We start from the raw sequence: 282,086 nt of genomic DNA, 5'->3' as shown, positions 1-282,086 counted from the left end.
CCTTGAGTAATGCATGTAACCTAGGAAGATTTGAATGAGTCTTGTACAGTAGTGCATAGATCTGTGACCTCAGCTAAAAGGAAAATGAAGATGCTCTGCCTGGCTTTGTGACTTCTCCGGTAAATGCCATTTCTATGCAAATCGCAGTATGTTTGTGAGTTGGAGCACTGGATCTGCTGAAGTTGGTTTTTGGACTCAGATTACTCGCTCTTGGAATGTTAATGGTTGTGGATCTTAGTTGCTAGTTGTTGCTCCACAATAAATATGACAGCAGATCAGTGGACAACTGCTGCACAGTCTTAAGGCATGCTCTGCGGTAAGGATAGGGATGAGTGTCAGACTTTGCAGATCTGAAGACTGCTATAGTATACTTGCAAAGACAAGGAAATACTCTAAACGTGCCAAATGTGAACATTTTCCTGTTTCTTGAAGCTTAAACTCAGGAATGTTATAGTTAGTGTTTAGTAATACTGAAGAAAGGAATCATATTTCTTCTTCTTAATTTTATTGATGATTAATTAGTGACATCTATGTAAACTAGTTAAAGAGGACTTGAGAGTGTTGAAGTGCCTTGCTTGCCAGAACTCTTACCTTACGGCTGCAGAATGTAATTAATTCCCCCTGTCCCTCCCTCACCCCAGCTTTGTTTGAAGCTGATCTTTCTCCTATCTCTCAGTGGCAACCTGAAACTTCCTTGCTGATTGGCAAACACAAGATGTGAAGATTTATGATGTGCTCCGAGATATGCTTATACCAATAACAGGTGCTTCAGCTTAAACTCTTGGGAGTTCATATATTTTTGTAAAGTAGAAGGCAAGCAAATAGAATGTTGCAGTGGAGAATATATTAATCATGATAACGATGTTGAAATCTGTAAAAGAACTTCAGTGAGTACAACTTGACTCAAATTTCAGGGCAGGCTTTTACTTACAGAAGCCGACTGCTAGATTAAGGCATATGAAGTTAAGAGATGTAAAGCTTATTGAATTCTGTTAGACATTTGTCCTTGAATAGGCTTAGAAAGGTCTGCCTAAACTGTCCCAGAATGCTCACAGGGGGAAGGAGACGGTGTGCCTTAAACCAAACGTGAATTATAAAACCAAGAGCAGATTTTTAACATAGTATTAAAATAAAGCATGGCTGTAAAAGCAAAGCTGACTGTACGTTTTTGGCTACTGGGGAGTTGTATTCTGAGTTTTGTTGAAATAGGGGAAAAACAGCTGTCCACAGGTGGTTAGCAAGGTTGTTGTTTTGCAAGTTGAGAGTTTATGGAGCAAAGAAGTCAATGTTTTTGCACTGGTTTCATTACAGATAATTCCTTAAATAGCTCACTGAAAGGAGGCTCTGAGTAAAGCTTCTCACTGCTATTCAGCAGCAAAGCAGTAGCCGGGCTGTGATTCCATGGCTGCCTGCTCAGCAGTGTCTGCAGGCTGGGCTTTGCAGCAGGTGGCCCAGCCCGGTGACCTGACTAGACAGAAATTCGCTGTGCTCCTGCGGCTGCCAATCACCCCGAGCTGACGGGATCGCCTCGCGTGACCCTGGTGAGATTAGAAGGTTGGATGTGAGATGGGCAACTCTTCTGCAGGCAGCTTAAGTGGCAGAATGACACAATTTCCTGGAATAAACATGTTGCTGGGTCAGGCAGCTGCTGCTAAAGAGCCGTGTGATGTCGGTGCTGTTGGGGGTTTTGTCCTTTTGAATCTTATCCTGAACTAAAGCCCGTCCCCTTCTCTGGATAGTAAAAGTTTCAATCAACAGATGAATGTGCAGGTACGTCGCTGACTGAGGCTTCAGCTGTTTTAAGGTTTGTGTTTAACCTGCCCTTGACCTATCGATTATGCATGTTAAATAAATTATGTTATTAACCAAATGGCAAAAAGAGCAGAGGGTTTTCAGCAACCGTTTTGTAATCAGATTAAATGTAAAATACAGAGGTTTTCTCCTGAAAATGCAGATTTTAACTCCTCATTTTTGAGGCCGCTCTGTCTAGGACAGTGGAAATAATTTACCTTAGTATGTGTATCTGACGTCTTCCTCGAAGGAATGTTTTAGATCACCAAGTAATGCCAGTATCTTAAGTGCTCCTAGTTTGCAGGAAGATAATAATGGTTAGCGTTCGGAGTTCATGCTCCAATTCACGTTATTAAAATTTCAAAACCAAGCCCCTTTCCTTGACTATTTCCAGCCTCAGCTTTGCTAATGAAACAGTGACACTTGCTGCTATGCTTACAAGAAGGTTCTCCAGTAAAAAGCTGATTTTGAGGAATTTTTCAGTGGGCTAGTTCTAAACCAGCTATCTTCTGGACCCCCGTCCTTGACTTCCTATGGATCTCCAAGCGTACGTTTGGCATTTATGTGAGAGGTAGCCGCATATAGAAGTAGCCAGATATAAATACGACGCGTACTTTGCTTTTTAAAGTTGATTTGCAGAGTCTAACACCCAGCAAGGACCAGCTCCGTTCCTCACGCACCAAATGTGAGTGGAAAGCCATCGAGGTGCATTGGTTCTTTGGAATCGGTGACTCTGGCTGAAGTGGTTTGTTTAACCCATTCAAGCTCCTTCAGTGTGAATTCCTGCTGATGGTTCCCTCTGTGCGGCTGTTTCTGAATTCCCACTCCCTGTATGTGCTGTGGTTTCTTACGAAGGCATTTAAACTGTAATCATTTATTTAAGTTATGTTATGAAAACACGTTTTTTCAGAGAGGAGGAAGAGAACTCTTTCTTTGTCTTCTCCCCTCCTCACCTTTGACTGGAGCTGTGCCTGCTGTAACTCACCTGCAGTCTGAAGCTGGTTATTTTCCCAGTTTTGGTGTATCGTGCCTGGTACAGCAGGCTTGGATTTTTTTTGTGGCACTTGGAGGATCACCTTGTTTCAGATAAGGTTCAGCATGAATATCTGGATGCAGCGTTGAGCTCTGAGTACTCCCTGTGGACTTGCTGGCTTTTGAGGCCCATCAGGAGAATTCATTCACTTGCCATTGGCTGCACGTAGGGCTTCTGCGAATTTTGGGAGTGGGTTACGTGATTTATTTAGTGGCAGCCAACTGCTGCTTGGTGCTTTAATCTGGAAAGGAAGGAATTTCCAACACTGCTGAATTTCTGCATTCAGCGCTTTTTTGAAAAACGTAAGATGTGTTTGTCGTGTGCAGGTCAATCATTGTGGATGGCAAAAAGCAATGTTTAGGCTCCTCTTCATGCTGAACAAGACCTGGCCTGTGTGGCAAAGCTGAGTGCTGCTGAACTGAACAACATTTTGTCTGGTTAACAGTCAGTGATTTAAAAAGGATCTGAAAGGAAGTATCCTTCACTAATGCTAATAAATACTACCAGCTTTACTTTGTCTTGACCAGCCCAGGTCAGAAAAGCTGAGGTCTCCAGAGTGCTGGGAAGCAACATATTAAAAGGACAGCAATGCTAAAACATAAGGAAATTTCCTTGGTAGCCATATTTAATGTATTTTCCTTAACGTATTATTTTTCTGTATGAGTACTGCTTTTTTTTCTTTATGCTTTCTTAAAACATCGTGGGATAATTTGGCTCGCTTAGTGCTAGCCTATATCTAACAAATGAATCAGACAGGGAATACCAAGGTTAATAATTTTTGTGTGTGTGTGACAAGTAATAGCAAAAACAACGCCACATATTCTTGTTACACTTCTGAGACTCTTTAAAAATTATATTTTTACTTTCTAGCAGTGGTAAAATTCCAGGTGATTGTATGAAGGAACAGACATTTCTTCCATTAGTTCCTGTTTTGAAGTAGATTGCATCTTCTGGAAAGTTTAAATCAAATTTATGTGCTTTCTAAAATGAGATTTTCCCACGTAGTAGTCATCTGGATTCACTCTGAACGAGTGAGTGTCTCTTAATACGTAAACAGTATTTTGTGCTGTTCTCTGTGGAATAATAATGGATAATGGTAATTACTTTTTGTCTTTTGTCAGTACTTAAGTGCCTAGCAGAGCTATCATCTCAATAACAGGTACAGCATTTAAAAAAATAATAATCTGGACTATAATTTTCCTTCTACACAACATAAACTCGCTAGAAACAAATCTAAATTCCTGACCCAGTTTTTACTGTTATGTGGACAGATGTGCAGTGATTATAGCTTAAAATACTATTTGCAGGTAGGGTAACATCAGTGTTTGTCTTGCTCTGAGTTTCTGTTCCTTTGTGTATAAACTGTTGTTTAAAATGTGTAAATTCTGTTTTATTTCAGCAACAAATTGCTCGTCCTTCACAAGAGGAAAAAGTAGAAGAAAAGGTAGAAGAGGAAAAAGCAGAAAAAGCAGACAAAAAAGACGAGGAAAAGAAAGATGAGGAGGAAAAGGATGAGAAGGAGGAATCTAAGTAAGTATATGTACAGAAAACGTACTTAATCTAGGTTGCAGCAACTTTTATGCAATTTTTTGTAAAGAACAGAACTGCCATTAGTCCAACAGTGACATCTTGTTCCTATTTAGGTTAATTCTTATGCATCAAACAAGACATATCAATCTGTTTGTTTTTCTGAACTAATCAGACTGTCCATAATGGCCATCTGAATGAGTGTAAATAATAACTTTTTATATACTTATATTTATTATTTTTTTAACTATTCTCAGAGAGAATACCAAAGAAAAGGACAAAACTGAAGTTGCTGCAGAGGAAACGGAGGAAAGGGAGCAGGCCACTCCTAGGGGCCGTAAAACTGCCAATAGTCAAGGTCGTCGTAAGGGGAGGATCACCAGATCAATGACAAATGAAGCTGCACAAGCAAATGCTGCTGCAGCTGCAGCTGCTGAAGAGCCACCACCACCTCTTCCACCCCCACCAGAACCTTGTGAGTAGCACTGATAGGACACTTGGGGACCCATCTGTGGTCACGCTCATCACTGCCTTAAGGGTGCGTTCTATACATGCAGTACATTTTGGGATTGGTTTGTTTAGTATTACATCTTTATTCTTAGGCCTGCTTATAATTTTATGACTCTTTGATACTGTTAGATTTCATAAATGCAACTGAATGGTATAGTTGTAATCAGATGACTCTTAAAACCATGTGTGGTGGGAGCCAGTTAAGCTTTTGTGTTAACTACTTCAGCTGGTTTTGCAGGGTTATTGGTAGATCCATGCAGATCCAAATGCCTTTGGCAGAGATTGACTTACAGGCTGTAGCTCATAGAAGTTATTGTTAAACAAGTAGACCTGATATTTGAGTACATTTGGGAGTTTCATAATCTGAAATAGATCCCAGCAAGTTGTTTTCGTTGTCATTTCTGCATTAGACGGCAAGTAAATTCTTTAAAATAGAAATGTTATTCCCTTGGCATGTTAGAAAAAAGTACACGATCTCCAGCTGCATTTCTGACATAATTTGTGGTGGTGTAGAAATAGTAGCAAACAGGATACCTTTTGGCAGGTTAATAATTAGCCTGGTTGGTGTGGCAGTTTTTCCTTCACTGCTGTGCTGCAGCAAACGTCACTCTTAGCTCTCCAGCTGGGTAGTTACTGGCAGCTACTCTTACAGAATTGGTAGCATCTTTTTCTGTTGCTCAAATATTCTTCACATCCTAAAGACCAGAGTAAGTAGGCAAGTGAGTTCTTTAGCTGTAAATATCAGTAATTGTGATAAACGTTTTTTCTCGGTTGATAATTTTTTTTTGGTCAGCTGCTGGATAATGGCAATAGTCATTTTTTTTCTTTATTTTTACAGGATTTTCTGGAAAATCCAGAATAGCTTTTCAGGGGTCAGATCTCTTACAGTTTCTTACTTGTATTGTTAATGGAAGCTGTTGAAGAGTCCACTTTGCACACTGTATGTAATGGCAGATTTTATAATAAGGAAAGGAGGCTGTTGCCACTTAATGCCATGCAGAAACTTAAACAGAATGATGTCAAATCCAGAGAAGTGAACGAAAAAATATTTTGCCATGAGTCATAGTTAGTTTCCTTCTTGTTTTTACTTCTATTTTTACTTTTTTTTATTTTTCTGTTTCTCAAGTAGAAAACTTGATCAATACAAGAATAGTAGATTTGATACCCACTAATTGCTAAATAACTATTGCAGTTCATTCCACAGTAGTCAGCAAAATAAGATGGAACTATTCCATAGCACCTTGGATTGAGAAAAGTGCAGAACGCCTTTTAAAGAACCTACTATGATATACTTCCCTCCAGCTGTGAACCATATTAAAAACAACAAAATACTGCTGTGATTTGTTTTACCCTGAGTTGATTATATACTTGCTTTATAAGGTCAGGGTTAAATTACGACTGAGAATCGGGGTGGGTTTTTTTGTTTGTTTTTTTTTTTGTTCAGCCACTGCAGTGATCAGTGTGCTGAAAACTTAGACAGTCACGTGGGCAGTAAGAGTGCAGAAAGTTCTTTTGTGATTTTCGAAGAGTATAGCATGTTTGCATTACTGTGTAACATCTAAACTTAAGGAACCCCGTTGGATACACAGAAAAGAATGGATCAAAGGAGGAAAAAGGAACCTGCTGGGAATGTATATTTCTATCTTGGTTTAATGAAGACTATTTCCCACTGACGAGAGCAGCTTTCTCATGTGTCTTGAATAAGCCTTATTGTAAATAGAGTAATAGATGATGGGATGCATGCCATAAAAATAACTCTTGTTCTTTTTCTCTGATCAGCTGTTGTTTTCTCTTTTAGCTTCTACGGAGCCTGTGGAGACATCCCGCTGGACAGAAGAAGAAATGGAAGTTGCTAAAAAAGGTAAATTTTGTAAGAATTTGGTTTACTTCTGGGTACTGTATTTACTGAATTATTGAATATTTTCTTCTGAATTCTACAAGTGCTGTGATTCTGTGCAGCACTACACTAAGTGAATAATTTGAAATTTGCTGTTTTTGTGTTTACAATTTACAAAAATTCCTTTTGTGCAAGACAGTCCTTTGACAGAAAAGTTAGTGTATTTGGCAGGTTGTCTCTATTCATTTGACAGATAATGTCATCTTTAAATATTACCCATAAAATAAATGTTTTTGCAGAAGTGTTACATATTGGCAACAGGAGAGTTAAGTCTGAAGGCTTCATTAGCAGACATTCTGATAGACAGTTTTTTTTTCCATCCCCATAATTAATGGTCATATAAGGATTCTCAGTGTGACATTGTATAAGGACAGCAATACTTTAGTACCTTCCTTTCCCACTGGTAGTGTTGCTCCATTTATGGGGGGTTTGGATCTCTGAATTACTTATTGTAGTAAATATCTATTTCTTTATATTTGAACAGGACTCGTGGAACATGGACGCAACTGGGCAGCAATTGCCAAAATGGTTGGGACGAAAAGTGAAGCTCAGTGTAAGAACTTCTACTTCAACTACAAAAGGAGACACAATCTGGACAGTCTCCTTCAACAGCACAAACAGAAGGTAAGTGCAGTGGACACGGCGTATTTTGCAGAGAAAAACGTAGCGTTGCTGAAGTCATTCATCGTGCTTCACTAAGACTAGTTTGCAGTCACCACCTGTTTGCTTTTCTACTCGTTTTTGTGTTGTGGCATAAATCTCCTAGAAAAGGCAGCTGATGCTCACTGACTTGTGATACTGATCACTTAATGCTTTAAAATGCAATAGAAAATTGTCTACTGGATAGCATGCTCAAGCTTGAAGAATTCCTTAGTGCTTTTATTTGTACACCAGCAACTATAGATGAAGTTCAGGGCATGACTGTAGAACAGTTACCTTGAAATATGCTGCAGTGCACAGTAAGCTCTAACCTTACAAAACTGAGCAAAAGAATTAATAGAAGACCATGAGCTGAAAGTTTTGTGGCATCTAAATTGGAAGTTGGAATTCTCTAAGCTGTAGTGTCCTAGTTTTCTCTCTGCTGAAGTGAAGAGCATCAGTTTCTCTGTTTGCTGCAGTAGTTCCTTTTTTCCCCCCAAATATGTATGGAGACAGTGTTTTGTTCCCAAGCTTACTTTTGGTCAGAAGCAGCAAAAGCTGTACAGAGGCTGAAAGTCCTTGTAAATGAATTTGTACTAAAGAGATGCCTTGCCTTTCATTTCAAACCTTCATGAGGTTAAGAAATGAGACTGCATCTAGAAAGAAAGTAAAAGAAAGTACTTGTGAATTTTCAGTACAATATAAATGCCATATATTTATCAGTCTTCACGAAGGCCCCGAGAGGAGCGAGATGTATCACAGTGTGAGAGCGTAGCTTCGACTGTGTCAGCTCAGGAGGATGAAGACATTGAAGCATCTAATGAAGAAGAGAATCCAGAAGACAGTGAAGGTAACTTCATGGGAAGGGAACTCCTGTATGCACTGGAAGGGAAAGACGTTGATCAGAAAGCTGTATTCCATTTCATAACATACTCAGACAGCTGATTTTCAGCTGTTGGAACTTACTTCACTAGTTGTATGTGTAGAGGGAAAAAGTGTTTTTAGTATTGAGCAGCCTGAAAATTGAATCAAATCATTGCTAGTTGATACTCTTAGAGCAATTGTCTTGTTGTGTTTTGGGACAGCACACATATATTTTATTATTATAATAAATACTAAGCAGCAGTTGACTGAAGCTTAATTGGATCTCATTAATGTTGAATCTTTATTCTAAAACTTTTTTCAGGTGCTGAAAATAGTTCTGATACAGAAAGTGCTCCATCTCCAACTCCAGCAGAACCTGCTAAACCGAGTGAAGAAACTCCATCTGAGAGTGCTGCTTCGAAAGTGACCACAGAGGTGGCAGCAGAACAGGAAGCTACTGTTAAACCTGCAGCCAGCACATCTCCCTCTGTAACATCCCAAAGTGTATCAACAGCTGAAAGTCAGACCTCTGAGCCACAGGTTAAGGAAGAGATAAATAACGAAGCAGAAGAACCTATGGAGGTTGACGGTAGAAGCCATCCAGTTGAAGCTAAGCCTGTGCTTAATCTTCCAGTGCATACCAAAGTTGAACCTGTAGAGACTGAAATGAGGCTACCAGAAAATATTCAAGTGAAAATAGAGAGTGATACCAAAGAGAGAGAGATGGAGAAACCCAAGGAAAAGTCAGAACCTGAAGAAATGGACTATAGTCTGTCACAACAGGTTAACTCAGCAAGACAAGAATCCCATTCAGATAATGATTCAAGTGCCACCTGTAGTGCTGATGAGGAAGTTGATGGGGAACCTGACAGACAAGGGTGAGTTCAATTATTTAGCATTCAAAAACTTCGGTCTTTAAAAGGCTGTTTGCAAGACAGTTTTACTTAGCAGTGGTTAAAAACTATCATCGCTAGTGACATTTTTCAGCTCTTCGTTCATCCATGCAAGCTTGTTGTTACTTTTGCCTGAATTCTTTGTTAGGATGCGTGACTCTTGAGCATGGAGGAAGTTACTCTTGAATACTGACCAGCTTTCTTGGGCTCCTCTTACCTCCAGGGCTTTATCCCATGGTACTCCACTAAGCAGGTCCCTGAAGAGGCCAAAGTCTGCTCTCCTGAAGCCTAGGGTAGTGAGCTTTTCATGTGCCCTCCTCACTGTCCTAAGAATCTTGAACACCGTTTCATGGTCACTGCAGCCAAGGCTGCCCTTGAGCGTTGCTTTCCATATCAACCCCTCCTTGCTGGTGGGAACAGTGTCTAGGATAGCACCTCTCTTTGTTAGCTTCTCCTTCACTTGGAGAAGGAAGCTAACATCAGTGCCTTCCAGGAACATTCTGGATTTGCGTATACCCTCCTGTATTGTCCCTTGAAGGTATATTGGAGTGGTTGAAGTCACCAGTGAGGACCAGGGCTTGTGAACATGAGACTGCTCCAGTTATAGAGAGCTTCATCCAGTCGTTCTTCCCTGTCAGGTGGCCTGTAGCAGACTCCCACTGCAATGTCACCTCTCTCTGCTCTCCCTTTAATCCTGACCCAGAAGTGTTCAGTGTGCTCCTCATCCGTCCCAGTATGTTCTGTTGGTGAGATTCCTCTGTAACCATAGTGTAGCTTCAGAGCCAATGCCTCCTTCCGTGCCAGTGGTCTTAATATACTCACAGTACCAAGGATAGCTGTTAAATGTCAAAAGTATCCAGTGTCGTTGTGCTGCATGTGCTGTTTTGAAGAGTGCAGTTGGTGGTGTTTCTGTTCTCTCTGCCTCTTCAGACATCTCTCCTCTTCACAAATGTATTAGGTCTCCAGGTGAAAATACTTGACACACTACTGTTTATGCATCTCCTGTGGGCTAAATAGATCTTGCGCTTCCCATCTATTTTTTTTCAAGGCATCCTTTATGAAGGAGGCTGCATTCCTGTAGTACTGTACATATAGAAACTGCATACATAAGTGTATAGTTCTGAAGATTCTGAACACTTTCGTTACTTCTGTGTATTTTGTAATATAGCAACATCTGTTGCTTGTTCTACCTGATGTGCTTTGGGACAAACAAAACACAGTATTTATTTATTTAACTTTGCGCAGTGTGTTGAATCTTGGTCTATTTGGTGATACTTTTTTCCCTTCCTTCTCTCTCTTTTTCCAGTATCTTCAGGGAGTCAAAGCCCTCATTGTTAAACCCAGCTGGATCAATACTGGTGTCACCCACGATAAAGCAAGGGCAGATGGACCTACAGCAGCTTCACCACCGAGCAGCTGTCATACCACCTATGGTATGGGGTGTTTTAAGTGATGTTTGAAGGAATATCTGTTGTCCTGATAACTAGTTCCAATGCTAAATCAGCAAATAGTTTTGAAACTATTGAAATACATTGTTTACTTTGTTATCATGTTACTTTTCAAGTGTGTATTAAGTTAAATACAAACAAATAGACAAGTATTGGCCTAAAAACAGAAGTAGACCATTTGAAATGCTCGTACATAGGCTATACCCCTGCTGCAATGGGTCCATTGAACAAGATAGTTACTTTAGTAAATACCTAATATTAACGAGCCCATTGTGTGCATCTTCCCCTCTCTGTAGGTTTCTTGCAGTCCCTGTACTGTTCCTGTTGGAACACCGGTGAGTGGTTATGCGCTCTATCAGCGGCACATTAAAGCAATGCATGAGTCAGCACTGCTGGAGGAGCAACGCCAGAGGCAAGAGCAGCTGGACATGGAGTATCGAAGCTCAGTGAGCCCGTGTGGCACTTCCAAGAGCCCTAATGTTGAGTGGGAAGGTGGGTGGTTTTACATCTGTCATAGATGTAACTCTGTGCTGTATGTTGCGTGTTCAAATCTCTGCCTCAAAATTTAAGAGGGGAAATTTGAAGTATTGTTGATTGATTCCTTCTTTCTTAAGGCATTTGATTGAAGGAACCAGTCTATTATAACGGATCCTGCTACAGTTACAGTGTTAGGGAGCTACCTAAGGCAAAACTGGCTCTGCTGGGGTGAGATCAGAATTTAGGTTCCAGAAACAGCTGAGCAGATGATTGTCTTTATGCAAGAAAAGCATGTTCAGTGGGAGCCCCAGTTCTGCACTGTAACTGTTACCTCTAAATACTCAGCTTTCTTTACTAGAGAAGGAAGTAGTCCAAAAAATACATTGTAACAGGGAAACAAAACCAGTAAGGCACCAATGTGCTGAACATCAGTGTTAGAGATACCCTCATAAATGTTTAATTCTTCTTTCTTTGATTTATTTTCTTGTGCATTGAGTCTGGTGGCTCCACAATGTTAGCAACATAAACTATCGTGTTCTTTGAAATTTGACATGCATGAGTTTTAAAAATGTGCTATGAAAATGCTTCATCTTAATTTCTTACACCTAAAAAGAAGGAAACATATACATTATTTTTTCCCTGTTAAAATAATGAGAAGGGAGCTTGTAGACTGGGAAGGTGGGTATAAGGTTGTGGGTTTTGGAAGTTGCTGCTTTAGGTGGAAAGTCAGGGTTTGCTCCTGATGCTGGCATTGGCAGTACTACATTAAAAACTGTGGGAAAGTTGTAGCATGAAGTCTGCCTGCAAAAATCAAGAGTGTTACTGAAGTAGTGTGGGGAATACTGTTTTTTCACAAAGTAGGAGAGTTGTTCAAAGCTTTGGATATAAAAGTACAGACCTAAGAACATAGTAAATTATGCTGTACCTTTAATCCAATTTTCTAATTATTTTGGAAAGCAACTTTATACCAGTGTGTAACTTAATTAAAAAAAAGCTGCAGTCTTTGCCAAGGACGGTATTATATATGTATATGTGTATGTTGATTTCAAAACAAATGCATGATTCTGGATTAGCCAAAAGATTAGCAGTACTGAGTACACTCACCTTCTACTGGTAGCACTGCATAGTTGGTGTAAGCAATGAAACTGGCACAAGAATTGCTATCTTTATGCCTCAGTATGTAGAACTATTTATTCCTTTCATTCAGAAAGAGCCTGCATGCCTGACTTTGGTTTTTTTCTGTTACTGCCAAGTGATGTTCTGAAAGCAATTATTTCATTTTCAGTCAAATTATAGCTTTGTAGTTAAGCATTAGTACTTGCTGAGTACAGTGTGACCATTGTAATAGGCCCTTTGTTAAAATTCTGTTGCGTACTGGACCTTTTGACTCTTGAATTTCTAATCTTCGGATTCTTCTCTTTCTTTAACCATGATAGGAAAGCCAGTGGCCTATATGCCCTACGCTGAGGTCAAGCGAGCAATAGAACAGGAAGCACAAGCACAAAATACAGCAACAAGGTCAGCATCACCATACAGGCTGTCTCCAAGAGAAGTCAATAAAGCCTCTCCTCAGCCTGATATGAATGCGGCTCGCTATAGTGTCCCACCAGGTAAATGTTTGTTTTAGTATCATAGCAATGTGTGGTCTTTGGAAGCTGGACTTCTGTTACCTTCTGCAGTATCAAATTATGCTCTGAACGCTTTGTGAACTAACAGAGGAAGGAGTTTGTTTGTGTGTACGTAGATAGGTGTTCTGTATTTTTCTGTCCCCAGTGAGGGTGTAGTTTTGTTCTGGTTTCTGTTTTATCAGCTAACATGTGTTTTACTAAGCAAACAGGATGATCTGAAAAGTGTCCAAACAGTGTAGGACAAAGTCATCAAGAGTTTTTTCAGCCTAATACAAATACTGTCATGTTCAGACAGAGTTGAGAAGTCTAAATTATACTCTGCTCAGTTGTTCTTATTCTTTACGTATAATACTTTATCTAAAAACAGGAAAGCAACAAAAAATGTGAATGTACCCTGGATTGTTAGCTTTAAAAATTCAGTTTAAGGAGTTTGTAATTCTAGTGGGCAGCTTCTGCCATTTTTGAACTTCATGGCAAGGTTAGGTATTATCCATTTGGTTTTAAAGTACAAGATGTATTTGAACGTAGTGAGTTTCAGAGCTGGAAATACAGCTAGATAGCCTTTGGGTATTGTGAGGCAGTTCTTGCTGGAAATTGTCAGATGAACTGTACTCCTTCTGGTTTTGCCTCTCTGCTGACTAATAGAGCTGAAATGGACTGTCACATTTAATGTACGCTTTTTCCCCAAGTTCTCCAGCCTGCTCCTCACCAAGTAATAACCAATATCCCCGAAGGAGTCCGCCTTCCAACAACCAGACCTACTAGACCTCCTCCACCACTCATTCCATCCTCCAAAACAAGTGTGCCATCAGAAAAACCTTCTTTCATTATGGGAGGCTCAATCTCACAAGTAAGAGAATTATTCATTGAAAATCTGTGCTTGTAACATTTTTTGCCCTTTCAGCAACCTTCAAGATCTTGTATTCACTGCAGCGTTCGCAGCATTAACCGTTAAGACCTATATATGTTATCTCTAAAAATCCAGGAGGTGTCTTATAAAATAGAACAAGTTGCAGTTCTTTATGTTTAATAGCATCATTGAAGATGCACAATTCAGGTGAACTGCATCTCTGCTCTGGACTCCTATGGTTCTGCACATAATTTTTTTGCAGTGATGTTGTGTAGCATTTTGGGATCATAGTGGTTTTAGCAGTATCCTTAAAACACAGAAGTGAATCTTTAATTAATGTAATATATTGTTTCAGGGAACACCTGGCACTTACTTAACATCTCATAGTCAAGCTTCCTATACGCAAGAAACAGCAAAGCCATCAGTGGGTTCCATATCTCTTGGGCTGCCAAGGCAGCAGGATTCAGCCAAATCTGGTAAGAAAAGAGGAACTGACATATGTATTGTATGGACTGTTTAATAACTTGTAACTAAGGGAGTGGGGGAGAGAAAACCAGCAAACAAGAAAACATTTTTTTTTTTTTTCTTCTGAATAGCTTCACTGCCCTATATCAAACAAGAAGAATTTTCTCCCAGAAGTCAGAATTCCCAGCCTGAGGGACTCCTGGTCAGGGCACAACATGAAGGCGTTGTTCGAGGTAATGTCAATCATACAGTTTAAGAAAGAAACTTTCTAAGAGCCTGCTAAAACTAAGAGAATTTAAGCCTAAGCTACTGAAGTCTTATTTTCAAACATGGAAGGATTAATCTGTTCCCTCTTGTCTGAGGCATGTGTATGTGTGTGTTAGTAAAGCTCCTCCTGTCTGCATATTTTGTTTAAAAAAATTGGTTTCAAGAGGTGCTGGTTTCGAAATTGAGCATACACAGGGCAATACTTGTGAAATATACAGATATGTCAGAAGAGAGGAAACTGAACAGCATGGGTTAATAGCTTCACATGCCATAAAAGGCTAAGTCAAAAGAGGAAATAGTTTAACTGCTTCATATACACATTGTTAGCAAGCTGAAAATTTCCCTGTATTTTTGTATAAACTAATGGTTAGCATTAGAGTTTCTGTTTCAAGTGGAGTAGCTGTGTTTTCTGTTGTTCTCTTATCTGTATGTATCTTTATTTAAAATCAGGTACCACAACCATACAGGAGGGAAGTATAACACGAGGAACTCCAACCAGTAAAGTTTCTGTTGAGACCATTCCTTCTTTGAGAGGCTCCATAACTCAGGTATTCTCCTCTTACTGAGAAGGCTGTAGCAGTACAGTGCACTTAAGTTATCACTGTGATTGTATTTGCACATCTAAAAAGAGTAAATATCAAGGAACAGGAACTGCCTCGAAAGAAGTTTAAACAGAATTAGGTGGTCAAATCCAACCATCATTGAAGTCAGCATTGCCAGGATTTCATCTTCACATATTTGATTGTTTTTAAACTTGTAAAATAAAAACACTGGAGCCTTTAGTGTACATGAGGGCTTATTAGCGTCATCCGACCTATATCATTAGCAACTTCTGTGAAAAGCAGCATCACACCTGAGTTTGAGTACTAAAATCAGTTTTAACCTGTCTTGCACAGAGGATATATAAGCTGTTTTGTTTCATCGTTTTTTAAATGCTGATTTGGGATATCTCTTAGTTACAGACAGCAGTAGGAACAATTCTCTTCTCAGAAGGGTAGGTTTCGTTACTTTAGATAGAGATACAACTTAATGGCTTCAGTAAGTATGTAGAGTATGCTATCTTCCCCCAGATGGTACAATATAAATGTTCTAGGTCATTAAATACTTCTGTAATATTGTACTCCCTATTCTGCTTTATGTTTTTTTTTTAAAGGTGAGAATTGCTTACAGATAATTTTACTAATATTAAGGTTAAATTCCTGATAATAGAGGCAGAAGTTAAGCCATGCTGCTTGTTAAAGTGGTTGGTTTTCTAGATCTTAAAAGATGGAATTTTTTCCTTCATGGCTACCTATTTTCTTGCCTAAATACACGTATTCTGGATTATATTTGATTGATTTAAATGCAGGGTACACCAGCTCTGTCCCAGTCTGGCATAGCAGCTGATGCGTTATTGAAGGGGACTATTACCCGGCTAGCTACAGAAGACAGCAGCCCAGAAAAGTGCCGAGAGGAAGCTTCAGCCAAAGGCCATGTTATTTATGAAGGCAAAAGTGGGCATATTTTATCCTACGATGGTGAGTGTTTATATATTCTACTTGATGAAAGCCAAGACTGCAGCAGGTTCTGCTGAAGTCTGTGTGCTACCAAATGGGTAGATATAAACTTCAATCACTGGGATGCCACTTGGAAGAAGTACTGACCTACCTGTGTGTTTTTGTGGGTATAAAGACTAAAATGATTAGAAATTATACCTGCGTTCTGATAGGTATCCTGTGTATGTAGATAAAATGTAGTTAAACTGTTTAATTTCTATGCCACTTATTTCTACTTTGTCCTGAATTTTTTTTTGAGATTAAGCAACTAATTTTAAAATACTCTATGTTAAACAAACAAACAACCTGTGTTCTTTAACTTTGAGCTTCATCTGAAATACTGATACATGACTAACTGAGAATATTTTATTTAACAAACCATGAAAGATTGTTAAGCTTGAAATTTAATGTTTCAATATTACATTGAAGTCGTCAATAAAGTATTAGTGTCCTCTGGTCTCATTAAATGTAATGCTCATGACTTTTTATTTTCCTCATTTTCTAACCACACTCCTGTAAATTTTACCAGCTATTAAAAATGTTCGTGAAGGAACAAGGAGCCCAAGAACTGCTCATGAAATTAGTTTAAAAAGAAGTTACGATACAATGGAAGGAAATATAAAGCAAGGAATGTCGATGCGGGAATCTCCAGTATCTGCACCACTGGAAGGTAAGAACAGCTGCTTCTGGCTTGGTTTGTATTTTATTATGGTCTTTTGTGTTGATGCAAGATAACCTAGAATTGTCTTATGGGGCAAATGAAAAGAGGAATTATGTTTATATCTTATGCCATTAACTAAATCCGTATGATAACCATTACAATAAAAGCGTGCTGCAGTTATTTCTGGAGTAGAGTTTTCCTGTTTCTTTTACTGGTGGGTGTTCCCATAACTGCAGGTGATTTAGCTAGCACTTACACGCGTTAGATTTTCTGAGAGAAGTAACTGACTCTTCACAATTCCAGTGAGTTGTTGCAGAGCTCACACAACAGAGTCATACTAGGGTCGACAGCATGGACACCCAGCCCCTCAGTTAAATATTGCTTCTCGGCTGTGGCATAGTAACATTGTGTGTTGCTCTGACCTTTTGCATTCCTTCAGTAAATGCCTTAGATTATGCCAAGCAGAAGGTTTATACAGCTGCTGTATTCTGCTTCTGGGCATCCCTAGCATTATTTTGGTTTAACAAACTGTAATCGGACTAAGACTGTAAAGGTCAAGGCAAGCCATTATGTAACTTCTATGGTTGTCTTATAAAATACAGAATATCAAGAAAATGTTTCTTACCTAAACTCTGGAACCTTACTCCTAAGGTGCATTTTGTCCCACCTTCGAATAGCCCTTAAAGGACGTTTTGGTTTGTTTTTGTCAGGTGGAACAACGAGTAAGGGGTCTCTAAACAGTGTGTAAAATTTCAGTGGTGCCTTTAAGTTGCTCATGCACTTGGCTTGTCTTCTGTAGAATAAAGGCAAGTGTTAAGAGAAGCTTTTGGAACAAGAGTTGAGCTTAATTATAAAATTACCTTCTGGTTTGAAATACGTTAAAACTTGCAGTGGTGTAATAACATGAACACGTGAACTTCTTAGGGCAGGCTGCTCTTTAAAACGTGTTGACGCAAGGCCTAGCATACCAAGGCAAAGCTCTGGGCACTACGGATAATATCTGTAATTATGTAAGAAGGAGGAGGGTGTTTTTGAACACTTGTTATTTAATTCTCTAAACAATGTTCATTTTAATTTCAGGTTTAATATGCCGTGCACTGCCTAGGGGTAGCCCACATGCTGAACTTAAAGAAAGAACAGTGTTGTCTGGCTCTATAATGCAAGGTAAAGTTTTGCTAGTTTGGAAGGCAAGCATTAATTACATTCCCAGAAATCTGGTATTAAGAATGCTAGCTGTGTTAAGGGTAGAGCTTATTTTATTAGACGTGCTTTCAGATACACCATATATAAAGCCAATATATAAGCATTGTTTTTTTTTTCCTTTTTGAAAATAGATACTTTTTAGTACGAATGATTGGTATCTAGCACCTTTTCCTTTTTTTTTTTATTTTTAAATGAACAATAATATTTCTCTCAGACCTTTGAAGGTGTATGATACTTTTATTTCAGCATCTGAAATAACCTGGGACGCTTTCAGTAACTTGAAAGTTTGTTCACTATTATTTTTGTGACATAGCTTTAGTCTTTGTAATATGTTATCATAGACTACAGCAAATCAGAATTCTGATAGCTAGTTACTCTGTTTATGAAAAAGGAGTTTTACTGATGATTAATACCAGTGATGTGACTTTCATTCTATAAAAGGCACACCAAGAGCAACATCTGAAAGTTTCGAGGAAGGCTTGAAATACCCTAAACAGATTAAGAGAGAGTCACCTCCCATAAGGGCATTCGAAGGAGCCATCACTAAAGGGAAGCCGTACGATGGAGTCACTACCATAAAAGAAATGGGTCGTTCCATCCACGAAATCCCAAGACAGGACCTGTTAAGCCAGGAGAGTCGCAAGACTCCTGAAATTGTGCAGACAGCCAGGCCAATCATAGAAGGCTCCATATCTCAGGTAAATACAAAAAGCTCTAACAGGATCACACGGTTGCTTACATAGTCAGCAGTGGATCGATTCCAGATACTTGAGTAATGACAAATGTGTAGGTATTCTGTTTGTTTTCTTTTCCAAGAAAGCTACTAATGTATGAAGCTTAAATATCCACTGTGTGTTAGAGAAATCCTGATGCTTGACCTGCAGGGAATAGACTTGTTAGCAAGTGTGATGTAACTGACAAGTAACAGTGGCTAAAATCCAATTGTGTTTTATGCTGTGATAGCAGCAATGAACTACAGTATCAGCCATGTGATTTTTTTTTTTAATTTTTCTTTTATTTTTTAGGAGGAGTGAAATACAGGCAGGATAACCTAACCTGATGTTTCTTTTCTTCTCAGGGTACACCCATAAAATATGAAAGCAATTCTGGCCAGTCTGCCATCAAACACAATGTAAAATCATTAATCACTGGACCAAGCAAGCTACCCCGTGGAATGCCCCAGCTGGAAATGGTGCCAGAAAATGTGAAGGTGGTGGAGCGAGGAAAATACGAAGATGTGAAGACCGGGGATGCAGTACGTTCCCGTCACACGTCAGTAGTCAGCTCTGGTCCCTCTGTTCTCAGGTCAACTCTTCATGAAACTCCTAAATCACAACTGAGCCCTGGGATTTATGATGATACCAATGCACGGAGAACACCTGTGAACTATCAGAGTCCAATGTCCAGGAGTTCACCTATGATGAATAGAGTTAGTGAGGGTATGTTATTCCGATCCAGTGTAAAAGAACTTTGAATAATGTCATTTAAAATGTATTTTTAACCTTTTTTTTTTTCCCGTAATCTCTTCTACTTTTTTTTTCTCCGATGGTTCTTCTTGATTTGAAGGTTGGTTGGAAGGAATTTAAGAAGGCTATAAGCTGTTAATTGCAATAGGAAAATGAAAATCTGCCGTATCATAACATGGAGGTCAAAAAGTAGTTCAATCTCCTTTGGCATTTATGTTAATGTCATCTAAGAGCATAATGTTCTGAGGGCAGAAGTTACTCCTGTATTACAGAGGTGCCTAGAGCAGGAAGATAATATGGCATAGTGCAAATAAATGTTGTTTATTTTCACTGTAAGATTTTGTGATATAAAATACTGTCTGTGATTTATTGTAACTAATTGCAGCATGTATACATATAGCTGTATCTCCTATTGAAAATACGTATTTTGAGTTTGGATTTTTCCTTATTTTTGTTAGCTGGAATATCTTCTGGGAAGTCAGCAAATCACGAAAGGAAAAACACACTTACTCCCACACAGAGAGAGAGCGTGCCAGCAAAATCTCCAGTCCCAGGGGTTGATCCTGTAGTGGCTCACAGTCCTTTTGACCCTCATCACAGAGGGGCTACTCCTGAAGTCTATAGGAGTCACCTCCCTCCTCACTTAGATCCTGCTATGCCATTTCACAGGGCTCTGGATCCTGGTAAATCTGTTTGTATTTTGCTTTTGTTTGTTTGTGTTTAGAAATACTGTGTGCTTGGCACAGAAGAGATGTCTTAACAAAGCTCTTATTGATGGGCAGATATAATTTAGAAGGGGTTATATACACTACTGTGGCTTGATATCTAGCCAGGAAACTTATTGCAATATTTCTTCTAGAAGCTTCAGATGGTATTTTTAAATAAGTATTTGTGAACTGTATTAAAAGCTTTCAAGAAGTCTGTGCAAATAAGGATGTAGAAGGTGCCTCAGAATGAAAGTGAAATCAGAACTCCTCTGTTCACTGAGAGATTACCAGGTTGTCTCTGGTGTTACCAAGTCAGTAGGCTTCTATTTAACATATCCATCAGTCTACCTTTGTGGGGTACTGTAACCTTCTTCAGGTGCTTCGGCATTTCCTATCTTCAGAACTTAATGATTTTATTCAAGTCTCTTCTCTAGGAGAATGTGATTGCTTAGCTTTTTCTGTCCGCATTCTGTGCTTAAACTCAACAAAATACCAGTATTAAAATACTATTTTGGTTCATTTGTTGCTGAGGGAATTGATAGCTCTTCCCATTGAAAAGGGAATAAACATCCCATTAACATCTGAAACTTTGCTTCTGTATCTTGATTGCTAAATCTTCTTCCTCCTTCACCCTCAGCTGCTGCTGCTTACCTGTTCCAAAGGCAGCTCTCACCCACCCCAGGCTACCCAAGTCAGTATCAGCTTTATGCAATGGAGAATACACGACAGACAATCCTAAATGACTACATTACCTCACAGCAAATGCAAGTCAATTTACGTCCTGATGTAACCAGAGGATTATCTCCCAGAGAGCAAACTTTAGCTCTCCCATATGCAGGAGCAAGAGGTACGCTTTTGTGGGTTTTTGTCTGGTGTTATTTAAAGTGTATTTTGGATATGTGGTGTGGCTTGGCAGAAGACCTGTAGGGGTTGATAAATGATCAGAACTCAAAAGTAATGCTCTGTTCACTGTGGAGGGGTTTAGATTTCATAGAAGCATAGATTTCTGTGAAGATTTTCTTACGGAAAATAATTTTGAAGAAGAGTTTCACATTGAAATGTCAAGTGCAATATTAGACCAATGAATAGTTATGAATCCCTGGGATTACGTGGCGTTCCCAGGAGTTAAAAATTTAACAGGAAATTGCTGAGCTGTGAATTTGGTGGCTGTTTAAATCATTTTTGATAGTTAATGGTAGGATGGAAGACAGTGAATGTGAGGGAGTTAGTCCAGTAAGACTGATTATCTTGGGGATAAGATACTAGCTCTTGCAGTGATTTAATTGTTTGGAAAAGAAGGGATAAGTGTTTTTCATAGTAGGAGAAGTTATACTGGAGTTCCAGTGGGTCCTGTGCATTTCAATATTTCATTTTATTTTATGAATATAAGAAGTCTGGAAAAGGATGTTATCAATGAACAGTGTATCTAACATGCAGACTTCTGGTCTGTCCTGGAAAGGTCTTTCTTATGTGTGTCATCTCCTAACAGGGATTATTGACCTGAACAATATGGCTCCCACTATCTTAGTGCCTCATCCTGGAGGAACAAGCACACCGCCCATGGAGAGAATCACTTACATCCCTGGTACTCAGCTTACATTCCCCCCTAGGCCTTACAATCCTGCTTCTCTGTCACCAGGTATAAGCTGTTACGGTTTTACTTTATGTTCACTAACATCATATGGTGTGTTAAAGGGTGGAACTTGGGTCTCTAATCTGTCTAGTTTCTAACTATAAAAAAAACCCTTTAGTAAAAAGCTTTACTTTCTAAAAAGTTTAGCTTTCTACTGCCTCTGTGTGTTGAGTTTTTGCCTTCCTAAATAAGTGGATAGACTTGACTGGAAAGAAAATGGGTTTGGGAAATTTGTTGCAAGTAGGTGGCAAAATGTATCGGAGAGCGTTTGCATCAAACTATGCTTAACTTTAGTATTTGTTTTTGCTACTACTTCTCTTGTGGATGTTCCAGGACACCCTACACACCTGGCAGCTTCTGCAGCTGCAAATGCTGAAAGGGAACGGGAAAGAGAGAGGGAGAAGGAGCGGGAAAGGGAGAGGGAACGAGAACGAGAGCGGGAAAGAGAACGTGAACGAGAGAGGGAGAGAATAACTTCAGTCCCTGCTGAACTTTATCTTCGACCAGGTGAGTGTGCATTGCTGCATTTGGATCAGTCTTCTTGTAGACTGTAACTGCTCATTTTCTATGAGCGTTTTCTACTGTAAGCAATATGCAGCTTCTTAACAACGCAGTTGCTCAGTATTGCTTGGCTTTAAATGGTGATTTCTAACACCTTGCAGTTCTGGTCATAGTTGAAACTTCAGCAAGTACCAGGCTTCTTCGTCTTTCTGTCATAATGATGAAGTACCCAGGGAAAGGTGTGAATCCCAGCCATGCCTGTTGCTACTTGCATTTGATTTAGAGCACTGTAAACAGAATGCTAGTATTTAAGCCCTTAATAGTATGCATTTTACACTTTAGTTTGTTATATCTACAGTAGCGGTGACAGCTGGGAAAGAATGTGGAGGAGAAGACATTGATATGTAGTTCTGTATTGTTATAAGAGGTGTTAATACTTTTATATTGTTTTTCCCTCTCTGCTGTATGTTCTGCAGGTACAGAGCAGCCTGGCAGACCTGGCAGTCATGGATATGTTCGGTCCCCATCCCCTTCAGTTAGAAGCCAGGAAAACATACTGCAGCAAAGGCCTAGTATTTTTCAAGGAACCAATGGGACAAGTGTAATCACACCTTTGGATCCTGCTGCTCAGCTTCGTATCATGTATGTTTCTTAAGTTACTGTTCCAAAGATATGTGCTCTAATATTTGAGCTTATTAAAAGGTTCATGTAGTCTGAGGAAGATTCTAAGAGACTAGGATGTGCTGCTGTTTGATGACTCCAGAATTTATTGTATTTTCACTCAGTTCAGTTTGGATAGAGAGTAGTGTCACAAAAGCTTTGCTTTGTTTCCCTCATGAAATGACTCTGTTCCTTTTTCATGTGATACAGTTCAGGATATTCAATGTGACATAATTGGGAATATTCAATGTTTGCCAACAGGCAGCTCACTCCTGGAGCTCCCTCCATAACTCAAGGTTTACCTGCTTCCCGCTACAACACTGCTGCTGATGCCCTCGCTGCGCTAGTAGATGCTGCAGCCTCTGCTCCTCAGATGGAAGTTGCCAAAGCGAAAGATACCAAGCACGAAGGAACCAGGATAGAAGAGAATGTGGGACGCAGGTCAGCTGTGGTCACTGAGCAGCAGCAGATGGAACAGAAAACACTGGAGGTAGAAAAGAGGGCTGTCCAGTGCCCCTATACATCTGCAAATTTTTCTGGTGGCAAATCCCAGGGACAGTCTTCAACAGTAGTCTATTCAGAGGCTGGTAAAGAGAAAGGACCTCCTCCTAAATCCAGGTACGAGGAAGAGCTGAGAACTCGAGGAAAGACCACAATTACTGCTGCTAACTTCATAGATGTGATCATCACTCGACAGATTGCTTCAGACAAGGATGCACGAGATAGGGGCTCTCAAAGTTCAGATTCTTCCAGTAGTTGTACGTATCTTAGTAACTATCTACTTCTTTACTGTCTTAGCCTTTTAGGGAGATAATAAGATGTGAAGTGCTTCTGACATTTAATGATAAAAAATATTGAGCTTTACACAGATCTCATCCTTGATAGGTAAATACAGTTTTTGCATGTGCAAAATTGTAGTTGATAGCTTTATTCCCATTCCATGCTGCATCTTGAAATGCAGGATACTAGAACTAACCTTATCAGAAGTCAGGAGATGTTAAATAACTGAGTTTATGTTAGAATGCTCTTTTGTGGAAATTTGTGTTTCACTGCAGTTCTTATTAGAAAAAGAGACAGTATTTTGACTACCATTTTACTGGTGTCATCTTGATGGAAGCACTAGTGTTGCTACATTATAGGCAACAAAAATCTGTAATATTTACGCCTTATTCCATAACCTCTGCTTGATAATCAGTATCTTCTCACCGATATGAAGCTCCTGGAGATGCCATTGAGGTGATTAGTCCAGCAAATTCACCTATACCAACTCAAGAAAAGCTACAGCCCTATCAACAAGAGACACCTAAACCAAGCCAGGCAGAGAGTAAGTTTTATCTGCTTATACAACTGTGCTGACAGTTATCTTCCTTATATTATCATGAACTCAAAACATAGTTAAAATATGTCAGTTTTTAACTCAAGAGTCTTTATGAACTTTGAAACCTTGAAACTTCAGTAATACTGACCTTTAAGACTGACCTTTTCTTTTTCTACTAGATGACCCAAACAGGCAATATGAGGGGCCCATTCACCGCTACAGGGCACAACAGGAACCTCCTCCTTCACCCCAGCAACCTCCACCTCCTTCCTCCCAGGCAGAAGGGATGGCACATGTGCCCAGGACCCATCGACTTATCACCCTTGCTGATCACATCTGTGTAAGTTTATTTGCAGATATGAAAAGTTATATTTCAATTATGGAAACATATGTTTTGGAACATCAGTGAAAACTAGTAATTATAGAATTGGTATAGGGAATACTTTAATGTGTCTGAACTTAGAGTTGTTTCATGTGTTGTTGGTAGTCTCACACTTGTCTTGTTCACGGATTTTGAATACTATGCAATAGCCAACGTCTGACCAAATTCTCCTTTTTTTTTTTTTTCTTTTGGACACAATCAGCAAATTATTACACAAGACTTTGCTCGAAACCAGGCAGCTTCTCAGGCCACTTTGCAGCCTCCCACCACTACATTCCAGAACTCTACCCCTGCTCCAACGCCTGTTTCTACCCGAGCAAAAACATCAAATCGCTACAGCCCTGAGTCACAGTCACAGTCTATCCACCATCAGCGGCCAGGTGCCAGAGTGTCACCTGAAAATCTGTCTGACAAGTCCCGGGGAAGGTAATGCATGTATTTGGTTTAACTGCAAATTTAATTAATTCCCAAGTATGATACTTAGAAGAACTTGCGTGGTAATCCTTATGTGGATCAGAAATAGAGGTAACCTTTGGTCTTGCAACGTTTTAGACAATTGCTTGGCTCCATTATATCACTTGTAAACATGTTCCCTTCCCTACTAATGCTTGATTTCCAATCCTTAGAGGAGTGAAGGTGTTTAATCGCTTACAACTTACCAGAATCATTATAGAGAATTCAGTGTCATGTTTTTGTGATCAGGTATACTAAAGCATGTAACGTATATAACTAAACATAAATAGTTGTGTAATGATTTAAATGCAATTATATGTGTTAACTACCGCACTACATGCATTAAGATTACTTATCCATCTCTGAATTCTAAATGTAGACCTGGAAAATCTCCGGAGAGGAGTCATGTTTCTTCAGAGCCCTATGAGCCAATCTCACCCCCTCAGGTCCCAGTTGTACATGAGAAACAGGAAAATGTTCTATTGCTTTCCCAAAGAGCTGAGCCTACTGAACAGAGGTATGTGTAAAACTGAGATACTAAGATAATCTTACAGCATATGAATGTTGGAAGTTTCTGCCTATGACTGCTTCTGGAAAAAAAGTTAAATGCACAATGTTAAGAACGTTCTTTTTCTTTGACACATTTGATATTGGCAGGACTGACTCTCGCTCTCCAGGTAGTATAAGCTACCTGCCTTCGTTTTTCACCAAACTTGAGAACACTTCACCAATGGTAAAATCCAAGAAACAAGAGATATTTCGAAAGCTGAACTCATCTGGTGGGGGCGACTCTGACATGGGTATGCAGGACTTGCTTTTTTACTGCATTGTTCCAACTTAAGATTTATGTGATTGCTGTTTGCAGATATTCTAACATAAATGCGTTTCAAATAACATGAACGAATCTAAATATGTACTGGAAAACTCATTTAAATTTTGTATTTCAATTGCAGCAACTGCTCAGCCAGGGACTGAAATATTCAATTTGCCAGCAGTCACTACCTCAGGTAAGTTTTTCAGAAAGTGAAACTATTTATGTTTCAGAAAAGGTAAACTAATGCAATATATTTAATTCAGATGCTTTGAGGAATGCAGTAAGTGAGAAGATGATGTAAAACTTGAAAAGTAATATCCCACATGAAAAAACTGTTTCTTATGTCACAGGAAGGAGCAAAAATGATTGAAGATTTCAGAAAATACTTAAATTGGGAACTTAATGTTTTATTTTTGTGTTGTCTGCAAATCTTACAGAGATAGTCATGAAATTGGTCAGCATCTTATTTAAATAGAATTTAAATACAATGTAGTTCAACAAAACTTGAGCGTAGTTCATCAAATGTACTTCAGTTTATAAACTGGGGTATTTGAAATGCATACTGTTTTTCCTATGGTAAATAAAATAAATTAAAATCTCCAACTTCCTGTCACAAAACATTAAACATAATGCATACATTACGATGTTAATGAGGTTAGTGAAACAGAGAGCTGAATGGAAATATGGGAGCTAAGAACTGGTAGATCTGAATCTGAGTTGAACTGAAGATTGCCTTTAAGTGATTTTGGCCAGTCACCTCCCCTTCTCATGCAGTGATTCTGTCTTTCAAGTGGAGAAGGTACTGATCTCCATCAAATTAGATGGAAAGACAGGCTTTTGGAGTAAATATTTGCTGCAAATCATACTTCATAAGATGAATTAGTATGGATCGTTAATGTGAGGAGTATTCTTGTCTCTTCTCTTACAACTGATGAGTTGACCTAATATGCTTTTACAGTCAGCATGTTCTGCTTCCTTTGCTTGTTGGTTTTTTTTTTTGCATTTTTTTTTTAATGTGTAATATACTCTGTGGATATTTGATGTTTGCTGGCACATATAATTTGCAGCCATTGTGAGCTGCTTTGGAGCATGTTGGTTTGCATTTAAAAAAAAAAATCATCTTTTTTTTTCTCCTAACTTTCTGCCTCTCTCTAAAATCATCTTCCACATCCCTTTGTAATTTCTGAGATATATTTTTTGCCTCCCCTCCCACCTTTCCATGTATGTTTTTTTATCTCCCAGGTGCAGTCAGTTCTAGGGGTCATTCCTTTGCAGATCCTGCCAGTAATCTGGGTCTAGAAGACATTATTAGGAAAGCATTGATGGGAAACTTTGATGACAAGAGCGAGGATCATGGAGTTGTAATGTCACAATCCATTGCAGTAGCACCTGGCAATTCCAGTGCTGTTGTATCAGCGAGTAATGAGACACGTAGGGAAGAAGCCAATCCATCACCAAATTCAGGTGAGACATTCCAGCTCCCAAATATTTTATGATTTAAAAAAACGTAAGGCATTTCTAGCAACAGTGTTATTAGTGACTATATAGACTGGTCTTCTAGTTGTAGTAAATCAGCATTCCAAAAGGCATCAACTCCTGTTTGTTGCTATGTGATAATTTATAGGAACACATACAGAGGCTAAAACGCAGTGCAATGCTTTTTGGAAAACCTGTCCCTTCTATTTCCAGGAGGGGGAGTCAGCAAGCAGAAGCTAATTGGCAAATCAAATAGTAGGAAGTCAAAGTCTCCGATTCCTGGACAGGGATATTTAGGAACCGAAAGACCTTCTTCTGTCTCATCTGTCCATTCAGAAGGGGACTACCACAGACAGACTCCGGTGTGGGCCTGGGAAGATAGGCCTTCGTCAACAGGTGAGAAATGGGGCTTTGCTTTCAACTTAATGAGCTAGATATGTTAACCGTGGAACAGTCAGATGCGGACATATAGCACTGGTGCATTTGTCAAAAGATTGTGTTTTCTGAAACTGATTGCTTTCTGATAGTTGTCCCGAGCAAAGCCATACTATCTCTTAATGTGCAGCTCTCTTATACCTTCTCAGAATGGCACATGTTTGACTTGCAGATACTCTTTCATCCAGGTTCCACACAGTTTCCTTACAACCCACTGACAATGCGGATGCTCAGCAGTACACCGCCAACGTCCATCGCGTGCGCCCCACCGTCCATGAGCCAAGCAACCACTCACCAACAGAACAGGATATGGGAGCGAGAGCCAGCACCACTGCTTTCAGCACAATACGAGACTCTGTCTGACAGTGATGACTGAACTATGCAGATATTTTTTTTTTTTTTAATTTGCGGGTCAAAACAAAAAATTTTATTTTTGACTTGTGCCCAGAGAGACTTTCCAAGAGAGCGAGGGCCACACAATGAAGAATTAATGGAGAGTCTGTTAAATGCCTTCTGCACAGGCCGTGTGCCGGAGGATTGTGATCGAGAAGGTTGACTTACTAAAGATAAATATGTAAAAAGTTTTTAAAAATGTGGACTATTCCTGTTCTACATCTATTTGTAAAGAAAACCATAATGTCTTTAAATCATTCTTCTGTAAATAGAGAGTACTTTTTGCAGTGTTTTTTCCCTTGCTATAGTATCTGGTGTACTTATGTTCAAATCATTGCCTAAACTTTGGGGGTCATTTTGTAATTTTTTTTTTTAAAGCATTTTCTCCAGTGTAGAGTACTCTTCATAACCCTGGCCTCCCTCCCAGCCTAGCCTAACCATACCCAAACCTCCCAGCCAGCCAGCCTAGCATCGTTGCCCGTTTAATGCTGTGCCACTTCTTGCAGGCATTGTGCTTTTATATTTTTCCCTAGACACACTTTCTCAGTGGTGTTCAAGCTCTTGTGAAGATGTTGATTTTTTTTTTTTTTTTAAGACTGACCCCTTACTGAATTCTGTACATGAACATAGCCAGTTCGCTGGAATAAGATGATATATTTCTTTGGATTTTGAATTCTGCCACATTGTACATTTTCGGTGCAGTTGATTTTATTTAGCAACACTGCAGAAATATTATTGCATGGGTATGTTATGGTTAATTTTAAAAAGGATAAAACAAACAAGAAGAAGAAGAACAGCTTCTGGAGGCTGTACCTCACTGTTATGCACACTGGGAATTTCAACTGTGCCCCCAAAGCCTGACTTAGTGTTCTGTGTTTCTGCATTGTATGCAGTTGAAATAGGCTACTAAATCTTACCGTCGTGTTTAACCACAGCGAATGGTTTTCCTGACCAGAGGCTCTGGGTGGATTGATAAGTCCTTCAGGAAGAAAAAACTCTACATCCCAAGTTGAAATAAAAACAAAATGCTTTTATAGAATAATCGAGCAACACGAGTCAACTACTTGGCTTCTGTTACAACCAGTTTGAAATAGGTACTGTAATACTTGCCTTCCTTCAGTCCGATTCTAAAATCTTTATGTAATAATAATTTTAAAGCCTGTGTTCACATCCCAATTCCTAACTTTATAAGAAAACTTTTGGTGGAAGTCCTTACGAATGCTTGGCTTAACTCCTGAAGTGTGCAATACCCATTAGGGTGGATTTATTTTTTTTTTTTTGAATTGTATATGGTACTGGGAGAGTCTCATTATTCATCTATCAATGCCTGGTATGCTCTGCTTGTAGCTCATATGTACGTACATCTGGGTCTGATATTACAGGGTCTCCTGCCATCCATCTTCAGGAGCATCTTATGTTTTGCTGCATTATCCTCAGGAAAATGAATTTAAATCTCTGGGGTAGGAGGACTGATTTACAGGTAGCGCTGGGTTGGGGGGTTGGATGGTGTGTCAGATTCCAGACAGCTTTTGCACCTCATAGAACAGTCTTTGCCTAGAAGTTACTTTCCAGTCAAAACCTCTTAAATTTAACCCTGTATTTGCAATACATTGTATAGAAGGCATAAAATAGCTCTATAACTTAATTTCATATGCAGTCCTTCCCTAAGAGATAGAGCTTAATGGTCCAGTTAAAAACAAGTACTACAGAATTGTTATCGATAGCAAATCTTCTGAGCAAATTGCTTTATAGAGAAAAGCCTTCTGCCATTAAGCATAGGAAAGAGAAATCACAAGGGAACTCATTTGGAACGTGACCGTGCATTGTAAATACATAATTACTTTGCTACTTGTTTTTAATTTAAACACTGCATCAGAGTAGAGCAGTTGGCAGTCTTAAACTGCTTGCAGCCCTTCTCTAAGAAGGGGACTTTCTCACCTTCCTGTCCTTTGCCCTTCTGGCTTGAAGTAGTGATTTCTTCATCCTGGTTTTAGACCTGTGCTCTTACTTTAACTTTTTTGTTCCCACAGCAACATATGCTGTACAACACGTTCATCTGCCCGTTTTGTGGCTTTTAATTTGGAGCAGAGTTGTTTCATTCTAAAATTCAATTGTTTTTCCTTTCTTAGTATTAACAAGCGCAACACAAAAGAGGCACAAACAGACAGAAGTCTTTGCTGTTAACTGTACTGTAAGTCAAGCGTGTTCATTGCAAATCTTCTTGCTGCTGCAGCAGCGAGATACCCAAAGCAGGAAAGTCCCTTTCTCCTAAGATGCAATGTGAGTGGTATTTGCATGTAAAATGTTGCTGCTGCTTTTGTTTGTTATCCAAGTTCTATCTTCTGCAGTGTATAGACCTCTCCAGAGCCTAAGTTAGAGTTTAACATAATTCCAGTGATCTTCAAGTGTGGAATTACATCTCACCTGTTTCAGGCAGGAAGGTGTTTATAAATCACATTTACGAACTGTAGTCTGCTACAAGTTTTTCACTGACTTCTCGTCAGTGCTTTTGCAATGCTGTCATCTTTATTTCATGATCCTGATACGAAATCATTTAAGACTTGAAAAGCCCATGCATCATATCTCAGTTTTTTTTCCCCACACAATGTCTCCAGTAGCCAGTGACTTCTGGATTCAGACCAATCAATAAAGGGGATCAGTTCTCAGTTTGATTTTCCTGTGTCTCCCTCTTGTTTTGCAGCATCAAGCGATGCCCATGAGAACTGGCAAAACATTTCCCTTAGGGGGTGCTGCAGGGTTCCCAGTTGCTAGTGTCTGAGGTCTGCCACTTGGAAACAAAATCCAAATAATAAAGAGAAATGGGCTCTAATGTGTTAGAGCCTCTTTGCTGGTACAAACATGCCTATAACAACCCTATTTTTTATTTCCTAGTATGCTGACAGCAATGCTGTATATGTGACAGTGAGTTCCTAGCTTCAGCGAACACCTCACGTGCTGCCTCTTAGCTCAAATTTACAAAGAGCTGAAGCCACTACTAATGCTACTGTAAGTAAATTAATAATGATGCAATTAATGCTAAGAGTTGTGCTGCATATCTGAAGTTCCTACATAAGCAGTTAAAATGATGATCAGTGACAGCTGCATGTAGTTCTGCACCCCTAGATAAACAACAGGTTGATAAGTTCTTGTTTAATTCTCCTTTGTCTTTTATGTTAGGCTTCACCTGCAGGGAAAAACTGAAAAATGCTGTTGTGTAAGCAGGCTGTTCATACTAAATCCCCGTGATGGCATGTAATTTATAAACCTGATAGCTTGTCACTTACCCTCCTTTTCAACAGGAAGCCTCAGCATTCTACCACCAACAGACTGTGCCCTATCAAAGGAAAATTTGGTATTTAGTTTGCTCTGGTTGCTGGGGTGAGGTAGCCAGAGGCTTTTATTTCTGATAGCAGCTCTAGTTTAGCAACGTAGACTTATTCCTCTGAGAAGGCAGGTTCTGTCTCTGGATGCTAAATGTTTTGAAGACATACATTTGATCTTCAGGCAACCTGTCTGAAAACAACACGAGGAGGCTGCAGCTCTGTCATAATATAGGTATGTTGTGGAAAGTGTTCTATAATACATAGTGAACTGCAGCACTGACAAGTGCACCCTCTTGTGCTGGCTGGCATGGAAAGAGTGAGAATTCCTGCCTTAGTTTGGATCCTCCTTCCTTAATCTGAAATTTAAGTCAGCGCTACCTCATGGCAGGCTGTTCTGTTTTTCACAGCATAGCTCTAGGACAGACGTGTTTTGAAACTGAATACTGTGAAAAGTCAGGAGCAGCAAATGACTACTCCTTGACTCATTCCAAGTATTAATAACAGGCTAGACTTGCACTTTGCTGGCTGTTAAGTTCACTCACTAGCACAAAGATTGCTATACCCAGAGATGACACCACGAATTCAAATATGGTTAAGATTTCAGAACTTTATTTTGGGCTTAACAGTTAGGCAATAACAGCCCCTCTTATTAAGCTGCCCTTAAGTTCCTAGTTGCTGCTCCTCTGGAGAATTGTACCAAACTAGTCCCAGGCTGCTTGTATTCACAGACCCATGCTGCTGTCAGCCACTTGATGGTTGGACTCTTTGGCCAAACTCACTTGGAGCCTTTTCTCCTCTTGGCCAGTTCAGCTAATTCTTCCTGGATGTGCCGGACAGAATCAGCATCTCCCTTCTGTTCTGCCTGTTTCAGAGCTTCTTTATACACTTGTTTTGCTTGCAGAAAGTCTTCTGTAAGAAGAGGAAAAAAAAGTGGTGTGGCCAGCCAGCTACCTCACCCATGTGCAGAGGGCAAGCAAAGGACTACTTGGAACACCTTAAGAACTAGGCCGGTTCAGAAAACATTCAGTATGTGCCACCAACTGTGAAAGCTAGGTAGCAACTATAATGACATGACAAGGTGCTGCTTCTGCACCAAGGTCTCACTGAAACAAGATGCAAGCACATCTTCTGTCCTTTTGGAACAGCTACAGTATGTACAGGACAAGGGAAACAAGGTCCCTCTGGGTGACGTTCTGGTTGAGTCAGATGCATTGATACTGCATTCACCTTGGACTAGGTCCTCTAACAGCTGACTCTGGCTTGAATGCAACACAGGTTGCCTACCCCGAGTCAGCAGGCCCACTAATTAAGCTAAAAATAGCAATGCACAAAAGTGACAAAGACAGTGACAGAGACATTCATTTACTTACTTTTGTGCATCAGAATTGCTGCCAGGTTATTCAGCACCATGTGCTCCTCAGGATGCTGTGTCACCTTTGCCAGTTCAGCTGCCCTCTTCACATGAGAGTACGCCTCATCATAGTGCCCTTGAGCATCCAGCACAGTTGCTAAGTCATTCATGAGGACCACAGTCTGCACCAGGATGGAAAAGGAATCCTTAGAGCATGACTTTGAGCCAACAGCAGCACTTCATTCATATGTCACACTAATAAAAGTGCTGCTCAGAGAAGCTTTTAGTAAGAAAGTATCTATATATCAACATGCTCTGTGCTCACTGTTTCTGGCAGGAAAAAGTGCTGTCTACATTCAATGCCAGTAAAGCTGCTTTTAAGGCTACTGCCTTCCCCTGCTAGATCCCTCACAACTGTTACATCTTTCTTTCCCTACTAGTCTAACTCCCACTGTACACATTACCTGTGGATGAGTCTCTCCCTGAACATCATTTGATATCTGCAGAGCCTTCTCATACATTTTTTGGGCCACTGGGAGCTGGTTAATACCTAGGAGATAGCGAGCATAGGAGTCTAGGCTCATGCCCAGCAAGAGACGAGTGTTGGCTTTTTCTTCAGCTGCAAATAGAGAGGAGTGGAAGTGAACACTCTGCAATATCAAGCATGAGCTCACATCCTACAAGAGCAGGAAAACCAAGCAGTACGAAGACAATGGACTGGCATGAAGATGGTGCTTAGGTGATACGGAAGACAACAGCAAGGACAGAGAAACAGAAGATAATGAGAGGTGCTCTCACCTGGCAAGACATCCTCAGGCAAGTCCTTTTCCTTGGCAATCTTCTCCTCTAAGGTCAGGATGCAGAACTCATAGCCAGCCAGGGCTAGTTTGTGCCTGCAATGTACAACAATTCAGCAGTGCAAGGCTTCTTCCGTCCCTAGGGGGATGGATGGATGTGAACACCTTCACTTCCTTATCCTATATGAGCTGTGAGACAACTCTACCCCTCCACCAGACCATCCTTGCCTTCAGTGCCCTCCTTGATTGCGGTCTGTGCCCTTCTGACCCATGTGCAAAGGGTCCAAAGAGATAGGAAGGGGCCCCACCAAAAAAAAAAAAAAGGCCAACTGAGGCCGCCCACACCAATGTTCTCTCTCTTGTGAAAAATGAAACCGCAAGTTACCAGAAACCAACTGCATTCAGAAGCATGTCTTGTGAGGTGTGGATTTAAGGCTAGAGCACCATGGCCTCTATGGCTACTTCTGCCCTAAGCTGGGCAGGTCGTTACAGCAATCACTGCTGCGTGACAGCAAGTAGGCAAACATTATGCCAGTGCGAACTTCCATACTGATAGTATCTAATCGCATCAAAGCTTCCTCAGGCACTCTATTCTTAGAGGCATGAGCCTCTGCTTGGCCACCATTGCCACTGTGAAGCTGAGATTAAAGCAGAACATGCCTTTAGCAGAGAACTCACTGTTTCTGAGCAGCATAGATACTGGCCAGCTTGAGGGACATCTCAAGGATTGCATTATCATCCTGCCAGGACACACAATGCAACTGTTATTCTTCTTGTATCTTCCCAGTAGAACCATTACTTTGCCAGAGAACAAAGTCAGACCTTCAAAGTGCCCATCCTGCTGTTTCCAGAGCAGCTTTCCATTAAAGGAAATTCCTAAGAAGCTGGCAAGCTCATTACCAGTGTTACCAGTAGGAGGCAGACATCGCAAGAAATAGACTGAAGAATTGAGCACCGTGCTTAATACTTGCAGGGGAAAGCCTTCATCCAAAGAACCTACCTCCTTTGTGTCTCCTGCAAGCAAATAGCTCATCGTTGCTTTGTAGAGCTTTTCTGCCTGAAAGGAGAATGGGGAAGAGAACACTGGAGGATGACGACGCTTAACACATCTCTACTCTTCATAGCGGAATACTGCTGTGAGAAACCTGCCTCAAACTTTGCGGCGTTTGTATTGCCGCAGTTATTATCAAGCGTGGTGAGAAGTGAAAGGCCAACCAGAGCTCGGTGCTACTGCGGCCTGGGGAGGTTCTTTCTACTTCAGGACTCCTACCCCGACCACAAGCTTATCGCTGCTGTGGCTCTTTAGTGCTTTCCTAGGTTCTCCTTGGGCCAACGACTACAGCATTCAATAGTAAGAAATAATCCTTCCCTGGGCTGTTGGAGCTCAGCATCCAGCTGTGAAAGCTTGGTTCTCAGCAGCATGTGCTCTGCGAGACTGCAGCCCCAAGGCTGAATATTTTGCTTTAGAGATCCCTGACGCAGCTCTGAGGAGTCAGCCCCTCCAGAAGGAAAAACAGAAGCCACCAGGCCTACTCACGTTGTCCAGCTGTCCCTGCATGAAGGCCACGTTTGCCATCTGGAAAAGACAGACCGCGCTGGAGCTCTGCAGAGCTTCTGGGCTCCCGCAGCTCGCCGCCCCGGCGCGTTACCATGCTGTAGGTGTAGATGATGGCCCTCCTGTTGTCGGCCTGGTGCGCCAGGCGCAGCGCTCGGTGCAGCAGCCGCTCGGCCTCCCCCAGTTCGCCCTTCATGACGCTGAGCTGCGGGCAGAGCGGGCACAGAGCGGGGGGAACCCCTGCGGCCCGGCCCTCCCCTGCGGGGCTCCGGGGCCCGCCCGGCCGGAGAGAGGTGACACCGCGCGGCCGCCATTTCCGCCGCCCTCGGCGCCTCACCTTGGCTTTCTTCAGCAGGAGGATAATGGCATCCTCGCCGTCCTCCTCGTCGTCCCTGGGAGAGAGGGAGAGGGCTGCGGGGAGGAGGTGACCGCCGCCCGGCCCGGCCCGCCCGCAGCCTGCCGCGCCTCACCTCCGAGGAAACCCAGCGCACCCCCGCCCGGCCGAGCCCACCGCCGCCCGGCGGACCCTGTCCCGCTGCCGCCCCGCTCCTGCCGGGACCCGCCGTGCCAGGCGGGCCGGGGCCGCGCGAGCCCCGCGGGGCAGCGCCGGGCCAAGCGGCACAGGGCCCGCGGCAGCGCCGCCGCCAGCATCTTCTCCGGGCGCGGCCCCTTTAAGAGCCTGCCCTCGTCACGTGACGGGGGGGCGTCGCGTCACCGGAGCGGAGCGCTCCAGTTGCTATGACAACGCGGCAGCAGGTAGGCCCAGGCCCCGGGCCAGGCCGCCCTGAACGGCTCCGTGCGGGGCGGCCCTGGCGCAGTTCCCGCTGCCGGGATCTTGCAGCTGCCGGCGCTTCCCTTAGAGACCCCCGTGCTCCTCGGGGGCAGCCAGAACTCTGCGCGGACGCCTCTGCCGGGAACGGCTTGGCCCCGCGCCGGGCTGCCCCAGGCCTGGGCCTCTTCCTGCCCGTTCCCCCTCCGCTCTCTCCTGGAGCGTGTTTGTGTGTGGGGCGTCTGGAAGACCCCTGCTATCTGAGAACGTGCACAAAGCGCAGCTCGGTTTCACGTAGGATGCCATTCCTTGGCCTCGTGTCAGGCTGAGATGAAGCACTGTCCAGACGAACTCCTGGTTTACAACATCTGCCGTGACCTTAATGGTTTCCCACCGCCTCCTGATCTCTTCTGTCTCGCTTCCAGTCCCGAGGGCAGCGCCTGTGAGATGGACAGCACCTTGCCAGCGGTAGCAGAGGAGCTGCTGAAAGAGATCAAAAAGGCTTTTCAGGAGACCTCGCACGGTACGTAAAGAGAAGCAGAACCATCCCAGCAGAGGTGGGCAGTCCGGGTGCTGTCAGGCCCTCAGGTAGCAGTGTCGGTGCCCGTGCCCTTGTCTGCATCCTCTGTATGCAGCAGTGGCTATTGCCGTCCCATATAGGGTGTTCCCAGCCTTGGTCTCCTTCTCTGGAATCAACACAAAGGGCTCTGAAGTAGAGAAAGGAGCAGCACCCCTTTCAAAAATAACACCGAGGTGGATACTTTCCAACGTGGGACCTAGGGAAATTCTGCCTGCCCAGAGCTTGTATGTAGTGTGAGTGGTTGTTTGTGAGGGACGGTCATTTCCATACTTCTGTGGGGGTTTTTTTTTGTCATGCCTACTGCAGTGCTCCTTTTATAGACTCACTCGTTCCAAAACCAGAGTTGAAAGGGAAATCTTCCTAAAAATGATCGTGTTTCGTCCGTGACCAGCAGAGGGTGCAGTATCGGCCATCGCGTGGCAAAGAGCAGCTTTCCTGCTGCATAGAGGAAGAAAGCATAAGCCAACGCCTTGGCCCGTTCTAGCAGCCGGTTAAGAACTTCCTTGCGTTCTGGATAACTAATGCAGTTTTGTAATCTGTGCTGAAAGAATATTAATCTTCGTGTGTTGCTGGATAAAAAGTGCAAAATGGTTCTTCCTAAGGAAAGTGTCAGTGTAAGGAGTGCTTTTACCTGCACTGAAACCAACCAAATAAACGTTTGGAGAAGTCTGGCTGAATACTGCATTGGAGTGCAGAAGGGACAAAGACTTATTATCAAAATGGATTGGCCACCTCAGTTGCTATTTGAGGTGCTTGTAGTATGGCTCCTGTCAGGTTAGAGGAGATCCAAAATGTGTATGTGGCTTTTAAAGCACTTCATAAATACTGCTGTAAACTAGGGGAGAAAAAAGTCAGTGTTCCTTTCAAAGGAGCTTTTCCCTAAAGCACCAGAACAGCGTGCTGGGATGTCACTGTGGGAGGAAGCTAACCAGCCTCTTCGGAGAATAAAATTAGAAGAAAGTTGGAAAAGTCAAACCAACAGTGTAAGTCATAGAAAATATTTTGAATTGTTGGAAGAAAGGACTTCAAAAGTTAGGAGACCTATAGTCTTGGAGCAGAGTACTGAGACATGGTACACTGTGTCCCATTAGTGATAACAGAAATATCAGATTGGATGATCGCAGTGTAAGCTGCTAGCTCAAAGAGACTGCTTTTCCTAAGTGCAATTTTCCATCTTCACAAGAAGTTCTAATAAATGAAGATGTTCTGTTTCTGTGTACTGTAATAAAAGCTATGAACTAGCAGGGCCCTGAAAGCCTGTGCTGGGAAAAAAACAACATTGTTAAAGTTTTAGTGCCACAAAGTTCTCAGCTGATGCTATGAGAGTTTCAAGGAAAACAATGCCTGTATTTTTAACCAACTTCTTAAAGTGCCAGAGCGAGATGTTGAGGCTGCATGCTTTCATTTACATTTGTTTGGAAGGAGTTTGGGTCTTGGAAGAGGGGTTGCTGAGGAAACTTCAGTTACTGCATTAGCAAGGTAGAATGCGGCATTGGCCTGGCCGCAGGTGCACGCTGAAGTGGAGATTGTGGAAAGGAGGAGGTGGAGCCCAGTGGGGTTTATTCCACACGTTGGGAAGAGACAATGCTGCTGTGAAAAGACAGTCTGCTCCCAGAGCAGGACGTGGGAGGCTCAGGGCTGGAAGAGCTGCACTCTTGTGGGGCCTCTGGGGGTAGACCATGGACAGCCTCGCTTTGCTGTGACGATGTTTCTCGCATTGGGTCACATTAGCAAAATCACCCTGTGTTTTCTTTTTGTTGCAGTCCCTGATGACCTGCTGCTGGGGTGAGTATCTTTTGTTTTGGTTCTTGTCCAAGTGTTCTGGTAAAGGACAGCCGATAATCTGCTGTCAGCACGGTACTGCTCTTTTTTTCCTGTGTTTGACCAGTAATGCTTCTCGGGCAGAGTTGCTAAGTGTTCTTGCTTGTAGTAGGAATGAGGATATCTCAAGGGTTTTTCCACATTTGTGAAATTATCTCTGTATCAGTGAATTTCCTGTGATGATGTGCACTAATTTGGGTGGATAAAGGACGCAGAAACCCACAATGTTTAACCTGAGCTCTGAGTCCATCCTCAAATCCATAATGAGTTTTCTGTGGGAGTGGACTGTGTTTCAGTGATTCATGCCACTGGAACACTGTATCTCCTCTGCGTGCCCATCACTGTGAGCACAACAGCTTCCTGCAATCCCCTCATGTGTTTGAGTCATACATACACATGACAGAAAGGGAAAGCTGAACTTTCCATCCCTCTGTACCAGGGAATTGTTACTTCGAAGATTGCCTTGAGAGGTTTCTTCTCTAGAGGAATTCTCAGGTCAGCTTCATCACCCATGCAATGACTGAAGCTTCTGAACACGTCACACCCAGGCAGACCCAAGGACTCTTTTCCAGTCCTTGCTAATTGGTGACAAAGGTAGAGAGAAGGCACCACTACAGCGAGAAAAACTTTTCTTTCAAATCCATGTTTAACTTTGTGTCCCTGCCTGTAGGGTAGCCAGGGGAGGACATCACCAGAAACTCCTCAGGCCTTAAGAACTTTGGGTCTGAAGTTACTTCCCATAACAGCTGTGGAAGGTCTGCCCTTTGGAAGGTGTGCGTGCTGGGGCCGTGGGGACCACAGTGGCCTTTGAAGTGTGGGATTGTATTTGACATGTCATTCAACTTTAGCTGTTTTCTTCTGGTCATAAAAGTAAAGAGAAAGAGAGATTCCCTTGTTAAGTTTAGTAACACTGGGGTGGTAACTCTTGGCAGCCGAATTTCCATCAGTTCCCTGTAACCAAGGGATCTGAAGTGTTCTGATTTCATTTCTGAATCTCTTCCAAATATCCAAAGAACTTCAGTTTCCTTTGGGCATTCCCCTTGCTTATTTCCTGTTAGACCGATCAAATTATGTACATGAAAAAAGAATTCCCTCAAATTGAAAGTTACTGAAACTCATTAAACTCAGCCCCCTTGCAGTCCCAAACCTAATTGCTAAGGAATGTCTTACGTTGAGTGTTCCCCCACCCACCGCCGCTCAGTCCTTCGAATGGGGCCAATCCTTACTGCCTCGACTTTGTGCAGCTGAAGTTTTGCCCTTCCTGGAATAAATGTCTGCTTGGCTTGTCATCAGTGAGACTGACTCAGCCGCATAGGTCAGCTGCGCTGCTGGGACGGCTCTGCCTCGGCCCCTTGTGTCTCACCAGAGCTGGGAGTGTTCCTCTCCTTTCTCCTGTTCTCCTGCTCACGTTTTGTACCATTGTTTCATCGCTGCTGGTTCTCTTGTTGGTTACCTTTGCAACTAATCTAGACTACCTGTTGCTTTCTCAGTGAATAAAAGGTCTGTAAAGATTATCTCAGTTGCCCCTGAGCTCTTTGGGATGCTGTCAGAGCAGCTGGATGTGCAGGTCTGCAGTAACTTTTAGGCTCATGAGCTGTCTGGAACAACAGACTAAGGGTACAGCTGGTGGTCTCCTTTTGTGGCATGACCTAAGCAGAGACGCTTTCTCTTTCAGGCTGAAGTTCATATTTGGCCCATCTGCTGTCCCAGCCTTGGATTTGGTGGATCACCGTTCTGTCACCCGCGTCGTGTCCCCGAGTGGAAGGACAGCGTATCAGGTACGCACGCTGTTGTTCTCCTGAGTCTCACTTTCTGATGGTTTCCAGTTGATGTTTTACCCAACTACTGACTAACTCACAGAACATAAAAGTGCACTTAGATAAACACGGAGTCAGTATCAGTGTCTTAGAAACTCCTCAAGTGATACTGGAGAGCAGTAGCCACGGTCTGGAATGAGAACAGCATGTTGCACTACAGTTTTCTTTACAGCTCCTGGGTAGAGATGGTTTCCGATTTGTTTGTGAGCGTTAGGGTCAGAGGGAGGTTTTCCAGGATCCGCTGATTTTCCTGCATTATTTTCATCCTATCCAGCAAAGGCAGTTCTTCCTCCTGACAAACTGTATGCAATGAAGTGTTATCTGCAGCCACTGTGTTTCTTTCCTTGTTGAACTTCAAATCCTCAGTGTCCCCAATACCAATGACCTCCACTTGGCAATAGGATCCTTGCTGCCTGGAAGGAAGCAGTGAAGGCCAAGCCAGTGGCTTTCACTCTAGTTCACTGTAGCCAAGTCTGTGAAGCATCTTCATAAAATAGCATTATAGACAGAAGATGAAGCTCCTTGCACAGCACAGGACTGGAAATGAAGCTGTGGCTCATCAGCTGAAGGAAAAGCCACTGGCACTTCTTTAAGACTTTGCTGGGAAACCAGGCCTGGGTAATGAAACAAATACTTTTCATGTGTTCAGAGCTTGCATTGCTTGATTTGCACATGGAATCTTCATCTCTCCTGGGAGCTTGGAGAGGACATCTACCCCTCCAAAGAGGCATGATTCATAAACACACAGGATTCAAGAACACAGGCTTTAATCTGAGATGAGGGCTTGCCAGTGGATATTTGGTAAAGCCTGAGAAGCAGCTGCCTCACTAACTGAATGCTTAAAGGCTTTTCTTCTTTTACTGTTTCTCGGTTGAATATGTCACTGAGCAGAAAACGGCCACATCCTCTTTGCAGAGCTTTGTCAGGCCTCGTGGGCTAAAGCAGAGCGTGGCAGGCAAGGATGTGCAGTCATCACTCCCCCCCTTTTGTGTGAAGGACAAAGGGGACCACTTAGAGCCTCTGGTCGTCTCCAGGAGCCTAAATGTATGCCCACACACTGGTGGCTTTTCTGCATCGTGACAGATTTATCTGCATCTCAAGAAGCTTGATATTCATCTCCTAGATGGAAGAAGCCTCATGAGGTGGGCAAGAGATCAGAGGAGCATGGTGAGAGGGTTTTGATGTGCCACACAGTGCCCTGACAGCCTGTTCTGTTCTGGACAGGGCCATTCTTAACGTGTGCTGCCTCAAGCTGCGTGTACAGCATGGGGTAGGTAGGCAGGCTCCCCTCGTTGCTGCCCAGCCCTCTCCCTGCTGATGCACGGGGATGAACCCTCCTGCTGGAGCCTCTGCTGGAGCTGACCAATTAGTATCCACTAACGGGGCTTAACTGACCCATGCTGAAAAAGAGTAAGTGGGAGAAGTGCTGTCCTCCTGCCTCTGCAGGTGGAGGTTCCCTAGCAGAGGAGGAGCCCCTGGGCAGGTCGGTCAGGGCTGGTCTCCACGAGGTAAAGCAAGACAGGCCCGGCCTTCAGCCAGGCACCGTGGTTGCGGGGTGGGTGTCCAGCATCAGCCAGGTGTGTGCCTGTGTCCTCCGGGCTGCCCGCAGCTGCGCTGTGCTGGTTCGGAGCACCATTCCTCTTCACCCTGCTGATTAAGGCCACGCTGATGAGTTCATTTAGAGAAGAATTTGAAAAGCTATTTTCTCTGGAGGCGTGAGGCCGGTCCTATTGCAAAATTCTTCCTCAGCACATCTGTCTGAGATGCCAGAACAGAGCAGAGCCTTTCCCCAAGGCCGCTAGCTGGAGCTCTGACAGGAGTGCAGGCTGGGGCCGTAGAAAACGAAGCTCTGAGTGGGACTCACGGTGGCTGGGTAATGTCACCGGCCCTCAGCTCATGTCTGTGTGTGGTGCAGATCCCAGCTGTGTGCGCTTCCCCCTCCGCAGAGAAGCACGCCCAGCGCCATGGGGGTGGGGGGACAGCTGTGACTGCCTGCACACATCCATCTCGCTGCCCTGAAAGCTCTGCCCTCCCGGTTGCACCCAGATGTGGTTGGGCTGGAATGTGAAGTGATGCCTTCGCTCGCAGCTGGATCCAGGGAGCTCTTTTTGTTGTGGCCTAAGGTTGGTCCTATCGTGTAACTCCGCCGGGTCCTCATAGCCAAATCTGAGATGTTGATGGTTCACAGGCTGAAATGCTGTTTGAGTTCCGTATCGCCCAGCACATCTCAAACGCTGCTTCAGGGGAAAATGCCTCTGCTCAGACAGGCTTTAAGACTGCAGTTTGTAGTTTAGGCAGCTTCTCCCCTCAAGAACTGAGATGGGTGTAGAAAAAACCCTCATGTGAGTGAGGATTGATTTGTCTTTCAATGCCCAGGCATTAATGCTCTTGCTACTTAATACAGGGGTGGTATGGACCCGGTATTCAAAGGCCGTTACTTCACAGTTGGTAATCATCCTAGAAGGGCTTGTGTGGTATCTACCTACACTGCAGGCTGTAGCAACCCTGTCAATTCCAGGTCAGGGTTACACCGACCAGCGGCCGCTGCTGGCTGGTGTCTGAGCATGCTGGATGTTACGGGGTGAGCAGCAGTCGGGGGCATCTATTAGCTCTGCCTGCACTGTGAAAAAGCTGTGATCTGCAGGAGCGAAGGCAGTTAGCAGGGGGAGAATCTGTGCTGTAGCCCTGCTGCCAGCTGTCACTTCCGTTGCTCACATCCTTGTTTCTTCTTAAATACATCTTTTTAAATTGATTTCTTAGAACTCTATGGCTGCCTGCCCCATCACGAGCATTAGAGCAGCAGGTCCTGGCACAGCATGTGGTGCTGCCTGGTAGCACAGTGGGGCAGCACTGGCTCTCTTGCATCCCCACACACAGGCAGGGACATCTCCGAGGTGATTTCTCCTCTCTCTGCAGCCAGCAGGCACCTGGAGTTGAGGGCACAGGAGGAAATCTCAGAGGATCTCAGGGCCAGGAAAGCCCAGCACCTGGCTTGGCCGCAGCTGAGCAGAAGCAGCACCTTTTTCTCTTGATCTTTGGAGATTAGTTTCCTGCCTCATTAGGCAGAAGCTGTATTCTTGCCATCTAGATCAGAATCGGGGATCTCTAAGCTTGGCCCAAATCTGGCAGTCTGTGACTCCTCCTCCCCCCAGAGGAAAACAATTCTGAAGAAAATGCACCATCAGAATACTTCATCTTAGGAAAAACAATCAAAGGAGCTAGAAATAAACAAACTTATTGCAAGTGAAACAAACTCGGCCTGGAGTATAAGGAGGACCTGGGGTAAAGGCCAGGCTCTGGAAAAAGCCTGATTTCCCCTGAAATAATTGTGTAGATTTCGTGTCCTGATCTGCCGGGAGTGATGAGGAATAAGAGGCAAAGGAACTTCAGTAGGAGAGCTCCAGCCTGCAGACAACACCTGCCAGGCCAGGGCTGCAGGGAGTTGCAGGGGACAGGGGAGGGCTCCTTTTGCAAACACGGTTTGAGGCCACGAGGAACGATGTTCTTCTGGAGTGATGTAAGAATGTTAGATAGCTCCTGGAGAGAGCAAAACTCTGCAGAACTGTGCTTTTTCCTTGGTCAGCTTTCATCTCTGCATTTAAGGTATGGAGGGAATGTGCCTCAGCACGAGCCTTGCAGAGGAGCTGCTTGTGGTAAAAGGAGGCAGCGCTGTTCCCAAACCAGAGACGAAGCAGGGAGGCTTCTTCTCTGGAGCCTTGGGCTCTATTTATTCAGACAAATCTGGATTCCAGTGGCTGCAGCTGTTCTGGGAGCAGAACAGCAGCTTCCAGCCCCTGGAGCTGGTTAGAAAAAGCCTCAGTGCAGGTGCTTACTGCTGCTCGCCCTCAGTCCCAATGTCATCAGCAGCCCTGGATTCACCCGTGTGAATCTGTGACCAGAGCTGTGGTCATGTTCAACCATCCAGTGTCTGCCAGCACAGGGAGGAGGCTGGCTGGAGGGGATCCTGGAGATTGAGATGGAGCTCTGTGCTTGGCAGCACTGCCCTTTTCCCTATCTCTTAGCAGCAAACAAGTCGCTGGATCTGAGGCCTGCTGGGAGCATGGGTTCAGGGGAGAGAGAATACAGGAGTATTTCTGTGCAGGGAGAGAAAGCAGTGGGATAAGAGTCGGACAAATAATACTGAATGCTCATCCTGAGTTTCCCCCCCCTCTGACTGCATTTATTTCAGGTTCTTGGGAGCTCAGGCAAACTCTACACCTGCTACAGTTCCTGCCACTTCTGCACGTGTCCCGCTTTTGGTTTTACTGTACTGCAGAAGAGTGAGAGCCTTCTGGTAAGCTGTGTGCCTTAGCGTGGGCAGCAGGGAGCAGGGGAGATGGCTGTGCTGATCTCTCTCCCCTGAACTTGGGGAGAATGACCTGGGGAAACTGGAGGTCCAGGCCGTGCCAGGGCTTGGCGTGACGAGAGTGAGCCGTGTTCCTGGGAGCTGAGAACTTCATTAGGTGCATTCTGGCCTGGGTGGTTTTCTGTGGCTTCCAGGTATAGCATGGCATCTCTGTGCTGCTCCCGCTGTTAACTTTTCCGCGCTGTTATTTGCAGTGCAAACATATACTTGCCGTCTACCTCAGCCAGGCCATGGGAGCCTGTCAGGAGCTGACCGTCTCTGAGGAGCAGCTCACGAGCATCTTACTGGCTGAGGAAGAGGATGAAGGATGAAGGACTTGGATCACGTGCAGATGTGATTTCCGTGTACCTCCTGGCTGCACAGCCAGCATTCTTCCTGTCTACAAGGCTGTCAAATGTCCATTGCAGCTGCTAGGCTTATTCCCGTGCTGTAACCAAGCGTGACTTAATTAGCAGCTTTGCACCGATGGATTACACAATAAATGGTAAGAAGCCTGTGCTGACTTCAGTTTCATTAAGCTATTCTTGGGCTTTCTGAAGATATTTGAAGTAACCTGTAGTGCTGTGTGCTTGTGATGTGGAGACGCAAACAATTCAGCAGGGCTCGGATCTCTCAGGAACCAGCCCCGTGACTCCTGCCCCTGCTCTGGGCTTGGCCTCCTTGCCAGGCACAGTGTAGATTTGGATGATGCCCCACGTGAACGCAGCACCGCACAAAATGACTGCACACAGGCTGAGCCAGGTTGTGTACGTGGTAAATTAAGCATTTTGTATGTAAATAACAAAGTTACAGCAAATACAAAATCTGAGCAACATGAGGAAAACACATCACCCTATGTACATCAGAGCAGTAAGGAGTGATAGCTGAGTGTCCACAGCTACACTCCACAGAAAGTTCCTCTGCCGTTTTCACTTCACATTTTTACAGTAACGTTCAGAGCTTTTTTTGAGGAGGGGTGAGAGGGTGTCCTATTTTTATTTTTCCTTGAAATGACTTTGGCTCGGATCCATGAAGGCACTTAGTGTGCCTAAGTGCCGTGGTGACCCAGGCCGTAGTTAACAGTGGCTAATAACTCGGTAGCGCATTCGTACAAAGGGAACAGCCTGTGTATCTATGGAATTTTGGCTCATAAGCGGCATATGAAGGGTAGCAGTAGTGAGTGCCACTCTGCAGTGCCATCACACGCAGGCAGTGTCCTGGGACTGGCTCTGTCCCTGTGTATTTCGATCTGTTCTGTGCTGTTTGGAGCTTGGTTCATTTTCAGCCCTCAGGAGGGGAGGGATTGCATTCTTTGTTGTGAGGATAAATGTGGCTTGCAACCACTGCAACACTGCCAGACCTGCAGGTGAAACCCTACTTGTTTCTAGCCACGATTAATGGAAGGAGCACAGCCAAAGATAATAGCGAAGGGAAGGACTAAAGGAGAGCCAAAGCCTGCCTAAATGGCAGGAGGTGGCTACACGTGTTAGCTGGACCACGACCAAGGCAGATGCAGCAAAGCTGAATGGAGATACTAAAAGAGAAATCCTTCAGACTAACTTTAACTGTTTAGATCATCTTGGAGATGCCAAGATACTGAGCCAAATGTGGGCATTGCACAAACCCCGTCCGAGCTCACTGGTGCTTCACCAAGCCTTGTGGCTGGCTTTGATGGTTCGGCTGCTGCACAGGAGCTGAATCCACCACCTCCAGCAAACTGGCCTCTGGGCGAGGTGAGCACTTGGACTGACTGGGAAGGGGAAAAAAAAAAAGGTCCTGTCACCAAGGGAGCAAGGGAGTGTTTCCACGGCCCTTGGTGGCTTTGGAGCAGACCAGCCGTGACTGCTGGGCCACATCTGTCTTCTGCATTTCTATAACAAGAAACGGATTTGAACTCAAACCTGATGCATCCAGCTGCACAAGTTAGGATATACTGTAGAACAAGGTGACTTAAAGGCAATAAAATTGCTGTTCTAAAACTTCAGTCAGCCCTTTCCCTAAAGTTCTCTGTTTTAGTAAGCAGGGCTTTCATTCTGAGGCCAAAAATATGGCCAGGTGTGACCTGTTTGCCATCAGCACAGTCGTGTCCCTCGGAGCCTGGAACACGGATCCGGTTTCACACCAGCAACTGGGCTAAGACTTTTTCCCATCAGAGAATACTAGCTGCATCAAACAATTGATGGAATAATTAGGGTATTACCAAAGTGCTGTCAAGTATGAACAACCCCCCCAAAAAAAAAAAAAAAACGGACACAAAATTATAACTCCTATCCATCAAGAGATTAAAAAATAATAACATTAATTAAAATAAAAGATCCGAGGACTTGACGTGAGCAGCACAACTGGGGAAACACCCCCGGCAGGTGGGACTTCCACAGTCAGCACCTGACCTGGCAAGGAAGTACGGCACGGTCACCAGCGCTCACACAGCCTGGTTAACAGTAGAGGGTGAGCTGCACCCAGTCTCCCTGGTCAGGTTATCCCCCTAGGAGGCACTATGTTAATTACAAACATAAAAAATACAGCTGCGGAACTGCATAGTGGTCATTTCTGAGCACTCCCGTAGGAGCCAGCTCTCACTGTTCACAGGCACGGGGAGGGGTAGCATCAGGGACAGGCTGGGAGCGGGACGTGCAAGGTCAGATGGTCACCGAGGCAGCCGGAGCGTTCACGTTGGTGACGCTCAGGTGCTGGTTGTTGTCAGTGGTGCACTTGGGGAAGTCGTCCGTCTTGCAGAGGATCTTGGAAATGATCTTGCGGAAGGTGTAGCGGAAATCCCTGATCCTGTAGGCGTAGATGATGGGGTTGATGACCGAGTTGGCATGTGAGAGGATGATGGCCATATACATCACCCACTCCGGCTTGGACTTGGAGAACTCCTCGTGGAAGTGAGTGATGCAGTTCAAGATATGCAGGGGCAGCCAACAGAAGGCAAAAAGTCCCACGATGATGGCCAGAGACTTGGCTGCATGGACCTCCTTCTGCAGAGTGGTCCTGGAGTTGCCCATCAGCTCGATCTGGTGCAGCTGCTTGCAGGCCACCATGAAGATCTTGATGTAGATTCCCAGCATGATGATCAGCGGAAGCAGCACGCAGCCAAAGAAGTTGAAGTATACCATGTAGCTCATAGTCACCACATTCTCAAAGAGACACGAGATGAAGCAGCCGTGGTGCCCTGCCCCGCGGTCAGCCCCTGTCTCGTTGGTGGCGTTGGGACAACCGCTCATGGCTTTGTTCCAGCCCATAAGCGGGGTCAGCCCGATCACAAAGGACAGGAGCCACAGCACAGCGATGAGTCCTCTCGCCCGCTTCCCGGTCACCAGGCTGTTGTACCTGCGGCATCAGAACCAGGACAGAGCCATTAACTAAAGGAGCACGCCTGACTTCCCTGCGGTTCAAGTCATCGGCATTTTGGTGGAGGCCCCAAAGCCCCCACCTGTACCCCCAGGAACCTCATTTCTGTGATCTCCCCGGGGTACAAAATCTCACCTCTACACCCACACGAGGTGACCTGGGGAGCTGAGTTACGTACTGTTCCTGTGGGGTGCCAAGCACTGCCTTCAGTTGGAGGTAAGGACTGAGAGTTCTGAAAAAGGCTTTGTCATTGCGTGAGCCTAACCCACCAGGAAGGTGCAGGGCACTGCAGCCAGCACCTGGCTCCCAGCACGGGCACGCCCCAGCACGCTGCTGGGCTTCCTGACCTGCGGGGCTGAGCAGTTCTGCCTCTCACTGGCACGCTGTACTGGGCAGCTAAAACCTAACCAGCATCACCACTTGCTCTTACAGCCTCTGTACCATGGGCAGCTTGCTTCAGCTTGGGCTGCTCTTAGGCCTGCAGCAAAGCCGGCTGACTGGAGACTGCTGCGGTGCAGTAGTGCGGTGTCCATCCCCGTGCTACCTCGTACAGTAACGTGGGAAGTGTCTGTGTCTCTGGAAACCACGGATCCTGTTAGCTTCCCAAACGGGGCGACTGCTGGCTTACACATGCCAGGCTGCAGCCCACGCGAGCCTGTTGTGGCTGGATAACAAACACCCTGGGAGACTGCTCCAAGCCAGCATCTGCTAATGATGGATTGCTCGTATTTGGAAGCCAGGGGTTGTGTCTCTATTCTTACCCTTGCAGCCAGGCACAGAGCAGGGAGCCAGGAACACTGGGCTGTTCTTCCTCCTTCTGCCCTCCCTGCAAAGCGTCCATGTGAGCAGCTTCCCCCGGCCACCAGGGCCACTCCTGTGTGGTTGCACAGAGCAGGGTTTCTAAGCAAATGCTTTCCTTGGGCTCTCATGAGTTACAAAGAATTTCAGCCGTGGCTGAGGGCCAAGCTGGTGCGGTGCTGAGGCGCACAAAGCCATGCGTTGCCCTACACCTCTCCTTACCCCAAGTCCTGGGTTAGGAAAGCCAAGTGCTCCCCCAAGCCCAGGTGCACAGAGCAGCGAGCAGAGCAGGAAGGGCAGGCTCGTTGGGTGCAATTAGAACAGACAGCAGCATCAAAGTGCTGCTCAGTTCTCTTTTTGGGGCTACAAAGAGCTCAGTAAAAGCCAGAAAGGCAACATGAGAAACCCATTATTGTCCCGTCCACCGCCAGCGAGCATCCACTGGCCGACATACGTGTCCCCCCTTCCCACACCCTCCTCTCAGTGCTTGTTTACTCTGGCTCCACTACCCTGCTCCTCCTTTCCTAAGAACGCTTGTTCTCATATTCTTCCGGCCCGTGAGGCAGGGGAGTGTTGGATTCCCACAGACCCGCAGCTGTGCATCTGAATCACGCTGCCTTCGCCTCCGTGCACGAGCGGCCGTCCCCTGCTGGGAGCCACCGCCGCAGGCAGCAGCCCTGCACGGCTGCACACACACCCCGTGCAGCTCACAGGGCAGGCCTGGGTGCCCTGCACCTTCCTCCTTATTACCCCAGGAATCTTGGCAATGTCAGAGCCTCGAGCCACCAATGGCAACAGCAGTGATAGCAATGGCGACTGCAAGGCCGAGCTCATCCCAGTGCACGCAGAAAATGAGCAGGCAGTGGGGAACTGACGCCTTTCCACAGCTCTGAACGCACCACTAAACCCCTCCTTTGCTCTTTTAGGCTTAAAATTATTAGGCAAGAAACTATTAAAGTAAATTTACTCGCTGAAGCCTGCTCAATTAATGGACAACAAATATTGAATCTCCTCTATGCTTCTGCCAAAAGGCATCAAGTGCTGCTTTAATGTAAATAACAGCAGAATATTTTAAAATGATTTATTGAGATTAAATAACCCGGCAATCCATTAGTTCCCTTCACGCAGGCGGGCACAGCCTCTTCCCTGGCCTAATCAGTGTCAGATTGCTAATTACTCAGCTCCTGCCCACTGCTGCCCATTGCACCCTGCAGGAGCACCAGTGCCACCCACCACTGGTACCCGTTCTCAAATAGTTGTACTGAACACGTGAGACGTGAAAGCCACACGCAGCCATCAAGGGTTTAAACGCTCCTCTTGCGTATGGAACACGCTGCTGACGTTGTGGCATTACCTTTCCCATCGGGAGGAATTTCTCTCATGACTGAGCATCACGGTGCTGCTGCTCCAAGCAGCCCAACAGGGACATCGCTGCCTTCTGCAGAGCATCCCGGCCCCTGTCCTGCCCTTTGGGTCCCTGTTTTTGGGGCCGTGCCCGCAGTGCTGCCTTCTGTCCTCCCCATCTGCCCTTGCCCAGCGCTGGCTGCGGGGACACGAGCAGCTGGGAGCTGCAGCACTCGTCCTGCGCAGGTGCTCCGATACAAACACGCAATGATAATTTATACGTTTCTATTTTAAGCGTGAAGTTAAACACGCAGACACCTCCATTCACAAGGGTGAGGGCGGTCTGGCTGCCAAGCATTGTGTCCCTGTCATCCACTTGCAGCTGTACTTTGCATCACGCTCCCTTTTTAATTTTTTTTTTCAGCACAAAACAAGCACCAGTGCTGCCGTGCTGCCTGAGATCACACACCAGACAGCACACCCTGGCAGGACATGTTAAATGAATCATAAACTGCACTTTGGAGGGAAGAAAGAAAAAAAGAAAAGGAGAAAGCGGTGCTGTCCAACCAGGAAGGAGTTGGCGGTGAGAATGAGAAATCTGATCGGCGTTACAGCATCAGCCGAGGAAGCCGGACATCTGCGCGCGTCCGCATCCAGTGGCAGACAAATCACTTCCTCCTGCATCTGTCCCCATTGTGCGCATGGGAAGGCAGCAGCATCCCCCACTCGTGCTCTCGGCCTTCCTGCCGGGGGCATGGGGCTGAGGGGCTCAGCGAGGGCAGCCAACAGCGAGTGCTGTGCTGTGCACATGCCCAGTTGGCATCGCAGCATCCCCCAGGCCCGGCTGCAGCACCCTCCCAGCTGTCCGTGGGGGTGTTGCTATCAGCCCCTCCATGCCTGAGGCTGAGGATTTCTCTCACTCCCAGCCCCCAGGCACGCCTCGGGGTGCAGAAGGGAGATAGGAGCAGTGGCTGTGTCAGTGCGTGGCCGTATATAGGGCAGCGGTGCAACCCCTCCCACGCATGGGAGCCCCGTGCACGCAGAGAGCAGATAAGGGCAGGGTGGTGGAGCGCAGTGAGATCGCTTCTTGTGTAACGCAGCGGGCGCTGGGGCCTTAAGAAGCGGGGGGCGAGGATGGGGCCATTGCTGTCCCCTGCAGAACAGGGGTACAGCAGGTCCCTGCTCCTCAGCACCTGAGTGCTTTCCCAGCACCAGACGATGCTCACAGGGCACAGCCACACCCCAGGAACTCAACCCAGGACGTGGGTTATTTGTGGCTCATGGCAGGGCATGCCATCAGTGGGATTAGGGGGATAATCCGCGCTTTGGCGCGTGCAAATTCCCTGAGCCTCACTCGCCTTCGCCGGGCTCGGGGAGCAGATGGGGACGGCACAGCTGGCAGCACTGACCCTGCACGAAGCTCTGCTGGGCGTCACACAGCACTGCAGGGTGAATGCCATCACGGCCAGGGCAGCACGGCCCTAAGAGACAGTGTAACAGCACAACAATTAACACCATCAAAAATTAACATCATCAAAAATTAACACGAGTTCGGGTTTTTTATAACAGATTGAGCTGACCCGAGCTGAAGGAAGCCCCAAACAACCCCAGGGCTCCGGTTCCTGGCTCAGCCCAGCTCCGTGCCCCGAGCCGCAGCCTGGAAGCAGCTGTGTGCTCCCTGACATCCCCGCTGCCCCCACAGCTGCTCCAGGAGTGCAGAGGTCCCGGGGACAATTCACATCCTGTCGGGATTTCGCTCTTTGCCAGGGAGGGAAGTGACCCCTGAAGTGAGGGAAAAATAGAAAAATTTGGGACATATTTTAGGAAATCGGACTGCTCACACCTAAAAATAGCCGCTATTTCCCCCCTGGACTGGGCACACTCTCGAGGCCTGCTGCACGCTAAGGTTATAAACCAGTGGTAACAGTGGCTGGCCACCAATGGGGTGGGCAGGGGATGCAGGAGCTGCCACCGCCCCATGTGAGCACTGCCCGCAGCGCTGCTCGGGGTCTGGGATCCAGGAGCAGGACAGTGCCACGAGGCGACTGCGATTCAGCCAAGGACACCACACTCTGGCCACAAGTTCCCCTCTGCGGTCTCCTCTGGGCTGCTGGAAGCAGGGGGGTCAGTGTCCTCCCAGGGTGAAATGCAGCCCTTAGAGCACAGCCTGGCTCTGCTCTGTGCCCAAGGCTCTGCAGGGCAGATCTGCTGCTGCTGACCCACACGTATCCACCAGCTTTGGATGTTCTGCTTAGGGGAAGCGAGTGCTCCAGGGCCCAGAGGCGCTGCTGTGTGCCCCAGGGCAGCACTGATGGGCACAGGGACAACAGGACAAGGTGCAGCCAAAAGCTGTATCCTGGAGAGAAGGGAGCTGGGAAGGGGCTCAGGGCTGGGATGGGGCAGAGGGCTCCTCGGGAAATAGTAAATTTGTCAAACAAACGAATAAAAAAATAGAGTTTCAAGGGACAGAAGGAATTCATGACTTTGTGGCCAAATTCAGCAAATATTTTTAGCCAGACGAGGGAGGGTTCCAAAACACCAGTTTGAGATTCAACAAAACAGTTGTTTTGCTGCTCTCTAGGTGGGGGCTCGTCGGCTCCTTCCCACATAGGGTGCCTCCATTTCAGAAAGCAGCAAAGGAAGGGCCAAGCAGCCCAAATGCAACCTGCACGGTCGGTCGGGACGCTCCGTTTCACCGACACCCCCAACCACTGCCGCTTCAGTCGGACTGAAGCAGTTTGCATCTTCCCCCGTGGGATTTCTCGATTCGGCCACAGAACTGAAAAATCCATTACGAGCCCGGCTGCGATGCGCGGCCCTGCCCGCAGGCCTGCCCGGCCTCTGTGGGCTGAAACATCCCTTAAATAATGCTGAATTACACGGCAGGCTGCGCCCTCAGCATCCCTGCACAGGTTTCCAGAAGGAATGCGGTGTGCTGGGCTCAGACGACGCAGTCCCTAAACCTGCTGCTGCTGAGGCACTGCCCTGTCCCCTTGTAACGGGGTTTTTCTGCTCTCACCTGACCCAGAGGGGCTCTGTGCTGTCAGAGCCCACGCCGAGAGCCCCAGTGCCAACACATGGATCGGGCACCGAAGCATTGCCCAGACAGAGCCCTGTGCTGGGAGCTGGGAGCTCAGCAGCCAGAGCTGGGGGTGTGCAAGAGCTAAGCCCCGCTGCCCCTGTACAACACTCCGCATCCCATGGAATTTCCACGCTCTGGTGACACGGCTGCTCAGGGCACGTGCAATTCCATCACCCAGTTTTATTATCTGCCTGATAACTAATTAAAATTTGCCCCGTATGTGGGAGTTCTCTGCTGCAAGGTGCCAGAAGAGGGTGAGTGGGTGGGGTCTTCTAAGTCACTTTAGGATGAATTCATCGCTGGTGCAGGGGAGCCAGAGGCAAGCAGAGCCCAGGGAAGCTGCAGATGGGGCAGTTCAACTGAGGTCCCTGCTCTGGAGCTGCCCTGACCCCACCAACACTGCTGGCAGTCCCCAGTGGTGCTGGGTCTCACGGGGCTGCATCGACGTCTGGTTCTCGGGAGGGACAGTGGAGACAGGAGAGCAGCCTGACAGACTCGGGCCAGCTGTGATACAGACTCTGGGGTTTTGTTGCACTTCAGGAAAGCACTCGTAAAATATATTTCACACACTCTCCCAGTGCATTGCAACGTCCCACGAACCAGAAGGAAGCCAGCTCCTGTGTTTGACACTTCACTTGGGTAAAAGCCTGAACTATGTGTTTCTGAGAACCACAGTGTGGCCTCCCCACCGCTCTCCACTCACAGCACATCACAGAGCTGACACCTCCTGACATTTCCTGGTGTGCACACTCAGAAAAAACAGGCCCATGTGTGAGTGCAGAAACGCACTCACAGCACCCAGCACTTGCTGCAACAAACTGCACTTTCTAGTCATTATACCCTCTCTAAAAACTGGAAAGAGCCTCGTTAGTTCTAGTCCAAGTTAATGACATGAAGCATGCACAGTGTCACATAAGATCCTGGGGCTGAATTTCAGCCTTGCTGAAGATATTGTGACCCGAGCTGGGAGCAGCCTGCACAGCTGCTCTGTATCAGGCTGGGAAGTATCAGAAAGAGCAGCTGCTCTCGTGCTTAATGACCCAGAGAAGCCCAGATACCGCAGGAACGGGGCCGTACGCATACCTCCATAGATGAGCTGGAGCTGTCCCTCGCTACCGCACTGCTGCGGAGCCACGGCTGACCCACCCAAGGCAAGGAACTTCCAGAAACCGAGTTCCCCATTGTATCCCTGAGTAAGAGATGGGACACTGACAACCCGAACCCAGACCAAGTGACGGCGAATCACTGACACTTTCACCATCATCACCTGCGGGCAGCAGAGCTCAAGGTAACGCGAGAGACGCAAGTTCCCACGAGCTGAGTTGGGACAGGGCAGCTGCCGGCTGCGGGGTCTCTTACCTCAGGGGGATCTTGATGGCCAGGTACCGGTCGATGGCCACCGCCAGCAGGCTGAAGATGGAGCTTTGGGTGAGCACCAGCACGAAGCAGGCGAAGAAGAGGCAGCTGTGAAAATCCACCCGGAAGCCGATGCTGATGGTGATGGCAAACGGGATGGCCAGCAAACCCACGGCGATGTCGGCCACCGCCAGAGACACCAGGAAATAGTTGGTCGCGTTCTTCAAGGTGCTGTTGATGGCCACGGCCCAGCACACCAGGACGTTGCCGGCGATGGACAGCACGGCGATGATGAGCTCCAGCACGATGTAGGTAGTTTTCATAGTGTTCATGGCGAGAGCCCAGGGCGAGGAGCTTGAATGGTTCACGAGCAGAAGGGACTTTCCACCGCAGGTACCGGCAGGCCACGGGGCAGCGGCTCCCAGAGCCCGATTCCCATGTCCGGCCCCACCGATGGGGCCGTGGGGGGCCGGAGGGGCACGCCGAGCCCCGCGCCTCGGCCCCCCGCTGCCCGCAGCCCCCGCTCCCCGGGGGGCATCCGAGCTCCGACGGCAGCGATCACCGCCCGCCCTCCACCGCGGGGCCCGTCCGCTGCGGGGCCATCGGGGCCGGTCGGGAAGGGATGGGACGGGACGGGACGGATCGGGACGGGACGGTCCCTGCGCTCCGCCCGGGGATGCTCCGCCGCCGCCCGCTCGCCCCGCTCCCCGCGGAAACCGCCGCCGCGGCTATTTCTGCACATGGGGCGAGCGGAGCGGGGCGGGGAGTGTGCGGAGCGGCCACGATTGGCCGAGGCGGGCGGGCCCCGGGCCGGCACCCCCGCTCCGCTCCGCACCGCTCCGCTCCGCACCGCTCCGCCTCGGCCCCGGCCGCTGCCCCCGCCCGCCCCGCAGGTGCCGGCCCCGAGCAGAAAGTTGCCCCCCGGCGTTCAGCCCCGCGCTTCTCCCGCACCGTATTGCTACAGCGCGTTGGGACACCGCCGCACGGTGTTGCCACATGGAGAAAAATCCCCGCGAACGGCGCGATGAGCTGGAACCCAAAAAAAAAAGAACTATTGCATAAATCATGACAGCACTTCGTCTGCGGACGGTTATCACACAACGTAACGTTCCCTGATGTAAGAAGTGGCAAAAGGCAACGGTTACCAAAGCTGACTGTTACTCACAGGGCTGGAGACGCTGAGTGTGGGGCTCAAGAGTCCGGAAGACAAGAAAACCTGATGCAATCACCAAAGCAAAGGGGCTCCCTGCAGCAGGGGGGCTGAAATACCTATCCGATAACACCTTTCCATTGCACCTTCTGTATGCTAAGCTGTGCTCACCATCCAAACGCAGCCAGAGCTGGGGCTGAGCAAGCTGAACCGCTGGGCTCGTTTTCTTGTCTCTGTCCTTCCTGATGGCCGAGCTCTACTGGATGCCACGAAACTGCGGTGATGTTCAACCTCGGGTCCGGCCGTAGCAAACAGAAAGTAAAAAAAAAAAAAAAAAAACAAAACCTGCTGTTGCTTTTTTAAAAGAAACTTTGGAAGAAAAACCTGTGGGAGAGAAAGCTTTCTGGGGATCCGGAGCTAAAGCAGAGGAAAAACACATGGGAAAAATAATATATAAATGCTTATGTTGTGATTAGAAATACTGCCATTGACTAGAAGTGCTTCGGGTCAGACCGATATGAAGGGAAGCTGCTGATTTGTATGGAATGAATGGGGAGAGTGCGGGATCCCAGTGCACAGCTCCATGGAGGCTGCTGTGGCCTCCCCAGCCCTGCCTGGCTCCTGAACCTGCCTGCACTGGTTTGGTTTATTTATTATTTTGGGATGAGTGGAGCTCCGCTCGTGGGGAGCCTGTTATAATGATGTAAACAAAGGTTAACAGCCGTGGAAAAGCACTTTTTACCCCAAAGCAATGGATCTACATCAGGGTTTTTACACGCTGCTTTCCTGGCTCTAAAACATGTGCCAACAGAAGCCTGTTGCTGCTGTACAGCACTTCACTGCGATGGGAAGGGACTTCTTTGCATTTCGTTAGAGAAGAATCTGCCGTGGTGACCACGGAAGCCCTTTTTACAGGCTGATCCCAAGGAAATTTTGGTTTATCCAGTCAGATGTGAACAGAGCAGAGATCCATCGCAGACCGTGATGAATGGACTGTTCTGGACAAGGCAGTCTGCAAGGCGCTGAGAACATTGTGGATTTTGCATTATGCTGAGATTCATGGCCCTGCAATGCACAGAAGCCTCTGCCAAGGCCTGGTGGTTTATTTTGGCGTTAACTGATGCAGCTGAACTCACTCTGAACACAACTTTGCTGCAAGCACGGCCAAAGAGAAGCGTGCTGAGCTCTGCTGTACAAATGCAATTAAACCTGCTGGCAGGAGAGCAGGATGAACTCCTTCCCAGCCAGAGACATGCAGCCCCCAGCCCCTGCCCTCCGGCCACGTTCTCTGAGCCCTGTTTTAAGAAGTACAGCCCCGTGCAACCTACCATCAAACACCAGTGGAGCGTGCTGGCCTTGTAAAGCAACCCGCCGGGCAGGCACCATGAAACTCATTCCTGTGGCTGTGAGGATGACGATCCTTAGGTGAAAACGAGTGCACTGCGTGTTTGTGTACAGGAGTCCGTAAGTGAGCAAGTCGATGATCCTTATGGGTTCCTTCCAACTCAGGATACTCGGTGATTCTATGCAGTCACACAGGTAAATGCAGCCCACAGGCTACAGAATCCATTCAAGAACTGGAGTACAATAAGAACAGAGCGCTGTTTGGTGCACAGATGTCACTGAGTGACAAGTGAATCCATCACCACCATTATTTTCCTGGATTTATTCAACTCCAGGGACTTGCTACTCAGCACTCCCATAGGAAGCGACACCAGCAGCGAGCCGCTCCTTTCAAGTGCCAGCACGACTCGAGCTCCTTTGTTCAGAGGGAAGCAGCTTTAAACACGTGCCGAGCGCGATACAGTGGGAGACAACCCCAGCACCCTGCTGGGCTGCAGCTTGGCAGAGGCCTGCGGCTCGTACGTGCCGTTCCTCTGTCGCTGCGCTCCCGGGGGAGCAGAGCCGCCATGCTGGAGGCAGCTTCCTGCGGCCGCTGTGATCTTTTGTGCGAGGCCTCAGTGCAGGCTTGGGCTGAGGGCCGCCCTGGTCATCTCCATTTTGACACCTTCAGGGCTTTGGGCCCGGTCGGAGCCCCGCAGCGTGGCTTAGTGAGCCCTCGGGCATGCAGGTAGCCAGCCAGCTGGGCCAAGGTGCTGCTGACAGCCACACCAGCCACCTGAGCAGTCCCCGGGTGACATCCTACAGCCCCTTGTCCCTTGCTGAGCACACAAGTTTGATGACCATGGAGACCCAGAGTTTCTCTCTCTCTCTCCAGCCTTCAGCACATGCCTCCTGGGGAAAGACATTTCTAACCTCTTTGAACTGCTTGCATTGGCCAGAGGGAGTGACCAGCGACAGGGATTTGTGAGGCAGATAAGAGGACTAACTGGGAAGCAGCCGGCCCAGGTCATGCACTGCAAGACAGACATCACTACAAGACATTTCCCCTCACTACAAGGAAGACACTGAGGTCCTGAAGTGTGTTGAAAACAGGGCACTGGAGCTGTGAGGGGTCTGGAGCACAAGACAGATGGGGAGTGGCTGAGAGAACTGGGATGGCTCGGTCTGGAGAAGAGGAGGCTCAGGGGAACCCTCATTGCCCTCTACAGCTCCCTGACAGGAGGTTGTAGCAAGGTGGGGGTCGGCCTCTGCTCCCAGGTAACAGTGACAGGACAAGAGGAGATGGCCTCATGTTGCACCAGGGGAGGTTCAGGCTGGGTACTGGGAAATGTTTCTTCTCAGAAAGAGCGGTGCTGCGTTGGCACAGGGAGGTGGGGCAGTCCCTGTCCCTGGAGGCGTTCTAGATGATCTTAGAAGTCTTCTCAAACCCTAATGATTCTGTGAGGCCATGTCTGACTGCTTGATATGAGCCATCAGCCTGGCAGAACTGGCACAGCCTTCTGAATTGAGGCCCCACTGCTTCTCAAGTCTCCGCGGGCACTTCTGAACTTCTCTGCAGGACAAGACACAGCTCGCCCTGAACCTGGCTCCAAGGAAGGATTCCCAAGACATAATATAGCCTGGAAACCACGCGGCTGGTACAAAAGTCCTCTTCAAAGCATTGCTTCCACTGACAGTCTGAGCTGCACGCTGCCTGCACGAGCTGGGTGAAGGAAACACCATTTCTGAGGGCAATGTGGCGTGCAGCAGGTGAAGTATCACTCTGCCCAAATACACATTGCCTGCATCCCTGTGCTGAGCATTAGCATGTCAAAGATCCAGATGAGCTCTGAAGTTATAGAGGTGCATGGCGCAAGGTGAGGTTTGCCCTGTATTGCTGTGGGCACTTTTCTGGAAGAGAAGGGGAAGTACAGCAGAGAGTAAAACTCCAGAGAAAACAGTTTCCATGCTGGAGACCTCAGTAAGTCTGCAAAGTGCTTGGGAAATAAAACAAAAAAATATGGCAAGATCATAAACTGCAGATCAACAAACCTGGGTTTTCCTCATTCTGGGGTCATTGCCAGATAATAAATGTACATTATTCTGGAATGTAAAACCAGTGCCCAAATTACCTTCATCCTGCAACAATGCAGGTGTGCGAGTTCTTTATAAATCGTGAGTTGTACCTTACACCTTTCATTAGAAAACAAAGAAGTCACCACAAGACTGAAAAATAAAAATAAACTACTAAGAGCAGAGAAATTAAAAAGGAAGGATTTTGGCTGAGCAGAGGGCCAGGCAGTGAGGACAGCATTTTAAAGAATTTTCATATTTATCTCCATGTTTGATTTTACTTACTAAGCACCTTGTATGGTGCAAAGCCAAGCACCCTTCCCAGCAGCAGCTCTAAGTGAAAGCTGCAGTTTTTCCAGCAGTGCACGAAGCCACAAGGACTCGCAGAGTGAGGGTTGTGACACTTGTGCTGAGGGTACAGCCACTTCCCCAGAGAAATCCATAGGAAGTGTCATTGTGTTTCCAGGCCAACGCCAGCAGTGGAAAGCCCAGGGTGAAGCAGGACAGGCAGTGATGCCGTTTGCAATTCAAACAACCCGAGATTGCTTCATTCACAGCCAGTGCTTCCTGGGCAAAGCCTTCACAGCTTCTTGCCCCTAACAACACAGCCTTGCTAAACGTCTGCTCCAGGAGTGTAACTCAGAAGTTTGCTCTCCATCAACACTTCACAGTAACAATAAGGAGAAGTGATTCTGCTCCTTGCCAAACTCTGACAGGGCACGGAAATTCACTCTTATGCCAGAGATCAAAGCTTTATGCAAAAATCAGACATTTGAGCTCCAACTGAACAGACCGAGGAGATTCTAATTAATGTAACGCAGCCATTCTGAACATAGAACTTTACTCAAATTCGAGAGAAAGGCTAGGTTTAACTCAAATCCTTCAGCCTGCTCTCCTTGTCCAAGAATTTAAAGATGTTGTTACTAACATTACAGTTATCTCCAGGTTTCAAAGGAGAGATATAGCACTCAGAGAAGCCCACCATGTTCCAGGTCCCACGAGACCTCAGAGCCCTCCTCAGCCTCTAAGTCCCATTCTCCTTTCACAGGCAGACCCATGCAGCCTCTAAGGGGTTAAAGAGTGCCTTAGCTGTGACATGGTGAAACCTGCAGGCTACACACAGAAAATCAGGTCAGGCAATGCAGAGGAAGTACCAGCTTTCCTGTCTCACTGTCTCAACACAGCAAACACCGAATTTGTGCTCACAACCTGTTTGATTTCAAGTATCTTTATTACAGCCCCTGTTGTGCTCCTCTATTACAAAGAGAATTTCTTGGAATGTGCCCAACACGGGACGGTCTTGCCCTTAGAGGGATGGTGACACCCTGAATGCCACCTTCCTTCACAGACTGGGCACTGGTATGCAGAAAACCTCACTTCCTCTGGATCCTGTTCGTCCATTCAGAAAAGCACTATACAAACTTGCTGCTGAACAACTTCAGAGCACACCAGCTTAATGTCCATCCCTGCGTGACTTTTTCAGACTCTCATTTGATTGCTCAGAAAGCACTGCCTTAGTCCCAGGTGAAGGGGAGAACCTGGAACCTGGACCAGCACGTTATTTATTACCAGTATTATGAGTCCCTTTGCAAAGCTTCAAAATGAACTCTTCCATCCCTGAATGGCTCTCCAGGGCCTCAGCAGTACAACTACTCTCAAGGGCTAAGCTATGCATAGGATATTATTATTGCTGTGCTACTCAGACACACTGGGTTGTGGGAACCAAACACCAGTAGCTGCATTACAAATAGCAATAGACTGTGCACACTGCTTTCACTGTAACTGCCCTGTTACAGTGAAAGCAGAAACTGTAAGCAGAAATTCAGATTTCTGCAGGTTCCTTCAAAGGGGGCTGGGCAGCAGTGTCCCTAAGGAGAGCCGTCTCCAGGAGGTGTTTTCTGCTGGATTCCACTCCCTGCAGCTCATACCAGCAATTGTCCTTTTCCAGTCACAGTGGCATTACAGCAGGTTCCTCTGTGCTGGGCTGTTTCCTGCAGAGCAGATAGGGAAAAGTACTTGCTCCCATTTCAATTCTCTGGTCTTGTTAGTTTCTCTTTAACCAGCTTAAACTCATGATGTGCGGGTAAGGATAAAACCTCGGTCATTGCTATGTACTTAAGAAGGGACAGAAGTTCATTTTCTAGATATGTGAATAATGTTTACCTACACTGACATTTTACAGCTTTCATTTTCTTCCTGCTATGCTCAGTAAAAAACATTGCCCCCATAATCCTAATGCTATCTTTTCTGGGTGACATTTACTTCAGGGTCCTGCTACCCACAGTTTGTGCCAGTAGTATTTCAGCATCAAATAATGCAAAACTTCACCTGTGAGAATTCAGCCATCTGGTTCTGACCCTTGCAGACTCTCCATCTGGAAGACTTGCTTCTCATACTGTTACTATTGCTTATGTTTCTCTGCCATCTATTATGGTCCGTGACTCTCAACCCCATTCAGCTCCTCAACTAATGCTCACTTGCATTGATTGCCCGTCCAAGCATCACTACATCTGTTGCACCCTAAAAAGAGGACATACAGAGTAATTATTTTACATCCACTGGTGGCTGGGCAGCCCAAGACAACACAGTATGACACTTGCCTGGCTCTAGAAGCTGTTCACTATGCAATTCAGTAAGAAACTGCTTCCTGTACACCTCACTTTTCTTCCTTTCTTCTGAGCTACTCTCCATGAGTTGTAGCAGAACCAGGGTCTGAGGTCCTGTCCATTTGGTTAGCAGAAGCCTGGGAATACTGGGCAAAATTAGCATTATTAATGACTAAAAGGAGACATGAAAGGGTTGGCTCAGAGGTGGGGGCGACTGAAAAACATAATAAGCTTTTCCCGAAACCAAGAGTTGCCTTTTCATCACATCTCAGGGAACCACAAGTGAGTTCCCATAGGTTCAAACCACGTTTGTGATTAGCACACCTGCCTCAGTTCCCAGGGAGGGTCTGTGACCATTTTGGGAACGCAAACCAAGACTCCCAGGGGCTCATGCTGGGCTTTAAGCTTTGCTGTGCCAACAGTGCTTTCTTCAGCTTCAAATATAGATCAGGTCGTGGCACTATGCTTTCATCTACCTCTGCCAGGGCTCAAGCTGGATATGAACCTCCAAATGCTGGAATCTATGTTTGGAGCAGGTCTGTGAGCTCACAGAGAGGTTCATGACATGGGCACTGCGCTGATACAAACAAATAAGAACCTCTCCATCTCAGATAGATGAATGCGTACCAGTCAGGAAGGGAAGTTTTCTTTCCAGGCCAATCTATGCTCTCTAAGCATTAGGAGACACCTGGCAGTGAAATCAAGCTTAGCAGCAAAGCAGCCCTAAATCTTCTCATTTCACTCATCTACAACCAGCCACAAACAATCCTGGGAAAACACTGGCCTGAACTCTCATTTCCAGTCTCTTGCTGAACCACTTGCAAACATATCAGCATGGATTACTCGCAGACATTTTCCACAGAGAATCCAGCTTTTTCCAACAAATAAATCAAAGCAACTGGAGTATATTGTGAAAAGAGCTGAGGCAGCAGAGCCTGCAAGCATCTCACAGCTTCCTTCAGTAACAGAAATACCAAGTCTGGCAGCAGGGACAGCAGAGCTTCAGCACCAACTGATCCTACAAAGGATCTATTTTCTGAAAGACAACAAGGGAATCTGCAGACATTAATACTTGCAAATAATACACGGCTGAATACAGTAAATTCTGATAAAAATAAGAACCATCTTACAGCGTGTAGAACCTGCTGGAACGACTATTGATTTTTGCAGGATTCTCAGCGTATACTTACTGTGGCAAAGGCACTGGCATCAGTTTAGTTGACATACTGAAGCCAAGTGGCAGAGCAGTGTCTCCATTTCAACATCAATACCTTTTTGTGAGCACTTGTTTGGCTTAAGCTTTGAGACAATCTGTGATAGCAAGACTTTGTGTTTTGTAGCAATTACTGTTCAAGCAAGGAATACGGTGACAGATTTTAAAGAGCCAACAAACAGACACAGTCTGCTTGATCACTTGTTCAAAAAGAAAGCAAACATGAACTAAAGTAGCTGCAGTAACTCGTATCTTGCTAGCCGTTGGTATCTCTGTACTGTACAAAGAATGGTTCAACAAGCTATCAAGAGATTCATTTTGTTTTATAGACAGGGAATGGAACGAAGACTTTGGTAGGTGCAGTTTTTGCTCACCAGTATGTAAGGCAGACAATCAGGATTTCACACCCCTGAGGTGAAACATCACAAAATCAGTCCAGTCTGATTATTAATCAGTCATATCACAGTACCACATACTGACTCCACATTGTGGTTAGAGGCTAAATAAACTAGCAAAAACAGTCATTGCCCTAAAGAATTAATAGCTAAAAAATGAGGACAGAGAAAAGGATAGATAAAATAGATTGATGACGGATTGGAATTTTAGATAGACAGACATGAACTGCTTTATTCCAAGATCATCCAATCAATGAATGCAAGAATCCAGAGTTCTGCTCTTTGTGCATAACACATTCGTGATGATGGTGAGATTTCCAGAGGGTAAGACAGGGCTGGTTCTGAGAAGTTCTTTGCAAAAGACCACAGAGGTACAAACACTGAGTCTAGTGCTTTCTAAGTGAGCTATGGCAAGATTTCTAAATAAAGTGGCAGCTTGAAAAAAATTAGGAACTCTAGTTTGCCATTTCATGTGATCATACTGTGTCCAGGAGGTAAAGCTGTCTGAATCAGACCAATCATCAAAACAACACTGCTTTCCCTGTGACATTGCCACAAGGAGGGACCAACCCTGCGTTGAAAATCCATGGCTGAAACATGATATTTAGGTGGGGAAAGGCAAAGTAGTTTGGATTATGCAAAGGAGAACATTTCTCACAAGCTTTCATCTACACAGCCGGACACAAATGTACCTGAGAGGCTGGAAGAGATTTAAATTTTCAGACATTTCTTTTATTTTCTCATTTTCTTTGCTGAATCAATTTCCATTTTTCTAGTATTGTCAACATGAGATAAAGTCCAGCTTCTTTGAAAAGTGTTCTGGAATTTGAAAGTCCTGGATATAGTTTTCTGTTTGTCAAATGAATACGAATAACATACACTCTGAGGCATTCTCAGACATGTTTGTAACAAACCAGATCCAAGCATCTTTGAAAGCTTGTAGTTTGAATATTGTCCTGGAACACAGCATCCACGGGGCTGACCTCAGATCTCCATGGCCCTCTTTGTTTGTGCAAGCTGGATTAAAGAATTCTATCCCGGGAGAATGTCTAGAATTCAGGAAGCTCTTCTTTACTCCATGGAATGTTTGTAATAAATGTCACCACGATCATCATTGCTTGGTGTTCTGGTTCTGACAGGAAGTCATTATTTTGGCCCTCTTTTCCATAACTCAGCCCTACCTGCAATTCCAACACAAACTTCATTTCCACCCACGGTGTCACTCGTCAGATGGTGATGTGGCTTCCTTTCAAAAGATCAGCATATGCTGGTCCTCTCTGTTGTGGGAAAAAGAACAGTGATAGGCCTGGCCACTGACGTGGCAACAGGAATTCAGTCTCTCATGTTTGTATTGCTTGGTTCGTGGACCAGCAGAGGAATGCATCTTTCTAGCCCTACACACATAGTGTGCTACTCCTCAGCATCACGTATAACGTCACCAGGTGGAGCGTACTTTGCAGCCTGTAACTCATTTGGCCACCTTACTGGTGACTTACATTTACACTTATTCCAGTCACGAGTCCTTGGTTTTCAATTTTTGACTACTTCTTCCTTAATCCTCTAGTCACTTAAGCTCTCCTGCTGCAGAAACATACCAGTGTCTCCTGTGTTCCTTCCTTTCCTTTGCATTAGGATGGTTTCTTACTGTGTCTTCAATACAGTTTGTTTCAGAATCTGACACTCCTTTATCCCCAAGACAATCTCTGAAAGGCATCCAAATGCATCTGTTACTTAAAAAATGGAAATTGATGTATTTATTGAAAAGAAGATTCTGATCAAATTTTCTCTGCTACCAGTGTAGGAGAAACAATGAACCGTGAGGATGTTTTAAAACCTCTCCTGGGAGCCCTGCTTCCCCGCAGTCTGCAGATGAATCAGATTTGTATGTAGATATTTGAAACATTACAAAAACATCAGAAACAGAAAAAGATTTATTAGAAATATTACATGGTTTTTTTTTTTTTTTTGCATCATACATTTCAATAATGTTAATCTTTAAATATTAGCATGTCCGAATCTGGCAATGCCTAGTATATACATTCTAATGTGCTCTTTGTATAAATTAGATCATGATGTAACATCTGTATCCAATAGAGAAAGCTAAAAGTACTTGACTGTTAGAGATGATTATCCCACATGACAAACTCAAGTCCGGACCAATAATCAATAAAAACATTGTGTCCAGCATCACCCCATGGAACTTGGCACACGTGCAAGTTAAAAATGTAGAGACCATCAGCTGTGAAAAATGTTAATTGTAGTTATGTTATAAACTCGTTCCTACACCGCATTGGTGGGTGAGTCTAAATGGCACTGGAGTTGATTAAAAAAACAATAGAGTCTAGCATAGTAGAAGTTATTGCTGGGTTTAAAAATGTCTTAATGCTCAGTGCCCTGAGTCTTCTTAGGCAAAAGCCCTCTTCTGACAGGAAAATGCATAATCTCATCCCATACAGACTCTGCACGTAATCAGATACACAAGGTGCAGCTTTGCAACCAGCTGGTCCCATAAGATACTTCCAAATGGAAGACCTGGTACCATAAGCAGAGAAAGATGAGGGAGGTGCAAACAACCTACAACTGGATGAGCCAATGCTCTTATTGTCGTTGTCAAGGAAGTGAGAGTTAAGCCAATGAAGTCAAAAGCTGGACTTTGAAGAGCTCCAGGTCGGGAATCAAATAGGGCAGAACCAATCCTTCTGCCAGCATGCACCTATTTGGTTTGGACAGAAAACTCACAAATAGTGGTTGCACACACAAAACAAGAAAAATCATACAGAAAACCTGGAAAAAAAAAAAAAAAAGAAAGAAAGAAAACCTGCCAAAAGTCAAGAAATAGAATGCGTCTCACTGAATGGAAACTGGAGAACCTGCTTAAGTCAAAAATCAGTCTGCTTAGTGGGTCTGCCTTGCCGCAGCACGAGAAAAACAGTGAATCTTTGGCTTTTGGACATTCCCATGAAGATCACAGTCACAGAAAGGAAAGCCTGGCAAAGGCAGCAAGTTCTGGGTTCTCTTCCCTCCTCATCTTCTGAGGGTCATCCCAGGCTGCACCCTTAGGAGAAATGTCACTCAAGATGGCAGTCAGTCAGGACTCTCAAGCTGAAATCCTACAGACATCCGTATCCTTTGCTGTCCATTCAGGTGCAGGTATTCATTTACATCTTGTTCCCTCTCCTCACGTACTGGACTTTCACTCCAGGCAGTTTCATTGCGTACTTTCAGAAACAGCTCATCAGCCCTTCTAGAAAACCTTCTTAGAGAGCTGAGTCTGGACTCTCTTCTCAACTCCTCTGTACCTTCCCAAACCATGATATACTTTGTACCTTCTATAAATCACCACAAATTCTGGAAGTCAGACCACTTTCCACACTTTTAATTCCCTTTCCTCTAGCAGCTGTAGTGAAACAATCACACAACGCAATATCCCTCCTTGGAACTCCACTGAAATCCCAATCCTAAACATTTTTCTCACGTGCTCATCCAAAATCAGCTCTATGATTTCTTGGAGTCTGACAGACTACCCAAGGACACAAATAAATGCAGTTATGTTTTAGAGCTACTGTACATTTAAGGAGCACGTGGTAAAGCAATTCCATCTGCCTGCATCAGGGAAAGATCCACTACTCCTAAGAGGCAGAGCCAGAAAGGATTTAGGTAGTTAGTTGTTGCTGATACCATCCATATCACATCATCACGTGTTCCAATCTAGCAATTTTCAGAGACTTCCTATACACTGTAGCTTATCTCAATTAACAAGTTCGATAACATTAATGGCAGCTAGAACTTTAATTTTGCAATTCCAATTTGAGATGCCTTAGAACTCACAGTCACTTTATATTTTCTGAACATCACGCTGGTCTGAAGCACCTGGTATGGGACAAACTTAAATTTATATTCAAATTTTGAGGCAGCAAAAAGCCACAGACTTTTCTAAAAATCTAGGTCTGCAAATGTAACTGTGCAATGTTCCAAAGGAAAAAAAATACACAACAATGTAGCAGCTTAAATGAACCCATAAACACAATTCTTCATCTCAAAAAATAACCCAGAAGAGTACCTCAATCTCCAATTGTCAGCACTTCGAAGTGAGATGTTTTGCAGGTCTGAAGGCTGGAAAGTAACACTGAGCAAATGGTAAAACTGGTATCTTGTTCTCTACAGACAGACAACTCCTTGTTCCAACTCCCAGGTAAGTGAACGTGTTTTTATGAATATACCATTAGAACTGCGTAGAATTAGTGCTTGGACTATGCTGCTGGGGGAGGCTTGAGAAAATAAGCTGCAGAGATAGAAAGAGTGCTTTGTAAAACTGATTTAAAAATTGAAAGCCACCAGATCAAGCGGCCAAAAGCTTTGTAAAGCTAGTAAGCCTTGGGAAAACAGATTAGAATAAGTGTCAGAACGGTGCTTGAAGCAAATGAAACTGAGATATTAGATAACATATGTATGTAGCTTACATTTGGACAGCCACGCGGAACACAAGCACTTCCAGTGATCAGAGGGTTAAGATGATCTTTCTTTTCTGGATCACGTGGAGCCCTCTGACTTTGAAATGTTTTCCAGACTCTGGGAATGAAAATAGTTTTTCTCATCTCTCCAAGTGCCTGATCCAAAGCCCACTGAGGAATACGGAATTTTCTGTGTTGACTTCACTACGCTTTGAACTACAGCCTGTTGGAGAGTTGGGATCTCTGCCAATGGATACCTCAAGGGAAAAGAGCCTGCTGCATCCACGAGGCAAAGGAGCTGTGCAGCGTAGGTCCCTTCCTAAATGAAATCTGCTTAGCAACTATTTTTCTTTTCCATCTTATCACATAACAGGAAACTTATATTTGAGAACACTTAGAGCAATGCATCCTATGCTCTCTAGGGATGGCAGAGTGTATGCTGAAAATTACTGCGGACTTAATTTAATGTAGAGAGCACTCTCTTGCAAGGAAATAACTCTGCCCAAGCATTTAGAGTCACTTTCTCACAGTACAGCATGACACCAAGGAGTGGAAAGGCGCTGTAAGTGTGCACCACTTTTTATCACGTGGACTCTCAAAAGATTGGAATCAGAATTTCCTGAGGGTGATGGATTAGAATAAGTGTCAGACTGGAACTCAGAGCTAGTGCTGCTTTCCTCCTACTGTGAAACACGCATACCCTGTATTCCTCCATCTTCCTTTCTGTTCGAGGCACTCCCTGACCTTGGCTGCTGTCACTTATCCCCTAAATCTTGATTTTGCTGTGAGGAAAACCAAAGTCTGAAACAGCTTGTTTACTAATTAAATGATATAAAAAAGAAAAAGACAAACAAACAAACCCAATGAAGTACTATGGGGAAGCCAGAGGCTGAGATCAGGCACCTGCAAAGCCCCAGAAAACATGAAACATCATGTGTCTTCTGTGAAATCATCTGTTTCTATTTCATGAGCTCTTTTCAAGTGCTAAGAGCAGCGAGCATACACTATGAACTTATTAAGAGAAAAATGATCCCTAGCTGCCTATGATTAACATTCATGAAGCGTCAGGTCTGGGTCACAGGGTTAAACACACTAACTAAACAACTCCTTTCTTCTAGCAGTATAATCTAAAATGGTTAGCAGCCTTCTGTGAGATCCTGTACAGCATATTCTCTAAGACCTGCTCCTAGAACAAATTAAGAAGCCTTTAATTGAGTTTGATCCTTCCGCCATTGGAGATGAACATAAAATTTAACTTCATGGAGTGAAATAAGAGAATCAGTAAGTAAATTAAACAGTATACTTCAGACATCTTACTAATAGTATTATTGAGTTGAAAGGCTATTCTCGGGCGCCTTAAAGATATCTGACACCAAGAGGGGAACACAGTAATATATTGCAATTTGCAGAGTGAAACTGCAACTTCTATTGTTACCAATACATTACTGTGTTCTTTTACAGGGTAACATCACTTCTAAGCATTTAACAGTGCCCTATGGACTACATTTCATTGCAAAGGGCATAAGCTGTCTCAAGATTTATCCTTCTACGCAGAAATTACTTATTTGTGCTGATTATACAGGATCAACGCAGAAAAGAGAAGTTGCTCTACTCAGTTCACAAAAACATGAACTACTGAGATGTCAATATACTGCTTAGAGAGTCACCACCTGATTACTGGCACCTTGTAAACTAAAGCTAGTAACTTGCATTTGCAATATTCCTATGCTAACAGTGCCTGTATAGACAGCTGAGAAACAAGGCTCCATCCTCTAACAGTCAAGCTACAGCAATGAAACTGTTGTAACAAAGCTGTTTTTCTCTGAGATTACATCTGTCTGATCCGAAATGGAGTCTCAACAAATAACAGTATCTTCTAAAGTTCTCTCACTAACTGGTGGTGGAACAGAGCGTGGTTTCCAAGTTACAAATGATGGTGTGGTTATCCTACTGGATAAGCTACTGCAAACAAACTAGCAGACTGAGTGGGGCAGATGCGTGAGAATAACTCAGGTTAAAGTTCGACACACATGCATTTGTCATGTCGTCCCATAAAATATATGGAGGGAAGAAAACAAAACATATTTGGGATGAGTTAAATATATTTGGGCAAGAAGAGCATTTTTGTGAGCTTTTGTACTAGAATTAATCTCCCAACTTCCCTTGAGTACCAGCATAGTCCACACTGATTTAAAACTTCATTTTGTAGGAGGTCTCTTGTTGGTAGAGACTGGTCTGTGGTAAACATTGTGTAGCGCAAGGAATCCTCTTCAGAAACAAAATCGCAGATGAATTTGGTTTGTATGGATGGACAATGGTTATTTATTTGGTTTTAGTCCCAGATAATCAAAACTATGGAAGAGCTTTCTTTCAAACTAAGAGCTTAGGTTGGTTGTGGAAGAGGAGCAAGGGGATTTTTAAAGTGATCGAGTGCATCTGTGGTATTCTTTGTTCTCTTCCCCACTTGTGTCCACCTCTTGCTCTGCCATCTCAGGTCTCAAAGTACTTGTAAATCTGGGCGACGTACTGCATCACACTCTGCCAGTCTGGCCGGTCTGTGTACATCATCTCACTGAGTTCCTGCATGGGACATATTGTCAAAATTTAGTCAAGCACTTCCACTGGGAGCATCCCTGGGTCCTCTGAGTAGCTGTTGTTACTGAACACTACTGCTTCCACTTCAGAGCACGTTAAAGCCACATAACAGAATAGAAGTCCATGGGAACAATCGACTGGCCGACTGCAATTGTAAAACTCTGGCTAAAGAACAAACTGTTTAAACACTGTACATCCTGGAAAGGTCTCTTCCATCTGTAATCAAAGATTAATTCTCTATGTAATTTCATTTTATTTAAATTACTGCTTCTTTGCATGTCCTTGGTTCTGTAATTTAGCTTATGAATGCATAATATTTCCTCTTTCATATTAACCTTACTTTTCTTGCCATCAAATTGTCGATTTATGCAAAGGCTTTTTAAACAGTTTAACAAGAAAATTATCCTTCTGTTTCTCAATACTCTAAAACAAAAGGAAAGAAAATGATCTAGAGGGCAGATATAGGGCTCTGCCCATGAAAACAGGAATCACCTTCTGGAATAAGCTTCTGAGAGGAAGACACAATCAATACTCTCCATTTTAATACCAGATGACCTCCAGAAGTTACTTTAAATTGTATTAATTCAGTGACACTACAGATTTGGTCTGCTGGGAGTTCTCAAAACAACGCAAACTTTCAGAGATGGTGCTGCAGCCTTCCCTAGCACGCTATGAACATTTTCAGTGCAAGCTGACTGACCAGCCAGATGACAACAAAGGCTTTGGAATGATGTAGGCAGCAATTCTTTCCTTTCTAAAAGTAGACTACTCACCAAGCTGGGTTTGATGCCCACGCTTTCAGCAGCTTGAAATGCTAACAGCAGATTTCTCTTCTGTAAAAATAAAACAAAGGTTCAAAAGGATTATCAAAGTGTGATTCTGTAATTCTACTTTGTGTCTGGGACAATCAGCAAGTTTAAGTAAGCAGGTACATCTGAAAACTGAGAAACACTAGGTTTGATATTTTCACAGACAAAATGGCTAGATCAGGCCTCAGATGAGAAAAGCTACAGTCTCTCTGCTGAGTTCTGAAATGACACTTGCCTCTTGCTGTTGCTCCCACCTTTTCATTTTGTATGAATCAATACCAAGATCTTGGAGCACTGTATCTCCATCAAAATGGATAATGCTCACTGTGCATTCAGCAGGTTGTTTAGGATTAGGTACAACAAAACTTACTTTATCCTGGCTGTTGAGCTCTTGGTAAGGAATATGTGCAGGCAAATATGTGTGCAGGAGAGCACAGAAGGCCAGCCCATCACTCCAGCTGCTGCTGAAGTTGGTAATATCAATATTCTGCAAAAGGAAACAAACCATTCCTTAACAGTGCTACATTACAAATAAAAATAAAATCTACAAACAACTGTTTTTATGCTTGAACATGGAGGCTGGACCGGATGACCTCCGGATGTCCCCTTCAACCTCAACCATTCTGTGACTCTGTGTATCTGACCTCATGTTTACCTTCACACAGATACATGCTGTAATGAGGACGTGTAATCAACAAGTATGACTTATCAAAAGCCATACCAAAGTGGTAAAATATAACCTAGTTCTCAAGCCCTGAAGAAAGAATGTGCTTATTTGTATGAGAGGGAGGCTCCAACTTGGCAACACCAACAGCTGAATGGGCAGCTTTCCAGGAGCTGGGCAGATGCACCTAATTTGCAGAGTTGTTTGCATGAAGGCACGTCTGCATTCTTATATTCTCTGTCAATGCAGCAGCTTTCATTTGCACATCATAGAGAACTTAACAAAAGGCAGATAAAGAACGGGAATTCTGAGATACAGAATTTGATTGTCTATCCAAATTCACAAAATGAGCCTTAAGTAGTTGAGGACAGAACAGATTTTCTGATGCTCACTCTCCTACTTCCAGAGCTGCTGACAAATAAAGGTGGCAGAGTCCCTGGTAACAGTACAAGATCCTGACAGAACAGAAATAAACAGATATTTAAACATTATTGAAACACATTTCCTAACATGACAACAATCCTGAGTTTGCTCAAGAAAGCAAAACAGATTCTGATGTTTTAAAATCAGCCACCTTTAAAAACACCTTTAAAATAAAAACATTACTGGGGACACAGAGTGCACTCGTGTTTCATGGATTCTGTTATGAGCAGAGCTACAGCTAAACATACACTTGTGGCCCCGTCTGATTCTGTGAACAAAGTGACCTTTCTAACTTTCTTGTATGCACTGATGGAGCCATACCAGCATGCCCAGGAACCCTAATGGCTTGGTTTTACTGCTGTAGTTCCAAATACAAGCTAAAAACAGAACAGGGATAGTGGTTAGAAAAGATCCAAGTGTTCACTGCAGAGCATGGAAGGCTCCAGGATACGTCAATACTGCACCATCTCTCGCACCATGGCAGGTGCACAGCTACCCTGAACTCCCCTTTTAACCATATTTTCAGTGCACTGAATGTCAGCCCTCACTCTCTGCTACTTAACTTTCTTTAGCTATTTTCCATCTTCTTTCAAGATTCCCCCCAAAACAAAGCTTTTACTGCATTTCTCACATAAAACCTCATGCAGGAGCACTAAAGCCCAGACGGGAAGTATTTCAGCACATGCTTTTCACTTATGCCTCATTGATTAGTTGTCCAACCTGGACTTTGTCCAGTCAGGATTTCAGATTAGAAATAAGTGTCTACAATAAAATATGACTCAAACTGAAACAGTACAGAATATTTCACGTTAAAATACTCCGGCCACAAGAGCACGACATGAGAATCTTGACATGCCCAATGGAGCGGCAAAAAAGAAGCAGAGAAAGACCTGAGAGTGCAAAGTTTGCTACGACAGTGATGGAGGACAGCAAATAGTGCAAGGGTAACCCAGACAAAGCTATTTCCAGGGTAGCAGCCAGGTTTCTTGTCAGTGAAAACACTCCACTCACTTCAAAAGAAAGCTCATACATGCAGCGGGAACAATACAAGATGGATCTAGAAGCACGCAGGGAGCTCAACTGTCTGGAAGTACTCAGCATGGTTCATTTCTATGTATATTAATGTATCCGACATAAGGCAAAGTAAAAAAAAAAATAATAAAAACAAGTCTAGGCAATGTTATTTAGAGATCATATGTATTATCTATAGCATTAGTGACATGCTAAGTCCAAAAGGCACCGAACACCTGCAAGTCATTAACATCAGCCCCCCACTCCAGGACCAGGACCTTCGCTTGCAGATAACAGAGCGCTGCGAGAGCCACCTAAAAACCCACAGGGAAATCTGTGTGATCTCTTGTCACTAAAAACAATTCCTTGTTTGTCTGAGGAAAAAACAACCACCCCGTCGGATTTCACTGCATCTTTGAGTCTTCAGCAAAAAGCAACAATGACCTCATGTGCTCCTCATTACAGCCTGAGTATGTTAAATACTGACCCAAGACATTCCCGCTATGCAAATCCTGTGCCTGCAGCAATGGCTCTCTGAGTCATAATTTTTCTCTGCAAGACCCAAAATTAGGAATTATAAACGTGAATCAGCTTGAAGCTAAGCTGGAACTCTGTGGAAGGAAGCCTGCAGTAAATACATCCTTCGCATCTCTTTTCCCACCCACCCCCAGCACACAAGTTGCCCTCCTGCCTCTCAGAACAACACGCTGGGAATGTGCCAGAGTGGTTAATCACTGAATTTCAGTCCACAGAGAATATAAACTTCAATACTGAAGACAGAACTAGTTAAATGTATTGAATAAGCCAAAGGGAATTGCCTTGTTTTTAAGAGCAGCTCCCTCTTAATCAGCTCAGCTTTCCAGAATCCTTCCTCCTTATCACTAACTGAAGACCCACATCGCCTTCACAAACCAAAAGTCTTAACGTTTGGTGCTTTTAAGTCATTATATTTAGACACGGATGCCTGGACAAGATCCTCCCTTCCATGAGCTACATCTCAGCAAATCTGGATGCTGACCTTTCCAATGCAAAATCTGATCAGGGTACCTTGAAAGACAACTCCCAAGGACCACCTCCACTCACTCATCTTCAACAACAGCCGTGTGAAACAACAAATTAATTTGGATTCATCTCACCCTCACTGGTGGGGGACACATTAGTGGGCTTCAGCCAAAGTGGTTCTACCAAAGGAAGCACAGAAACTCCAAGCTCTGATCAGGTGAGTTCTAAACACGACCTAAGAAGTAATACAAGAAGGGCTCCTTTTAGCATGAGCTAATCTGAGCAAACAGAATTCTCCAGTTCATCTCAAATGTTCCAAAGATATGAAACATCTGGGCAGTTTGCTGGAAATATGGGCGAATTGAAAGCGTGGTCAGGTCTAGTTAACATGGATGAAAGACATGAATGCCTAAAATTAAAGACTGCCTGGATTCTTCTGTAATTATAGGGTACACCCAGATGACTTGGACAATTGCACACAGCTCTTTTAAATGGGTGGCTGCAAATCTGAAGTGATTTACCTATCACATTTAAAATGTCAATCCATTACTAGGAAACTTCTTGAATTCTCTTACAAATCTTTTACTCATAAATGGAATACACAGAATAATGCCTCTTGATTAAAAAAAAAACAAAACAAAACAATCGAGAATAACTTGTGGAACAGCAATACTATTTATTGTATAGAGATTAATTTGCTAGCCAAGAGGGAGGGAAGCCAAACGACCTTCTGTCCTCCAGGCTATATTAATATCCCCAGTTCAAATGGTTTGGGCAGCTGCAGTCTCAATGAGGATTGTTTTAACCTCTTTGAAACTCAGTGTTTCCATCCCAACCGTTCATATTTCCAACACTTCTACCAGACTCGTCAGTAAGTCGTGCATCTTATTGCTGATTATATGTACGAAATAATGTAGCTCGGATAACATAAAATGCTGTTAAATTATATAATCACAGCACAATGAAATAAGGAAGTGGTGTCAGCTCTTTAAAGGTTATCCCATTTAATATGTTTGAAAGCGAGTTTGTGACTTTTTTTTTCCCCAGGCACTCACAGGGAGCAGGGACAATTAAAAAGCAAAAAATTAACAAGCTTATCATCATGCACTAAGCACAGATTTGTTTAGCTCCCAGTCAATGCAGTTTCTCAAAAACCAGATTTCTAAGAAGACAGCAGAAAGTCAGGCAGGCCTCATGTTCTTCATTACCTTTCCAGATTGGGTCAAACTGGCAAGAATAGGTAACGCAGTGCTCTCCAAAGCTCTGCACAATCTAATCTAATATAAATTGTCTTAGCGATACCATTCAGAGTAGATTGTAAAGTCATTATAAAATAATTTGCGTATTCTTCAAGCTCAGCTCTTCCTTCATGAAGTATCGGGGCGGTCCATGTACTCTACAAGGCAGCTTCATTGCTTCATTCTGTCATTTTGGTTATAAGAGATGCGGTGCTGCTGTAACTGAAGTTGTCACAAGAATAAAAGCAAAAGTGGCACCAAATGGGAGATACAGTAATACGTGATAACATAACTATGCGACCACCTGCTTCCTTGGCTTGTAAGGTGAAATACAGCTGCAACTGGCATGGATACCATCACTGTAACTGTACATACAAGTAACCACCTTAATGAGCCAAGCTGCATCTGTTCGTGCCCATCAGCTGAATTGCTCCCAGCACTGTGTGGACGGGTAAACATTTCACTATAATTTGTTTTTAGGTTTTCTTTGCATTGTAATATATTACGACCAACTTTTTAGAAAGAAAGTAAATTCTGGTAAACCAGGAAAAAGCTTGAGACACATTGCTGGCACAGCGCACACAGCACACACACAATGCATGTGAACTTTTCCTAGCAAATAACACAAACCGCTTTGAATACTAATTACCCTATGAAAACATTCTCATTACTAAGGTCACCTACCTCAAAGAACTCTCTAGAGGCTACTAAAGTAACAGGATTTTGTACATATTCCTCACTGCGGGACTTAACTATCTCTTTGCACACAAGCTTCTGGAGAGGAGGGCAGAGAGAGAGAGGTGTTAGCTGTGTCTGGAGAGGCAGAGGTGGATTACACAGCAAGGCCAGGAACTAATTAGTTCTTCTCATGCACCTCTCCTCTGCTCTTCAGTGTATTTGTTATGTTCACCTGCTGAAAGCCAACTCCTTTCCTGCTACACAGCTAACACTTGCACCACTCTCCTCACATCTCGGATAAAGGACAGGACATCACAGCTGCAAGCAGCAGAAAAGCAACAGGCTGGGCTGTGTTCCTGCACTGCCAAGGCTGCAAGAGTGAAGATGCAGCAGCACAGCTCCGAGGGCCACACAGACATTCTGGGGAGGAATGGAGGGAGCGGGGGGGAGGTACACGCTGCCCTCTGTGTCCAAGGCAGCAGCTTAGCTACTTCCTCCAGGCAGCCCTGGCACAGAATTGCTAATGACCACAGTGACCGCTCCCACACTTATTGCTAATTATCCGCATGGACAGTTCAGCCATTAGCCACGTCCTGCAATTCCTGGGCAGAGGCGTAGGCTGCAGACTACGGTAGGCTCATGGAAAAGGATGGAAACAAGGTAGGAAGAGGTTCCAACAGCACAGAGTATTGATGGAAGGAGCAACAGGGCTCAGCTCTCCCAGTTAAAAGCACAGCTTGGAGTTGTTCCAGCTGGTGACCAACCAATTCAGTGTTTTCACGGATTGTCACCGCATCCAGGCAACACAAGGAAAACGTCTTGGACTTTGGGATGGATAGAATGTAAATGCTATTTTTAAAATTACCCAGCAGGATAGAAAATTACGCGTGAGAGCGCTGCATGGGCATTTATTTTATCCTTCCAATCAAAAGACTTTTTTTAGCTTTCAGGATAAAGCCCCTTGTGTAAAAAAAGGTAGGACTCGCCTCAAGTTAGTTGCCTACATTAGAGAAGCACGTTTAGGAATTGGCATCACTGTGAAGGGGGTTTGCAGACGAGTAATTAAATGGATTATCCCCAACATGTGAAGATTTGGGTGCTACATATTTTCCAGACCCAGCCCTGGCTTCAGCTGGGGCATAAAGAGAAACTGCATACACCCCATCAGCTATCTAAGTGTTTTTATGTAGAATAAGAAAAGAATTATTCTGGAAAAGAATCAGGAATATCTTGAAATTTCAAATGCATTTTCTTTCATCAAAAAATCCTCAATATTGTTCTATTGTTAGTGTATCTTTCCAAACATCACTGAAACTCATCATCATCCACTGAGATGATAAGATGATCCGTATTTTAACATCCTGGGAAATCAAGGCAATATTATGTGAGACTGCCACGACCACAGAGGTGGCCCAAAACAGACTTGGGAGCAAAACTCCTATCACCATAACATCAATTTTCATTTAAACATGGGGTAGGCCCTCCTATCTCAATGGCTTTTCCCAAGACTCCCTTCAATTACTGCATAGATTGGAAAAGTCTCTCTAGAGTCGGCATCCTCTTCACAGAACTAAAATCTTTTCTGCAATAGTTAAAGAAACTCAGACAGAAATATTGACCAGTTCTCAGAAATACACCACTTCCTGTAAAACCCCACTGCACATATGTTCCACTTCTAAATGTCAGAATGCTTTAAGCGCTGTGGGTGCAGTGCTATTACAAGCACGTGCACCCTCTCATACCAGAACAGATACGCTAGTGTATGGTACTTTAGAACAAATGCCATTGTTCACCAGAGGAGAACTCTGATGTATTAATGGCATTGGTAAATACTAACATAGACAGCTTTCTTCTGTCTACTCAGCAAGCTCTGCTCATATGCTTCTAATCCAAAGCACGCAGGTTGGTGCAGCGGAAGGGAAACCCTCCCATTTCTCCCCAGAAGAAACAGGAATTCATAGAGGAGTTCCTCCATGAACACTGCTCAGAATGAATAGATGGCTGTCATTTAAATCTGGAGGTGTTTTGTTCAGTGTTCTTCTTCAGCCACGTTCCTGTACAACTGGCCATGAAGGAGCTTTTTATTCTTTTCCCCACAACACACAGCCCCTGAACACACCTGCTTGCTGTACCAGCAGCCGAGAAACAAGCATCTTGTCTGCTTGGCCCAGCAGCAGCATCCAGCTCCCTAATGCAAAAGCATTGGCCCTCTGACCACCAGACCAAAGCGAACTCTGTACCCTCATCAGCCTTTGTGCATTTGTACATCTTTGGGCGATACTTAATATGTGCTGGACTTCAGCCAGCCAGCAAAAGAATAAACAGAAAACATGGAAAGCAGAGATAACACCATGGAATAATAGTGCCAAAACAAAGATGATATGGCAGAAATAATGTCTAACAGAAAAAAAGAAAAGGAATGCAAGTTCCTGTGAGAAAAACAAAGCCACAAATTCATTTTAAAAAAGGTAGCGTTAGTCTGACTTTAAAACGAAAATAAGAGGGTAAAAAGCTTTGTATCTGCTGCCAAGACACTGGTCAACCGGTCTCTTGCTATGATTACTTGACAAACAGCAAACACTGACACAGCCCTTGTTTTTCTCCTCAAGCTTTTGCATCCTTGCTACAGGAAGAACGTAATACAACGCAGACACTACAGCTTTTACACGGTCCGATATACCAGCTTTATGCTTCTAGTAGTAAGGACACTCAGAATTACACTTAATGACTTTTAGGTTATGCTTGGAAGCAATTTGTATCCAGTTTCTGTCTCTCAAGGCTGGAATAGCCCTAATAGCAGGAATACTTCAGGACAGGCTCATTTCTTCTTCTAACTGAAGCACATCGAAAGGCACTCCTACTAATACATACAGCAAAGAATAAGGGTGAAGTATTCAGACTCTTCTCCATGCCATTCTATATTTCTACAAACTATGCAGAGCACAGATACCCTCAGGATACTTCATCGGAGCCCTAGAACTTCCTGTGTCTTAAGAAACTGAAGCTTCAGAAAACAATTCCTAACTTTCAAGACAAATATTCAGAATGTTGGGGGTACAGATTTCTGTACTTTGCTAATTCAGACTGAACAATACAATGTCAGAGAGTATTGCTCTAAAATAGTTTCTACATGCCCCTAAGAATGCTTTTTGAAACAGCACGGTATTCTTGGAACTTACTGCAACATTAAGTGACTCTAAATAAGGCAGGGAAACAAATAAATCATTTTCTTCTAGCTTTGCTCATAGTTGCTAGCGTATTTTATGCAGAATAATGAAAAGGAATTCCTTTCTCCAGAAGCAGCTACGAAAGCTAGGTAAGTATCACGCTGCTTAGGACTTTCTGCATGCTGGTGTGATTCTTCCAGAGGTGTGAAACTGGATCTGAGATTGGTCCTTGCAAATTCCAAGATCACAATTACCAATTAAGTGGTCATCTCCAATTAGCATGAGTGCTAACAGGTAGCACTGCTATATGCGAACAGACAGGGCAGCACATCTGCTCTAGAGCACTCCTTACCTCCTCCTATTTCACATTCCTCTACTTAAGACAACCACACAGATGGTTTCGTTATAAAGGACGGTAGTTCTTCAAGAAGCGGATCCCAAATGGGCCCTGTTAAACTAAGTTTAACACTGATAAAACTAACAACTGTGACGCTACTCTTGGAGAAAAGTGTTTGATTCTCTTGTCCTCTGTGCCATAGGATGGACGTGCAGTTGTTGGAAAAAATGTGAAAACAGTTCTTTTAAGCAAACCGTATTTATTAACGTGGCAGCAATTCCCTCCCCTCTCTAAAGAGAGTATGTGGCAGAAACAATAATTCTGAACTCTAATGATCGTGGGTTAAGTGCCTCTTGATGTTCCACGCGTTCACAATACATCTGTGGCTAGCAATAGACTTAATCTAGAGAGGTTTGGACCCTTGACAAATGATCTCCACAGAGAGCAAATAGAACCAGAGCACTCAAATAACACCACGGTCACTAATGATATGATTATGGGAGGTGATAATGCAACAAGAATGACTTTCAGCAGCTTCCAGGAGTTACAGTTCATGGGAACAGAGCCTATTAGAAAAGAGGCACCCAATTTCTACTTCACATTGTTGCTATGATGCAGAATTTTTAAATATATGAAAAAAAACACTAGACAACAGAACAAAAGCTATTTTAACATAAATGACTTACTCTCAGCAGGCTTTGTGGTTTAAAGGACTTGTAGTAATAGAGCTCCAGAACCACAAAAGCAGTACTCAGTGTGGTCATCTCATCACCCCACATTATATACCATGATATCAGCAAATTCACGTAGTAAGAAGGAGCAGTCTACATCTGTATAGCAAAAGAGATGTGCCAGTGCACAATTCTTACAGGGAGCCATACTTTAGGTTAAGGGTGTTTGGTTTTTTTTCAAGCTGGAGATTTTCCTCAGGGAGGTTTTGCAAAAAGCTGCTGAGCCCAAAGCCTTATTTCACTGCAATTCTTTTTGCTGCTGCCATTTTTTTTTAGCACTTCCCCTAATTCAAAAATCAATGCCCCAAATGCCAGAAGATATTCATCCAAGCACTGAAATATGACAGTTGAAATCATATGGTAAAACATACCATAGTGTATGTGATCTCGTGTATTTTTTTTCAGCCATTAAGCTGAACTTCATTTTCAGTCTAGAGCTTCTGCTTCATTTTCTAAAATAATTACTCTTTCTTGTTAGTGTTTATATCTTTTTGATAACAAATCACTGTTTGAATAGGGATCCTGGAAATGACATAGAAGATTAGAGGCACAGACGCTTTCATGTTTTTTCTCAGTTACTGGAAACTCATGCAATTTCTTTTTTCTTTCTTTTTTCTTTTTCAAAAATAAATCAAACTCTCCAGGCCAACATTCATTTATGCACTTCTCTCAACCCCCTCCAGTGTCCCTCTCTTGTTTTATGAGATTGCCTCCAGGGGAACAGCACACTGAAGCTAAAAGCCAAGGAATGTTCCACTGTAGTCAGTGTAAGGATGTATGCCAGCAGCAGGATGTAAATTTCTATCTATAGTATAAGCCTTGTAAGGATTAAAGCATTTAAAAGTGGAGCCTTGTGCACTGGTCCCTAGGTCTTATCCCCAGATACTCTCCTAGGTCACTAATCCAGCTTTCCTCCGGGAATCTGGGACACGGGTAGTAGAAGCTACTGCGCATATCAGTTATTTTAATTCATTTTATTTGTATCCTTTAATGAAATCTGGTATCTCCATAATCTAAACAGAAGGGAATTCCCCTCCTCCTCACCAGCTCACATTATAACTGTCAATATTGGACCTTGGAAGGCAGTACATGGTGACAGTGGAAAAAAGAAGTTAGCCAGCGAAGCACCAAGTCTTATTTTTGCTCCTTCCACTGCATCACCAAGCTGAAAATAGCTTGCATCCAAGGCAACTTGTGGTTCCGGGCTTCATGTTAGAAAGAACATGACAGAGTATATGGGAACTTGCACAGATGATACCTCACAGACAAGGATATTCTGTATGGAAAAGAGTAATGCGTGTCATCAGGGTTCTGCTTGCTAGAGTTCATTACTTCATTCCCACCAGTGCTGTGGCTACGACAGGAAGGAGGATGATGTTCTTTACTCCACTCTAGTGCTTTGTACTCAAGAATGAAAAAAAACCTCCCTGTGGAGCTTAATATCAGACTTATCATACGAGTGCAAGGGTCAGGGAAAAGCCAGTTCAAGAAAAGTCAGTGAATACACCGCAGAGAGCACAATGGGAACAAGAATCTGAGGAAGAACATCCAAGAGATAACGCTTCAAAATGAAGCAATGAGGATAGAGAGGGAAGACTCTCACCATAAATCAGTGAATTATTTGTCCTTTGGTTCATTTGATTTCAATTTCTACTCCGAAATCTCGTGCTCTGAGCAATAAGGCCCCCCAGTGCATCACAAGCTGGACTTCTCACGCTCTCCTGGCTTACACAGTGTCTGTCAGCACCGTACCCGCTCTCTCTGGAAACTGCTGAAGACTCATTCTGCTGCTAGAAATGGTAATGACAGAGAACAGCCGTTGACACAACAAGAGTCTCATCAGAGCAGGAATCAAAATGACCAAGTTTTTTTCCGAAACGTCAGCTGGACATTCAGCAGCCATACGCAAGGCAAAGACTCGCACTGTCCTCTGAACCATGGACATACTTTCCTCCAGAGGCTAATATCAAAAGGAAAAACAAACGGGCTGCCTCGCATACCTCCTGGGTGGCCTGCTATCCGATACACAGTCAGCTCCACTACTTCGGTTCAGAACAGAAAAACAAAACTCCTTTTCTACTTTGTTACAGAGGGAATACTCGTCACTCCAGTTATCAGACTGGTACCTACAGCACCAGGCCTGTGTATTCACAGTGCCACGCAATAATTTCTAAAAGCATTATCTTTAGTCCTACCTGGGGGTAACTGTACAAAGAAAACAACGGACTGCCGCTCTTAGAGTGAACTCGGATGAGTTAGACTGTTTTAAGAGAAGTAGAGGAAGCCCACTATATCTGACGTTTAAAACAAAAAAGGACAACACTATCAGGAGGAAGTCTTACTCAAGAGATGGTCTTTTTGGCTTAATACAAGTTAGACTCAGAAAAGTTGCATTTGACTAATCATAATCTGAATACTGGATGGAGATATTCCCCCAGTACAGTCTAATCAAAGACCAGGAGAATTTCAGGAGATACAAAGGAGTATAAATTCAACAGAGTAGAGGATGCAACATCACAAGACAGCGCTGGAGCCTTTCAGGCAGCATCACATGATTGGAGGCTTATCTAACCTCAGCTTTAGTGCTTCTAAGGCGTGTCTAAAGTCAAGATCTTTCTCTGATGATTGTCCTTCTATAAAGTTTGTGCAAGTCAGATGAGTGTGCCAGCGCTAAGAAATAAATTGAACTTTTATAGATCAGTTTATTAAAGGAAAAGCTACTGTTTTTCCTTCCAATGTCCTGCTCCCTGTAGCTAATGCTTCATAAAGAGCGATTGTGAAGAAAAAAAATATTGTATTATTTACTTTAAAAGTTGGACTCTGCTTTTATTAAAGACCTGCTCCAGGGTGCATATCATGTGGTGATAACTGCTTTTGTCTTCTGCTCTAAGTAACAAACAATATTATTCTTAAGAAAAAAAAACCTCCTCATTATATCAAACCAAGACTATCCTGCACACCCAGCATATAGCACAGGATGAACTGTTGTCTAAAACTGCCTTCTCCAGGCTCAGTTACAAGCAGAGTCAAAGGTCTAACTCATCCGTATATGAACATGAGTCCGAGTTTAATGAGCACAGCAATGGCCATACAAGAACTGGACAAAACTAATGCCTGCTTTGCAATGGGAAATCACTCCACAAAGAAATTACACATTCTCAAGCAGTCAAAAGTCGCTTTGCAAAATTAAATTGCAGCAGATGAGAAAGAGTGGGGTCCTAAAGTGCAATTTTGTCAAGGCCAGGTAAGTAAATACATAAATTTTGTAACACGCAAAAAATGTATTAAAATGTCATTTCAAAAACTGGTATCAAATTGAAGCTGCTGCTCATATACACTAATTCTCAACATCAGTTATCTTTGATGCAGGAAACATTTCAGCTTGAACTAAAAACAATGCAATAATAGGGACTGCAATGTTAAAGAAATCTGAAGGAAGAGGATAGAAACATCCAGCAGAAATAAACATGTAAAAATCAGCAGACTGAAATGCAAGTATTTCTTTGAAATGACATTGCTTACTGCACGCAGACAGAAAAAAAACCCATGAAATATTCTCCAGAGAAAAGTAAAAATGTACCTGGTAGCCCTCGGTCTTCTTCTGGCACCATTTCAACAGAGCATTCCTCTTTGAACCACCATACTCCCGGGCTAGGGCTGCCAATGGGTCCTTTCTCTCCACACTAATCCAAGGGAGCATAAGGGAGAAGAAGACAAGCACGTTTTAATTCTCTTTTATTTCTCCCAGTGTATAAATAGAATCATAGAATCATAGGGATTGGAAGGGACCTCTGGAGATAACTGAGTCCAACTTCCCTGCTAAAAGCAGGTTCCCTACAGGAGGTTGAGCAGAAAAGCGTCCAAGTGGGTCTTGAAGATCTCCAAGGAATGTGGGGGGTCTGATGATTGCCTAGCCAGGTCTCAGCTCAGGGTCCTCCTGCACATCAAGTCAACCCAGCAAGTTGGGTTCAAGGTAAAAATGAGTGAGGCTTCGTCCCAGAATGGCTGGGGTCAGAAGGGACCTTAAGGATCATCCAGTTCAAAAGCTCTGCCACGGGCAGTGTTACCACCCACTTGATCAGGTTGTCCACGGCTCTGTCAAACTAGACCTTGAACATGTGGAAGGAGGATTGTTTGCCCTTCCCCAGGCCAAACCTGTAACCCACGTACCCAAGGGTTAATCAGGGACTTGGGTGTTTCAGTGCTACTGAAAATAATATCCACATGATAAAACAGGATGGCAGCACAGAATCTAAATGGAAACCAAACTGTAATAGCCTTCAGAGCATATATTCTACTTAGAGAATCCATAACAGCCAATTTGCATCCAACTGAGGTGCTGCAGAACAAGTACTTGATTAAACTGAAATATCTGCAATCCGTATTGTAGTCAAGGCCTAGAGGATAGCTTAAGGCCAACAGTCAAAATCTTCATAGTCTCTACCCTGCAGCTTCTACTTTTGGGAATAACGGTGGAGATTAGAGGAAAATTATGAGTCTGGCTCTCCCTTAGGCCTCAGAGCTTTTAGCTTTTAACTCACTATAATGTGCAAAGCCACAGTAAGATAATGATGGTATTCTGGCATACAACCGAATGGCTCCTGAAAACTTGTTATCCTCATTCTGTCATGATTGCTCATCTTACAGATAATTGTTTTTACTATAGTCTGAATTTTGAAATTTGAATCTGGTATAGTTTATACAGTCTGGTAATTCAGAACTAGACAGAATAGCCAGCAGGCTTTCTACTGGAGACAAGAGTCCACTGATTAAAACATTAATCTTGGTTCCAGGTAATACGTCAAATCTTTCCAGTGTGCTGTTTTTCCCAGGACACTTAGCTGGTACCTGAGTTTGCTTTGGGGTTTCAAGCTGCTGGGGGTAGAGTTAAGCATTCTGCTGCTGAAGGCCATAGGAGGTTTGCTCAGGGATTCCAGGGAGGGGCTTTTACGGAGGTAATGGTCCGGTTTCAGCTCTTCATTTCTCCCCTTCAGAAGGTCTGTGGGAATAAAAAAGAAAAAAAAAAAAAAGCTGTCAGTTTGCAGTCTGAGGAATTTGATTAATCACTGTCCTGCCACCCAGCACACAATATGCAGTCTGTTGTTTTGATTCTAAACAAATACACTCATTTGTTCATTAAACACACATGGGGCTAGGAAACCTTGAGCAGATTAGAGGTGATCATAACAAGGAATGGCTTTGATGACTTCAACAATACGGACTGCCTGGTTTCCTGTGATTGATACTCCTGCTGGGGGGTAGGGGCCTCAGGTGAATGAGGGGAAATACCAAAATCTGCAAACTTAAAGGTTCAAAAGCTGATTACCAGATATCTTCACCAGAGGCCTGACCAGCCCTAGTATAATAATTGCTTTTCCCTGCCACTAGCAGACATGTAGCATGAAAGCTTCTTGCCTCCTGAATGCAACCAGCTCAAGGTAGCAGTAAAAGGCATTCATTATCACATGGTGCTTGACATCCCATTTAATATGACTTGGGGAGCTCTCAATATGTTCACAGGAAATGCATCTGTGTTATTATTATTTACATCTACTCTGCATTTTTATATATTATGTATTGTTTTTATTATACACTTATATACACAAAAATCAACAAAATTAGTTGACATGGATTCCAAAGTTGTTAAATTTTTGAACAGAAGCCAAGGAGATCATAGAAATCAAATTATCTCCATGCCTATCAACTATGAAGTAGAGTGATGGATAATACTGGGAAGGCTGGTGATTTCTTTTCTGTAGACAGACTGTCAACAAGCCAGGATCCATGAGCAGCACATTATGAGTTGTTATCAGGAATTAACTGAATGCAGAACATTTAACATTCTCTCTTCCTTTTCAGTTACTTCCCCATGTTATTTATTAAATAATAAACACCTAGGGGTATGAATTCCTTCTTATCTTAGTTTCAGCAAAGCGTACTATCACTGCTTCAGTCCTAAATTTATTTTCAACTGAGGTGTTATAGCACTTGCCAGACAGGCACATCCTTCCAGATGGTTCTGGAACCTTTTTAAACTTTAGAATATTCTGTTTAGCAAAACAGATCTACAGCAAAGGGCATATCAATAAATAAAACCCAGACATTATGAAGAGGAATGAAGGTTTCTCACTAGCCTGTAAGGAAGTGCTCTGTTAAACTGTCATTAGCATAATTGAGCTTGGCTAATGGCATGATCCAAATAGGAAGTGCTGAGCCAACCATTCAGGATGCATTCACGCATAGTGCAAGAAAGAAAAGGATGGCTCCCAGATAGGAATAAAAGCTACTGGAAGCACATAGCTACAAAGAAAAGAGGGGGAAAATGAGGGCATACAAGGAGCCATTTGGAAAAAGAAATGAGATAATAATCATATGAAAAATATGCAACTCGATTAAGGAAAAAAATCACATCCTGTTAGCATGATCAATTTGCACGATTTAAAAAAAAACTTTGTGGTTACTCGCTTAAGTTATAAAGTAGTGCCCAAAGTGGTGCAGGCAATGCTATCCAGCCCTGTACTTTGCATCTCACTTGCATGAATAATATACTTCCTCTGGCTTGCTTCTTGCTGCTAGAAACTCCAGGACAAAATCAGTCAACTTCTGATTCTAACTGAAAAGATCATACTCATAGATCATCTCTCTCTGTAAAGTAATCCACTCTCCTCTTCAACCACATAACATTTGGGTCAGATTAAGGACATCACAGGACACTGCTGTAATATTAGTCAGAGAGAATCAGTCAGAAGATTATTATTATGGAGACTACTTCAACTCTGAATTTCCTTGGGGATATTTTTTAATTCAGTCTTGTTTGCATAGGACTTGGATCAACTGCCTTCTAGGATTATTTAGACTGGAACCAGAGCTATTACAACTTCATAGTGAGAAAGCATTTGCAATGAATTACTGGGACTAAATCAAATCCAGGTACAAAGAGAAGTGATAAATATAGGAACTTGTTAGGTAAGTGACCATAAATTTTACCACACAATGGTTAATAAAATATCTGTTGATTTCAACAGATTTTCATAGAACAATTGTTTATGGGTAATAATAGCAATTATCCACAGCCTGAACTGGGATATTTATTACTAAGGACTCAAAATACATCACAGTTGACAGATTACTTCGCTGTGGAGTAAATTGATAAAAGATGTAAAAAGTCTTCTGTTTAGGATCAGAATATACTTTCATGCAAGAGATTTTCTGGAAATCAATTGATACATAGGTAAACTATCTGTTCCACTAATAACTTCTGCTCACTTATCATTTCATTTACTCATACAGAAGCTGGTAGCACAGACAAGATGTTATTTATGTTGCCATCCTTATGAGCTGTTTTGCTGTTCAGATCCAGCATCTCTTCATTTTCGAATGGAGGAAAGGGCATTTTACCAAATTATCTGAAGACTTCAAAAATGAAGGTGGGTTCCAATTTCTCCCGTGTTAGCAAACTTATCGCAGAAAAATCAATTCTACCACTGAAGAAGTTGTGACTGATCCTTTTTTCTCTCCCTAGAGTTTCTATTTGACTGCATGAGTAATATTTCATCCGTCCTTTCAATTCCAGTCATCTATTGGTACTAACTTCGATTCCAGTGCAATAACTAATTCAAGACTAGATAAGCAAAACAAAGGACCCCAGAGAAAAGGGGAAACAAACACTAGTAGAAAAGAATATTAAATGACAAGAGAACAAAAGCGAAGTGCGAAATGAAAACAAATGCATCTCTTGAGAACTCTCAAAACAAACTCTTTCAAGCCCAAACACGATTGCTCCTAAAACAGTCCCATCTGTATCTGAAATGTTTGATGTCTTTCAAATGAAGCTCAATTCAGAAACAGTCAGGCCCCCAAAAGTCAGTGTTTTGGACTAGTTCCAGACACATATATATTGAACAAAATTCAACCCTCTCCAGTTCCACGGCATGGATTAGAGAGGTGCCACGAATACTTTGGAATAAAGAGGGCAAGTTTGTGTTGGCAAACCCTAGTGCATCAGTTGTTTTTTTTTTCCTATTTCTAAGGCTACAATCAAGATGGGAATGGAAACATGACAAAATTAATAAGCTCTTTAAAACAGAAACTCTTAATACATATTTTCATGTTTTCTTTGACCATATGTGAAGAGGAAAAGTGGCCCAGAAGGACTAACAGTTAATGACAATGCTGGCAAAGAGGCAGTATTTGTACATCTACTGCAATTTACCTGCAAGTGGAAGGTCTGAAAGATCTGTGTGCTTGGAAACACCTTTGCTGGCTGGCTTTGTGTTATTATAAACAGAATGTCTCTGTGAAACAAACAAACGCATAAAAGAGAATTAGAAAATACTAGCCATCATACTTATGCTGATGTTTCTCACTCTCACTACCAATAACTAAAACCTATTTTCTGGATAACTGTGATTAAAGTTCAGAATTGTATTCCAAGGAGTTCACATCCGTCCACCGAGACCGCTAAACTGTAGTCAAAGGCAAACTTACTTTGATCCTTTTTGTTCGTACTAAAGCATTTGATGTTTCACTGCAAATAAACAGATGAGTTTCCCTTTCCCCTTGTCAGTGCACATACGTTGGCATGCTGAAGCTGTGTCATTCAAGCACTGCATCTATCTGCTTAAACACTCCACTGATAGAAAGCATTCCCCGTACCTGCATGGGGGAAACAGCAGCTGCAGGGGCTGTCCTCACTGGAATTCCACTTAGAGGGCTCCTGGGGACTTTCTGAACCGTGATGTTTTGTCCAGTGCTACCTTTAAAGAAAAAACATGGAAACAATTGCATTTCAAAACCAACCATCTTCCTCTCAGCAGAACAGGGAACCAGTGACATAGTGATGTTACACAGACAGTACTTCCGAACACGGACAGAAAATTTCCACTAAGCAGCAACACCAAATGACAAGAAATACATATTTATCACTCAAAAAGAAAAAATACTACAGCATACAGCATACCCGAGCATCCTAAGTCAAATGATTTTATCAGCGACTTCACAGTGGCTGCAGATTCTGATGGTGTGGGAGATGCCCTGCTAATGCAGACTCCTTGCCAGCGGTTGGCTGTATCTGCCTCTATAGATTCTACCTCTTCAGCTGTCAGCCTGCAAAAGCAGAAACCAGAGCAAAGTCAGTGGCAACAGGAAGCGCAAGCAGAAACTAAAGGTCTTTATATGTAAGGCAAATGTAATGAGGCACATCTTTTATTGTAATACCCAAACATAGACCCACTATTATAATGCTCACAACCATTTTTTGGTGTGCCTAACAAACATTGAAAACATGTATGAAAATTGTTTATTAACAATTTTTTCTGTTGTTAGCTGCATCATCCCCATTTCTCATCTTTTCAGAGGACAGAGTGTTATTATGGAAAAAAGACTTCCGTGAAATTCGAGTCACCACAGATCATCACCTGAAGACTGGCTTTCAACACAGCACTGGGGCCAATGGGCTAATGCACTGCTCAGTATATAATGAGGAAAATAGCTAAACAGAAGGATGTTATTCTATGTTCTCTTTTAATTGATGTGACTTCTGCTGGCGTCATTATTATCAGTTAAAATATCATAACTGGAAAAGAAATAATTAGCTGGACAGAGTTCAGATAAGAACCATGTAAGTTAAACCAGAAAACATAATGAAAAACACTGAAATTCAACTCTTGCAACTTATCAACAAAAACATCTGCTGAACGAGTAAACCCTCAATTACCATCTATAAGCAGATATATGGGGAATAAAACTTAAAAGTGCTTCATTCTAACAGACACGGGGATATCAAAATTCAGTGGCCGTAATGAAGACAGACAAACTCAAAATAGAAGTAAGGCCCCTATTTTAACAATAAGGATCATTCAGTTACTCCATTGGCAGGAAATTTTAAAGTCAGGATTAGGTGGTGAACTTGAAAGAAATTAGTACAGAAAAGTCCACGTTATGTAAAACTGCAAACACGATCATACAGTGCAACTGATGCTTCCAGCCATGCATTTTATGGATCTGGTTGAAATGGCTCAGCACTGACACTGTACTTACCTAGCAGCGCCCAGGCAGACTTGGAGTGTAATTACCTAGCTTTAGTTTAGGAAAGTTGTAATTAGATAACAAAGTCTAGTGGCATAAAAAGAGAGTCTTCATTACGTTGTTTTCCCAATCTCCTAGCTGCTTAAGAAATGCACGTTGATCTGCAGGAACTGAGGCATCACCGTTCCCCTACTCTAAAGCAGGGTAGGCACCAAGGGCTACGTGAACAGAAAAACAGAACAGATTTCATAGGGCGGCTGGAAGACTCCATCAGGCAAGTACCCATGAGACTGAACAACTTCTGTTCAGTTAAAAATAGAAGTTGGAGTCTTTTTATTTCCCTTTTGGCATCACAGTCTACAAAATGCAGAGGGCTAAAGGGTGTCAATGAATAAGAGAATAAGACTGACTAATGCTTCTATTTTTGGCAGAGCTTAAGGAGGTGCTGTCTTTAAGTAGGCATTTCTGTGCTAATTCATTCAAGCTCCTTGGGTGCCAGAAGGGACTTCAGAGGCAGATGGCTAGAGAAAAAGCCATTTCAGTTCCATTCTCCATTTAATCCAATAAGGAGGAAAGGCAAACTGGATAAGATCCACAGAGCTCTGAGGGAGCCAGTGTCTTACTGGCTAATTTTAACCTCAATCCTTCACTTTTTCTTTCACGGCTTTGTAAGACATAAATAACAAACCATCAGATGATAGTATCTGCACTTCATTGTAAGAAAACACAAGAACAAAGAGAATAGGTTTCTGCCTCAGGCCACTAAGTCAACCAGTGCAAGCCATTTTGCTTTCAAGAATTTAAAAGACTACTACCTAAGAATTCTGTCTGGTTTACCAGGTAAGAACAATAAAGGACAAGGTTTGTGGACAGCCATCATGTCAGTAGGAAAGGGGAAGCTGGATCCAGATTTTATTTAGTCAGAGAGGAACCATACTAAAGAGGAGCACAAAACACTGTAAAGGATCGATGGCTGCCAGTATTAACTACCTGTCTCAGCCAGACTAGAATCATTGATCAGGATTTAACTCTGAGAAAAGCTCACGCTTCACAGAGAAGCCAGGAAGACTAAGTCCTGCTACTAAGAGGATGGAGTTAAGCGAAATGTCAGCATCTGCTATATGCTTTCCTTGAAACAAGAATGAATGGTTTGCACAGATAAAAGCTGCAAGTGCAGCTGGCTTAAGTGAAGCAGCTACAGGAGGAAGTAGAGCACTTTAGCCACAAAGAAATTCAAATGTGCAGAGTCCTTTTCACAAAACCGCTGCTTAGTTTCATTCACTGATGAGAGAAATAGATGTCATGAGCTTTTCTCTGAAGGTAAGAGTTACTCTGCTTGTTTTCTGGCTTTGGAAAATGTGGACAATAGCCAGCAAGGTACAAGTCCTTCTGTGCTTAATATATAGATTTTTTGCAAGAGCAGCCTTCGTGCTTTTGAAGGCTTCTGAACTGCTCTGATGATCTCTTCACTGCAAGTGGCCCAGGACTGCAGAACCACACTTTCAGAAATAATTACTCTGTAATCGAGTCTTCATTAACACTCGTTGTCAATCCTCCTGAACTCCAGGTGATACAAAGAAGACACACAGCTGCTGATGCACAGAACAGAAGAGAGGCCAAGAGCAGGTAGCAGACAATTCCAAACACAAACATTTATTTCGCACTTCAATATATATTTCTTAAACATAAAAACCGACATTTAACAGCTGCCAGCACAGTAAAGAAAGGCAACACAAGTGTGCATATATGCATATACTCCAGTAGAATGGCACATAGGCGAAGGCTGTGCCAGACATCGTGCAGAATTCTCTAGCTCAGCCTCCTCTGAGATCAGGCCCCTGCTAGGTCTTCAGATCCAGGAGAAAAGGATGGAATCCCATAACCAAAATATGAAATTCCAGTCCTGGAATGAATCCTGACGATATCCTGGTAGAGACTGTGACTTTCCAGTTCCTCATCAGCATCCAAGTAAAGCTCTCTTCAGGTGTCTCCAGTAGCAAAACAAGTTCTCCCTGATTATACACTTCACCTGAGTTAAGGGCATGAGAACAACTCCTTCTGAGAGGACAATGATTAGGGCTTGACATATTCGTTGCTTTTTCTTCTGGATCTCTTCACCTGCAATTCTCATAGCAAGGACAAACCTCCCCTCTGTGGGACACAGCCTGTGGAAGTCAGAGCAGGACATGCTCCTTGAGCATCACCCTGCTTCCTAACACACACTGAGTCAGACATGCCACCAAGTGGTGAGCGCGTTGTCAACACAATATTAAAAGACTGAAACCAACAAAACAGCTGATATCAATTAAATAGAGTAGTATTTCTATTTAATTTTCCTGTTGGATTTCAGTAACTTAATTTCCACGAGCAACTCACCCCAGTTGCAGAGGTGGGAATCACTTGAATTTGTGTGCCTTTATACATACAGACCTGTATGCATGTGCATTTAGACACACATATTTATGAATATTATATGGAGAACAAATGTGTATGCACATTAAGTTTTACAAAGTAGACATACACGTAGATTTATTTTTGTTTAAGCTTAAAATAGAACATTTGGACTTCTGTTCAAGGGCAAATGGCCCCCTCACTCCGAAGGGGCCATCAGTTATTTCAGTCTCCCAAATCTCTGTGATTACTTCTAGTTGGTTTTAAATTAATTCAGAACTTTTTCCCGCCTCATGGAGTCTTCAGAAGAGAGAAGCATTTTGAAACAAAGAAATCAGCTCTTGCCCGTGGGGAGAAGGTGGACCTGAGAGCATTCACACTTGGTGATACACTTGACTTTTGCAGGACAATAAAAAAACTGGGGGTGCTTTTCTCCAATTGAAACTTCCCTTTTTCAGCTGCAAGTTGAAGGCATGTCCTGAAGTGTCTCACAGGCCTGGCTATGCATCCATCCAGGGCTGTGTTAGCTGGTAGAGATCAGGCACCTAAGGAGATACAGACAACAATGGGAGAAGTTAAAAGAAGCAGTACAGTGCCCGTTCTGAGGTACAGCTCTCTGTATTATACACATAAACATCCCATCTTCACTAAATAAAGGGGAGAGAATGACACGCAGGTGCAAGACCAGTCTTACAGGAGTGCCTTAACACTCCACTAACTCTGCTTTGGGACACAATGAGCAACCATCAATAAAGTAAATCTGTATTGCTCAGATTGTAAAGAATAAAGTACTTAGAGCCAAGAAACAAATTTCAACGGACAAGGATGGTTGCATGCTTGGCTTTCTTTGCCTGTATTCAGTTAGGGCTATTCATCCAAAGTTGGTATGAGAACCTGCTCAGGTAATTAGAAATGCACAACCTCAGTCCAAGTTCATTCAGGGTCCTTCCACTGAAGGGCCCAGAGCAATCTCTACTGGGTACCAAAAACTCTGAAGAGTGACTGATCAGAACAAACAATACTTCAAAGACCCTGCTCTAAAATCCTACTATGCTTTCTTTAAGTGAGAGCAGAATGAACTATCAAACTTCTAAAAGACAGAACAGCTGCAAAACACAGGCACAAATGAGCAGCACATCAGCACATACAGACTGACATCAGGGTTTAATACACATACAAGCTTATTTTCAGGAGAAAAAGCATGTAACACTGCCATGCTGCAGCATTTGAGACTTTAAGAGGAAGAACAGAAGCAGATTAGTGGGATACAACACAAGCTTCATTTCAGGCTTTCTTTTGAGGACTTGGTTAGATTTTATTATTATTATTATAGGAAGTGGCTCATTTAATTCCAGCTATCATTTCTCTGTCTTCTGAACACTGCTCCCAGCCCAACTACTTTCCCAACATGCTCTCGATTTAAGGTACTTAATATTATAGTTTCAACATAATTTTGTGAAGGAAAGGGAAGAAAAGAGTCAAAGGCACACCTATAAACTTTCTCTGTTGCTAAACACTGTATTGTTAGAAAGGCTCCAAAATGCATGTGTATTAAGCCATAAAGGGCCGCTCAAAAATTGGATGCATTCAGCAACCACTTTGTTTTGTTACAAACCCAATATAGTACCTGTATCTCCAGTTAAATACTTGTCCTAAAAAGCTACAAAATGTGAATTTATTTCTAAGGTGAATTTTCTGAAAAGATGAGACTTGCCACAGGATGACAGGATAATTCAGGCTGGAAGGGACCTCAGGAAGTCACCTTTTCCAACTGCCTGCTCAAAGCAGGATCAGCTATGAGGTCAGACCAGGTTACTCAGGGCCTTATCCAGCCTGGTCTTGAAAACCTCCAAGGATGGAGACCACATTATCTCAATCTCCATCATGTCTGAGAAAACAGTTATGCAACGGTGGATGGTAAACTTCTGCATTTAACTGCAGAGAAATAACATTAATTAGAATGTAAAGCATTATAAGTCTGTCTGAAACGTGTTAATCAATTTGTAGGTTTTAATCAGTGCTAACTTGGGACAAGGGAACTCTTCTTTATTCCATTTCTTTGATGCTGGTCCAACCTCCCCCCAACATTCTTAGTCATAGAATTAGACAATTAATCTGTGTTAAAGTCGCCTTTGGGAGGCTCTTACCTTCATTCAGATGAACTCTGATGACCTCATCAGGATTTTTTCTGCAAGTTCTTTAGCTGTTCCTGAACCAAGTGACTTTTTGTCTGATTAGAAGAATGTAATGGTGAAATCAAAGTTGGAGGCAGGAAATCAGGCAGCCACAGGCAAACATTAAAATGGCAGGATGTCGGAGGAGAAAACTGGCTTCAAGATTAATTTATGAGGTGGAGTCTACTGACCCTCAAGAGATGGATGAGGTTTTGCCAAAAAACCTTTGAGCAACAGCAACTATTGGGAAGGTACATTTTCCAGTTGGAACTCAAAAATCAGACAGGAAACTTTCATGGGGGACTCAGACATTCAGGTAAGTACACAGCTGCTCAGAGTTAACAGATAGGAGGGATACTTTACAGACTGCGTTTAGGTGTCATGCTACAAACTGTTTTCACCAGTGCTGAGCATGCATTTAAAATCACCACAGGCACCAGAATCTACTGCTGACCCTGAGCAGTAGCATTTGTGAATGCTCACTAACATGACATGATGAGAATATCCCAGCACCTTCCACATAAAAGAAGCTGAGGTGCTAGGGAAGACAGCAACCTCAGGAATGCAAAAACAACCACATAGGGAAGTGTAGAACTGGCTCTCAGCAGTAGCTTTGGTAATGTCAAGGTTTTGTTTTACAGGTCAGTTTTATAATTTCACTGCTTTTCTGCTGATCAGTGGCTTAAGTAATGACTTACATAGACTTCATTAATTTCTCCATACCACTCAGTACTGAAACTTTGCCTGAGTACTCTCTGCACGGACACTGATATCCACAGTCAAGTTTGTTAAATTTACAGATGCAAAATCTCAACACCCGTCTTTGAAAGAGAAAATATATTACCCACTGCAGACAGCATGTCTGGCTCCAAGACCAATGTAATACTCAAAGCAAGCTATACAGACAATCAAGACGATGCAAAAGACAGACATGTCTTTCTGTACGTATGAGAAAAAGCAAGACAAATGCCAAAACTGACTCAAGTACAAGCCTGAATGCCTTCTTCTGAAGCTACATATGTATAGATGCCCATGGTCTAATTTCGAAAGCAGTATTTTCAGCTCAGGCTTCTTGTGCCAAAGAACCAACAATGCAGGCACGTTCTCGATACGTGTAAGATAAATAGCCCAATTTGCAAATTAGCAGGTCATCTTCTATTGAGTTTGAATATTAAATACATCTTTATATGCATGAACATCTGAATATTGATATATTTATGTACAGATTAACATTGCCCTACTTCACACGAGAAGTTTGATTAAGAACAAATTAGGAATAAGAACAGAGCCTAGAATGTAAGTACTGTCTGGTAATCACTTTGTCTTAACGCACTACGCATAATAGCTTTTCTTCGCATCCACTGGGCACTCCAATAACAAAACTGGAAGTTAAACACATTTTATTTTCCTAAAAAAATGCATTTCTGTTCTATCCATCAATTCTGAACCATATACCTCACAAAAGTCACCCCATCTTCGTACACCTATCTACTGCACAGCTGCTGTGGAAGCTCCTGAATGGAAAACAGTGAAGAAATGCAAGCAATGTTAATCTGGACTGTTACTCTACCTGAACGAAAGGAGAGTGTTTGCTGTGTTCCTGTGGCTATTCTAACAATGGCCTTGAACCTGGCAGCAGAGAGATTAACTGGAAAAATCTAGAGAAGCATAGCTCATTTAGCATGTTTATGGTAAACAGTATCACTGTGCGTGTTGTTTTTCTTCATTCCCCCTGTATAATTTTTCATTCCTGTAGCTCCAGTTCTGCTTGTGCCAATGCAATTTAAAAAAAAGTATAGCATTACCTTCTACATAAATTTTAGTTCCCCCTCTTAATATACATTTTATTTTCCATCCTTTATTATTTACTACTTCAATTGTAGTATGACTTTTGGAATAAAAAGTCAAACATAAAACATCCTGCATGGAACAAAAGGCACACTGTAAGGAAGCTGTACTGATTCCAATTTCAGCTGTAAAGTCATTTGCTCTTACCATGCTTCCACAGAAGTTCACCATGCTGGGGTTTATCTCTAAATAACTCATATTTACTGCTCCCTGCTCAACCACAGACTACAGACATTGATTTTCAAGAGGGTCTGCTGCATGACAAAAATCACTTCTGGGATGTTAACCCAGGCCACAGTCCAGATCATTTAATCACACAACAGGTTTTGACTTCAGGAAAGGAGATGTGAGGTGAGGAATCCTAGTATTTGCACTCATCATTCAATCAACAGGTATCAGACTTGCAGAACTAAGAGTTCAGCTAATCCTCACTTTAGTTTGAAAGAAGTTCTCTTCTGGTTGTCCCATATGTAGCCAGCCAAGCTTTTCACAGATGGTTTAATGCAGCTGTGCAGAGTTATGAAGGCAATAAAACACAGCGGAATACAGTAGTGAGAACAAAGTTATGAAAGGATATTGGCAATTGTTATTACTTCGTATTTGCTTATTACAACCTTCATGGCCTAGGTAACAGAACTAGATTATCAACAAGAAAAAAGAACAGAACATCTTAGAATAAAAGACAACAAAATGTGCCAGAAGAGTTAAAAACAGACAACGTACACACCCAAGCCAATGCATAGTTATTGACAAAGCACTGTTTGCATGCATGTTAGCAGTCTTGGAGATCAGATCTTGGCCTTTGTAAGAAACCGACCTGTTGTTGCCCTTCACATCATCGAGCTCCTTCTGCAGTCTGGCACTCTTCTCCTCTTCCTCCTGAAGCTTTCTCTTTACCACTCGGAGCTCCTGCTGGGCTTCACACTTAATATCATTGGCTACAACCACTGCAGTCTGTAGATCAGCTTGAAAACGCTTCCATTCTTCTGTATCTTCCTAGAAAGAATAATTACAATCCCAAACTGCTGTAAAAATGCCACTTGAGCACTTAGTTATTGACTTCTCTCTTGCTGATCAGCATAATTTCAAGATGTTGAGGTCAAACTAAATACTAGTGTCTTTACAGTTTTGACGAAAGAAAAAACTGATGCTAAGCTCTCCATTCCAATTCAATAGTAGAATCAAGGCCCTTCCTATAGCTATTGATCATTCAGAATTGTGATACTACTACAAGCACTGTTGCTGAAAAGAGCTCACTGCTACTGATTATTCAGGAAGCAGGAACATGCTCCAAAGTAGCAGAAGTTCACCGGTAGAAAAATTAGAAGTAATTTGCAAAGAATGTATTACAGTTTACTTAAGAGACAAAGAACCGGCTATAAACAAGGAACAGAGAATGAAAGGAGGTAGAATTTTCTGTAATTGCTCTAAAAATTACAATGTCTAACTGAAATCCAGTATTACAAAAACAGCTCCACCTAGCTTTGTCATGGTATCTGAGCCTTACCTTCATTTGCTTAGTCAGAGCCTTCAGCTGCCTCTCTATATCTTGTTTTTGCTCTTCCAGCTTCATAGTTTTACCTAGAAACAGATTAAAAAACTAAGAGCCTATCTGATTTTGCCTTTGGTAGCATCACTATCAGAGATTAAATGGAAATTAAGATACTCTGTCAACAGATAGGGAATAGAATCAACAATAGATCTGTTATTCAAACATCTCTGAAACAGTTCATTATTTTTTGACATTAAACTAGGCTTTTAGATTTACAGAACTGCAAGTACAGGATCACTTGTCAGCTTGCACACCCAGGAAGCACATAGTTTAATACTGGTAAGCGAAATGATGAACTCCTTCCACCAGGTGGCAGCTCTTCTTCCACACAACAGCAAACTCGACTTCCCAGCTCCTACAAGCAATTTTATCCGAAAGCTCCTCAAAAGGCCACTAACTGCAGGTTCTAGAATGGGTGATAAATCCTTAGCTAAAGAATAAGTTTGGAAAATGTCTGTAATATTATTCCCATAGCACTAACTGTTAAAATAGTGACTTGCACGTGAACAGAAAGGATTGGTCAAAACACCACTAATTCTGAAGTGAGGCTCTTGTCACACATCAAGACACACTGCCTCCTCCTCCTCCTCGTTCTGGCCACATCTGAGCCCCCAGAATAAGTTCACTTAAACCCTCTTTTCAGCTCCACCTACTTTCTAAGTCACTGATGATCTGGTTGTTGTGAAGTTTGATAGCACGATGTTGTTCCACCTGGTCCTCCAACTCAAAAATTGTCTCCTTTAGGTTCTTTATATCTGCTTCATTCTCTGATGTCTTTTCCTGCAGCTTCTGGCTGGTTCTGCTCAGTTGCTCAGCCTGCCGCTCACACACCTCCTTCAGCTGACCACACTCATTCTCAGCCTGGAAATAAGGAAAGAAAACTGCTTGACTGTCCTTAATTCTTAAGGGTTATTGGATATCACTTGTTAGATATTCTACTATGCCATGAACTTAAGAATTGAACCTGCGCACTGTGACTACGGAAAACTTTGTGAAAACGGAGTTTCAGTGCTTACAAGACAGTTTCAGGAAACATACATGAGCTATGAATGTCAGTGATTCTTTCTCAGACATAAAGATAACAAAAGAAGATGCTAGGAAAGAAATGAAGTCTTCCATAAGGTGACCGTGATTCCAAACCACTCTGCAGGTAATGAACAGAAGAATGATATTCCTGGAAAGCTCCAAATCTAATCATTATTACATTATGAGAATTATATAGCTGCCCCAGGGACGAGGGTGATCAGTTTGTCCATATTAGCAATTCTGCTGCTTTTACCACACGCATTTCTGATGGATTGTGAAAACACATGTGGGAGAGCTAGCTACTACAGATAAGTATATTTTCTGGATATAGGACATCTGGAATTACTGAAGGGGGAATATGCTGCCCTTCAGTTTGTTGGCTCAGGCCCACAGATCAATGCTTCCAGGGCTGGGGAAGATCTCTGAGTGTGAACAACCTATGCAAAAGCAAGATGTAGGCTGCCAACTCAGAGAGCAGCACTGGCACAGGCTGACTGAAGGGCAGCCTTACAGAAGCCTGTGGTCTTGCTTGGGTGTGACAAATAGCCATTGATTCAAAACAGCTTAATTCGAAGGAAGAGTAAAAAGGAGGAAATCTGTGGTTTCAAAACCAAGCAATAAAAGTTCACTGCTGAGTCTGAGAACTCAGCAGTTTTTCATTTATTCTTCACACACTCCAGCACTCAAAAGCACCAGGGAACTTCCTCTGCAACTCTGTTTGCTGTGGTCACCTATTTAAGCTGAAAGGACACCTGGATTTTCTAAAACACTCAAACCATTGAGGTGCTTTTTGGCAATGCTCTCTTCCTCTGCAGCTAGCCAACTCTACAGTTCTTCCCATGACCCCTTTCCCATACAGGAAAGGCTGCACACATTGCTTATCACTCGTTCTGCAGTGATGGGACATTAATCACTGGCTGGCACTATATTAATGCTTGTTCTGTGATACCCTGCATTGCAGCTCTCTTTGGAACACCCAGGATCAGACAGAAAATAGAACCAGTAATTGACTTAGGCTTGCTTGGAGCAAAGCTGCAAGCCACCAAATGACAAAGAGAAATCCGTTCCAAAATTTATTTATTGTTTGCCATTGCTTTACCTATCTCCAAACAGAGTACTTTCCAGTTTTGTAAAAATACTTTAAGTTTTACCAAAATAATCTCATCTGGAGCTTGACTGCACATTGTCACTGTAAATATCAGCTTCTCTGAGCATTAACTCATGCTCCTGTGTTTTTGTACCCAGTGACATCTATAGTTCACTACTTATTAGCTTGTCCTCTACGAGTTATCAAAAATTTAATATTTGCTGATAACTACTTAGGTCCTTCTCTCTACCCGGACTACAAAGTAACTTTCACTAATATTTGTTCACACAGTATCAAAGTGCATTTTTATTAACCTGTTCTCTTGCCTCAATTTTGATAAATATATTTCTGTTCACCAAAACAGTATATTCTCCAGAAGACACCAAAGGAAATAATTTTTGAACTTATAAGCACAGCTATGCTAAAAGTTATTCCTGGAAAAACATGCACATAGCAGAAGAAGCAGAAAATATCGTAATGATCCCAGGTTCCATTCAAAGGTAACGAATGCAATTGAAATCACCTATACTGAAATCAGCTGATCGAGAGCAATTCACAGACCAACAATTACTTATTTGTGGAAAGGCAGACAAAGAACTGTTACATTTTACAGCTGCTTTACCTTAGATAGCAGACTCTGAACATGCTTCAGTTCACTGTTTGCCTTCAGCAGCTCTTGCTTAAGCTCAGTGCAAGATGCTTCCAACTGATCCTTTTCTGCATGGGCTACTTTCAGCAGCTCTTGCACCTCAGAGTTGTCAGTAGTGCATCCCATGGCGTTGATTTCTGCAGCCTTTTGTTTCTCACTCTCCAGCTGGGTTTTTAGAGATCCATTCTCAATTTTTAGACCTTCCAAAGCAATTTTACAGTCCTCCAGAGTTTTTGTCACTGTGCTGTTGCTCTGCTGTTCCACTTCTAGAAGTTTAAGCAGCTTCTCGTTTTCATCTCTCAGGCCTTTAATCACCTGCTGGGCATCTTGATGCTCCCTTTCCAAGCTTCGTAGGCTGCTGGTTAATTGTTGTTGAATGTTGAGCAATTTCTCTCTTTCAAATTGTGCTTTTTCAAGAACTTCTGCACACTTCTGTTCTAGTTCAAGGACTTTTCCCTCCTGAGATCTGCTTTCTTCGTTCTTGGATCGCTCTTGGAGGAGAGTCATTAGCTTTTCATTTTCTTGACCCAGCTGTTCTGCTCTGTCTCTATGTTGACGAAAAGAAGACTCCAGAAGAGCTTTCTCTTCCACCAGCTTCTCATTTTCCGCTGTCAGCTCCTGCACCATTTGTTGCTGATCTGACAGCTCCTGCAAAGTGGCTTGTAATTCTTCTGCTGTGCTATGGTGATTCTCCTCCATTTTTTGTATTTTCTCCGTAAGAGATGCAACAGAAAGGTCACTCATATTGTTTGGAGAACTTCCTGTAGTGGAGCATTTGGAACCTTTGAAGTGGTTGCTGTTGGAGGACGCTGGCCTGGAAGGTATATCTGCTATGTGTTCAAAATCAGACGCATCGGGTGACAAGGAAGCTTTAGTTACATCGCTGCTGGAAGAAGCTGAATTGCGCAGTGTACCCCCATTCACTCGCTGCCTGTGCTCAACTGTTCCACCCCTCAATACATTTTTTGATGGGCTTCCAAAACTGGATTCTTGGGTAGTTGGGGTTGGGAGGCTGCTGTCACCGCCACTGCTTGTTGTTGTGTCTGACAGAGGGGAGTTCTCTAGATAAAGCAATTTCTCTTTCAAAACACGATTTTCTTCTCCCAGGCTAGCAAGCTCTTTTTGGAAAGTCCTGTTTTTTTCCTGAAGGGTCCGTATTAGTGGATCTATGTCAACAGGTGACAAGGTTTCTATGTTTTGGTCTGAAGCACCCACCCCTTCAGGGTTAAGCGACCCTTTCTCTTTGCATTTCTTCAGTTCACAACGGAGTTTGGTTATTTCAGAATCTTTTGTCTTTGCTTCTGCCAGGAGTTCTTTAACCTGAGATTCCAAAACAGCCTTGTCACCAGTTTCACTCTCTTGCTTGGACTTGCTAGTGGGGCGCACATGTTTGGTAGGAGTCGGTGTACCAGAAGAGGTGGGGCTGGGCTGAGTTTTCCTCGTATTGGCTTGACCACGCAGTACAGCTCTCTCTCTTGATACAGAGGATGATATTTCTCGGGGTGCTGGAATCCCTGTGCGCTTTGCAGTTGAAACTGTTCCTTGAAAGGAAAAAGATGAGGCAAATTGTGTGAGTTCATAAAGAAAACAAATCACACGACAACAACACTAGAGCCTAGAGCAGTCTTGGAAAAAACACCTGGACATTTGAATAGGTTTAGTCATGATGAGTGCGGATTCATGTTTCACAAAGGCTTGTACTATTTTGCATTTCCTCCCCTCCTACCTCCTGCAAAGGGAACACAATCTGCTGAGCTTCTTCACAGTGTAATGATATAACATGCAGATGCTGTGATATACAAACTGCAACCCCCCAGTACCAGGATACTAATTATTTGAAAAGGAAAAAATTCTTTATGCTGTACCTTGCAAAAAAAACAAGTTTAATCCTATTAATTTCTGGGTGAAGTTTTGATAACTTCGGAAAAGATATGCGCTTTGATTATAAAAATGTATTATTTTTTAGTCACACAAGCATCTTATCACCCATTAAACTAATGTATTTGCATTCCGCTCAATTAATGAGAATAGAACCATAAAAAAGGTTTGAAACACTTATTCTGACTGTAGATTCAGTGATATGGAGTCTCAAGTAGAAAACTGTCTCCAACAGTGGTACTGCAGCAGCTCCTCACAGAGCTGAACAAAAGATTTTTCATGTTATAAATTCCATCCTCCATTGTAGAAGGAAGCACAAGAGGAGGTTAGAAAATTGATGCTTTTCCTTTTTAAAGTTATTTAGTATCATTATTTTAAACCTAGCAACAAAGCGTTATGTGATTACAAGGGAAAAGTTCTGAGTAGCTGATATTCCAGAAGACTTGAATAATGAATACGGTATCACAGGTACTGAATAAACAATAACAGCCATTCTAACCTTGAAAGTACTAACAAACTGATTAAGGAAAAGAAGTATGTTCTAGTTTCTGTTTTCAGGACCTTCCTTGAAAGGAAAACCTTAAAGTACAGAGTCATAAAGTTTTGGAATATGGTACAACAAAGAGATATTGTCTGATGCAGCCACGTAGACAGGATGCACGAGTCAATTAAGCAAATAGAAGGGGCTACCGATCCAACATTTGCAGAAAAAACAAGTTCCAGAAGCACTCTGGGCATAAATGCTACCATCAGCTCCATCTCCCCAGGTTTGGAAAGCTCACTTGGCTGATATACATGTGCAAAATTCACAGAAAAATTAAAGGTCTGTTGAGACCAAAGGGGGAGCAGACCCCCTGCCGCACAACCGCATGCCTACTGCCTCCCACAGCAATACAACTCCCTAAGCCTCCCAAAACATTTTCCACACACTGAGGAAACCTTAGCACAGTTTTTCAGTCAGTAAAGTAGGGCACTGATGGGTTAATATTACCACCACCCAGTTTGCTGAGCATCTCTTTCAAGACTGCACTAGGTTTATAAAACCCACACAAACAGGAGCCCCTCCTCCTCTTTCCAACAAACACACTCTGCAGCAGGGACAATAAACACCCAGAGACAAAGAGCAGCTGAAGAAAAGACCCCTGAACGCAGAGGCTGTGCTGGGAGGAGAGCACAGAAAGGGCTCTGTGATGGCAGGGGCACGATAAGGCCGGAGACAAAGGGTCCAGTGTTTATGGGAAGAGATAGCAGGGACAGGCTGGCTGGAGAGCCAGCAGCCCACACAGCTTCATTTAGTCATCTGCATCTGGAAGAGCCGACGGATCCAGGCAGCACCACGCTTCCCCAGCGAGAAGCGCAACGCAGGCAGAGATGGGAGTTTGCTGCTGCGACTCAAATGGTGGCTGCTGCAGCCCCAGGCCAGAGAGCTCCCTCACTTGGTGGGTCCGAAGGCCCTGGCCTCACTGCTTGTCTTGTTTCCTAACTTGTGGGCTCCCAACTGCCATGATCCAGCACCTGCAAAACGTACTCACAGTGAGCTCGCCACACAAAGCTCTCAGTATTGATGCAGCTAACGCTGTAAGATGAAGGACAAGAGGGAAACTGAATGGACTGATGTGAGGCGTCGCTTCCAGCACAGAAGCATCAGCTCAGCACAGCTCCTTCCTGCACAGAAGCAAAGGTTCACATAGAGATTTTCATAGGAGTACAGCAGAGAGCATCCGTCTCTTGAGCAAACAGTTGCACAGGGGTCCCAAGTAGAGAAGCAGTACTCAGACAAGCTATTGCCATACTGCAGATTGAAGATGTAAAATATACATTACACATGGCCAGAAACGTTCCTCGATAGAACCTAAGGTGTGCTTTTAAAGCCTTCTGTTACGTCCCACTCTTATCCAATCCAAAAGGTTTTTCTACTGTCATAATGCAATTTTATGACAAAGCAAATGCCCCAAATAACTCATCTGTTTTTCGCAGTGCTGGAGCTAATGCAATGACATGACTGTCATCTGGTCAGCACATGACAGGGGAGTGTTATATAAGCACTGGGTAGCATTGACTAGGCAGCATAACACACATTATAACCAAAAAAATGCTGCTGCACACTGGTACAGATTGCACAGTGCTATGAGAAAAACTCCTTTTCCTGAGAGAAATGTAGAAGTTCTGGTAGCAATGCCAGCATGCTTCTAATTGCCACCTGCTTACAATTGCAACATGATCCTGAGCAATGGAAGATATATACATAAGAATAACTAGCAAGCATACTTAACAGGGATTATCTGTACTTCACCAGACTGCCAACCAGTCCAGGCATCAAGCTTACTCAGCCTGCCCCATGTGTTTTGTAAGAGTCCATACTTTGCTGACTTGTTCCGTCATAAATCATAAAGCATTTGCATTCTATCAAGAATCATTAACCAACCTGTGCGCTTTTTCTTGATGTAGCAGTGTTTATGTATTTTCCTCTCTCCATCCTCCAAAACAGCACAATAAAATACTAAAAAGCCAAAGAGAACCTAGAAAAGAGACACCTCTCAAGGCAAAAGCTGATCAGAAAGCACCAAAGCAAGCATAAGCATTGATATCAGGCCTATTTTATGGGCAACTCCCCCCCCGAATGACCTTGAAATTGAGCAGTGTAGCAGTTATAAATGGAACTGCCAGCCCCACTGCCTGAGGCACCCACTATGCAGGAACTGAACTTAGGGCCGTACAGTCACCCTGGTGACCATCAGCTCTACACCCCATACTGGTTAAGGTCTAAGGGAGATTCCAGACAGAGCATGCTGCCAAGCTGCAGAACCAGATTTAGAGTTAATACTCTTCTTTTTTTTCCCCTCATGTTTTGATTTTTAAGTGACTGGCATCTCACAGAACTGCACTTCCTAGGGAGAGTTTGCCGTTTTGAGCAGGAAAAAACAAACATACAAACAAGCAAGAATGCAGTCCTGCATCTTAAGGGTGACAATCTAGAAAAATATCCCAACCCCTTAAATACCTTTCTGTTTGGTTAAATGGTGCTATGGTATCTCATTTGCATTCCCATCATTTATCTACCCTGCCCGCCCTGTTAGCTCAACTATTCTCTTGACAAATTTGAGCACAACATCCTTAACACTCCCGTGTACACCCAAGCTCACGCTACCTCCATCACCTCTGATCAACACAGTTCCACCTACTTCCCTTTGCATCATACTTAGCCTCCCATTCCGCCAGCGCTGCACCCAGTTTGCCAATGGCCTCAGATTATGTTCCTCCACTTCAGAGGAGCTAGGAATTATTCCCAAATAATCTACTGGGAGTTATTTCCTGACAACCTGCTTTGGACAAACCAAAGTCACCTTATTGTCGCATTCCTCACTTTGGTGCCTGGGAGGAGCCCTCTGAACTCCTCCATTTCCAGGATCTGCCAGATTTACTATCCAGGCACAAGGGATTAAACTTATATAGTACTTCTAATTTTCAAAATACCTTAAAATTAACAACAATTTAATGCTCAAATCTACTGATAAAGACGATTGTGACCTCTAGGTTACAGAAGGGAGCTGCACAGAAATGCCTTGCCCAAGGTCATGCTATGTCAGTAAGGATTAGGCCCCCGGAGCTGCTGGCTCGCAGCCTGCTGTGCTGCCTTACTGCTTGCACCACTTCTGCCAGGGGACACTCGCTGCCTTTCAGCTGGCGTCAGAAACAAAGCGGAACTTTTAACGAGATAAGAGTTGACCCCTCGTGATGATCTGTAGCCATTTTAATCCCATTTGCAGCACAGCTACATTGTATTCCACGGAAGGAAGGATCAGGATTGCTCTTCAATTTTTCCACGTAATGCCTCTGATCTATATTAGATCTAAGCTCCCAGCACCTGTTGCATCAGCTCCCATAGGGGCAGCCACAACAAGAAGAGAATGGAGAGAATCATTTCCTAACCCAGAAGGTGGAACACATCAACTGCTGTTCAGAAGTCAAATTCCTGCAGGAGAACTAATGCAGTTACAGTACTAGCAGAGCAAGGCAGGGTGGGTGGCAAACGTTTTACCACAGACGCAGAGCGGTCATGCGTGACACTGAGGAACGAAGATTCAGTTGAGTCCATCTGTCCTCACACTTTGTGTGCTCCACGATAACATATTATCACTGCCTCCTCAGTAAAGCTTTGAACTTAGTTTATTTTACTTGACTCTGAAGGAGAATTAGCAGCTCAAGTACTTGCTTCTCCAGTCCCAGAGGAGAGGAAGAATCTCAGGTGGGAAGTGACTTCATTTGACCACAGAATCACCTTTCAGTAAGTTCTGATTTCTGTATTGAATCTATTTTTTAGAACTGGAGTCACTACAAGACTATTTTGCCTCTGGCCTTCGTGTCACTCGTGTCCCACAACCTGCCCTTTTCTTAATCCCCCTCTCCATCAACATACTAATAACCCAAAAGGTTAATGCCATGAACTCAGCTCTTCCAGAGATAAATTAACATGGAATGTTCCATATTATAAGTTCTTCCCAAACTGTAATCCTGACAACTCTTAAACTAAGAACAATAAAAGCATGCAATTTCTTCTCCGAAATGTTTAAAAATCCATGTTAACAATTCATTCTTCCATAGCTGGAGTAGGAACAGAGTTCATCCATGTAATTTAAGCAAGCTGATCACTGATTCATTTCAGAAAGCACTTCAGTCATGTAAGACTAAACCAAGACAGACACATTTTTGGGTGTGATTTTTTAAAACAATGGATACCTTATTCGAGTTGCAAGGGCAAGAAAACAAGAAATAAAACTATTCACAGTACTCTGCAATGTTAAAAGTCATATTTCAAAAAAAGGCAAACTTGCCTGCAGACAAGTTTGTACTCTCATGATCATCTGCTGCTCAACGATCATCACATCTCTTTCATTCTTTCTCCCACATTTGCAACAAACAAGCAATTTCACTGTCTCGCGTGTTTCCTTGCCATCCCTCACATCTCAAAATGGCTTGAAAATTTTATTCTGAGTTGACAAGATCCTGATTAAGCCAGGCGCTTAATATTACTTTTCCCAGTAGCGGACAAGCCAGTAAGAGCTCAAATTTGAACGGAAAGTCTGTCTGACTTTGCAATTGACTTTCAACTTCCTTTCTCCACCATTGTTCCTACCTGAGACTGATGAAGAGTGAACTAGGACTGCTTTGGGAAATGATGACTACATAGCACAGAAGAATGCTTGGTGTACATTTGACTCTTAAATACTGTTTTCATTGAAAGATTTCAGAGTTTTGCACAGGCATCCATGTAATTAAAATGCCCTATTTTCCCCTGCTGTTACATCTCTCTGCTTAAAGTTAAAAAAACAATTTTTTCAGAGATCTTCCATACCCTAATTAACAGGAAACAGTTTCCACAGGAGAGAAACACTGACACGTTTTGGGGTGGCATGACAAGAAGTATAACTGCTATGAAGGAGGGCAGATGTAAAAGCAACCCTCTACTGGACTGAAGTCTTTCACAGAGATACGCACAGAGACAAATCCCTATATATAGACTGCCGTGTTATTTAATGTTTGTATCCCAAATCCTCTGGGCATGCTGACAGCAAGAGAGTTTGATAATGAATACTGAATAAATGCATGTGATGGAATCAACTTAAGAAGATCTGAATCAGTTGTTAAGTGCTTCTTGTAGCTTAGAATGAGAGCAGGACTGGATGCAGAAGGCCAGATTTTCAGAGAATGGTGTCAAGAGACTGATCATCACCTACTGTTATTTTCAAAATTGCTTAAGCTGTTCAGAATTTCATATTCAAGATAAAAACGTTTAAAACATCTGATCCACCATCCACCTAAGTAAAAATCAGGATAAAGAGTGACACTATTGCACAGCAACAAACAATTACAGCTTGATCAAGGGAACGAGCTGAATGGGTTAGCCTGTCAGCAGTTCTCAGAGACCACGCTGCTAGACACTCCTTTGGATATTCCTCAGTAACAAAAAAGAATGTCATTTTCCATCTCTTTCAGAGCTTCCCTGCGGAAGGGCAATGCTCTCTGCTACCCAGTCTTTATGCAACAGCAAACAAAGCAGATCTAGGCTTGGCCACTTGTGGTTCTCCTGAATGAGTCTGTTTGCAGAACATTAGTCATAGAGACAACACCTTTGCAGGTCAGCAAATCTTTGGGAAGGTTCACTCGGACTCCACCCCACTTTAAAAGGGACAAGGGGATGGCTGCAGAATAACAAAGGTGGTTTTGATAGTCTAAACACTAACTATATGGAAGCATCTGTTCAAATAACACCTTCACTCTTATTAAACAGAGATTAAAGAGTCTTTACAACATGAACTTTCTTTCCTCTTTATGGGCCTGTTCACATAGAACTCCTCTCTGAATAACCACAGCAGTTAAAATCTCTTAACCCTGACAGACGTGCAAACATCCACACAAAGCAGCATTCCTCTGAGCATTCTTTAAGATATTTGCTTGGATTTTCTGGAGGTTTGTTAAGTCTCAGATGAAAACTCAAGCTTGGATACGCCTGTTTTGAAGATAATAGTTTTGTACCTGGGCCTTCACTGTGCCATAAGCCTTTTGCACCATGACATAAGTATGAGGATACCACAGTGTTTACCTTTAAAATGAAGTACACGAAACCCCACAAATTAACCAAAGTTTATCATCTCTGCCAATCTGGGTGCAGACAAGGAGTGTAACTGCCATCTACCACTGCACCACGTTGTATTTAAGAGTACCCAGCAACCTGGCATAACAAACAGACATCCAAAGCAAATGGTCTAGCAAATGTTGAGAGAAACTCTATATCACATGTATGCTTACTGGCATGCCCTCCTGTAAACTCAAGTCTACTTTTTTTTTTAAAGGAACTGTTAATACCTGTGGGTCTGCCAAAAGCACAGTCACCTGCTGACTATAAGCCTTGTCTCCCCCTAGAAAGGATGACTAAAATGTTTTACATAGCATTATATCAAAATTAATCTGGTGGAATTCACAGAAATCCAGCTAATTTCTCAATGGGATGGCTGTACTACATACAGTTTCCCTGACATAAACGACTACTAGTTGTACTAAGAATTCCAGGATATTCCTCTATTCTTGTTTGCAAACCAGTAGAGTATTGCCTTCAACTCAGAAAATTACTTCCTTACTAATCAAGCCCAGTAGTCTGCCACTCAGGCATCGTTGAATTAACAGTGGTAACAAGACAGCTATACTCCCCCATTTCTGGGAAACGCAGTTAAATTAGATAGAATACCAGCTTTAAGTGTTTCAAGAAATACAGGAAATTAAAACACAAACAAACCCCTTAATCCAACCACGTAAATTCAGTTAGTAGTGGTCATCACTGAGTAGCAAGTAGACACATTCCTCTACACATAGTGCATGTACAATGGCTGTCACAACTGAACATTAACGTCTGAGCTGTGTCTGGCAGGCAACAAAGAAGAGCAGTTGCCCAAGGCCCCCTGGTCCAAGAATCCAACAGGAAAGAGATGTGAACAGAACCCTGCTCCCTCCAGACACACATCAGTGCTGTGTATTACCTGAACCACAAGACCCACCTGATGCATCTACAAGCACAAAGGATAACCAGAAAGTGATCTTAAGTAGGGAAATGCTTGATAGCAACATTTGCAGAATTCAACCTATTTAACTGTTCAGGAGGACAGGTTGAGAGCTGACTCATGGAATTGTTTTGGCTGTAGAATTATCTACAGGCTTTCTCTCCTTCACCTTTCTTTGTTAAAGGCAGATCCTGATCTAATTCTCCATCCTTCCCATAAACACTTGAACTCATCCCACTCAGGGAGCAGCAAGCCACTACAGAGGAATGAAGCAGCTGAAAATGCCTTTGGTCAGTGCTGCTGCTGAGTGCTTTGTATTAGGAAACCATGACCCGAATCCTCCAGTTCAGGAATGCTGCCCCACACTTGGCCAAAAGGCCACAGCTGACTGAGCCAAAGTAATTTCTCTCCTCACGAATTCTCAAACCCTGCTAATCCAGATAGAGTGGGAAGAAACGGAACAAAAATTAAGATATGAAAAAAGGTTCCTCCTTGTGCAAAACAGAGGGCACAACGTAAGAGTAAAGAGTAAAAGAGTCCTTTACATTTTTAATTGTTTGCTTAATACTTAATACCAGTACACATTGCATTGGTATTACAACTGCTTTTTGTTTACTAAAATGTGATGACCACATAACAAACTCAGTTTTATTGCCGTTTCCAGCTTGCTGTAGTGAGGGAGTGGGGACAGAACTGTGTTTAGCTTCCACAGCTCATCTAGAGCCTTAGCTCTGCCGAGTAGAGCAAGAAGGGAGCCAAAGTGCACTGTCCTGAAGAGCTGACACTGGGAACAGGGCTGAAATCATTAAAACTCCATCAACACAGGATGAGATGCATCAAGGAATGAGACAGAAGGACAGAGAGGAAGAAATCCCATAACATAATGAGATGTTTATCTATAAAAAGTTGCCCACTTCAAAGCAGGAAGAGCTTCAATACCTTGGTTAAAAAAAAATAAAAAGCACTTTTAATTAAAAGATCAGTCAAAGATTTTCCACAGTCAAGCAGCCTCAAAGAAGTTGTGAGTGGAGGAGGGAGAGACCAATTTCTAACTTGATTAGCCCATTCTTCAAAGTCAACAAGGTTTTGTGAAAGCAGAATTTCTCAAAAATAGATAAGGATCGGGGAAATATCTTCAGCTCCTCAAAGAGTGCTGCCTCTTCCCTTTGGATGTCTGATCATCACCAGCTTTTGCTCAGGAGAAGCCTGAAAAAATACTATCAGAGCTGTGTGCCTATCCCCTTGAAATGGACAGCAAGCCCAGCACTGATACACAGCTTTGGGTTAAACAAAGCTACTGCCATGTACTTAAAGAGGCTTCAAACATAAGCCAAATGTCTGCATGCTGCTTTAGCCTGATACAACCAGGCTGTCTTCTGCACACAACCTCCTGTTATAGGAGGGCTTAAACATCTTTAAAGTTTTACACAAACTGCATCAATTTTTGGCAGCACGCTTTCTACCCGCAGCACAACATTTCCAACGGAGACGGGTATGACACCAGTGTCTCATCCCTGCCTAGTGCTAGAGTTCCAGCATTATTGCTGACGTTTTATACTCTTGGGAACAAGACTTAGAAAAAGCATAAAAAAAAATGTATATGACCAAACAGATGTGTGTCCTTTTGTTTCCTGAGAAAACAGGATTTTGACGATTTCACCCACAAGGAAAGTGACATTTTCTCTACAGGCTGCTGCTTACCAACTATTTTATCACGTCACTGGTAGGAGAACAGCAGGGCTCTCACACTCAGCAGGCTGGTGCTGCGTGTGCTTTCCCCAAGAGGAGAATACCCAACCCCACAATGACTGGTGTTCATGAAACCTGGCTCATCCAGTTACCAGCTGCTAATTGTGACTAATTGAACTTATTGCTGAGCTGGCTCTTTTCTGCACAATTCTCAGGAACTACCTCTGTTTTGGTTTAGGAGATGTATGTGTTTTTATCTACGAAATGAACATCCAGATCTGCTTTTCAAGGTCTTTCTCTTCCCTGTCTTGCAGAGAACTTGGTTCGTGCCAACAAATTTATCATTATCCACACCCTCATAGAAACAATCCCTACAGAAGTGATTACATGGGGCATAATTACACAGTATTATACGGATTTCTACATCTTCATTAGAAATGCTGCAATGTGAAAACTGCAGAAGACCTTTAGGGTGTTAAAAATACAGTAGAAAATCCCCTGAATTCGAGATGCCTACTGCATTCTGAGGCAGAAGCTGTGCACAAGGGCAGCATCCTTAGAGACTAAGTTTGTTGAGAAACATTTTGCGTGTTCTATTCTTGGTTTGTTTGCTTTTATATTTCCTTTATACTTTATTATATATCGCCTTTATGTTTCCAGATATTATTTTGTTTAGAAATGGAACGGATCATAGAAAGCAATCAATTTCTTAAAACAGGACTAACTGCCATTCATCAAATTATACGTGCAACTACTAGTTCGTCACAAACTGAAGAGTAAAGCAAATTATTCTGAATATTATCTACAGTCCATGGCAAAGAAATGCAAAAGAAGATTAAGGATAAATTACAGTTCAGAAGGACAAGGAGGAAAAGTCAGCCAACAGAAGTATATGTCAAACCACTGAGTGCACCCTGCCCCTAGCTCCCCTTTCCCATACATTAATAAATAGAACTTTACTGAAGCAAGTAAGAATTCTACCAGTTACTCCAGTGGTGTCCTACTTCCACTGATCATCTTTAACAGCACCAAAGCACACAGAGGAACAAGAACAAGAGAGACGTAACTCTTCTCACAGGACACGGACATGTTCATGTAGTCTCTAACACCTCTCCTAAGCAACTGAACAAATTCAATTTCAGATACAAAAACTATGTAGTTTTTGTTGCTTGGTAATAAATGGAAGAATGGATGTCCTTGTTTCAGCCCCTGCTCATGCCCAGAACTGGACCCTGCACATTTGTGTTAGCCTTACTCTTTCCCAAGGGTATAAGTTTCCAGTCAAAGGCAAATCTACCTGTAAGAGGCTCACACTTCAGTTTTGCTATTGATAAAATTATACAGTTAGTTGTGTGCTATGCACACTGATTAAAAGGATGGAAAACTGCAGTTCTGCTGTAATTCTGTCAGAACCAGCATATGCAGTCACAACTGTCCACTAGCTGTTTCCTTCTCACTGCCAATTGCAGCACATTAACTGAACTAATAAAACTGTCACCAAGAAAGTTAGCTTTTACCTTTACTGTTATACTAGATCTGCTATAGATTCTAAAACACCCTCAGTGCTGGGAAGAAGCAGCCTGCAGAGCTCTATCCGTAGGACAAGCCTCCACTGTCTACCTCATCCAGTACGATTCCTCAACTGCAGCAAAGTTCTCTGCTTTTTTTTTCCAAGAATGGTTTTAATTTTCAACAGCAAAACAATTTAACACAAAACAAAATACATAAACCACATCCTGCTGCCTGCCATGCCCCAGAAGTTCTTTTTGTAAGAGCTTTGGTCCTGCCCCCAGAGAAAGTACTCCCACTCAGCACATCCTCCCAGCCAACGCCAAATGTTGTAAGGGCCCCTGCATTAAGCAGAACTTTACTGATCTCTTCCACAAATTTAGCATTCACTGGCCCCTCGACTTGGGATCAGGGGACCTCTGATTATCACTTAACTCTGCCTCAAACAGATATTTTCAGAGGCAGCTAGTTACTCATACTCATGACTAAATTCCTCTAAGAGGTCTGTCCAAATGGTGACATAGTCTCTTGGCTGTACTCATTTCACTGGCCTACAGAGCAGAACACACTTCTGCTATTTGACATCTGTTTGTCAGTATTTCTGAAATGACTTAATAGTGTCACTCCAGTTGAGTCACATCACAAGGCTAATCAACAGAGCTGGCCCTGACTGGCCTTGGAAGAGAGGCTTAAGTCAAGTAAAAATTACTCTCTGGGGGAAAATAAGCTCCTTCAATGCTAGTTTAATCAGCAGTGAGTTACTACTCTGAAGAACGAAAGCATTTGTAAAACCCTCGTGTAAGAGTGACTTGTGGGAGGAAGAGGTGACTAAGGAATTAAACTATCCACTGGAGAGCAAACTGTGGTTTGCTGGCTCCACTGGGAACAAAAGGTCTACGGCTCGCTGCCTGGGCTCGAAGAGGACATGACTTGCTGTCGGTATTTCCATGAAAGCTGTTATGTGATTCATTAGTTCTGCTGGCCCCTCTCGCCTCCCTCCCTTCCCCCCACACCATCATTAAACTCATCTGTTCTCTGGAGCTCTTGCTTGGCAGAAATGGTGTGCTGACATAGAACAGTTCAAATGAATGGTTCCCATGTTTAAAAGAAAGGAAGAGAAGCAGACAGAGACTGAAGGGAGCACCCAGAGAAAGACCTGAATGTACTCCCTGAGAAAGAAAATCAGACATTAATAGAAATAATAGTTCTACAATACCCTTTACCTTGGCAGAGTCTGATGTTTTGTGGACTATCTCCCCTACACCAAAACAAAAGAAGAAGCCACCCCTAGGTCAGGACAAAACAGGCACAAGAAAACAGATCAATATTGCCTCAGTGTGTGCACTAACATTTGATATCCTCATCCAAGCCATGTAAGCATGTTTTGCAAATAAGCACAGTCCCAAAAAAAGTCTAACCCTTGGATAACCCCACTCATTACCTTGTTCCAACTAGAGAAGTTAACATTTCCCATTCAACTGCTGCTTTCAAAGTTTTTCCATGTTTTAAGTCACTTTTTCCACCTCTTCTCAAAGATATTATTAATCACCACATCACCTGCAGATGTTTAGAGGATAAACAAAACCCCACCATCACCAAGTCAACCAATGTCAAAGAGTCTTAGCACTCCTGTTCAGAAACACTGGCTGCCTTACTGTTTCCAAGGCCAACTGATGTTTGAAAGGCTTCTCCCAATAAATGTTTCTGTGCTGGATAATACGTATTCTTCCATACATTCCCATTAAATGTTCCAACTATTTCACAGGTGCCCTGGCCTGCAGATGCACTAACATTTCCTCCTGTTTGAGGCAGCCAGTCTCAGAAGCAGAACACTAATTTTATTGATGAGCTGCAGCAATATTCACTATTGTTTTTACATCTTTTTTTTGTACTATTTCATAGGTGCTTTCCTTCTAAAACCTCAATATGCTCAGTAAGTACAAATATTCAGAGCACTTGGGGATAGTTACTACTTACCCACTTTGCAAGTGGGAGAGTTTTGGCAAACACGGTGCAAACTTTGGTCACAGCACCACAAAACAAAGTTCTTATAAAAATATATTTTTAAATAACTTGTATTTTATATTATTTTATTTTATATTTTAAAATATATTTGAAATTCAAAGTCAGGAAAGACCTGTAGGATGTAACAGGTATTATCCCTGATTCCTTTTGAAACACTCTTGCACTCTTAGCAACACTAATCTAAATTGATACTTGGCTGTTACAGAGTCCGGTAAACCTTCAGTTCCAAACAGAACCATTGGACACCAGCAGTGGATTACCTCAAAAAAAAAAAGCACGTACCTAATGTCCACTTTCTCTGTCTTCATCTCTCTGAAATTTTCTAGCTCAGTTTCTTTCAGAGTCCAGCGTACTAAGGTGTCAGCTTCAAATCACTTCACCTGGGCCCAATAATTTTCTTCCTATTCCAATTCCTCAATAGCACTGACCAACCCACCCAGAACTTGGGGTTACCACAGCTGGGTTCTTTACATATTGAATTTTGACTGTTAGCTGGCGTAGTCAACCCCCAAAATCATTGCTTCTGAACCTGTGTTATTTTATTTAGAGGTTTTAAACTAAAATAGATCTTTGTTGTAAAACTGTAGCCATGTTAGGCCAAAAGCTGTGCGTGCTCATGTCCTGCTTCTCGTATTCACGCTCAACAGAAAACCTGTCGAAGTACTTTGTACTCTCCTAAGTATATGGAAATAAGTACTTCATTCTAGGTTACAATATACGTCATAACAGAGGCATTTAGAGTCAGGTTTTTAAAGCCTTCTTTGGTCTGGTGATATCAACAGAAGGAGCAGGTCTTAAAAACCTGCCTCTGGTAACCCAATACAGTAAGTTCTGGGATGCAAAACTTGAAATGAAACACACAGCATCCACAAGATTTCCTGAGAAGAAAAACAAATAAACAAGATGACTCTGAATATCATAAGGGAAACAGCAGACTTGATTTCTGTATTTAAGTCTGGAACATGAACTACATCAATACAGAGGCCTGTCTAAAGGGAACACAAATACAGCTTCCGACGTCTTTATGTTATACTTTGATTTCAGTGCCCGAGTTCTCACACATGGAATATGTTGGCACAATTTACTGTCAGCTTTGATGTTCCTGAAAGTTTTTCCCATAATTAAACCAAGTTTTGAGCACGCAGTTCAATATAAAATCAGTGGTTTAGTCATGTTTATACCTTATGATCAGTGAAATCATATTAAACAAGACTTAGTACAGTGTACATTTAAAAACTGAAAAGTTTTAAAAATGTATAGATGCTACGGAAATATAACCTTCCCCCTTCAAAAAAATAAATCACAGGACAAGAGAAAACAAAGGTTGAAAGAGATTTTCAGACCCCACAGGGGGTCTGCGCATTCATTTGTCATTTAAGTTGATAGTAATAAGCTGTTCAAATTCTGCCACTGGCCCTGAAAAGTCATAGCCAGTGTTCCCAAACTCTGACCAGAAGTTAGCAGTGCTTCCCATGCCATTATCCATCGTCCCCCTAGTTTACCATCAGCATCATCCCTCCTCAAATGACATTAACACGGCTGGTTTCAGCAAGACCTCTGTAGCTTGCAGTGGGATGATTTCAGAGCCCAGGTTTGGAACAGCCGTACTTTCCAGCCTGAAGTTGAAGTTTCCCTTAGGGCAGCATTTCTTCTGGTGACTGGATACTGGCAGCTTTTGTGTTCCTCGTTAGCCTGCTGATTAACATACTGCTAGAGAGTTCTCCACAACACCTAACTGCTGTTCCAGCACTCACTAGAATATCTATTATATCTAATAATAGAATATCTATTATTATTCTAGAGCAGCAATGCAACGCTTTCTGCACAACACCACAGATCAGTATATGTATTGGCTTCTAAAACAATAGCTACGTATCTAGACAAAAGCAATGAAGAAATCCTGATCACCCAATAACAGCTTTAACTAAATTTTGTGAATGGAATTCCCACACAACAATAAGACACACGGCGCCAGGAAATCCAAGCGATGCTGGTTTCTGTACGCCAGGGCGTTCTAAGCTCAAACAGGAACTAACAGCAGAAATCTGTGGGCCTACTGTTTTTCCTCATTGAGTATTAGAGGAGCAAACAAAATGAATCAAAGGGCAGTACTTCAGCATCAGGAACAAATCACATTTCCAAGCTTACGGTAGAGATGTCTGGCACAAAGGGAAGTAGATATACCTGACTCTTGGCTTTCTATAAAAGCTGCTACCGATTAACATGCAAAGCATTACACTTCCGAAAGACAATGGTGGGGATACCGTCCACAAAGGCATCATTTTAAATTCTAAGGCCTGGAAAATATCAGGCTGCAGGCCACAAACAATTGTAAAGCCCAAGACACCAAGCTGCAGATTCTAACAAATTGTGCGTACATCACTAGATTAGCTTTGTAACTTTTTAGCTGCATCATGCAGACTGCGTGAAATAATATCTGCCAGGCACCGAGGTCCCTCCCTTGTCGGCATTCTGTTCCGACCGAAGGATTTCTTTCACAAATTCCCCGAGGACGATGCTGTGAGCTCAGGTACGGAGCTGTAATGAATACCATTTACAAGTTACAAGGTAAACAGCCCTAATTTCACCGGCAGGCTCAAAGCCCTCAGCATTACCTATGCGGACAGCCTTTTTCTGCTCGGTAGGACGCTGCAGGTAAGCTCCCCGAGAACAAAACCCCAACCCCTGCAGTTACAGCCCTGCAAGCTGCAGGCAGCAGCCCCGGTGTTGCGCAGGGCTGGGCGGGCAGCTCCCCGGCCATACAGACCTTGGTCGTGCTCCTCCGCTCGCCCAGGCTGGTTGCCCATCTTCAGTCACCGCCAGCTCTTCCCCAGGCTCCTCTAGGACCCCATGCTCTCAGAGGCAGACCTGCCTTTATCTGCTGGTAACGTCTGCGCTTCGGTCAACTTACAAAGGAAAAAAAAGTCAGCTCCTTCCTAGTTCCTGGCACCAGGAACAGAGCCTGCTGCTCATGCTGGAGCAGCTGTGGCTCTCCCTCCTACCTCATTACAATATTATGCACTGAAGGCCGGCCTGTGCAGTTAATTAGCTGCCTGACTGCTGGAATAAAAGGAGGGGAGAAAGAGAGGCAGAAAAAGAGAGCTCGCTCGCAGAGAAAGAAAGAGCGACTCAACGAGCAGTGGAAGCCACTCAGAGGCAGGAGCAGCGAACTGCAGGCAGCTGAGAGACACCGACTGCGATTAAGCCCCCTAAAGCCTGAAACCAGCTCCACCACAGACAAGAAATCGCCTTGGAAACTTAAGCAGGACTTCAGTGCCCCAGAGCAGCCACATCTGATGAGGAGCCATGGCAGCAGGGCAGTGACCGGCCCCAGAGCTATGTCATACACCAGTAAATTTGATTATAAATATGATCTACCTACCATATCTCTATCATCAACATTTTTTTGACCACGCCTTGTAGTGCAAGAAGAGCTGCATGTGGCAGTTCACAGGCTGGCTGATGGCTGATCTTCCTTTGAAATAAATCAAGATGCTCCTCACTAATGGAGTCATGACACACAGTGGAAACAAGAACTCTGAACGGCTCCAGCAATCTGTTTCCACTGCACAGACAATTAACACAATTACCTTCTTGAAGTCTTGGTTTCAACAGAGAGGTTAGAAACAAATGAATACAATAATACACTAAGAAGTGTATTCAGCTCACAACAGACTGAAAATAAAACATACAGAAATTAAGATAGCCAGTTGTGAATCTATTGTTTCAAATAATAAGAGTGTTCCATAAGACAGAAGTAGAGTTTTTCTGAGATTTCGGCATAATAGGGAGAGTTAGTTGTCAATCATAACTTTTCATTGTTCTTGCTTTGACACTTCATGGATGAAGCAAAAAGCTTTCACGCATCTGCCTATATTTGGAAGACAGTAAACAAAACTCCTGTCTGTTTTATGACTTGCCAATTATGAAATGCTTTGTTTAATGAATAAACAACGTAAATGCTATAACAAAGAACACATTATCAATGATGCTTTTTCTAAAAATCACCTTATGGTCTCTTAAGCTTTGGTATTCAACATGCCTGTCAGTTTTCTCAGAAGAGCAGATACAAACGTCCTCCAAGTGCTCTTGAAACATCTCTGAGACAAAGAGATTTTCTTCTATTACAGATTAAAGAGTGATGTCTGCTTTTCATCAACAGCATTCAGAGGAACTGCATTAGCCAATACAATCTCTTGGGCTGACAAATTCTGACACTAACTATTTGTTATTCCAGCACCAGCTTTCTACTTCTGTAGCACAGAAGGGATATCAGGATCCCAGCAGAGTGTGGAGGTACAGCTTGAAGTAACTACAAAATATAACCACAGAGCCAGAGCAAACACACTTGAGATCTTAACACTGTACAAGTGTCACTGCTGAAAGAACTGATCTGCTATTTTTGACAACAGCATGAAACGTAAGTCAGAAAATTCCAACAGCACAATAGGGCGAGTCAGGCAAAAGACTTCAAGACCAAGCCCACAGCAGAAGGTAGAATTCAAGTTTTAAAAACAGGTAAGCCTGAGAAGAGACTATGGATATCAAGATTACCGTTCATGGAGCATGAAGCTCAAACTGGGGAAAAAAAGAATATGGCACAAAACTTCTGGAACATAGCTAGGAAATTATGACAGATACTTGGCTAAATCTATAGGCTACTATTTATTTTCTGAATACTTAACATTTTTCCCCTTCCTCCTCAGTAGTAAAGGTGAATGACTAAACAATTTCATCATCTGCTATAAAGTAGACTAGCTGGTTTCCTCCTAGGCATGAAGACTGACTGACTCATCCCTTTGCACTATCCACTTGTGGGACTGCCTAAAAAAAATAATCCACAAACACCCTTTTCTATATAATAAGAACGAGAATGAATTACTCAAGGTGCGAAACAGACAGCTTTTTCAAATAACAAGCCAAAGGACACTTATTTGTCAGGCATAATCCTCCTTGCATCCTGCTCTCGCTGCACAGCAGATTAATTAGCATAACTTCTGAAATTTTAAATTATAATCCATGGTCAAAAGAAGGTTGGAAGTGCTGCAGAATGTTCTCAAATTTCCCATGATCGGATAACTGTCAGTCTCATCAGAAAGAGGTCTAAGGAAGTGAGCTGATGCTGAGCATGACCTCCAGAGACGGGATCTTCTGGCCAAGACTGAACTAAACTGACTGGGTCCAACATGTGGACACAGACCATCAGTACCAGTGCTCACACCACCATGCTCTGCTTCTTCTATTAACACTTCTGTTAATTAAGATTTTCTGAGTACTCAAGAACCCATCCAACATGTAGCTGTCAATCCCTCCCTCTTACCTTACAGTATTAAAATCTAATGCAAGCCACAAACTGCTGGAAAAAAAAACAACCAAACAGTGGAAAAATAATACCAAAAGGAATGCCAAGCCCTCTCCTGATATGCATACTTGTCAGACCAGGCCAGCTTTGCATTCCTTTCTTTCCCTCCCTCCCATTCTCAAAGTGCAAAGAGAATGGCATTCTGCCAAGGCATTCTGGCTGTGATACATTTAGGCCCAGAGACTGTTAGGGATCACTTCTCTTCGAACCAGCTGAAGGAAAGCTGATAATTAACCTACGGTAGGTAGGCAGCACAAAGTTGTGTTGACTTTGCTGAACAATTTCAGCAAAGAAGCCTGAAAATGAGAAGAAACTGAGAGATCATAGATGTGTACCATTGTGGGACTATCCAAGCAAGCTCCCCTATCTGTTTAGGTATCCCTAGCAAAGCTTTTCTGATCTTCACAGTTTGCTTATAACTGTAATGGATCTTCCCTATACGTGCCAGCTTGAGTCAATTAACTGACAACAATTTAATGAATCAAGTAATTACAATCTTTAAGATTTTGCATTTCAGTATCCCTACCACACACCAAATCCTCTTAGCTGGCTCAGGTCCCAGGGTTGTAAACATGTGCCAACAAAGTCATTCTCAGGAATATACTAGGGAGAAAAGGGCCTACTGTATTTCATAGATTGTTCTAACAGCAAGCTGCATGCAAAACATTAGAATGCTTTCATACAGACCCAGTGCAGCAGATGCAAGTTGTGCAGTGCTTTAAGACAGCAGCAAAGATAAGGAAGGTACATACTGCAGACAGTGTTGTCAGCAGAAGTTAATTTCTGCTTGTTTAATAATGCAAGAGGACTGCAGACAGTCTGTGAACGCCTCTCAAAGAAGTTGTTATCCATAACAGAATCAGGTAACAGAAATCCCAACAGACAGACACCACAATGAATCGCTCTCATTCCATTCCTGGCTATAGAAGGCAGCTCATGTAATACACCCAGCGACAGAACAAAAGAATAATTATGCTGGTCAACCTTCATATGTCACCTCCGAACAAAAAGAGGAAAGGGTAAAATCCTCAATGGTGCTGAAATTCAGTCGAATTACTTCATTCTCAGGGAAATCGCAGATAGAGAAAACATTTTGTTAAGTCAGTGAGGTGAAGGTTCAGATTCATTCACATTTGCACAAATACGTTACAAACAGCCCTGCAGATGTTTAAGTGCATGTGGGTGTCAATACATACATCCAGCTACACATGGAGCTATGAGTGCCAATGCAGACATTCATCTTCGTTGTTTTGTGTGCTACACTTTTGCAGTGCTACTTGTCTATTTGAATGACATCTTGACAAAGACAATTATTTATATGTTTGGGTTTCTTTTTGAGTCTTTCTATATTCTTTCTGGAGTTCAAAAAAAAAATCTCTTTTTCTTGACAAGAAAGAAGAATCATTCAAGAGCTGTGTCATGTACAAGGAAAGCGTAGCAAAATGCAACCAGCCTTCCAGAAGAAGTTTTAAAGCAAATTTATTATTCCTGGGAAAGCCCAGATGAGTTCAGTCATTTGGTTTCTAGTGAAGCCTTGTGGAACAGAACACACCAGTCTCATTAGTGTCTCTCACACTTGTCTGTATCTTTCACAAAAATGAGACAGTAATGAAGCTGAATGCGAAGTGCAGCAACCCTCTGCAAGCCTGCAGTAATGTTTGATGTGACACATCACAAAAAGCAGACCCTGTCAAAAATGGATGTACAGGGAAGGAAAAGGCCCCAAGGTCAGAACTCTGTCCTTCAAAAGATATCATTTCCCTTTTTTCCTGTTTTAATTGGGGTCTATAAGCATCTTCAGAAGAATTAAACTGTCAGATTTTGCAGTGATTTTTTTTTAAGCTTTTATTAAGAAAAAATATTTTCTTGATTTTTTTTTTTTTTTTTAACTATCAATAATAGTAAACCTGGTAGGGGCCAGTTATCCTCATTCAGAAAAGAATTATCCTCATTAACTAAGTGTCATCACTATCAATAGAGAAAAGTCACATCCAACAAGCTTGTGAGGGAAATCAGGGTTTTTCCTTTTTACATAAACTACATGACAAACAGAAAGAGTGATGGACAAACGGGTTAAGTTGGACAAAAGGACACTAAGTGCTCTCCTAGAACTAGGAAGGAATTGAAGATATACAGGTACTGCACTGAGCCGTTGGGACATGAACTCTGACAACCTGACAGGAATACAGATAACAAAAACCTCAAGAACTGAGGCCTCCCTTATTGGAACTGAACATCGTTCAAACCAAATAAACTGTTCCATGACCTGTCTCCTTTCATAGCCTTTACCAATTACGCCAAAATTCTTTGTATTTTTCTTTCGCTATTAAAATTGCTGGCATTATTAAAACAGCATGCTTTGTACAGCTTCTTTTCTAATGCTGGTAACGTTCCTTTTTAGGATTAGGGGGCTTTGTCCAGGTAACCTGCAGTTCAGATTCTCAACACTAGAAGCTTAGGAGATAATTTAAACTCTTAATATCATTTGAGTTTGCCTCCTCCATATTTCTGCATTGTCACTGCCTCCAGCTATCCACGTTCATCAACTCTGAAGGCCTGCACAGAAAGCAACACACTTTTCTTATGCTGGTTGTAAAACATTCAAGATATCTATAAATACTTAGGTGGGCAATTACAACATTGGCATTGATGATTTCCTGCTGTTTCTATGCAAAATTCAATAGTTCTATATATAATTTTAGACTTTACTTAGGTTTAAAGAAATAAGCTGATGAAGCAGACAGGGAAAACAAGCACAGCTATCTGTTATTTACATTTCAAGGATAAGCAATACTTCATACTGTAGCTGGCAGAGCTTTATATAGAAATCAATATATCTGTGAGAAATGGGAATGCTTTCAGGTTACGTGTTCACAGCGCAGCTGAGTTGCACTCCCTGGCTCTCTCTTTTCCAGTGTCCAAAGTACACAGCACAAGTCTTTTCTTCTGTTGTTGAACCTGACAGATAATAACTGCTGGCACTGAAATAACAGCAAGGAAGCATATGAACGTGATTAAACTAGACAGCCTTGAGGGAAATTTTCAGAAAGTGTTCGCATTGAGAATTTGTACGGAGTGCAAGAACTGAGATAGGATTTGGAATGACTTCTAGGATCCATTGAGCGATTCCACCTTTCTGAACCTCAAATTCTCTATTTGCATGTCAGTATTACCACGCAAAGCTCTTCACAAAGAGCAAATGACTGTACAAGCAGCTTTGGAATTCTCTGGCTATGAAATAGCAGACTTTAAGGCTATTTGGTTTAAAAACCTTGAAGGTTCAACATCTGAAAAGTCACCAGTTTCCTATAATCCTGAAACTAAAGGAGGAGAAGAAATAATTTTCTATATTTAAACATTTTAAAACAATTTATTTACTGTATGGCTTTACAGGTTGGATAGCTTTACAAGTGCATTCATCAACATAAACGTTTTCCAGGATCAGTGAGCTCTCCATTTTCTTCTTCCTGTTCTGCAGTTTTTCCAGCACTATTTCTTCTAAAGCATCAAAAGCAATGTAAGACCTCTGTAAATTTGGTTTTTAACATAAAATCAAATTGCTTCTTTGGGGCAGTACATGGACAGAGATAACACCGGATAAGAAAGCTGAATCCAAGACTTTTCTCCCTGCGTGTCGTTTCCCATTACTTGGGGGTTTTAAAACTGCCAATCAGAGACAAAGCCAAACATCACAGCAGAGAACTCCCCAGCCAGAATTCCTCTCCAGTTCCATTTGCTCAACCCCACTTGGCACGACTGGAGACGTGCAATTGGCTTCATCTTCCTTTTAGCCACTTACGATTTACTGTGTTAGCTTCCAACAAGGCAGACAAGGGTAGTGTATGTCAGCAAAAGGCAAGAACGAATAACTTAAACCACACCAAGGGCAGCATACAAATAACCCTATTTAAACATGCAAACTTGGTGTCAATTATTTATTATCTGCAACATTTGGAACATGTGCTATTGCTCAAGGTTAAGACACAAATACCAGGCAGTCACACCCAAAGAAGAAAGAAAATGGAAAAAAAAAAAAGAGGTTTCTGTTACAAAATACTGAAATACCAAATGAGTATCACCCAAACGTACCTGGAACTAATATTAATATCCTCTCAGTAAAATAATCAAAGCACTCACTTGAATAACAAAGGAAGCCCAACGTAAAAAGCACAAACAAGGCAGGGAAAAGAAATAATGTCTGCATTTAAGAAATGAAAGGAAAATGCAGAACTGATGAAGGCAATCAGGGGAGCCAAAGATAGTGGTTTCAGAACAGAATTTCAAGATTTACGCAGTTGGCTGTGTACACAAACATCTGCATTTCCCAACTACAGGAACATTATTTCTTGGCTTAGCTCCACAGTCAGCTAGCATTTCAGAGTCATCTTGATCACAATCAGAGGTTATTTGGGATGCTGCTCCAATGAAGGATAGCAGCTGAAACTTAGCATTCTTTCTACTTAATGTTCTCAGGAACATGCTCTGTCTTATGTCATATTTGACTTTAACTTTTTTTCCTCTAAGCAATGATATATTGTATTACAATGTGCTTTTGATATTTTTTCCATAGTGCAACCATCTAGAATTAGATCTTGCAACTTTGCTTACTGATATCTAGTGCCTTTTAGTGGCCATGATAGTGACAAGTATTCTCAGAATCTAGGTAGATTTCCAAACAATCTTTTGGACTACGAAACCACTGTGAAAATAAAGACATACAAGATACGCACCCCTGCGCATAGCTCCTGTAAGACCTGAGCCATTTCTCTCTAGGCTAAAAGAAAATTTTGAGGGGTAACATATTCTTAGTGTTTATCTGAAACCTTTTTATCACATATTTAAAGCAGTCATCATCATAAATCTCATCCCTCCCCCATGAAGTTATTATACACAAATGCAGAAGGGGGCTCTCTATTCCAGTGCTAGTATTTTTGTCTCTGACATATGCATTTCATTCCGTACTCCCTGCAGTGCTGTTTCCCTGGCTGTATTCCCAGGATCCCACGTTGCATCCTCTGTGCAGGTTCTCTTCTCTCCTTGTTATTCCTCACAAGCATCTTTAGCTAACATCATGCATCTTTATTGGCTGGCAAATCTCATATGTCTTTGGATACATCTAAACATTTAAAGCCGAGCATTTACACACCAATTAACTGCAGAACAAGATCCGTGCTTGAGTTGTTAAGATGCATCATTTTCATTAGGGGGTACGGGGTGTATATTAAAAAAGCAACAAAAGCTTGAATAAGAATTCTCTTTCTGGTTACTTTCATTGTTCTGTTTCACAGCCAAACCCTCCAGAGGCTGTGACAAATTGCGAGGTCACGATCAAATTTAATAACATCTCACATTCCCCTGGAAATGCTACCAGGGAGCAGACAAAAGAAAGCATTTGCTGAGCTCCTAGGGGAAAACAAAGTATTTGCTTAGAAGTCCTTGGTATGCAGATGGTGTCGCTGCCTTTAGAAATGGGCTTAGATCTGAAGTCAATAGGAACAAGCTGGTGGGGATGACACTGAGAGAGGGAGCATGCCACAATGTAGCTTAGGAGGACAACCTATACATCAAGATGGTAGCGCTGACTCTTTGTTCCTGCATCTCTGCTGTGTCCCATGGACAGATTGATAACTTCTCCGCTCAATCAATAAAAGGAAAAGAGAGAGTTGTATGCATATAGGGTGGAAATTAAATAAGTAAAGAGCAAGCTTTCAAATGGCCGTGTCCCTCTGCTAGCAGCGAGCTGGCCATCTCCCCTGACAGCCCGGCTTACCAGCAGGCAGCTAGTGCCACCGCGTGGCCACTCAGGGCTCAGCTTCTTCTTCCCCTACACTGCTGACTGAGCAGGACACACCGAAAGATGAGCCTGCAAGGAACAACAGGTTCCTGCCCAGTGTGCTGAATATTACTACAGCAGGTAAGTTACAAATGCGCTACAAAGTGATAAGAGGGAAAACTCAAGGAGGTTCTCAGCAAACCAAGCACATTTCACATCAAGTAGACTGTCTTCCAGCATCTTTGTACCTACCTGTGCTGGGCTTCAACCGCCCCTCAGCAAGCTCAGAAATTGCTCCAGTTGTAATGGTCTTCTTCAGTCTAGAAACTCCAGAAGATGCTGTCACTCCCGGTTTTGTAAGCATATCATCACTGCATGCCCTCTTCAGCTACAATAAAGAGACTTTGTGAGCAATTCAGAAATTGACAATTCCCATGAAGCTGTTCAAAAAGCCAGGTTCCTGGAGAAAAGGACCATTTCCATAAAGTAACCCAGTGGAAATATTGCTAACCATACTGTACCATTTTAAATTTATTTCTGTATTACTTCTATTGTATTTTAGATTTTTGAGAAGTGGTTTAAGAGACAATACTGTTTCAAGAGTAAAATTAAAAAGAGGAACAAGTGTTTAAATTAGCAAGTAACTAAGATGATGGGAGAAAACAGTGTTCAGTAATAGACTACTGGGTACCTTCAGCTTCTCAGATGCTGCCCTGAACAGCAGTCATCTGATTTCCTCACCGGTTTACATTTATTGAAATATTTAGGTCTCTGCATTTCAGTGCCAGCTGACACATTCCATTTCATGGAAGAAGGAGAACTATTTGCCTTACATGCTATTTTACAGTATATTTTTTAAATATTATATGATGTCACTATAATTTATTCATAAGCTTTATCATACATGAGAAAGCAAGGAACTGTTGTTGCTGTGCTGTCTTTCTTGGGACAGGGATTTGCTTTTAAGTTTACTCTAAATCAGAAAACTTAAGTAACAAATCATCTCAGAACTTTCAATCAGCTGCTTCCCCATTTGTGTACCTCTAACAGACTATGTACCTCCCATAAAAACCTGAAAGTAGTTCTCTTGAAATTAAAGCATTTTAAAAGACCAAAGCTCTAGAGAGTCTCTTTAGAATGGTATTTTTCTATTCTTTGCAGTTTGTGGACACCGAAGCTGTTTCAAAATCAAAACCAAATTCCTTAGAGGTTGTTCAGTGACATGCACGGGGTCCATGAACCACAGGCTGAAAACCACTGCTCCGGTTAAAAAGAATGCACAAGATGCCATACATTCATCTGTTTAACAGTTCCTAAATGTAAAATCTTAAGGCAAAATAAGATCTCTCAACTCCAATTCTTTCTCCTTTTTGTCTCTGACTCAGTCTGTGGCTTCCTGGACCCTGTGAGCAAGCAAGTTTCAAAAGCTGCTGCTGGTCTGCTTCCGGAAACCAAACATCTAACGTTTCGCCTGGCAGAAGTTTTGTCAGCTCCCCCTTAGTAGCAGGAAGGAATAATTTGAACTTTCTGACATTTAGAGACCTTAATTTAGACAATGAACACTCTTTTACAGCAGCAACTGCTGCCTTTTTCTAACTCTCTTTCTCAAGTAAACTACCAGGGCTGCTCTGAAAGTAATGCCTCCCATTTTATGCTGGCCAATGAGGCGGATGTTGGTAGTAAAGCAGTAGAGGTTGAACCTTACCACTGATATTCACCAAATTTTGTTGTCTTGCAACAGATGGCAGCAAAGAGGCAGTCTGACTAAACAGCGTCTGACATGGAAGCCCATACGAAGCAAAGGTGCCTGAGTTCCTCCATGCAGAAAAAATTGCACCTACTGGCATTCATCAACGCTTGCTGAATGTTGATGGAGACCAAATGGTAGACATGAGAACAGTGAGGCATTTCAGCAGTGATGACACTGTCAATGGGTCCCCTTCACTGGAGCAATTTTTTTTGTTTTTAAACAAGTGTGGCATTCAGGCTCTTGTTCATTGCTGGTGAAAATGCATAGCTAATGGTGGTGACTATGCTGACAAATTGTATTTTGAAGCCAAGAATTTGCTCTATCAAGCAGTGCTACTGTGCTCTTTGTAGCTGCCCTAGTTTCCATGGAAATAAATAGGAGGCATTACTTTTGGAGTAACCTACGTACACTGATGATCTTGCATTTGCAGGTGTCCATCAATTTCAAAATACTACCTCTAATTATGAAGAAAATCCTCTACATTTCACACACATGCAAATCAATCATATCAAATTTTTGCACTGGTCTCTTCAGCAGTGTTCGTTCAGAGAAGCAGAGAACAAGGCAGTAATGCTTGCACAGCCCCTGCTGGTCAGTACCTTGCTGAGCCGAGATTCAAAAGCAAGTGAAGTCGAGGACTTGGATGTCTTCATTCCTGGTGAAGCGGTGGAAAGTGACTTTCCTCTGTCCACCCCATGACTTCCTTGCTTTGACACTGCACTCCAAGGCCTGGCAGTACTTTTCATTTTTTTTCCCCCCTGTGTAACTCAGTCTACAGAACCTAAAAAAAAAAAAAAAAAAAAAGTATTAAAAAGTGCCTTTTTATCTGAAAGAGCAAAGCAGAGGTACCTGGCATGAGTCTAAAGAGCTGAAAAGGATAGGTCAAGTTTGATTCCTTCTCTTACAAAAATAAGACCTCAGCCTACAGAATCCTTCAGTGCAAGGTGCAGCCATTTACACTTTTAATAATGACTAGGAACATGAAACAGCACAGAAGGAACAGTGATTTTTGTTGGGACTCTGCAAGTCAGAAACCTCTGTCAACCACAGCAGAAAAGCCACGAATGCCGAAGCTCAATGAAAGAGCAACTGAGGACACTCACGTGCGAAAACCTACAGCAACAGAGACAACCTTGGCATAAAAAGAAAACTCTCTATTACTGTGAGATCTAGAATATCTTCAACTGAAAAACTACTCTCTTTTTAAAAAGCCACATGTGAAGAAGAAGTTTCCTCCGTCGCACAAAGAATATTGTATCTTTAACTTATCAGTCTTCTACAGAAGCAGCTGACGTTGCCGCAGTGATAAAGATATGTTTCGCAATACCAAGATTTACAAAACATGGTAAAAATAACAACTTCCTTCCAAACAACAAAACAAAAAAACAGATCCACGATTCCTCAGAGATATGCTTATGCAAGAGTGAAATCCTGCCAGGGATCAGGAAATAGAAGTTAATTTCCTTTTTTGGATTATAGCTGAGTAAACCTGATCTGCCAGCAAGAACAACTACTCCGTTTCCCTCAGTAAGCAGACTGCTGAGAGTTCAATAGTCAACTCTTGTAGATCTAAATCCATACATGTTCAAACCTCCCCTTCCCCAACCCAAACCAGAAGCAGAATAAAATAATATCTATAAATTTCTGAAGTTCCATGAGCCAGCAGGGCTGGGAGTGGGAGGGTGAGGAGATTGCCTGCTATCTCCTCCCTCCCCCCACTTCAGTATGAGCAACATTTTTCTTCTTCAGCTTCAATTCTAAAATAGACACAGGATGCAGTTGCATATCAGTCTTGTGTAGACAGAAGCCAACTTGTTTCTACATTAAACAGGTAATAACCAAAGATCTACAAAGACATCAAGTCTCAGCAAGGGGAAAGCACTAAGCAAGCAGTAAGTGCTTGCTGTTCATCACACAGGAGTGCAACTGGGCTGGTGTGACCTTGGATGGCAACCCTGTGACAGAGATGCCAAAACAATTTCCTCCTGGCTGAGTCAGTAGAAGGGCTTAGATCACATTTTTATCTCATAACTTGCTTTCTGCATGATTTCACATTCACAAATAGCACTCACAGAACACATGGAAAACTAATCACTTTGGGGACAAGTCACATCCAGCACTCGCAGCACCTTCCATGTGCCACTGTGGTCTGTTCATGGAGTGCTTCACAGCACAGAGGCAAAGGGAACGTCAGGCGCCGTGCTGCTGTCTGACAGACCAAAGCCAGCAAGTGGCAGATGCTCTGTTCATCCTCAGTGCGTCCTGCAATGAAGGTTGCCTGCCTTCCCTGCAGCACGAACCTGTCAGCTTCTAAATAAAGAATTTAAAACATTACTAGTTAATATTATTACTAACTGCAGTCATTCCTCCATTAAAATTCTTAACGCACACAGCATAGAGCCGTCAACTGATCTCATTAGAGAAGAAAGTGGTACTGTCCCTGTTGATAATTATGCTGATCACTTGGCTGCTTTTTTGAAGCCTGGACAGATACGTAAGCTATATTACAATAGAAAATATTTAGCATTCCCAGACTCCACGATCTACCTTTAGGAGCTTCAGGGCTTGCACGTATTTAATAAACTACTTTATAACGAGCATACCATTCACTGTATTTATATGGGTGAACAAGCAATTACAGATGCAAGCTATCTTCCTGATTAATCTCCAAATTATGCAGATTTGGTTTTTTGTAGAGTCAGTGGTTGCACATACCCTCTGGATTTCTTCATAATTATCTCATACTTTCCTGCCTTAAGATGCACAGATGCTTTCTTGACATCCACAAGAATTTCATTTTGAGTCACGGCATTTTGAAGTTGCAGTGGAGAGATATGCTCACAAGGGCACGATGCTGGAAGCAAAAGGAGGAGGTACCAACCAACAAAACAAAAAACCTGAAGCCATATGCAGCCAGTAGCCTGCAGCAAAGCAGCTTTATCATGTAGAGATAGCTGAGTCGTGCCATGTGGATTTAATAATAACGTACCACAAAGAGATGAAAGTAACACTGAGAAGAGGATGTTTGGATTTGCTCACGTTTAGTAGTTTTCCACAAATTTATATGGGAATCAGCCTTTGTAAAATGTGGAGCTGACGCTTCTGATGTAATTGGCTAACCTGAACCTCTACTGCAGATAAAAAGGTTTCTATCTGTCAAGTGGAAGCCCAATATTTTCCACAAGCCTTGTACGTACTTCAAAGAACAAAGACAAGTTTCACACATCTGATGCAGGTTTCGCTCTTAGGCAGACGACACACGTTATTAGAAGCACTGCTCTGAGAGAAGTGCAAAATAAAACTACTTCAAAAATAAAATAAAACGGTACCGTACTTTGATGAGAGCAGGAAATACATTCTAAGAGTCCGCCTCAGCTTCTCTTGGCCTCCAAATTCAACTTATTGCATTACAAGAAAATAAACGAAGAAAAGTTTAGTACCATGTAATGGCTCATGGACAGAGTTCGGCAGGCAGCAATGAACTGCCAACAAAACATTAGCTTAGATATGTCAAGTGGCTGCAGGCAGTTAGCATTTGGGAAACAGAACCTGCATTTCTGCACCAGTGGAACTGCCAGCGGGTAATGGCTCCCAGTTAGTGTACAATGCATTGATAGAAGCCTGCTATATTTGAAACAAATATCAGCGTTTCCTTTCAAAAGAACCCCAGAGAGATTATGACTTCATCTCTGGGCTCCCCACGGAGAGAAATCTGGAAAAGAACAGCAGAAAAAAAAAATAAAAAGTTGCTGTACACTAGTGATGCAGCCAAGCTGCTGTTACAAATGCAGTGACAAAAATCACTACTTTTACATCCCTTACATCTCAATACATTTCAGATGAGGCATACTTCTGCTTGCTCTCCCAGAAGATGGCTTTGCAAGCAACATCCAGAGCTCTACAATTTCCATTTCTTTCTTCACGTTTTTCAGGAAACTTTCTTTAGGAAGCAAACAGATCCCAGCCCTGCCTCTCTTTGCTGTCAGCCAGAGCAGCTCATGAGTGGGCTGCAATTAAAGCTCTGCAGAATGCTCTGCTTGGAGCTGCACTCTGAAAACGTGTACAAACTGAAGATAAGGAGCAGCCCCACGTTGAAGTAAGTGGGGGTTCATGCCAAGAATGTATTGCTTCAGAGCAGCAAAATCAATTCCATTACCAGTATCTTCCAGAATTAGACTGTGGGTGTTCATTTTTCCTTTTTTGATTATTATTTTAAATAAATCTTTCATATTCAAAAAACACTGGTGTATGAGTGCCTCTCTCCTCTGAAGCAGGTGCTGCAAATGAAATAATGGGAGGGCTCATAAAGATGGAAAGCCAGTCCTGACAGAGCTTCTCCTCTCAGTAATCCTCAGAATTCCCTGCAGGCATCAGTCTCTAACAGTTCAGGCCGTACTGCATGGTACATCCTAACTCACTGGTCTTTTTAAAGGGAATTTGGAAAATTTTGATGTGGACTATTTTGGCAGTTGCCAGAGGAAGCTTTAGAGTGGGCAAATGGTCCATTTCACTTAGAATGTTATTGCTATATTAAAGATTGAAATCCTAGAGAGTTCTTTATTAGTCAGTCTGCATGCACTTATTAATAAAAGTTTTTAGAACCAGCGTAGAATGATTCCCATTTTATGGCTAGAAAAACAGGATGGAGAATTTATTCCAACTCTCACAGGCAGTCAGCATCAGCAGAAACAACAGCAGGTCCCTTGGCTCTCACGGTCTGGCTATCCATCAAAGGAGTAATCCACCCATCTCGCAACATTCTGCTGGTTGTCAAAGACTGCTTTCCTCTGAATAACTAAATAAGAATGGAGTGAACTGAATGGCGACAGAAATATTCTACATTTAAGAAAGCTAGCAGTTACACTATTAAGTAAATGGAAATCACTAACATTTGCAGAAATTAATTTTCATAAGAAGATCCCAGGGGAGAAAGGGAGACGTACATAGATTTCTATACCCTGTGTATTTCACATGACTTTGGTTTTAGTGCTCGTCTCTGTGTGCAATGCTACTTACTCTCTAGAACAGCCTGACTAAAGCAGAATTGCTCAAGCTGCTTTGGCCAAACAAATGAAAAGAATAATTATCAACATTCATTATAACACTCATCTATAATATGAGTAATATACAAGATGGCAGGTTCATTGAGACCTGTGAATGCCCATTTCTGAAAAATGAGGTCAGAAGGACCATCTTAAAGAGAAGACTCTCAAAGGACAGATGTCTGTTACTCGGGTGGGCTAAGAACCCCAGCCCTGTGCTTTTTTCCCCATAATTCAGTTACTTTTATCATATCAAGATGTCAGACTGTTCCAGGACCTTCCGTACAAATTCTCGTGAAAACAAAGCAATTCTCTTCTGTTTGTTGTTGTTGTTTTTGGCATGCAAAATTTGCATCATGCTCATGCTGTCCTTCTAACCTAACCAAACTCTATTTTCAAACTATTAACTGGAACACGGAGGTAGATACCGAGTTCTGAGAACTCCAAGACATCCCCCACTGGCCTGCTGACAGCTGTGCAGCAGGACAGCCTTTTATGCTAAAGCAGAATGATTTTCTGCCTTTCACACAAATTCGTTTTAAACAACAATTTTCAGGCTTGACAGATGCTTCCATATGACTCGTGTTGGTTTCTTAGCTGATGCCAGGAACCAAGCCAGGGTCACAAACCAGGGAAGCTGGCAGTCTAACGCAGGCATAGTCAAGGTGGAGATCGTTTTTCATACGCGCTATCTGCAAGGAAGACCAGACCAACCATTACAAACAATCTGTTACTCTCTTGTGGTCATCTTTAGCAACTTTCCTTAGATATCAGTTCCTTTCAGCTCTGTGGGTAATATTTCTGTATTTAACATCCTCTTTTCATTTTGTTTCCATTAGCCTCAAGCGTACTGAAAACATGCTATTTCAGAGCAGCTCTCCTCTGTCACTCTTCCAAGCAGACTTGCTGGAAGTTTTTCCAGTGTAAAGTTTAGCTTTCCTAACAATTGGATTAAAAATCCCTCAAAACCACAAGTCAGATCTCCTGCTTCCACTCAAGAAATCAACCCAGAGGAATAGGTAAGGTATGCCAGCACCTCACCCTGATGCTCTTGTCAGCCATAAAATCAGAGTCAGTTTTAAACCTGACCCAAATCACTTCGGCAGCTGTTTCCCCTGGTCTACCTTAGCAGACTGGCTTTCCCATCTCATTTGCAGCTGAATTTTCATGTTTTGATGGTAAAGAACAAGACAACAAGACAACACCTTGAAATTTTCATGTCCAGACTGCCTGCTACAGCAGGGAAAAAATTGCTGATTTTATGCATGCCTCAAGCAAAGGTGTTTTCATTGTTATTATTTTTTAACCTTCAGTAGCTCAAAAAAAAAAAAAGGTATACTAACACAGCTAGGCAGTTATAGAAACCAAGTGGTTTTGCAAGGAGTTAAAATATATCTAAATTTTAGATAGAAAACACGCACAAATGAAGAAACATACCCAAGGTCACCTAACTCATCTCTAGGAGAATACAAAACAAAACAGCAATTCAAGAATTTAACCATCACTAGTTCTGATACAGCTGAAGGGTCACAACTCCAACATCTTCACTATTGTCTGAAGATTGTTCACTATTTAAGGCATTTTTCAAGGATACAAACAAACAAGCGACTAACAGAATAATCTGCTCTTCTGCAGGACTCCTAAAAATCTCAGAAGCAAGCTTTCAATATGGCCTCAGATAAGAATGCTCTTTACAGAGCACAAGGCTCCCTTCCTCCACAGCATGAGGAACTACAGCAGAGCCAGTTCCTCTCCCTTCCCTTCACGGCGCCAGTTAGAAGCTCACAGCTTATGGAAACCCCCCTTTTTCTCTCAAAGACAATTTCTGCATCACAGGTAGGAGACAGTCTCTGGTGTTAGTGTTGTTTAAAGTTTCTTGCTCGTTTCCTTAGCGTTCATAATTCTCTAAAACAGATATTTATTAACCAATATAATATACCAGATGGTTATGAAGACACGTAAACAACAGCTGAAATGATCCAAGTGACGACAGTTCCAGGTAGCCACAAAGGACAAGTTTCTGGCCATTGACTCAACCTCCTGACCCATCCCAACAAGACTGACAGGCTCCAGCTCAGCAACCGCACAACTCCACTTCTCAGCACCGCTCAAAACAAAATCCTCTCTTCCCACAGCAGCCATTAGCATTGCTGATGACTCTTCCAGGCATGGACAGAGCAGCGCACAGCCTCCTGCCCACCCACCCACCCCCGCACGCATTCTCCCTGGAGTTTTTGTGACTTTTTTATGCTTAGTTAGATCCCATACAGAACACAGAAATTACAGCAAAACCCTCACATGTGCGTGTGGACATGGAACTTATTTAGCTGTATTTCTCTTCTCCTTGTTCTACATCACTGGCCATTTATAAAACAGGACAAAAAACATACAAAAAACCCACCAAGCTAAAGCTGTGCTCTGAAACGACTGAGAACCATCTTCTGCTTGTCCGAGGATATTCAATTTTCTCCGCCTCCTCCTTCCTCACGCTGATTATCTAACCAGCCACCACCACACAACTCAGAAGAGAAGCTATGCTACTCCCGGTGACCTTCGATCACACAAAAAAATATGGGGACAAGGAAGCAAAGATATCAGCTGATTTGTCAGTGCTTTGCTCGCAAGTCCTCCAGACAACAGCAGCAGCTCCCAGCTGGATGGCGTGGGACCTGAAGCGAGGAAGCACAGCCGTGTGCTGGCCAGCAGCAAGCAGCCCGCTGCGCCTCTCTGGTTGCAGTGGATGTTGTCTCAGTAAGGCTGACAGGACAAAAGCCTGGTAGGATCTTCCCCTAACTGCAGGACAGAGATGTGGACTTGCACGTGGCAATTCTGAACCCACATGCACCGTGCTACTGACGATTGCACGCCAGGAAAAATAACATACAGGGTAGGATGGAAACATGCAATTGAAAGAAGGCAAGTGGGCACGGGCAGCGTGATCTCCCATGGGGAAAGCACATATGAAAGCGTGGAACACATACGTACAGGTTGCACAATAAGTGACAAATTTCCCCAGAAGACTGAAAATGATGCCATGATTCTGAATTTCCTAGCTTCTGGAGTTACAATCATGCCTTCACCACAAAGAATTAGGTCACTTGGGGCTTTCCCCACCATGTCTCTGCCTTGAATACACGGGTTTAATTTATGTTCAGTATATTGCACGTTGAGAACAAAATGTTTTAGAACCATTTTAAGGTAGCTAACGCTCATTAACACAGGTTCTTTGAATTGCTGTCCCAGTGAACACAGCACAAAGCGAGTGACACATACTGTTAACACTTCGTGTTTTGTCAACTCATAAGGAGAAGGAAAAGGTTTCATTTTATATAGAGCAAGAGCTATATAATTGCTAGAGAAATGAAGAATAATTACAGGTGGTTTTCTGGGTAATTACCCGCCATTACATTTTTCTGCAGCATAGAGGGGTAGATAGAGGTACAGGAAAGGGAAGGAACGAGCCTGTTTTTAGAATGGCAGAGATGCACAGCAGCTCTTTACACAGTACTCTTGTCTGGTACATGAACACAGACTGGCAAGTTCCCTGTCTGATGTGCAGATGGAGGACACCAGTCAGTGCACTGGCATGGGGATTCCTCCTGATTCCGTCCTCCGCTCCATCACAGATTTCCTGGGCTACCTCAGCCCTCTTCCATTTATGAGAGCAGAATCATAACCATTCACTATACAGCGAATGTAGGAAGATAAACACATGAAAGAGCATCATTCACATGCCATGGAACTAAACTCTACTGAAAAACAAAATTAAAATGGGAAATCAACATCTGTCACATGGCGTACAAGTGAGCAGCCCCAAATATTGCCACATGTTGGGATGTTTCCCTGATTCCCCATTTCCACCCATCACAACGCAGTGAAATAATTGAGATCTGGAAGCCATCCCTTAAGGAGATATTTATCCTCTGTTAATAAATGGCCTTCTCAGCACTTTAAAGTTAATAAATGTGGAACTTCTGAACTTTTTTGAGTGACGCTGTAAACTTCTAGCTGAAAGGTTTCTTGGGGAAGACAACAGTAGCAAATTCTAAAACTGAAGGAGAAGCTAGAAGACTTCTGAATTTAAAAAACAGTCATACTGAACAGGAACAGATTTAAACAATGGTATCAGGGGTTTATGACTATGACTTACAGGACCACTATGGGACTGAAGGACTCACTGTGGTGTGCTGCATAATGAAATGAAACTGGAGGAAAGCGAAGAGGTAGTACACGTGTGCATGTTAGGATGAGGTATCCCTGTGTTAGTCATCTGTCAAATTCTGTGAACAAAGAACAGCCTATTTCTGCAAATCAGACGTCCTCTCTCCAGCTGAGCTTACAGGGACAGAAAGTACTTCACAGTATAGAAAGGGTAGAAGAGGAACAGCATCTTGAAGGTGAAACAAAGGATTAGTAGGGGACATTCATAAGAACTTAGGACAGTGCACAAGAGAAGGTGGGAGAGAATCCCTGTTTTCAAACCAGTTCTACCAGTAATCCCTTACTGCTACATATACAGGATGTTAATTAACATCTCTACAACTTTGCAAAGCTATGTTACATGCTATATAAACACTATTATTACTACAAATATGCTGCAGCCCAGAGTATACCTTTAAGGCCATCTATCAAGGGCCCTGCAAAGACCCAGAGCAGCTCTCAGCTTTGGTGTTACAGGACGGAACCCATCTGGCACACCGCACAGTGCTTTCACTGGTCCCCTGCGGAGAAGCGAGCTGCCAAAGCTATTTGCTTAGCAGCTTGTTCCTTTCTGCCCTTTCTTGACTGGACTGTGCGAACATGCAGTAGCGGAGGAAGGTCTGCTTGTGCTGCTGCCTGGTCTAACTGTTGGAACACGACACTCAGTACCCAGAGAAGAAAGGAAACACAGGCACAGAAACAGCTTCAGCCCTTCTGTCACCGAACTCCATGTAGCCGAGCAGGAGAAAATACAGTAGCCAGCTCTCCAGGCTCACTTTATGGCAGTTGTAATGACTTCTGGATCCCCCCCAGCCTATTTTCTGTAACACAGAATTGTTTGCACTGTACATTTTTTGTTTCATGCAATTTAGGTTTAATTAGAGTGAGATACGAAAAAGTGCCGCTGAGCATAACAAGATACACCGATGTTATCCTGATAGAGATATTCCCACCCTAAAAAAATAAAATACTTACAGTGAAAGCTTGTCCTCTTTTCTGCATTAAGAAGAAAACTGTCTCCCACTAGCTCCTGACAGCATGTGCAAGCCAGACTGAAAATTCAGGGCTTGAGCGCTTCCCTGAGAGGAAAACCACATTGCAGCGAGACAGAGAGCTGCTTGAGAAATGATTCACATACGGAAGCAAGCTGGCTTCACCAGCACTTTGGCATTCAGCACACACACGCACACATACATGCACACTTGCTTACTCAGGGAAAAGAGAAATATTATATTTTCATCAAAGCAAGGCAGATTTATGCAAGAAAGCCATTTCAAAAGCGCAGAGGCGCTTCACGGATTAAAGCAGACCAAAGTTTCTTTCGGTATCTCATCGTCCTCAACAGCAGAACTGGACCCTGGGCAGACACACCATGCACGACCCAGTCAAGTGAAAACGTGCAGTATGTACAACATGGGAAGGGCAAGGAGGTGGTCATAGAAAGAAGGCATTTTTCAGAAGAGATCAGAGGCATCTTCCAGAAGCCTTATACTCTACACTAAACCTCTCCCACAGAGTGCCAGCGGTCACAGCAAGGATCACTTATAACATTTCCACGTCTGCATCGTGACTACAAAAAAAGTGAAGTGTGTGTGCGTGTGGAAGGAGGAAAGATACATTAAGACAGAGGTTTTTACAGCAGAAATAGCTAGAATCAGTCCTGAGTGACTTCTCTTGAGCTGATCGAGCAGTCTGCTCTCTACGTAGGGACTAGAATGAGCAAGGATCAACATCCCACTTGCTTAATCTTTCTGAAGAAAATTTAGACTCTGAAAAAAGGAAGGAAAGCACCAGAGGCTCTGGCAGAGTTAGATCAGGCACTGAGAGCGTCAGTGGTCAACGTCTGGTGGGTGCCAAGCACCCACAACCAGCTTCCAGTCCCTAAGCACTCACCCAACCAAGCCAGCTGATACTGGGAGCTCAGATACCAACCCGACCCAGCCTGCTTTGCCAGTTTCCTCAGTACCTGAGAACAGACCGGGTCATCACAGGCAGAAGAACTTATCTATGCCATATTTTTATAGGGCTGATATTTAGAGTCTGAGATTATTCACAGCTCAGATAAGAGAGCAGTACTTTCTGTCATTCATATTAACCAGGCTCTGGCAGCTATTGCGATCTACATGAATGGTGTTTCTCCTCCCTGAGGAAGCAACACTGCATTCAGTGACACATGCACAGACAGCAAGGTAGGCAGCACAGCACCTCTGCTTTGGCACTGGACAACCTTCCGAGCTGGAGAGATGAAAAATTCTGACAGCATTTACATACTTTGGCTTTGGTAGACAGGCTAGAATAGTGCCATACAATTTCCCCAGGCCCAGCAAGACCAGACAGTGTATTTGTTTATTTTGAGGTTTTTTTGGTAGCACTTACAATCATCTGATCTCTTCACTTAGACCAAAGAATTATTCAACACAAAACCTTCTGAACTGAAAAACTGCATTTCTGTTTAATGAACAAAGAGCCCAGAAACAGACAGCTAAAATGAGTTGGCTAAGGTCATAAAGAAAGTCTGTGGCCCGTCCAGGGCATTAACCGTAATTACTTTCACACAGCCAGGATGAGAAAACGATTTCAAACAGCATCATGAATTTTTTAATTTTTTTTTTTTTTAAAGAAACTGCCAGGTTCTCACCCAACCAGTAAGTTTGGTCAAACACACAAGCAGATGGCACACTGGTTGCATGCTGATCAAACCCACTAGCTCTTCTAACTCTGCAGCTAGGGACAGAAGTTGAACTACACCTCACTCACCAATGCACCTTCATAATTCTGTGTGTGAGGACCGTAAGTGCTTTATGTTGCAGCCTGCGTTGTTGGTGCAGTTTTACAGGAGCAAATATGGATGGCACACAACTTAAAGGAATGGGCAAAGGGCAGAATTTCTACTGGCACAGCTCATTTGAGATTCAAGCGTACATGCTGTGTGGAAAAAAAGACGCTCATACAAGGAACAAGATGAAAATATCTTTGCATTTACAGATATTTATGCTATATTTAACTGCTTTTGTGCATGCAACAACTTTAATTACAGAGACAGAGATTCCGTAAGCAAGGCTATTATGTCAATAACAACGTCTTTTTAAAGCAAGTCTGTAATTCAGCTGTAAGACTTGGTTTTATAACTCCAGACAGTAATGTGCCAAGAGTAATTACGAGGGAAAGTCTGCACCAGACAGTGGGTATAAGTGGAGTGAGGCCATGGCCGTGGTCAGTATTTACTCCCCTTTCCTCCTCCTTGTACATAACTGATACAAACTTCTTTATTTTCTCAGTTCCACCACAGATGTCAGGAAGTTCAAGCAGCCAGCAGACATGTGCAGAATGAATCATGGGGCACCACTTTCCATTTTGACAAAAACAACCGCTGTTCAGTTAACAAGATGATGCTGCTGATCAAATGGGTGGATATAAAGAGTGAACTCCTGGAACCACTGCCAGAAAGACTTTGCCAGCACAAGGAAGCTGTGTACACTCACTTGGCAAACTCAGATTTTCTCCTCCAGCGTCGTTTTCCCATGTATACACCTGCAGAGTGCACTCTGTGGCACAGTTACCAACTTTGACCTGCAACCAGAGCAAACATTTCTGCTGGAAGAAACTAGAATCATTAAAGCTGGAAGAAAGCAGATGCGATTTATGGAACATGGAGTGCTACAGGAGACAGAAAAAGCAGCTTGAAAGCAGCTTCCTTTGTTGCCTATTGCCAAAATTTCAGAAGACCAGACAACAACTTGAAAATTTCCAAGGGAACAGCCACGAAGTACGTCAAAAATAGAATTAGGAAACTGCCTGATTCAAAAGTAAGAGCCTGTGAGAGGAGTCAGCATCTTTCAGTATTTCTGTCATTTCCAACCAAATCACTGAAGAGTTAATAGACATCTATCTACCAAAAAAAATCCAACCCACAGAACATGACAGAATGAGGAAGGAAATCTACATGGCAAAGAAATACTCACAAACTCGCTGCAATTCATACATTTAAAATAAAAGCCTCTCGTTGCTTTTTCACACATGTATCTAGAGAAGCTGGCGCAGAGACATCTGAAAACTGCAGAGAAAAATTCTCAGGCATAAGAGGCACAGCAGCAAACCAAAGCTAGTGTTACTACAGTCACTCTTCTGTTCAAAATGCAGATACAGCTAAATATGTGAAAAACGCAATGCTCAGTTCTCTTCCCTGAAAGGGGGAGATAAGACTTGCAGTGTTCTTTCTGGTTTAACTGATTTTTATTTCAATAATGAAATTAAAAAGACTAAGAAGAAGATTATGCCTGTTGTTTATTATTCTTCACTTTAATTTTATGATGCATAGGCTCTAATACAGCATTAACAACACAGAATTACCATATTCAAGTTGCACAGCAAGTTCCTACTACCTACACAGGCAAAGCACTGCACAACCCGATTTGCTCCCTCTCCTTATTGGCTGGGACGGACCACATGCTGGTCAAGCCAGCATTTGATCACCTTACTGGAGAGGAATTAGAACAGGTATCCATTAGAAAGACTAACGAGCCTTCAACAGAAAATCATTTCATTAAGTTTTTGCTGATCACTGACAATGGAGAGCCGTGCAGGAAAATGAAGGACCAAAGATGTGTGCTGCAGGCCGCCTTAGAATTGGAAACCCCTGTGGGATGGTGTAGGAATGTCCCATCCCACCGCTTTGAACTTTTGGATGCATTTCGGGGAGATGGAAATAAAAGAGCTGAGGTGCCAGCTTTGTTTCAGAGGGACTTGGAACTGCTGACAGACCCTGAATGGAAGCAGAACTGCAGGGCACGCCTGGACACAAAGCGCGCATCACAGGGAGCCCAGCAGCAGCAAGAACTAGGACAAATTAACCAAGAAAAAATGATGAAGCACAAGGAGATCAAACCCCAGAAGACTAACATGCCCTCTAATGTAGATCAGGATTTCAGAAAAAGAAAAAGAAAGAAGGTATTTGCAAGGTTTAGTTCCGTATACAGTAATATCCTAAAGTTTCAGTCTTGTTCTTACTCTCCGCATTTATTATTTTTTTTATAGATTGCTTAAACAGCATCAGCAGCTTAGTAACCCTTATCCATTTTAAAGACAGGGAAACAAAAGCATCTAACTAAATTACTGACAAAAGATCAAGAGCTACTAGGGATCTACAGCATCCATTAGCTTCAGACCTCAGACAATAGAAAGTCAGCAGTTTGGAGAAGCTGGGCCTGTAGTTATAGATGTGCACCCAGAATTGGAGCATAAAGATTTGGCTTTGGTGTCCTAATCAAATGCAAGAACAAGGGGGAGTCTAAATTAACGCTCAGCAACTGATTGCTTCCAGATAGCTCGTGTGAACGGCTGTGCGTGCCCCTGCCTGAAAGCTGAAGCACTCAAACACAGAGATCCACCTCCCCCAGCAGCAATGGTAATGATACAGCATAACTGTTAAGAAACACGCAGGAGGGAACGTGAGGGACATCTGTGAACCCATCACTTGGAGAAACCAATAGAAACTACTGCTGGTAGAGAGCAAAAGAGAACTGAGTGGCCAAGCACACAGGAACACAGGAAAGAAAGCTGCTGTCTGGGAAGGAGGGGAGGATTAGGAAGTTCAGTACAGCAAAGTCACTCTGGTAGCGCCCAACTAGCACTGCTAGCTTGGTGCCCAGCCACAGTTTGGGAATACAGAGAAGGGAGGAGAGAACAGAAGAGGCAGATCATTTTTTTCTACTACAGACTAAATAAATCTGAATAGGAATGCCTCTTCCCGTGGCGAGTACCACAATTCCATACCCTTCATTTGGATTAATTAGTTCACTTGTTGACAGTATTAATGGAAAGGTCAAGGGCTGGATTGATCAACAGCTCCCCTGTTGCTGCAGGAGCTGCTGGGAAAGGCATGCTCCTGGGGAAAGCTTTGGGCCCTCACTGCCCACGTAACTGACCTCAGTTCTCTCACCTGACGACATCTAACACCAGACACATCAATCTTAAAGCCTTCCATTACCGTTAACATTCACTATTAATGATAATAATGTATTTCCTCTTTGATATTGTGGGTAATCTCATTCAGAGCATGCAAACAGCCTGAGCTGCCCTGCTGTATCTCGGGGAGCTGGAAGCCTTCTCCCAGCAAGAAACCCCTGCAGCAGTTACCATGGTAACACCGGTATGAGACATTCAAAGGCAGCTCTCCCGTAATCACGTCTATTAGGGATCAAGAAGCTTTATTAAGAAAAAAAAAAAAAGCAGAAAAAGCTTGAAACCAGGGAGCCAGGTCTGGTAATGGGGTAAGTGGACAAGGAACATACGGAGAGAGATCTGCTCATACCACTACACCACTTGGCTGCACACAAAGCGCTCGTTCCGTTCAAACCTGAGGCAGCACTGAAATTGGCAGAATAAGCTATGTTTAGTAGTTTAAAAATTCATTCTACTGCCACATTTCAGCAGCAGTAGCTCTATGAACCCCTCCAGAAGCACAACAGGGGGCTGTGCTGTGGCTCACCCCACGCCAGGGCTGGGCTGCAGGACGTGCCCCTGCCCACAGCACCAGAGAGCCTTCCTTCCTGCAGGGTGGCAGCTGCAGGCCCCAGCAGCTCGGCATCATCCAACCGCAGCTGGGCAGCCCAAGCATCACACTGCTATCAGGGGGGAAACATGGATGCAGGTAAATAAGCTCACTTTGATGAAGAGCTATCTTGGGAGAACTAGAGATATAAATGTCAAACAACGAATTTCTTGAGGTTCGAATCTGTAGCCTTCCAGTCTGGTGTGACAGAACAAAGAATCTGCAGGACCTGATCTCCAGCCACCCAGCCACTTCAAGCTGGCTAAGCCAGGTAACAATTATCACACTGAGATTCCTGTTCTCTTTCTGCTGCATATTTCCATGACAACTTTCCCCAGTATCAACTTCTTCACATTGGAAAGGTCTCTCAGATGAGAGTTTGGGCTCCTATAGCAACGGCTGAAATCCCTGGGAAACGATGATGTCTGAAACTTTACACGGATCTTTTTTTAGCCCATGAGTTACAACACCAGTGATTTTTAAATTTCATAGATCAAAGCTTTTGTATGCCTAGCACTGGGGAAAATGGGAAGAAGGAAACTAGTAGCTCAGTGAAGTAGGACAAAACTGAAGGAACTGTGGTCAAAAGGGATGTGCACTTTGAGATATAAAATGTTAAAGAGAGAAGAAAGAGGATCAAACAGCTCAAAAAAGACATCCTGCTCCTTCTCCTTGAGCTACAAATCAGAGCCACAAGGAAAAAGCCTGCTGATCCTAAAAGGAGATCTTGTTTAAACGTGTGTCTGTATCTCTGCAGTCTATCTGACACTGACCTGAAGAAAATAAAAACCAGTGAGTCAGGCTGCCTTTTCAGTTGTAACTCCCATACACCTGCCATCTCCCTACGATGTGACCTGTTACTACTACTTCAGCTGTTTGCCATCATAGTGACAGTACTCTCCAGCACAGAAAGTATTTTAATTATTTTTTTTAACTTAGAAGAAAAAAAAAAAACCTGCACTCTCAAACATAAAATTGGTTAAATTCATAAGCCAAGGGAAGCACAGATGTTAAAGCAACTAAATCCACTGGATTTAGGCATATTTCACAAAGCAATTTACTGCTGTAATGACCTCTCAAACCCAAGAACTTAAAAGATCTTAAGTAAGCAATCATCACATTCTGAACCTGGATGAGAGGTAGGAAAGCTGCAGCCTCAATTCACGGATGTGAGTACTACAGAGTGGAAATGTTAGGTGGTACTGCTGGAACAGAGCCCAGCACACTCCTCTGTAGTCACAGGGAACCTATGTGCTCCAGGAGAGGCTTGGTCTGCAGAGCAACCAACTACCAGCACTGCAAACCTGCTGCACTTTCTTCTGCTCGTGGTATGACAGAAAGCTTTCCCTTCTTCTGTGAGAAGATCAGTGAACCTGCCCTCTCTTCCTCTCAGTCCCCTGGACTGCTGCAGTTCTGGGAAGGGGCACGGGGTCAGGCAGGTAGGTGTAAGAGTGAAAAAGAACGGATTAATCTCGTTATTGTTAACTTCCATCTTCAGCCACTTCCTGCTTCAGAAAGGACTCAGGAACTGACAGCGTGTTACAAAATAAAGTAGAGCTATGAAAACCTTTGGATTTTGTTTTCTAACAGCAGTGCCAAAAATGACAGCTGAAGTCTATTCAAAATCTTGGAGCTCTACAACTAAGGGACACGCAAAACCAGGATTTCAAGCAAAACCATTACTTCCAAGGTTGGAACAATCTGCCCTTCAGAACCCTGCTTGGAGAACATTGCAATGCGGGATAACAACTGTGTCACTGCACAGGCCAAGTGAAATATAATCATTTAATATTCCCACATGCTGCCCTCTGCTGAAATGCTGAGCACAGTGGGTCCATCGCAGGCCTGAGGAAAGCCACGATCAGCTGCACCTGATCCTGTCATTACACAGGGAGGAGACACACAAAATGAAGACGTTTCACCTGGAGCCAGGAAGAAACAACTTAAAATTTCATGTGAACAACACATTAGCGGTGTCTGAGACTCTCAGATTCTCTCTCAAAGCCTTAATGTTCCATCTGATCTCACTCACGTGACTATTTGGATCATCAGGACTTTTCAAGCACATGTATTTGTTCATAGGCGGAACAGAGAACAGCATGAAGCAGAAAAGGATAAATACCTAAAGAGGAAATACATATATTTAATTCTATATACATATTCGTAAATAAATATGGTTATTTCATATAAATACCAGAGAAAATATTTATGAAATATTGTTATGTTCAAAAGGAAACATAAACCCATGTTTTTGCCCAAAAGACAGAAAAGGAATCAAAAACAGTATTCCAGCTTCACGTGTAAACTCGCAGCATCAGATGCCAGCTCTGACATATCTTTCTTCCCTTTATGCCTTTGGAAAATAGGCTTTGCAGTGTGACTTCAAGATCAGCCCAACTAGGTTAGCGTGGATCAAAGAGGAGATTGAAATCTACAGTTCAAGACTCCTTAGGGAGTGCAACCTGCCACCAACCTCCTCTTCTGTATCAGGATTCTACTGTAGTAGACATTAACAGCACGCTTTTCAACAGTTTCTGACCTTAAAACACAAAAACCCTTAAAGAGTAAAAGAAGAGAGAGGGAAGAGCTCTGGGCAGGCCTCATGGTCCAGCCAGTAGAGGGCAGTGGAATTTAAGAGGAAAAGAGGAAAGTTGTTGAAAATAACTTCATCACTTCATTTGAAGAGGTGCAACCATCAGTTCAGGTCTTTATTTGACCCTACATAGCCAGCCCTAAATTAAGGCACAAACAAGATACAGGGCAAGAAATTTAAAAAATGAAAAGAAAAAAAAGAAAAAAAAAAGAATAAATTATTTAGAATCCTTAGGATTTCTGAAGAGTCCCCTTTCACGGTGCTGCATGGCATCAGGAAGATTTCCTACCTGACTCATCGCTTAATGATAACTATCAAACCTATTAAATTATCTTCAATTCCTGAAGCACGCCGAGTTGAAGCATCCTACTGAAACCATCACAGCTATTTCTCAGGGGTTAAAAACGTACAGGTAACTTTTGAAGTTAAACCTCCACAATATTGAAGTCAACAAGGCTATTTTTTTTTCAAGCAGACCCAAGTGCAGTGCACTGGGCCGAGCAGAGCACTGCTTCTACTCCACGAAACAGGACCACGGGCAAAGTGGGATGATGCACAAAGCGCGTGGGTGAAGGCTTTTAACCTTGGCAGCTCCTCGTTCACCAGGGGGCACAGAATAAGAGTTTCCCACCCCATCACCAACCTGAGTAAGCACAGAAGGACTGAGGTTTCTACACGACTTGCCGCAAGCTTAGGTTGCATTCTGTGACAGAAAGGCAGACTTTCGTTTGCTCTCGAAGCACCTCTGAAGTAAAGCTGCCTCTCCGTGCCTCCCTGCGCCAGGGGCAGCCTAGGGCTGCTCGGATGGGCCGCAGGAGATCCCCCAGCACCGCCCTGCAGCAGCGCCCAGCACCTCGCACTTTCAGCCGCCCACCTCAGGAGAGCCCTGAGCGCCACGGGCTGAAGCCCAGCCGCCCCAGGGGACGCGTGCAGGGCTCGGCCCGAGGCTGTGCCCCCAGTCCGGGGCTAGGCAGGCACGGCACCGCAGGACCCGCAGCTCCCGGCCCGAGGGCGAGGCTGAGGGCCAGGACCTGTTGCCTCCGCACCCAGAATTCACTCAGACGGAGCGGCGGGCGGGAACGGCGCGACGACGCCTCAGAGCTTCCCGCCGCCCCGCGCACCTGAGGCACAGCGGAGGCGCCCGGCCCCGCACTGCGGCTCCTCAGCCCTCCCCCGGCCCGCGGCTGCCCCTAGCCCGCTCCCAGGCCTACTCCATCCCCACCCGGAGCCGCGCTCACCTGCTGCCTCCTCCGCTGCCGCCTCCTCCGCTGCCACCCTCGAGGATGCTCGGGCAGCCGGAGCGCTCACCTCGGCTGCACCGGCCGCAACGGCCGCCAGGGGGCTGCGGTGCGGCACGCCGGGTAACGGAGCTCCCCGCCCTCGGCGCGGCCAATCACGTGCCCCGCCGCGGAGCATGCCGGGAGCTGTAGTATCCCGCTCTCGCACGGCCGCGGGGCACGTTGGGAGATGGAGTCGCGGTGCCGTGTCCCGCAACGGGCGCCTCCCTCAGCGGAACTACAACACCCATCGGCCCCGGCGCGCCTCTCCCTCCGCGCTACGGAAGCCGCACTGCCGGCGCCTGGAGCGGGTCGCGGCGCCGAGGGCAGCGATGGCGGCCGCACCGCCGCCTTCCACGCCGGGTGGCCCGCAGCCGCCGCCACCGCTGCAGTACAGCGTACTGCTGCAGCACCTGGTGGGCGAGCAGCGGCGGCCCCGAGTGTGGGACCCCAACACCTTCGGGGGCATCCCCAGCCCGCCCAAGAGCAAGGAGCAGAAGATGGTGGAGAGGGCCATGGAGAGCTGCGCCTTCAAAGCGGCGTTGGCCTGCGTGGGGGGTGCGGCGGGGCTGGGAGGGCCGGGGGGTCCCATGGCACCGGGAGGGGTTGGGGCTGGGGGAGGGGCTGCGGCCCTCTCAGCCCTCAGGGCCCATTCTGGCCTATCCCAGGGGCCTCCCGCTGAAGGAAGAGTGCTCCATGCCGTGTCCCCTCCGTAAGGGGGAGGGGTCAGCATCAGTGCCCATAGCCCTGAGGGATGGCCCCCCACGCTGTCCATAGGACCAGAGCAGCTCTGACCCTGTGAGGAGACCGTTGGTCCAATCCGGGGGTTCATTTCATACCCATCATCCTTCCCAGGGTTTGTTCTTGGAGGAGCGTTTGGGATCTTCACCGCCGGCATCGACACCAACGTGGGGTTCGACCCCAAGGACCCCTATCGCACCCCGACTGCCAAAGAGGTGCTGAAGGACATGGGGCAGCGCGGCATTTCCTACGCCAAGAACTTCGCCATCGTGGGCGCCATGTTCTCCTGCACTGAGTGCGTGGTGGAATCAGTGAGTAACAGCCCTTAAACATTACAGTAGGTTTTACTGTACGCTCAGTGGTACAGCTTTAATGGGTCCGGGTCCCCTTGCACTGCGGTGAGGGATTGGCTCATTTCATTTTGCTTCTTGGTCATTTAAGCTTTTCAGTTCTAAAGGTTTTCAGAACTGTTCTCTGATGGAATAAGCAGAGCTGCACACAATAGTGAAGACCTTTCCCATTCAAGTCCTGGATTTCGACATTACTTTTTGAAGCCTTAGCTCCAAACAACTCGTTGTTGTGTTAAAACATCAAACTGGGAGTTGCAACATGGTCATCTGAGCCTCTAAAAATTGCATATGCAGAAAGGAATCCTTTGACGAAAGTTCTGAAGTAACAGGCCTGTTTTCATCTTGCCCCTACAGCAAGAAATGACCTCGTGCAGCTCAGCAGTAAGGCTGTCATCCATTTACTTAAATAGGAAGACGAGCCTGTTGTGAATGTCAGTACTGTCCTTTAATTGAAAGACACAGTTAGTTCTTAACTCATGTGAAAAAAAAGTGTATCTGCTTGCACAATGAAGCAGAACAAACAGATGTTGCACTGGTGAAAAACTAGCGTGCTTACACTATTTCCATAGCTAATGTTTGCCAGCAGGCTGCTGAGGCTCTCCCTGTGCTGAGCAGCAAGCTGCATGGCCAGGCTGTGCTCAGAGTGCCTTTAAAATCTGTGAGCTGGTGCCGGTGTACAGTGCTGCCTTCTGGGGGCTCTATGGGCTCACCTGAGAGTCTTTGCTGTAAGACTGCATTGCACCATGCGGATGTGTCTTACCTCTCCTGGTGACCTCCTCCTCCTTCCCCTCCTCCTGACCGTGCAAAACGTTTTAAAGTGCAGGGGGGCCATCTGCTGAGAGCAGAGGGAAAAACACCCTCATCTGAAACGGCTGGAAGGTCGCTTTGTCTCCCTTGGTATTAGTACAGATGTTGAGTTGTTATTCTCTATTTACTTGTTGTCTTTGTTTTTTTAATTCCACAGTATCGTGGAAAGTCAGACTGGAGGAATAGTGTTATTAGTGGCTGCATCACAGGAGGAGCAATTGGCTTCAGAGGTTGGTGATGCCTGCTAGCAACTACTGCTGTGATAAGACAGCAATTTGGTATGGTAGCAAGCAGCATTTTTAAGGCAACACACACTGCAAATCTCTTTGTATGGGGTTATGTTGATGTCAGCATGACAACGTGTTTGAAGTTGGCAGAACTGCCATCTCTATCGCTTTCCTGTCATCTTGAAAGATATGTGTGGGTAGGGAAGGCTGGTTGTACAGGACAGGGAGATCGGAGAAAAATGAACAGAAGTTAATTGAAAGCAAATCAGGAAATGGTACCAGCTATCCACATGCTTCTGGGGTGTCATGGAGAGGGAGCCAAAAATATGTACTGAGCAACTCGCTGAAGTTACAGCTCTTGTGTTAATAGAGCTCTACTTATATAGTTTCACTGGCAGGAACTCTGTTAACTTGCACAGCTTGTACAATGCTTCCCTCCTTTCTCCTGTCTCAAATCAAACAGGCAATTCTATTTAGCTGTACAAGAGCAGTGAGATTTCAGTCCTGCAGGAACTAGTGGGGACTTCTTGGGAAGCTTTGACTGCTAACATCTGGAGAAGAGCCCCAGGCAGGAAGAGAACTATGCTGCTGCTCATCAGAAATATCAAACTTCACTTACTTATCTTTAAACAGACAAAACAGGCAAAAACAGCTTACAGAGCGTAGAAGAAATGAAAGCGCTCTCCAAAGAACTTCTAATTGAGCTTGTTAAGTTGTGTCTGTCCTGGACCTAATCCTCTTAGAGCATTCAAAGTAGCAGCTGCTTTTGCTATCCCTCCTTGTCCAGCAGTCAAGTCACTTGTTTTGAATCAGAACACCCTGAAATCAGCAGTGGCCATTGCTATTTTCTCTCCTCACCCTTGTAGAGAGACGTAGCAACACAGCATGCAGTCACTGTGTCATGCTATAGTACAGATGTGGGAGCTGAAGTCCCGTCTGTGCCAGGTTACCCCCTTCCCTTGGGCAGTGGCAGTGTTCCCTGGTGGAGGACCGCCATGTTCCTGCAGGTGTCAGCTTTTCAAGCCAGTGCAGTGTAGGCTAGTTGATTGATTTTTTTTTTTTTTCCTATTTTGTCTCATTCTTTCCCACCCTTTTCCACTGCAGCTGGTATGAAGGCAGGGGTGATCGGCTGTGGTGGATTTGCTGCTTTTTCCGCGGCAATTGATTACTATCTACGGTAACAGCGGGATCCCTTGGGAGCAAGTTTTCCTTGAGTTCCAGTGCTGCTGCTGAGAGCCTGCATCACGGCAGAAGAACCATCAGGCTTACCTTTCCACTGCCTTGGAGCCCTGATCAGTGCAAGCTGGATGGTGCTGGCTGCTTTTCCTGAATGACTAACAATAATCTGGCTGCGAGCCTTGGCATGCTGCTTCAGGCAGGCCTGCAGGAATGTGCAAGGATGGAGCCAGGCGCAGTGAGCAGTATCACCAGTGCGGATCAGCTGACTGTCAGTTTCCAGGAAACAAGCCTGGACTCTGAGCTTCCAGGATCCTTTGGGTCTGATTTTGATTAAGTCTGTTGCTAGCATCAAAAGAGGCAGGAGGACAATCTTCATAAAGAAATGCAGTGGTTTACGTTACCGTGTGTTTGAATGTGCTGCAAGTGTTTAGCAGTTCCCTGTTTGCAGCTTGCTGCTCTGTTGGGGAGAGGTAAGATCCTGTGGAGAAATAGTTTGTTCCAGGCTTTTCTTAAAATACCAACTGAAGACAAACCACCATCTGTACAACTTGTCTTATTTCAAGTACAGAACGAGTGCCAGAGTTCTTTACCATTTCTTAAAGGGGAAAGCAAAAAGGAATCCTTTGCCTTAGAACCATGTGGTTCCTGGCAGATGAACAAAACAGTTTAAGGGTAAAAAAGAGGTTACTGCAGATGTATAATTCTCTGTAGCCACTTGGCTCGCCTGATTTAACCTCGCCCTGGGAGTACAAGCAGTTTTGCTACTGCTTTAACTGCCACAGGCTCACACCCTCAGTTCCAGCAGTTTGATGGCTGGACTGTAAAGCAGAGTTGTGAGAATAAAGGCAGATAACCAGGCGTTCACTTAGCACGCTGTTTGCTTTCCATCCTTTTCCTGCACCACCTCTGAGCTCCCTGGTGTTAAACTGGGAGAAAGTGAAGCCTCACTTCTGTAGAACACTGGTACTGAAGTCAGAGCACCTGCTCATGAGCTTGGCTGGCTGCTCCCTTTTGGATTTGCATTCTTATTAGCTGTCTTGTTTTTCTAACCAAATTCTGTTTTCAGACCTCAGGGGATAATTTTTATATTCAAAATAGTTTAGACTGTTTTAACCTTCTTTGAGCCACCGTGCAAGGGCAAACACCCACCCTTATAACGAGACAGCAGGATTTTAAGTGCAGTGTGAACATCTAATGGGGGTTCTCCCACCTGCATCCCCTCTGCACTCAGGGTTTGACATCCCAGAGCAGCAAAGCATTTGCTTACCTGGAAGAGCAACACAAGCAGGGTGGTTTAGTGGGAAGGTGGTCACTTTGGAGGCGTGCTGTCTCCCATGCCCACACGGAAAGGAGTGGGGAGACAGCTCCATGTGATCTATCAGCTGAGGTTTCCTGATCGCCTGATCTCCCTCGCTGGGCCTGTTCAGTATCCTCAGGCCAGAAACTGTGCAAGTCAGCTGAATTTGAAGCTTGAGTAATTCTGGGCTGATTAAACAAGCTGGCTCCAGACGGTCCAGGTTTTTTTTCCTCCAGAATGTACTGAAATGCAAGGATGTAGCCCAAACCATAAGATGTCTCTTAAAAGATTGCCTGGCACAATGCCCGTGCTTATACCACTGGCTTGAAACACAACTAGCAAGATTTCCATGACTGAAAGAGGAGCAGTTGTGAAGCCGAGGTGATGAGCTCGTGCAAACAGCAACACCACAGGGCTCCTTTTGTGCAAATGTTGGGGCTTTGCATTTTTATTAACAGGTTTTTTTTTTTCCTCTTCACATGGTTTACAGCCATTTAAAGTTTATAATCTACAGAAATTGAAACAGAACACAAACAAAAATATATCCTTAACAACTTCTGAAAGTCAAATATTAATTAACAGTTCTATTCTACCTGTAGCTGCAAAAGTCCACCCCCCTGCCTTCCCCTCCTGTGGGGACAAACAAAGCCCATCACAGGAATGGCTGCTGCCTGCTGTGCCAGGGCTGTGCAGAGCAGCCCCTGGCCACCATCACGCAGGGGGGATTTGGCTGTACAGAGCCTCCATCTGGAATGACACTATGGTGGACAGAGACTTGGACACATGTAACAAATCAGACACGCACAGGGATCCGTTGTGCAGTCAGATCTAATGCTCGGCCTCCTTCCTGGGTCCAGGGCCAAGACAGACGCCTGGTTATTTTCTACAATGCTGTTCCCTTCTGTTTCGCTGGTAGTCAAGAGGAGCAGGGGCTGGAGTGAGAGCCCTTTAGAGGGGGACTGAAAGACCTCCCCTCCTGTAGTTGCTTTGCTGGTGGGGGCCGGCAGGTGCTGCCTTCCCCAGGGAGGTGGGCTTGGGACATACCTGGAGCATTGGCTGGGCTCTACCTGGAACAGTCTGATAGTCGGGTGGGTAAAGGCAAGGCTGGTAGCGGGGACGTGCTTGGTCACCTCTCATCCATCTCCTTTGGCACAGGAGCGTGTGGGGCCACAGCAGTCAAGGAGGGGGGCTTTCCCCACGATAACACAGACTGGGCTCACAGAGCCGAGGCTTTGTATCCCAACAGGTACCAGCCCCCACCTGTAAGGGCAGGGACCCAGCCATTGACCAAACCACTCTGTGAGAAGCACTGCTGCCTCTGGGAGTGAGAGCCAACAGAACCCACGAGGGCTTTCCTCCTCCTGTCCCTGGGCCACGGAGGAAAACAAAACCTCCCCTTCCTCACTGAGGCCTCGGCCAGCTCTGCTATGGGATGCAGACGGAGCTGCAGTGCATTGCAGCCCAGGGGTTGGTAATCCAGTGGCAGTGCTTGGCTGGAAGGGGCACATGCGGAGCTAAGGCAGGGATACAGAAATGGCAGGGAAATGCTCTTGTCTTGCTTGGCAAGAACAAGGCCTAGACCCTAGACCCTGTTCCCGGTAGGGTGTGCAGGGGAAGTTGTGAGACCTGTGATGCGGAACACCAAGGGAGGTAACCACCATGCTGCACCCCCGCAGGTGGAGCGTGGGGAGCAAGGAGACTGGCCTGAAGCACCCAGCAGGGACGTGGCGAGGAGGCAGCGGCTCCCTGCTCTGTGCTCTCATGGGTGCAGAGCCGGATCCGGGTGTGGGGTCCAACGGCGCAGACAGCGAGGCAGAGCGGAGCCGACACGAAGCAGCAGCCGGGCACTGGTGGGTGCTGCAGGATTTGAGCAGGGCGAGATGAGGGCTGCTGGGCAGGAGTCAGCGGGTGAGAAGGAGTCCAGGAGAAAGTAAGCCAAAGGAGGAGCCTGTGTCCACAGCCCTTGTCAGTCACTACCTCATCCGCTGAACAAATATACATAAAAACAATTCTTGAACACAAGAAGGGACATAAGACACGACTACTTTACAGAGCGGCACGGCGCTAGGGCGGCACCGGGCCATCAGTACGCGATTGTACAGGAGCTGCAGGCGGCACATCCCGGGTCCAGGCCGATGTCCCCGGGGGCCGTGATCCGGTCCATGGCCCTGGCAGGGAGCTGGGAGTGTTTGCAGCTGGTGCCTCCTCCCTGCGGGCTACACGTCCGTGGAGAAGTAAAGTGTGTTGCGTTTCAACTCCGTGAAGGAGATGGGAGGATGCTGCAGGTAGTAGAGAAGGACCTGGACCTATGGTGGGCAAACAGGGGGTGTTAGGCCAAAAAGGAGAGTGCCAGCGTGCCCTGTTGCAGCAATCCCCAGTGAGGACAGACAGGGGAAGCCCTCCGGGGTCCCTGCACTGCCAACTAGGCTCTCACCTGGGCCATCACATCATGGGACCAGATGTCGGATGCCAGGGTGAGGTGTCCTTTGCTCTCCCCCTCCGAAGGTCTCAGCAGTGTCGGCCCGAAGACTGTGGCCAGGTTGTGGAGGGACATTTTGTTGATGGGCTCCTTTTCCGCTACCCTGTAGGGTGGGGAGAGAGCACAGGTATGAGTTCCCAAAAATTCACCCCTAGAGCAGCACAGCCATGGGGCAACATGGGGGAACAAGCACCAAGCCTCCCTCTCACCTTGCAGCCCCAGCAATGGCCCTTCAGACCCAGGGTCAGGGCAGGGAGCTCAGCCCCCTTCATGGCCTCCGCGGGAGCCGCCAGGCCTGGCTGGGAGCCCCAAGTGTGATGTGGCAGCGGCTGAGCCCTGGCCTGCTTCTGATCTGCAGAGCCTCCACCCTGCCCCAGCTCCCGCAGGGCACGAGGGTTGCACACCGGCCCCCCGGCCCCAGCTAGCCCACACTGGGGGACTGTGCTGCCATGTCAGCAGGTGGCCATGCTCCTGGCTGAGCCCCGGCCAGTAGAGCAGATGTGGGAACTGCCTGTGCCCAATTCTCAGGATGGAAATGGATTTTCCTTCCCCACTCCCAGCAGCAATCATTTTTTCTGTTTGCTTTTAGCCAAGCCAGAGAAAAACAGTTCACAGTGCAAGTAACATGAGCCACCAGCTCTGTTCCCAAGCTCACAGCGTGCTGTGTCCAGGCCCTGCTGACAGCCCTGTGTGCACCATAGGTGTCAGGGCTCCAGTGCTGCCCTTCCCCAGTCTGAGATGGGATCTCCCTGCCCCAGATGGAGCTGGCACAGGAGCTCCAGCCTCTGCCATTCTGGGGAACCACGCAGCAAACTGCACAGTGCTGCAATCACAGCAGCACAAGGTGCTGCATGCAGTTTCAGGACAGCTCTGCAGAGCTGAACACCCCTGCAGACATGTTACGGGGATTATCACAACGTGCTTTACTCCTGGACTGGTGGGAAGGGATGCAGTGCTGTTTTCTAGGAGGGCAGTGCATGGTCTCAAATTGATTCCCCGCCCTCTGCTGAGGCCACAGAGAGCTCATCCCAGCAGCTGCACACAGGCTGAGGTAGCCGAGAGCTGCCTTGTGCCAAAGGTGAGCTGCCCTCCCTGCTCCGCACCGCCGAGCCGTTACCTTTTCAAGTGCTCCAGCAGGAAAAGGAAAGTGATGAGGTTGGGGTCAGGCAGCGAGCGGAGAAGGTGCATCATGCAGTTCTCCTTGGCAGCAGGATCCGAGAGGGCTGGGAGCAAGGAGAGAGAGCTCAGGAGGGGGCATCCAGCCTTGCATGAGTGGGATGGTGAGGAGGAGCAGCCTGGCCAGACCCCTTCTCATCCCCAAGGCCTTACCAATGCCCTCCATAAAGGCGGGGTACAGTCTGTCAGTGAGGAGGGGCTCGGGCAGCTCCCGGAAATACAGCTTGAGCGTGCCAGCAATGGCGTTGATGTCCATGTCACTCAGCATCACCAGGATGTCCTTGTTATCTGGCCAGAGAGCAGAGCCACGTGTGACGCTTCCTGTTTGCCAGCACCTGTATCTCCCCAGTGCCCAAGGAAGGGGCAGCACAGCTGGGTCCCCAGCCCCACAGCACCCTGAGACACCACAGGTCCCTGTGGATGTGACCACCCCATGGAGGGGATGTGCACCAGTGTGAGCATTAATCCAGCTCCTGACCCTCCTGCTGCCTCTGGGAGAGGATGGTTTGGCCACACCAGGGCTGGGCACAGCTGAGCGGTCCCCGCCTGCTGGGCAATGGAACGCGGAACAATTTGCAAATCCATCTGCAGCCTTGCCCTGACTCAGTGTCTCCCTGGGAGCTGGCCAGGCATGGAGGCAGAGCACAGCCATAACACAAACACCACCAAAAATAGGTCAGGGGCTGCAGGGCCCCCTTCTGGGGGCTCAAACCCCATGCACCCACCCACACATTTCGCACCTTGTGCAGTGCAACAGGCAGACCCCGAGCCTGCAGGACTGGGGGCTGGAAGGGTGCCTGATGCCTGCAGATGGACAGTGGCAGTCACTCACTTGCATCAAAGACAGCCTTCAGCGCCTGGATGTCCGTGGCGACGCCGGAGATCCTGTAGATGCCGACCTCCTCGATGCCCCTCTTCTCCACCTCCTCAATGCACTGGCGCACAATGTAAGGCACCTTGGAGCGCTCGCGCCTGGCTCAGAAAACAGAGGTGTAAGCAGTGATTGCTGGGACCCCACCAGCCCTGTGTCCCCAGACCCCACAGGGAGTGGGACGGCAGCCACCCGCAGCCCTGCACGCACTTTGTCACGACGCTGATTTTGACCCCGAAGACGCCGGTCTGCTTTTTGGACGGGGTCCTCTTCAGGCTCATGTCTCTGCTCGTGAACTTCATGGAGAACTCCACCTTGATCTGCGGGAGATGCCCCGGTTGTCACCCCTGTGTCACATGGCCCCATAGCCCGGACCCCAGCTGGCAGCTCCCCTTGGAGAGGAACCAACAGCCCCAGCCCGAGGAAGGGCCTTTGGGCCCCGCTTACCCCATTCATCTCAATCACGTCCATGTGCCAGTTCTTGGTCTGCACCGCCTGTGGGTCCAGCTGTGGGGAGAGACAGCACGTGAGGGTCCTCGAGTCCCCACCTGCTGCCACCCCCCAACCCGCAGGTGGTGTCGGACACCAGTGGGGACAATCCGGGGTCCCTTGGGTTGGGTGCTGAACCCATGTGGGATTGGTCCCCCAGAGCCCCCAGCTGAACACACACCCCAGAGGCAAGAAACTTCCAAGAATCGGGACTATTTCTGGAGGCAGATTGATGGAACAGAACTAGGGCAGCATTTTCCATGCAGAAAAAAACAACATCTCCCAATAGCCAGGGCTATTTATAACCCCTGGGAATGACGAGCTCTGCTATTTCTAGCTTTCGGGCTAGCGGGGGACTCGGTGACACTTCCCCTGGGCCACAGCGAGGTTCTGGTGTTCCCAAGGCCCTGACATGGGTGGCAGCAAGGTGGCACAGAGCTGTTCCCAATCCCCAGTGATGTGGGACTGGGGCAGAGGTGACAGCAGTGATTCTGAACCTGGAGCATGGAGATCAGGGACCTCATCCCGGAGACATGACAGCAGGGGTGAAGAAGGCTGCCACCAGCTCGCCTTCCCACAGGGATGGGGACTGGGATCAGGGGGTCTGCTCCCACTTGAGGGCATGGGGCTCTGCTGCAGCAGCCAGCTCTCACTCCAGTGGCTTTTTGGGGCTTTTTGGCCCCCAGCTGGTGGCATTGATCTGGCCCCATCGATCCCTGTAATGCACAGGGCAGGCAGCGAGGCAGCGCCCGGCACTAATGTCCCCTCAGGGAAGGCAATGGGATGCCGGTTCTGGGGCTGTGTACTTGCAGCTGCCAGGCGAGGCTCATGCCACACATGTGAGGTCACTCCTCAAGGACACAGGAGTTTCCTCTGGCAGCTGCTGGCTTGGTTGATGCTCGAGGCAAGCATCAAGATGTCCAGAGCTCCAGCCACTGAGCTGCCATTCCCCTGCCACAGCTTCTGCCTGCTCATGAAGCCACTGCACATTGTGTTGGGGTCCCTCATGTCCCCTCTTGCACACCAAGACACCAAGTTGCCCTGGCTCCCTGCTCAGCCCCAGTACCATGGCTGCTGGGAACAGTGAGGAGGAGGAGGAAGAGGAGAAGGGAGGCTGCGGCTACTCTGGGCTCCCATGGGGCTCCACAGTAGGTTTGGACGCATGGATCTTGAGACTTCAGCTGGACTGTGGCCAGCCTCAGCCCTGTAGCTCCATGTCCCTAGTGTCCCCTCCACCACAGTGCCACAGCACGCCCACCACAGCCCCCTGCACGGCAGCACTACAGTTCTGGCTCAGGACCCTTGGACAGATGCAAGGGGCTTTCACCCCTTTCCATATCTCCTGCATGGCAATGGCACAGGGAATGGCTTGTCACTGCAGCCCCAACAGCGATGAGTGAAGCCATTCACTGCCCAGCCAGGTCAGGAGCCACAGGCCTCTGCACTCGGCAGCACGAGATTAATTGAAAACAACACGCACATCTGCCCCATCCCCATCCCGTGGGTCCCCCTGGCTCTGATGACCCTGGCAGCGCACATCTGGAAGGGCTTTAGCAAGCTCTGAACAGAGCCATAATAAAAGCCAGGTTGGATGCCGCTAGCGCTGCAAACCTCACCATGAGCACGCTGCGTTCCCAAGGCTGCCTGCCACACCACGACCCCCCTACTTCTGTCACTGCCCCACATTGGAGATGGCTCAGCTGGAGTCACTGAGCTGCCCTGCAGCTGGGGCTGTCCCTGTGCACCGTGGGGCAGTGGGCTCGGGCCTGGCCCCAGCACTCCCCAAGCCCTGCCCATGGCCCCAGTGCAGCTGGCAGCGCTGCCACATCCCCATAGGGCACAATGTCTTAGCCAGCCTTGTCCCCACATGTGGGAGGATGGATGCGAGCATCTGCCCACGCAGTGCTGGCAAACACCCAGCCTCAGCGACTGTCACCATCACCATCTCCTTCTTCTGCACCAAAGGGAGCTGCCTCACTCCAGCACGACCCAGTAATGTCCCCAGGCTGGCAGAAAGGATGGCGCAGGTGACACGCTGCAGTCCCAGATGCCAGGTGCTGTGCACGAGCTCTGTGCTGAGCTGGATGCAAGCATCACCCTGCAGCCAGGTGAATGGGTCACAGGTGCCTCTGCAGGACAGCTCCCTCCTGCCCGCAAGGACAGTGCTGTGACACACCCAGGCCGAGGAAAGCACAGAGGCTGTGCTCACTGCTGGCGGCAGGGGGACCTGTGCAGTGGCCCCAAGAGCTGAGATGCTGCTGGGTACATCCCTTCTTGTGCCTCATCCATGAGGTCACTCGATGCCTCAGCCTGGGGTGAAGCCATTCTGAGCATTGCAGTGACTCACCGGCGTGGCGTCACCCCATGTCACCCTGGGAGTGAGATCCCAGTGGAGCTGCTACAGTTGGGGCCATTCCACATCATTTTGGCACCTGGGGGGAACCCAGCCTGGCCTCCAGGAGCAGCCCAGCGAGCGGGGGATCCTCTGGATTCCACATCCAGCTCCTTGCCCACAGAGCTGGCAGTGCCAGAGCTGTGCCATTGGGGAACAGCAGCCCCTGCAGCAGCCCAAAGCAAAGCATAGCCCAAAGCAGCAATTCACAGCCCCATCCAGCAAGATGCAGGATGTGCTCTCTGCACACGGGGACCCCGCTCATGGACTTGCTGTGGCCAAACTCCTCGGCAGGACAGCTCATGGTGCAACAGCCCCTGCTTGCCCGTCTGCCCCACATCCTGGAGCAGCAGCGAGAAGCACAGCCCGCTCGGCTTTTGACCCAGCAACAGCCCCCAGCAGCCTCCTGCTCAGCCCTTGCTGCCCCTTAATCCCCGGGAGTGGCGGCTGCACAAAATCGAGGTTAATGCTGCTGCGTCACAGCCAGCCCTGCTGCCACAGAGCCCCCCGTGCTGTTGACAAACTGAAGCCACACGTGCAAGGGCAGCTCCTGCCCACCACCGCCTCGAGCCAGCATGGGAGGAAAGCCCCTGGTATCCCCCAGGACAGCCTGAGATGGTGCTGTCCCCCCTGTACCTCATCGTACTCCAAAGGCAGACAGCACTGATGGGGCTGCAATACAGCTGCAACGCAACACCAGAGTGAGGGCTAGGGGCAGGGGGGCTGCAAACCAAGTGGCACCTAACACCCGTGGGGGGGTGCAGCACCTCGGGGTGCTGGGTCCCCTCCCAGCCATTCATGGGGTGTTGCACCCCAAGCGCATCCCAACCAACGCAGCACAAAGCAGCTCAGCATCCCCCAGGGAAGAAGGGAAAGAGGAAAACAAACACCGAGAAGGCAGCTATTTCTAAAAGCTCCCAAAGCACCCGAACAGAGCATGCAGAGCCCTCTCCCCCAAAGCAAGTGGGTAGTGAGGCACCCCCACAGCCACAACCCCCCCTCAACAAAGCCACCAGCCAAAAGCCACAGCACGGGAAAGCCATCGGCTGCCCCTCACCTCCTCCCGGTCCCCCCGCACCTTCTGCCGCAGCAGCTTGCTGCGCACCCGGCCCCAGAGGCGGGCGCCGGTGGTGGGGGGCCGCTTGCCATCGGGCTCGTCTGCACCCGGCTCCAGGTGCTCGCCCCCAGCAGCGGGGCCGCTGTCCGGCTGCACCAACACGTCGGTCATCGCCACCGCTTCGGCTCCGGGGACGTGAGAGGAGAGGCTGGAGGACCCGAGAGGGGCCCCGGGGGGGTTAGGACAGCGCTGGCATTCCCACTGCTGGGGCACGGAGCTCAGCGGTGGCCGGCCCGGCTCGGGCGGCAGCAGCAGGCTGGGCTCATCTTCCAGGGTGTGAGCCAGGCTGGCGAGCAGCGGCTCGGCAGCCCCAAAGCCTCCCTCCCACTGCGAGGAAGTGACTCAAAGCAGCCCCCCCCCGGCGTCCCCCACGCGTTAACTCCCGCCCTGCCGCCCGCCGTGCTGCTCGGGAGGGTTGCGCAGCCCCAGCTGACACGGCGCCGGAGCATTCCCAGCCCTCTGAGCAGCCAGGCTGGGCCTGACAAGAGGCATGGAGTTGGTGCTTTGGGGTTGCCCTACAAGCTCTGGGGAGCAGGGATCCCTCCGCACCTCCCCATCCCACTCTGGACCTCATCACCTCCACTGCTGGGTGAGTGAGGAGGGAACAGAGCGGGGCAGAGGATGGAGATGGGGTGCACTGCTCTGAAGCATCACCACAGCTCCTCCTGGCACACAGGGACAGGGCAAGGTGACAGTGTGGGGACTTGCACAGCCCCCTGTCCCCACGGGGCTCAGCACCAGGAAGGATCCAGCCCCCAGGTCTGCATGGAGCATCCCGTGGGTCCCTGCAGGTCCAGGAGAGCCTCAACACCACAGATCTCCCCCTGTGGAGCCTGTGCCAGCTCCGCACCAGGGGGGCTAGCCAGGGGGTGATTCCCTGTGAGTACTGCAGGCACCGTGCCCATGACAACACAGTCTCTGCTTCCAAAGCTTCATCTTCTCCCCTTGTCCCAAAATGCAGCCACATGGCCAGGAAGGGTCTGCTCCCTCCTGCCCCTGGCAGCCCCCCATGGCTCTGAGCCCTCCTGACACACCCACTGCCCAGCCCCTTGCCAACCTCAGCCCTGTGCCTTCCGTTCCTTGCTGCTAACTGGAATCAGCACCATCTCAGGGACCAAGTAAGAGCAATCCTGGGCAGCATCTCTGCCTTAGCAGCTCAGAGCACAGAGTAAGGATGCAACAACCCAGGCACCCACAAGCAGCAGTGCCTGTCCTGCCCATACCTGCTTCATTCCTTTCCCTGTCTGCCACCACTCTGGTCATGCTGCAGCCAGCCCTGCCCAGAGCAGTGGGGCTGGGTGACAGATGGACAGCCCTCTCCCAATGTCAGAGACACCACGGCATCCAGCCAGGTCCTCCTCTGGGCAATAAACCCCGAGGCCTCCTCTCTTTCCCTTTCTTCCTACAGGACTTTTGCATAGCAGAGACAAGCTGTGCTGTCCCCATCCTGATCCCCGCATCTCCCAGCGTGACTCATGTTTGTTGACATGGGCTATTTCCGAGAGCACAGCTGGGCTGAGCCCCGCGAGGCATGGAGCCCCTTCCCCGGCCTCTTGCACGCTGCTTGACCCCATATCACCCCTGCCCTGCGCCAAGGAGGGCAACAGATGGGCAATTTTGGGTATGAATGAGCCCAGAAGAGCCCCATCTCCCATCCAGCACCCAGTGTGGTGCTGTCCCCACTTGGTGCCTCCATCTCAGCAACATTTCCGTGCTCCTTCCTCCCTCCCCAGGGACCTGCCCTCAGCTACTTTCCCATGGAGCAGGCAGCCATGTCGGGCACTTTGAAGCAGGCTCAGGTTGGAGGCACGTGTCCCCAGAATGACACTGCCCCCAGCACAGCAGGGAAGGCAGCCAGACCAGGGGTCCTGCCAGGAAACGGGGGGGGCATTCCCCATTGTCCTGCTGCCGCTCACCTGGGAGCATCTCGGGGCAGCCGAGGCCTCCATCCTCCCTGCCTGGTAACCGCCAATCAGAGGCGGCTCAGCTGTTGCCTTGGAAACACCCGTTGCCATAACAGCAGCTGATGGAGGCGCAGGCGAGGCAGATGGTGGCAGAGGGGGACAGCCGTGGCCGGCAGAGTGGGACGGCTGTGCTGGCGTGGGAGATGCAGGGCGGCACGCTCAGAGCCCTCCCTGGGGCAAGCAGGCACCGAGCTCACAGCCCCACCTTGGGCAGAGCAGCCCCATTCCTGCAGCCCCTCCGCCATGGGGGCAAGGGCTGGATGCAATCCTCGGGGTGACCACCGGCTTTGCCAACTCCCCACGTTCCCTTTGTGCTTTGAGCCTCTGCTGAGGCCATTGTGAGCTGGAACCATCCCCCGAAGGCCTAATGCACACCATCTCCCAGCCCAGCAGACCAGCCCCAGGAGGGTGAGAAGACGCCTGGATGCCCCAGCACATACCTGGATCTGCCCCTTGCCCATGATCTTGTCCACGATTTCATTGTTGTCCTTGTTGAGCTTGGTCTTGTCGTAGCATTTCTCATAGCAGAGGATGCGCAGGGACTGGGAGCCTTCCAGCTCAATCTCAAACTCCTGGGGAGAGGAGAGAGGATGGCTCAGCACCAGCACCCAAACTGGCTTCAAAGCCCGGGCTGGAAGGTGGGCACGATCCCTTCCCCAAATCCCACAGTCTCCTCTCACCTCATTCCACTGCGGCTCCGTCGTGTCCCGAAATACCCTGGTCTTGGCTTTGCTGACAAAGTAGCCAAAGGAATCCACCTCCAGTGTGCAGTAGAGGTCTGGGGGAGGAGACACTGCTGAGCATCCAGCAATGTGTTCCCACTGCCAAACCATGGGATACCGGGGCAGAGCAGGGCCACATGCAGGACCAATCTCCCCCCCCCCTCCAGACCCTGCACACAAGGGCAGGTGCCTGCACTTACTGGCCGATTGCTTGAAGCCCTTGGCGGAGTGGACAATGACGTGTAGGAACCCATAGAGCCCAGGGGACTCATCGTCTGCAAGACAAGGGGATGTGTTAGGGCTCCGGTTTTTACCCTCCAGCACAGCCCCCAGGTGACACCTCAGTGTCTCCAGTTCCCTGCAGGGCTGTCCCAGAGGTCTGGGGAAGGACAAGCATCCACCCTGCCCAACAGCCCCACTGGGCATCCCGATGCTGGGGGGATGCTCCCACCCCAAAGCCAGTCCCACGTCACAGCTGGGAGCGCAGTGCCTGGGAGCCCAGCTGCGCTCCCGCAGTGCCACCTGCTGGGGACATGTCCCCGTGCACAGCCAGGGCCGCCGCAGCAGAGAATGCACAAGAGGCCTGGGACACAGCACATCCTCCCTGCTGACACCCCCGTGCAGAGAGGGGCCAGCAGCCTGGTAGTCACTCACCATCCTTATTGCTGGTGACCGGGATGTTGTGGACGGTGCGTAGCTTGAAGCAGGACCCTGTCAGCACCTGCAGCTCCACCGAGCTCAGCACAAAGGCCTGGAGGTCTGCGAGAGGACAGCAGAGGAGCTTCAGAGGGACATGGCGAGCGCTGGCCCCAGGGACCAGATAGCAGTGGTTGCAGTTCCACGGGCTCGACCCATCCCAGGATTTGGGGGGAAAGACTACCCATGGGGGCCTCAGCAGGCCAAGAATTACCTTTTTTCTGCAGTTTCTGAATGGCCTCCCTCCATTCGGACCTCTCGTAGTCGGAGGACAGCAGGAACAAATAACTCTGGAAGAGAGAAGGCAATGCTAGAGGGCTGAGACTCATCCCTCCTTGGCCAACACAGCCCTGTCCTCTCACCTGCAGCCCTGCTTACCTTCCCATTGCGGTTGTGGATGCGGAAGGGAATGGCAGGCGAGTTGAGGAGCAGCCAGAACTCATTCTCAAACATCTTCTTCTTGAGGCGCTCGATGGCACGGCTCTGCCCTTTGTTGGCTTTCTGCAGGCAGGGAGAGGACACATGGGCTGAGTCGGGGACAGGCAGGCAAGATTTCATTGGCATCCGCAGCACCTTGGTGTCCCATCCCAGTATGGGGACATCCTGGCACTCCACAGGCATCCCACACCCTCCTCTCACCTCCTTCTGCACCTCACTCTTGATGGCCGAGATCTTCATCTTCATGTCCTCCAGCTCGTGGTCGGGGATGACGTGCACCTGCGGGCAGTGCTCCGACTCCTCCGGTGAGGGGAACACCAGGTCGGCCAGGGGCACATACCACTTGCAGTCGTACTGCTGGTGCTTCCTACAGCCGAGGCGTGAGCACTGAGAGATGCCTCCCAGTCCTACTGGATCCCACTGGAGGATGGGGCATCCAGTTCATCTCCCCCAAACCCAGTTCCCTTCTTACCCCACCGCTGTCTTCTTCAGCTTGGCGCAGAGCAGCACGTCGGTGAAGAGGAAGACGTGCCGCAGCTTCCGCGAGCCCTCCGACAGCTCCACCAAGAAGCCGTCCTTGATGAGCTGCCGGGTCTGCAGGGAGCAGGGCGGGTGTAAGAGCAGGAAAAGAGCATGCGGCAGCACATAGACACCCCTGCCCCTCTCCATGTCTCAGCCCACAGGTCAGTGTCCCCTGGGTATCATTTTGTGTCCCTGGATGTCAGTAGGGTACCAGGGAGCAGCAAGGATCAGGGCTCGACCACCCCCCTGTGCCACCCTGCCCGTCTCACCTCCCCCTTGGGAGTGGTGACCGCTGTCCTCCGGGGATCAATGTCCTCATTGATGCTGGAGAGGAAGTTCTGTGAGATGCGGAGAGCGTCCTGCAGCAGCGGGTAGTCGGGGTGGTCAGATGGGGTGTGCTTGAGGAGGTCCTGGATGGGGTGGGCATGGGGTGAGTGACCCAAGGCTGCTGCCTACCCTGCAAGACCCACATTGGGGTGCCCCCTACACTGCTCCCCAGGCTGTGGGACCCCAACAGCAGCAGGACGTGGCTGGTCCGGCCTGGGGACACAGCCATCACAGGTCACCTCACCCTGTTACACCTCATTGTCCCCATCCTGCCCCAGTACTGGCATCACACTCACGTGCAGAACGAGGGTGCTCCGGGTGACGCGGTCGATGGGTTTGTACAGCAGCGCTGTGGGAGACACAAGGTGTCAGTTGGCACTGCCTGTGGGAGCTCAGCCCCTCGAAGCCAGGAACTTTCTCAGTTTCCCTTCTCACTCCATGCTGGGTCCTGTGCGGCTCCTGCCCCAGCCCTGCTCACCCACCCAGTGAGATCCCTTCAGCCCCAGCAGCAGGACCTTCCTCCTCCTTATCCCCTCACGGTGCTGGGTCCCAGCACCCCATGGCTCATTGCTTGCACATCCCTCTGGGCTATTTATACCCAGACTGAGGCATCTGGATTTTCCCGGCGATTCGGATCACTTCCTCAAACTGCAGGGCCCCAGTGGGGAAGCGCTGCAATCGGGAGAGGAAGAGGGAAACGTGCTGACCCTGCACAGCGCTATGAGTCATGGAGAAGCTCCCAAGGAGCCTGGAGGAGGGTGCTGTCTGACAGCCCCAGGCGACAAGGGAAGGACTCTCCCCCACTGCAGCCGCTTCCCCACACCTCGGTGGCAGCACGGAAAGCTGGAGCTCCTGCAGCGCTCAGTGAGAGCCAGGAGGGAGGGGACGCTCAGGGTGCCGCCCCGCCTTGCACACAGGGAGGACGCAGCCTCCTGCTGCCATCGCTACGGGCACAAACAAAGCACCTGGGAGCCCGACGCGTACCCAGGAGGGGCTGATCCGGCACAGAACCAACCCCACTCCAGCACCGTCCCCATCACCGCGGTCCCCAGGGGCTGGATGACAGCAGGCAGAGCGGCACGGAGCCAAGAAGGGCGATGCAGCTTCAAGATGCTCACAGCATCCAGCGAGCAAAAGCAGGACCCTTCCCCATCGCAACCTCCGCACAGAGCCCCATCGAGCAGCTCTCTCCCCACCTCCACCACCAACACGAGCCCCATGAGCCAGGCGAGCGCGTGGCCACGCTGCCAGAGCCGGGCGGTTCGACAGAGCCCGGAACAAAGAGGCGCCCAACTTCAGGCTGCAGAGCACGAAGCCACCACCGTCCCGCAAAGACGTCGGCCCCGCAGCAGGTGAAACGCTCCCCCCGCACCACAGCCCCCGCCAGCCCTCACCGTAGGTGCAGTTACAGCAAAGCCGGATGATAACGAGGATTTCCATGGCAGCCCCTTCTCCGCGCAGCCATCCCTGCCTCCCCTCGGCAGCTCAGCCCAGCTGCTGCGCCACGGCATCGGCCCTCAGCACAGCTCTCAGCTCAGGAGGAGGAGGGGGTGGGCAGGGGGTGGGGGGCTGCTGCACGCCCCCAGCATCCTCGCGAGGGGCGTCCCCCCCTACCCAGCGCCAGCGCTGCGCATGGGAACGCAAAAGGGCTCCGCTGCCGGGAGCTGCCTGGTAATGCACCCGCAGACAAAAGGCTGCAGCCCCCTCCCCACGCCCGCCCCTCGCGTGCCGTACCCTCCATGGTGACGGACGTGTGGCTCTCCTTCGAGTCCTTGGGGCCCTTCACCTTCAGCTCCTAGGGAGGGAAAGGGCAGCAAAAAGGGGCTGGGGCAGGGCATTCCTCAAGGTTGGGAGGTTCTGCACTGAGACTCTCTCCCACCCCCATGGGGCCTGGCCATAAGCATGGGGTGCTACTAGCTAGGGGTGGCTCCAGCCACGCCCCCAGGTCTCCCGAAAGCAGTATCACAGCTCTGGTCCCACTGAGGGGTCCCAACACCCAGAGGGCACCACCACTCTACACAGCTGGAGGTGGTTCTGCTTCACAGACAGTACCCAAAAGTCCCCAGGGCAGGGGGAACCCCTCTGTAGGGTGCATGTGGTTGACCCAGCTGTGGGAACAAAGTCCCCTTCCCCACCCCATGACACATGCTCTGACCTCATGGCACGACCCCGTCCCCACTCACCTCTGAGATCTTCTGGAACTGGTAGTTGCTGTGGCTGCACTTCTCCGCTGTTTCCAGCGCAATTTTGTAGTTATCCACAAAGGCCTTGTACACCCCGAGCTGGCTGGCCTGTGAGTGGGGGGGAGAGTGGGATCAGCGAGGTGCCCACAGTGTCCCCTGCACCCTCAGAAGCCAGGCATGGCCATAAACCACCTCAGTCTGTCCCTCAAGCAGAAGGGGATGTGGGTGACCCAGCTGAGCAAGGCGCATACCAGCTTCTGGAACAGGTGGCCCATGGTAATGTTGCTGTCCCACTGCTGCACCTTGGGGCACAGGTTGTCATAGAACTCCTTGTGGATCTCGTAGATGTCCTGGATCTTGTAGAAAATGGTTTCAATCTGCTGCAGGGTGAGGACGGGCTGCGATGTAGTGGCTGTGGCCTTCAGCGGCTTCATGGGCTGCCGAAGGAGAAGGGAGAGCATCTGAGAGCGGGGCCCCAAGGATTCCTCCAGCCCAACATGGGGGGCAGCTCTGGGACAGCCCCAGCCCCCAGCATGAGGGTCAGCCAGTGCAGGGTCTGCTCCCTGCCCCTGCACCCTGAGACTTGCCCGTCCCAGCAGCAGTTATGCAACCTCATCTCCGCTGCAAGGGCCAACGCAGCCATGGGAGGAAACAGGACTAGACACTTCTGTGCTGGGCAGGCTGGCAGGGGCTGCCTGGGGAGGAGGGACCCCAGCCACCCATCCCTTCTGGTGACCCCCTTGGGGAGGGGGCCCGGCTGTGCTCACCAACAGGAGTGCCTCCAGCTGGTTGATGTAGATCTCCTCACTGGCCAGGAAGCCGGAGAGCACCAGCTTCCGCATCTCCAGCCCTTTGCCAGCATCTCGCTCGCCCTGTGTAACACAGCAAGGAGCCCAGCTCAGCAAGAGGTCAGCATGGCACAGAGCCCCTCATCCCACCGGCTCTGGCATCCCCACGAGGACACATCCCTTCCAGCATAGGGACACCACAGCAAGGGCCGGGTACGTGCCTGCAGGACAGCACGGCCAGGCTGGAGCCAGATGGGAAGTTGGGGCGGCACCAACTTTGCTTGGCCCCGAGCCCAGCACTGCGGGCAGTGCTCCAGGGCGGCACAGTGAGGTAAAACCCTCCCAGGGCAGAGTCCAGAGGCACCCAAAGAAACCATGCCCCAAGGACTGGCTTTGTGAGCCAGCACCACCCTCCTCCCAGCTGGGGTTTTCTCTGGGAAAGTGCCACCCCTGCGGTCACCATCGGACTCTGCGTCACTACTCGTTGGCATCAGAGCAGGTCTGGTGCCAAGGGCTTTGGGAACAGCACCCATCCAGGCACACCAGAAGCTTCTGCTTTGCTCAGAAGGGATGCACATCTCACCAATGATACCAGGTTAAGGCATGACCCTGGATGCCTCTCTTGGGCTTTGGACTGCCTCAAACACACGCTGTGCCCAAAACTCCCAGCCCAGCACTAAAGCTCACTCTCAGGAGCTAGGCTTTGCCAACCAGAGCAGCACCAGGCAGAGACAGCCCTGCCTTAACCCAGCTGTTACAACCTAATTTGGAGAGCGAGGACACAACTGCCAGCTTGTTGCTCCAGGCAATTTGGGATGGCTAAGCGGGACCACAACCCTCTCTCTCTGCCAGCCTTGGGCACCACACCAAGGGTACGGCAACAGCAGCTTCACACAGGAGCCATGAGCAGCCCCCCCGGATGGAAGCACAGCCAGGAAGCACACACCACGCCTGTCCCACCGCGTGTGGGCACCGCTCAGTCCCATCCCATCAGCCAGCTCAGAGCCCAGTGCTCCCTGCCCAGCGGCACGGTGAAGGGCAGGCTGCAGGGAGCTGTGTGGGGGGAGCACAGGGAGCCTGCTTGGTGCTGGCGGGCTTGCTGCCATCATTAGTCACGGGCTCTTCCTGCTTCCCCCAAGGCTGGGCTCTGTGAGAGAGCTGGGAAGATAAGGGGAGCGCATTTGCACCCGGGGCCATGATGCCCCTGGGGACGGTGTCAGTGGGAATCCCACAGCCCCAAGGGGCAGGAAGCCCACCCTCACACAGGGTCCAGCAGCCACTCTGTGCAGGAGACCCGAAGGAGAACTGGGATGGAGACCTCCTCCACCCCCCATGAAGCAACCATGCTAGGTGGGCTAGAAGGCAAGGGGCTGTGGCTAGAGGTACCAGGACACCTCCCGGGCCAAAGTACCAGGGCTGGGAGCAGTTTAGGGAGTTTGCTCATGGCTGTGCAGTGAGTCAGAGGCACAGAGTGGTCCAGCCTCATCCTGAGCATCCCAGCTCCGCCAGTGCAGCAGCCCACCCCAGCGGACAGGCACAAGCACTGGCTGAGCTCTTGCCACCCGCTTTCCTCCCCACCCCTGCCCTGGGAAACCTCACACCCACGCCCCAAGGCCCACGCTGGCAGCAGCAAGGCACCCATTTCCATCCCCACCCCATCCAGCACTGAAGCAGGGTGCCCCATGGGTGCCCACCTTCTCACTGGCCGAGAATGGAGACCCAGGGCTGGTGGGGGTTCCTGGTTCAGAGTCATCTTCATCCTCCAGGACTTTATCCAGGTACCCTATGGCTTCCTCTTCCTCCTCCATGGCCTGCTAGGCACCAGGGGGGCTGCGAGGACCCCACAAGGCTTCGGACGTGAGGACTTACGCAGCCGAGCCAGCCGAGCCTGACTCAGCCCTGGATGCCGGCCACAGCCTCTGGATGAAAGGAGCCATTATGGGATCCCCGGTGCTCCCGCCTGCCCCAGTTCAGGCCGTCAGCCCCGCTGCGGGGCTCTCCCCAGGCAGCGGCACAGCCACCCGCGCGTGACGGCAGCGGGGACAGCAAGGTCACCCGAGCGGGGACGGAGGAGCTGCTTGGCTCTGCCTTGGCCAACGCTTTCCCCGGGTGCTCCGCCAGCGGCGTAGGGCAGCTGCCCGCCGTGCCGCTCTGCTCTGCTCCGCTTGCAGCCAGCGCTGCCGCTCCGCCCTGCGCTCTCGCTACAGGAAATGCATGTCTGGTGTGGAGGTGGGGCTGCTCGCACTATGGTCAAGACAGCTTGCCAAATGCTTTTTCGGAGTTACGGCACTGGGGAAGCCAGAGAGCTAGGGGGAACTCCATGGGGAGGGGTCTCCAACCCTCCATCCACAACTCCATGCCCACCCCAGACTTGCCAGCCAGAGCAGCAAGCAACAGAGCACCCATCCTGCCTGCTATAACGCACGAGTATCCCCGTGCAGAGGGAGAGCTGGACCACGGGGTTCTCCAGTAACCCCTGAGGGCAGCAGAAGGGATCAGGTCTCATTAGGGCATCTGACTTCCCACTCTCAGCCCTGCGGGTACAGGGACCCTAGGCCCCTGCCTGCTCCATAGGAAACCTCAGCAGGGAAATGGTGCTGATGCATGATACTTCCCAGAGCACCCGGTCTGCAGCCAGCAATTCTGCAGGGCTTCACTGACCCTGGCAAGTGGGACAAGCAGGGGCTGGGGATGCAGATATCTGCAGGAGCTAATGCAAGAGCCGTTTCAGCCGTTTTCCCATTCTCCTCCGCAAAAAAAAAAAAAAAGGGAACCAGTAGCTGCGGATGCTCAGCCCCCACAAGCTTCTCGCCTCCCTACTCCTCTCAAAACCTGTAACAAACCACTGGTGCATGAAAAAAGGGAGGAAGGACTTTCTGGAGCCCTGCTCTGCATCCACGCTGCACCTCAGGGTTTGCCCATTTGGTAAGAGGGCTCTTTCTCAGGACCCCATGACACAGCCATGGAGTCACCAGGGAGGGGAGAGCCACCTTCAGCACCAAACCAGCAGCATCCTGTGCTGTGGCCACAGCCTCTACCAGGATGCTCGTGGCTGCAGGTGTGATGAGCTGGTCCCCATGCAGCTGGAGGAGTTCTGGGCTCAGTCGCAGTTACCCTAGGAGCTCACAAGATGAGACCCTGCCAGAGACATGCCAAACTGGAGATGCCACCTCCAACACCAGGTGGATATGGAATGCCAGGGTGAGCCAGGTGCCCTACGCCACCCAGAAAACAAGGCTCCAGCTTACACGTGTGCCTACCCAGAGGTGCTCCAAGACCGCAGCTGCTGGCACCCAAAGGCACTCCCCCTAAGCCCCAGCCCAAGCAGCTGCAGATAAAGGGATCAGAGGCAGAGCTGGCGCTGAGCTCTAAAGCCCCCAATCCTGTTAGTGCTAGGCCAGCACTGAGCTGAGACGGCCACTGGAGATGGCATCACCGTCTGAGTGCGAGTGGCAACATTCCCTGGGTCACCCAGAGCCCCACTGCTTCCCCAGGACCACCTGCCAGGGGATGAGACCCCCTCACAGTAGTGTGCCAGGGTGGGGGCAGGCTCAGTCCCATGCTGGGGAAACAGAGGACCATGACTGGGGACACAGCAGCTTGCCAAGGGGTGATGGGACTCATGGGACCCACGTGGGACTGGACACAGAGGATGCTGTGCAGCACCCGTACCCTGGGGAGGAAGCCACACCTCTGTGCTCCTCCGCCTCAACATCCGGGTTAGGGCCTTAACTCCTTCCATGACAAAAACCTTCAGATTTTCCACACCGCCTCCTCCCATGTCCCCTTCTCCCCCCATTCCCCACAAAGCAGTCCCTACACACAGAGAGCAGAGGTAGCCAGTGCCCTGCCCACGGGACAGCAGCCCCCAGGTCCCTGGGCAGGATTGCACCCCTTGGGTTATAGAGAAACCCTAATTCTGGAAAAAAACATCCTCCATTTTCAGTTTCCCACTCCAAAGCTTTCCAAATTTCCCTCCTGGGAAAGGTGATGGATAAAAACCCAGCAGTTCTGCAAGGATGCTCGAGAGCCCAAAGAGTTAAATCTGAGTTTCCCTTTAAAGAGAAAGGGGTGGACACGGTGTCCCGCGACAGCTGGCAGGCTGTCCCCAAGTGCCACTAGATGGAGCCTGCAGCACGGCTACGCCTCCTCGTCCCACAGAGAGCCAGGGGACACAGAGGTCCATCCCAGCATCTCCCACTTGGTCTCCAGCCCCCAGCCCCTGCTGTCTGCGGCAGTGTCACCAATGTGACCCGTGGACACAGCACCATCCCCAGTCCTGGGTTTGGGAAGCCAAGCAGACAGTCACATGTGTCACAGTGACACCAGACCATCACCAGGAAAGGAGACACATCCCAACCCCAATTTTCACAGGTCCTAGTGCCAAGCTCAGTGCCCAGCCCACCTACCCCTGTGCTGAGCCCATCGGTGGGTGTGGGTGAAACGCCGTCCCCGCTCTCCTGGCCCCGAGCGCTGAGCTGGGGGGACATGGTGGGTGACTCATCAATGTAGGGCATGGTTTCCGAGCCCTCTGGCAGTGCTTTGGGCTCCTCGTTGCCCTCGGCATCGTAGTCTTCTGCACCATAGTTGAAATCTGCCAGAAGAAGAGAAGATGGCAGTGAGCATCCAGGAAGGAGGGGGCTGGTGTGGGGACAGGGACACTGAGCATTCCCTGTCTCCATCCCACCCCACAACGACCCAGGGGCTCACAACCCTGTTCCCAACACCCGGGGCCACGTAGGGACAAGGACACCCGCTCCGCACGGCTGCTGCTGCCCACCTGCCGACCAGCAGCTCTTTTCCCTACATTTACATAATTCATGCTGCCGGGAAGCCGCAGGCCGCGTCTGTGTGGGGGCAGCTGCTCCTCCAGACAGCCCGGCCCTGCGCCAGCAGCCCTGCCCTCAGCACCAGCGAGCGTTGGAACCGGGCTGCCATCCAATCCTCCTCATCCTCGCTGCATGCCAGTGAGGGGGACACGGCCACCCCACCTGGAAGAATGGGGACAATGGCAACCTGGGGGATGTGGGAGAGATGCCATCGCGGTGGCTTGGGACATGGCAGAAGGGCTCTGCTCACCCTCACGCCGCCACCAGGCCGTGCCACCACTCTTTGTAGGCAGCCATGTCCCCCTCTCCCCACACACAGAGCCATGCTGGGGACCTTCAGCCCTCGGTGGGGCCCAAGAGTGCCAAGCAGCAGTGCGAGGCCTGGGGGCTGCAGGGAGGGCCCAGGGCGCAGCGGGGGCCCGGGGTACATCCGAACCGGTTCCCATGGCAACGGCAGCGCTCGGCGGGAAGAGGCGGCTGCAGCAGCCCCGAGATGCTGACAAAGGGGAGGGGGAAGGGAGCCCGGCTGCAGCACAGGAACCCCCCAGCACCTCACAAAGGGGACGAGGACCCCAGCCCCTTGCCCTGACCCCTTGGGGTATCCCCAGGGCTGAGTTCCCCTGCAGAAGGGCACGGGTTTGCATCCATCCCAGGCCAAATCCTGCACTGTTGTCGCTTCACCACCCCACAGCCCCAGCTGGGGAGTCCCCTGGCTCCTGCCAGTGTTGCTTGTCCCATTAATATTGCATTCAGCTCAATATTTAAAGTGGATAAATCTTTAAATCAAAGAGCGCAGGGCCAGGAGCCGTGCAGTGCTGGCAGGGAGGGATCAGGACTGTCCTACATCCCAGGGCAGGACAGGGAGCCCAGCACAGGACAGGACATCCCCATTCTGCCAGGGCAGTGCAGCTGCTCTCAGACCCGTCTTCATTAGCAATTAGCTGCTAATGAGCAACCTCCAGAGGCCTGAAACCAGCACCTTGCACCACCACCCCTGGGGAAGCCCAAAGCCCCTTGCACAGAGGCCCTTCGTAGGCCAGGGTCTAACAGGAGGAGCAGGGAGGGGGCAAAGCTGAAGGTTCCCCCCTGAAAATCTCCAATCCCGCACCCCTGTTGGCCAAGCTCTGCAGTTCCAAGCGGAAGCACAACACCCCCGCCCTGAGCCCACCCCATCCCAGCACCCAAAAATGATGTGGAAACAACTGAGGCCATGCCAGCCCTGCCAAAGCCACCACCTCTGCACTGGAGCCACAGCAGCAGCCAGCAGCAGCAGGAGCCCACGCTGAGCCCAGCAGCAGCGCTGGGACCTGGCTACCTCCCCACCCCATTGCCAGCCTTGGGAGGAGCTCAGGTAACAAGGAATACCATTTTAATGAGGCAGCTGGGGACCTTGCCAATTGCCTCCGGCAATGGAGGCAGCGACAAAGGCACAGAGGCACAGAAGGGGAAGGGACCAGTCCATGGAGATGCAGCAATGACCCCAGACCTCAAGCACCCATTGCTTGCCCCCAGCCCGAGCAGATTTCAGCCCTAGGTCTGACCTGGAGATTAGCTGCAGGCAGTGTCCAAAGAGACATGGAAGGAGAGGGACCCTTGGCAGAGACCTGCACCCGCTCAGGAGCCCAGAACACAGGAGCCCTGGGCACCCAGGAGACACCACCAGTGCTGTATCTCCACCTGCACCAGGACTGCAGGACACCAGGAGGTGCCTCTTGGCACCCCAACCTTCACAGGGTCTCTGGAACAAAGCCCTCCATGTCCATAGAGCAAGAGTGGCTCCAGCACCGCACTCACTACGAGGGCAGACAGACACAAGTCAGGATGTGCTGCAAGCAGGAATCCACGGGGACATGCCATCACTTGGTGCACAGATCAGTCCCTAATGCCACCAGGGGAGGGGAACCTTGCCCATGCACAGGGGACACTGAGGGTCTGTCCTCTGCACCTCCCTGCCTGCAGGGCCCAGCAAGCCCAAATCGCACTGCTCCCTCCTCCCCCTGCAGCTGCATTGCCCCTGCAGCCTGTTCTTGTGCCCATGCCAAACCCAGAGCTATTTTTGCTCCAGCAGCAGTGGAAACCCTCCTGCTCCACCCAAGTTGTGGGAACAGAGGAATCAAAGCCCACTCCAGAGCCCCTCACCCAAATCAGCCATGGCCTGGGCTCCCTCAGCAGTGCTGCAGCCCCCAGCACCAAGGGCTTGCGCCGGAGGGACACGGGCACCATTGGAGTCTCACAGCACGGTGGGGTCAGGAACACGTCCCCACGTGAAAAATCACATCTCAGCTCTGCCACCCAAGCTGACACCAGCGAGATGATGCCCAAGAGGGAGTGTGGCCAAGGGCGGCCACTGGCTCCTCCCAGCACGGGCAGGTGACAGCACTGTCACAGCAGCACAGTGTGGCATTTCCTTTGCTTTCCCAGTTGGGCACATACAGCTTCCAAGGCTCCGCACACCTCAGCGCTCACCTGCCCTACCCCATTCCCACAGTTCAACATCCCCATAGCGGAGGGAACAGATTTTGCCATTCCCAGATTGCAAGGTTTGGGAAAATGCCACGTTTTTACTGGGTGAAAATTCACCATGACAACAGGGATGCGTGAGCTGGCCTCAGACCTGCCTCCACAGGCCTCCTCGACACAAACAGCATCTCCTCCTTACCCGCACTGCATCCTCCCTGCTGGCACAGCATCCCAGGATGCTCACAAGCCCAAGTGCTGGGCACTCACTGCTCCCATGTGCCACCGTCTGTGGGCATCCTGATAGTCCCCGGCACCGTGGGCTCTGCAGGGAGGCAGCCGTGGGGAGGCTCGGTCTGGAGGCCTGCACAAGCTGGCACGGAAGGATGCTCTTGGCTGCAAGGGTCTGGCTTGGGGGATTCAGGATGGAAAACTTCAGGGGACTCAGCCCCATGCATCGTGTCCCCCTGATCGACCCCAGCTCTGGGTTCATAGGCACAGTGAATTGCAAATTCAAACGTGGAATTATCCCCAATCCCCATCCTGCCTCCCCACCCAAACCTGCCCCACAAGTGCCAGGCTCCGTGCTCAGCCACTTCCCAGCTAACATCCACAGGAGAATTCACACCCCGAAAACCACGCAGCGGTGTGCGCAGGCTCAGTGCTCCCCAGAACAAATGGCAGAGACTCAAGCCCCCCATGTCCCAGCTCTGTCCCAGGCTCCCTGGGATGCTGATGCCTGCACCGGGTGTCCCAGGACCAGCACAGCTGAGGCTCATTCCTCCCACACCAGGTCCCGGCTGCCCATCCATGGGGCCAGGAGGGATTCATAGCCCCAGTGCTGCTGCAGGGGACTCCCTGCCAGCCCTCAGGTTCCAGCGCTGCGGGACTACGTTTCCACAGCACCCTCCTGCAAAAATCACTGCTGGGGGAGAGGAGACGACCCAAACCCACAGAGAGTCAGGGACTGAAGCAGCACCCCTATCCCCAGGCACCCCGTGGGCACAGTGAGCTGTCACATCGCACCGGCACCAGTAAGCCTCACCACGCCAGTGCTTCTGCCACCCCTGGAAGTGGACACGGGTCCCCACTTCCAACCATGGTGAGCGCTGCCGTGGTGTGCAGGATGCTCAGGGATGGGGGAGCGCAGCCCCCACCAGCATCACCTGCCCCCTGCCCGCCCTCAGCTCAGCATCACCAACACAGCATCCATCCGTCACCCAACAGACAGTGGGGGTACCCGGCCCCCCGAGCCCTCCCGGCCCCCCGCCCCGAGCACGTACTGCTGTAGAGGGTGTCGATCCAGGACAGTCGCGGCAGGCCGCGGTGGCTCAGCGGCTCCATGCTCGGTGCTCAGCCCCGCCAGCCGGCTCTCATCTCACAACAAAGGCAGCGAGGGCGGGAGGCGGGGGGCTGCAGGCCCAGGCGGGGGCTGGCTGGGAGCAGGGCACGGCCGCCTGCCCGGCCGCACAGCAGTTCTTCTTCTGCCAGGGGAGCCCAGGGAAGGAGGTGCTGGCTGGCGATGGCAGTGCGTCCCGCCTCCCGCCTCTGCCTCGCCGGGGGGGAGCCGAGCCCTGCGTCCCCCGCACGCAGCCACGCCAGCCCCCCGCGGTGCCTGGGGACGGAAGCTGGGGATGGTGGTGCATGGGCACAGGGGTGCGAGGTTCCATGCAGAGCTCCAGGCAACCCCGGAGACCATGGGGGACACGGGAACACCCACCTCTGCCCCAACCTCACTCTCATCTCCACGCCCCAGGGATGCCCCTATCCCAGTCAAATCTCACCAGCTGAAGGATGCCCAGCACCCAGACTCCCTCCTGGTCCCACTCCCCAGAAGGAGCCAGCACCCAGAGAGCCCCCTCGCCACCCCCACAAAGGGCTGACAGAGCGTGTCACGGGTAGGCAGGGGTTAAACTGCCCTCCCCATCTGCATGTAGCCAAAGGAAATATAAAGTGCCAGAGTCATCAACCCCAATATGTCAGTGCGCCAGCCAAGCGTTCAGCCTGTCCTCCTCCTGCCCGCACCCGCACCACTGCCCTTGTCCTGCCGGTGTGGGCGGCATCCCGAGCCACTGCCCTCGGCCACATCCTGCCCTGCATGGGGACAGGCTCAGACCAGGCAATGGGGATAGCTGGGAGCTGTGCAGGAGGGAGGATGCTGTGCCAGGTACATGGGGAAGGCAGAACACCGGGGTGTGAAGTGCCAGGACATGGAGGGCATCGGCAGCCACCACACCTGGAAAACTCAATGGGAACACTGCCACCACCCCGTTCCCAGCTCCCAGGGATGCTACTGCCCTCAGAGGTGGTAGATGCATTTTGGGGAGTGCAGCTTGGCATAGTCGCCGGCACACGGTGCTGCCCAGGCGCAGCCCTACGTCCCCAGGGGCCGCATCCAGCCCCCACGGGCTGAGTCACTGTATGCTGAGTCAGTGTTCCAGGTGCTGCCATTTCCCAGCCCTCATGCTCCTGGGTGTCCTGGGGACACCCACACCCCCATCCCAGTGCAGGGTGCTGCCGGCACCACCGCACAGCTCCCCTCCTCAAGCCGTTGGCACATATGGTGCTGGGGGGGGTGGCAGTGGGGTGATACACTGCCCCACACAGTGAACGCATCCACTGCTCTCCTATCCCCAGCAGCCCCCATCTGAACGACCGCAAGGCACAACCAGCCCTGATGCAAAGCCACTTCCATCCTCCCAACCCCTGCGCTTTGGCAGCGCTCTCCAAGCCCACGCATCACAAGCCAGGGCTGGGGATAGGGACGGAAGAGGTGGAGGAGGAGGAGGAGGCAGCAGCTGCTAGGGCTGCAGCAGGGAGCAGGCATGCAGAGGCACAGCAGAACCAGTCCCCACGATGGTGAGGTGTGGGGCTGAGCGCACACATCCTCCCCAAGAGCGGAAGAAGCTGAGTGCAGGAGCAGCAGCACCGCTGCGGGGGTGCAGCACCAGCACAGCCCAGCACAGAACGGGGGCAGGCAGCTCTCAGCATCTCCTGTGCAGCTGAGTGTCTGTGCATGCTTTGTCTACATCACTCTCCTTGTGCATCAGGGTGAGGAAACTCCTGCCTCTCCTGAGCAGCACTGGGTGGGGAGGACCAAGGGAATCTCCCCAAAGTGCAAACACCCCGTGAAGAGCCAGCAGTGAGAGCAGCAAGCGTCACAGCCCAGAGATGCTCAGGGAGGGAGCTAAGGGTGCAGCCCAGCTCTGCTCCATGGAGGTAGGAGTCATTTGAAGCCACATGGAAATATCCCATGGATTTGGGGTGAAGGAAACGCTCAGTATGCACCAAGATGCCCAAAGCAGTGCCATTCCCATGCCAATACTGATGGCTGCATGCAGCAAATGCATCTCCTGTGGGCCAACCAGCTGCGCCAAGCACCTGTGCTTTATTTTGGTTACTCCACTCTATTTGCCTTTGCAAAGAAACAAACAACCAAACCAAAACAAACAAACACAACCCTACTCCTGCACATGGAGCACACCCAGCTCCCATCAGCAGTGCCACAGCATGGACACCCAGCAGCTGGCAGCACTGCACTGTAGGAAACACACACTCCAACACCCCCTGACTGCTTCTGCCCATGGCTCTGGGTGCAACAGCTCACAGAGCTGGGAGCATCCCCACGACAGAGCCCAGGCCGGGTGCCCCCACACTGTAGCCCCGTGCCCTGCCAGGTCTCACTGCTCTGCTGGCCGCAGCCGGGCAGCCCACGCGCTGCTATTTCTGGGCTCTTGCACAAGAGGCTGCTCCGGCCGCAGCCACGCGGCCCTGGGGTGCTGGAGACGGGCAGCGAGGGGAAAGGGAGGGGGAGGAGGATTTAGTGGAGAACACCCAGCCAAAAGCAGGGTGAGAGGGGCTGGGGAAGCCCCAGCACCATCCCGGGGGGCTGCGAAGGAGAAGGAAGAGGTGGTGGTTGGCAACTCGGGAAGAAAGCGCCCCAAGCACAAAGGTCTCCATCTGCCAGAGCTCTGCACCGTCCCAAAGCTCGTGGCTGTGGCTCAGTGCAGGGCAGACCCGCTCAGCCCCAGGCCAGGCTCTGCTCCTGAAACACATCCAAGGGAGCCGAGAGGCGTCGCTGCTGCTCATCTACATATGCAAATCCTCCTGCTTAGTAAACACTGATAAAGAGAGGAGGGATGGAAAAGCCAAGCCTATTTTAAGATGGTTTTTAGAGGCAAGGAGGGGAAATCTGAGTGCACCCCAACAGCAGTCCCATGTGCTGCAGCTGCTGCTCCTGTGGACGCTGTCACAAGGTCTGCAGGAGGAACCTGGAGATGCTGGGGGTAAATGCACCATTTTTCCTGGACAGATGCACATTTTAGCCCTTGGCTAACCTGGGCTCCCTGTTCCTACCCAAAGGAACACATCCCCCACCAGCAGAGAACAGGGAAAAGAGTTTTCCTGCAGCTGATGGAGGGGGAATATCACCAGCAAAGACCTCGCTGCACAGAAGTGTCTTTCCAGCCAAAAAAAAAAAAAAAAGAAAAGAAAAGCAAAACAGATTTCACGGCCCTGGTAGGACTTACAATGCAAATGTATTCAGGCCCCGCGGGGTACTTCTTTACAGTTTTCATTAATGGTGCCAACCTGCCCCAATGTCACCTCCCCAGACCCCCCCGTCCCCAGGCAGCTTGGTGCTTGGAAAAGCGCCGTGTCCTGCACCTCCCAGCACAGTGCTGGGCCCCACAGCAGATGGGGACAGTTCAAAGGTCCCAGGCAGGGCTCACACACACACACACACACACACACACACACACACACACGCTGGGGTTTTGTTCCCTCCCAAGCAGTTAAAATTAAACACTGCCACTCTGCGTATCCTTCCCGCACCAGAAGAGGAACTCGCCGCGCACTCAAAGCCAAACAAATGCTTTTCCAACAGTGGAAAATACAACAAAGTTAAAATTAAAAAATAAAGAGGACACAAATGTCACGGCCAGGCTCAGGGCTGACAGCGGCCACCCACGCACCTTCAGCTCCAGCGCCGGCCCGAAGCCCCTCCTTGCTGTAAAGGGGGGGGAACGGATGTACTGAGAAGCAGCAAAGTGACGGCATAACATTTCACTTTCCATCACCTCCTGCACGCCACGAGCTGCTCTGGACAGAAAGAGATGCACGGAGACAAACCTTGGACTGAGCGCTGTTTCTTGTTCTCCTTTTTGTTGGGGCTTTTGGGGATCTTACAAGAGAGGGACGAGGTGTCAGCAGGGCACAAGGGTGCCTGGGGCAGAGCTGATGAGCATCAGCTCTGTTGGGGCCACGCCGCCGCACTCGCGATCCCTGTGCCGTGGGGACCCCACTGCTGTCCCCAGGACCCGGTTCACGCTTCCCAAGGTCACAGCAAAGTCACGGAAGAGACCATGAGATGTGATTCCAGCTATCGGAGAGATAGGGATTTCACTCACAGCATCCTGCTGTACCCACCAGCCAGCCCCATCACCAAACATTCTGCCTATTCCTGCTCCCAGCCCCACACCTCATCCTGCTGGGCTGCAGCGCGTCTTCAAGAGGAGTTCATGCAGCAAAGCAGCTTCACACAAAGCAGACCTCTTCCTAAACTTCCCAGCAACGAAATTGAGCATGGAAGTGTTCTGCCTCTGACTGCAACCCAAACACTGGGCACAGAGCATCCCCCTGACGTGCATCCCCTGGTCTCTTTCTAGGTCCCCAGCACAGGGACAGGTGATGGAAAGATGAATGGAACGCCAGCCCTTTGCACACTTCCTTTCAGCCATCTGCTCACTGACACTCCGATTGGGTCGGCCCTGAGCGAGCTGGCACGGGCGTTATCTCCAATGCCAGCATCACATATCTGGCTGTCACATGCCCTCCTCTCATGCAATAGCTGCAGACGGAGGCATCTTGCAGATATCCTCGCTTTAAATCAGATTAATGACAAGCTACTTAACGGAAACCACTGTGTTTCCCATGGTAATTCCCATAAAGACAATACCCAGCGCCGCCGCATTGCATTACCATGAGCTCAGCTGCCTACAGAAGGAGAGCCCCAAACTTCATGAAAATACTGGGGGACCCCAAACCAGACAGCACGCACCAAGTTGCCAACCACACCACAGCCCAGCTGGCAAGCAGCCCCGCGACCGGGAATTGGTAGCTACAGTTGAACAATAAAAAGAAGTGAGGGAAAAAGGCAGGAGCAATAAATGAGCCGCACGTAACTAGAAAGGGGGATCCAGTCATCAGCCACACGCTGCTTATTGTGCGCTCAGACTGCTGTAAAATGTCAGCACACACTGAGTGCCTTATAACACACAACAAAGCGGTGCTGATGCCAAGGGATCGCATGGGACACGCTGGGAAGAGCCCACCACTGTCACCGTCACCATCAGCATCACCCACGCAGGCCCCAGCTCTGGGAGCCAATTGTTTGGGGTCAGTTGTTTGGGGCAGAGAACAAACCAACCCCAACCAACTGAGCAAGAGCAAAACTAAGGCAAGTCAGTTGCAGAGCCAGCGACACAAGTGCCATCCCCTGGCTGTCAGGGCTGTGTTTGAATCGGGATGAAAGCACATGGCATGATGCAATAACAACTTCCAGGCCGCTGGAAGTAGGACAGCGTGACAGAGCTGGCTGGTTGCGCCCTCAGTGCCACGAAGCACACAGCAGCTTGCAAAATAATGTGTCCTCAGGATGCCCGGACACCTCACATGTCTGCCTTAGTGGCTCCAGGACTTCACTCCAGGAGCGTCCCCGTGAGCTAAGTCACACCTGGAGGAAGTGGCTTTTGGGCAGCATCCCAGCCCCGAAGGTGGCTGCTGTGCTGGTGGCACGTCACCAAGAAGTGGCCTCATGAGATTGGCCCAAGGACGGGGCCTCAGCACAGGATGCCCTTGAGAGCAGGACAGCACGGGGCTGGGGGTGATGTTAACTGACAGCACAAGGGCACTGGGTGCTGTGATGGGGACATCCTGGGGAGACTGTCAGACCCGCTGCTGCGCCATGGCAAGGGGTGCACGACCATGTGCAGAGATGGCACAGGACGGGGGGACACGGGCATGACGTCCTCGGATGTGTCACGGGCACGGCACGTGAGAGTGGCCCGGGGGGACAGCACGGAACACCCCTGACCGTGCAACGGGGACAGCCCGGTGAGGAGCTGGCGCGGGGGCCGCGGGGCAGCACGACCCCTCTGCCGTACCGGGGGGGGCCAACCCCGCTGCCAGGCACCGACCCGCAGGGCCGTGCCCCCCCGCCACCCACCTGCCGAGGACGCGTCCTCCGCGCCGGAGCTGCCGTCGCTGCCTCCCTCCGGGGAACTGCCGCGGGGGGCGGCGGGGGGCGGGCGGCGGCGCGGCAGGGCCGGGGGGCGCGGGGGGGCGCGGGCCAGGGCCGCCTCCAGGTACAGCACCTTGAAGCGCTCCTCGGCCAGAGCCCGCTGCAGGCGCCGCAGGTGCCGGCGGCATCGCTCCAGCTCCCGCTCCATGGCCCGCACCGAGCCCAGCTCCATGCGGGGCGCCGGTTCCCCCGGGAATTCCTCCTGCCAATGTCGGGCAAAGTCCTCCCGAGCCGCCGCCGCCGCCTCCTCGCCCGCTGCCATCCCGGGGCTTCCCCGCCGCCTTCCTCCTCCTCCTCCTCGCCCTCCGCCTTCCGCCCCCCACCACCGCCGCGGGCCCTGACGTCGGCTCCCGCCCGGCCCCTCCGGCCCGCCCCCGGCCGCTCCGCCTCGGCACGGCCCCGACGGGGCGGGAGCAGCGCTGCCACCGCCCTCCGGCACCGCCCGGCCCGGCGCTGCTCTCTGCGGCCGGAGCGCGGCGTCCACTCCAAGAATACCGAGGAGGGCACCTCCAGGCTAAAGGAGCCCCGCTGCGGTAGCGGTGCTGACGTAGCGCTCCTGTACCAGCAGCCCTTCCTGCTCAGGGTGCATCCTGGGGGTCTCCTGAGGAGCTCCTGACGCGCATCAGGAGGACGCTGAGGATGCTGGAGTGGTCGTGTACCCGCAGCTGGTCCGAGCCCTTCCTGGTGAGGGTCCACCCTGGAACTCCTGACGCGTGCCAGGAGGATGCTGAGAGCTGAGATGAGGCAGTGTCTGCTGCCAGCAGCATCAGAGCAACGAACCAAGCAGCACAAACCATCCCACACACCGCAAGGAGCTGCTTTCCAGCGAGCAAGGAGTGAGCCTCAATGACACCGAGTAGTGCCCGTGCCATGAAGCTGCCCTGTCCCAGCCCATGTGCTGGGCTTATGGCCATCAGCATCCCCAGGCCGGTGGTGCTCTGACGGTGACACCTGGCATGGGAACACTCTGATGGTGACACCTGGCTTGGTATCACTGACGATGACACCTGGCTTGGTGCACAGTGCTTTGCTCCCCACACCCCACACAGGAACGTTTCCCTTGCGCCACAGGAGGGAGGTGTGGGTGACTCAGGGCAGTGATTCACAGCCCGTGTCCCTTATTGCCACCTGGCTGTGGCCCAGCAGGAAGAAAGCACCCTATTCATTTACACACGATCCCAGGAAGTGTCGCAACAGCCGCCTCCTCCATCCCCACGGTGGCTGCTCTTGTGTCACCCAATTGGGCTCTGGGGCTCCTCCAGGCACAGCCTCCCCTTGGGGACAGTGGGGCAGAGATTCCCAAAACACAGCCCTGGGCTGTGGGACCAATGACAGAAGTGACACTGGTGCCCAGGCGAGGACAGTGCCCAGCGGTGCCCTGTCCCATGCTGGACAGTTGGCCCATCCCCAGTGCTGAGCCCCTTTACAGAAGCAGGAGGAGGGGGGGGTGCCATGCGACTGATTTATATGTGGCGACAGATAATTACAGCCCTTCCATCACCTGTCAGGCAGACAGCCCAGCAGAGCTTTACCCCGCATTTCTGGCTGCCCATCCCAACGCATAAATCTCCCCAGTGCAAAGCGATAAATCAGGGGGGGCTGGGGGAGCGGCCCCAGGCAGGTGTCCCTCCTTGCCTGCCCACCCAGTAATGGGCACATAGGTAGGAAATGTCCAGGACGAGGTGGGGACACCCGGCGGGCTGTGCTAATTACAGGCGGCAGGTGGCATCCGACGAGCCGTGATTTACGGTCCGGTCCTTCCGAGAGCTGGGGCTGGGTCCCTGCGGGGCCGGGGCCAGCAAAGCTCCATGGCCATTCCCAGGGCTCTGGGTGGGATGAGGGCACCACAGAGGCCGTGGGTACAGCTATGTGCTCAGCTCTGTGTCTGCTCTATGCGCACGGCCCAACCTCCTGCACCAACAAAGCATCCCCTTGGCATCACAGAGAGGCATTTCCCAAAGTCTCAGGCATTAAATGACCCCAAAAAGCTTTTTGCTCCTGAGCCAGGCTCACTGCTTGCAGGGACTGGGGGACCAGAAGACCACTGGGAGAACAAGAGGGTCATGGTGAGCACAGGTGGGTGCTCAGAGCTATTTGCAAGCTTCATTTCCCTTTGAAGTCCTGCTGTCTTGTCCTCTCCACTCCCTGAGGCCCTGGCTCCTGATTTATGGGGTTCCTGAAGCAGAGGCACCTAAATTAGCTCCCACTTCAAAGAGCCAAGAGAAGAGAAGGGCAATAGACAAATAGCCCCGCTAATTGTGGCCATTGATCAACCCCACTGTGGGATGATCAGATAAGAAGGGATGGATAAAGGGGGCCATGTTCTCCCGGGGCTCGGCTTCTGCACCGGTAGCCCCAACAATTTGTCACAATGATTCTCTGGGGCCATTTTTCAAAACATCGTTACCCCATGTGCAGGAGGGCATTTAGCAGCTGCTCTCTAATGAAACGGTGGGCAAAGGGGCAGGGAATGAAAATGTGAGGGGCCCAGCCCTCCTGATGACCTCCATCCTGTGGCTGGGAGACATGGGGATCGAGGAGATTTAGGAAACAAGCTGTGGGGAATAAGGAGACTTGGGGTACAAGGAGATTTGGGGCACAAGGAGCATCATCTTCCCCACCAACAAGAGCAAACACGGGGCAGGCCCAGCAGCACAGACCCAGTCAGCTCTGCCCCAGCCCCGCTGCTCCCGGTACCAGGAAGGCAGGAGGCTTCAGCTCCTTTGCTACCTGCCCGGTGCTGTGACACTGAGGGACGTGGTTAGTGGGCATGGTGGGGGTGGGATGGGGCTGGACTTGGGGATCTGAGAGGTCTCTATATGGGAGCATCCCCTGGGCAGGGCCAGCACCTGGAGGCTGGGATGGAGCCACGTGACGGCGGTGGGGTTTTTAGGGCCGGCTGCCTGACCCCAGAGCAGTGTGTGGCAGCCCTGGGGGAGGCAGGACCACAACAGCACCTCGCCCCGTCCTGCCCACCACAGCCATGTCCCGGGCAGCTGCAGCACAGCTGGGAGAGTCGGACGGCTCAGAAGAGGAGCTGGAGCGGGGGGCTGCACCCCGAGCATGCTACAGGCAGGAGATGTGGGTTCCTAAAGGGAGGGATGCAACCGCCTGCCTGGGGAACACCAAGGAGATGAAGGTGAGGAAGAGGAGCAGGCCGGCACGCTCCAAGGCCAGGAGGATGGCAGCCAACGTGCGGGAGCGCAAGAGGATCCTAGACTACAACCAAGCCTTCAACGCCCTGCGGCTGGCCCTCAAGCACGACCTCGGCGGCAAGAGGCTCTCCAAAATCGCCACTCTCCGGAGAGCCATCCACCGCATCGCCGCTCTGTCCCTGTCCTTGCACTGCTGGCCCTGTTCTCACTCCGAGTGCCGCAGGCAGGGTGTCCGGGACGGCCGCCTCGGGCCCCCCAGTGCTACGGGGTATGGCCGCTATCCCCCCGAGAGCCAGCTCCAGCACTACGAGAGCCCGCAGGAGGATACCCCAGCAGCCAGCCCCGTGTTTTACCCCGCTGGGAGCCTGCAGAAGCACACGAGCAACCTGAGAGCCCTCCCGCTTGCACCGCTCCCCTGGCAGCTGGGGGGGTTCCAGAGCTCTGGCTACCAGTGCCTCCCCATCCACTGAGCCACAGAGCGGAGAGGGCGAGGCAGGGCCGGGAAGGTAACAAAGCGGGGAGTGGGACGGGACTCTGCGTGGGAGAGGTGGGACACGGAGCTCGGCTGCGGTGCCGTGAGCTCAGCAAAGCCTGGAAACTCAGAGCTGGGGAAGGTGGAGGAGGTTGCTTTCTGCTCGAGGAAGGGCCAGCTCTGCGGTTTCTTCTCTTGTGAGGTTTCTCTGCTGCAAATGGTGACAATTATTTATTCTCTATTGCTTGCTTTGTGAGAAAACACGACTTAAAAACCCATCACCAGGGCACTGGCTGTTACTGTGTGCGAGGTGGACAGATGGTGCGTGTGGATCACACTAAAGCCCCTGGCTCTGGTTCCAGCTGATGAATTAGGGGAGCGGGGGCTGGGAAAGGTGAACTCGGTTGTACTTTTCATGGTAAGCCCATTGGTGCACATATTGGTGCCCAGGCAGATTTGCAAGCCCGGTCCAGGAGGGAAGAGAGACAGATGTCCACCCTTGGAAAGCCCATGCTTCCTCCTGGTGACTGCAGAGTGGCTCTCTGGGATGGTCTGGTACCGAGCTCCTGGCTGTGGAGAGGGGGGGGCTCAGCCCTCAGCTCCTCGTGTGCCAATCCTCCTCCTCCCTTAGTCCCGGGGTGGGGTGGGGGAGCTGGGAGATGAGCCTGGCAGAGGAAAGCCCGGAGCAGCCAGGAGAGAGAGCTCTCTGCTCAGCAAAGGATCCTCCTCCAAGCGCTGCCGGTGTGAGACATCTTGGCTTTGATCTCCAGCAGATGTTCCCCTTTCCAGGAGGGCTGCAGCCATGGCTGCTGGAGGAATCCTGTGTCTCCCATCAGCATCCCCTGCTATGGGCGAGGCTCTGCCTGTGCCAGCGTTCACACACCGGGGCGTGAGCCCAGGAACACCAGGACCCGGAGATGTGAAAACCAAACCAAACCCACGCCCACCCTGGCACTAATCCCTCTACACCACATTTCTATTTTCAGTTTTTACCCCACATTTTGGTGTTAAAGCAAAGCAGATGGAAATAAATGCCCGGAGAGGCGGGAGCAGGGAGAAAAGAAAAAACCCTTGAGACCATCGAGGCTCTCAGCTTCACGGTTACAAAACGCAGATCCCTTTTCTGTCCGGAGGCTGCGGGCCGGGGGGGTGCTGGGGAGGGGCCGGGGGACAGCGGACTCTTTGGGTCCCCGCGGAGTGAAGGCGGGAGCGGGGCGTGCCCGCAGGCGGCACTCCCTGCCCGGGAATCCCCCGGCAAAGCAGGGACGGAGAATTCGGAGCCGGTGGCAAAGAGCTGCCGTTGGAAGGCGGCTCTGTGGGCTGCCACCGTCCTCCCTCCCGCCCCTCGCAGCGCGTCCCCGCTCCCAGGGGAGCTGTGATTTTTGCAGGACGCGCCCCAGCCCTGCAGGTCCTGCACCCGCCGCTCGTGCCCGAGGATCGGAGCGCGGGGGGCTCCGCGGGGCGGGACGGAACCGCACGGGGGGGCGGGTGGGAGGATCCCACGAGGGATTCCCCTCCCGCCTCAGCCCTCCGCATCCCGGCGAGCATCCCCTCCTCGGGAGGAACCGGGCCAAGCCGGGGGCGGTGCGCGGCCCCGCTCCTGCCCCGCGGGCAGAGCCTGGTTGGCCCCTCCTCCGGCACGGCCTCCCGCGGGGCGCCGAGCCCCGAGCGCAGAGCGGCGGCGGCGGGGCGAGCTCCGAGCCCGCTCCGCCGGGCCATGGCGAGCGGCGACGCCGCGCCCGCGGGCTCGGGCTCCGGCTCGGGCTCGGGCACGGTGCTGCCCAGCCGCCTCCAGGAGACCGAGAAGCTGCTGGCGGCCACCGAGGGCCGGGAGGGCCTCCGGGGCTCCAAGTCGTTCACGGCCGCTCTGGCCGGCGAGGCGGAGCGCAACGGGCACGGGCTCTCCTACAAGTCGGTGTCGGTCGGGCACCTGGAGGCGGCCCCGCTGTCGCCGTCCCGGCTCAGCCTGGGCAGAGCCTCCTCCACCGCCACCAGCACGGCGGCTCCCGACCAGGGCCGCCCGCGGGACTACCTGGTGCTCGCCATCTTCTCCTGCTTCTGCCCCGTTTGGCCCATCAACGTGGTGGCCCTCGTCTTCTCCATCATGGTGAGTGCGGCCCCGACGGGCGGCACCGGGCTGCGGCGCTGTCCGCGGTGCTGCGGCGGCTCGGGGCGGGGAGCGGCCGGGCGGGGCTCGGAGCTCGGGGCTCAGAGCTCGGTTCTTGGGGCTCGGGGCTCAGAACTCGGGCGTCAGGCTCAGATCTCGGGGCTCAGAGCTCGGATCTCGGAGCTCGGAAGGGTTGTGCTGCTGCTCCCATACCTCGACTGGCGCTCACTGGGACAGCTCACGGAGCCGTTCCTCCGTGGGGACAGCCCAGGCTGTGGGATTCAGAATTTAGGATGTGCGACGTGGGATTTGGCAATATGGGATTTGGAATTTGGAACGCGTGATTTGGAATTTGGGATGTGGGTTCATTCAGGATGCGGGATTCGGGATGTGGTTTGAGGCACACCCTGCCCTGACTCCATGCCCTTTCCTCTCCCGGTGGCCATGGGCAGCCCAATTCCCAGCTGGGATGGAGCAGCGAGGCACAGATGAGGGCTCTCCCTCTCTCCACCCCTTAGCAGCCCAACCCAACCCTGCAGCACCGGGGGGACCCGGGCAGGGGGCTCACTCCTGCTCTCAGGCACTTCAAAGGGAGGGAGGCTGCACCTGCAGCTCCCACAGTTGTCCCAAAAAAGCCATTTTCTCCATTAAATATCCCCCACGCCTCAGCAAACACACCGACATCAGAACAGGGGAGAAGAAAGGCAGCCGCCTCCCACTTGTCTCAGCAGAGCCTCGCAAGCACGGCCACCCCCTTCCCCTGCTGCTGCACAGCCCCCGGCCACCCTCCCCACCATGCATTCGTAACGGAGGCAAATCTCATCTTTGAAAACGCTCAGGGAAAGCCATCCCCTGCTCTCCACCCCAAAATACAGAGGCGTCGTTCCCCACGGCACAGAACCAGGGATGTGCAGCCACCCTCAAACCCGCGTGGCACCCGGGTATCCCCCCATGCTGGGGGGCGGGCGGCCTTCCCGCAGTGTGCTGACTTCCCACTAGCTCTGCAATTGTATTTTTTCTTTCCTAAGTCAATGCCTTTTTGCACATGAAAGCTTTGCTGGGCAATAAGCGGCAATTGGAGAGGGAAGCAAATGAATGCTTTGTGGAGTTAGTGTCTCATAAATCATTTTATTTATTTATTTTTCCAAACGCTGCTCTCAGATCCCCATAGGGCCCAGGGCCAGGGGTGGGGAAACAAATGAGCTCCTGCCCCCAGGCTTTTCCTGCTCCTGGTGGTCTTGGGGAATTGAGCAACCTGGGGGCTCCCCCGCTGCTCCTGGAGTGCGTCTGCTTGGCGAGGAGCGAGAGCCCCATGGGAGCACAGAGCTCACCCAACAGTGCCCAGCAGCAGGAGCAGGTCAGGGGGAGTGAAACAGAAAGCGAGAACCCACACCGAGTAAAACGGAGTGCCCCAAATCCGTACTGCTGCCACAGAGCAGTGTGGGAGAAGTCAAACTGTGTGTTATTCATGTAAATGGTGCATTCATCTATCTCAGTCTGGCCGTGATTTATACCTCCCTTGGAATGTTTTCTTCAACCAAATGCAAGTGTCAAGGATTAATGACTGATTGCGAGTAACGGGTGGCACTCAGCAGAGCACATCCAAAGCCAGTTCATAAATGGAGAGAGGCTGCGGCCATTCGTCTTTCTGCCCCTGGGACTGGCACTGGGAAGTCATTGTCTTCGTTTCCAGTGAGACCACTCGGGCTGTGCTGATGGTTCTCCTGAGCCGTGGCACTCACCTGGCTCCATGCGTTTTGCTGAGGGTCCCTTCCAGTCCCCAGCTCTGTGCTGGGCCGTGTTCCCTAAAAGCTTCCCCGTGACACCCCGTCCCTTGGCACCATGCTGGAACAGTGCCCTTTGGGGCTCCTCCACGTCTCGATTAATAAAGAAAATGGTCATGGTTTTTATGGAGAAAGAAAATCATAGGGTGGCTGATAGGAAGCAGCTCTAATCAAACCGTTCCAATGAATAATAGATGTGCAGTACAAACGCTTGCTAAACACGCCACGCTGATGCTGATGTGTTTTTCAGAATTGTTCGGGATAAACGATCACTAAACACTTCCAGAAGCTGTAGTGATAAATATGTCGAATCTGTTAGCCCATATATTTTCCTTGGAAGGCAGCTAGAGCTGCAAATATGTTCCACCGCAATCTAACCCACACCCTGCAAAAACATTACACTTGGTTACAAACATCTGAGCCTATAAAAATCCCAAATGCCAGGAGCTGTCAGCAAGCAGCTCTGGGTCCTTGTCAATCCCCGCACAGCTGTGTTCTCCCCTGTCCCTCTGCACCATCCCATGGGGCTTAATTTCCTCCCCTCCTGCTCTACAATGCAAACAAGCTCTTGGCTGCGTGCCGCTGATTTTTGGGGTTGTCTGCCAGGTGTGCTGGAGGAACCAAAGGGAATGAGGTCTTGAGCTCAGCACCAGTGCAGTGGTTTGGCCACACAATCCCACATCGGTGTTTATAGGGTGATGCAAGCTGAAGGCAGCGTAGGTAATGGAGTTGCATGGGGTTAGAGCTGTGCTGGCTCTCCCAGCTGCTCATTTTCTTTTGTTTTCAGTACAGGAAAGCACACACACAGCGTAGTGCATCCGAGATGCACATTTTTGGAAAGGAACTTGCGGTTGTTCGATACTCTTCCATCCTTAATTCTTCATTCTTCTTTGCCCACATTGCTTCTCTCCCCTGTGCCTTCCCCCCACTCCAAGCCTTCCCAAACAGCTGAGAACATTACCAAAGGGGCATACAGCTCCTTATTGTATTTCTCTCCTTCCCAAACCCTTCCCAGTTGGTTCCACCGAAGGCTCCATCTCCAGCTCTCAGGGCTCCCTCCATCCCCTTTGGACCCCAGGCCACCAGTTACTGCCTTCCCCATCCCAGTCCCTAATTAATGAATTACTTTGGAGACCAAAGTCCCAAATTCCAGTGTTTTTTTTTTCCATAAAAGCTCCAGAGAGGGCTGGATGTTGCTGGGCAGTGCCTGCCGTCCCAGCCCGAGGACATCTCACCCAAATGCAGACCTGAGCCCATTCATCGCCATCCTACCCATGGGGAGCAGGGAACAACCAATTGGCCGTGACCCGATCCACGTACCTTGGTGGCACAGGTGCTGAATTTTGGGGCTGCAGTCTCTCTCAGGAGTCTCTCTCTGTGCTTCCCCTCAGTCGCGGAACAGTGGGCAGCAGGGGGACATGGATGGAGCCCGGCGCCTGGGCCGCATGGCCCGCCTGCTCAGCATCGTCTCCATCGTGCTGGGGACCATCATCATCGTGCTCTACGTCTCGCTCAGCGTCCGAGGTAACATCTCCTTCTTGTTTCCCCAACTCAAGCAGGGACCTCTCCTTTTTTCCCCTGTCCACGGGGCTCCTTGGACAGTTTATGGGACAGCCCCTGCCCATAGGACACAGCATTCCCACCCAGCACGAGGCACTGAGCACCCCTGTGCTGGGCTGATGCGTCCACCAGCAGAAGCACGCATGCAATACACCCCAGAGAAGGGGTTGCCTGCAGCAGGAATAGGACCAGGAGATGAGGTTCTCCCCTACTGTCCCATACAAGCTCCCCCCAGCAAAAAATATTTTGGCTATAACCCAGTGACTTACCTTAGTGATGCCGAGGTGGGTTTGTGTAATGGGGTAAAAGCAAACGGACTGAGGCCACAAGTCAGCCTGCCCAGGGGTGCCATCCCTGGGTGCGTGGGGACCTTCCCAACCACAAAGCCACCTGCTCAGAGCACCTGGGGACATGGGAATGTCACATCTCACCTACTCCATCGCCCAAACCCCAAAGGCATCAGGGGCATCTCTGCTGGGAGCTGCCCTAAGACCTTCTTTTCATTTTACAGTTTCCTAGAAGACGTAGCATGCAGCTGCCTCGAAGAGGAGGAAGACAGCGCTCCTTTTGGGGTTTTTTACTTTCAGCCTTGCAACAAAAACTTGTGACAGCGGAGCCCGTCTGGAGGAATGTGCGTGGCTGCTCCACCGCCTCGTGGGGACGAGCGGGGATGGGCACACGGCGAGGGGACGAGGGACAAGAACCGGATCTGAGCAGAGAGGAGAAGGGGAAATCCACTACCTCATTCCCCTCCAACGGGGTGGGGAGACCACGCTGGGAGATGGACAGGAGGAGGAGGAGGGAGATTCCAGACCGAAGCTTGTGTGAAGGAAAACCTAAGGACGGACCGCAGCATTTTGAGGAATCCTCCTAAGGATTTTGGCACTGTCGTTTTGGGGGGTTTGTTGGTTTTTAAATCATTGGATTCTCTGTCTCTGCAAAAACAAACAAACAAAAAAAAAAACCCACCCAAAAGCTCCAACTGCCACCAGGAGCAGAGCGGCGTTCCACGCACGGGGAGGGCGAGCTGCAGGAGCGCGGCGGTGCTCGGAGACACCGTGGGTGCTTTTGTATTTTTGATGAGAAAAAAAAAAAAACAGGAAAAAATAGACAAAAAAGAGATGATGACCATTTGCATGCCTTTGGGAATGTTCTCCACGTCTGCTCATCCATCCCCCATCGCTCGCAGCAGACGCCAGGGCTGGCGGAGCAGGGCGCTGCTGCATGGGAGCGCGGCATTAATGGGAGGGATCACGCTTTCTCTGTGCACCCACACATCTCCTTCTCCATGCATCCAAAGTGAGGTCAATGCTGCTGGCGCTGAGCATGGGGCCTGGTTAACCTGCAGCGGCGGCACCGAGGTGCAGAGCCCTCCTACTTGCTGGGTCATGTCCATCACACGAGAGCTGCAGCAAGATCCAGCCGTGCTCGTCTCCCCTCACCCCTTTGGGCTTCAACCGAGGGCTCCAGTGGACCTCCAGAGGGACGGAGGAGTTCAGGGTCGTGCTCTTCTCATTACCCCTCTTCTGCACCTTGGACATCTCCAGCACCACCACAGCGTGCTGGGCTCGGGTCCATGAGTATTATTATTTTCTAACGTTTTGTATTTAACAACATGTAAAGAACGCTGACTTTTTGCTCTCCCTGATCCTCCCGAGCCCCCCTGCTCCCAGCCAAGTCTTCCACGCCGTGCAGCCCCATCCAACATCCCTGTTCCCACCGTGGGCTGGTGCTGGCGTTGGCACTTCATTTGGCCATGCAGACTGTGCAAGGTTCCTGTTGCTGTACGTTTGCAGATGGCTCCTGGCTGTGCCCATTGGCTTTGCATGGGCCAAGCCTTCCTTTTGGCAAAACTTCACCGGCGCAATTCCAAATTACAAATGTGGGGGCTGCACCCACAGCCTGCCCTGGGACATGGGGTATTTTTGGGGCACCCTACCTGGAAGACCCCCAAACCAAACCCAACATCTCCAAGGGCTTTGTCCATATGGGAGATGCTCTATACTGTGGTGCACCGGGAAGAACCCCAGAGCATCCTCGTGCTTGCATCCTTCCCAAACTGGGGAGAATGGGGAACATGGAGGGGCAGTGGGGAAAGCTGCTGTGCCATAAATCCTTGTACCATAGGGATGTAGATGGGACCATTCTCTTGTCACTTGTTTAGTTGCTCCTTGTTACAGGGTTTCCTTTGGGTAGAGGTAATCTGAACCCAGGGGATAGAAGAGCCGAATCCCTGCACCCACCATTGATGTTTTTCTTTACATTCAAAGGGGCTGCAGGGACTCAGAGCAATAGCACAGTACTACAGCACTTTCCTGGGCTGTCTTCCCTCCCACCTCTTTGCCTGCGCTTTATTGCAAACTGCAAGCTTCTGAAAACGGACCAAATTCTCCTCCTGCCTTTTGCAACTCATTTCTTGCACGCTCAGGGCTGGGGAAGCTCTGCGCTTGGCTGTGCACAGTGCCCATTGGCACTCGATCCCCTGTCCCCCTTGGAGGAGGGATCCCTGAGGATGAGATGGGTCAGCACATGGGGAAACTGCAGCACTTGAGAGCACCAAATGGAGGATGGAACGCTGCCCTGGCATTACACAAAGCCTTCCAGCTCACGGCCCGAAGTGCTTTGCCACGGCTGCAGCCCCGCGGTGAGGGCTGCGCTATTCTCATCGCACAGATGGCAAAGTTGCTCCAAGTCACGTGCGCGAGCAGCTCAGAAAAGAAAACAGTTCTTATTTCTCCTCCTCAACATAAATAGGAGGGAATGCATCCGCCCTTTGAATCTGATGCTTCCAGAGGGCTCTGTGCAAGCAGGAACCACCTGGGGGATGCACAGAGCCGGGCTGGAGGGGCAGCGGAGGCACCAGAACCCACCTGAGTGCAGAGAGAGCAACAGCTTTCCAAAAAAAAAAAAAAACAACCCATCAACCACAAAGACCCCTCAGCTCCTTCCCTTTTTTTCATCTCCTTTCTGGCTAGATACAACTGCACCACCCTGCACTCTTCAGCACCTCTCTGTGGTCCTCACCCCACACTTAGATGCAGTCAAATCTCTCTGCAGCCACACGAGATGTTTTCCTTCCTTGCAACCCAGCTCCTGCATTGTGCCAGAAGGCGGCTCCCAGGACCAACCGGACCCTTCCCCATCGAGCTCCCCGTGCACTCTGCAGCCCGATCCTGCACACAGCTTTTGCTGGGGGACTCTCTGGGAGCTGCTCTCTGCAGCGCTGTGGTTTCAGCCCAGCTCTTTGTGGGGCAGAAGGGATGCACGGCACTCGGTGTCCAACCGATGACTGCCGGCGGAGGGGAGCACAAAGGGAGGAAAGTGACAGAAGAGCTTTCCCAGTTTGCTGTACTGGGGATGATTTCCCTTTTCCTCGTCATTATTTCCCTCCTTTCCAGTTGCTGCCAACTAAACCCCGACCCCACTCATGCTCAGCCTGAGCCCAGGATGGGGCTGAGCCGTCCCTATGGGCCGCTCCCATCACCTTATCCCCAGTGCCCCCAGCCCCACCCCAGCACGTGGCCGCTCGCCGCTGCCCAACCTGAACTGATTGCAGATTGAAGGCCGATTATTTTCTTTCCGCGTGCACTCTTTCCTTTTGGCAAAGCCAAATTTGGCAAAGCTAAAATCTCCCATGCTTGGGCACAAGCCAAGGGGTCGGGGGGGCGGGGGGGGAAGGGGAGGAGCAGCCTTTACAAAGCCAGGGATGTCCCAGGGCACAGCCCCATCCCTTGGAGCCCAGCTGGAGGAGCGCTCGCCAATGGCACGGACACTCCGGGCATCGCCTTTGCTGGTCGATGTTTCTTTTCCTGCGGGATGATATGGTGTATCTTATATACTTCCTTTGTATTTCTTGGCATGAGAAAAGAATTAAAATGTAACATGCATGGTCAAAGCTGGACTTGCTTCTTCTGTCTAAATGAGAACAGTGTATCAAATCTGAGCCGTTCGTTTAATTATTGCTCCCCATTCCGAGAGCAACGCGGTGTTTGGCTGCGGCGGCATTGCCACCAGACCTCACCTCTGCATTCTGCACAACCAAAGAGGAAGGAATGCAGACACATTCCAAACCCAAATCCTCACGTTACTGATCAAAACCACAGATCTCCTGAACCACACGATGGGCAGCCTCCTCCATCCCCTCCTGCCCATCCCCAGTGGTGGCTGCAGGAAGGAGCCCAGCAAAGCTTTGGGCTGTCGGTAGGCAGCGGTAGGAGCAAAACCTCCTTTTCTGTCTTCAAAGACAAAAGCTGCAGTTGTGGTTCGGGGATCCATCACCCGCATTTCATCCCGAGAGGTGCTGCCTGAACAGCTCTGCAGCACACAGCCCAGCCCAGCCTCCTCCGTGCCCTTCTCCTTTATCACACCACCGCTTCCCCCCGGGCTCTGCACCTCGCTAAGACATTTGGAACGCATTAACCCCGTTTCTTTCCCGTGTCTAGAATTTTCCCAGTGTGATTCCCACCACCCAGAGTTCTCCCTCCACCCGGTGCAGCCGCAGCACCAACCACCGCCCTGGAGCAGTGGGCAGATGGAGCTCCAGACCTCAGAGGTGGAAGCTGACGGCCTCCGCTCTGGTGTTTTGCTAAAGAGAGGGCAGGGCCAAGTGCTTTCGCTCCTGTTTTATTAATACGCTGCTCTGATGGCTCATGTATAATAGATAGGCAAAGGAACAGTGAGAGGTTTACATCCCATTTCCGCGTGGATACGGTTCCTGCTGAACGCTGTAGGCTCTACATTCACCTCTAATGAGTTTGTGTGAGGTTTGGGGGTTTGGGTGAAGGACACGAAATCGGTCATCACTTCCCCACCTGCTTTCCATGGGAGCTCCCAGTGGAGCAGGGCGAGATGGGTGGATTTGCTCTGGCACCCACAACTCCGTACTCTGCCCTTCCCTTCTGGCGGCTGCTGCCGGATCTCCAGGAGATGAGCGCTCCCGTCCCACCAGCTCCAGGTTTCCTAAAATAGAGCTGTAGGGATTCTCCCTGAGCTCAGCGCAGAGATGTGACGACTGATGGCCTTCATTGCCTCCACTCTGCGGGAAGTGGAGCTGCCCTTGGCTGGGAGCTGCTGAAGGACTCTGCCCCTCGTGAAGCTGTAACAGGGGGGAATGGAGCCTTCCCAGCAAAACGCCTCCTCCTGCCAAGTCAGTGGGGACGGCTGACTAGAGGCTGCTGGTCCTAAAGAATTTCTCCTGTTATTTGGTCTCAGGTGCCATTCCTCAGAGCCCCTTTGTCACATCCACCTCGGCTCTGAACACCCACACCCCCGCAGCAGCATCCCTCCTCCCACAGCAGCGCGGAGCTGAAGCATTCCTGGTCGAGAACAGATGAACTCATTCATCCCCCAAACGTGAGCGCTGTTTCTCCTTTACACATTTCTACACCAGAACACAGGTTGGCAAGTCTTCAAACTCCCCAGCACGCCCGGAAACCCAAGAGGAGCACCCCGCCATCCCCCTGCCCCGCTCTGGATGCACCACGGGCCCCGTTGATTGGGGACGGGCGCTGCTGGGGGCCGGCAGCCCCCTCGGCTCCTTGACGTAAGGCTGTCACAGCCTGACTCACCGCCCCACCTCGGCGAGGGCTGCGGGTAAATTTAGCACTGGTGACACACGCCTGACCCAGAGGGAACTCCGCTTATAGCGCAGCGGGGAAACCGCCCGCGCCCCCCAGCGCTGGGTGCCACCGGAGCACGGGGACGGAGCGGCCCACCTCGCACCCGCAGCGCTGACACGGCCCTCTGCTGCACAGTTACTCTGGCATGGAGTGACTTTTCGTGCTGTCGCTGCTCAGCACTTTTTTGGGGGCTCCTCACCGTTCCTTTTTTTTGTTTGTTTTGTTTTTTTTCCACCTGCACTGTTCCTGTGGAGCTCCGTACAAATGTGATGGCTCAGCAGCACGGCACCAACGGAGCCAGCTCAGCACGGGGCCGGGGAGCAGCCTGTGCGCCCGGGCAGCACTGGAAGGAAGTTTCCACTGCACAAACAGCAGCAAAATGAGAATGGGGGAGGTCCACAACCTTCAGCATGAGGCCACCAGCTGCTCCCAGTGCGCCTTCAGAAGGATTCTGAGCCCTGCGTGGGACGGCGGTGGGCAAGGAGGGTAAGAAACAGCATCAGAAGGGGCTGAAATCAGCCCCCCAGCGCTGGTGAGCAGACACCACGTCGTGCACTGGGGGGTGAGGGTTCGGGCAGAGCCCATGGTGGTTCTGAAGAAGGAAACGCAATGGTGAAATGCTGCTTCAAAGGCGGGGGGACTCTGATTGCAGCCAGACCTCTCCTCCTTTATGAGTCGTGCTGCCAAAAGTGGGTTAGCAAAGCCTCGGGGTCCCATTAGGAGCAAGGAACAGCGACAGGAGATGGAGGAGCTGAGCACACCCCCAGCGAGCAGCACGCTGGGAGGTGCATGGTTAAAAATACATCTCTTTGCGCTTGTGCCACCATAAATTATTGACCGTACAAGGAGCTGGAAAAAAAGGATTCAACCCCATTAATAATTTACTTCCTAATCCAAACGAAGATGGAATTTTATGCACCACTTATTACCAGTGCCGCAACTGGGAAAATGAACGGCGCTTCCCGCTGTCTGCGAGCAGAACGGCCTCAGCGCAGCCAGGACGCTCCTGGAACCAGCTCTCCAGGCAGGGACACCCAAGGGCTTCCCCAAAGGAAGAGCTGCTGGCTCCCAGCAGCACGCCAGGGATGCAGGGATCCATCAGCACCGCACGGCCCCTCCGTGCCGAGGCTCACGCAGGGACAGGTCCCACCCAGCAGCCACGGCTCCTGTCGGATGCGAGCCACGTGGGCGCGCTCCATGGCTGCGGGTTTCCACGTTGCTTCACTGAGCTCCAAGTGCGGGTTCGCGCTCGGTGTTGTGCTGCGAGGAGGGAACAAAGGAAGCAAACCACGGAGAAGTGGGTTAACAAATGGAGCAACACCTCCTGTAGTCCGTCAGCTCCACGTCGGCCTCAATTTGGGTGCACGTGCATGTTTTAAACCATGGATATATCAAAAAGTTCGTAGAGCTCACCTTGAGAAAAACCCACCACTGCACAAAGGGGAGAACAAATCCATGTGTTCGTCCAGGGACCATCCCAAAGCGCAGGGGTGAGCCCTGCAACGTCTGCATCTTTGCTGGAGCCAGGGGAGGGAGAAGTTGTCCCGGGGAAAGAACCAAGCACCCTGCTTAGAGTTCTCATTTATTATTAAATTACATATCAAAGCTTTGTAATTACATCCAGAGAACGCACAATAGGTGAAAAGAAAGATAATTACAGACGCAGTAAGTCTCAAGCAGCTTTGTGAAAAGCAAAAATAAAATCAGAAAGTGCCATCAGAAATGAACTTACAGAAGTGTGGGCTGGGATGCTGCGTGAGAAAGGCTTTGGTGGTGGTGGTGGCTTCATTTTGAGAGTGCGTTGACTTAAAACCACTGTCCTCACTCCACAGCTGACAGAGAACAACAGAGAACTGTGCTCAGAGCTGAGAGCACGGCGCTGGTTTCACGCATCCAGCCCCCAGATTCCAGGAGGGTTTCTGATGTCACGCAGGAATTGGCTCAGTCCGGGCCCATCGCGCCCTCCTCGGCTGCACGTTGCTGAGCAGGAGCTCTGCTCTGGGGGCTGCCATCATCCAGCGCCGTTAGGAGGAGTTTCAGAATTGTTTCCTCCTTCACAGATGATACAGCTGGCACCGCTCCCGCCTGCTTCGTACGGAAGGTTTTGGAAAAAAAAAAAACATCTAAGAAAAAGTTATGCATGGAGTGATCTTGGCAAACAAGCTGCTAGGTTTGGAGAGGCCCAATGGACCCAACCAAATGGGAGCTTCCCAGCTGGGAATGGCGGAGCAGTTCTGGGAACGCAGCTCCCGGAGGACGAGGCGTCAGCGCACCCAGGCCTTGACATCACCTACCAACACAAAGGTCAGCTCTTCCATTTTCAGCACCCGGGGAGGAACTGGTTCTTCTCCTCACAGCAACCTTAAAGCCTTCAAAAGAAAGGACTTCTACAACTACAAAAAGTTCTGCTTGATCAGCGTTAACGAACCCAGCCGGCGCTTACAGCACGCTGATACCCAACAGCTCATGAGCTCAGTACTGGTCACAAACCCATGGTGCCTTCCCATGGCCAGAGAAACCCTCACGTTCTTGGTTCTGGCCACAGCAACGCTCAGCAATGACCAGTTACTGAGGAGCAACCGTGCCAGGAATTCCAGAAATGAAAACTAATTAACAACATCTTTTCCTTAAGATTAAGAAGAACTGCATGGAAGGACCACAGCTAGCGTTCCCAGTCAAGCTTTATCAGAGATAATTCTGCATATTTATCTTGTACTAATATAAATCAGTTCCTCCGAAATATCTTCGTAACATGAAAAAAAATCAATCATGTTTACATATTTATTATAATTACATACTTTCCATAGCAGCTTTTTCACACAAGATTAAATATATGCACCAAATCATCAATTAAGACCAGTAGAAAGATGGGTTACCAGATTAAGGAAAGGAATTTATTGATGATACTGCAGATCTCAGAGTGCCAACTATAGAGCAACCAAATCCTACAAATCCTAAGCAGATGCACGACTGCCAGCCAGGGTCCTGACAGGGTGGAACGGGGAGATAAGGGTTGATCTCCCAACACACGGATTCATTAATAAACTTCCTTTATCCATCAAGGTTTTTCACAAACCCCTGCAATAAGCGCTTTATTTCAAACCAGGAGTATTCCCAGATCAACCAAATAATCACCCTTTATTTACATGTATTAATTCCAAACGCTTTCTAATCCCGATGGCGACCGACTGGAAGCCTTTGGAGACTTTTTAGCACGAAGTTCTCATCCTGCCAATAAGCCTTGCAACCCATACAAACGTTTCAGGGGCAACAGTATGGGTTGCACACCACACAGGCACAGATGTGGACTGCCCCCAGCAGTGCTGCACACACCCTAGAAAGGCAGTACAACGTGCAACCGCCCCGCTAGGCTCTGCTCCAGGAGAAAACCTGGAGGCTACCTGACATCCGTGGCAATGGCATACATGGAATCTCTTAGGAGCACTGCAGAAGAGCTAATTAAGCTCTCAGACATTCCAGTGCTTCAGCTGGAATTCATTGGGTTAGCACACGGCAGATGGAAAAAAGCAGATGAAAGAGCAGAAAGAAAAATTCATCATTCGTAGTCATTCTGCAATATCAAAGCCCTTCCTGGCACTGGTTTTGTTATCGATGCAGACACATCAGGGTTCACGTTCTGTGCCTGGACAAGAAGAACTCCCCCAGATAACAGTAAATAAAACTTGTTTCACCATTTCACATTCAACTCTTCCCTATGGGAAGGTGTGTCCAAAACCTTTGCACTTAGATGCGTCTGCCCCAGGTACAACCATTGTGATTTTCATTTCCAACTGACAGTTTAGATTATATCTTACTTACAGTGTAAAAATATTAACGCTATTAGAATAACTTTATGTAAATTACAATATAGACTTTTCAATCGTTGTCTTTACAAAGACCTTTAGGACGTCAGCCAAAATCCAAGTACTGACACCCAAAAGACTGCTTTGAGGTGAACTCACGTTTGGTCACTTTTCAGATGACTGAACACTATGGTAAACAGCTGCTAGGACACTGTGCTCCCTTCTTATAAAAGGGGATCTGTTAGTCCCTTTAAAGCCACAAGAAACCTTGTCACTGTTCCTCAGAGGGCGGTTTATTCGTATTCTGTGCAAAAAGTGAAGGGAGCCATCCTTCTCTTCTTGGAGGAATTTGTGTGGAGCACAGTTTTCACAGCACAAACGATGCAGAAATAACTATTACCTCAACCATGAGTTAAAAAGAATTACAGAACATGTATCTAGTAGCAAAGCAACCTGACGGCTTAAAGCTGCAATATTCTTCTCGTAGGACAACAGGGCTCAGAAGTGCCTGCAGGTGAAGCAGGTTTCCTGCAGTTTCCACCTGCATCTCCCCAGCACCACCGAGCACAGGAGCTGTTCTACCGGCGTTAAGTGGCCGTACTTACTTACCTTGAAGGGAGTAAAGGAGGAAAAAATAGAAAACCCACCAAATTTAACCGAAGGAAGATGTATGGCAGGGAAGGAGAAACACTGCAGCTTCAACCCCAAACCAGTGTCGCAGTCTACCATCATAAACTCTAGGCATCATGCTGACAGTCCCAGCCAGGGGGAGCAGGATGTTGGAAGTCCACCTCTTCCCCCGCTCATTTCCCCTTGGCTGGGGGGAGGGATGGTGGTGATGAGTTTAACAGAGTCCACGGGGGAACATCCATCAATGGAAGGCGAAGAGCAGCAGTAGGATGGTACAGATGCCAATGATGCTGCCCAAGATGAAAGAATCCCGTCGTTTCCGAAGGTTGATCCTCTGAATCAGGCTGTTCACTGCTGGAAACCGATCTTTAAGCAGGGTGAGTCAAGGTCATAACAAAAAAAAACCCCAGTGTCTTAATGAACAAGCCCCAGATTCTGTATGTAGAAGTCAGCAATGCCATGAAATACAGAACTACTCCCAAGCTGGAGAAAGAAGATGCAATCAGAAAACTAACAGAGGGTAAGCAGGATTACAACTGTACTTTGCTAATAAGGCAGAGAAATTATAATCCAATAGTCAGAGGAAAGAGATAATGGAACAGCCCAGAGCTCACATTTACATAGAACTCAGTATTTGATCACTTAAATTACCAGTGCTTGAAATCATCCCCAACATGAGACTTTGTTACTCTTAATAATTATGTTTAAAAGAAAAAGATGGGGCAACTATATAAAATTTCCATGATATGTATTTAATGGAATAGTTATTGGTTAAGGGAACAACCAAAGGCATTTGGCTGAGAAAAGCATGCACGTTGCATGAATATGCACTATTCCCTCACAGCACATAAAGAACTCCTCCTACTGCAAAATCATAATAATGTAAATCTATCCTTTAGGGTACAAAAATACAATGGCCAGCAAGATAATCAGCTTCTGAGCTTCGTGCCTTTGGAACTAAGACTCCTTTAAGGCCAAACTTCATTGAGTTTTTTTTGTTGTTCTTGCCAGTTTTGTTGAGAACTGTAATGAAATTTCTGGCTGACCAAATCCCCCTCTCCAGGATGTGATCTGTCTGAACCCCAGTGCTGTTCTCAGGGCCCTTGTTGCAGAAAGGAAGGAGTAAGCAGCAGCACAGCAAATACACACGACTTGACAATCCAGCACATTCTTCAGTCATGGGCACAACGCATAGAGAGAAGCTAAGAAACCAAAATCTTAGCATCTGCAGGACTGTGACAGACTGATGAATCCTCAGGTGATGAACACTGAGCTGTAAACAATAGCAAGCAGCAGCAGTCGCTCCGGCCTTGAATGCCAAAACCAACACATTATGCTTTCAGGAAAACGCAGAGTTGGGAAGGCATTAAATGCCACTGTAGATCTCTACACGAAAACTAAAGGCATGGGTCTGTATGCAGGATTCAAAGTTGAGCAAAACCAATTTGTTCATCACATTTGTCATTAAGATACTCCAGCTAGATTAAAAAAAAAAACCAACCACAACCCAACAAGACCACCACAGGTTACAGAGCCGATGGCATCCCAAAGCATTCTGATCCCTGAATCAATGACTTCCTGAAAAAACATTACTGTACCTCTTTCTTAAGCACTGGCAGCACAGATCTTTTTTTTTTTTTTTTTAAGGAAGGATACTAGCCAAGGTATTCATCTTGCTCTGTATTGACTTCAACATCCCTCTCTGCGAAGTCATATTTTCTTTAGTTGCCATGGCAATGCTGGAAAAAGAAAAGAGTGGATCAAGTTGCTGGTGCTAAGAATAATCCACAGCTAAAACAACAGGAAAGGGAGCAGGCAACACCTCTCTGCAGAACAATGAATGAGGTGAAGCAACATGAATGAAACAACATTTGTTTCCATTAATCTCTCTCTTTTACCCTCAGATGATTTCTCTTTTTCTATGAGCCATTAGCAACCGAAGATACTGACTTTTTCAACAAGGTTTTGGCGCAACTCCTCCCCCAGCCCCCAGTAAGAAATGGGTGCTCCATTACCAGCAAACCTAAAGGCAGCCTGCCAGTCTACATTGCACATTGGGAAGTTTGTTGCATCAGAGAAGCCCCTTCCTTATTTTCACTCTAGACAGCACATGAAAAAAAATCTTGTCTGCCACCAAGATATAATTACTATAGAAGTATTAAGCAAGTGAGAGCTGCCTCACAATTAAAAATTAATTTGCAAAGTGAACAGCTGGTTGAGAGGAGATGGAAGTGAAGGTTGAGAACACAGCACATGGAGCTTTACACCAAAGGTTTCTAACACAATCACCAGGTCTTTGAAGACCTTTACATGCAATGAAGTGCTGGAAGACAGCGTTCACCCCGAGTCAAACAACGCAGATCCCAACTCCAGATGAGCACACAAAGCTTGGGTTCTTCTGATTTACGACCCACAAACTTCACCTTCACTGTTTTCCAGAAGCTGGTGTATCATTAAATTGTACTAAATGATATTCCCATCATAGCATTAAAAAAACACATTTTGGAGCCTCAGACCTAATTAAGAATGTCATGCACAGACAGAGAATTTTTCGTACTCTCCTCCTTCAGTAAGACTTGGTCTACCTGTATGTACTTGGTTCAAATATAAGAACACAACACAAGTGAATATAAAATCAAATTTCCCATTTCAAGTGTAAAACGTCCTGGAACTTGGAGAAAAGCAACTGTTCTCTTTAAATAATAAGACATTTTAAAGAAGATTTCAGAGGAATAATCAGCTGACAATTCTTTTTGAACCTGAAGTACCTCTTCAGCCCATAAAACCAATAGTTCTACCATGGAAAATGAAAGGGCACACTACCACTTGTAGCCCCAGGTGATATTCCACGTTGCTACTCTGAATGCAAGAGCTTTGTCTTGACAAGCACATTCATTTACAAGTACAGAAACAATATATACAGAAGTTTAGACTCAGGAGCTACAGTGCTTAAGAACGAAGAGTTTGAGAAATACTGCTCTCCTTGGCTGGCATGAATTGCAAAAAGTAGAACATCCATACAAAGTTGCGGGATAATAACTCAGAAAATGACACTTATATTGCTACTGACTATGCCTACATGAATAACAACAATTAAAAGAAGCTCCTGGATAAGTTTCTAAGCCTTACATATGGAGGGAAACTGTTCTGGGAGAATGAAAGTTAACTGGAACATCACGATGCAACAGAGAGAAATAGGAGAGAAGAGAACTAAGACTGCAATTCGAGAGGAAAATGATCAGATGGATTGTACCTTTTACCAAATACAGATAGCCAAACTTTAACGAGCATTTCACACTTGCTCTCACTCGGTGCCTGCACACAGTGCCTGAATCATCTCATGTACCATTGGCTTCTCCACTAGGACGCTGCAGTCAACATCTGGCAAAACCCAGAGCAGCCAAGCCCAGCAGCAATCCTTTCAGACCCACAGCACAAGGTCACTGTCACAGCTCACAGACATCTTAAGGAAAGAGCCCGGATCAATGAGCCCTAAGTATTCCTGGAGCACTAAGGTCATTTGGGCTCCCTTCCATTGCATCTGCCTACTCCATCTCGAGGAGACCTGGAGAATTTCAACAGAAATTCTCAACGAACAGCTACAGCTGAAAAGGGGGCTACAAAATGATTGCAGCAAGTACACCAAGTTGTATCACATGTGAGAAGATGCAGCACTTGGCAGATTATCTGCATTTACAACTCAGCATATGGGTATTTCAGTTCCCTAAAGTTATAAACAACAAACTCGCAGAAATATTGGATTTGCTGTTGAGAAAAGCGTTCTGTCAGTACTGGATTACCAGGCACTGAGTTTGGGAAAAAGGATTTCAGAGCTGTACACAGCGAAGCCTGCTCAGCACCGACCGCTTCCGTCTTACACCTCCACGTTTGATCGAGGCTTCTCCAGATGGAATCATAATACAGAGCCCCCCAGTGCACCCCGGAGTTCAGCCACGTGTTTTTCAGAAGTTGCACCCAACGCCTCGTTAAGACTCATGTTAATTTACAGAAGTGAAAACACAAGGAGATTGCCAGGATCTCGAGTGTTCCCGAGGCACCTCCAAAATGCCTTTGGAAATGGTTAGCATGGATGGATGAAGTACAGGGCTCCTACTTTAGCACCCGAGGAGCAAGGACATGCATGATATAACTGCACCTTTATGGATGGCAAGGCCCGAATTGCCATTTTTAAGCTTTACCACCAAATGGTCACTGCGATACCCGCAAACAAGAGCTGAATTAGTTCCCCTTTGGGTCAAAATTCAGACAGAAAGCCCCGTTCTTCGTGCACCATTTGGTTACCCAAAGTATTGCCTGGTTTACCTGAGCCTTTGTGTTAGTGAACCTGAGACTATTACATTCAAGCACTACTGAAATGGAAACGCACAGCTCCCTGACTGCTTCTGCACAGCCTCAAGCACTGAAGCTTCCTCATACTCTGCATTAAACAGCTCTGCTTCCATTCCCACCCCCCAGCATATGCTCATTAACTCACTGTTATCATTTGTTTACCAACAAATGTCTTTTTTTTAATTAAAAAAAATTAATCATCTTCTTCCTGTTCACGGCATCGGTCCCATTTAGTCACTCGACACAGCAATCCCTCCAGATGAAGAATTACTTTCTCCTACATTTTGAAACTTCTACTCAACGTTTATGACATAAGATTAAATCCCTGTTACAGGAATCCGCCTGCTCCCTGTGGCAGATCCAATTCACTAACTCACTCAGCAGGATGACACGTGGAATTAAGGCTTAAAAGCAGACTTTCTCCCAACAAAATGATGATCGTTTGTCAAGGCATTCTTGGAGATCATGAATCTTGATCCTCCAGCTTTCCCAGGCTCCTCAGTCTACACGAAAGGTTTGGTTCCTCACTTGCTCCTGACCGATGGTTACCAATGATAAGACATCTCTGCTAAGTCCATGCTACAAGAGAGGAAGCATTAAAGAAAACTGACAATTCTTATCAGGACTGAATTACTTAAAACATATCCCCGTGCCATAATGCTCACTGCAGCATGAACTTTTCTCAGTGCTGCACCAGAGTGAACCAGTAGAGAAGGGCTGGGTACCTTTAGCCATTCAGATGCAGCACATGAGCCAACAAAACATACCACAAAGTCAACTCCTTGCTTCACCCCGTTCAGGCAGCTCAGTCCAATCTGCATCGGTGCAGAACTAAAACAAAACTCTGAAGCAACAAGGGACGCTTTTAAAAATAAAATAATTCATGTGTTACGGGAAGTTCTGCTTCATTTTGTACTTCATGAATCACACTTGCTTATTTAAATGCATGACAACATCTGTGACTGAGGGAACGGACTCTGTGACTATGCATAGAAATGCGAGCTCTGCTTCTAAATTGATAATTATGACTGCATTGCTTGTTCTTTATGTGTACATATATATACACACACACCCGTATACAGGCACACACCTATCCACGCACGTAACCTTTCCCATTTCTTCACAGATTATTGTGTCTTCCGATGGAGGCTCAGATGAACACCAAAGAAACGTTCCCCAGCAATGGGTGTGATTCTGCCCAGATTCTGCAGGCTCTCCTGAGCAGAGCTAAGATTCAAAATCTAATTGGTATCTCCCCACTCTGTGAAGTCAGGATTTAACGCTAGTGAATTCTTCCCTTTTATTAAATCCTAATTATTACCCAAAGGAATACCCCCAGGATATACAGAGATTTATATTGTCTTTATTTAATCTATGGGTTTGGTCCAAGCAAAAGCGTTCTGAGTCCATTCTGCTAATTGACAAAGACTGACCAGTCAGCCTGAATCAGGCATCAGAAGGAATATTACGATAAGTTCCTAGGAGCTGGTCACGCCGTGCATGCAAAACTGTAACAAATTGTCAAAGCGAACCAATCTAAAAATACAAGTTGTTGGAAAACAAGAAATAAATCATTTGCTATTTTGAGAAAGTGATAATGTTTGAAAATGAAAACCTGAGAACACCAAACATATTAAGCAGAATCTATGCTTACATTTAAATATATCCAAGACGAGTGAACACTGTTCCAAAAGAACTGCAGTACAAACTATCACTTCCCACTCCTTTCTGGAAAGAAATATGCTGCAGTTAGCAGCCATGTCACAAAATTCATTTAAAACCTCATTATAAGGTTCGTGCTAACACAACATCTGGAAGGACGGCTTCAGCACCTATGCATCCTCTTGCAACTCTGCTCGCTCCATGAAGAACCACACGCAGGACAAGTCAGGCCCTGCACTTCTTCAGTGCATTGCAAGTCAGAGCAGGAGCACCACACCTGGACACCTCCAGTTATTGGGGCTGACAAAAAATCACCCTGGCTTCACCAGGGACAGAACTAAGAGGATCTAAATTGAACGGCACGTCCTGCGTGATGTGCGTAGTTACCAAGCTCCTTCTACAATCAGAAATGTAAGAACGTTTTTGGTAACGGCTACAAGAAATTTGTTTACTAGAGGTAATAAATGGTGCAACAAGGAGCGCTGAAATCCAGCCTCCTGCCATCACAGCTCATCTGCTGACAGAAGGGATGCTTCCTGCACCCAGCACAAGGAGCTCTGAGCTGAGCCAGGCAGCTGGGTCTGTCGCACGAGAGGCCGCCCCTGCTTGATCCACTGTCAACCACAGGTCTGCGGCTCACACAGACGAAACTCCAAGCTGTTTTCCAGCAGCCAGGTCACCTCCTGATGATACTGTGGCTGGGATGCCATGGGGCAGGCCCACAACTTGTCAAGGAACCCAGGGAACACGCAGGTAGGTGCCCGGTTTGAGCCCCAGCCTGCAAGCCATTCCACTCAGGGCTTCACTTATCATGTACTCTCCAGCTTCTCAGTGACACGTAATCACGAGGCCAGGAGAAGAGCTCAAATGATACAAGCACGAGTCATTTTGCAGGATATTAAGCTTAATAAGTCATCACAGGCTTTTTAATGCTTTTGTTGTAAGAGTGGAAAAATAGGGCTACGAATACGGCAATAAGGGAGAGGATGTTTAATCAGGAAAAGACGAGACCCAAAGTGAAGTGAAGACTCACAACATCCGTGCTAAGACTGGCAAATATCTTTATGAGCCTGTGGAGAGACTGCATCCACGTTTTCAGACATTATGGCAGTGACCACTTCTGGTTTGTCACAGCACATTAACGTGGTGGTTTAACACATTCTTCCACCATGTTAATTAGACCGAGCCCACTGAATGTACTTAAGCTAGCCAGCCCTTAATGGACACAGAGCCTCTAATTACTCCTCTTCATCACTTATGCCAGTACATGCATTATCTGAAACCGTATCTTGCTTGCTTTCTTCCTTTCCTTTTTTTTTTTTAAAGCAATAATCTAAAACTTAAAACCATTAAGTCAGGCACTCTGAATTACTGGTTTTCAAAATCCCAGAGTTCAGTGAAAGACTGGGAAGGGCACAGATGATACAAGTAATTTCTAATGCTGCTATTCTAAAATTTCTAGATCAGTTAGAGAAGGCAGCACTTAAATATTCAAACCACACAAAAACCAAGAGATAGAACTATGCAGCAGCAACAGTCCCTCAAGCCCATAAGGTCCAAGTCCCTACCAATATCAGCTGCATTCTGGGATGCTGAGCATGCCAAAGGAGTGCAGAAAATCATGCTGCAGGAGAGTAACTCTGAGAAGAAACCAACCTGAGATTCCCTTTGCTCAGCCATGCCCATTGTTTTCGCAGAGGGTATTCATCTTTGAACAGAAAGCTAAATTTTCCAAATTAGGCTGAATAAAATATTTCAGTAACACCATTATGTCAATGCTGAACAGTAAAAATAAAACCCCAGTTCGCTGTAATACCGTGTACAAGTTGTGAACAATATGGTTATTGTACAAAGAAAGTGACTGAGACTTTTGGACACAGTTCAGGGCAAATACTGATTGTACAGAAAATAATGAAAATTAGTAAATTCATTCCTACCTTATTGTTTCTTCTATCAGTCGATCTGAGCTGAAAGCCAAGAAGAAAAAAACAAAGTTAAAAAAAGGAACAAGCACTCAGTACTTCTGATCATTACATCAGCGATTTCCATGACATAATCCTTCACAAATTCACCCTTGGTAAGTCTTGTTCCAGGACACAGTCGCTGTTCACTACAACACAGATCTGGCACACATACCACGAGAGTTCTGGAGAAGAAGAAGCGTCCCCTAGAGCAGCACCACCCAACTGTAAGCAAGGAAAGACCTCTCAGACCCCTAAGGGCGACCCTAGCCCACCCCACCATGCCCACTGCCACGATCCCCAGTGCCACGTCTCCATGGCTCCTGGACACCTCCAGGGATGGGGACTCCACCAAGGCAGCTATTTCTGGCAAGTCCACAGCTTGAAATGCAGAGACAGCACGCAGAGCACTACAAATACTCTGCCCAAGTTGGAGCTGAGAGGGACCCAGCTGGGGGGGGAAAACACTGAGAACATGGGAGCTGGAGCACTTCATTCTGCTCCCAGAGCAAAGCCACACTCTGAAGAGCTAGATCAGCTGCAAATTGATTGGTTTAATGAAGTGAAGCTGCTTTCACCCACTGTGGGGTATTTATTACCACAGGCACAGAGAACTTGAACAACAACCCAAAGCATTTCACTGGTACTGGAAGGCACAAGATGAATGGTTCCCAACTTACGAGGCAGTCACCCCGACTGCTGAAAAGGATGAGCTGCAGATGAATCGCGTTCAGAATGATTGATGCACAGGAAGGGCAGACTGAGCTAACTCATACGTTCTCATTAAACAAACAGCTGCAAAACATACGGATTTGCTGAACACATCTTCCAGTATGTTCCTCCTGTACCCTCTTCTGAAGGCCCTGAGAGCACCTCCAGCAGGCGTACAACCCCCAGCAAACTCAGCAATCTTCCTGCTCCTCAACTGCTCAGTAACCTCAGAGGCTCATGGAAATTTTGGTAACCAGTGAGAGCTGGAGCAGCATCTTACAGCAAAAATCTGTGCACCACGATCCTTCAGTTAAACTCGGTGCTTCCTGCAAAAGCAGTTGATGCAGATGCTGGATGCTTTTCTACAGGCAGCACAACATGCACCCACAAGCTCCAAGTCTTTCCAAGTTCTTGGCAGGTGCTCCTGTACAGAGCTATCCAGATGGAAGCAGGCTGCTGTTTCACCATTGTACAGCTCACAGTTACAGACAATAACAGCCAGGTTTAAGGAAGACCAAAGTACACTGGGGACTGGGGAACCAAAGCTTGACCAAGGGAGGGTGAGTCGAGGGCATGTTTGCAGATGTCTGACTACTAATATTCTGTTTCACACTAACCTCACAATTTTAAGATCACATTTCAACTATCTGACAGAATCAGAAGGCAAAACACTGAAACGGTAATCTCGTTCATCTTACACGTCCAGATCATTACGAAAAGGAGTTCCTCAGAAAATCTCCATTTTATTCTTTTGCTTTCCAAGCAAAGGCAACAATTCCAGTGGACATTGCCTTATGAGCATCCAAGCAAGCAAGAGATCACTCTGGGCAATATTAATCTGCCTTGCCATATGTTTCAGTAAGCTAGGCGCTTTCACCTGTCGAGACAGATGGCACTTTGACCAAGGCATTTAAAAATACTATGTGAAAGGAATGCTAAAAGATGCTGAGGTCATCACCTACTGTAATAAGTGGCACAAATCCAGCAGCAGCAGTCATGCCCATGAAATAATCAGGCCTCTGTGCAACTGTTATCTTCAGAAAAGATCAGGCATGCAGTTCATCATTTAAATATATGGACAGGTAAGTTAACCTGGAGGAGAAATTAAGTGAAATATGCTTCTAGGATAGAAAAGCTATGTGCCCATTACATCCAGCTTTTACAGTTATTTTTTCTTTTCTTTTTTCTTTCTTCACAGAAGTACTCATTCCACTTTGCTCTGACTGCAAGATTCATCGATAGTCTTTGCTTTCCCAAGCTGCTTGCACCAAACCTTTTCTATTTTCACAGTCCTGAATCACCAGGCAACGTGGAGCTTTGAGGAATGCAAATGCTGCAGAACATACTTGATACTCTAATACAACTATGCAGATTACGATGAGGTAAATCATATTGACACAGCTATTCCCATCCCAGCCACTCCCATCTCGCAAGTGAAACACCGTGAGCACCCAAGAAACCCAGCACCGATTCAGTGCCATCCACATTCCACTGCATTGAAAAAAAATATATATATTCTAATAGCTAGTTTGGACAGACACAGCTGCTAAGGAAGACAAAAGCTGCTGCAGAAGCCTCGCTGACTGGGGCCAACACAAGAGCATGGAGTCAAATACACCAAGGGGAGATAACACCCAAGGAGAGAAGAGGAGAAGCATTCAAGGCCAGGCTGGATGGGGCTGCGAGCAACCTGGTCTAGAGGGAGGTATCCCTGCCTATAGTGGGGTGGAACTAGATGATCTTAAAGGTCCCTTCCAACCCAAACCATTCTATGGTTCCATGAAAATCTATAGCAGAGGACTGCACAAACAACACAAAATTAACTCCTGTGTTGTCAGCGAAGAGCAGAAGTAGCACCTGCTACGAATACGCAGCAGCGAGGAAAAAGAATCCATTTGCCTACAAATGTACATCTTAAATTTCCAGCGTGAGAAGAGCAGGTTGGCCAAAAACAAAGACTTGGGGTAAATGGGCATCGCTAGGGATGAACATTCAGAAAGCAGAGAGAGAAAGGTTCAAACAGCCACACACCAGCGGGTCCCCTTGGTTTGTTAATAACAGCACCAAGCCGCACGCTAAGGAGATGCACGGTTTTCACACTTTCAGTTGTGGTAGCCAAAATGAAATAACAGCCTACTACAATACAACAAAAGCCAGCACAAGTACAAGCACTGTGTCCACGTACAGGTTTGCCCAAAGGAACAAACTGTTAACAATGTAAATGTCACCGCGCTTTCAAACTCTAAGCGTATAAGGAAGCCTCTTTCTGCAGATCACTGCTGGGGAGTCTGACACTCAGCAATCGCCTTCGAGAAGAAGGAGGAAGAGCTGCAAAATTGGAAAAGAAAAAAAGAAAAATCATGATGGCACGTCACCACGTTGCTCTGAGTCAATGCAAGCAATTTGTTGGTCCACAATGAATGGCACCGGGACAGAATCCATCGCTCTGGGCAGGGGTTACCAATGTCATCATGCTGCTGAATTTCCTTCCAGATGCTTCGCATCTACCTTGTACACATGCAAACAACATGCAAGAGGTTAGAGACAAGAATCTGCCAATCCGAAAAAGGATTACCATGAAAATAATCTTGGGGGGTGGGGGCAATCTGCAGTCCTGTGATAAAAAAACTCATTAAAATCGGACTCCTCGAGACATCACTGAGTAAATATCTCAACTGCGTGCTGGCTACAGCAAGAAGAGCCTTCTGCATCTGAACTGAGGGTAAGCTGACGTAGCTCTGCAGCTACCTAACATCTGTAATTCTGTCTACATAAGGATTGTAACTAACAAGAAGATTTTCTCTTGGTCTGTTTAGAGAATGATGCAAGCTAAATCCAAGGGACGCCCTGGCTTTGGGTGGAGCACCATTCAGAGACCGGAGGACAGCAGCACGTTGTTTCTTTGGGATCTCCAAAGGGCACGGCCCGCACCTCCACTGCACTCCATGTATTTGTCTGGGAACTATCAGCAGGGTAAAATAAACGTTTCTGCAAAAAGAGGAGTTAGCCAAGAAAGCTCTTTGGCACACAGAAAGACTTCTGTGAGTGCCTGATGCCTGAGAGTCCCAGGAGGGTGAGTAACAGCAATACTTCTTCCTTTAAAGCAAATCTATAAGGAAATAAGAGGCTTCTCAATAATCTGCACTATCCAGTTCACCCAAAGAACACAGTTAAAATGAAAACAGCTCCTATCATCTAAATGAAGTGCAGCAGCTGGTTGCCTATTAGTAAGCATAAAACCAAAGCCAGGATGGCACCAAGAGCCACATAACGAAGTTTCTAGAGGCTCTGTCCGTGGCTGTGAAAGTTCCTGGATAGATTGACCCTCCCGTGTAATTGCTCCCTATTACCCATAGGAACAAAGTTAAATGAACAGAGAGGGCAGGCCTTACTGTAAGTCATTATCAGTAACCACAGCTGTCAGAACAATTCCAGTAACTTACTAATGGACTCTATCGGCATCTCCTTGGATTTTACGCACTGCACGCAGCACCAGCGTTCAGCAGCAGGGCTGTTTTCAGTATTTCCTCTGGTTTAACAGATATAATTTAAATTCTACCTTTAACCAGGGGGGAAAAAACCTCTGAGCCAAGCAACGCCTGTAAGGGCACACAGCCTCCAGTGTCCAACACCAGTGTGACAGAAGAGAGGACACCCAGACAGCCTTGGTAGCAGCAGCGCGTTGTGCACAGCAGTGAGATTGATGCACCAATTCCATGAGACACAAGCTGCTCACAGCCAGTACTGTAACAACAAGATCGTGCCACTTCTCCAGCTCAACCTTTTTTCCTAAGGCTGGAAAAATTGTCCTGCTACTCACACACCAGTAAGTAATGGCAAGAAGGGAATGCCAAGGAGAACATCTTCCAGAAGAGCCTGGCCACACGAACAACTTTGTATGTAACACCTCCAGTGTCTTCTTAATTTCCAGTGAAGCTAGCACAGAAACGAAGTGAGAGTTATCCGTGAGATGACAACCCAGTTTTATTTCAGTACAAAGCCTAAAATACACATTGGGTTTCTGCCTCCTAACTTTGCATTCCACCTGCTGCCATTTCGAGGTTTTTTTGGTAGGTGTAGAAAGCTCCACAGCCTCCACGCAGGACCTGGCCAGAGCACCTGATGTTAGAACTCCCTACCTGCTTCTTATGCTTCAGGAAGATTCTTGCAGTGGTATAGTGAACTAAACAAGACGTTTTAAACCTCAGGAGGTGGGAGCCGATGCTTTATGTCACATCACCAGTAACCCAGGGTGCTAGGACATCTGCAGAGCCTTCCATGCAGCAGCAGGGGACGATGAGCACCTCATTCTGAGGCAGTGGTACAGAGGTTCAAATTCAATAAACTCAAGAATGACGTTTATACGGTGATGTAATTTTTCTGGAGATATAATACATATTCATGAAAAATGGAAATGATCACTGCTTAATGTATCCATACACACACATATATCCTAACCAAGATATCTTCCAGCAATCGCAGCGACAGCAGGAGAGGTCCATTTCTCCTGAAGATGTTTGCTTCATAAAGCATTTCTATAGGGAATATTTGCATTAGAATGCTTTCTATAATGCTACAAGTATTCGGAGTAAACTTGTCTTCATTCTAAAATGGTTTCCTCCTCATAAATGGGGATATTAACGTGTTCTGTAGCTGGGAAATTACACTACATGCATCACTGTTGCGACTTTATGTGAGCAAACACAGAGTGCTCACTGAGGATAAACAGAGCTCTGCAATCACCGGTGGCAGCTCCTCTGAAATAAGGGCTGATTTGCTCATGTTAAATAAGCTACACAAAAGAAACCCTACAGAACTCCACATCTGTTGGATCTGTTCAAACAACGCACCCACATTTCAGAACCAACCCATGCACGACGTGTCTGGGTACCTGTCAAAGCCCCAACTTCAATACAGCCCCTGCGGAAGGAACGCTGTCCTAGTTAAGAAGTGGTGTTTGAAGGAAAGCGGAAAGCAGATCAGCACACATCGCTGACTTGTTTACTTCTGAAACAAGCAACTCGCTTCAGAAGTGCACACAGAGCTCTGAAGTTTGAAGGGTGGTTTCATGTCCCTGCATCCCCAAATCAAGGGCAGCTGTTGCTGTTGAGGTAAAGCCCAGAGCAGAGCTTCAGCCTCTAGTCCCCTGCTGTTAGGGATGTACTCAGGTAATCGTTCCCAGCTGCGTTGTGAGTGTTTGCCCTTGAGTTTCTGCAGATGTTGGTAAAGACCTGGGATGGATTTCATGGGCTTCTCCTAGGGGCTACCTGGAAATGAACGCATAAGCTTTCACATTTTATACAGGTGAGAAGCCAACCATGAGCTTTGAGGTTCTCAGTGCTATCACCTGGTTGCATCCTTTGTCACCTGCATAACTTGGCTTAGCTCTGTGCTGGAATCTCCAAAGGAAGCCCCCAGAGAGTGCAGGCACCTTCCCTCTTTTTGGAATAGAGGCTTCGAGGCGTAACCATCTCACCACAGCCACAAGCATCAGGGAATTTACCATCACTGCCTTTTAAATGAAGTCTGCCTATAAAGAAAGCTTGCAAATAAACCTTGTGAGACTAACAGACTCTTTAGTTTAGCACTTGTTTTTGTTCGTTTTAAGCCTTAAATGTAGCACAGGAAGATGAAAAGCACTACTTGGAGCTTCATTAGAGTAAAATCAACTATTTTTAAAGGGAAAACCTCTTTCAAATCCTGAAATGCTAAAGGCTGATTTTCGCATCCTTTTAGAAAATTATTTATAAATAGTAACAACACCCAGGAGAGCATCTTCCTTCACTGCCTGCAGCCTTTGAACCTCCCCAAATTCTCATTAAACTACTTCAATAACTCGCTCATGCAGTCATATTACACTCCTAACAAGCAGTGAAGTGCCTTTTTTCCAGTCTTTTTTCCCCCCAGTTTTTTTTCCAGAACTGCCTCCCTTATTGAGAAACATTTACCATGAAAATATGAAAACAGATGCACTGTGCTCAGTCTGGCTTTGTGGACAAGCATCACGGTACATGCATGAATCCTGCATTCAGACCAGGAATGCTACAGAGGAAGGTGATGCAGCTGCTGTCACTGGGCCTTGTGTCACTCTGCCACCAGCTTCTGCCGTCAAGCTCACGGATAAAGCCCACTCAGCCCCATGCAGGGACCAGGCTGAAGGAAGGAGTCACTGATGTGCAACTGCCATTGAGAAAACTCCGCAGCAACAGGAGACAGAGCAGAATGAGAAAACAGGATTGGGTTTTGAAACAGGAGTAGAAGCTGTTGTGCTTCTCTGGGATACCAAAAAGCTCCTCTGTTCCAACCTCTTCCTTAAAAACCATTTTATTTGTGCTGCCTCCAGGATGGCACATAGAACCCTACCCAAAACTCAGTGCTGGGGAGGTTCAAAGCTGCACCAGGCAGGTCAGTCCGCAGGGTAATTACGGTGATCATCCCAACTGGCTTGCGCTAGCACGTACTTCTAATGCAATCGCCTCCCAACTTTCCCTGTTCCAGAAACAAAGAAGCCAATGATATTTAACTGCATTTGGGAAAACGGTGACACAGTGCTGCTCGAGCTCTTTCAGTTAATCACAGCGTGGAAACGTTTTAACCTAGATTCCTCGCTCCCGCCTCGCATTATATCTTCCAGTTCAATAGACAAAGCACTGCAGCCTTCTATTACTATTGCACAGCAAGTATGCAGCCAAATTGCACCTTTCTCAGTGCTTCGTGCCAAACAGTCCAAACCAAGCTGATGGCTAGCGTGGATTTGCCTTTCAGAGCAGATCTATTTGGCTTTTTTCAGAACTGCTATAAAGCAAAGAAAGTTATTCATTACCAAGCTCCGCTTCAGCGCAAATCTGTATTAAAATTAAGAAAACAAAGCGACAAGAACAGCGCATTCTGCTTTGACACGAAGACAAAATCAGTTCAATTTAGAGGCGAGTGGAGCAATTAAGAAAACCCTTACTGGGCCCGACTACAGCAAGGCTCAGCAGTTCTGAGGCACCGGGCACGGAGGCTGAGCACGGCTCCCTCCTGCTGCGCCCAGCCACCCTGGGAAGGAGGAAGGAATTGGTGAATTAGCTGATTTTCTTACAGTGTCTCTCTGCACGAGGTGATGGAGATGCAGAGAACTGTGGCAGCTGGAGCAGCTCCCTGCAATGGGAGGTGAGGGTGGGGTGGAAGGGGTGGCCACGGCAGCGCTCTGGGTCTGAGCCAGTGCTGGAGGTCCTCTGAAACCCCCAGTGACATGAGCAGCACAACACAGCGAGCATTGGTGGCACAAGGCACAGAGCAGGGTGTAACAAAGAAAAGGAAATTACAGCAAGGTAGAACGCTGGGAGCTTCTCCCACAATGCACTTTAAGGAAGATCCCTGTAACGTGCCTCAGCATCTCAATAAGCAGGATTCTCTGTGTAAAGCAGCGCTGAGCACTTGTGAGCAGCATCAATAGGAAGAGGGAAAAATGGTGAAGAAGTCACTCCCTCTATTAAGAGCTCAACTGTGTTACAAGCAAAGTTTGAAGGCGGTTTCCTGGGGATTATTTCTACAGAATGCAGCCTTTTCTGCCCAAACAACAAGAAATCTGATACAGTTCTGTAGAAAAATGAAATGCAATAGTAGCAATAATATTTAGCACTACAGAGTGCTTCGCATGTATGAAGTCCTGCACAAACACTAATACCTCCCCACCATCTCCATGAGCCAGGTATGTATTATTTAAAGCACAATTACGCAACGGCTGCAAATTCCCATATTCCTGCTGCTCTCTTCTCCCATTCCTCTTGTGCACGCAGAATGCAAACGCCCTTCTGTGATTTGTTCATTCTGCTCCCACTCTGCCACCCGCCCACCTGGGCTCCCCCACCCGCTGCGTTAACACAGCGCTGCTCAGTGCCCGTGGCAGAGCCCCTCACCTCCCCTCGTAGCCCAGGAAGATGCACACGTCCTTCCTGGCTGGGCTGAGGGCCTGCAGAGCAGCGCTCTCCACAAACAGAGCCAGCTGGTAATTAAATCAGCCCGTGCCATCTGCACCAGCACAGCCACCAGCAGCGCTCCTCTTGGAAATGGGCAAACGTCTGATCTTTGAGCTGAGCAGCAAGGCAGTCATCGTACAGCAACCCTAGCACGGCAGGACAGACCTCCAGCAAGAGCTGATGACCACAAAGCGTTTCATTCCCTGCTCCCCAACATCTCAGTGCTAGCACGGGGACACATTTTCACTTGCATACACAGGCAGCACTGCAAATTTAATCAAACGCATTAGTCCCTTCTTTGCTGACTTCAAGCACGGCTCATCAATAACTGCAGAACTTCTCAGGGAACACATCGAGCTGACAGGACTCCATCCACTGAGGCAGCACTTTTCAGAGCAGTTTATGAACTGCTCAGCTAGATCTATTCATCAAAATTCTTGTTTCCTTTCGATGGAAAACATCACCAGAATGACTTGTTTACTTCCTTGCCAAAAGCATACAGACACATTTACTGAGCTGCATGGTCCCAAGGAAACAAATATTGAAAAATCAACTAGAGATGTTACGATGCGAGATTTGATGTTTCTTTAAGCACCTGCCTTGCCAGAAGACCCGAGGTATTAAGTAAAAATATTAGCAGGGCATCAGTATGCAACAGGAACTGTCTTCCCACCTCTTTTTAATTAAAAGGTGTTAAAATCCTTATTACAATTTTTATTAAAGTCTCAGGCACTGTTGGTTCTCTCTCCAGAGGCAGGAAAACTACCCCCAAACCATCGGCACAGGAACAAAACTGCAAAGTGAGGCACTCGGGGACTTTATGCCTCTTACCCCCAGGAAGCAACACTGAGACAAATCCACCTCCCTGCTAAAACCCAGCACCAGACCTATGGAAGGAACCAGCAGCGCCGTGCTCCCAGCAGTGCCTGTGCCAGCAGCACTGACACAGCAGCAGCATCAGCCTGGGGAAGGGAATCCAAATGGATGCCCAGTGCCCACGGCTTAATGGAGAGCAGCGTGTGCGCTGCACCGAGGGCTCGCAGAGCACTTCTGCTGCTCTAATTCCCTTGCTGCTTAAAGCAGACTTAGGCACAAAGCAGAGATCCAGCTCCTGTCCCAAGGCCCACCCAAAGAAGAGCTTCCTGGCACTTCTCCTTACCCCTGTAGTACTTGAGATCATACATTAAGCAGGGTCACAGCCAAGTGAACATCCCACCATTCAACAGGAATGTATCACTCCTGTGGTGAGTGACACTCCCCTCTGCAGCTCACAATAATAAAACCTTGCACGCTGTGCGTTCCCACCTCCATTTTCAAGCTATTTTCACAAGTCTCACAACCTCTCTAAAAACACATCTCAACTCTCCCTGTTGTCCCTTTGTGACAATTTACACACAGCGCCTATTTCTACCGATTAACGTAGCACCACCACTCCCTGCACTGCAAACACTCAGCATCCCTAAAAGCATGGAGCCTTCAGTAATTTCCTCTGCCAGCACGTATATCTAAGCTTACAGAGTGTCAATTCAAGAGTTTTGGACATCCTGCAGGCTTTGATCTCCTGCCAAAGCTGCCTTCTCCTTCTCCATCACTTCTCCTCACACCTTCGAGTTATCTCTGCTGTGCAGTACTGCTCCATGATTCGTTTCGGTCTCGTTTCCTAAACATCCCCAACTCATATTAAATTCTTGTTTTCTCTCAGTTTTATTTTTCTTTAAAAGTCTTGATTCTTATCTTCAACTTATCACCTAGAAGATGCTTTAACTGTTTCTGGGAACTGCTTCTTTTTCAGGCATTCTTACCCTAAAAGCATTCAGGAGAGCTTGGTATGTTTGAAGAGATCAAAGCAACGGACGCCTCAGAGGGCTCCGGTTTCAAAGTGTGAGAACATCTGCCAGGTGATGTCTGCAGAACTTTAAGCTTTCCTCTTTTCAGAACAGTGCACTCCGAGGATCCTCAGCTTTTTGGAACTGCATTTTACAACTCCAGAAACATTTCATTTGTAGCTTTACCTAAACTACCTAATATAATAGAGTACTCACTACCCTTCCAAAAAGTAATTCAAGATAGAAATCCCAACATCTGGAAGGAATCCAGTTTACTTAGAAGAATCAATGTCAGTTCATTTAAGCACAACATTTCAGGTGATGTTCACCTCCAAAATATTAAGCCTGCTTTTTTTTTTTTTTTTCCTGGAAACTTCACATTTCCTGATCATTCACACCTAGTAACAAACTCAACCTAACAAAAGTCACAACTCAAACTTCAGTTAATCCCAAAGTTTTAAAGCTATTAAAGAAAACTGGGGATAAAGCGGCGGTCAGCCACAATCTGAAACTCCGGTTTTAATTTTCTGTGAAAGCTTTTTGTGTGGCTCTGCCAGAAAATTTCAGTCCTCACACTTGAGAAAGACTCAGATCGTTTCTCCTTTTAAATGAAAGCCTGCCCTCTGGTGTGAGCCTGAAGCTTAGCACGACTACAGCCAAGAACAGACGTGAAGATCGGTGCTACTTCTTGACCACCCACAACCCAGTGGCCTACAAAATGCCAGCAGTGCTCCTCCGTCACAGCGTGCTGCTTCTGCTGTGTGGGGAATGCAGATAAAAGCCCTCCTAACCTCACGTCCTCTGCAGCAAGAATAAAAAAGACAGCACCTTCTCTTTTCCTTGCCCAATAAAGTCAAGTCAAATCGTAAATATTTTAGAATTAGTCCCTTCCATCACCTTCTGTACGCACTCGTTAGAGATAAGGAAAAATCACGTTTTCACCCGTACGTGGAATTAAGAATGTTTTACCCGCAGAAAAATCTGCAACCTCCAACGTAAGGAAATGTGCAAGTTACCCAGAAATACCAAGTAACACCTACTTCCGAAGGTGCTCGTGTTCCTTCAGGAATAGTTCTGTTCTTCTGTTATTCACACCAGACCCACTTTTATACGATCTAAATGCAAAAAAAAAAAAACAACACATGGAAAAACATTTTCTCCAGAGGCTTTTCAGCAGACATTACTAACTCATTCACATACACACCATGCTTTGTTGCTCTGAAATGACCAAACAGAAAAGCTTTAGTCACATTAAAAGATTTTTAAGTGATTTGTGCTTAACAATTTTACTTTACAAACATGAATTCATTTTCACAGTTGAAAGAAACAAACAAACACAAAACCACCAAAGAACTCTATCAGAAATTCAGAGCTGTGAACTCAAGCACGTACTCTCACTTTGCTCAGAGTGCAGAGGATTAACCCCAGCCAAACACACTCCCCCTACAGGAGGGTGCTGCCTTCTCCCTCCTGGCACACCCCCACGCCACTGCTGCAATACACAACACAACTTACTCAATATCTTTTCGTACTGATCCCAACAGATTCTCCCTTTCTCGTATTGCCAAGAAGTTCGCTTTGGTTTTGTGGAATTCGTGAGTATAATCCTGTAATAAAGCAATTACTCCAAAGTTAAGAGTCCCGAGATCAAGTTACCAGAACAAGACGCTCAAATCTAGCCATCTTTGTAAAACGTTAGCAGTTCCGTAGCAAAAAGCCTAAGGCCAACTTATTAAATTAACATCACATTCAAAATGCACTTGAAATTGCTGAAACCCTGACCTCATTTGGAGAAGCTTGTTTCTAAGAACGTTTTCAGATCCTGTGCTTGCAGCACACGTGAGGAAAGATTTTTTTCAATAAATCGGATTCACTGCTTCTTTCATTTTGGCACAGTAATTCGTCACTCACAGACACTCCTCCCAGCCAACCAGCATCTGAACTGTGTGTCTGAGCAAGCTGTGTTATCAGCACCACTAATAATTACTCCAAAGCAATAAAACACAACAAGAGGGACTTGTGCTTGTTACCTGCAAGATGTCTCTATGACGCTGTAACGTGTGCATCAGTGCAGCATTCAGCGATGGGACCCCTGCACTATTTGTATACTCTGCCATTTTGTCATTTATTCCAGTAAGCTGCGGGAAAAAACAAAAAACACAAAACCAATCTGAAATGGTTTAGTTTTGTAGGAAATTTATGACGTATAAGGTGAAGGAGCTTTCCTAATATCAGATGCACACCTTCAGAAACACTTCTCTACCACCCACACTGATACTTCCTAAACACTCCTCACAGAAACCTGCACTATAATACTTCAAAATGCTGGGTAAAAATAGAGTAACTTGTGTATTACCTTCCCCAGAAGCTGTTCAATCTCCACAGCCATGGTCTCAAACATTCTGTCCTGGCTCGACCCATTTAAGAGAGGAGTGGTGTCAGAGCTAAGGAAAAGAAGACGAGTTACTAAAATGTGCGACATCTTGCATCACTTGGAGAAAACAGCACCTCCCCCTGGAAGATACACCTGACACCAAACAAACGATTACCTCCATAACTAGAGCAAGACCAAAACGTTTTGTGCAGGATGACAAAATTAAGTAAGATAATTAGAATAACAAGTTATATATCCCAGAGCTAAGAAAGAGAGAATGCGATTTGAGAGTACCGTGATTATTCCTGAGTTGCTCTCAGGCTTCCAGAATGGAAATTCAGGGAAAGATTCAAAAAATCATTTCACCCTCCAGAAACCTTATACCCAAACCATCAAGGCATCTACTCTTTAGGAACAAGAAAAACAAGAAACACTCTTAAACTTCAAAGGAATGGGCCGAAGTCTGGTCATGAAAGCAACTTTTAGTCGAAAAAGCAAAAGCACACAAGGCTCCAGGATGTGCAGGTTTGTACATATCAGGACGTAACCTACAGTATGGAGAAGGACAAAAAGTAAACATTGATTTGAAAAAAATTAAAATCAACCCGCATACAAGCAGTAATCTCTCTCACAACTGATATGCAATGTGGGGATCCAGGATTGATAAGTAGATAATGACGTTTTTTAAAGATTGTGCATAGTTACAAAGAAGCTGATAGCCAGGTGCTGTGGAACTGCAGAAAGGCCTCAGCTCCAGCCCTTAAGCTAGAAGAAATTGGTAAGTTTAATCACATTAATCCTCAAGTCAAATACAAATCTGCCTAAACAAACAACTTCTTCAAATAAATTCTGTTATATAAACATACAAACACATATACGTAGCTTTTCCTATTACTGCTTACCTTAGAGGAAACCAGAAAGTAACAGCCACCCCTTGGGAAGGGATTGCCACAGACTGCCTGCTTCTCTTCCACACTTAGTTGCTGTCCTCCTTGTGCTGGTCACCCCTCACCCCTGCACAGGACCACCAGCCCCACGGCCGCCTACTGGGGAGGTGTGGGGCTGAGCTGCCAGAGGACAAAGCACTTTCTGAAGTCCATGAGAACTGTAACGCAGGGAGAACTGGGAAAAGATGCAGGCAGCTGTACTGGGCGTTAAGGAAGCCGTATGCTCCCCTCGTGCACTTTTCCCACAGTTGAGTGGCAACCTCATTCACGGGAGGAGGGCTGGAACTCGATAATCTTTAAGGACCCTTCTGACACAGGCCATTCTGATTCCATGAATTACAACCTCAGGTTTAAATACATCTTCCCCCAGTGACCTACGTGCTCTCACAGGTGGAACACACACCAGCAGCAACGGACATTGCCCTGAGCCCAACGCCACACCACAAAGTAAGCTTCTTAAGGAACTGAGCATCAATACCACAAGTGGTGGTGGTGGGGAGCAGCGTTAAGCGAATCATAAAAGTGAACTAAACGCTGCAAACAGCAAATAAAACATAAGGAAACGGGTTAGTACCTATACCTGTCGCGCCGCCCGTCCCGGCTGCTGGTGCAGAGCTTGCTGAAGGAGACCAGCTTCAGGTCCAACTCGTTCTCCAGCTGCCTCGCCTGCTTCCTGAGATCTGTACGGAAGGAGGTGCGGGGGGGTCACACACAGCCCCAGGTCGCCCGGGGAGCCCCGCGGGACCCACACAGTGGGGCGGCCCCCAGAGGTGGATGAAGAGAACGAGGGCTGAGGGCCCACAGGCCGCGCCCCACACGGCCCGGGGCCTCCCCGCCGCGGGGCTCAGCCGGGCTCCGGCGCCTCAAAGCTGAGCGGCCGACGGGGACACCGCACCCTCCGGCCGTGAGCGAGCGGAGAGGACCCGGCGGAAGCCTGGCCCTGCCCGTGTCGCGCCCCAGGAGCGCCCCACGCCGCCCCGGCCCCACTCGCCTTCCCAGTAGTTGCTGCTCCCCGCCGCCATCTTTGTTGTCCAACGTCAGCCGCCGCCTGCCGAAAACTCCCGCCTAGAGCGTCTCCCTGAGGGCGCGGTGCCCGACGGGAGGGGCAGGCCTCCCACCGCAGCGCCCCCATGCGGACGGGAGGCGCAGAGCACCGCATAACCCCAACCCCACGACCTCGGGAGGAAGAAGGAGAGGAGGCGGGCGGACATCAAAATAGTTTTATACAGGTTATTGGTATACAGGTAAAAAACGACCCGAGGGCCCCGCGCGGGGCAGCGCCGGCCCTTGCCTCCCAGGGAAGGGCGCTTCGAGGCCCTCATGGAAACGTACAGCGAAGGCACAGTGCACGTGGGGCGGACGCTTCCACGGACGGACGGACAGAAGGACGGACGGGCTCTTCGGCACGCTGAGCACCACTGCAGCACAGAGAAGTCTCACACGGCTACAGAACGGTCGGCCCTATCAGCCCCACTCACCTCCCGCGCGTCGATTCCCAAGGACCTTATTGCTGGGGACGGCGCTCCGCCCACACGGCGCTCCAGGAGCTGTCTGCACAACGGGGAACTCACAGTCCAGCACCGAACCCGACAGGGAGCTGGGACCCCGCATGGGCTCCTGCAGAGCGGAGGCACTGAGGGGCTCGTTCACTGCACAGCAACGCAGGACAGGAGCGTGGACAATCATCTCCCTGTTCCCAGAGCACCGCTCCAGCCAGAACTTACCACGCGCTTCTTGCCCTATACCAACACCACAGAAGAAGGAAGAAGGTCCACTGCCACCTAAAGGTCATCTTCACCCTTCCAGGCAGCTGCCAAAACCCTCAGCACGGCCACAGACCTGTGGCTCTGAAGGGGACTCTACCACCCATGGGGTTCCTTGCAAGACAGGGACCAGCAGCCTGGGACAGGGAATCTACTGCGCTGCTCCTCCACAGACCCCATGGCACATTTGGGCACAAACACCCTCCAGCAATGCCCCATGCAGATCTCACGAGCAGACCTTCCTGGCCTGCTGGAGGCAGGTCGGCTCAGGGTACACTGGGTGTGCAAGGCAGCGAGCACTCCTGGCACCCCAGAGCTTCGGTCCATTGGGAAAAAAACAAACAAAAAAGAAGGAGCAGCAAGGAAATAAGTGCCTACATTCTAACCCCAGGCTTCTGTCCGTAAAGCACAAGAACTTCAGAAACATATATAAAGGCTTTGGAAATCAAATGTCTTGGGCATCCTGCCCTTCTGGGCACCCCTTCAATGCCCCACAAAATCAATGCAGCTTGAGGATGCACACTGCAGCTCCTCTTTCCAGCTTCCTAAGTGCTACCGAAGAGAATTTGGCTGCTCTTCCCTCCAGCACAGCCACTCAGCCTTTCCTCATGCCTTGCACCCAGGCCCCCACAGCACACTGCAGATGTACAAGCAGGTGGAGCTCTTGCTACATACTTCAGGGACATGGTAGTAGCAAAAGTGAGCCAGGCCAGCAGACTAATTTGGTGCCTAGCATCACCAGAGCTTGATGAGAGGTTGTTTTCCAAGTGCTCTGATCACTAAATGGTATTAGATGGACAATAGCGAAGGGTGCAGCTGCTTTTCAGAAGTCAAGACTGAAGTCAGGCCATGGATACCCCCCCATGACCTCTCTCTCTGCTACTCCAGTAATGCTCAGAACAACCTCCAGTTGTGCTTTCGGGCACTGTGCTGCTGCAATGCTAACATGAGACTCCAAAAGCCAAGTCCACATAAATGAGATGCAACCAGGGGTGATGGGGACAGAAATTTGCTTCCCCAGATGCAGGAGCAGCAGTTCTGCAGAGCTGGCAAGCTGCTGAACTTGGTCAGAGTTCGCTGAAGCTCTGACATTCGCTCCTTTCTCCAGTTCACACCAAGAATTGATGCAGTCTCCCCCAGCTTTCGGGATGCCAAATCACTGCTTGGAACTAGCAACACATTAGAGGTGCTCCACAACCACTGCAGAGTGTGGCTGGCCACAGCACCTCGAGGTGGGGAAAAGCTCCGAGGGAGCAGCTGAGAAGCAAGTACAGACTGTTTCCAAGGGCTGCTCTGCAGAGTGTGGAGTCAGTGATGGATCAAGGCTTCCACCACGTACAGTAAGATAAATGAAATCAAAACAGGTAGATACCACTTCGGACTGTTGTGACTATGACCCCACACAGGTCTTGGGGCACTTCCCCACCATCTGCTCACGGCATTGAGATGCTGGGGAAGTGTCAGGAACATTGCTGGCCACCCTGCTAAGTTACCTTACAATCAGCGTCACGTGAACCTCCAGACCTTGACCTAAAAACATAAGCCATGCCCTTAACCCAAACACAGCCTCTAACACCCACTGATTTGCATGTACATAGGAACAGAGCAAACAGCAGAAGGAAGTCAGGAGCTGCCACCCAAACCTCTGGAGAACAGTCTTGCAAGTTAATGTTTGAAAACTGATCCAGAGGGATCACCCCTCCCTCCCACTGGGGCTAGTCCACGGGAACTTCCTTTCCTGTCAGGGAGGTGTCAGTGTTTGCTGGAATATAATGTTTCTTCTTCAGTGTCTGTTTCATCCTGGAATTCGTGGCTCAAGAGGGACTTCTTTGAGCCAGTGGACATCATGCGGATTTCATCCTCGTAATCGTCATGGTGCTGCCGCAGGCGGTGGAAGCCATCCTTGTGTCTGTTGGACTTAATTGAGCAGACACACCAGATGATACAGGCAGTGAGGACCAGAGCAGACATACTTGCACCTGCCAGAGAGAAGACACTAATTTAATTCCACGTTCCCCACCCCAAGAGGCTTCCAGGTTTCCCAGCATCAATCTTCCCTCACACAATCACAGCCACTTTCCTCACTTCTGTGCCCTAGGAAGATGGAGCTCAGTCACAGTAGAGAAGCAATAGATTTTCTGGGCTAGCAATTTAAGATAGCATCACTGAGCTCCTCTGCAGATCACTGGGAATAAACCCTAGCCTCCCCAGCAGCAGCCACATTGACAAAAATACATCAATTCCTTAGTGTTTACCCAGTGCCAGACCACTCAAAGAGACCTTGGTGAAGATGCAAGATCTGCTAGGTCCCAGCTCTATGCACAAACAAGCTCTCCCCATCCTAGCCATCTCAAGGTCCATTCGGGACCCTTCAGATCCCTGCAACACTCTCTCCACTTCCTCCTTCCCTCTTATCTGCTAGCCCAGCATCACTAGAGCCAAGGGCTGTTGGACCAGTCTGCAAGGCCAAGCACGTGTTCAGAAGGGAAAGCAGGAGATGACTCAATGCTGGAGGCTACTTTTCAAGTTCAGTTACAAGAAAAGGGTTACTGTCTGGATGAACCAGCCCAGAAAAGAAGGCTCAAAGCTTTGAATGAAGCTATCACTTTACCTGCAACCGTTACAACCAGCTCCCGTGGCAGACCAAATATCTTGTTTTCCATGTCAAATACAATGAACACAGAGCTGGGTGCATCATGGCGTACCAAGACCTATGGAGAGATGTAAGAACTCAGATTGTCTCAATGCTTACACCTCTGGTAGGTGTCCACAGAAAAAAGGCATTTCCTGCTCAGGGCAGAACCAGGCAGATACCAAAGATAAATGCAATGGAGGGAAAAACTATTGCCCAGAACAACTCTGCCACGTTCAGAAATTCTTCTCCATTATAACAAGGCAGAATACAACTAATGTAGCCAGAAGCTAAACACAGCCAACAAGGTACAGCCCAGGTAAAAGCAGTTAGGGATGGCTGCCTTCATGTGAAAGCAAGGGAGGAGATTTCTGATAGATATTCACGTACCTGCATATGCTTCTGTTGGTACCCGTCAGCTATAGCATTGATGTTATGCAGACCAGGAGCCAAGAGCACATGGAAATAGCCACCTTCTTTAGTACAAACCCTCAAACCTTCATTAAGAACAATGACAGCTTTAGAAATTGCCTTGCCACTCTTGTCTTGGACAAATCCATGGACTCCCTTGTGAACCTGAAACAAAGCATTTCAAATGCCTCAAGTCCAAGCCTATGGCATATTTTTAACTAAAACACGACCTAGGCCTCCCCTTAAAATACAGCACATTCTTCAGCAGCCTCAACCATCACCCCACCATGATGCTCCCCTCCTCCCTTGAGAAATAAGATTGTATAATACTGCAAGGGCTGCTCAGCCCACCAGAAAGTAAAAAAAACCACAAGTTTAACATTCACATCAACGCATTCTAGTCACTGCCTCTGTTCTACGTTCTTATCGTCTGTAATTACACATCACCAACAAAAACCACAAGGCATCTCCATACACCTCTCTTCCCCCTACCCACCCATCCCACCGCCTTCACTCCCAGCAAGGATTTCTCCCCCAGACCATCGCTCACCTCCACGAGCATGCTAAGGAGAGACCTCCTGTGTTCTGCCCACAGGCCAGGGAGCTGCCCCGCGCTGGGGAAGTAGCAGCAGCTGGTATAAACAGTGATCTCAGGGCAATGACCAAACGTAACGCTGAAATCCTGAAACAAAACCCCAACAGATACAAGAGGCAGCATTTAAAAGGTTTCCCAGAGCGCAGCTGAAGACGGTTGAAGTTTTGCCCAAATTTAAAGACATATCTGCAAGGAGGGAAAGCACTGTGCTGTAATGAAGTACCTTCATACTTCCCAGGTGACTGTGCCATTCAGAGCCACGGATCACACCCCCAGGAATATTCTCATCTGTGAGAGTAAGAACACAGCAATCAGAGCGATCTGCTCCTAGCAGAACCTAGCACAAGTGGTCAGGGGGTTAAAGGATTGAACCAAACCTACCGGACTTATTTGGACAGCCTGGCTGGCCCAGATGCATCGACGGATGGTTGTTTGCATATACAGATGCCAAATGCTTCAGTGTTTCTTTGTTCTCCACTACAAACAGAAAGGTGAGACATTGGGAGCACAGCTCCTATCAAATGGGGGAAGAGATTCTTATTCTAACCCCATGATCCTGTATTAAACAGTCACACATGTTGCTTCAGGGGGATTTCAGATTTCCTCTTACATTGCGGGGGGTATTGCATGCAGAGGAAAAACTGAAGTATTGTTCTGAAAATGGAAATGATAAACGTTCTGACTCCAAGCTGAATCCTGAGAGGCTGCTGAGCCTTGCTTTACAGACTGTCAGCAGTTCTCCAGAACCATAGGGTTAAGCCCCAAAGGAGGCTACAGCACAACACCAGCACAAGAACACCAAGAAAAGGACAAGCTCTTACACCATGCAGCCATGGGGCTAGCCAGAGTCCAATTACATGGAAGACCCCGGAGGAGTCAGTCATACCTGTCTGCACTGGCTTATCATAGGGATAAGTGACAAGCAAAGATCCACCATCTAGGGCAACAGAGAGGCTGAAGTCCTGCTTCAATATCAGGTTCTCTATGATGGCTTTGGTCTCAGGCTCTCCTGTTCCTGAATACCTGGAGTAATTGCCTGTAAATGAAAACAACAAATAGGAAAAGGGATTGACGATAGTTTCCTCTGCTACTTGAGAGGCTTGTAGAAGTACGTTCCTTCTTTATGGCTGAAATTATCAGCCTGAAAATATATTTGCTAGGTCTCAGCAGATTGCTCCTGAAAGATTAAGTAAAGCACCTCATCCACACTGCTCATGGGTGGAATTCATCTGCAAAGCTTAACAAACGTGACACATCACTGTTTTCCCAATCTATTTACTTTTGTGATGCAGAGGGTGTTTCATGGGTGTTTGCTTTCTTCATTGTCCCTGAACTGACTCCTAAGAGAGCACTTGGGATGATTCCAGCCAAACGTGGCCAGAGAGAACATTTCCTTTCCAGGAAAGGTGGGCACAGCACTGCTACAGAGCTCTGGATATACTAGGCAGTTAAAAGCAAGAAAAAGGAAACTGTTTCCAAGGAGCAAGAATGGAGAATGTTTTTCAGAAATTTAGTACTGAAAGAAATCCATCAACAGGAAAAAATACTCTCTGATCTCTGGACTGTTCCTAAAGAGCTCTGCTTTGTCTTCTCCTTTCCATATAAAAGTCTGCAAATTACAGTCTCTAAGGGGAATTCAAGCTCTGGACGTTTCCCAGCAGCTATGCTATCTCAGCTCTGAGGCAGCAGCACTGCCCTTTTTTACAGGAAGACCCCAGAATCAGATGAGTACATCCAACCCCAGAGAGGCCAGCAGGAGACCTCTACAACAGCCTGCATTTCTACAGGACACCACACGTCAGTTTGCCTCAGTTAACCTTACTTGTGAAGTCTGTGTCCAGATCCCTGCCATGGGCATTAGTCTGGCCTATCTTCGAGGTGCAGCCCCTCTCCTGCGCTATCTCCCGTCCGTCTGGGTTCAGGGATGGCACAATCACAATCCGAGTTCGGTCAATCAGCTGAATAGAGCAGGAAGGAAACAACACATCAGTACAATGAATAGGGTTTGTTTTCTGTACATCTCCTTTCCCTCACTCTCATCCTAGGAATAGCTGTTTCTATTGATTTCATGAGTCACAGGTTCCCACTGGCCCCACAGATCCCCCAAAATCTCCCGTGTGCGTGGGACCACTGCTACCCACACGCCAGAACAAGACAAGTCTCTCCTGATGAGCACTGTCTTCTCAGGATATAACTGGAGGGCTCCAAGAGGGTCCCTTGCAGCAGAGCTCCTCACCTTTGTAACAGCAGCATTCTTCTTGTAGTTCATGCACAGAAATTCTGCCAGTGTCAGGAGCAGCTCGGTACCAACAGGAGCGTTCCCGTGAATCCCAGCGACAAAGCGGATCTTGGGCTCCTCGGGCTCAGACCGGTTGGGCTTGTTGGAGATTTCAAGGGACCAAATCTGACGGAACTCAACGCTCTGACCCAGGCTGCCAAGAGAGAAGAAAGCAGAATGTCAGCTCAGGAACAGAGCTTGGCCTCGTGGAGAAACCCCAGCGCAGAAGGGAACGCTGTGTCCTTCCATGAGCAGGCTACGGAGACAAGGGACAGAACACTCAGCCACATCATAAGCCTCCAGAGAGAGATGCACAGAACATTCAATGCTCCATGTATCTCTATATAGCCTATAACACCATGATAAATGTGGAAGGTATGGCTAAATGCCTCTGTGCTTCCAGCGTGAGTTTGTTTGCTTTGGACTTTTTTCTCCTCTCTAGTCAGTGTAGGATACATCCAGACATCAAACTAATCCATAAAGCACCCAGTTCAGAAGACAAAAGCAGGCCTATTTCCAGCAGTGCAGAACTTGTTGCTACAGTCGTGCCATTAAGTTAGCAAACTGAATGCAAGCAAAGCAGGGAACACAATCAGGGCTGATGCAATTGGATGGACAATAGAGGCTACAGATCAGAACGGCAGCCTTGGCACCAGCACGGACAGCACATGAGCACATTGTGCCTGGTGACAACAAGCAACCAAGGTCCTGGGACAAAGAGCCCGGATTTGTGCCAACGCTCTGCCACCGGGCCCTTACATCTGGGGCTCCTCTGAACTCAGGCACCACAGGGAAGGAGAGGAACAAGCTCCCCCCAATCTCTGTATCGCACTGACAGCTCATCATTGCACTGCTTCTCTGCCACAGGTTGCTGCTCGTGGAGCTGAGCATTGCTGCTTTGAGTTCTCACCTGGAGAGATTGGTGATGTGCGGGTAGTTCAGATAGAGGCCTCGGAGGAACTCGGAGAGGTCCTTGTAGGGGCGGTATCGATAAGGAGAGACCTTCCCTGAAGAGGAAAGCAGGAGGCGCTCCACGCCATTCTCAGCAGAGAGATCCTTGATCAGGGTCTCAAACTCCTTCTCATTGGGGTCACTGGTGTCTGGGGTATTCAGGACCGGCACCGTCCCCTCCTCTACTTTGGTGTCTGTACGTTTAAGAGTGAAGTTGACCTGCACCGCACCTTCGCTGTCAACTGCCACCATCTTAGTGACAGGATCGTACCTGCCCAGCGAAGAGAAGGGACAACAAAGTGTCAGGGGTTGAGGCCTCGCACACCGAGCCACCCCCCTCCTGCCCAGACACTTAGCACAGGACAGCTGCTGCTCTCCAGCCAAAGGAAGCAAGAAGCACAAATGCAAACAGCAAAAACTCTTTGAAAGGGGCACGGGAATGGCAGAGCAGGGAGCAGCTCAGGACCCAGCACGGCCCAGAGCTGCTTCTGGCTCAGGTGCTGCAGGGTAACATGGCAGGCAGGCAGGACAACAGGTCAGGCAGCTTTAACCCAAAGAACAACAAGGTTTTGGCAGCTGTTGAAGTCATTTCTACGGGCAGCTGCCCGCGTGAGGATTTCCCCTAAAAACACCCAGTTACCAACTGCTTCCCCACACCACCTCCAAGCAAGGGAAGATTTGGACTCTACGCTGTCACCAGAGGAACAGTCCTGACAGCAGGGTAGCACAGCTTTGTCACTTCTTGACTAAGAAGCCAGGAGTGCACAGTGACAATTGCACAGCACCCATTCCTCGTGCCGCGGCTCGCTCACCCTCGGGCAGACGCCGTGATCTTGTACGTCCCCTGCACCAGGAGGCGCCAGTAGTCTCCGTCCTTGTAGGTGGTCACGGGGTGGTTGATCTCGGCGACGCTGATGGTGGCGTTGAGAATGCCCCTCCCATCCGTGGCATCCAGCACGAACCCCCAGACACCACGGTGAACCTGACACAGACCCCGGAGAGCCCCGCTCAGCGCCAGCCCTCGTGCTGCCCTCCACCCCAACACACAGCGCTGCGGGAGTGCTGACACGCAGAGCCCGCCGGCTCCCAGCGCTCCTAGAGGAGCAATGTGTTCCAAAAGGGTTCAGGTGAAGCTGGGGTGGATGAAGATCACTCGAGTACAACAAATGGGCAATTGTTTGGCTCACGATGCCATGACGGTGCACTCTGCCCCACACCTTTGTTTGCGTGCCCCAGCTGCACCGCGCTGCCACGAGCCAGATGGAAATGGCACAGAAGGGCTGTGCTAGCTAAGGGAAAACTGAGCTACTGGGAAATGAAATGCCCGCACCTGCACCACCTGGCTGCTGCTTCCATACAGGCTTTTGGCATGTTAAGAAGGAGGGGAGAAGGGGAAATCAAGGCATGTTTGGATGGAAAGGATTGCTGTGGAGCAGGGACCTGGACTGGCCAGGAAGCAGCACTCACTGCAGCGTGTGGATCAGCCCATTTATTCCAGCACCTCTAACCCAAGAGGCAGCTCCCACCATCGTTTGGGGGTCAAAGTGACTCACCTGCTTCATGAACTGGAGGAGGGACCTGCGGTTCTGCTCCCAGTACTTTGGCAGCTCCTCTGCATTTGGGTATTTCACACAGCCCAACTCAATGGTCACTTCAAAGCAGTTTGTGTTTAAATAGTTCCAGTCTTGCATCCCACCTACAACAGGAACGTGAAAATAGTTTTGACATGACCTCCTGAAGGAAGCTGTAACTTAGCTCAAAGAAAACAGATTTTTAAAAAGTCAGATACTATAGAAAGATTAAATACTAATTACTACATGCAATTAATACCAAAGTGAAAAGGCATTTTACATGGGGCAAGATTCAAGCTTCAGGGGGATGTCAAAAGAGCAGACAAATAACCACCCTCCTCGTAAATGCCTTTCATGTCAATATTCTGCTGGTAACCAGAAACACCACACCATAAATTCCTTCCCTCCGGAATGACTTAACCTGGGTGCATTATTTAAGAGGTTACAGAAGAAACCCAAGTCCCAGTAATCTGGGTTGAGAGACGCAAAGCTTGTGATTGCTCAGACTAAATTTTTTAAGCTGCACACACATTAACTTGGAAAGAAACACAAGAGACTTCAGGGTGACTTCACCTGGCACATTGTACCACTGGGCCCCATTCGTAATGCCGTGTGGGAAGTACTCATTGGGGTACATATCCTTACATGGGCTTCCCTGGTACATCTTCTTATTCTCCTGAAAAACAAGATGCAACACGTGAAGCTGAGTCTGCACTCCGTAGCCGCTGGCAATTCTGTTCTAACAGACTGGCTCCTCTATCACGCACTCAGGGAGCTCATGGCAGCATCAGGAACTGCCCTGCAGAAGGGATTTCCCATTTTAGAGCTTTACCTTGGAGTAGGAAAGCGCCAGCTGCTGAAACACGGCGTCGTCCGGGGATTTGCTGTATATGGCCATTCCTTGTTCATCGTCGTCATAGGGGTAATTAACCACCAGAGAACCTGCAGGGGAAGTGAGATTTGACTCAGACTTGTGCACTTTCCAATGGAGTCCTCAGTCTAACAGAAGACGCTTTTCCTTTTCTCTGGAGAGCGTCAGGACCAAGTTCTTAAGGCTTGGCCTCAAACGTAGCATTAAGTGCAGTGGGCAAAAGAGACAAAAGCACAGGAAAAGACAAGACAGCATCCAACAAGGAAGGAGAACCCCAACCACGACACGTCAAAGCTTTGCCCTTGCATTCAGGAGGGATGGGCACAGCCTGCTAATAATCGCTTTCCCAGAGGAGCGAACACAAAGGAAATTTCCTAAAACACACTCGGTGCCCCTGGCCCAATTGCTGCAGCCTGTCAGCCTTCTGGAGCTTGCTGCTAGGACAGGCAGACTATGACAGCTCTGGCTGGCTGAAGCTTTCCCTAAGCAAGTTGTGCTAATGGCACTGTGGGACCCAGACAGCACTGCTGCTGGAGAACAGCCAGCTCCCTCCCACCCACACACCGTACTTCTGCACTCCAAAATTAAACATGCTAGCACAAAGCGACACCTGCAAGCCACCAGAGCTACAAGCCAGCAGACCAAGTGTCGAGGGAATAAGCTGTAATGCAGAGACTTAATTTAGATCACTCTAAAAAGATCATTAAATTACAGCAAATTTCATCGTTCTGCCGTGCAATTCAAGGTAGGGAACCCTCAGGATTACATCGCGTTTCCCTCAATTTATAAACGCTACGAAGCCTCTAACAGCCACAGCACTGCCACATTCACTGAACCAGCCACTGAGCAGCTGCTGCCAGGGGAGTCCATCCCAACAGCCCCATCTCTTCACAGGCAACGTGCCAGCTGCTGTCCCGTGCACGTGCTCCCTTCAGAGAAGTGGCTGTGCTTCTCCCAGCAGCCTCTTCAACTGCCTACAAGTAAGTGTACTTGGGGACGTGGTTTTCAGCTTCTGATCCATATTCCAGCATCACGAACCCCAACCAAGTAACAGTAGATTTGGTTTACTCTTTTTCTATAGGCACCATCCCCGGTACAGGAACCTGGCTACTTTTGCTCCTGCCGTTCCACAGCAGTGCTCCTCAGTTCATGCCACAAACACAGCAGAGATATTCCTGCATACTCCATCCTCAAACCTCGGTGCTGAGGAAGGAGCCTGGTGTAGCTGACATACCTCCGTGCAGGTTTGCTGAAAGCACGAACGGGTAAGCCTTCAGCCAGCTCATGACAGCCAGAGTTTCAGGCTGCAGAGGGTCTGTCACCTGGACGAACTGATCCGGGAAGTTCCGGTTCAGGTCGTAGTTGTTGCTGTTGTTTCTGCCAACGGTGCCTCCTCTGTCTCCTGAAAATTAAACAGGTTCAGGTTCACGCCCTATGCAATTTCCCACTTTGCCACGGAGGCCATCCTCTTGCTGAAGAGCTCCATATTATTGATTAGAGGAAAACAGCAGGGAACACAACAGTGCTGGCTCCCTGCACCCCAGTGACAGAACACCCACCCCCCTGCAGCAGGAGTGCATAGAGGTGTCTGGGGGCCCTGTCAGTGCCAGTCAGGCCACAGCTAGCAGAAGGACACTGAACCAAGAACAATCCCAGCAGCTGCTGTCATGACCACAGAACCTCAGACCTTCTCAAACCAGCTGGACAAGTTCTGCGTTACATACAAGCAGAGCTCTACTTCCAGAAAACTGTTCTGGACAAGCTTTGTTCGGCCAATCTGCAAAAGCCACGCAGTTTGAAGGACTTCCCTGAATGTTTTCGCCAATTTCAACACCACGATAAAAGCCTGTATTACCCTTGGACTAGCGCTCTGCAGACTGCCTGGCTCCCACATCACATGTTACTAAGAGCACAGACCAAAGCATAGCAAGTATGAGCTGTGTAAAAGGAATGTCTTTTTTGTTTTTAAATAAGCCTTGGGATAGCCACAAACCATAAGGGGACCCAATCAGGGGCAGCATATAGCACTGCCGAAGCGTAAGAGCTCTTTCCAACCACTTCAGGCATCAGCCAGCCGCCCACTTCCTGCAGTGTGGGGTCCACCCTCTCATTCCACTGCACACACCAAGTCCCTTCCCACCCTCCCTGTGCAGACAGTGCTTCAGCTCCAGCAGAATGCTTCCAGATTTCCCAGAGGTACGATGAACCCTGGGTCTCATTCTCAGAACTAGAAATCCCACGGGTGTTTCAGCACGGGCAGCATTACCTTCCTGGGACTTCTCATAGCCATCAGGGTTCATGGACGGCATGATGTGGATCCGCGTGCTCCGGACCAAGTTAGTCACTTCAGGATCTGTGCCAAAGTTCTTGCAGAGGTACTCGATGAGGTTCAGCAGCAGCTCTCGTCCCACAACTTCATTTCCATGCATGTTACCAATATACTTGAACTCTGGCTCACCTGCAGACACACAGCCATGCCAAAGAGATAATTATGATCACTGCGTTAAAGCTTGGAGACTTCTCACCACCATGAGCACTGCACTCTCAGGCCTTTCTCCAGGCCAGAGAGCACGTATCTAACACGTACCCAACACGTACCCTTCTGCTCTCACAACACCAAGAGGACGAATGCTACTGCAAGGAGGGTGCTTGGTGTTTCTGTTCCCAAAATCCCACCCACTGAGGTAAGTGTCCCTAGGAATGCTCTTTAACTCACCTAAGTGCCATCCATTGCACCTGGTCTTTCTAAAGAGGAGGAGCTCAGTCTCTCTTCAGATGCCAGCTCTACATTCCTTTTTTCTCTGCCCATAGAGTCTCCCAAAACTAAGGGTCTACCACTCCCATTAGTGTTTTGCTAGAAAGAAGCTCCCACATCACCTGCTTCGTGAACACCAGGGTTGTCTGAGATCTCCATCACATAGAGCTCCCGCAGCTCCACTGACTTGCCCGCGGAGTAGAGACGGGTGATGTTGGGGTACTCGTTGGCGTAGCGCCGCAGAAAGATCTCCATGTCTGAGAAGTGGTGGTGGCGGAAGTCCACAGGTTGGACTGGCTGATGGAGAGAGGTTGGGCTCGGGGCTTCGGGCTGCACCACAGTGGAGGCGATGGTAGAAGCAGGAGCGGGTGTTGCTGTGAGCTGTGTGAGGTTGGGAGCTGGTGCCATCACAGCTGGCTGCAAGAAGAAATCCACTTCTGTTGCATCTCCCTCCTTCACCTCAATGTTTTCTCTGGTCAGTGGCGTGTAACTGTAAGAAAAAAAAAAAAAAGAGCAGGCTTCAGCAAGGAGGCTCTGCAGAACAGAGGCCAAAACCCTTGAAGGTTTTCCCACTCTCCTTCCAGTCTGAGCACACTGGGATGTTAACAACTACGTGAGAGATTCACCAGCAAAACAAGCTGATGGGGCTCATCCCCCTGCCACCAAATCCAACTGTGCTGCTGTCCTTTGCTGTGTCAGAGGCACGAGTTCCTGTTTATGGACTCTCCAGGGAAGAAGCCACAGATGCAGCACAGGGCTAGCCAGCAGCAAGCAACACATTTACCCCCAGATGTGAGGCAACACAAACTCTTACTGGGGTGACCCTACTGCACTTTCTCCTTTTGCTCAGAAGTAAGATGCAGGATGATATAAGCAATCAAAGGGGGGCGGAAGTGTTGTGCCTCCAGCAGCTCCCCACTGCAGCAGGGCAGGGGTGAACAAACACAGCTGCAGCTCTAATCCATCGCAGGAGACCCCTCCTGCTGCAGCTTCCAGCCAGGGCCCTTAAATACACAAGATGCTCTGGGGGAACAAATCAAGTACAATAACACAAGCAGCAGGCAGTGCCACGGAGGCATTACCCCATCACAACAGCAGTCACGTTGTAGGTCCCAGGCACAAGCAGTCGGTGGTAGTCGCCGTATTTGCCCGCTGTGATGTTATGAGCGATACCGGCAACAACAATGGTCGCGTTCTCCAAGCCAGCCTTGGTGACTGCATCCCTGACAAAACCTTTCACGCCAATGTGGACCTGAGGAAAACAATGCAAGGCTCCAGGTAAAGACAGGCAACAGCGTCCTCCCCCGCAATACCATCCCCTACCGACCCCAGATGCACAGAGCAGGACAGCTGCCAGGCAAAGACAAACAAGGGCCCATGATTCAGACAGTGCTTGGCCTGGGAGCAAGGACAGGAAATTCAGCAGGCACTGGGAAGGCAGCAGCTTCTCCAAACTGATCTTTCCTAGCTAATCCTCCCATCTGTCAACAGGGGCACGCAACATAATGAACACAGAGCAGGGTTACGGGCCATATCGAGGGACAAAACGCAGCTGCCTCCCTTACCAAGCTAAACTGTCCCCTTCTCAGCCCACATGTGGGCGGTGGGAATCTGCAACTCACAGTCTTTCTGCATAACACGGTACCCCATGAGGCCTCTCGAGGAGCTCACTATCACTGAGGATGTGGGAACTGTGGCAGAACCACAGAGACGCACAGCAGCTTTGTAGTCCCCAACCTCTGCACAGCATCTGCAGCAGTTGTGTTACCGCACGCAGCCCACGAGGGCAGTTGATGCAGTGCTCCCAGCCCACAGGGACATGGGGGTTTCACGGGCACCGTCCCCACGCCCCGCGTCAGCTCGGCCTACCTTCTCAATGAAAGAAAGGAGGGATTCACGGTTGTTCTCCCACTCCTGCTCGAGCTCGGAAGTCAGCGGGTATTTGCAGCAGGACAGCTCCAGCGTGATCTCAAAGCAGTCGGCCCACACGTAGTTGTAATCCTGCATCCCACCTGAGGAAACGAGGCAGAGACGTGTCACAAGAGCAATACACAGACATCCCTCCACGGGGTGCACGCTCCTCTCCATCCTTCAGCCCCCTGTAATATCTCACCAGGACGCTGCCACTGCCCCAAAGAGAGAACTTCAGCAGAAAAGTCAGATGGAATCACTGTGAGAGCCTGTGCTGGGACAGACAGAGCTCTCCTCTCCCAGTAATGAGCACAACAGGCGTTCAGCTGCAGGCAGTCCCTTCAGCCTTGCTGCTCCGTCAGCCCAACTTACAGCACTTGGCAATACATCTGGGTTCATGTCACTGGGAAGCTGCCTGCCAGATGCTACAGAACCAGACGGGAGGGCAAGCACGCCCGAGCTGGAACGCTGCTGCCGCAGTCCTTCACTGTGTGCTGCAAGCTAGCCTCGGATTTGTAAGGCCTGCCTGCAGGAGAAGTTGTTCCACTCAAAACAAGCTTCAGGCTTGACACAAAAGAATGCACAAGAGTACCAACCTGGGGAAGCCCAACAGCTTGGTGTGAAACCAGCCAGCCCGTGAGCACCGGAAAACAGGAGCGCGCAAGAGCTGTTTCCCAGCATTAAGCTTATCTGTTCTTTCTTTCCTTTCAGAGAAACCACAGGCACTGCTACGAGCGAAAAAAGGTCACCTTGTTCCAGCAAGCACCCTGACCCCATTTGCTGAAGTTAAGATCAACCTTCAACATGCAAATCTGTTCCTCAAACAGGAATGAATGATGTACCAGTGGGACATGAGGTCGCTGGGTACTGGTGCACGGTCCGGAGCTCAGGCTCATGCTGCCAAGGGCTGCAAACACAACGCTCTGAACACTCATGGGAGCTTGCAATAGTAACCAGCACATCCTCCAAACACCAAAGGCCTGTGAAGCAGCAGGATCCCAGGGGCAGGTCTAAGAAATACGTGCTGCATGACTAACTGGAAGGGATGGATAGCCACAGGGCAAACGCACGCCCTGGCATTTGCAGAGGCTGTGACAAGGCAAGGCCTGGAAAGGCACCAGCACCTCTCCCCCAAGCACAGCAGTCTCCCAGTGAGCGTGGTGGCTGTGAGCACTCACTGTCCAAAACAGGGACGGCTGTCCTGAATCAAACAGCCCCATGGCAGCCTGGTGAAACAGACAGACTGGCAGCACAGACCTCTGGGAAGATGGGAGGGATGGGGCCGGATCAGAGATGTCCCAGTTCTTCCTGGTTCTTCTGGGAGCCCGCTCCCAAGGGAACAGGCAGCTCTCACAGCAAATCAAATGGCACTTCCTGCTAGAGAGAGCGCTGCAGCTTGCGTACGGGCTGAGATTAAAACAGGAAAGAGGCTTTTCTGGCCAGCATGAGGGCCCAAAAAGCGTTTGAGGGCCTAAAAACAACCTGCAAAGCTCAGCTCAGGAGGTTGGAGGTGCCAGGCCTATGACTCTGGTTCTACACAGCTCCCGTTACCAGGCTCAGAAAAGCAGCCTGCAGAGGGCTGCTCTCTCGCCAGTAAACTCCGTGCAGAGAGGAACGATACGCCAGCCTGGAACCATCTGTTCATAGCGGGACGCTAATGCATTTGAAAACATCCATACGTAAACCAGAGCCATTATGAAGCATATTTAGTGCTTCATCTGCCATTCAAGTAAATTTAGGACAGATGCTCACCCGTAATAGAGCAGTAACGGACTAAATTGGAGCTTGGTACATTGATTCTGGCGAAACCGTCTCTTCAAGAAATAGTCCACTGCATGCTTGAAAATTTGGACTGTACGTGCTGCACATATTTGGCTTTCTCACAGACCCACTGCAGAGCAATGGTTATTTTTACAGCATATGGAATCACATATTTTTCCACATACCATCTGCGCAGCCTCTCGGGGATAGGCAGGAGATGTGCAGGTATACAGGCAGACCTGGACCATGAACGGCTGGAGCCGACCCCTCCTTGCCCAGCAGAATCCTCCCCCTGCTCTGTTCCACCCCTTGAGCATCAGGGCTGCCCTGCAGGCAGCAGGCCCAGACCTCTCGCAGCACAGGAGCCCCACAGCACGCCTCTGCTCCCTGCCAAGCTCCGCACCAGGCAGACAGGCAGCAGAACGCAGTCCTCGAGTCATGCCCATAGATCCCAACACCATCAATACATCACATACCAGGAGAAGCCTTTCAGGCCAGCCTAGAAAGACTCCATTTTCAAACTGCATGATGAAGAAACCTCTCTAATTCCAGCTCTTGCTGGAGCAGACCTTAGGAGATAGAGACCTACAGCTCAGTCACAGCAGAGAAAGGCTCCTGTCTGCTCTGCCAGGAGAGCAGATGGCACAAGGCAAGCTAGAGACACGATTAAATACACTGCACAAGTTGCTTCCTCTGTGGACAGGGCTGACTGCCTCACAGCGTGAGACCGGCAGCAGCCCCTAAAAGGCAGAGGAATGTTTTGGTCCATTAGTCTGCAGTCATTAAAGCTCAGAGGAGGGGAGGTTTCAGCCTGCAGCTCCAGCAGAGTGCGATCCAGCCCGGAGCAGCGCACCCCGCAGCCTTCCAGGACCCTGAGGAGCAGAGCAGCATCTTCCCACGCACAGCACTGCCCAGTGGCTCACGTTAGTTGTGAAAAGAGGCATCAGAGCCTCGAAGCACCAAGCCAACACTTTTCTCATGGAAACAATAAATAAATAAAAAATTTACATGAAGAATTTGATGTAAACACAACGGCAGCTAACTGCATTACCCAGGAAGCCGGGGGGGAAGCCTTCTATCAGAGCTCACGCTGTGCAGCTGCCTTCTGACATGCCCGGGAAGCAGAGGCCACAACAGGGATCCCACAAACAGCTGCTGTTCTTGGGGCTCCTTTTAACTGCCCCGAGTTCGATGCCGCCGCAAGCTGCTCGGAAGCTCAGGGGCTGTTGGCAGCCACAGCAAAGGCACGAGCTGGTGAACATGCACCTAACCCCCACCAAACATCTCCCTGCCCCGACACCTGGTAGGCACCTCCAGCACCTGCACAGCACAGATTGAAAGGAGCGAGGAAAGTATCTTTTAGAGAGGGCTACAAATAAAGAAAAGGCCTCTCGAGGCAGCCCACAAAATGCCTCATTCAACGTCACACTCAATTCCATTTTTGAATCAGGGCCTTCACCACCTAAAGGCAAACACAAGCGTCCCGCAGACAAAAGTTCCTTAAGTTCATGGACTCTCCAGGACAGCTCGCCCTTCTTGACCCACACGGCATTAAGCTGCAACATAAACCAGCCCAAACTTTCAACTATTTTCTTGATCTGAACTGGCCATTCAGTAGTTAAAAGCCCTAGAGGTTACAAAGGAAGGAAGACTAAGTGCATGTACAGCAGAGATAGCCCGAGCAGTGCCAGACACGCTTATCTACAGCAGCTGGAACGCAGCAGCCACATTGAGCTGCGTGGCAGGGAGCCATGCTCTCTGCTCACGCTTGACCTCAAGAATTACTCGGATGGTTTGCACTTGCCACCTTAGCTTGATACATACACGAGGTTACTGAAAACAAAGTTAATGGGGTCTGGCACCAGCGTGAGCCCGAACTGGTAGCAGTTCTTCCAGGACAAGGAATCCTGCAGCAATTGGCATTCCAACACGTTTGATTTCACACGATAAAACGTGGCAGGAAAATTTCCACCTGTTGAAACATTTTGTTCTCAATTCTTTGTTTTCCCTGGCTTTAGATCACTTGGAGGCTGCAGCCCTTCCCAGCACAACCTGCTCTGCAGGCCACGAGCACTTGCCCTGCACCTCAGGCATGTCATATGCTTCTCACCAGAGCTCAGCCCAGCCAGGGAGCTCCCTAAGTGCACCAGGATTTCCCCATCCTGCTTCTCCCATGCATTCCAGTTCTGTGGTCACTGGGAAAAGTCTCTTGGTCTGAGTACAGCAGCGTACCACTGACTCTCCATCCACTACTGAAAATCAGCGTTAACACACAAAACCACAAAGCGATACCGAAACTGCACAGCATCAAAATCTGCACGCTGGCCCTGTGTTATCTGTTAGCTCATCTGCGCTCTTCCCTCGATCACAGCTCCTGTGGGTTACACATCAGCGTGGGACGTGCACCAAGGGCTGCCATCGCCCTCCTGATCAGCAGCCAGATGGAAGTCATGGCGTGGCTGAGATGGCACAGGTGCCAGCCCGGCAGTGCTTTGCTCTGAGCCAGTGTCAGCACACTCTGCCTGCAATCTCTGCCTGCAGCTATCAGCACGGAGCCCAACGTTGTGGCTTGTCACAGCTCAAGGGTTTGTTTCCGCGGAGGCTGAAAGTTGGAGGCTATTAGGTTATAAACCACAGCGCTGTGGTCTAACTCACACCTTGCCATTTCCTGCATGAGGAAGGCAGGCAAACCCTGGCTTCACTAGCTTCCAAGAGAAGGGCAGCCCGAAAGGTTCCCAGCCGTGCACCAGCTGCCAGCAAACCTTCCACGGGCAGGCTGGCACTGGCGGGGCATTCCCCATCCCAGCAGGAGGATGAAGTTAATGCTCCAGCAGCTGGGGAACTCGAGCCAAAAGCTCGAACCAGCCTCCCCCCAGGGCACACCCGACCCAGTTCAATAAGAAGCTGGAAGCTTTGGAGCTGCAGCGAAGAAACCGATTGATCTCGATGGTTGCCGATAACAACCGCCACCAGAACAAGGCAGCACAGATCATCCAGGATATCCTGTTCCGTCACGAGCAGATGCACGAGATTACACAAACCTTCCTTGTGTTGAACTTTCCGCTTTCCAGAGTGAACCTTGAGCCAGTAAATAGCAGCGCTGCGCTCGGCAGGGTGGAGGAGAGGAGACGGCTGTTAGCAAACACGGCAGAACCACGTCTTGTTTGAACACTGCAGCTTATCAGAACAGTGAAATCTTCAGGAATGATCCATCCACCACCGAAATAAGTACTTCCCCTTCCAGCACGGCGGTGACCTATTCAGGTCTAATAATGGATCGCCCTCCTTGCTTCCCCAGAAACGTGCACGCGGGGTTAGCGCACGATTTAGCTCTGAAATCCATGTTTTGGAAAGACACCGTATTTTCAGAATTCGTTAAGCCGTAAGCTATTTGGGATCAGCTATGCCTGATTTCACTGCATTCCTGCCTTCTCCCTCAGCCCCAGCACGAGGGAAAGCAGAGCCGTCGGGACACAGCAAAGCAGTGCAACTTCTTCAGAGCAGTTATGCAAGATCGGTGCTTCGTGCTCACCACAGAATTCACCGTGCTGCCTGGTGAGCCCGTGGTTGTACAACTTCCGCAGAGGGGCTGTGGAAGTGGTGTAATTCTTTCTTAGGGCACAGCCAAGATTTCTCTTCCCGCTTGGGGTCCTTTCCTCAAGAGCATCTCATCACAAACCGACATTTACGTCTCACCATCAGCAAAAGTGACACACACAGCGCAGCCCACTCCGAGGCCAAGCCACCCCACCCCAGCTAGGAGAGCAGCTAGGTCAGCTCAGACCACGCACTCACATCATCCAAGTCTTTACAGCTGGCCACCTTGTAATCACTTAAAAACTTGGTTTAAACACCCTCACAGAACGCTGGCACTGGTTTCAGTTCAACGCTGCTTGGATTTTCAGTACATTAACACAAGTCCACCTTCTTGTATCATCGTTAAAACTTGATAACTATCTTGAGATCTTATGATAGTGCCTTTGGCAGACGAAGCCCTCTGCATGCAGGATAACCCCCCAGCATCTAGAGAGAGCAGAAGAGCCCTCCACTGTGCTGTGATCTGTTCCTTACAAGCATCTCCCAAGCTGTGATTCACTAAGCACTTGCTGGTGTCACCATGAAGCCATTTCAAGCCGCAAGAACACATCCCAAGCTAAAAACACCGCCTCACCCACCATCCTTCCCTCGGTGGCCATCACCACTGCTTCTCGGTGGGAGCGAGAAATCATTTCTATGCACCACTACGCGACCCGAAGTAGCAGTGAGAGCGGCCCAGAGCACGGCTTACCTTCCACATCGTACCACTGGGCACCGTTGGTGATGCCCTCGGGGAAGGTCTCTCCCTCCTCACCGGGGCAATTCGGCTTGCCAGTCCTCATTATGGGGTGATGTGACGCGTAAGCTTTCGCCAAATATTTGAACACTTCGTCATCGGCCGATTTACTGTAGACCCCTGTGGGCTTATGCGTGGGCGAGTCATCGTAGGGATAGCTCGCAACCACTGAGCCACCGTGCAGGTTGCCAGAGAGCAGAAACCTGGGGTTGGGAAGGAGAAGGAAACAATTAAGAGTCACGCTGGAACGCTGTGAATGAGAAGCCAGCAGCAGCCCCCTCCACCTGAAAGAGAAGTGAAACCAAGCATGATTTTGTTTCTGAGCAGAGATAACACAACTGATATCTCTGTCCTTGCTTCAGAGGGCACACGTGAATTGCGTTACACCCGCTAACCATTTTTTTTGTTTGTTTTGTTATTTATTTAAATCAAACAGTTCTGTTTACCCGTTCCCTCCTGTACCAGCTCTATGCTGGTGGAGCGAGCGCAGCAGACCCAGCTGGTGCACAAAGGATTGTATTCTTCCCGTTCCAGCCTGATTTAAATGAAAATCTCACCTCACCTTTGCAAAACCATTGAACAAACAAACAGGAAGCGAAAAGCACTTTCCAAAATGACATTAAGAACACGCAAGGGTTTCCCTTGCAGATAACTTTGAACTGAACCAAACCAGGAGAGCTCCCGGTGCACACTGAGCTGCCTGACAGCCCCGGCACACACCAGGCACGGCTCCTGATGGGCAGTCACACGCCGAGCGTTAACAAGGAGAGCTCCTCGAACTAAACCTTGCTCCCCAAAGCCAAACAGGCGAGGGCAGAGAGCGGCCCGGGGCCCAGAGCTGGGCAACGCAGGAGGGCACGGAGGCCGGGCACTGGGAGGAGGGCAGCCCGGGCAGCACGAGGCCGCCCCGCACTCACTTGTTGCGCCGCATCCAGGCGATGAGGGCTCGCACCTCGGGCACGGGCTCCAGGTCGGGCTCGGTGGACTCGAACTGGTCGGGGAAACTGCGGTTGAGGTCCCGGCCCCGGCTGTTCTCCCGGCCGCCCGCCCCGCCGCCGCCGCCGCAGTCTCCCTCCTGGGCGTGCTCGAAGCCGTCGGGGTTGAGGCTGGGCAGCAGGTAGAGGTCGGTGGTGTTGAGCAGGCGGCCGATCCGCGCGTCGCCGCCGGCCCAGCCCCGCACCAGCTCCCGGGCGAGCTGCAGCAGCAGCGGCCGCGCCAGGGGCTCGTCGCCGTGCATGTTGCCCACCAGCTTCACCTGCGGCCGCCCGGGCAGGGCCGGCCCGCCGGGCTCCTCGCCGGCCCGCGGCGCTTCCAGCCCCGCCGTCAGGCGCAGCACCCATAGCGGCCGCCCCTCCACCGATTCGCCGATGCTGAAGAGCCGCGCCAGGCCCGGGGGAGCCGAGGCCGCCAGCTCCCGCAGCGCCTCGCCCAACTCGGCCGCGTGCAGGTACCGCAGCCCCTGGACGGGCTCCGCCGCCTCCGCCTTCTTGATGTGAGTGCCGCCCGCCGGGCCCAGCAACGCCAGCAGCGCGCAGAACGGCAGCAACGCGCGCATCCCCCGGCCGGGCCCCCGCGCCGCGCTCGCCATGGCCCCGCCGCACGCCCCGGCCCCGCCGCGCCGCGGAGCCACCGGGCACCGGGAGGGGGCGGGCGCGCTGCTCCGGCCGCCAGCCAATGAGCGGCGGCCCAGGGGTGAAGCGGCCGGGGCGAGGCGGAGAGCGGCCAATGGGAGGCGGCGGGCGGTGTTGCGTCACGGGAGGCGGAGCGATGAAGAGCGTTGTGGCGCCCCCTGCCGGCCGCGCCGCTCGTCGCGCCTCGCCACGGGACGGCTCGGCGGTGTCACCGCGCGGGGCTACGGCACAGCCCCCCCGAAACGTAAAGGCGAGGCCGGGGAGCAGCAAACAGGCGTGGCCAGGGGAGCAAGGCGCGGGACGGCCCGCTGCCTGGCATCCAGCTGCCCGGCCACCGACAGGCGGCTGCAGTGCACTAGAGGCTGAGTATCGCCCCGGGGCCCGGCTTTCTGCAGGGAAGCACGGCTGTGGCCTGCCCGGCGGCGTTACAGCCCAGCCCCGGAGCACTAAGGGCATCTCAGCACAGTTAGATGTGGGCCACTGCAGGACAGAGTGCCTGGAGAGACATAAATAATATCTGGGGGTTCCTCTGTTCAGATTTTTGTTGCTCCGTTTTTCTCAGGCAGGTGGGAAGATCAGGAATAACAAGCAGAACTTTGCAAAAAGTGTATTGCAGCCCATAAAAAAAAAAGACACCAGGTCTCAGCAATTCCTGTTTAAATTCTCAGTGCTAGCTTCCACACACATCTGCTTCCCAGCTCCAGCGTTTCTTGTTGGAGACATGAGCTGAACGTGACCCATAAACCTGAAACCTCCAGGGACCTGTCCCTTGTGCACATCTTTGCTGTCACTGCCGCCTGGCATCCCCTGCACCACGGATCAGAGGACGCACAGCATCCAAAGGGCCCCGAGGGAAAGGAGAGCAAATCGGCTCCTCCTTCTCGGGGTTCATCCATGCTGCATGGTCGCTGGGAGGGAGATGAGCAGGGAGCAGGGATTATTCATCAAAGAGGTTCCCCGGATCTAATTAAACTAGGAAAGCTGGAAGACCTGGGTCATCAGGGTATTTTTAAACCGAAAGGGAGAAGGAACATCAATGGGAACTTGGCAATCTCAGAAGCGGTCACAGTTACATAGGTTACGTCCTCAGTCTACAAATAAATGGCTTTGGATTTACACAGAATAACTGAGCTCATTTCCCTTTTTAGCCGACAAAGGCCCAGTTGTCCAGAATTTCAACAAACCAATTCTAAAAGCAGCATGTGGCGGAACCCTGACTCATCCCGTCGTTTTCTCAGCAGCCAGCGAAAATAAAGCCTCCTCGGGCCAGCCCGAGAGCTCAGCCTGCAGGCTGGGTGAGACTGCAGCTTAGGGACTGACCTGCACGAGGCCTCCTGCTCCTCCTGCTCCTCCTGCTCCTCCTGCTCCTCCTGCTGCTCCTGCTCCTCCTGCTCCTCCGTGGGGGCTGTGGCTTTTGCCTTGCAGCACCGCCGTGGTTCCAGCCCCGAGAGTGCGGTTTCCTCCCGAGTGGTTCCCCATCAGGCAGGACGGAGCGGCCTGGTCTTTGCAGATTGCTCACAGAGGGACGGCTCCGCAGCGGGGAAGTTCAAACCGCTGATGCTGTTTGGCAAGTCTTCACAGGATCAAATCAGCACTTGGTTTTCCAGCGGCGTGCTTCCAAGAAGTCCCATTGGTGATGATAGTTCCTAGGTAGACAAAAATACCTTTGGTCCAGGCTGAAGGGTACCACAGTCTTGAAAAAGAAGCAGATCAGGAAATATCACCAGGGAACTTCCTGCACTGGCCACCAGAGAGCATCTAAATCCGGCAAGAAACAGGCACCCAGCTTGGCACCATCCCCAGTCAATCTGGTTTCCCGTAGGAAGCAAAAACCCTTGAATTTCAGCCCAGCAGTGGCAGCCTGTTTCTGTCCAGAAAAACAACAAAGTCATGGGGACCTCATGGATAATTTCTGCTACCACAGTCTGCTTGGGCAGGAGGCTGCCTTGAAATTGTTTCCCACGGGTTGAAAATGGAGTGACATGAGTGGAGGATGCAAACAAAGGATCAGTGTTATTCATCTGCCTGAGTGCTACCAGGCGTGAAAGAGGAAAGCTATTCAACAGGACTCCCTTGCAGGAAAGCTACAAGGACCAACACTCGGAATCATAGAGTCTTTCAGATTGGAAGAGACCTCTCAGATCCCCAAGTTCAACCCCAAGCACCCCACTGTGCCCACTGACCATGGCCCTCAGTGCCACATCCCCACAGACCTTGAACACTTCCAGGGAGAGGGACTCCCCCACCTCCCTGGGCAGACTGTGCCACTGCATCACTGCTCTGAGAATACATATTTCCCAATTTAAGTGGAATTTAATCCAGAAAACTCACGTGTACCTCCTGCAGGTACCTGTACCATTCATTTAACACCAAGTTCTTTTCCCACGTTTTAATTTGGGACCATATTTCTCAGACCAGGACAGTGACACCCACACTAATGTACTGCCCTTAGTTTTCTCGATAAGGTTGGTGGCTGGGGCCAAGTCTGCAGCACTGACCGTGACCTGCAGCATGGGGGATGAGGCTGGTGACAAACAGCAGCGGTTTGGCAGAACCTTCGTGCACAGCCCCGAGAGTTTCTGCAGTCTCTGGGTGCTCTCATCACAGTGCAGGATCCACGGGCCAGCGCCTCGCTGCTCTGCACTACAGCTTAGACTTGCTCTCCTGGGACACGGCTCCGTTTCTTGCGCTCGCTTCAAGGAGAGAGAGTTGAAACGCTCCTGAAAAAAATGATTGAAAGGAATTACTTAAAGCAGTGATAGAGGCACACCACCAGGGCACCGGCCCGCAGCCAGTAGGTGGCCCCCGCTGCCCTCCAACCTTCATGCAGGCTCTGGTTCTTTTTGCTGTTCTTTTCCCCAAAGCTAAAACTCACCGATCTTTCCTCTGCATTCAGTGCCAGAGCGTGTGACCTTTTATTTAAGGACGATCGGGAAACAGAATGATGAGCAAAATTATATAATAAAAAATACTTGAGATTTGTCTGTCCCAGTAGTGGAAAGTATGTGGGGTATGGGCTGAGTCTAACTGCGAAAGCAGGGCACGTCTCCATAGTTGTTATACTTGGGGAAAATGGGATCTGTGGGAGGCAGCGCGGAGCGGAGGGTGCCCAAGCAGCGCGCCCTGGCAGCCCTGCTCTCCTGCCCCGAGCTGGGTTTGGGTGTTCCTAAACAATGGAAGTTGCAAAACATGTGGCACCGCGTATTAAAAAGGGCTTAGGAGAGGAGAACCGCAATGAGCAGCCTGGGGCAGAGCCTCGGGCCACAGCGTGGACGTTTTCTGGAGAGGACTGCAGCTATTTACAGGCACAGCGAGCCAACCCGTGGAGGCAATCCCAGCTCGCACACATCTGCGCGTATTCTGGGATGCCCCGGGCTGCCAGAGCAACCCCCTGCCCTGACCACACGGCGGGATACAAACCGAGCTCTGTCTGCCAGCGACAACCCAGGGGGTTCTGAGCAGCCCCTGGAGGCACTGAGGACAGAGCAGGACGGGGCGCATATCACTCTGAGTGTGAGCGGGAGGGTGACGCAGCCAACAGTCTCTTTCATGTTCTAAATCATTTCTTCTCAGGTTTCTAAGGCTCGGGTTACACCCGAACAGACTGGTGTTTATTAATTTACTCCCTTCGGGGCCGTTCAGAGTCATACGTAACAACAGCCTTATTTGGGGTTTGTTGGCCTACTGTTGCCATAAAGATGCAAGGAGGAGCTGGTGGATAATTCTGGCCATGCCCATGCTCTGGAACCCTCCCCTGATGCTGCCTGATCCAAACACCTCAAAGGAAAGCGCTGGCTCCTCGCAGGACAGCGTCGGGGCTCCTGCCCCTCTGGAGGGGATCCTCCCGGTCTGAGTCACTGGTGGCTGCTTTGCATTCTGGAACGAGGTTTGTGTCCCTCCTAAGCGTAATGAGAAGGTGGATAACGCAACCCACAAAACTCTAGACCTTGGTGGTAATTAAGACACCCACAAGATAATTAAGCCCTAATAAAAATATATATGTAAAAAGTCATTGCGAAAGTCATTCTTATCAGTTTTCAACTGTTGCCTTCCTGTATCTCTGGCCAAGTTAACACCTTGCTTTTCTAATCTCCCTTCTTTCAGCAAGTCTCAAATCCCATTGCAAAACGCAGCACTGCCGCTGCCGTCATTTAACGGCCACAAACCCAATGAACCCGAGCTCACTCTGGTGCCTGTCACACAGACCCAGGTCCCATTCAACGCTGTGTCCTGTGTCAAGACAAACCTACCTGTTACCTGACGATCTTTTTCCCTTACTCTTGTTTCTAGACTGAAAATACCCACCCCAAACTCCACTCTTTCATTCTTTACATCCTCACTTCCTCTAAACTTCCTTCTTCTCGTGAAGTATCATTGCAGAGCAGTGACCTGAGCAAAGCACGGTGTACCCTGAGGGTACTCAGCATTCCAGGGCATGGCTCTGCTCCCTGCTCTGCCAGCATGCAGTCCAAAGTCTGAACCGGTGCGTTCTCTCCTTCTGCAGCCAAAGAAGGACCCAGCAGCAGAGCAGCGGGCAGGAAGGGGCAGCTGGAATCCTGTTTGAGGATAATTAGGATAAGCTTCACAGAATCACAATTCCTATGGCTTTAAACAGTGTCATGAACAGCCAGAAAGCTGAAAGGGAAGAATTGTTATTTTTGGCAGGAGGTCTTTATGGCTGATGCAGGAACTTTCTCCTTAGTTATTCATTGTCTTGTCAAGACTCATAAAACAGCCAGCAGAGCCCAGCAAGTATTTTTCTTCAGTGTTCTGGGAGCTCAGAAATGCAGGAATTAAACGTGGCCTTGAACCCATTTTATGGACTCACTTCTTACGGGGCTACCATAAAACATTAAAATTCAGAGCTTATAAATCAGGAGGGGAAGTGCCGCACGTTTCTTTTCAGAAGCAAGCTGTTGGAGACTCTTCCCGAGGTAAGTCAGGGACAGACAGAGAGCGAGAGACGACGACCTCAAGCAGGAGAAATCAAAGAGAAAAAAATCCCCTTGAGAAAAGCAACACATTGGCTCAGTTTATGGCCTGGTGACCCCGTCCCAGCGCCAGCGAGGGCTGCAGTCAGCGCAGTGACCCTGCCTCTCTTTGGCAGGCACCGGCCGGGCTCCCCCATGATGGCACAGAGAAGCAGACTCGCAGCCTCCTGCCGAGTACACGTCCTCGTGCTTTGCTTTTTGGCACGCGTAGCCACAGGTAAGCAATGGAAAAAGGCAGCATCGTTTGCCCAAACTCCATCTTGCTGACAGGCAAAACTGGCTGGGCTTGGGTTCTGCCTGGGGTGACGCGTGACGGCAGCACCCCTGTTTTCATGTGCTCTGGAGATCAGTCCCGGAGGATTGTCTGAAAACTGGCCTCTGATTCTGAGAGCAGCTGAGCAGGGGCTGGGGAAGCTCCAGCATTTCAGCTGCACGGGAACAAGGAGGCCACCGTATTCACACCTGCTCCAAGAAGTGAGAACTGCAACACACCTGGCCTGGGAATACCAAGGAAGAGACCGGGTGCTCCGGGCTGTTGTACTCACAGGACCACACCACCTTTTATTCTCAGATGTATTTTTTAGCTCATTCATCTATGACATTGGCTAAATTGGGGTGTTTCAGCTTGACAGAAAAATATCTTTCCCAAACTGTTTTCCCATTTAATAGGTCCTGAGGCTTGTAAGTTAGATTAACTGTGATTCACCAACTGCCTGGCTGCGGCAGAGGAGCTGACGAACCGCTTCATGCTCTCAACCACATCCAGCTCCAGCCAAGAAAACGGAATACCGAACTGTGGGCACAGAAACTCTGCAACAGTGATTGGCAGCAGGAGGGTGGGCACTGCTGGCAGGGTGTTGTCTCGCTGTGTGTTACGTTATCACTGCCACCACGCCGTTTTCAGATGCTTTGCTATCACAAGTCAGGCTTTGGCATTCATGCAGTCAGCTGCAAAATTTTCACTTTGATTTTAAGTATCCACGAAGGGAAGTTTGTGATGAAGATGCTTCCTTTCTTAGAAACTAAAGTCCCACCTGAAAGACAAGCGTCATGTTGAAGCCTGATGCTCTTATTATCTCCTCCAAGGTCAAGGCCTGGAGAAACCGCAGGCATTTGTGGGAAGGGTGCAGGTTAGGATGCCTAAATGCCCTCGTTCTCCCTCTTTCACAGGTGTGGAACTGTCTGTAAACAACCACAACGATGACTTCACCCTGCCCATATCGCCCGGGTCCCTCGTCTCCCTGTCCTGCCTAGCACAGAACAGCAGCCAAGCCGAGGAGCTGCTCTGGTACCGAGGAGATGGCCGGGTGGATCTGAAAGATGGGAATAAAGTGAACATCAGCAACATCTGCATCTCCCCGGTCTCTGAGTCTGACAACGGCGTTGCCTTCACGTGCAGGCTGGGGCGGGACCAGTCCGTGCAGGTCTCGGTGGTCCTGGACGTCCGCTGTGAGTGCTGGGGTGGCTGTCAGTGAGGGATGGCTGGGTGGGCTTTGTCCCACCCCACGTGCTCAGCTGAGGGCAGGATGTTTTGAACCCTTGTGCACTGTGTTCACCTGGAAAAAATGTGCTGAGGAGGAGGTAGCTCACGTGATAAGTCACTCCCTTTCTACAGTGGTGCTTATAGCCTGTTCTAATGCCTCTTTTATAGGCGGTGGGTGGGCCCTTAAGTAAGATTTTCTGGCTACGTCCCTGCCTCCACCTAGGCTCTTTCTCAAGGATGCAAGTCAGGGCAGGAAAGTCACGGGAGTGACTGTTGTGACTGCCCTGCTGATCCCTGAGGATCATGATGGGGTGAGGGACAGCATGCGTTCTCAGGTACAGAACACAGAACTGCAGGGTTGGAAGGAACCTCAGGGGATCATCTAAGTCTAACCCCCCCCTACTAAACCAGCTTCCCTACAAATGGTGTTGCACCATTTGAACAAGGAGTACAACTGATGTGAAAAGGCAACCTACCTACTTACACGGTGAGCAGCATCATGAATGACCTATTTAACTGCTTTTACTCTGAACAGTTCCTCCCTCCGTGGGTGAAGATGAGTCCATCCAAATTGAAGAAGGCAAAGACGTCACCCTGGTCTGCAATGCCAAGTCCAACCCTCAAGGCCAAACAGCGTGGTACAAGAACAACGCCATCCTGACCCTACAAGACCACTACCAGGTGTACCAGACCAGCGAGGTCTTCCAGCTCTCTATCAAGAAAGTACAGAAGTCTGACAATGGGACCTACACCTGCGAGGTGAAATCTTCTTGTGGAGACAGCAGTAAGGATTTCCACCTGATAGTTGAAGGTAACAAAGCTACTACTAAACAGTAAGTCGTACAGTCAACTCTCCATTCTCTTTTACAATGATAGCAACCTGCTGTAAGTGGGTTAACATCATAGAGAAGTGTAGAGAAGTCCAAATGGAAAGTCATACATTCCCCACATGAACTTCTCAGAGCAGCAGCAAGGAGCTCCCCATGCACCTGGGCCTGGTTGCACAGCACCAGAGAAGGCCCTTCCTGCTCTACCTGTTATTCAAAAGCATGTGGCAAGCATGACCTGAAGCAGACTCATCCCACTTTCTCACTTCCCATGATGACAGGGCACATCCAAGTGTGCTTTAAAGCACCTTAGGTCTCACTTGAAGCTTATTCCAACCACATTATTCTGTCATGCTAAAAAAAGCTGCTTAAGGCAAGAGTGCTGAGCTGTCCTCCAGAAATGACAGTGCCTCCGCGGGCTACAGGGAGCTGGGCTGGGTGCCCACGTCTCAGTGAGCCATCAGACTCAGGCATCCACTGCCCAGCACTGCTGTGGGTGTCCTGAAAGGAAAGCGGGGCTATCGGAGGCACAGCTGGACACCCACACTGCCACAGCACCCCGGGGATCTGCCTCAGGAACCAGCATTTCAATTCCTCCTTCCACTCACCAAAACAGAAACGCGCCTCTCTCCAGCTCTGTGAAATGATTTTTCTATGTGACTGCACCACTCTATCAGTCAACCTCCTCTCCCTTTTCACAGATAAAAAACCTGTCTTCCCCAAGGAGGCTGTTATTGCTGCTGTTGTGGTGGTCACGATCACTGTGCTTTTTGGAATCCTGGCTCAGAAAGAAAAAATATTTAAGGTATGGAACGATCCAGTTCCTTAGAAAAAACATAATGCTGCAATGTCCTTTTGTTCTCCAACTTTTCTACGTTGCTTTGTAGCATTGTTTTCTGGTGTTAGAGAGCCATTGTGTACTATCACCACTTTAGAAGTACCAGCAGATAAATCAAATATTAGATATATTAAGGGGAGTGAATTACACGTGTGCAAGACATCGGTAATAATATCCCTATGGCCAGAAAATGCAAAGATAACACGACTCTCTCTTTCTTTTCAGTGCTTCAAAAAACCAAGTCAAACAGCCCTGTAAGTACCTGACTGCTCAGTCACACAGCTTCCCAGAATAAGGGTCTGAATGAAGGCCCTTCTTTAAGCTCTGGCACAACAAGAGAGCACCAAACACAATGACTTGCTGTGCTGCAGCTTGGGCTGGCCACTGTCACCCTGCTCCTTCCTTCACACCTGCGGGGCTGGAGCGTGGGGACACAAGCACGAGGCACAGGGACACAGTGTGGGGACACATCCATGGCACGTGAGGGGAAAACACTCTGCAGAGGGAAAAAATGACCGTGTATCCCCACCCGCTGAGAGCTCTCAGGAGCTGAATGCAGCCCAAGCGAATCCAGTGCAGCCATTGGCTTTTTTTTTCCATAGGAAGTAAGATTTATTTTTTCCCTTTTGCTGCAGGTAAAGAGGACACAAAAACTTTGCATACCCAGAAAACACCATCCCAAGCGGTGGCACACAAACCCCTGCAGGAGATGACGAGATGAGGCACTGAAGCACAACCCTGCACCCAAGCTTATACGGTCTTTTTGAAAATACAAGTGTTATTTCACAACTGCTGATTGTAACTTGCCGCTCAGAACGCAGCCACGGGGCAGGAGGCCTGAGACGCCGCCACATCTCGCCCTCAGTGCCGCTCCATTAGAGGCAGGCCCTGCCCCATCAGGCCGTGGGCAGCCCCGAGCGTGGGGCGATGTGTGGGGAGCGGGGGAGGGCACTCCCCGGCCTGCCTCTGCCCAACTGCCCCTCGGCTTCCTGCGTTCCTGCCGGGCACGCTGCGAGCTCTCAGAGCCCCGTCGTACCTCGGGACTGCACCTTCCCGCCAATAAACGCACGGTGCCATACATTAACTCGAGTCTGTGGTGTGCGTGCTGTTCTCAGAGCAGGCCTGTCGCTCAGCAGGAAGGCGCTGGGCGCGGGGCGTCGCGGTGGGCGCCAAGCCCTCAGAACGTTCTGGAGAAAGGGGCGGGGCGCGGAAAGGGGGCGGAGCTTCGCTCCCCCCCCGCGGGCTCCGCGCGCGCGATCCGCCTCGCTTTGTCCCTCGCCGCCCGCCGTCCCCCTCCCACCGCCACCCTCAGGGCCGCGCGGCTCGGGCCCCACTTCCGGCTTCCGGTGCCGGGGCTATAAGAGCCGCTTCCGGCGGGGCGCGCGCGACCCGCTGCAGGGGCTCAGGCGTTGTGCGGCGCTACGCGTTCCGGCAGCATGAATGCCCACGGTGAGGGGCGGGCGCCCGCCCGCTTGGGGGGCCCTGTCCGTGGGGGGTGGGCTTACCCTGGCGGTGGGCTTTGGGAGGGGGGTTTATAACCCCGGGGGTGCGGGATTGGTCTTCCAGGTAACAGCTCCTGGGGAGTTGTGGGCCCGGGGTCCCCGTGTGTCCCGGTGCGGGGTCCTCGGGCGCTGACGCTGACTACCCACCTACTCCCACCCTCCCCACCCTTCCCCTCCGCCGCAGGGCTCAGCACCGAAAAGGCCGCGGCCTTCACCCGGCGGCTGCGGGCCGAGCCGCAGTTCCTGCTGGCCCAGAACGTGGCGACCTGCAACGACCCGCTGGAGGTGTGTCTGCAGCGGCAGGTGGTGCAGGACACCGTGCAGGTCTTCCAGCATGCTGTGCCTGCCGAGGGCAAGCCCGTCACCAACCAGAAGAACTCCGGTAAGTGGGGGGCTTTGGTGGTACCTGGCCGTGGGTGGTTACCTGGCTGTGGGTGCAGGGATCTGCTCTGGAGCTCTTCTGGGGGTCTCAGAACAAGGGAGGCTTTGTTCAGGGGTTGTACCTGGCAGGGTGAGCTCCCAGCAGTACTCCGGGGGGCTTCTGGTGGCACTGAGCTCTGAGAGCAGCTGCTCGAAGTTCTGTCAGAGATCTGGCACAGCATCCTTCGGGGTTAGTATCTGTCTTCAGGCCTGCTGTGCTTGCTTGCTTTCCTTTCTGTAAAGAGTGAGATAGATGTAGTTGAGACACCTGCATGCATGGTTCATAGAAACATAGGATCATTAAGGTTGGAGAAGACCACTAAGATCATCAAGTCCAGCCAGGACTCCTGAACTCGCTAGTTATTCAGTAACCAACACTGCTGGCCAGGGCACTGGTCCAAAGGCTTAAGATGGAACAGCATCATGAGTTTTGCGTTCAAAGCCCTTACGTAGCTGTGAGTACAAGCACTGCAATTTTAATTCTTGTTTCTTTGACCTCAGGGAGATGTTGGATCTTTTCCTGCCTCAATGCAATGCGTCTTCCCTTCATGAAGAAGTACAACATTGAAGAGTTTGAATTCAGCCAGTCGTATCTCTTTTTCTGGGACAAGGTACAGTAGTACAGGCCACAGACTGTGCTAGGAATGCTTATACAATTGAGTCTTAGTGTTGGGACAGAATTTCTCTTCAGCTGGGCTCTCTGAACAATCCAGATGGAAAATGCCGGTGAAAAGACCCACCAGAAATTTTTAAATACGTATTTGAAATCGAGATTGCGCAAAGTGAGACTTTCAGCTTGAGGAGGAAGTTGTCAAGATGTTAATGTTTTGGAGTAGTAAAAGTCTTCCAAGTGCTCTGAATATTTCAAAAGTTATTTGTGGTAGGCCCAGCGGGAAGCCTTACTGTAATTTTCAGTTGAACTCTCTGTCAGTAATGCTTGCCACCTCCTGATCTCGGAGCTGTTTGCTTTTCCCAAAGGGAAATTGAGAGAACGTAGCACTTGTTTGTGCCAGGCTTCATTATATAACTTCTGTTTCACATTTCCTGTTTCCCCCGCCCTCGAGCTCTGTACTAACTCACTTGTAAATACATGGTCAGTACCAGAAATAAGCTTTAGGTTAAGCCCTAGAATAGTACGGGGAAAATAAGCACGTTAGTGGTTGAGCAGAGTTTCGTCTAGTTAGGACTTCCAAAAAACTGAATGCATGGGAATGAGTTCATGTGTATATCACTCTTTGAGATTTGTCCTGTCTGTTCATTTTAGGTCGAACGTTGTTACTACTTCCTAAATGCCTTTGTGGAAACAGCTCAGAAAAAGGAGCCCATAGAAGGAAGGCTGGTGCAATTCTTGCTCACTAACCCCACAAACGATGGAGGCCAGTGGGATATGTTGGTTAACATCATAGGTAAGGGGGTTGGTTGCTGGGAGTGCTTGCCTAAATTGTACACAGATTTGAGTGATGAGTGGAAGAAAATGATTTTGGATCAGTTCTGCAATGTTTGATATATACTTGATATTACAGTGTAGGATCTCCTGGGTCATATAGTGACTGGCACGACAGGAAACTTCAAATAGAGGTTTGCTTATAATTTTCACTGTAACCAGTCCGAAACTAGATTGAAATGATTGATGTAACTGAGGAGTAATAACTTAGCTCTGAGTGTAAGGCTTATTAAATCTCTACGCTTTTGTTTGTCTGAAAGTTAGTGTAGACTGTCTCAGAACATTCTGCTAATATTTAATGGAAAACATTGCAGGTAAAATGAAGTCTGGAGAACTGTGCAAGTTCTGCTGGACTTAGTTACTGATTTCCAGCTTTGCTTTCTTTAATCTTCTGATACACCACATGAAAAAGCAGCTAGCCTATTTCCTAATCATGCTTCCTTTCAAGTAACAATCACTTTTCTGTTACTACTACTATCTACTACTAGGGAGAGAAGGGATGTAAACTTCCATAAATGTGGGTTTTCTTGTTCTATGTACTTAATACCCAGAAGTGAGGCATGCAGGGAGAACTTGCAGTATGCCTTGATGATTGATGTATTTAAGATTTCTTACTCTGACAATCTCTAGTAGTCAGAAATTGAGTATGAGAGTTGGAAGCTTGTTAAAAGGTATGACCCTTAATGGCTGCCTTTTTCAATCAAAGATCTTCATTCTGTCTTCTAAGTATTAGGCTTAAATTTTCTCTAGGGACTTCATTTTTGTGCATTGCTGCTGCTGATAGAAGCTCAAAATCAGCAGGAGTAATTAGATAACCCAGACTGTCAATTCAATAATAAGTTGCAATCCTCTTTTACTTCTGTCCCAACTTGATGCTGTTGCCTTTGTTTGTATCCGTGTGTGCAGTTCTAGACCACAAGGTAGAGAAGAAACTTTGTTAGACCAGGGTGTGTCTGCAAGGCAGATGCAAAGCTGCTCTGAGTTGCAGCCTGAAGAAAGGCGATGTAAAGATTGGTGAGGGGAAATTATGTGGAATGTGGCAATGCTGGTCTTACAAAGGTGCAATTATGGAGCATCATCCTTAGCGCTGATTAAGTAGATATGGTGTCTGAATTAGACTAGCATTTGCTTTCATTTGTATAATGAAGCAATTGAAAGCCTCTGTAAAGACAAGCCAATAATGTAAGTTTAGAATCACAAAAGAAACTTGTTTCTTTGAAGCCTGGGGGTTACTTTTTCCACTGTTATGAACACTTAAACAAGGCAGAGAGAACTTCTGGCTGCTGCTGTTATGTCCAGAGCCTTGAGTGGTTTGATCTTCGGTACAGTGATGCAGGAAATGGTTATTGCTGATGTTTTATCAGTGTTGAGGGGAAAAAGGAGACTAGGAAGTCAGTTACTTAAACGTAGATCAAATACATGGAATGATTCATAAGTTCAGTTTTTCTGGAAGATGTTTCAGGAACTTAGTTTTCATGTAAACTTTTTTCTAGCAAGAAAGAACTTCTTAAAACACACTAACTAATCTGGAAGAGTTCAGTGTCAGATGGAGTGAACCGAGCCACTCAGCGATTCCATTCCAGCAATGATTGCTAACCCACAGCATAATTACTTTCTTTTAGAAAAGTATGGTGTTGTTCCCAAGAAGTACTTCCCGGAATCTCATACCACAGAGGCTACTAGAAGGATGAATGAGATCTTGAATCATAAGGTAAAATTGGTTTATATGTTACAGTTAAAGGGGATTGGGTGGGAATGACCCTGCTTCAGATATTCTTTCATTTCTTTTCATTGACTGAAGTATTATGTGCATCTCAGCAGCTGAATTTGTTTTATTCAAAAGACTGCCTGAAGTCATAGCAAAGGAATGCAGTTATTGAAATATGAAACAGGAAAAAAATCTATATGGAAGATGGCCATCGTTGGGCTTCAGTAGCTTGAAAGTACCATGTAACTTTAGGAGCAATTGTTCCTAATTCTCAAGTTTCTGAAAAGCAGGTGCTTGATCTGTGGCTAATTTAAGTGTATTTCTGGAAAACTAGAGCTTTGCATGTAGGTGACTCTTCCTGCCCCCCCTGTATTTCATCTACCAGTATGCCAAGGTTTCTAGAGATTACTGCTGGATTTGTTGGTGAAGCTCAAAGACACCAATTTTAAAAACTCTGAATCTTAGAAATCAGCTTGTGGGTATGGAAGGTTATAGCTCATATCCTAAACTATAGAAGTGAATTAATCTGTGGGGGTGGTAGTGTAGGTAGCTAGATAAAATGCAATTGAAGCTTTTACTACACTGGGCTTTGATTTTTTTTCCAGTTCATATGGAATACACTAAGGGAAAATTGCCTTTTGAAATACACTAAAAAATGCAAAATCTGCTGCAATGAGCCTAGACATAATGACGGTGCTAATGCTGTTCTTGTCTTGAACATTGCAAACCAGCTGGTCTTGAGGGAGCCCCTGTCACTGCTTCTTGGCCTTATGGATGATGACAGTAATGGAGGCATGTGCTCTTCTTACTGCAATTCTGTGTGCAGTGGGGAAATGCTCCATTATTTTTATCAGCAGAGAGATCAATTATGCATTAGAATTGCAGAATTAATTTTACAGAATGGAGGCAGTCTGCTCTGTGAGTCAGAGGTGGCAGTGGATTTGAATGTTGTAGCATTAGTAATATTACAGAACCAAGGGGAACCAAGCCTTCAGAAAAGCTGGTGGCTGTAAGCTTCAATGCAGTTGGAAAATGGTCATTGAATTGCAGGTGCTTATAGATTCTTTTCTATGCTGCTCTCTTACATGTAGATGATTATCTTGATTTTTTTTTAAAGAATCAATACCTAACAAGACCTTCTGAAGTGGATTTTTTGATTTCGAAAAATCTTACGAAGAGTAAAATGGGTGCCTGCAACAACCAGATAGGAAGCCCTGAGGACTGATTTGGCAGCACCTTTCGTAATCTTAAAATAAAATGACCTTCTCCTTAAACAGATGAGAGAGTACTGCCTGCGGCTGAGGAACATGGTGGCAACTGGAACAAATAAAGAAGAACTTTGTGCTGCGATGGACACCATGATAGAAGAGGTACATACAGCGTGATGAACGTTTCTGGAATGGGAAACTAGAATCATAGACTCATATGATATCATAGAATGGCCTGGGTTGAAAAGGACCTCAAGGATCACTGTATTAATGGTGATCAAAACAATGGCCTACCAGGCTTTTATAAGTAGTAGCAAAGAGGCAAGTTGAAAATTGCGTTCTGGCAGTTCTGAGTTGAGAATCCTACAGCACATGTGCTGTTGCAGAAATCCCCCACAAGAGAGCAGGAAAGAACAACAACGGGCACTTCCCTGCATTGTGGAAAAGATGTGAGCTAAACAGGGCTGATCACAGCTGTGATCTGCTGCTGGGGGGCAGCAGAGGGAGGAACTACAGCATCTGCTTTTGGCTGTGTGAATTAACATAGAGGAATTGACAAGTCTGTAGTGCTGGTGTTTGTGTGTCACCCACAAGCACCCCCTGGCTCTACATCTACTCCCACTGGATGTGACAGTGGTGCGTGTCATTTTTCTTATTCTGCAGTCCTACTTGATTTTTCAAATAGCCAAAATTAATTTTAAGTGTTCAGTGTTTGTTTTTGACCAAGCGCACACATTAAAAAAAATCTTTTCATTTGTTTCTCAGATGTACTGCAGTGGTTTTAATATCTGTCTGTAGATTTCTCAAGAAATCAAATCTTTTCATGGTGTATTAATTTTTCTGGAAGTTGATAAACATTGAGATGACACAGCCTACTTTGGGATATTTCTGCAAAGTCTTGAGCAGTTTCACTAATACAAGTATTGATGAGTGGGTGCATGATAAACCTGGACATTTAAACCCGATCTTAAGGTTGAATTAAAAAAAGACTTGTATATGTTCCTTGGGTGTAATACTGAAGGAAGAAAAACTCATGAAATGCATGCTTTCAGATGAGTGATAATTCTGCCCTTCAATCTGTTGCAAATCAGCACTTGGTTCAGAAGTGAATTATTGAGACATACCCGGTGTGTTGTTCAGATGCCCATGGGGAACTGTACAGCAGGTGATGGAGCTTCCCAGGGCTGCCCTGTTCATCTCCTAGGGCGATGATGTACAGTTCTCCATAGAATCTCTTTGTTTGCTGAGGGCCTCTTGCCCTCTGATAAGGGCTCCTGGAACTGGCAGAGGCTCATTAACTGATTATAATTTGTTCTGTAATGAGGCTATGTTTATTTATCTGTAGTTAACACAATACTTCCTCTGGCAGTAGCAATAGTATTTCACAACTTCAGTGGATTTACTTTCAATAAAATTGCAGCTGGAATGTGCGGCTGCACCGGTACATCTTAAAAACACTTAACTCAAGAAGCACGAGACAATTTGTTCCATGTTTACCTGCAAGTAAGTGGCTGTATATTTTTTGTATGTGGCAAAACAGAACTTGTCTTTGCTCTGTGAAGCTTTATTTGCATATCAAATCTTAGTCACTTCTGCTAGATGACAGTGCTAGCTAAAACAGGGCCATTGTACTGGAACGTAGCATTAAATATTCACTCCAGAACTGTATAAACATTCTCCTTATCAAACTAGTGCACAGCAAGCCAGAAGTTGAGATCAACACAGTGCATGTGATTCACTTTTTCTTCCTTTGCAGTTTTCCTTTGCAGACTCTTCGTTATCAGCAGTGTCCTTTCCTTGCTCACTCCGTTACTTCTTTTTTGTAGCACAGTTCAATTCATCTCTGCCTTATCTCGGTTCTCCTTGTGGCAGAGTGATGCTAGTCACCTTCCAATTTAAATAAGTCTCCTGTGGGCATTGGTAGAGGAAGCCTTTGAGATATTGAGGGTTGGCCTGTGGAGGGTGTGGTGGAAAAAAACAACGGAGGGAGGTCGTTCCCAGGCATGGCTGCCAATGTTAACTTGAGACTTCTGTCTCCATCACTTTCCTTCCTCTGGCTCGAGCTCACTTGCTTGTTGCTCTCCTTTTAGGAATTTCTCTTGATTTGCTTTCGTGACCTCATCTTCACCACTTGGGGTTATCTGAGGCAATGTGGGTGTATCCACAGTGAACTCCACCTTTTGTGCAGTGTGTGCAAAATAAATATTTATAGTTGTTCAGGGATTAATGTTTGCTCCTTAACATATTTATTGAGGAATAAATGAGTTCCTCTGGTAAAAACATAAGCCCACACCCTTATTTCAACCTGTAATTAATCTATTCGCTTGATTTCCGTAAGGTGCTTGGAGCAAGAACACCCTTATTTGCATCTTGTACACAGCTAAATAGCAGATGCTGCTTAGCCTGAACTTGGCACACATTTTGCTCTCAGCACCAAGTGCTTAAAATGCAGAACCCCCCCCAAGTTCTCTCCGGACACTTTTTCTCTATGCATCTTCAGAACACAGAACTAAAAAGGGCAGAAAACCTGTGTGAATCTACATGCAACCTCAGTTTTTAACACTAAAAACAGCTTGTAGTATAGATGTGTAGTCAGCTTCCATTTAATGGTGTTTAAAAAGGAAAAAAGCCTGATCACCTGGCTCCAGAATGAGTAATTCAGCACTGGGAAAGGCATTGTCTCTGGTCCTGTGAAAGCTGGTGAGGGTGAAATGTGAAGACAGACAGCCCAGGGAGGCTGGCACAAACCACAGCCACTGGATCCTAGTGCAGAAAGTGCAGTTTAGATTTTAGATTGACTCCTTCTTTGCGAGGAAAAGACTTGCCTTGTGCTGAAGCCATGGATGAACGGAGGTAAAGCGAACTAGTTTCAGCTGCAATAAAACATTTAAACCTGTTGAAATATGATTGAACGTCCCCATATTATCTGTGGTAGGTCCTGCTAAATATACCCAGAGACAGCCATCTGGTTACTGCCTACAAGTCAGCACGTCTTACAAGCCCTGTAAAAAAGTACTGTTTCATAGCCTGGTTTACAGGGAGGCTGACAACTTGAAATCTCCACCTTCTTGTGGTGAAAGAAAGGCAACAGAAAGCTGTCAGCCCCAGCCAGGGGATGAGGATCTCCAGTTGTATAACCTGCCAGCTTAACCCTAAATGGAGGCATTGTTAAATATACTAAAACAGGTGAGAAAATTATTCTAGGATTTTGGAAAGAGACAAAGGCCTGTTGCTGAAATCCAACTGAACATTACAGGGGGAGAAAGAGATTAGTATGGGAAACACTGGGATAAACTGCTTTATGTGTGTGTTGGAAGATCTGGTTTTTCTCTGCATGTTGCAAATAACCTGAAGAACAGATAATGTGGAGTGTTTAAGCTTTTTTAGAAACAGATCTCCTGCACTGAAAGGTTTCTTGACAGAGAAGCTCCAAAATTACTGAATATTAGAACAAGACTGGGCAGCATGCAGGCTTTTGATTTGTCTGCTGCATTCCTAGGGTAACCTGGAGTTCATGTTCAGCTGTAAGCTCTTGTTGGCTCCCTGAGGATTGATTCAGATTCTTGAGCTGCTGATCTAGACTACAAAACTGGATGCAAATAATTGCTGTGTGTACACTTACTCGTGAGCTTTTGAGATGAACACTAAGATTCCATTTTTCCAGTTGGTTTTCACGTGGAAAAATCCCTCTGTGGCATTTCTGTTGCAGGAGGGGCAGACCTACGTGTTTCTGCGTGTTCACAGCTGTCTGCATCTCTCTGCAGGTGTTCAGAATAGTGAGTACTTGCCTGGGCAACCCTCCAGAGACCTTCTGCTGGGAGTTCCGGGATAAGGAGAAGAACTACCACAAATTTGGTCCTATGACACCAGTGCAGTTCTACAACGAGCACGTGAAGCCTTACTTCAACATGGAGGACAAGGTTGGTGGCGTAGAAGGGCAGTGGCTTGCAAAGACCTTTTTGCAGCTAAACTCCCTGTGAATTCTTATCCTCTGTTGTGAGCATATACTGTCTGCACTTGTAACATCACCATATAGGACAGGTACAGTTCCCACAAGTCAGATCACCTGGTGTTTATTTCCCATCCTCTTGTTGATGTGCTCTTCAGTTAGCTGTGAATGTCGCACTTCAGTGATGATTTTAATAATATGAGGTGATCAAATCGATCATAAAAAACTCTTAAGACGGCCATTAGGGAATAGGAGTAACATTTACAGCTCCTGTGCCACAACTGGAGGTGAACTTTGTAAAACTAAAATGGAAAAAAAAGTAAGCTGGTATATTCAGCCAAGCTGCTGCTCAGCTGATGGAGCAGACAGCTAGCCTGGACAAAAGCAAGTGTCTGAAATCTGCCCGGATTCACTTCCCGAAGATTACGCTTGAGTTGCATCTTAGTCTATTACGTCTTGGTTCTTGGCAGGTTTGTCTAGTGAATGACCCTCGACCTCAGAACCCATACTGCCAGCTGTACACAGTGGAGTACCTGGGCAACATGGCAGGAGGGAGGAAAACCCTCTATAACAACCAGCCTATTGATGTCTTGAAAAAATTGGCTGCAGCGTCTATTAAGGACGGCGAGGTTTGTTTGTTTGGTTTTTTTGTGAGTGACATGGTGCAAGTCTTGCAGTGTAAAACTCACGGGAATGTGGCCTAGGTGTGACTCTTCTTTCTATTTGTAGGCTGTGTGGTTTGGCTGTGATGTTGCAAAGCACTTCTATGGCAAGCTGGGAATCAATGACTTGAATATGTAAGTAGAAAAGCAAAACAGAATGTCACTGTGGGTACGTGGCTAGGACATGAACAATGCCTTGTCTGCTTCAAAAAACCTAATTTGTACATACTTCTGGTTTAATATACCTAAAAGAGTGTATTTAAGTAACTCAAGCAACAGGAATGTGCTTTTTCCTACATTTAGCTAAAATCTTAATCGTTTGTAGCACATCTTTCAAGGATTTGGCTATTTTTACCCATTTGAATGGTCTAGTATCTGGTGAGAGAAACTCCTAAAGGCACTGTTTTTTTCCATTTATTCTGACAATATAATTAGAAGAACTTGCAGGCCTGTCTGCTGACTCCGTAGTTTGTTAGTGAGAATTCTCCCTGCCTCCTTTTTAATGCAATATATGTGGCTTTCTAATAGATTTAATCACGAGCTGGTGTTTGGTGTCTCCGTCAAGAACATGAACAAGGCAGAGCGGTTGATCTTTGGAGACTCCATGATGACCCACGCCATGGTCCTGACAGCTGTCTCAGAGAAGGTAGAGTCTGCCTCTTGAAATTCTGATGGTTGCATGGACGTATTTGAATATTTGGGCAGATTGTTTGTGTTCTGGGCTCGTTCAGTGCATAAGCTGCTCTGCTAGAGCTCTGCATGTGTGCCAACACCCTGTGCACAAGGCCTAGGTTGTCTGTGCTCCTTATTTGCCTCGTGTTCACAATTGTAAATACTTAAGAATGGAGGAATTTTAGATGAGTTAAGGGTTTCTTTCCTGCTGTCCACAGAAAAACTCCAATTGGAGAAGAGGAAAGAAAGTTTGCTTCTATTTCTAAGATACCAGCCATCTTAGCTGGTTTTAAATACGGATTCTGATGTACTTTCTGAGCAGGAAAGCAAGTGGGACAGCAAGCATTTCCCACCCTATCCTATTGCATGGGTTAGTCTAATGCATCTGTTACAGGGTTAAAATGCTGGAGCAGCCAGTAGGAGGCACTTTGCAGCAGTGTTAACCTTCTGCAGTTCATTGGCACGTGACCTCTCTGACCTACTCATAATTAGAGAGGGAATATAGTGCCACAAACATCTCTATGACAGAAGCACACTGAGATGAATCCACAGCTAAATACTGCCAGGAGCAGATATAGAGCATACAAAGTGGGGAAAAAAGTGAATATTTACAATGGAGAGTTATCTGTAGTTTTGATGTTTTCCATTATTTCCAGAAGCTGCCATTATTAGAGTGGCTTTGAAGTGATCTCTTCCTGTCCAACATGACCTTGGCTTGAGAAGCAACAGCTTGCATGTAACTGTTTGCTTGAGTTTGAGGACTTGGCAGACTGCTGAGTCATAGGAATTTTTCAGCAGCTTTTTCCAATTCAATACAAATTTTTCTACTGTGTTCTGCATGCTGAGCTCCTAATGCTTATTGTGCATGAATGCATCTTCAAAAAGAATTTAATACACTGCTAGTATTCAAAACTGATTTATCTACTTCTGGCTCATGCTTGTACATCCCCAGTTACTTGCTGCACTTCATTGGAGGTTGTAGTTTATGGTCTATATTTCCAAGTTTGTACTTTCATGTGCCTAAATGTATAGCTGCGTAAAATACGACCTGTTTCCTTAAAAAGATATGTTTAAGATTGCTGCGATGGATGATATCTGTAATGAAACCATCATTTAAATGAAATTACTGTCCTTTGTTTGAAAAATAATCTTTTACTTCATTTCTCCTTTGAACATGTTTTCTGGTATTAAACCTGAGCTTAATCTAAAGGAGCTTTGATAAATAGTTGTTAACATGTAAATCCAAAGCAGCATTACTACTTGATAGAAGGCTTTGATTGAAGACTTAAAAAATAGTATTACAATTTTACAATGTAAAAAAAAATTGCAGATTAAATATACTTTTTGGTTAAAAAACCACAACAACAAACATAGTATATAAACATTTCTGTACTACTTTGTCCAATAGCTAGATCCATGTGCTTGAGCTTGCTCTTAATGCTGCTCTAAAGCAAGCTACAGGTGCTTTATTGCCCTTGTGCCTTCTCTGACTCCTTCTTTAAGTCATGCATTCTGTATCTCAGAAGGCCCCTGTGCCCTAAATTTTGATAGAGAAGGCTGCTTAAATTCTTTCAGTTCAGTACCAGTTTGAATTTGGCTCAATGTAACTTAACATCTCTTTAAAATATTTACTACAGTTTGTGTCCTTGACCACATTTCCTGATACTTGCTTAAAAAAAACGTACAAGTATTCCAGATTTCTTTCCCAATCCTTAGCAATAAACCATGGTCTGAAACTCACTGGTGGCTGTAGACTTCTGGGAACGGAGCTCTGGTTTGCTGGTGCTGGATTTAGATGTGGAAGGGTTGGCTGCTGTGGACTCTTATAGCCCTTGGCTGCTGAGTCACCTTGTGCTTGTTTTGTTGCAGGACGGGCAAGAAGACTGCTTTGAAAAGTGGCGTGTGGAAAATTCCTGGGGTGAAGATCGTGGTAATAAAGGTAAAGCAACTGATAGTCACAGGAACACAAAGCCTCAGCTTAATGTTTGGAAATAAGGGAGTGGATAGGGGAAAGGTTGACTAGTTTGTTATAGTTTCTAAGTAGTGTATGGGCAGCTCTTGATCACAAGAAAATTGCCAGGTACTATTCCAGTTAATAGCAAAAAAGAAAAGCTGCTCGTAGCAGCTTTACTAGTTGCATTTCTAAAGCCATGCTGAAAACATGACCTGTGGCATCCTTGTGGTGTTCCTCCCTGCTATGACAAGTGCCAGCAACCGAAAAAATCCACATACAGTTCAACTGACACCAGGCTTCTGCATGAACTTGTCTTCCTTTTGATGGCTGCTTCAGCCTGCCCTGCTGTTCATTTGGAAAGGATTTGTAGGACTGTAGCCATCTTGGCCTGGCATGTGGACAGACATTGTGGGTGGAATGTGAGTCACAGCTGAGCAGTGGCTTGGAAATTGCTTGTAGTTGCTCCCCTGCTCAGCATGGGCATGGCTGGAGCTGTGCTTCTCTGCAGTGGCTGGGGGTAGCTCTGATCTCAGCTGGCCCCAGGTGAGTGGGCCTCACAATGTGAGGGCTTTCCTGCTTTGCTCTGCTGAGTTCTGCAGTCAGCCAGCTCGGCCTAAAGGAAAGGACTGGAGTGGAGCTTGTTCTGAAACAGCAGAACAGGAAACTCGACAGGGTTTCTTCCCCCCTCTTCCTGCCCTGCTTTTTCCCTCTTCAACTTCCAGTACAAGCTGGTGTCAGAGCCTGATGTCCTGCTTCTCTTGCAATGTCACGGAGTCAGTCTTCCAGTGAACTTTTCTTATCTGCCTTGCTAAGTTGCTGGGAAGCTGTGCTTGGATAAGCCCTACACAGAGAACCAGAACCTACATCAGTAACGAGAAGGCCAAGAATGATGTTAAGCTTGGCACATCCCAGTTGAGGCCCAGTTGGGTGTGGGGGATACAAGTAAGACCCAGCTCTGCTATTGGACAGGAGGATAGATTACAGCCTACAACAAAACACTAGAGACTAGACTTTGTCATTAAATACACCACAGAAAACAAAAGCACTTGGTAGGAAATGAGTGTTTTTCATACAGGGTCCTCTGTGCTTTGCTGCGAGTACAATCTGAGGTACCAGTCTGTCCCTTCCCTTTCCTTGCATGGCACAGGGCTGGAACAACTGTGGCTCGTGTTCTGGGTGTCTGGGAAGAAGTGAGTTGTATGCTCAGCAACCCTAGAGTAGGCAGAGCTCAATTCTTGTGGTGCTGCTTGCCCTGGAGAAAGGGAAGCCCTGGGAACAGCCTTGCAGTGCCTCCCCTAAATACTTAGTAATTACATGCCTATCTGCTGTGAAAGGGTTTCTTGGAATCCAATCTGTTTTTCCTCATGAAATGAACAGAGCTGCTGACAAACATTGCTTGGTGGTGGTTTTTTTTTTTGGAGGTAAAAAGTCACTTCCCTGTAAAATATTTCCTTTCTGTATTTTGTTGGCTCTTTGTCAGTGAGACAGGCAAGTTTAATTATTCTTATTCTTTTGTTCTGAAGATATAGTACAGTTTTACCAGACTTTGAACCCAGCTTATCCCATCGGATATCTTCTCTCAAAGCAAGGAGGAGGTCTTCAAAGGGAAACACTAAATTACATTATCACATCCATTTGATAGGGGTCCATTTGTTTGTTTTGGCACGGAAAGTGCTTTCCTGTGGTACATCTCCAGCCAGAAGTCATCTTCCTTTTGACTTCAATCTCTTGTACCGACTGCATACTTCCGCAGGGAGACATTTTGCAGATTCATCTGTTTGTATGCATCTGTAACCTCGTGAGTGCATTATGGCAGGCTCTGTGAGCTTGTACCTTAATTCCCCTGCAGGGAGGACAAGCATAACGTGGCTCGTATGAGTTCTTCAGGAACTTTGCAAGGGTTTTCTTCTCAGGTGCCCAAATGCTAGGTTATGCAAGAAGTCTCAGACCATTCATCCTCAGCTGACCTCTCCCTTATCCAGCAGCTTGTTGCCTCTACAATGCTGCATTTTAAAGTTTTCCTTTGGAAAATTAAGTTAGAGAAACGTGGACCAACTTTATACAAAGCACAGCTTCCTCCCCTAGTCAGGTGTTCTTTTTTCTTGCAGCAAGATGATGCTGCCTGCAAAGTGCACGTCTCCTTTTAATGAAGAAATTGATAATGGCTTTCATTGTGACACCGGGCACAGCCCTGCTCGAAGAGCGCCCTTACTTATTTGCATGTCCTGAAGTTCTGTTTGACGTTTCCTTCTTGTTCAGACGCTGCGATCCTAATCAGCGCTGTCAAGCTTTGAGATGCAGGATGTCAGAACAGAGTTCATTATCCTCTCAGGGTGCAATTACTTGTTGGCTCTTGGGAGTGAGAGGTTTTTGTGTGTCCCAAGAACTCATATCCTGAATAGAGAATAATCAAAGCAGCTCCTTTTGGCAGTGTTTCCAAAATGGCTTCTAGCTCGGATTACAATTGATAGGGTTTTTAATTTATGGGAATTATCTGATCTCTTGCTTTAGAAACAAGATGGTGTAGATAGATGCATTTATTGTCCATATTCTTTGGACATTTTCTTGTTTCATTTGATTGTGTGATGATACTGTATAAGGACGTGAGAAACTTTATTACATAAAGCCTTCTCATCTGTCTTCTAAATGCTTTCTTTCTTACTGCCACTCTATTTTCAGTTCACTTTGAATAGTTTTTCCAATGATAGCTTTCTGCTAGAATCCCACGGGCTTTAAATTTGACTTTTTCCCCTCGGTTCAAAGGTTGTTTACTGAAATTTGCAATAAGAATTACGTTAAGGAGGAAAATTGAGATTTGGTTCAGCAAAAGTGATTTAGATGCCTTTGTTTTTGTGGAAAGCAGCCTCCTTCTCTTACTGCAAATAAAACAGCAAAGTTTGGCCTAAGCAAGAGATGATTTGGTTATTCGTCTGGACAATTTCCCTTTTACCAACATCTTGAAGACTTCTAAAGACAGAACCAGATAACCTGACTCTCAGTGTAAGCTTTTGAGACATTCCCAATTCACTCAGGTGTTCCCAATGCTTATTTTAACAGATGAATTAAAACAAGTTCTTCTGGGCCTTGTTTTTCCTAGCAGGTTTCTTGGGTGAGTCTTTCAGTGCACGTGAAATACATCCGCTCAGCCTACACGTTAATTAATTTTTCTCACTTTGTCCTGAGAGATACAGAAGTATGTCCAGGTCCTGTCTGTAAGGGGCTGTTCATAGGTGAAACTTGTGACTGCTTCACTGTGTTGGTGATGGTTCTCTGTTGTAATGAGCTGTTTTCATTGCCAGGTTACCTGATCATGACGGATGACTGGTTTTCTGAGTACGTGTATGAAGTTGTGGTGGATAAGAAGTATGTGCCAGAAGACGTCTTGGCAGTGATGGAGCAAGAACCCATTGTTTTGCCAGCTTGGGACCCTATGGGGGCCTTAGCCAAGTGAACTACAAAATATTTGCCTCTTAACAGTCAACCAGATTAGATGCAATAGAGAATCCCAGTGGTTGGAAGCCATAGCCAAATGATAACGTGACCAAGCACTCAGCATGGTCCACATTCTTGAAATCTAAGTTAAGGATCTTTGGGAAATAGCGCTTTACTGACTTGGCTGAATTCAAGCTCTCAGACAGGCTACTCTGGAAAACTAAAAAGGGAAAAGGGGAAAAAAAAAAAACCTCATGATGTAATATATTTCAAGCGCTGTCAATGGTGGTTTGGTTTTATCAATTTTAAATCAAGAAACAATCAGCATAGTAATGAAGTAGAACCGTTTTGACCAGTGTTGTCCCTAGAAAAGATGACCATAAAATGCCATTCTGTAGTGTTAACAGCTAGCTGTTAGAAAAAATATGTCAAGATACTTATAAGTTAACCATTTGTGGTCTATCTTATAAAAGAATGCCCAAGATATTTTCTACACTTTCATTTTTAATTCTCTTAAAGGAGGAAGTTTTCAAGGGTACATATTGTTGAAACTGCAGAACCTTAGACAAGGTTCACCTTGTTTACCCTTAGAAAACTTATCTTCCAGCAGCACTGGGGAAAAATAACCTGAGGTTTCCAGTTTCACTTGTTTTTATTCTTCAATTACTGAGCTAGGATTGGATAACCCATATCAAGGCCCATCATGTCTGTGTGCACAGGAGCGCTATTTTTCAGTTACATTAGCAAGAACAACCATAAATGTTCACAGGTGGAGTTAGTGTCATGCTCAACAGGAAAAAAAAAATTAATTGCTGCATTTTATTTGGATGTTTTCAAAAACAAGATGGTGCTATGAAGCTTTTGAATAAACAGTTTCTTAAGTGACTGGTACAGCTCTGGTTTCTTTTTTGAGCCCTGCTGAACTGGAGAAATGACAAACAAATGTAAGTGGGCCAGCATGAGGACAGGAAACATGCTGCTTTATGTTGTCTGAAGTAGACACAGTTGCTTTTCTCACTGAACAAATAAACACTGCCTCATGTGCTATGGGCACTCGAATAGTTTGGTGATGAGCACGGTTCTAATCCTTCGATTGAAATGCATGAAATGGTGAACTGTCTCTGTGTAACCTGACGATTGTCCTGTTGTGTGCTGGGTTCAGCCACAAGCAAATAAGAGGGTAAGTGAGGTGATGGGCCCACACTGCCAGCCCCTGGGCTGGTAGGTGGGTGATGTTTGTTATGGCTATGGTACTCTGCAACTTGGTTTGACTGCTTCTGTTCGAACTACACAGGTAGAAAGCTGTTGTTATGAAAGTGTATACGTCTTACACAAGTTATACAAATGTGTGTATCCGTATGTATATATTAAAAATACCAAGCTGAAGCATGCCTGCATGTTGCTGCTAACCTAAATCCATGTTGGGGGCTTGACTAGGGGTCACCCTAGCTGATAAAACCTGCAGTCTGCGTTTCTGGTAGCGTGCAAGAGTGCTGGCTGGATGGGAAACAACTGAGTGTGCAACTGAGTGGGGTTGGTTGTTAGTCCCCTTGAGTGATGCTGTTTAAGAGGCTGGATCCTGCAGTATTTCCTGCAAAGGTAACAAAACTGTTCTGGAGATGCACAGAATGTATCTGAAGTACTGTGGTTCTTTCATTTGATGTCCTTTCCAGCAAAATTCAGCTCATTATCCTGGGCTTCTGCCAAAAGGTTTTATCGTCTCAGGACCCGTAAGGGTTCAAACTACCACTGCTTTCAGCTTGCTTTTTACTAATAGCAAGTCGTCCATAACAAAGCCATACTTCTGCAATCGATTTTCCTTAATGAGGGGACTCCAAGTTCAATGCTCAGATCTCTTCCTCTGGCTCAGCAAGGGCAGATGACCTCTCTTGCTTTCTGCAGTGTGGGCTGGCAGAGGTACGTGTCACACGCGGTTACCTTTGTGGAAGCTTGGGCATCCCTGTTAGTTTTCAGGATATTGTTGAACACTTAATTTGTTGTCAAATACACTTGATTACTGGGTTATCAGATATTTTGCCATGATTTCTGATTTACACTTAAGGTGATGCTCATCCAAATCAGGTCTCTACCAAAGCATATGAACGTGTGTGGTAAGGAACTCTGCAAAGCCAGAAATAACGATATACAAACAAGGCACACTCAACTGAGTGTGAGCTGAGCGATGTAGAAAGAAAAGACATAAAAAGGTTGTAATTGGTCCTCTACTGCTGGGGGGGAAGTAATATCATGTTGGTATGTATAAACAAATTATCTCTGTTTTACGTAAAATGATGCAGCTCTATGCAGCACTAATGGGGAGCAAGCTGGAGTGCAGAGCCTTGTTTAGGTACCACACCTCAGAGAAGATGTGGACCAAAATGAACAGAGACGAGTTGCAAGAACTGAAGATGTGACAATGTGACTGGTAATGGGCTGAAAGAATGGCGGTGTTTAATTAGAAAAGAGGAGACATCAGTTTGTTACGTTCATAAATAGATGCTGTAGGGAGGGGGATTACTTGTTGCCACTGCTGATGATAAATCGATCAGAAAGCGATGGGGTTCAACAGCAACAGGGTTCTGTGGGGTTAGGAAAAGCTTTCTGGGGACAGATTAATGAAGAGTTGGAATAGATTGCCTGAGGATGCGATGCCTCTCTCTGTTGTTAGAGACCTTGGCGAGGGGCTGCAGACCAACGTTTCAGAAATAACACTGATGGAGTGGATCCTTCTGGCCAAGGGCAGGGCTGGCTGGTACGAGGTGCCCCACGGCTCTGCTGTGCTGTGTTGTTAATGGCATCACGGTGAGTAACCAGCCCTGTGCTCCACGCTGAACCCTGGTGGCTCTGAAACAAAGCCAAACCTCTTGGGAAGCTGCGTTATGCACGATGTTTTCCTTATGACTAACGCGTGTTGGTTTGGGGGCTCTTTTTTCCTGTGGAAAGGTCAGTATTTTGGTCTTTCAAAACCTGATTGTGACATGACACTACTTCTTCAATTCCCTTTACACCACCTACCTTCTGCTAACTTGTTCTCTGGAGTTTAACTGGTGAACTTCTTTGTTGCCTGTGGCAGCTCTGATGGCGGTGATAGAGTTTGACAAATTAAAACCTGTTTCCAAGCCAGTTTTTCTGTTAATTTTAGTATTTAAAGGTATTGTCCAGCGTGTGCTTATCTCTGGAGTCCTTACCCAGATATTTCCCAGTACAGTTTATACAATAGTACTTTTTTTTTTTCCCTTTCCTTCTAATAAGCACAGAAAATCCACATGCCTAGAACACATAATAGGAAACGAAGCCAATCTGGCAGGAGCAGTTTTGCATTTACGTCTGGCAGTTTTATAAGATCTCTGTAAGGGGGAGCAGGGAAAGAAGAGAAATGCACATGTCAAAGCGAGAGCGGTGTTTCTGCTTTGAGAGCTCCAAGGGCAGCTGAGCAATCGGCTCTGAGGCTGCTGATCGCGACTGTCCGTAGTAGGTGGGGTGTTCTGTTATGCTGCCTGACACAAAGATTGCATTAGAGTGAGAAACAGAAAGCAATTCTTCACCACTGTTTCAGTTCAGTTTGGTTGGTTTATATACTTCGCATGCTGGTAGGAAGACCTTTGGAGTTTTGAGGAACCAGGCAGATAGCTTCCTCCTCCCATTTCTGCCAATAAAACCGTGTAGTGACAATTCAAAGGCAGTTCCTATGACACTTGGAAAATATTGACAGATGATGTTATGAAAGCCAGCTATCGTAGTTAGTCAGGAGTCAGAAAATAACACGCTGCTAACTCAGAAAAGGCAGCGGCCGCAGGAGAGGCCACGTACAGTGGCGGTGTGTGGGTTCTTGGCATCAGATTTCCCCTTCTGAATTCTCTCAGCACAGATCTGATGCCAGCAGGACACCCCCAGCTGCCAGGTGGACGTCCTGGCATGTCAGCTTAGAAATCAGCAAGGAAGGACAATCAGAATTTCTTTTATCCCAAAGCCAAATGTAATAGCTTCTAAATGTGATCTGGTTCCTAACTGAGCAAAAGATAGCAACAAATAAATAATTTAGGATTTGTTTCGTGTTATTTGCGAATTGTTCCTATCCTCTTATTGGCAGTGAAGCAGAGACATGCTCGCAGAGCCGGTGTTAATCTCTTGGTGCAGCTGGTCCTGCTGTTGTTGGGTCATTTTGCTGATGCTTCCCATTCCTCTGCTGGTACCGGTGGCTGGAATTATGGCTGCTTTATTTGTGGAAGCTGTGGAAGGGTTTCAAGTTATGTCTTGTGTAAGGTCTGAATTAATGCTCTTGTTCTTCTGTACCTTCCCTAAACCACCAGGATTTTGCAAAGTACGGAAGATTCCCTGAAATTCTGAAACTGTCTCAGCACAGCACCTGGAAGAATGTCACATACGGGATAAGTGTGTTTCATAATGGCGATGGGTCAGCTGAAATCTGAGGCCTGTTACTTACATTATGCCCCAAAGGCTCCAGGCTTCTGGCAAGAAATTAAAGAACAACAAACACATGCTGCTGCAGAAGACATTAACAAAAAAAAATTGAATGGAACTAAAAGGCCAGCATAAATCATGAGATGGTTCTGTGCTCTTAGTAACGCTGTTTTTCACATTACAGCTTTGTTTATCCCACAAAAATGGTTAAATGCTGGCACTGGGTGCCACTGCTAAGACCAGGTGAAAGCAGTTCAGCTGCTTGATGAACGTCACGCAGTGCTGTTACGGAACTTGTTCAAAGAACGTACTCTGAGCAGGAGAATGAGGCAGAGAAACCTCCAAGTTACGGCGCTAAGACTTCAGAAGGATGCGATTTCACAACGAGCGCAGACCCGGGGCACGCAGGGAGATGTTGTTTCCTGTAGGAGGGAAGAAGAGGTGACGGGGGAAATGTGTTGCGGTCTCCCAGCAGTGGGAGCTGGAAACCTGTATGGAAAGGCGCAGAGCCCTTGTCCCATCCCTCCTGGCCCAGCACGGTGCCTGCCCCGCACCAGGGGCTCCTGCACCACGACACCGTGCTCTGATCTTAAGCCAGGGTCAGTGGGTGAGGTGTGATGGTCTCTGTCCTCGGCAGGGCAGGACCGGGGGAGGATCGTGGACGATTGCAGGTGAGGACGCTGACTTGCTCCGCAGCTCAGCACGGTTAACATGAGCCAAGGTGTTTGTACTGGAAGGAGCGCAGCAGGCGGGTATGGCGCGACAAGATGAGCTTGCTGTCACTATTTCCACCGAGAGAACAGTAAATATCTAAGGCAACAAGGTTAACTGACGAAACTTTTGTAATGCACTGCCACAAGAATTAATGGGAAGTAACGATCTGTTTTGGTACGCGTTTGTAACTGCAGTACCGGAGCCATCCTTGTGATGGTGCCAGTGACACACTGCTGCTACGGAGAGCGGACCTGAACGAGGAACGCGCTAATTATATCCCGGGGCTTTTCATTTCGAACAGTTTCGTGTGTTTTGTGTTCCCCCTCCCCCCCCCGTTTAATTGTTTGGAACAAGTCTCTACAAACTGGCGAGCGCTCGCAGCAAAGCGCTGCTGCTGGAACCATTCACTCTTCTCGCTTGTCCCCGCTCTGCTTCTTCCCCTTTCTTTTTCAAACCAACCTATGGCTCCGTGTCGTTGACCTGTGATTCACGGCCCTTTGTAAACAAAACGCAAGGTTGAGGAGGGAAGAAATGCCGGGGAGCGGGGTGGGTTGGAGGGGCTGTGGGATGAGCAGCATCCCCTCGTGGATGCAGCGCAACGCTTCCTACAGGATTTGTGCTTGCTGTGTTCAAACAAAACCTCTTACTCTTCACTAAAACGCTATCAGTGTGGAGCAGTAACGTTCTTCCTTCCGAGCTCTTACTGTGATGATATGCATCCCTGTCCTCCCCACCTCCGCGTCCCGCACGGGGCCACCTGCAAGCAGCACTAAGGTCCCGTGCGTGGTCCCTGCACCTCTGGTCACAGCTGTCACAGCACCGCTGCCCCGCGCCGAGCCGCTCCCCTCGCCCTCTGCCTCCATTGGCCCGCGCTCCTTCCAGCCGCTCAAACGTAGCCACCCACCTCCAGGAGGAAAGCCGAGCTGCAGCCCTGGTGAAACATAAAGTTTATTTCGCCAAAGTGACGCAAAAATTCTTAAAGAGCTCTTTGGCAGCAGATTATCTGCAAATCAGACCATGTGAGGGGGACTGGTGTACAAAAAGCTCCCCGAGGTGCTGTGCTGCAACACAGGCTGCGTGCCGGGAGCTGCAGCAGATGTGGGTGAAGGCTCCTGGGGCGCGGAGAACTGCGAGGAAAGCACTGCAAAGCTGGCAGAAGGACAGGTAAGGGAAGACTTGGTGCTTCTGTTGAGAGGCACCTTCTGAAATTCGGGCAGGTTGCTGGGTGGTGTCTGAGCAGCCGTCCTGCTGCAGCAGGCAGGCACGGGAGCTTCGTTCACTTGGACTTCTCACTGCTTCTTTTCACTTTGTCTCTAAAATCTGAAATACTAACAGCAGCCTAAAATAGTTCATATATATATATATATATGTTCATTGTTTCATCTTTAACTTTTAAGGTCTCGGAGTTAAAGCAGAGTCAAAAAGAACAAGTGACAAAGCTTTGCATAAAGCAAAACCATAGAGGTGTGGATGCGGGGTGAACGTTTGCTTTGGCTCTTACACTGGTCGTGTCTTTTCTTGCTTTTCTGTGAGATGCCCCCTGTCCTGCTCAGGCACTTGTATGCACTCATGGCTGCGGGGACTCGGGTGCTTGTAGCTTTGTGCTGTGCAGTCTGAAACCTGAGGTTTGGCCGTCGCCTAAGTGTGTTATTAAAGTGGGGGTTATATAATATTTGCAAAAAGAAAAGCTATAAAGAGAAATAGAGAAAAGAAGCAGAATCTGAAGCAAAAAAAAAAAAAGTTTTTGCTAGCTGTTATTTTTTTCAGAAGAATAAAGGAAACTTTAGTAACCATAAGAAATTGTATTTTAAAAGGTAAACTGCTCCAGCGTAGCAAATTATCTGAGTCAATGGGACAGATTCATTGCGAGTGATGGATCTGAGGTGTGTGCTGTAAATGTAAGCACAGTCGATCAAGTTTACTGCTGAAAGCAACTGGCTCGCTGGGTTTGTCTGCACTGTGACACAGAAGTGAAGGGAGGAGTGCAGCGTAACTGAATGCATAACGCCTCGAGGAAGGCACGTCTTGGTGCGTTAGGAAGCCTGAGGAGAGGAGGACAGTGCATTGATGGGATCTGGGTTCTTTGCAGCATGATGTCTGTGGATTGTTTTAAGTGTGGGTTGCGAGCTGTCGGGTGTTTTAATGGGGAGCCCTCTCATCTTCTGGTGCTTCCAGTGGGTGGTGGATTGACCGCAGTTTTCTTGGAGAGTACGTTGTGAGTTTGGCAAGTGCTGTGGTCCGTGTTGTAACTGAACAGGGGGTGGTGAATTTCAAACTGTTACACAAATTAGGAAACGCTGCCTCCAAACTGGAAATTTAATAAAAGCCCCACATTTATTCCCACACGTGGAAATGAGCAGCGTATTTAATCTCTTTCCCGCTTCCCTCCAAGGAAAGATGAACTGCTGAGTTTTCATTAGGAATGGCATTAGAACCCTAACGAAGTGCTCGCTCTGTGTCCCATCCGATGCCCGTGTGTTAACTCTCCTCCACAGCTGTGTTCCTGCAGCTCTGCTGGCGTGTCACTTTGTGTCCTTAGCACCAATGCAGCCGCCTGTGGGACAGGCATCTCACAGAGCAGTCAGCAGAGCCCTGGCAGAGGGGCTGCAGCTCGGAGAGAGCCCTTACTGAGCACCCATCTGGAAACTGGTGCCTGGTTCCTTGCTTTCTTTAGACAAAAAGATGACAACCACAAGAAGGTGCCTGCTGGCATCTAGGTGCAGACTCTGAGCATGCAGACGGTCGTTCAGCTGAATTGTGGAGCAGGTCACTGTGCCTGTGCAGAGCGGGGTTACAGAGCGCTGCTCTATTTCTTTGCTGATATTTGCTCAACTCTTCCTACAAGATGATATAAATAATTGGAGGAAGAATGCAAAAGGATTATCACTCCCTCTGTGCTTATCTGTTTCCCTGCACTACTTATGGACACTCGAACCACAAAATGCGTTTTCCTCCCCTCTCTGTTCCTTAAATGACGGCTGGCAGCTTGGCAGCATTCCCACTACCACAGTGTCTCTCTTCTCAATGAATTCCTCCAGGTAAATCCTCTCTTTCCCGCTGGCTCCTTAACTTCAGGCTGAAACACGGACGAGAGTGTGACAAAGACTCACAGTCCGAGTTGATATTCCCCCAGTACTATCGCTTTCAAGCCTTATTTTCACATATTACCCATATTAAACCTTGGGAATAGCTGAGGTCACTGGAGAGAACAGTACCTTGGATCTTTCCACTTATATCCCTCTGCCTGTATGAGCTGCATCTTCTTTGCGTGGTGCAAGGTGCAGTCAAGCAGCCACGTAATTCTAACAGTCTGCTATACTTTGTGATGGAAGTAAAGCTTAGGTCAAGTTAGCAGAAATCATCTCAGCCTTGATGCTGTTTGCCAGCAGTACAGATCAGCGTTTTGTCTTGGGATTCCACGTAGTTTAACTCTTTGCAGGTGTGTGTGGACAGGAGGAAGGCAGAGGGATGGCACTAACGGGGGCTTTCCTGCAGGAATGCAGCTGTAACCCAGGCGGTGGCAATACACCAGCAAGCGCTGGTTGCAAAAATCAGCACACCGAAAAAGAAAATGATTTGTTTGAAGGAAAATACATGCAAAGGTACGTGTTTTGCAGTGGTGTGAACTGCAAATGCTCATTTGTGATGACTCCTGCAGCTGTGCATGGCCCGAACAAGCCATGTGCTGAGGAATTCAGGAAGCCCCACCTCTCACTAAGTGCTCTCCAGGTGACTCCAGGGGCTGGGCTTTGCCTCCCTCGAAGCGTTCAGATTGCTGCAGCCCAACCTAATTGCTGTAGTCTCCTCGCTCTAGGAAGAGTCAGTTTTCTCCTTTAAAACTACCGTGAACTGAGAAATAAATTTGTATGAATGTGCTGGGAAGATTTATTTTACTGCATAGCAGAGCATAACAGGGATCCCCACATTGCCACGAGAGGTCACTGCGTGCCTCGAGAATACCCAAGGCAATGCCCGACTCTGTGGCTCCCTGCTCGGCAGGGATCCGGACCCCAGGACAGGGATGCTCCTCTGGGATTGCTTTGGTAGAGGCAAAGGACTTGGCTTTGGGCATCTACTGTTGGCT

The 282,086-nt window shown here is 47.5% G+C and overlaps 14 protein-coding genes across 29 annotated transcripts in view; 8 read left to right on the top strand and 6 right to left on the bottom strand.

Annotated features, from left to right (window-relative positions):
* NCOR1 (nuclear receptor corepressor 1) overlaps positions 1-30,592 on the top strand; it is a 60,296-nt gene extending 29,704 nt beyond the window's left edge. For 3 of the 6 annotated variants that reach the window (XM_021415489.1, XM_021415487.1, XM_021415488.1), the window contains 33 exons: positions 4,224-4,354; positions 4,609-4,826; positions 6,660-6,722; positions 7,243-7,382; positions 8,121-8,247; positions 8,584-9,139; positions 10,461-10,587; positions 10,899-11,094; positions 12,516-12,689; positions 13,397-13,557; positions 13,913-14,033; positions 14,154-14,255; positions 14,740-14,837; positions 15,638-15,806; positions 16,354-16,494; positions 17,566-17,649; positions 18,130-18,386; positions 18,767-19,127; positions 19,613-19,837; positions 20,499-20,708; positions 21,351-21,500; positions 21,828-22,001; positions 22,472-22,637; positions 22,917-23,413; positions 23,851-23,979; positions 24,153-24,313; positions 24,558-24,781; positions 25,188-25,325; positions 25,466-25,608; positions 25,762-25,815; positions 26,865-27,086; positions 27,312-27,494; positions 27,722-30,592. In XM_021415489.1, coding sequence (XP_021271164.1) covers positions 4,224-4,354; positions 4,609-4,826; positions 6,660-6,722; positions 7,243-7,382; positions 8,121-8,247; positions 8,584-9,139; positions 10,461-10,587; positions 10,899-11,094; positions 12,516-12,689; positions 13,397-13,557; positions 13,913-14,033; positions 14,154-14,255; positions 14,740-14,837; positions 15,638-15,806; positions 16,354-16,494; positions 17,566-17,649; positions 18,130-18,386; positions 18,767-19,127; positions 19,613-19,837; positions 20,499-20,708; positions 21,351-21,500; positions 21,828-22,001; positions 22,472-22,637; positions 22,917-23,413; positions 23,851-23,979; positions 24,153-24,313; positions 24,558-24,781; positions 25,188-25,325; positions 25,466-25,608; positions 25,762-25,815; positions 26,865-27,086; positions 27,312-27,494; positions 27,722-27,909 — 6,090 coding nt within the window. In that variant the 3' untranslated portion in view covers positions 27,910-30,592. The remainder of the gene's footprint in view (positions 1-4,223; positions 4,355-4,608; positions 4,827-6,659; positions 6,723-7,242; positions 7,383-8,120; positions 8,248-8,583; positions 9,140-10,460; positions 10,588-10,898; positions 11,095-12,515; positions 12,690-13,396; positions 13,558-13,912; positions 14,034-14,153; positions 14,256-14,739; positions 14,838-15,637; positions 15,807-16,353; positions 16,495-17,565; positions 17,650-18,129; positions 18,387-18,766; positions 19,128-19,612; positions 19,838-20,498; positions 20,709-21,350; positions 21,501-21,827; positions 22,002-22,471; positions 22,638-22,916; positions 23,414-23,850; positions 23,980-24,152; positions 24,314-24,557; positions 24,782-25,187; positions 25,326-25,465; positions 25,609-25,761; positions 25,816-26,864; positions 27,087-27,311; positions 27,495-27,721) is intronic. The other 3 variants (XM_021415491.1, XM_021415492.1, XM_021415490.1) reach the window with 3 other exon arrangements.
* Positions 31,837-35,618, bottom strand: TTC19 (tetratricopeptide repeat domain 19). Its single transcript, XM_021415535.1, has 10 exons — positions 35,423-35,618; positions 35,290-35,363; positions 35,047-35,157; positions 34,935-34,973; positions 34,398-34,454; positions 34,076-34,137; positions 33,399-33,493; positions 33,065-33,219; positions 32,620-32,782; positions 31,837-32,158 (listed from the first exon to the last, which is right to left on the bottom strand). Exons 1-10 carry the CDS (start codon positions 35,601-35,603, stop codon positions 32,025-32,027), a joined length of 1,071 nt encoding a protein of 356 aa, XP_021271210.1. The 5' UTR covers positions 35,604-35,618; the 3' UTR covers positions 31,837-32,024.
* Positions 35,554-50,325, top strand: ZSWIM7 (zinc finger SWIM-type containing 7). 3 transcript variants are annotated; one of them, XM_021415547.1, is made up of 6 exons: positions 35,554-35,708; positions 36,147-36,244; positions 38,065-38,086; positions 39,798-39,900; positions 44,129-44,233; positions 44,500-44,807. In XM_021415547.1, the coding sequence occupies exons 2-6, from the start codon at positions 36,169-36,171 to the stop codon at positions 44,614-44,616; spliced, it is 423 nt and encodes a 140-aa protein (XP_021271222.1). In that variant the 5' UTR covers positions 35,554-35,708; positions 36,147-36,168; the 3' UTR covers positions 44,617-44,807. The 3 variants fall into 3 exon arrangements, 2 of the variants coding, with proteins under 2 accessions (XP_021271222.1, XP_021271221.1); XR_002443962.1 differs by lacking the exon at positions 35,554-35,708 and adding an exon at positions 50,205-50,325 and having other exon boundaries at positions 35,715-36,244; positions 44,500-44,789; XM_021415546.1 differs by lacking the exon at positions 35,554-35,708 and having other exon boundaries at positions 35,715-36,244.
* On the bottom strand, positions 45,048-54,910 carry ADORA2B (adenosine A2b receptor). The gene is made up of 2 exons (XM_021415536.1): positions 54,222-54,910; positions 45,048-47,617 (listed from the first exon to the last, which is right to left on the bottom strand). The coding sequence occupies exons 1-2, from the start codon at positions 54,548-54,550 to the stop codon at positions 46,924-46,926; spliced, it is 1,023 nt and encodes a 340-aa protein (XP_021271211.1). The 5' UTR covers positions 54,551-54,910; the 3' UTR covers positions 45,048-46,923.
* Positions 64,892-148,113, bottom strand: SPECC1 (sperm antigen with calponin homology and coiled-coil domains 1). 5 transcript variants are annotated; one of them, XM_021416211.1, is made up of 15 exons: positions 148,000-148,113; positions 128,976-129,157; positions 126,879-127,014; positions 100,811-102,378; positions 98,729-98,936; positions 98,031-98,104; positions 97,341-97,519; positions 89,044-89,189; positions 88,740-88,840; positions 88,297-88,378; positions 84,933-85,083; positions 83,665-83,767; positions 71,204-71,320; positions 70,798-70,857; positions 64,892-70,009 (listed from the first exon to the last, which is right to left on the bottom strand). In XM_021416211.1, the coding sequence occupies exons 2-15, from the start codon at positions 129,120-129,122 to the stop codon at positions 69,920-69,922; spliced, it is 3,162 nt and encodes a 1,053-aa protein (XP_021271886.1). In that variant the 5' UTR covers positions 129,123-129,157; positions 148,000-148,113; the 3' UTR covers positions 64,892-69,919. The 5 variants fall into 5 exon arrangements, with proteins under 5 accessions (XP_021271886.1, XP_021271887.1, XP_021271888.1 ...); XM_021416212.1 differs by lacking the exon at positions 148,000-148,113 and adding an exon at positions 138,594-138,745; XM_021416213.1 differs by lacking the exon at positions 148,000-148,113 and adding an exon at positions 135,820-135,939.
* TIMM22 (translocase of inner mitochondrial membrane 22) lies at positions 148,003-151,878 on the top strand. Its single transcript, XM_021416221.1, is given in 5 exon segments — positions 148,003-148,107; positions 148,110-148,596; positions 148,894-149,090; positions 150,094-150,166; positions 151,268-151,878. Coding segments are annotated over 5 exon segments (897 nt in total). The 5' UTR covers positions 148,003-148,044; the 3' UTR covers positions 151,345-151,878.
* On the bottom strand, positions 153,059-183,375 carry ABR (active BCR-related). 4 transcript variants are annotated; one of them, XM_021416216.1, is made up of 23 exons: positions 183,315-183,375; positions 173,213-173,397; positions 168,783-168,887; positions 168,267-168,452; positions 168,016-168,123; positions 167,567-167,627; positions 166,129-166,181; positions 165,775-165,915; positions 165,456-165,577; positions 165,185-165,350; positions 164,924-165,046; positions 164,760-164,835; positions 164,504-164,608; positions 164,050-164,124; positions 163,808-163,905; positions 163,568-163,699; positions 157,613-157,672; positions 157,376-157,485; positions 157,127-157,266; positions 156,448-156,582; positions 156,236-156,341; positions 155,074-155,221; positions 153,059-154,945 (listed from the first exon to the last, which is right to left on the bottom strand). In XM_021416216.1, the coding sequence occupies exons 2-23, from the start codon at positions 173,318-173,320 to the stop codon at positions 154,856-154,858; spliced, it is 2,448 nt and encodes an 815-aa protein (XP_021271891.1). In that variant the 5' UTR covers positions 173,321-173,397; positions 183,315-183,375; the 3' UTR covers positions 153,059-154,855. The 4 variants fall into 4 exon arrangements, with proteins under 4 accessions (XP_021271891.1, XP_021271892.1, XP_021271893.1 ...); XM_021416217.1 differs by lacking the exon at positions 183,315-183,375 and adding an exon at positions 177,373-177,448; XM_021416218.1 differs by lacking the exons at positions 173,213-173,397; positions 183,315-183,375 and adding an exon at positions 170,498-171,498.
* Positions 186,060-187,014, top strand: BHLHA9 (basic helix-loop-helix family member a9). Its single transcript, XM_021416227.1, has one exon. It carries the CDS (start codon positions 186,373-186,375, stop codon positions 187,012-187,014), a length of 642 nt encoding a protein of 213 aa, XP_021271902.1. The 5' UTR covers positions 186,060-186,372.
* Positions 188,708-193,115, top strand: TUSC5 (tumor suppressor candidate 5). Its single transcript, XM_021416229.1, has 3 exons — positions 188,708-189,123; positions 192,299-192,431; positions 192,979-193,115. Exons 1-3 carry the CDS (start codon positions 188,734-188,736, stop codon positions 192,984-192,986), a joined length of 531 nt encoding a protein of 176 aa, XP_021271904.1. The 5' UTR covers positions 188,708-188,733; the 3' UTR covers positions 192,987-193,115.
* On the bottom strand, positions 199,655-225,434 carry GOSR1 (golgi SNAP receptor complex member 1). Of its 2 annotated transcripts, none has more exons than XM_021416225.1 (9): positions 225,305-225,434; positions 224,888-224,993; positions 223,349-223,436; positions 223,023-223,130; positions 222,508-222,599; positions 222,033-222,107; positions 210,468-210,497; positions 204,175-204,257; positions 199,655-202,884 (listed from the first exon to the last, which is right to left on the bottom strand). In XM_021416225.1, exons 1-9 carry the CDS (start codon positions 225,333-225,335, stop codon positions 202,760-202,762), a joined length of 738 nt encoding a protein of 245 aa, XP_021271900.1. In that variant the 5' UTR covers positions 225,336-225,434; the 3' UTR covers positions 199,655-202,759. The 2 variants fall into 2 exon arrangements, with proteins under 2 accessions (XP_021271900.1, XP_021271901.1); XM_021416226.1 differs by having other exon boundaries at positions 224,894-224,993.
* On the bottom strand, positions 225,520-247,755 carry CPD (carboxypeptidase D). The gene is made up of 21 exons (XM_021416223.1): positions 247,063-247,755; positions 246,101-246,348; positions 240,010-240,152; positions 239,223-239,392; positions 238,263-238,630; positions 237,652-237,843; positions 236,620-236,787; positions 235,347-235,456; positions 235,088-235,190; positions 234,497-234,639; positions 233,756-233,925; positions 232,903-233,214; positions 231,951-232,146; positions 231,537-231,672; positions 230,601-230,750; positions 230,096-230,191; positions 229,938-230,002; positions 229,670-229,801; positions 229,099-229,284; positions 228,688-228,787; positions 225,520-228,055 (listed from the first exon to the last, which is right to left on the bottom strand). The coding sequence occupies exons 1-21, from the start codon at positions 247,731-247,733 to the stop codon at positions 227,829-227,831; spliced, it is 4,086 nt and encodes a 1,361-aa protein (XP_021271898.1). The 5' UTR covers positions 247,734-247,755; the 3' UTR covers positions 225,520-227,828.
* On the top strand, positions 250,504-257,319 carry TMIGD1 (transmembrane and immunoglobulin domain containing 1). Its single transcript, XM_021416230.1, has 4 exons — positions 250,504-252,984; positions 253,938-254,216; positions 254,786-255,061; positions 255,779-257,319. Exons 1-4 carry the CDS (start codon positions 252,903-252,905, stop codon positions 255,904-255,906), a joined length of 765 nt encoding a protein of 254 aa, XP_021271905.1. The 5' UTR covers positions 250,504-252,902; the 3' UTR covers positions 255,907-257,319.
* BLMH (bleomycin hydrolase) lies at positions 257,352-273,757 on the top strand. Its single transcript, XM_021416224.1, has 12 exons — positions 257,352-257,364; positions 257,602-257,799; positions 258,339-258,448; positions 259,102-259,243; positions 260,904-260,992; positions 262,267-262,359; positions 265,962-266,117; positions 266,617-266,775; positions 266,876-266,943; positions 267,337-267,454; positions 269,350-269,419; positions 272,734-273,757. The coding sequence occupies exons 1-12, from the start codon at positions 257,352-257,354 to the stop codon at positions 272,883-272,885; spliced, it is 1,368 nt and encodes a 455-aa protein (XP_021271899.1). The 3' UTR covers positions 272,886-273,757.
* The window catches only part of SLC6A4 (solute carrier family 6 member 4), a 22,285-nt gene continuing 18,848 nt past the window's right edge, over positions 278,650-282,086 (top strand). The window contains exon 1 of the mRNA XM_021415942.1: positions 278,650-279,166. The gene's annotated coding sequence lies outside the window, so the exon portion shown is untranslated. The remainder of the gene's footprint in view (positions 279,167-282,086) is intronic.

The sequence above is a fragment of the Numida meleagris genome, chromosome 18 (genome assembly GCF_002078875.1).
Source record: "Numida meleagris isolate 19003 breed g44 Domestic line chromosome 18, NumMel1.0, whole genome shotgun sequence".
NCBI classification, from domain to species: domain Eukaryota; kingdom Metazoa; phylum Chordata; class Aves; order Galliformes; family Numididae; genus Numida; species Numida meleagris.
This window is presented reverse-complemented; position numbering and strand designations above follow the sequence as displayed.

Excerpts from the sequence above, each read along its gene's own strand:
- TTC19 (XM_021415535.1), bottom strand. The coding sequence starts at position 35,603 with ATGCTGGCGGCGGCGCTGCCGCGGGCCCTGTGCCGCTTGGCCCGGCGC. Across the intron at positions 35,158-35,289 it reads TCCTGCTGAAGAAAGCCAAG|CTCAGCGTCATGAAGGGCGA; the intron begins GTGAGGCGCCGA and ends CTCTGCCCGCAG. Across the intron at positions 34,974-35,046 it reads TCATCTACACCTACAGCATG|ATGGCAAACGTGGCCTTCAT; the intron begins GTAACGCGCCGG and ends TGTCTTTTCCAG.
- ZSWIM7 (XM_021415546.1), top strand. The coding sequence starts at position 36,052 with ATGAAGCACTGTCCAGACGAACTCCTGGTTTACAACATCTGCCGTGAC. Across the intron at positions 36,245-38,064 it reads TTTTCAGGAGACCTCGCACG|TCCCTGATGACCTGCTGCTG; the intron begins GTACGTAAAGAG and ends TTTTTGTTGCAG. Across the intron at positions 44,234-44,499 it reads AGAAGAGTGAGAGCCTTCTG|TGCAAACATATACTTGCCGT; the intron begins GTAAGCTGTGTG and ends TGTTATTTGCAG.
- ADORA2B (XM_021415536.1), bottom strand. The coding sequence starts at position 54,550 with ATGAACACTATGAAAACTACCTACATCGTGCTGGAGCTCATCATCGCC. Across the intron at positions 47,618-54,221 it reads GCCATCAAGATCCCCCTGAG|GTACAACAGCCTGGTGACCG; the intron begins GTAAGAGACCCC and ends CTGATGCCGCAG.
- SPECC1 (XM_021416211.1), bottom strand. The coding sequence starts at position 129,122 with ATGAAAAGTACTGCCAGGCCTTGGAGTGCAGTGTCAAAGCAAGGAAGT. Across the intron at positions 89,190-97,340 it reads GATGTGAAGGGCAACAACAG|GCTGACAGCTGAAGAGGTAG; the intron begins GTCGGTTTCTTA and ends CTGCTTTTGCAG. Across the intron at positions 83,768-84,932 it reads AAACCCCAAAGCAAACTCAG|TGTGGAGAGAAAGGACCCAT; the intron begins GTACCAGCTAAG and ends CCCTTGGATTAG.
- ABR (XM_021416217.1), bottom strand. The coding sequence starts at position 177,433 with ATGGAGCCGCTGAGCCACCGCGGCCTGCCGCGACTGTCCTGGATCGAC. Across the intron at positions 168,888-173,212 it reads CCGATGGGCTCAGCACAGGG|GGCGAGCGAGATGCTGGCAA; the intron begins GTAGGTGGGCTG and ends TGTGTTACACAG. Across the intron at positions 165,916-166,128 it reads GGAGCACCCTCGTTCTGCAC|GACCTCCTCAAGCACACCCC; the intron begins GTGAGTGTGATG and ends CACCCCATCCAG.
- BHLHA9 (XM_021416227.1), top strand. The coding sequence starts at position 186,373 with ATGTCCCGGGCAGCTGCAGCACAGCTGGGAGAGTCGGACGGCTCAGAA.
- TUSC5 (XM_021416229.1), top strand. The coding sequence starts at position 188,734 with ATGGCGAGCGGCGACGCCGCGCCCGCGGGCTCGGGCTCCGGCTCGGGC. Across the intron at positions 189,124-192,298 it reads CCCTCGTCTTCTCCATCATG|TCGCGGAACAGTGGGCAGCA; the intron begins GTGAGTGCGGCC and ends GCTTCCCCTCAG.
- GOSR1 (XM_021416225.1), bottom strand. The coding sequence starts at position 225,335 with ATGGCGGCGGGGAGCAGCAACTACTGGGAAG. Across the intron at positions 223,437-224,887 it reads GGGCGGCGCGACAGGTATAG|CTCTGACACCACTCCTCTCT; the intron begins GTACTAACCCGT and ends TCTTTTCCTTAG. Across the intron at positions 204,258-210,467 it reads CTGATAGAAGAAACAATAAG|CATTGCCATGGCAACTAAAG; the intron begins GTAGGAATGAAT and ends TTCTTTTTCCAG.
- CPD (XM_021416223.1), bottom strand. The coding sequence starts at position 247,733 with ATGGCGAGCGCGGCGCGGGGGCCCGGCCGGGGGATGCGCGCGTTGCTG. Across the intron at positions 232,147-232,902 it reads CACATCACCAATCTCTCCAG|CCTGGGTCAGAGCGTTGAGT; the intron begins GTGAGAACTCAA and ends CTCTCTTGGCAG. Across the intron at positions 228,056-228,687 it reads GCTGGTTGTAACGGTTGCAG|GTGCAAGTATGTCTGCTCTG; the intron begins GTAAAGTGATAG and ends TCTCTCTGGCAG.
- TMIGD1 (XM_021416230.1), top strand. The coding sequence starts at position 252,903 with ATGATGGCACAGAGAAGCAGACTCGCAGCCTCCTGCCGAGTACACGTC. Across the intron at positions 252,985-253,937 it reads TTTGGCACGCGTAGCCACAG|GTGTGGAACTGTCTGTAAAC; the intron begins GTAAGCAATGGA and ends CCTCTTTCACAG. Across the intron at positions 255,062-255,778 it reads TTTCCACCTGATAGTTGAAG|ATAAAAAACCTGTCTTCCCC; the intron begins GTAACAAAGCTA and ends CCCTTTTCACAG.
- BLMH (XM_021416224.1), top strand. Across the intron at positions 259,244-260,903 it reads TATGTTGGTTAACATCATAG|AAAAGTATGGTGTTGTTCCC; the intron begins GTAAGGGGGTTG and ends ACTTTCTTTTAG. Across the intron at positions 260,993-262,266 it reads ATGAGATCTTGAATCATAAG|ATGAGAGAGTACTGCCTGCG; the intron begins GTAAAATTGGTT and ends CTCCTTAAACAG.